We start from the raw sequence: 280,210 nt of genomic DNA on the forward strand, positions 1-280,210 counted from the left end.
ACCTTGCTCCTCTGAGTGGGCATGGACCCCCGTTTAAAGTTATTGATAAAAGGAAGAACCGAGCATCATTTTGCTTGCGCTGTCCTACTTGAGTGCAGCATTGTGCTGAGTAACTTGGGAAGAACAAAACCATCACCCCAAAATGTGGGAGGCCAGGGCAGCATCGTGCTGCATCACAGCGTGCACTGCTCCCAGGCTGAGCAGCCTCTGGAATAAAAGAGCAATGGGTGAATCTGTTCCCAGTGAAGCCTATTTAGATTTTGCCCTGCATGCATCACGGCTTTAAGTGCAACCAGATGGGCTGAGGTCTGTGAATGGCACACATGGGTAAGGAGGGAAAAGCCCAACTCTCAGGGTTGGGAAGTGATGCTGGTACCACTGAGATCCTGTGCACTTGGGTGAGGGAAGACCTCCCCACCCGCTTCCCAGCACAGGGAAGCCAGGCACGCAGGCAGGGTTAGCTTTGAAATGTTTCTAGCTGTGAAAGCAATGTGCATTGTTAAATCTCATCGGGAGAGGGCAGCCCGCATTCACCATCAGCGCTGCTCATCCTGCTGTGCTTCTGGTCGCTCCTGGTAGTTTTTGCATTATTTTTTTCCCCTTCCCTGTGGTTGGGCTGTGACTTCGGTCCAGCAGCAAGGAAGCAAGGGACTGGGAATGGCAGCAGCGAGGACACAGCCTGTGCCAGGTTCTGGAACCCTAGGGTTCCTGCTCTGGCTGTGGGTTCCTGTCACTGCTGCCAGGTTTTTTTAATGCTCCCTTTATCTCAGGATCAGAGGTGATGGCAAGGTGATGGTGATCACCTTGCACCAAGGGAGGTTCAGATGGGATATTAAGAACAATTTGTTCTCCCCAAGAGCAGTGATGCAGCAGCACAGCTGCCCAGGGATGGGGGGAATCTCCACTCCTGGGATTGTCCCAGAGCTGTGGGGATGTGGCACTGAGGGATGTGGGCAGTGGGCACGGTGGGGGTGGACTGGGTTGGACCTGGGGATGTGAGCGGTCTTTCCCAAACATAATGATTCTGTGGTTCTATGATACGGACACAGTGAGGAGATTAAATCATGACGGTTTCTCGAGGAACGCCCCGATGTGTGCCTGTGGTGGGGCCTGGGGGCATCGCAGCCCCTGGGAGAGCCCTGTTATTACCACACGAGGTGACGCCAGCCACGTGCGCCCCTAGGGCTGAGCACAGCGGGGCTGGGGAGTGCTGAGCAGGGACGTGAGTCCCTCCCTGCTGCCTGCAGCCTCCAGAGCATCCCCTCTCTCCTGAAAGCCCTCGCTCGGCACGGCGGGCAGCTTTGTGGGCACGGATCGCGGAGAAAAAAGCCCTGGGCGCTCGGATCTGATGCGCGGCAGCCCGGCCCGCAGCGGGGCATTGGAACTGAATGAGCTTCGAGGTCTCCGACGCAGCGATCCCGCGGCGCCGTGCCCGGAGCATGCGGGACCCCGCAGCGTCTGCTCGCTCCGCAGCGCTGACCTCGTTTGCTGCTCTCTTCCTGGATGACTCACCCAGCTCGCCCGGCTCAGCTGCCTGGTGCCACTTACCAATTTCCACCCGAGCCTTTGTTCCACACCCCTGTGCTTCAACCAGAAAAACGAGATCGGGGTTCGGTGGTTTTTCCTCGTTGTTGGCTGGCTTTCCCAGCGCTGCTCCGAGGCAACGGCGCGGAGCGGCGTCGGGGGAGGGTCGGGGATGCGAGGGGACGGCTCCGCCCCGGGGGGCGGCGGGCACGGCATTGGGACACGGCTCTCAGACGTAGGGTCCGAGTTGCGTTGTGAGGAGACGGGGGCTGAACTCGGCGATCCGTGCGGGCCGCCTCCAACTCGAGATGCTCAGCGATCCCACGCCTCTCATTCACCGCAACCCCGTCCCGTCCCGCGGCGGGCCTCGAACCCGCGGCGGGCCTCGAACCCGCGGCCTCCCGCACCGCGGCCGCTCCCCGCCCCGACCCGAGAGGCGGAGGGGCGCGGCCACGCTCTGACCCCGCCCCCTCTCCCGCCCCGCCCCCGGCGCGGCCTCGCCTGACGACGGCCGCAAAGCGCTTTTTCAGCAGCCGCAAGTGAGGTGAGTGGCGGCCCCGCGGCGCGGGGGGGGAGGGGGCTGTGTCCCCCCCCTCGCGCCCGGGGCTCTGTCGGTGCGGCGGGACTGCGGCGGCTCCCGCCCGCGCGGAGGGGGGCGGCGAGGGAGGGGGCGGGGGGCCGGTCGGCCGGTCGCTATGGTGACGGCGCGGGGCGCGCGGGGCGGGGGACACGGGCCCTCAGCCCTCGGCCGGCCCCCCCCGCTCCTCATCGCTTCCCCGCAGGGGTCCGGCGCCGCCGCTGCCCGTCCGCCGGGGCCTCCGCGCCAATGCTGGACCTGGAGGTGGTTCCCGAGCGCTCCCTGGGGAACGAGCAATGGGAGTTCACCTTGGGTAAGTCCGCGCCCGCGGGGCCCCGCGCGGCTCTCCTTCCCCCTCCATCGCGTTGCGCGGCCCCGCATCGCCGTCCCGGCCCCGCATCGCTTTGTTTGTTTCCCTGCTCCCTGCCCCCCCCGGCCCGCTGTCTCCCTTTGTCTCGGGCCCTGGCGCTTTTTGCCCCCCTCCCCCCCCCCCCCATCTCTTGCCCCCTCCCCCCCCCGTGCGCTGTGCCCCGCCGTGCCCCCCGCCCGCTTGGCCGCCTCCTCTTCCCGTTTTCCAGCTTGACACCCCCCTACTCCCCCCACCCTCCCTGCGCGTTGTGTGTGTGCCCCGTGCTCCTGGCCGGAGCTGGGGCTGCTCGTGGGAGGCAGCGGGCGCCGAGGCTGCGGCGAGGTCGGGGTTGGGTGCAGCCTGGTGGCTCGAGGGAGCCTTAGAGGGCTTTGGAGGCCGATCGGCGCGGTATCCCGCTCGGAAATCCCGGCGGTCTCCTTGCCGCCCCCGTGCCCTCGCACTGTGCCTGGAGGTCTGTGATCCCTTGGGGGTGTGGATTCGTGGGACCGCAGCGTGGTTGGGTTGGAAAGGACCTCAAAGCCCACCCGGTTCCAACCCTCTGCCCTAGGCAGTGCTGCCCTCTGCGTCAGGCGTTGCCTAAAAACAGGTGCGATCTGAAATGGTGTTAATGAGCACTGCTGGGGTGTGCGCTGCACTGGCAACCCCCCTATTTCCTTACTTAAAGAAAAGTGAAAAAAGAGAGAGGGGAGGATGGAAGCGTGACTCTTGTTTTCCCAAGAGCCCACCAAAGAAGCCCATTAAGACAATCTCATAGCTAAAACTACATACTGTGTTTATGTCTGTGTGTACACGCATAGATGTGAGAGGGAGGAAGCTCAGCTGTAATTCTTGGAGTAAATATAGCCACCACGTGATGAGTCTAATGTATAATTAGCATGACCTGGTGGTACGGAGCAGGAGGCTGACTCGGCACCCAAACGTTTTGCCCTGTGTTCACGGTGCTGTGTGCTGCGTCCCTGCTGGTGGAGACTCTGGCCATGCAAGTGGAAGTGCTGCTGGAAGTGGGATCTGTGCTGCCCTGCCGTTCCATTCAGCACCCATGTAAATCTGTTCTCAGCCACGCTTGTGGCAGCACTCCTGACCTGCTGCCTGGCTCCCAGCATTGTGCCTGCACTGGAGATGGCTGGGGGGAAATGCCGGGAGCAATTCTCACATGAGTTCTTGGATTTTGTTTCTGGCTTCACTGTTGACTCACTGCATGACCAGAGCTTGAAAAACTTCACCAAGGCTGAGTCTGGTGCTCGGCTGGGTGCCTGGGTCGCCGCACCTCTCAGGCTACATTCCTGCTGTTTGAAAGAGAACAATTAAATCCTTATTTTGCAGTGCCTATAGCTGTGTTATTAGTGTTAGATGTGTAATTTCTAAGGTACACTTATGTTTCTGCTGCCTTTTATACTTTCTTTTTTGGTGATGTTTCATTTCCCTTTGGCGCATTGCGATTTGTCTTCTCCTTACATCTTCAGAAAGACACAGGGCTGGAGCTCCCATCAGTGCTTCCACTGAGGATCAGGGTGTCAGTGCCACAAGAGTGAAGAGAGCTACCCTAGTAGTTCTCTTCCCTTGGCTCTGTTAGTGGAGGAGAAGGAGGATGCAGTCCTTTCTATGTTTGGGTTCTGAGTGCTGCTCCTGGAGAATTTAGCTTCCTGTTCGTAGCTTTAATGCACAGTTGCATGGCGAAGTCTGCTTGATTCTCAGCAAAACAGAGTGAAGTCAGCCCACGTCTGTTTGCTTGCAGTGTGAGAGAGCTCTGAGTAATGCTGTCATGTGAGCTGTTTGCATGACCCACGGTTGCAGCAGTTATGTTGGGCTACAAACCCAGCTTGGGTTTGTGTTCCACCACGTGGATTTCTGAGGGAGCCCTGCTGGCACTTGCTGTGAGCGTGTGCTTTGCAAGTACCTGGGAAGCACCGACTTTGGAAATAAGTCTCATGCTTTGAAATCACCTTTGCTGAATTGGAAGCGCAGCTTCTGCTGGATTAAGGGATGCATAGCTTTCACAGCAGCATCTTTGGTCTTACATTCATTAACAGCAGCAGGAGGCTGTTCCATTTTGGTAACACTATTTGCCACTTAACTGTCTTTTCCAAGCAGGCTGCAGAGTTCAGCTGCTCAGGCTGCAAGGTGGCTGTTGTTTCCTGGCAAATAGGAAGCGGTTCTGCTTAACTGTGTGCCTCTGCTTGTGTTGTTTTGTTACTGTTGCTGATAGATACTCAAAAAGAGTACTATCTCTTGGAATTTGTAGTGTTTTCTGGTGTAGGACTTCTAGGCACAACCACCTGCTTTGTTTTTCTTGTTAGCTCACGCTTTTGGAAACAGTTTTGCCAGAAACATTTGTATACAGTATTTACAGATGGCATCACTGTAGGTCTAATGTATCAAACTTTGCCACAGCTTCGTGGAGGGCTGCCCTGCACAGCAGTGACAGGCACATAGATCAGCACTGTGCTGCTAAGATTCCTGCAGTGTTAGGAGATCTAAAGCAGAACGGGTGCTGATGGAGGGAGCAATGTGTGGTTTATAGTTGAGTGTTTCCTTTTTTCCGTAGGTAATACCTGGAAAGTGCTCTGGAGCTCTGTGTGCGCGCTATGAAGGGCGTAGCTGCTGTCTGAGAGCTCCAGTGCCCAAGCTGTTAGCTGAAGGGAGCTGTAGATCCTCTGCTGAAGTTTTCTAATGGAGGCAATTTGCTTAAAGCTTAAGAACAAGAAGTAGAGGAGGAAAGAGTGAGGAATGTAAACAGAATGTCAGATAACTAAACCATAATTGACTTGCGCCAATTACTGAGGAATAAAACCTTGAAATTATGAGCTTGTGCTCTATCTTATAAATGCCAAACCCAGGAGCACGATTGCACGCCACTTGGAAAGGCCCCGGAGCCGCAGCTGGAGTATCTTTATCTTCACTTGATTTCCCTCATCAAATCTGCCATCCCTTGCTGTTGGAAGCTGCTGTGTGCTGAAGAAACTGTAAGCTGAGAAGATAAAGTGCCTTCCAACAGCTGTAGCGGCAGAGCTGCTGCGAATATGTTGTATTTTTATCTGTCTTGTACAACTGCTTGGTCGCTTATCGGGCCTGACTGAAAGGTACACCATAAAATGCACCCAGGAACTTGTGGAGTGTGTATGAGAATGCTGACTGGCACTGGCGGGTATTTGCTCCGGGCTGTCGTATCGCTGACTGGTGGCCAGCCCAACTTTTCTTATATGCTGCAAGCTGGTGGGTAAACAATGGCCGTTCTGTTCTAGAGCACGGGTTTGTGCTGATAGCGTGAGTCAGGTAGGGGCTCCTCGGTCCATTGCGTGCCTGTGTGTCGTAATGCACTGTTTGCCAATGATGTGACACTCTGCCTCATCTGTAACCTTTCTGCCAAACGTGGGGTGAGCCAGCCTGCGAACTGGAGAAATGCCGCTGTTGTTTTTGCAGGAATGCCTTTGGCTCAGGCTGTAGCGATTCTCCAGAAGCACTGCCGCATCGTCAAGAACGTCCAGGTTCTCTACAGCGAGCAGGTGAGTACGGCTGGTCTGCTCACATCTCTCACCTTGTGTTTGGGTGCCATGGCCTGCACTGGTACTGTGTCATGCTAGCATGTGTATGACTCAGAATTGAACAGTTCTGCATCGGGTGTGATGGTCCTCAGCACACAGCAGTGGTTTAACAGACACCGGTTTTGTGGATGTGGTGGTGAGGTGCTTTTGTTGTTTTCCCTATGAGGAAGGAAATGTTCTGTAATTTGCGGGATAATTCTAGCCTGTTTTTAGATTGTTGTTGTCAAGTGTTACAGTATTATTCAAATCTTAGAACCATTATGGTTGGGGAAGACCCCTCACACCCCCAGGTCCAACCCCAGCCCAGCCCACCATGCCCGCTGCCCATGTTCCTCAGTGCTGCATCCACACGGCTCTGGGACACCCCAGGGTTGGGGACTCCCCACCCCCCAGGCAGCCTGGAGCTGAGTACTCCTTGTATTGGTGGTTGGTTGGGTGGTGATGAGGAAACGCTTTGATGCTTCTCTGGATCTGTAAATCAATCTGCTGGAGGGGCAGTAATTTAAATCTGTTAACGTGTTAATCGTTATTTGTAATTGAAGATTTGTTAGTTCCTAATATACTTTGTACAAAAGAGGACTAAAGCAGAAACCATTGTGCTGAATGAAGCAAACGTATTATACACCAACTTTACTTTGAAGGAAGGGGGAAGGATGTGGGGCAGAGGAGGCCCCAAGCACGTTATGTGAAATGCACTGCAGTCAGAAGATGATATGCATGTGCTGTAGATCTTTGCATCAGGAAAAAAGCAAAGTCTGCCAATGTTTAATTTTATTTTAGAAGTACAGACTGAGGTCTCATGCATTTACAGTGAGAACTGAATGGCTGAGGAACAAGCTCAGCTCTGGTGGTTTCCTGCTGGATACGCATTTCATGTAATTAGATGAGTTACTCCTTTTGTTTCAGATCATGTGGATTCCTGGCTTTCACGATGACTGAATGTTCAGTTATTGAAATTGTAGCTCTGTATACTTGATGCATTTGGAGGTGTTTTAGTTGTCTTATTGCAGTATGTTTCAGAATTATTTCTAGGCTTGTTTAGATAAGCAGTGAGGCTGCTGTTCCTCTTGGTTTTGTAGAGTCACAGGGTGAGCAGTCCTGTGCTAGAAGGCATGAAGGACCTGTGCCTCTTATGGGGCATGTACTTATTTCAAGTTGTTCCACCTCATTTCTGATTCTAGAACTCTGGCAGCAAGCATTTCCTTCCAAAAATTAATATGACAATTAAGTGCAATTAAATCTGCCCACGTCCCTCCTTTTAATCTGACATAAGTGGGATGCCTTATAATGCTCTCGTTACTTTTGGAATAGCCTGCTTAGATACCAGGGAGATGCAGATCATGTCCCATTTCAGAGCTGCCATGCTGTTGTGTTTTAGATATAGTGCATCCTGTTGTGGTTTTTTTTTTTTTTTTTCCTGCATCTGTAGGCTTTCTAAATTTGTTTTGTAAGGGACTTAAGGGGGGAAAAAAAAAAAAAAAACCCTCCTAGGATCGGAATTAGACCTTTATTCTCAGATCTGTGACTCTAAGGCAGTGCTGCTTCAATTCTAGGCTGTATCACGAGAGCTTTGCCAGCAATTGTGGGTGAAGTATTACTGCTGTGCAGGGTGCTGTTAGGCTTTCAGATAGCATGAGGGGAGCAGGCAGGGGGAATGGGAAATCAGCAGCACAGGGCCTTGGAAGCCCTCAGGCTCGTTTGGACCTAGCAATGTGACCTTGAGAATGCGGATTGGGAAGGGGTGGGAGTTGCAGAGAAGTATTCAGGCTATGATGCTGGCATGGCAGCAAGGAGGTGAGAAAACTTGGGATGAAAACTAGAGTTCTGACAGTCAAAACACAGACTTCCTCCAGTAGAACAAAGAGTAGCAGTTTTAAGACTGTTTAAGAAAAGGCTGTGTGATGTGGCTGCTCATACAGAAGCTAGAATGTGCCCCAGGTGTCCCAATCCATGTCAGCCCTCTGCTAGATAACCAACAGGAGCAGCTGTAGGGCACGAGTATTGCCACCAGCCTGTCATGTAGCCTCTTTCCTCCTCTGAGCAGACAGAAATGGAGGGTAGAGGTTTTCAAAGCGAGTGTGCTTCAAGTGGTAGGCTACCAAATAGCTGAACTAGGACCAGCAGGCTGTATGTGCATGGGTTGTACCAGTGCAGGAGAGCTGCTTCCAGAGCTTTGCGGCGGGCTGAGGTGGCGTGGAGCCTGTCCAGACACAGGGAAGCCAGTGGAATGTCTCCTATTGACTCCAGCAGACTGCAAATTAGACTTTGAGTTGTTATGATTCACAGTAACTAAGGAAACCAAAATTCACAGCAGAAGAGTCTGAAGCCTTCCTTTTCAGGCCTGAGGAAGACTGTGACACTCCTGGCTTTCTGAAGTGGAGAACCCTCTCGCTGTCCTTCTGTCGAGTGATGTCGTTGCTGTGGTGCAAGATGTGTTATTTCCGTGTGCCAGGGTTGTGGCAGACGGCCCCTGTGTGATGCCTGTGTGTGATACTAAGCTTGATGTGTTTGTTTCTGAGGATGCTTGTTTTCCCTCTCAAATTATTAATGGACAGATGCCCTTCTGGGAGTTCTTGCAAGATTCAGAGACCCTAATTTTAGCTGTAAGACAGCTGATGGCATTGGAAGCTTTGGCTAAATGTGTTTGCTTTATACGTATTCACTGAACAAAGAGTTGTTTTCTGAGGCAGTTTTGTTTTTTCCAAGGTAACCCGTTTGTACAAGGATTATATATCTGAACGGAGAAGCCTTGAAATTATAGGCCTAACAGCTTTTCTTGTTTTGCAGTCACCTCTTAGCCACGACCTCATCCTTAACCTGACTCAGGATGGAATCAAACTGCTGTTTGATGCTTTCAATCAGAGACTTAAGGTAATAAAACACCCCTCCTGCAAAGAAAAGGTGCAAAACTAAACCCTAGGATAATACTGCCAGTTAAAGTAGTGTAAATAAGTGTGTGATCCTTCTATGCATTTAATGTACCATATTTAGTGCTGCCTTGTGATAACGAACTGCATTTCTTTTTTGCATCTGCTCTTTCAGGTGACTGAGTGCTGTTCTGCCTCTCTAGGATGCTGTATGTGGTTAAGACACAAAATAAAGAGCAGGTGGTTGCTAACCTCCCATGGCATTTATGATCTCCAAAAGTCTGTTGTAAAAGTGATGTGAAATGGATCACTGTGGGACTGCAGAGACACAGCTGAATCACTATAGCATTTTAAAAAGCTCTCATAACTGCGGCATTTAAAATCTTTCTATCTAACTTTCTTGGCATTTGGGATGATCACAGATTCAGGCTTTGGCACACAGCCATCTGAGCACGGTTCTCTGCTCAGCACCCAGGGGTTGATGGGGCTAATGGTGTGTGAGTGCCCTGCTCCAGCTGCCCAGCTGTTGGATGTGTAGCAGTTGAAAGCAGATGTGTGGGTTAAATGCTGTGCCAGAAAATCTGTGCTTACCCTTGAGGTACTTTGGAACATGGTGCTCACATCCATACTCCCAGCGGCAGAAGCTGCAACTGCCTTGTCTTTACTTGATACAAGCAGCAGCAAAACATCTCTCTCCAAATCATTTGAAGAACGTGCTGAAGCAGCAGCTGAAGCTGTTCAGATGCTTCTGCTGTAAAATTGTTATGTCTAGCTCAACTCTGTGGTTATTGGAGGCAGTGGTAGCCTGAAACACAGGCATTTTTGGGAGGAGATTTCAGTTTGTAACTGCCTTGCAAAAGTTTCTGTTTTGTAAACTCATTCCTACAACAACGCGACCTTTTGTTTTTTGTTAAGATTTGGAACTTCGAGTTATTCAAGTTGTTTACTTGCATTTACAGTTTTTAAGATAACATCTCACGTATTCTCTGTCAGATAGAACTTTATCAATATAAGCTACACCTGTAGTAGATCTTGGCAAAAAATTGTTTTCTGAGGAGGTAGAATTCAAAACTGAATCATGCCAAGCAGACGTCTTACTCCTCTCCAGTCATTTGAATGCCACTGTCCTCTTGTTGAATTACTGCAGGTAGCATTTGCTCTGTCTTTGCATCTCCAAGCAATTTTTGAAGGTCTTGCTTTGGTGTCACTTCAGCACTCAGTGCTGTAAGAAACACGCAGGGATTTTTGCCTGGCTTTTCTCCCTATGACGTTTAGAGTTTTGTTTAAAGACAAAACACACCGACCAACCTCTTCTGGTATGTAGCCATTCAGTGATCAAAGTGGTGTATCTTCTGTTTGTTAGCTCCAGAGAGAAAAGCTGTGTAAAAGCATACAGTGCTATGAAAACTACTTGTAAAACTGCTCCAGAAGCTTTGCAGAAGAAATTCTGTGGGGTTGCTTAGAAGTGAGCAGCAGCACTTGTTGTAAGAAAGTGTGGGTTTAGAATAAGTAATACCTGTTTTTTGAGGTGTGACACTGTTTTCAGTGTTGCTCAGCAGCAGCAAAAGTGGAAGAATTGGCATTTTTTTCTTCCTTCTTCATTTTCTGTGATTTGTTTCTGTTTGTTGGGCTTTTTTTTTTTTTTTTTTTTTTTTTTAAATGCAGTCTTGCTGTTGGATTTGATTGTGAGAAGGAAGTTGAAAGAAAAGTTTGACAGAGCCAAAGTAGCTCATGGTAACAGTACTCCTAAAACATTCCCTCCCTCTGTTCAGGGAGCGCCAGGATGTCTGTGCAATCCCTCTGTTCACTTTCAGGAGCAAAAGCAATGCAGATGTTATGTGAGTTTGTAGCTGATATGAAGGAGGTTGGGTCAGATTCTGAAAGCATTGCTCTACTGTGAATTTTACTGCACTGACTCCTGTCCAGCTCGGGTAGGGAGAAGTTAGTTTTACAGTGCTGTTCTGTTAGTGCTGTTAGAAGACACCTGGACACATTTGTGATCTGTAGTCAGTGTGATCCATCAAAGCAGCCCATGTGGCTAAAGAGCAGATTTTACTTTGCTAGGCCACTAACTACCTTCTGGTGGGGTAGGCAGCCAATTGTTGTTGGTCTTCTCAGTTGTTTGCTCCCCTATATGTAGGATGAGTCAAGCTAATGTTCTGTGGCTTCAAAAATGAATTGTTTTCTGGTGCTGGGGCCTGCTGCGCTGTTTCTTCAGTCTGTGTCTTTCATGATTTTGACAAGATCTTTGGACTAGATTTAAGTTTTGCCGAGTTGTGCTTGTTTCTTTCTTTGTGGTAAGCAAAAAGCAATGTTGACATGGATCGATCTTCCACCCAAATTGTGGGAAGAGGGCTGGTGGCAAACTGGTGCCTGCTGGCAGCGCGTTTCTCCATGGCGTGGGCACCTCGTGCTGCAACGTGCTGCTGTTCTCCTCTGTTGCTCTCTGTTCTGTCTCGTGTTCAGCAGAACTGCAGGAGTGTGTCTGTCTGTTGAGAAATCTGTGCTGCTTTAGGGGAGCTTTGCCATAATTTTAAAGTTACGTGCTTTGTGCTACGCTTGTTGCGTATGTCTTGAAACATGTGGGCTTTCCAGGCAAACTAGAAATGCTTCAGAGAACTCTTCCAGCTTTTTATGAGTCAACAGCATACCACTGAATGTTGATTTTTCTTTCATTTTTTAATATATAGTGGTTTGGGCATTGCAAGTAGCTCTATTTAGGGTTATTTGCCAGGCATTTTCCCAAACCTCCTTCCTTCCAAAAACTTCCTTCTTCACTGGCGATATTTTTGGGCTTTACAGCCACACACAGAGGCAAGGAGTTCTGCTTTGTGCTCTGGCTGAACAGTGCATCCTTCCAAAGCATGAAGAGCACATTTTCTTGACAGCAAATAGGGTGGGCTCTGCCTATTTTCCTTTGTCTGCAGACAGAGGAACACGAATATAGGGTGGAAGAAGACTTTGTTTGACAATGATTACTTGCTTATCTAGAATCATCCTAAAGCCCAGTGTAGCCCCAGAAATCTAGTAACAGTCACTTAAAAATCACACAGAATCAGTCTTGAATGCCAGTTTGCAATAATGTGTTTGGAAGAAAAGAGCCATAGGTAGTATTAACATGCCTAATAATGACTCTGGGGATTCCCCTGGAGCATTCAATGAAGTGTGAAATACATTAAAACTAAGAACTGTGGCTTTGGTTCCTTGTGGACTACTGTTCACATTTTCTGCAGTGCTTGGAGAGATGGAAATGCAACGTTACTGTTTAGTTTTTGTGTTCATCCTTTCCTTAAAAAAAAAAAAAAAAAAAAAGTTGGGAAGTGGAAGTGGTGCAGTCAGCACTAGGAATTGCTGTCCTGTAGAGGCATTCTTCAAGGTAGTAAGAGTGACCCAAAGGATGGCCTGCTGCTTGGTTTTCATTTGAGGATCCCCTGACTGGATTACTTTTGGTCTTGCCTAAGGGTAGTCTGTGCAGAAATCAAGATGCTGGCATGCTAGCGGAAAGGCTGCTGTCTGCACATCAGTACTGATCTGTACAGGATCCAGGGGTACCATGCTGAGTCCATGGCTGTTCTTCAGTACTGTTTTGGATGTTAATTGCTGAATGAGTTCTTGGAGTTTGTCAGTCTGAGATTTATCCTAGCAGAACTGACAGGGAGAGGCCAAGCACTACAAGATGCCTTTGCCTTTCCTGCCTTCTGATAAGAATTTGCCTCTGTTATGATGTGCAAATGTGGTAATGTTTGTTTCCTGTGTTTCAGGTGATTGAAGTTTATGACTTGACTAAGGTGAAGTTAAAATATTGGTAAGTGACTTAAGACCTTCAACAATCTTTTCTTGATTCCAATGACTGCTTCCTCTCCTTTTTTTGTTCTGAATTCACTTTTCAACCGTTCTCGTTAAGAAAACAGTAGCTGTTAATAAATAAATGTAGAAAACCAAATATTGTGTTTGAGCAAGGTTGTTAATTTCCTTCAGTCTTGAGACTTCTCCAATTTAAGTGTGTTGTTGCCTTTAGTAAACGTTTATACTCATCCGTTCAGTGCTCTTAGGGCAGACTCGTTTTGTTTTGTTTTTCAGTGGTGTCCATTTTAACTCTCAGGCAATTGCTCCAACCATAGAACAAATTGATCAGTCGTTTGGAGCAACGCATCCAGGAGGTAAGCCAAAATATTTCTGGGAATGAGAAGTACACCTAGATTGAGTGACCTTTTTCTATAAAGCCTTTCCTGTATGTCTGCCTGGAGAAATGTGTGGAGACTTCTGTTCTCAAATGATTTGAAGTTGTGCTCCAGAGTGGCCATGTTTTTATAGCTGGAGTCATTGGCACAGAATGCTGCTCTCAGATATCATTAACGATCTCTCTTGAACTGCCAGAACCAGAGAATTCAGAGCTTTGTTGTTGATACTGTTGTTTTTACACGTTCTTCCTCATGGTATGCTCTTAAGTGTCCTTAGGGATTAAGTATACCATGAACATACAGACATTTGAGCTGATCTCCATGCAGAGGCAGCCAGGACAGTTTGCTCCAGCTCTGTGCTCTGAGAGACTTAGTTTGCATCTCCCTGCGCCTCCTTTATGTGAAGGAGTGTGCCCCTTGGGGGCAGCACAACCAGAACTGGGGCGGGTTTCTGTAACCTGATTTGAACCCCCAATAGCTTTTACAGAGCTACTTGGCCTTTTAACACCTCTATAGCAGAAGTGTTATTTTTTAAGTCCCCTGCTTACGTGTGAAAATTGAGTTCGCCTTGGGGGTTTGTTAGATGATGAGAATAAGCAAGTGGTGAAACAGAAGAAGGGGATATTTGTAGCTAAACTGCTCAGGAACCTTCAATAAATGGAGCCCCAAACTGGCATAATGGGAAAGAAGTCGAACTGCACGTGGTTGAGATATCTTCCTCTATTTTTAGCTTACTGGGTTCACTTGCAGTAGTCAGGGTGATCCCAGAAAGGCTGGAGCTTCTTGTGGTTGCTGGTGGTTGCACATCCAGTCTTTGTGCCTATTCTCTGCAGTTGGTTTCTTGCACATCACAGAGCAGAGTTTATTAACTGTGGAGGGTCATGTGGCTAAAGTAATATCATTGCATAAAAGCCTGCTGTGGTGGTTGAATATCAGATGGAGATAAATGAAGTTCAGAAGATTTCAGGCCGTAATACTCCAAGGAGCAGAGTAAGCCTTTTTAAATTCCACTTCAGTCGTGATCTTAGCATTTTCTCTTAGGCACACTGAGATCTACAGTTAGCTGTTATGGAAATAGTGTGTACAAGAACTTCATAGAGTTTAGGAAAGGTAAAAATGGCTGCATGCCCTTGACAATTTGTAACTTTTGATTTGTTTTGTGACAAAGACTATTTGCAAATATTTAAAAAATTATTGTAAAATTGTGGTGTTATGAAACTTAGAAATAATTATCTCAGCTGTAAGCATTGTTTATGATAGGACCAGCATGTTTTATTACTGTATCAAAATTGCACGTGAGCACTTAAATATGTAGTTTGGAATCATGTGCTTTCATGCTTGCCAGATCCTCGTGCACCTGGCACATTCAATTAAAGTTTGCTTGCTTCATCTGATGGTAGTTTTCACCTGGAGACATGTAGATATGCAAATCTATTTAAGCTGTTGGCCTCAGTCACTGCTTCACTAGTGTGCAAATGCTTGTTCAGTTTTAATTTTGGAAATCCAGTATCTTCCACTAACAGCCTATTTAGAGTTAAGTGCTCTCTAGTAAGCAGTCTGGTCATAAAGAATGCTTGAAGTGTAACATGCAATGCAAAGTTTTGGTCTTTTATTTTTTTTTTTTTCCCTGTTTCCTTAAACAGGAAAGGCAAAAACAAGCAAGCACACAACACAGTAGCTTTTCAGCATGTGGGAGGGATGATGATAGTGTTTTAATGGCCCCCAAAAATTGAAGTTGCTGTGGGGAGAGAAAGGAGGGAAAAGAAACTTTCCCCCACTGCAGTGTGACAGAAGGACCAGCAGCCAGTCTCTATGAACAACAGCATGACACAGCCATCTCCTGCTCTGTGCTGTTACTTTCCTTAAAACCCAGTGCAAACTCCTGAAGATGAAGAGCATTCTGTTTGTCTCTGTGTTAACATCCACTAGAATTTCATTACAGAATGTTGAATTTCCCTTAAACCAACGTGGTTGCAGCAGGGCTTTTCTGCGCAGGCCACAGTGATAGTTTCAAAGCGTATTTCAAAAGGTTAGCAATGTTTTTTTGTTTTTTTGTTTTCTTGAAACCTTCAATGAGCAGTTCTGGTTTTGCCCCGTCAGTGGTTTTGAAAAAGGAAAAGTCATCAGAAAAATTGTAACCAGCTTCGTTCCCTTTCGGCCCACGTTAGTTTGAAATGTTGTAGTATCTTTGCCATGGAGCTGATTGAAATGTGAGTGCTTTGAAGGTCAACAGCTTCATGAAAGCCAAGGCTTTGTACCACTTTTCCATCTTCCTTCCATGGTCTTCTGACCTGAGCTCCTGCTGGGGAGTGCTTGCTCCTGCCAGTGGTTCTACTGCAGTCACATCCTGTGCTGCATCCTCGAGGATGTGGCTGCTTGCCCGAGCGCTGTTCAGCGTGGGTAAGGGCTGTGGGATTGAATGGCACTTGGAGAGAAAAGAGCTGCAGTGGTGTTACTGGAAGGGGGAGACCCCTGTTTTCCAGCTCTGTAGCTCTCAGGTTGTCCTCTGACTCTTGTGGGGTGCTGGAAAAGTCTCGTTTTGAGACTAGTGGGACTTCTGATCTACCTCTGTTTTGCTCAGAACTGGCTCTGCTCTGCTGGTAGCTGTGGCTTTGTCCCATCCTTCTCTACGGGAACTTTTCCCAGCTGCCCACACTTTGCTGCTTTCCTGGAAGGCAGACTCCCTCCCATTCCCTGTCCCAGAATGCAGCAGCAAAGAAGCAGTCCTTTTGCAAGTTCAGCTTTTTCTAGCAAAGTTAATCTGCAGGATACCTGGGTAGTGAGTTTGAAAAGAAAAGTAAACAAAAACCCCTAACAATTAAAAACCATATACCACATAGATATTTGTGGCATAGGATCTTGAGGGACATGCGGGAGAGATCTTGGGGATAAATAAGTTCCTTGCCCTTTAAACCTCAACATCAATAAACATTGCAGAGGATGGGAATCGATGCGATGTGTATAATCAGATATCACACTTGGCATGACTAGGGGAAAAACACTTCTCCAGCTGGCTGTGGGCTTTGGAAAAGATGCATCATAATTTATCACATGAGAGAGACTTGTGTAATTTTCCTGCAGATCAAAACATTTCCCTCTCCCCACACGTTTTGCTGTGAGTGACAGTCAGGGAAAATGCTCTTAACCAGCACATTCTGCAGCAAAGACAAACGATGACTTCTGAAAGCTTAGTGCTTGTTGCCTAACCATTATTTTTCTATCCTGGGCAGTCTGGCATCGTACAGCTATCTTGTGACATGTCTCTGAAGCTGAACATCTAAAAGGCACTTTGTTTTAAAAACAAACAAACAAAAACAAAGCCACAATTAAATGCCTTTCCTCTCTAAATGATAAGCTGCTATGTTTTCTTAAATATGAAACCGTAAGGAGGAAAAAAACCCCAGAACACTGAACCAATTTCAACTGCATAGGTTGAAGAAAGCTTCTCTTGCTGCGGAGTTTCTTCATTGTGGTGTTTTTGTTGTTTTGCCTCTGCTGTTTTCAAACCCTTCTGCAAATGAGCCAGCTTCCGTGTGTCAGAAGAACACTGTGTTCTACCCAGCGGCTACCAGGGACAGGTTGAACCCAGCAGCATCAGTTCCAGAGCTGTTCTTGAGCTCCTGGTCTCCTGGCACTGTTTTTGAGCTTTCCACAGTTTCACAAAACAATGTCTCATCAGAGTAAACAGTGGGGTGACTTTTATTGCTGTTTGTAGATGATGTTGAGCAATTTATTGCAATAAATCGGGACATTTATGACATGATGACAACTGGAAGTCTGTGCATGCCCTGATTTATTATCCTTCTTAAAAGCTGTCCTATCAGTGAATGTTTCTGATGGTGCTATTTTTAATTATTGTTACTAACAGATCAGGACTTGTGTGTCTGAAGCCTTTCCTTGTATTACTGCAGCATGCGAGCTGGACCTCCCCTTGGTGAAAACAGGGAGGGACCTGTGAGCTTTCAACCCCCCCCTCTCCTAGGACCTTGCTTCCCAGTGGTGTGAAATACCAAACTGACTAACCTTCTGGGCTCTTGTGCTTGAAACACCTCGTGGTCAGGGCTGTACAAGTGTCGCACAACAGCAAACAGAGTTGTTTAGTGGTAATAGTAGCTGCTGAAACTATTTTAATGATGCTAAGTGATTGCTGCATTGTATAATTGCATCATTAGGGGTATATTAGTGCCTACAGGCTTACATAGGCAACTCTTACTTTAATAAATTTAAGGTTTCTCTTAGTGCTGTCTTTCAATGGCAACAAATGAGCAGCAAACCAGTTAGCGCCCAGTGACTGTGTTCCTCCCAACCTCCTCAGACCTAATGAATTAATTGACCTGCTATGAAAGTGCTTTTGATCTGAGCTGCTAGGGAATTTTGTCAGTTTTTGTAACTGTTTTTTCCTTTCTTTTTCTCTTCTAGTGTATAATTCAGCTGAACAACTCTTTCACCTCAATTTCAGAGGACTGTCGTTTTCTTTTCAGCTAGACTCCTGGACTGAAACTCCAAAGTACGAGGTCAGCAAATCATTCTTGGTTAATGGATAGTCTTTTAGCCTCTATGCTACTTGCAAAATATCACCTACAGCGTCAAGCCTGCAAGTAAAAGAAACTAGTAATTTGGAAGAAATTTAACTCCTCAGTTGTGCTCTGATTTGTGCTGTATATTCATTTTGGAGTTAAACGTTCTCCCCCTGCTGAAAAGCAGAAGGCACACGCTTAGAGCTTTAGCTTGTATCGTGCACCAGGACTAATAATTCTGTTGTTGAAAAGAATCTGCTAAAAATATGAGCTCCCTCTGTGCAAATACATAAATGTTAAGCAATCTAATGTGGAGCACTTTTTTTTATCAGATATTTTTGAATCTCATCATAGTGATTATGCAACGAAACTAGGACAGGGTTCATAAAATATGTTTTTTGTCTTAAGTGTCCTTCAGTGCGAGTGCTTTTAGAAAGCCAAGTGAATGAGCTTTATTTGTGATGCCTGTTGGCACAGTTGGCTAAATGTTTGGATGAATTATTGAATGATTTAATGTATTAATGTGTTCTCTGAAATCTTTGGAAATAAGATCACGTCTTCTGTGACTACCACCTATGCTAATGAAAAAAAACATAACTATTTTGTATGATGTTGGGGCAGCTTTCAGTTTATTGCCTGTGATCCTCAGTAAAAAGAATGTGTGCAGTATGGAACCAGTAATAAAACAGAAACGCATCAAATCAAAGTGTGAGCAATCCACCAAAGTGGGGGCATTTTTTCCGTATCACAGCTTAGCTCTTAAGGAGTTGTATTTCAACATATGAGGAAGCATGGAGCTGGTTGGTGAGGTTACCAGTTAGCAGTAACAAAGGTCAGCTGAGTTAAGAAATACTTGAATCATTAAGGTTAGAAAGGCCTATAAGATGATCTGGTCAACTGTAAGCCCACCTCACCGTGCCTGCTAACTATGTCCCTCACTGCCCTATCTGTATGGTGACACCTCCTGTCTGTTGGCAGCCCTGCCAGCACCTCACCTCTCTTTCAGCATTGTTGTTCCTAATATCAAACCTGATCTTCCCATAGTACAACTTGAGGCTGCAACCTTTTGTCTTATCAGTAGTTATCTGGGAGAAGAGGCTGACCCCTGCCTCCCTACAGCCTCCTTTCAGGGAGTTGCACAGTAATGAAGTCTACCTTGAGCCTTGTCTGTTCCAGCCTGAACAACCTCAGTTCCATCAGCTGTTCTCCATAAGATTTGTTCTCCAGACCCTTCACAGTTCCTTTGCACTTCTCTGGACACATTCCAGGGCCTTGCTGTCTTTCCTGCTGTGGGTGACACGAAACTGAACGCAGTATCTGGAATGTGGCTTCACCAAGGCTGAGTACATGGGCATGATTACTTTCCTATCCTGCTGGCTGCACTATTTCTCAATATAGAAGCAAGGATGCCACTGGTCTTCTTGGTCCCTGCTGGCTTACGCTCAGCTGGCTGTCAGCTAACACCCCCAGATCCTCTTCTGCCATGCAGCTTTCCAGACACTCTGTCTCAAGCGCATAGCACTGCATGGGATTGTTGTGACCAAAGTGCAGGACCCGGGACTCAATCTTGTTGAACCTCATCCATTTGGCCTCAGCCCATTGATCCAGCCTATCCAGATCCCTCTGAAAAGCCTTCCTATCTTCTAGCAGATCTGTGCTTCCTCCCAGCTGCAAACTTTTTGAGGGTGCAGTCAGTCCCCTTCACATCATCAAAGGACTGTCCTAATCCTGACCATGGAGGAACACTACTTGAGACTGGCTACCAGCTGGATTGAACTCCATTCACCTCCGCTCTCTGGGCCTGGCCATCCAGGCAGTTTTTTAACAACTGGGGAGTACACCTGTCCATGTCATAGGCTGCCATCTTCTGCAGGAGAACTCTGTGGGAGATGGACTCCAAGGTTTTACTAAGGTCCAGATAGTCTACATCCACAGTCTTTCCTCATCCACCAGGCAGGTCACCTGGTTGTAGAAGGAGATGAGGTTGCTCCGGCAGGACCTGCCTTTGGTGACCCCGCGTGATCCCCTGCTGTCCCACACGTTGTAGGTGATTGCACTCAAGATGATCTGCTCCATGACCTTCCCTGATACTGAGGTCAGGCTGGCAGGCATGTAGTTGCCTGAATTCTCCTTCCAACCCTTCTTGTAGATGGCTGTTGCATTAGGAAGTCTCCAGTTGCCTGGAACCTCCTTGGCTGATCTGTCAGGACTGCTGATAAATGTTGGAAAGCTGTCTGGCAATCAGTTGCGCCAGCTCCCTCAGCACTCTCGAGTGGATCCCATCTGGCCCCTCATGGAGCAGCAGGTCTCTATTTTCTCTTGAATTGTGGAGGTTTATTCTTCTTCCCCTTCCCTGTCTTCAGCGTTTTTGCTGACCCCTCTCCTGACTTACCCAAGAGTAGAGATTCGTTTCATGGTTGCTATGCCCAAAGTGGCTTCCAACCACCTCATCTCCCACCAGTCCTTCTCTGTTTGTGAATAGTGGGTGCAGGGGGGCACCTCCCCTGGTAGGTTCTTACCAGCTGTGTCAGGAGGTTACCTTCCACACACTCTAGGAACTTCCTAGACTGTTTTCTCTCTGCTGTACTATATTTCCAGCAGTCATCTGGTGAGTTAAAATCCTCCCCAGGAACAAGGGTGAGTGACTGTGTGACTTCTGACAGCTGCTTGTAGAATCTGCCTCTTCATCCTGGTCGGGTGATCTGTAACCAGGATGTTAGCCTTGCTGGTCTTCCCCCTGATCCTTATCCAAAAGAGAAAAGCTGAAAGCTAACGTAAGCCAAATAGAATATCCTAGGAAAGTAGCTTTTTGTGTATGGGTTGAAAGTGCATCTATAAATTAAATGGCTGAGCTCTTAAGAAGGTCAGTTCTAATATCAAAGGTCTGAAAGTGTGAGAATGTAGTGATAAGTAGAGCAGAAAATTTATGCAATGAATGAGTGTTCATCAGATAAGGGCATTTTGCAAACCAGCATCGATGTTAAAGGGATGAAATTAACACAGTAGAAGAGAAAAAATAATTTCTACCTTTAAATAAGTTGTATTTAAGTTCTGAGAAATAGGCTATCCGTTCAAATTTTATATTTCTAGTTGGTGGGAAAACCAAGAAAACTTGAATTCTCATTGCGTGCATGGCTCGCTGACCAACTAGTGCCATCTTTTGGTGGATCAGTGCAGTGAACATTTCATCCCAGCTTGGGAATCCCAGAGCAGTGTAACGTAAGCTCACACCATGCATAAGGTTGGATGTGTTATTTATTTATTTTACCCCCCCTTGTGTTTGGCTAGAAACTCACCTGTGTTGGTAAGATGTCCTGTATTTCTAATGTAACATTTGTCCTGAAGAATTTCTAGTGTGTCAGGCTAACAAGGATGGCTCTCTGTCTCCCCAGCCTAACTTTGCGCATGGTCTGGCTTCTCTGCAAATTCCACACGGTGCGACTGTGAAACGCATGTACATCTACAATGGAAACAGCCTGCAGGATACCAAGTACGTGTGGCTGGTTGTGGGGTTTTGATTATTTACTGTGCACTACTTCCTCCTCGTTTACCTACGGTTTTGCAAATGCTAAATGTGGTTATCTATACTTAGTTTTTTATTTCAGTCTTTTAGGGACTAAGCAGTGTGCAGAATGCCTTTAGATATAAATCTCTTTCCGGTTACCATAGGCATTGTCCTCCAACATTGTTATCAAGTGCTGGTTTGATTCTAATTACTGTGAAATCAGCTTGGCCTGCCTGTTGTAGGCTAGTTCAGTTAAAGTGAAGATTAATTCATGAGATGGAGGAGGAAAGGCGGTGAATCTAGGAAGAGATGTAGCCAGATTATTCTTATGCACTTCTTATACTCTGTATTTTTTGCATTCTCATGACTTTTTCATAGTCAAATCCAACTCCTTGTGGTTGGTAGTCAGTCAGTTTGGTGCTATGTACATCATGGCAGGACCCTCCTAAGAGTCTTATACTCTCTTGCAATATAAAAATAAATTATTTTGGAACTTAAGCCATGTGTGTAATCTATCGCTCAATCTATATATTTTCAATTCCCTGGCTGAGTTTACTGCTCCAAGGAGGTAACTGATGGAATAGCTGTGTTTGAGCAGTGTGAGTGTTTTCTGTGGCATTGTGTTCTGCCTTCTTCTAAGCAGTAATTTACTGTACAGCATCTGATATTTTGCTCTTGCTAAAAACACTGTTCCTTGTTACTCAAGTTAAAATTGGAAGAGCATTTGTAAATTCTTCCTTGTAGTGTATAAACAACCAAACAAACCTAGTGATAGTTTTGTAGAAATAATTGCAATTTAATGGCAGGAGAAGGTTAACGCATCAATAGATGACTGCTAAGGAGAAAGGCAACCTTGTTTACACAGACACTGTCTCCTAATTAGAAATAAGTGCACTTTAGAGAAATGTTGTCTATGCTCATCCGAGCCGTGCTGGGCTGCAGGGAGAGCACATGCTGCACACGTCTGCCAGCTCAGCACCTGCATTGACTTAGAGGAGAAAGCCCCATCGAACTGAAGCACAAATAAAGCAGCTGTTTGATTGAAGGTATCTTGTTGGTGTTTGGGATAGTTTTCTCAAATGTTGAAACTGAATTAAAATGAGGCCTGTCCCAGGAAAGCAATGTGATCACACACGTTTTGTCTGCACGAGCTGCTTTCACATTCTGGACTATGCAGTACATTCCCAGGTGCAGTGAGAGCATGTGGTGAAGGAGCTTCTGGTTGGGTGATATGCCTGGTTTGCGTAGTGAATACCTTTAAAGACCATACGATTTTTACTTTCCTGTGCAAAGTCTGAAATGACACATTTTCCTAGGAATTATTCAGAGGCTATTCAGATGTAGTAATTTCTGGAGTTTTTGGAACTTGCTGTTGGTTTCATTAACAGTAAGGGTCCTTCATTTGAATCCTGACTTGTTACTCCTTTATTTTTCTCCGGGATTTCTAATCCTTATGTTAAATTTAACTTCTGGTCTTCAGTCTGAGCTCAATACTGCTTTGTCAAACTTCATGTGCTCTGTTCCAGTGAACTGCCTTCAGGTTGGTAATGGTACATGGGAAGACTGTGTCCTACGTACATGTTTGTGTGGTTGGTTTCAGGGCTCCCTTGATGCCCCTCAGCTGTTTCCTTGGCAATGTATATGCTGAAAACGTCGATGTGCTGAGAGATGGGACTGGACCCTCAGGTTTACGGCTTCGCCTCCTCACTGCAGGTATTTGTGACACCCAGAGCACTACAACTGCAGTGCAATTGTAGGTGTTTTCAAAACGGTCTTAAATAACCTTATTTTAAACGATTGGAAGCACAACAAAACTTAGTCATGTTCTCCTGGCCTGCGAGGCGTCACCGAGGGCTGTCCTCTGACAGGTGGGGAAGCGTATCGATGCTGTAGCCTGAGACTTCACTTCTAATTCTGTTCAGCTTTATTTTGCTGTGGAGCCAGCAGCCAGAGTGATGACAAGCCTCACTAGAGGCTGATGAGTAACTTGTCCTTGTGTGTGCTTTCAGAAACTGACAGGCCTTAGAAATTAAGGAAAGAGACAATGACTGCAAATGAGACTTTTTCAGTGACCTTAATGTGGCAATATCTTTTTAAGAAGAAATGCTGAGATGTTTGTAACAACTTTTACTAGCAGACCCTGCTTTTTTCTTGTGCTGATTACTAGCTGTAGCTAGTAATCACTACACACTACACACTACACACTAGCTGTGTGTATTAAGGAAGCACTTAGAATATTTTTCTGGTACACAAAAAATGGAAGGAGTTAGAACTTGAGATGAAGAATAAAATGGTTAAAGTAGAGCAGATATTCTCAAGTTACTTTGCTTCTGTCTTTGCAGAAGGAAAAAATGGAGAGCTGTCTAGGGTAGGGAACACGTATCTTCACGTGCTAGGAAGGCAGTGAGCTAAGGTAGACTGTTGAGTTAGATGTGCGTGTGCAACTCAAGAGAGGTGTTGCCAGTGAATAAAATAATTATTAAAATGTCACAGCAGCATTCAGGCCACACTTGCAAAGAGGCAGTCCTGGCATGTGGCGTTCCTCTACCAAAGCCTTGCAGAAACCCTTTGCAGAAGGTGCCATACAGCAGCTGCAGTGTGAGGTTCTCTGCGGAGATGTTCATTTGAGATAACTCTTGCTTAAAAAATTATGGGTGACTAGGTCAAAATTTTCTGACTTACTGTATTTGGGAGCTTGCTCTGTGAATAACATACAGTGAGAATAATGTATCTGGGAAAAGCTAAATGCGTCCTGTGTTTTGTATTAATTGATGCCTACATGTACGTGCATTCTGGGTGCTGCATTCCTGAAAGCAAATGGGGTCACAAACTAATATCCTGCTGCTTGTTGACACGTAGCAGCAGATGTCAGCCATTCATCTTTGTAAGGGGCTTTCAGTGAGATGTATCTGTAACAAACGTGGCTCTCTGATGGCTCCTTCTGATACTGTGCCTCCTGCTCTCAGGCTGTGGCCCTGGTGTGCTGGCAGATGCCAAGATGCGGGTATTTGAGCGCTGCGTGTACTTTGGTGATTCGTGCCAGGATGTGCTGAGCACCCTGGGGTCCCCGCACAAAGTTTTCTACAAGTCTGAAGATAAGGTAAGGGTGCTGGGTAGCACACAGGACTTTGTTACTGTCTAACTACAGGACCTGGGCTTTGTGGGGCCAGCAGTTAAACTTCCACATAGCACAGATGATGAGCAATTAATTTGTCGCACAGACCAGAATGAATTGCTACATTGTTTTGTTTCTAAGTTTCTACAGTTTTAAGCTGTATTGATGCAAATCAGTTTAAGTTAAAAAATATGCATATATCTGTCATATAATTTTTAATCAATAGGAAAGTTGATAAAAATGAGCATTTCTATCCACATAAGCCATAGCAAGTGTGTACCATTTATTTTTTTAAAACATTTTATTTCATTTGAAGTAACCTGATGTACTTTGATCCTTTCTTGATGTTTTTACTGTAACAGCATGTGAGTAATCCTGCTTCATATAACTGAAAAAGAGAAAGGTGTTATGCCTCTGCTAGCAGCTGATGGGCTTGTCGTGAAGCACAGTATCTGACATTTTTGAGCAAGGGCTTCAGTGAAAAATGAGATTATGGCAATTGGTTGGAATGTAGAGAACCAATTGTTAATAATATTCATCTTTGGCAGTGTTTTTAACGTCTGAAAAATGATTCTTGCAGATGAAAATCCACTCACCCTCGCCCCATAAGCAGGTCCCATCGAAGTGCAATGACTACTTCTTCAATTATTTCACACTCGGAGTGGTGAGTGGGAAGCTTCCATAAACAAATGCATGTGAAGTTTTGATTTCCCTACACAGCAGTCCTTTCAGAAGGCTCTGGGGGATGAGAGACTGAAACTCTTGCTGCCTTAGGAATCTCTGCAAATGAAAATAAACACTGGCTTTTTCTAGCACTGGTGAATTCAATCAGTAACCTTTTATCTTATCTAGCACTGGGTGGTGAGCTCCTCATTCTTGTGCTTTGGTGTTCTCTTTGATTTTCTCCTTCTTCCATGCCTGATGCATAGGCAGATGAGCTTTTTGTTCTGAAATCCATACTCCTGTCCAGTAGAACTGAGACAAGTGTGCCAAAATACCAATGATGAAAGCTTGCAGAGCTGTGGGAAGTACCTCAACTTTTATATCCCCCTTAGTGTAGTAATGCAGCTACACTGGTGTAAATAATTAGTAGAAAGACAAGAGTTCCTTGGAAAAATTGCCAACATGAGCAAATGAAACTGCAGTTGTGGTCAAGTGCTGCAGGAAGGGTGCTTTTTTTTTAATTTACAAGTAGTCTCATTCTCAAAAATTACTTTTCTTTTTCATTTTTCAATTTGGTTCCAGTTGGATTCACGCTTGTTACTGTATGCACATACACTTGCTACTCATCTCAAGTTGCTTCATGCCTGTCTATTTTGTTTCTTCTTTTTCTTCAACAGGATATTCTCTTTGATGCAAACACTCACAAGGTGAAGAAATTTGTCTTGCATACAAATTATCCTGGTCATTACAACTTTAACATGTGAGTGTAAAGAACTGATCTGTTTTTGTGTGATCCTCTGTAGAGACAGGAGTTGGACTTGGTGATCCTTGTGAGTCCCTTCCAACTCAGGATATTCTATGGTTCTATGTAGTTAAGGAATAAGTGATCGGATGTCTGAATAAAGAGAACATGTTTCCAGGCAGTAAAGCATTACTATTAGGAAAATCTATAGTACATTTTCTAAGCTGAGTACTTATCTATCCAGTCTGTGTCCCAAGAGTAATTTGTGCTGAAGGAGCTTTTGTGCCCTTTAGAAAATTGTGCTAGAACATTCCAGCTTTATATCCTTTCTGGTGTAGAAAATGAAAGTGGTAATTTTTCCTCTTAGTCTGATACTCTCGAGACTCTTCTTTTCATGTTATTATGCAATAAACTTTTCACTAAACTGCTTGTTAAGAGCTCTTAGTTTGGCTGTGTGGTTTATATTGGCTCTGCTGTTATCTGATAGCTTTACAATTTGCTCTTTCTAGCTACCATCGCTGTGAATTCAAGATTCCACTAGTCATTAAGCGAGGTGAGTATGTCTTGTCCAGTTTCAGGGTGCTTATGCCACAAAACACAAAGTGGCAGTGTAATGAGTTTGCATTTGTAATGCATTCTTGTTTATCAGAGGATAGAGATATGAATGTGTTTTCCCAAGTAGTTTGGAATGGAGGGGAGGATGAGCCAGGTAGATTCGAGCCATCTCTTAGAAAGGATAACTGATCCTGAATTTATGGCAGAAAAGCCTTGGGATCGGGAGCACGTGGGAGGTGGCAGGCATTTATGGATTACAGCAAAAGAGCAGGTCACAGCTGTTCATTTTGCACTGTATGTGTTAGGCCAGTGCTGTGACCACATTGGATGGGCGCTATGCAAACACCAACCAAGGTGCTGCTGCTTTGCCCTGAATCAATATGGTTATTCTTTGGGGCCAAATAACATTCCCTCCATGGTCAGTGGTCAGTGGACCACAACCTCTCCATGGTCAGTGGCTCGTGGCCCCACTGTGGTCAGTGGTCGATGGACCTCGGTCAGTAGCTCAGGGTGCCTCTGTGGTCACTGGCAGCACTGCCCTTGTCACCAGCTCCCAGTGAAAGCAGGGGTTGGGTTGGTTTTTTTTAGGGTGAGATAGTGGTGATAGGTTGACGGTTGGACTTGATGATCTTACTGGTCTTTTCCAACCTTAGTGATTCTGTGGAATTCCGTGCTAATCTTGAAGATGAAATTTTTTTGCTGTTTTTTTTTTTTCTTTTGAAGTGAAAAATACTTAAAGATGAGTTCTGCAGTTTTTTAATATTATTTATACTACCTTGTCTACTTGCTTGGATCATACAGATATTTAGCTGCAACATCACTGATTTTCTGTAATGGTGCCACTGTTTTGCTGAAATAAGTTCCCTTGTACATAAAGACTCAGAGTCTGCAAGGCAGAGTTACTCAGAGTTGATCTATGCATTTTTCTGTTGAACTTCTTAATGATGTGCTGCTCACTCTTGAAAGGTTTATTCATGATATTCAGTATGAACTGATCCTTGGTAAAACGTGGTGTAGTTGGGAATGAGAACAAACAACCAATAGATATCATCTACATGATGTAGGCAAAATTAACTAAGTCTGTAATATCCACTTGAAAATGCCCAAGCTCAGGAAATAGCATTGTGTGCTGCTCCCAGGTTCTCATATGGGATAACAGTGCTCATTCAGTGAGACACTGAGATGTGCGGAGCTCTGTGCATGCAAGGCATCTGAACAAAGCATGGGGACCCTTCGTTAGTGGAAAATCAGTGTGGTCCAAAGAACCTTCTTTAGTGCAGGTATTGGCTGATCTGCCTGTCCAGGGAATACTGGGTGCTTGTGAGGGTTTGGCCAGAGATGCGTTCTTCTTTGATTGGTTTTCACTGAAAGCACTTAACTGTGTAAAATGCAATTCTCCTGTGGATGTCACAGCAATTTGAGTGTGTAGAAAAACGATGCCTTTATGCACAAGCTTATATGAAGATTGATTTGTAGCTCAGTCAAGAGGATAAGCACGGAAGTTCTGCTCAGTTGTTTGGTTTTATTTTTTTCATTCTGTTCCTTTAGGTTATAATGCAATACTTAAAGGCATTCATTTCTGATTCTTTTTATTCAGCTTGAGTATCACCACGGAGCTCTCCTGTATGCATCCATTTCTTTGTTGTTATTGCTATTTTAGTGTTGTTTTTTTTCCACTTGTTTCATTTCTAATTGACCCTTGAGGATATGTTGGGGACATATAAGTGAAAACAAACGTTACAAAACACACAAAGAGCCCATCTTTTCCCATCTGGTGGCAGTGCATGATGCTTACTGTCTCCTGTACTTCAGCTTCAGACAGTGAATTGACAGAGTTAAGTTGCACAGTCACTAAGCTCTTTCACCAGAAAGAGGACACATTTATTTAGCAGGTGGAAAATACAGAAGAGCTTTCAATCAAATTAAAGACTGTTTGCTACCTTTGGCTTTGTTAACGTCTAGCTCCACTCCTACTGCTTCAGGAAAATGCTTTCAGTATTTAGGAGTCGCCAAATGTATGTATAAAACAGTGCTTGAAACCACCAGCAGACAAAGCAATTCTGAGACTTTAAACGTAAATAGGATGCTGTACTCGCCTGCACTTTTTCCTGTTATTTCACGGGTCCTGGGTTTTTTGCTTGTTTACCTTTCTGCAGCAGTGATGCTGGGGCAGTCGTTCCCACGCTCTGCTTGCTTTGTTTTTGAGGCCGTGGTGCTTCAGCCCCAGGCTGTGGGCTTTGCCGGCCTCCTTTCCCAGTGCAGTGGTGTGGGACCTGGGTGGCAGGTTGTGTTATTTTGGGGAGTGTCTGTGGTAGGCATGTTGAGCTGTACGGAGATGTTGTTTCTCTCACATTCTTACACGCATCGGGAGAACTGATCAATGCTCTCTATGATTCTGGTTGCTAGCAAATGCTAGTTAATGTGTATATCAAGTGATGTAATGCTTGCAAGTCTCCCTCTATCTAAGGTAACCTCCCTACATGAAGGATTACACAGGGGTCTGTTTGAGCATGAATTACAAGGGCTTTTCTGTTTTTCTTTCACAGATAGCGCCGATTCACAGACTGAAACGTGTACAACGTACAGTAAGGTGAGTCTGTACAGACCAGAATGGTTTCTTCCTTTCCCTAAGCCCCTTAAATGCTCTATGCTGAATTTGCAATGCATTTTGTAGCAAGAACAATGGTTGTTTTATATGGTTTTAAAATATAAAAGTTGCAAGCCAAAACTTACTGTGGTAATGCTTAGTGGTTCAAATGTTTAAGAACTGAAGGTATTTGAATAGTGCACTTTGAGCACATGTAATTACTGCGTGCATCTCACTTTAGCATAGCTGCAGGTAGAAGCAAGACAGTAAGTGGAAAGTGAGAGAATGGTGGCTGGATGCAAACAGGAAGAGATGTTCTTAAACCAAATTGTAACAGAGCCTTGCGATCTGATGTAGCTCTTGAAGACATGCAGTAGGTAACTAATGAGGTCCCACATTATTCCTCTTTCTTCTGGAGGTGGCCAGTTGTTAGATGTTTTTCAGGGCAGCAAGCCTTGCAAAACTCAGTGCCAGTGTGACACTTGGTGAGGGCAGCAGGCTGCTGGAGGATCATATGGCATGCTGAGCGCTGTGAAGTTCCCAACTGGGCAGTTGCTGCTCTGTTTGAGAGCTTCTTTACGTTGAAAAACATTGTGAAAATTCTGCTCCAGAGTGGTTCTACTGTTAACGTGCAGCCAGGATCAGTGCTGTTTTCATGGCTCTGAGGGTTCACTTTCCTGTCAGCAACTTGGAAGCTACTGTTCTTTGCTTTCTGCTTTAAATTACGTTGCATTCTCCAGGGCTTAGACCTATTTCAACTTTGTATGTGAAACTTCAGCTTTTGGTAAGTCTGTTTACAGAGATGAAAATTGCTGGAAATTCCTTGTCATTAAGCAGTGCAGCTTTCCTCCTCACTTCCAACCTGCTTGTTAAATGAAGGAGGGGCTTTAGGGAAGGCTAGCAGGGATGCTGTTTCTCCCTCTGCAAAAGTATGCAAAGGGATATTTTGATGAGGTTTCCCACAGCTGTTTAAAGGACATTCACTCTACCTGCAGTGCTACAAGACTCAGAGGGCAGATCTTTTATATAAAATTTAAAGCTATTTTGAGACAAAAATGAGAATAAACCCTGGGAGCAATGCCTAACTCTGAAAGTTTCTATTACTGAGTATGGCTCTAGTCACAAAGTACCTTTGTAAATGCAGCTTCTGTGTTAATCAGCAAACAAGCGTGTTGCAAAGACGTTTGGATTGGATACCTAGGTTGAAAAATAAAATTAAAAAAGTTTTCCTGTTACTTGCTTTAAGAGAAGGTCTTTGGTGTATTTGCAGTGGGACAGTATTCAGGACCTCCTGGGGCACCCTGTAGAGAAGCCAGTGGTACTTCACAGGTAAGGGAAGATCTCTTTCTTTTGCTTGGCAGGGATTGAGCTGATAACAGAGGGTGGGTTTAAGTAGAGAAAGATTATTTATTGCAGTTGCTGCTTCTGGGATTCTTTATTGTCAAAGTTTCATGCCTTTTGGCCAGGAACGAGTTTAGATAACTGCTCTCAGATGAATTAAGGGCTGACATGCAGAAAGAGAATATTTCCAAAATTCCTTGAGTTGTAAAACCCAGTGAAGACCTAAGCAGCATATAAAAGGAATATTTCTGCTTATGTATAATAAATAGTGCAGGTTGTTTATAGTACAGTCACAGGCATTTCAACAACATGACATCTGTGTCTGGAACATATGGCAGCAATCTGTCTGAAGAAGTTTTGCTTTTGGGTACGTGCATGATTGTTCTACAGTTCTTTTAGGCTGACTGAAGATAGAATACTGTGCTTAAATGTACTCTGTTCCTGCAGGGTCTGAGCTGGCTGTTGGGCAAAAAGGCATTACCTGTTTGCAGAACTATTGTGGAATCATATGAATCTATGTTTTATGTCAGGACTAGTGTAACTTAGGGGTACTGTGCCCTTTCTTCCCCCTTATTACTGTTGGGTGCCAGTGAGGTAGAACAGAAACCATGTCAAATAAAGCTGGAGTAAGATAATGATTACATATAGCGCTTACCCATTTTTTTTTATGTGTTAAGAGAGTAGATCACCCAGAATTTCCTTTACTGAACACATCTATAAATGTCTCAGACATGCAATTTGAAAGCCTACCAGTTACAAGAAAGGCCAGAAGCTATTTTCTCATTGTTTTTTTTGGCTGCAATCTAAGATCCATTGCAGTGAGCAAGAGTCTGCTATCATTGCATACACGATCAAAAAATATCCGCTGATGCATTACTCTTGAAATATACTATGTCATAATTGAGATTATTCCATTTCTGCATCTGACAGGCTAATTTTTAACATGAGATAGCACATAGTGAATACACTTGAAGGAGGCCAAGAGATTGAAGAATGGCAAGGGATCTTGCACAAAAATAATTTGTAATAGATTATATGGTAGATCTGTCTTCCTATACTTCTGTGTATTTTCAGAGTTCATCCTTCCAAGTTCTGTGAAACAGTTTTCCTGCAGAGATCCTTAGAGGCTTTGATTCCTTTCTTCCTGGTTGTTAGGAACCCTTCTGGGACGTTAAACAGAAGCATCCTCTGGCTCACACAGAAACTAGCAGTGCTGTTGCACAACATAGGTTGGCTTTCTTTCTGTGAAAGCCATTCAGTGCCATAAAGACGCTGTAATTCACGTTGTATTAAAGAATGGTTATTCTTACAAGGGAGATCCCAGTCCTCATGCATCCACGTTTCCCTTCTCTTCCATTCAGGTCATCATCTCCGAACAACACTAACCCATTTGGGTCAACTTTTTGCTTTGGACTGCAACGAATGATCTTTGAGGTAAGCAGAGAAAAGCTTGATCTACCTGAGCAAAAGAAGATTAGGAGTTTGCTGATACTGCTACTTAGTAGCTTCTTATTTCATATTTCAACAAAAGCCAGCATTTAAGCTGTGTTTTTGGAGATGGTGGGCAGAACAGGCAACTTCCCAGTTCCTCTCTGAGGCTGTACATTTGCACACTGAAGCTGGCACCTCAGTACTGTTACCTTTGGCTTGTACGAGCAGGAGATATGTGAGTTCAGCTCTGAGAACTGGTGGAGCATGCTGGTGTATCAATGTCAAGGAAGCCTGGAAATCCTTTTTGGGAACTAGCCATGAGTTTTCTGTCCGTGAGCTTGCTTTCCTTTGTTCTTGGGATTTCTTTGTTCAGGCAGATCAGTTCTGGTTTTTTGCTGTTTTCACTCAGTCTGCAGTTCTTCTGATTTTCCTTTTTCCCTGCCATCATTTTTCAGGTGATGCAGAATAATCACATAGCTTCTGTTACTCTGTATGGCCCAACAAGGCCCAGCAGCCAGTTGAGAACATCGGACCTCCCCCAGTGAGCATCCCCTGCAAAGCCAGCTAATCTAAATGCTACAGAATTAGTACAGCGTGCCTTGATTTGCTGCCACTTATTATACGGAAAGCACGTTATGATTTTTGTTTCTGTTCAGTAAGTCTTTCCACCCACAAGTGGTGTGGAAGGGAAATTCTCTCAACCCTTCATCGTGGGGCGTGGAACTGTTGATGGAGGAAAGCAGCTTAGGTGCCTGTGCCGTCGAATGTTCCTCTCGGTTGCCCTCATCCTATGCAGCACAGAGCTGGAGAGTGGCCCCCGCCTGTGCCGACGGGAGGGGGACACAGGAGGGGACACGTAATGACTGCAAGAGTTAGAAGCACAAACTTTCTGAGCCTTGGAGCATCTGGAAGCAGGTATTGATTTTAGTCTGTTTGTGTTACTGTATTGATGTGGTGGTCACATTTTAAGAAAACGTGTGCGTGTACATATATAGATATAAACACATGGATATTTCTGTGGCTTAGGACATTGTACCAAGTGTGACAAGGATGTATATATGTCCATGATTTCAGGCACCACATCTTCGTGTAACTTTAAACCAAGCAAGTAGCATGTGCATAATACTTGGTTGTAACATTTGCACTACATACACTTTAATTACTTGATAAATGTTTATCTTCACTGAGGAGCATCTGTGTACTGGGCGTGAGTGGGGTGTGATGGTTATTTAATGTACGCTGCGCATAAAGCTTATTTATACAGTGGATGGAGCTGATCCACCTTCCTGCACTAACATGTACTTGATGTGCTGAAACAATTTTTTTTCTGCCATGGCTGGTTTACTGATTTTTGTTTTTTTCATATGCAATTTCAAAAAACGCAGTTCTGGAAGAGGTTATTTCTGTGATCGAATTACGTTTTAGTGACGAGGTTTGACACAGTGCTTCTGGAAAGAAATGGGTGAAGAAATAGCATTGCCTCATATCCATCCCTTCCCACCCCCTTTTCCTACTGTTTCCCTGTTGGGGGGGGGAGAGAGAGAGAGAGAGAGAGAGAGAGAGAGAGAGAGAGAGAGAAGTTGTGTCTGAGTATCTCAGAAAGAATTTCCCAAGCTCTGCCATCACCACAAACACCTTTTCTGTCGCTGTTGATGTACGACTTTAAGTTATGCCAAAGGTTTAGCCAAAGACATCCTTCTTGTTTCACCTTCCTGTACGTAGGCGCTAACCGCACACCCACCCAGCAGACAGGACATAGGCTTCTTTCTAGTTGGGAGATGCTGCTCGCGATGTGTTATCCCAGGAGGATACTTTAGTTTCTAGTTCTTTTATCAGTCTTATCTGGGGGAATAGGTGGTCTGTCTTTGAAATATTGAACCCTTTTTAAAAATGGACAAGAGAAATGTATAATTTTATCCCATTTTTAATATTTTGGTGTAGCAACTTGTGATACATAGATGACAATTTTGTGAGTTTTACTATGTGTGTACAGATTTTGTAAATACGACATTTTTGTAATTTTAACTCCATGTACAGTGTAATCCTGTATAGTTTATCAATGAATGCGAGATAGGAAATCGAATGTTAACAAGTTTTGGATCTCGGACCAGTAGCAGGGATAAATGTGGTATGTGTGTGAGACGTTCTTTGCCATTTAGTCTTCCTGTATACTGTGACACTCTAAAATGTTTTGCTAAAGCAAACAAAGAAAAAAAGGCACGTGGGGAATCTAATGGATAAGGAAAAAGTTACTGTTTACCTTTATCCCTAGGTGTCACTCCTGTTGAATCCCTGTTCAATCTGTGCTGTCTCCCGTGATCATTGCTTGCTAAGAAAATTCTATGCCTCAACTTTCCTTTAGTTTCCTAATTTTAATTTCATTTTACATAGTCCTTCTGTAAATTAAATGGAATAATAATGAGCATGTACACTGAAAGAAAAATAAAACAAGACTCTCAGTTACTATTTTTGTGTTAAATACAGTTACTGGGTGTTTTTGTAATAAAACCATGGATGGTCCTGCTTTTTTTTTTGCTTTTTTTTTTTTTCTCTTCTTTTTTTCCCCTTATCAGATAGTCATTTTATTTTAATGTCTTTCAGGTGTGATATTTGAAATACCTTACTGGCATCCCTCCCTTTACAGCAGTACAGACAGGAGCATACATAGCAGCCTGTGTCTCAGCAGCACCTGAAACACGGTGTTGTTACCTCCCCTGAAATGGGGGATGAGAGTCTTTATGGTGCTGTAAATAACTTGCACTGTGTTTCATGAATGCCATCGTTCCACCTACATCAGCTTCCAGGTATTTCCCTCAAATGGATCAAGTTTCAAGGCTAAACGCCTTGAAAGATGTCTGCAGTGAGAAGAGCAGACCTGGTTTCTCCTGCTGCTTGTTTGCACCTTGATGTCCTCCAGCAGACAAGCTGAGAGCTCCCTGCAGGGCAGGTGTTTCTCATGCAGGTGGAGAAGTGCTCAGCTGCCTGTGCAGCCTGCCCTCCTGCAACGTGAGGTGGCGTTGGTCGCCCCATGCTCACTGTGCTCTCAGAGAACTTTGGGATCTCTGACTGGAGGTGCTGCGCGCACTTATGTTCAATACTAAAATGTGATCGTACTGCTAATAACTTCAATTAACTTCAGTAAATCCTTTTCCAACAGTGACTTGGTTTTAGCTGCAGGAGAAATTCTTGACAGAACAAGTTGAGCAAAGGCTACACAAATGCTCCCAGTGTCCAGCAGCTGTAATTCTCCAGGAGTGGGAGGTCAGGACTGTATAGCCCGAGATATTTAACAGCTTCAGTGCTCCCATTTCACTTGAGGTACTTGGGCGAGTCAAAAAAGAAAATATATATATATATATGTACATATATAGAGTAGATAATTAAATGTTCCTTCTTAATAATTCAGAGACTTCTCAAAGTTGGTCTTGAGGCGTGGAACTTGCTTTGAAAAATCTTGCTCAGGCACTAAGAAGAACACAGCTCATTACCTTACCGTGACTTGTTCTTATTTCCTTTGCTCCCTTTTGATTTGCTGGCAATTTCTTTTGTAAAATGAGAGAGCTTTTCATCCATTAGAAGATTACCTTGGCCCCTAACCCTGTTTTTAAGATCTATTAAGAGCACTTTGCTGTTGTGCAGAGCTGTGCAGGAGGAGGAGAGAAGGAGTCTCCAAAGATAATTTATCAGTGAGGAACGAAAGCACTTTCCCCTCATTGCTTGGGTTTGGCTTGTTCTTTGTGCTTTCAGTCTGCAGTTTCCTTTCGGATGGGCATGGAGAGAGAATGTGGGACAGCTCCTCTGCGTCCTGCCCACTTGCCCTTTGTAGCTGCAGCTTCATAGCTTGTTTCCCTGAGATGGTTTGTTTTGTTTTCCACTGTCTGGAGTAAGCTAAGCCAAGCAGTGCCTGTATGGATGCATTAGGGCAGCTAGTATGGAGCCCTGAGGCCTCGTTAGAATGAAGAGCTGAGGAGCAGTGGGGCACTAATGGCAAGTTTGAAGTGCTGGGATGGAATGAGAATAGAGACTGGAGGTGAGAGCTCATGCATGCGTTTGTCTGCTGGGCTTTGAACATTGCAGTGTTTTCCACAGTGTTTCACTTGTTTGTTGTTAACAAAGCTGATCTTGGAGCCCTTCTGTCTGAAGGTGAAACTGACCTTCCTTCCCATGCCCATAGGCCTGCAGGCAGATGCTGATGTCCTGGGAGTGTTGCAAGCAGTGCCACTGGATATCACCAGCACCCTCTGCTCCCAGAAACAGTTTCTGTCAAGAAAAGTGAATTTTCTGTTGTGAGGAACTGTTGCACTTCTAATTCTTAACAGATTCTTAAAATGAGCCAGCAGTGTGCCCAGGTGGCCAGGAGGGCCAATGGCATCCTGGCCTGCATTGGAAATGGTGCGGCCAGCAGGAGCAGGGAGGTGAGCATCCCCTGTACTCAGCTCTGGTGAGGCCGCACCTCGAGTGCTGTGTTCAGTTTTGGGCCCTTCACTACAGGAAAGATGTTGAGGTCCTGGAGCGTGTGCAGAGAAGAGCAACAAAACTGGTGAGGGGTCTGGAGCATAAGGCTTACAAGGAGCAGCTGAGGGAGCTAGGATTGTTTAGTGTGGAGAAGAGGAGCTCAGGGGAGACCTCATTGCACTCTACAACTTCCTGAAGGGAGGCTGTGATGAGGAGGGGTTTTGGCCTCTTCTCCCAGGCAACGAGCAGGACCCGAGGAAATGGCCACAAGTTGTACCAGAAGAGGTTTAGATTGGACATCAGGAAGAACTTTTTCTCTCAAAGGGTGGTCAGGCACTGGAATGGCTGCCAGGGAGGTGGTGGAGTCGCCGTCCCTGGCAGTGCTCAAGAGGCACCTGGATGGGGAGCTGCGAGATCTGGTTTAGTGCTAGTGGTGGCAATGGTGATGGGAGGGCAGTTGGACTGGATGATCTTGCAGGTCCTTTCCAACCTTGCAATTCTACGATTCTGTGATTTGCTGGAATAGCTGTTGGGTGTGTAAGAACTGATTTGTGCATTAAGGTCATTCACGTTCCATCAGAACTATAAAACAGAACCTCTTGTGGGGCTCAGTAACTCAGTCAGAGGTGATCCATCCTTTTAGGGCTGGCTGTGCACTCTGCTGGCAGAGGAAACCAGGGGTGCTGGAGCCTGGTTTTTGGGGTTGTGAAGGGACAAACTGGCTCTGGTTTGTGCTTTTCATGCAAGGTATTACCCAGGATGTTCCAGAGGTAAAGGTGAAGCAAAATAAGAGGCAAATGAAAATGAAGCTTTCTGAAAATGGAACTCTTGAACATAAAATAGCATCAAGAGTTACAGAAGTATGGGGCCAGATTTGAATGCTTTTAACACAACCTTTTCCATCCCCTAATTCATTCCCCTCTGCTATTAGCTCAGTCGTTTTAAAGTATACGTATTGCAGTCTTGGAAGCAGGTTTTAAGTGTCTTAATATTTCAGACCTATATAACAGATTCCTGCTAATGCTTAACCTTCAATTCTACTATTAATGCTCATCAGAGAATGTTTATTTTTAATACCAGTCTCACACACACACACCAAAAAAACAACCCTGTCATGACTACAAATACACATTCCCATCAAGTAAATAATCAAAGCAGCCCAAATCTCTTAGTTCCCTCTTCACCACAGCTGGTTTGGGCGAGCTGCAGGAGAGCCTTGGGATGGCCAGCACTGGTGGGGAGCTGCTTCGGCCTTTGGAGGGACTCAGATGCACTCATGCTTTGGGTTTTAGTTTTCCCTCTCATTCTTCAATTCAGATTTCTGTAAGGCTGAAAAAATCATGGGAGACTGAATTTGGAAGTTCACTGGTTTTGATCAATGTCAGTGGGGTTAGCAGCATCCTTAGGGAAATGCATGGGGCTGATTTTCAGGGCTGCCGAGACCTGCAGCTCCAGCTGGAGGATACAACCCACGGGTGCAGCAGTTCTTCAGATGGACATTCTTCACCTCCCGAGCCTGCAGGTCTCTCAGTGCTCTCTGGGCAGTGTTCTTGGTTCTCACATTTAGCATTTAGCTCTGAGATGTTTGATTTTTTTTTTTGCTGCTTGATGTTGCAGTTGGTCTTTGCTTCTGAGAACCCGCTGCAAGATGAATAATTAAGGCAGGCAGGAAGCATGGTATTTTAACACTCCATTCCTTCAGAGATGTCCCTGGCTTTCTTTTTTATGGTGTCTAAGCCAGCAGTGGCCTGACCTAATGACAGATCTTGGCATTCCCTACCAGTTTATGCCTTCAGAGATGCGTTCAGAGGTGCTGAATGTGAGGCTCAAGCCAGCTTTGCTCCTTATAATGACCAAATCTGGCTGCTCATGTACAGTAGGAAAAAAATGACTGTGTGCGGGTCTCTAGGTTTCAATAAAACCTACTGTGCTGTGTTAGCTTCGGATATTTGTCTGCCCCGAGGGAGTCTGCCTGCTTTGGTTGCTACTGGTGGTGCATGCAGAGGACTTTTTTGTGTTTTCTTTTCTGGTCGTGGGTTATGGTAATGAACGGAACTGCCAAGCAAGGCTTTATGTGGAGCCCCACCTGGTGCAATGAATTAGCCACTTCATAAACCTGGCCCAAATTTCCTTCTGAAATGGACCGTTCTGGGTTTCCGGGAGGTGTCAGGAGGCTTTGCAGAACTCGAGTTGATGAGATCTATGTTTATTCTGCAAATTTTGCTGTGCTTAGAGGGGTAAAGCAGGATGATCGCTGCCTGCTTTTCGTGCACTTAGTGCAGGAGTTAATGGGTCTTTGTGCTCTCCTTGCAGGCAAAAAGGTTTGTGTGGAAAGTCAGGCTCTTCATAGGAAAGGCATAGCTGGTTCCATTGCCGCAGCTGAAATTAGGTACTGAAGTTTGTGTCTGAGCACCTGGACATAACAGCTTCATTTCAGAGCAGCATTTCAGTATTCCCCCCATGATCAATGCTGCCAAAAAATTGGGTCAAGTGTAAGATTTTAAAGGTGTTTCCTCCTTGAGCCTGTCTAGTCTATCTTTAGCACTGTCGTTGCTGTAAGTACCCCAGTTTTCCCTTCCTTATGCAAAGCACACAGCAATGTTCTTTTTATGCAACTTGCAATCTCTGCCTACAAGGAAGATAACTGATCTGTCCCTGTAAGATAATCTTCTGCATGCTCTGCATTTCCCTAACAAGCTCCACGGGAGCATTCGGAGCTGAGGGTCCACACCTCAGAGCTCTGTTCAAAAGGAGGTCAGCAGAGGATCTTTCCTCCTCATTCTCATACACACCTAAGATTTTAGGGCTACCTGAAAGAGAAGCTCTCTAGTCAAAGGCTTTTTGCCTGCAGTGGCAGTAAGCAGAGTTTAATAAACTGCAGTGGGTACAGCTCTGCCCTCTGGTATTTCCTCAACACATTAGTTATGCTGGCATTTGGGGTCTGTAAACTTCCAGCTCCACTGCAGAAGCAAATGGAAACTTTTAAACCAGGTTAAACAGGCCTTGCAGCAAAGACTGGCAAACAGAAGCAGATGTACCTTTCGTCAGTAACATCAGATTTACGTTCATTGGACAAAGATATAAGCTGTTCTACAGACAGAGGCAATGCAGTGAGCAGCCTGCCCTAGGTCTGTTTCTGCCAGCCACCAGGTGTGTGCCAGCGCAGGTGGCTCACAGAACTGCAGAATGGGAGGGGTTGGAAGGGACCTTGGATGTCCTGGAGTTCCAGCCCCCTTGCCCTGGGCAGGGCTGCCAGCCACTGAAGTGCTGTGTTAAACTGCTGCTTCGATCTGGAACAAAATGTGCTCATTGGTGCTGTGTTGTGTGCATGCTGTGGATCTGAAGACATTACAGAGGAAGGAGCCAAACGTTACTGCATCTCCAAGCTCAAAAGGAAGACCTTAATAAGGACTGCTGAACCTGACTGGCTGCTTTGCAGTCACGAGGTAAGCTGTGTTTATTTTTCTACATTAAGTGAAGTCCAGCATAAGGAAAGACTTACCAAGTTGTCCAAAACAATGAATGCTGTGCTTTCACGTTGCTGCCTTGGTGAAAAAGACGTGGTGTTGGTTGATTGCGTGTGGAGATGTACTCAATAGACTCACTCTGACAACTGGAGGCATGCCTGCGTGCTGTGCTTTAATCATGCTATAAGGAATTTCCCAGGCTGTAAACTAAACACAGGTAACACGTTTCTCTACAACTCCTAATTCCGTACGTATCGCACACGGTACAGAGGGGTACACCTGGCATTCACTCACCAGTGAAGCTCTGGCTCCTTCCCACATATTACTCCTCGTGCAGCCCATGCTGCATTTCAGGATCTTTCCTGAAAATACCCTTATTCTGCTCATAGCCCTTTGATTCCTGCAGACGACCTTTCCCTGGAAATACATTATTGTAAGGCTTGAACTCTGAAGATGAAGGTAACATGTAAGACGTTACAAATATCGGTAGGTATGACCAGTGTGTTTTCCTTCACAGCTGCCCAGTGATACAAGAACGAAGCCAGCCTACAGCCAGATGGGAGGAAGGATGTGCCCAGGTCTGATTGCATCTGTACTGCAGGCTCTGATGAAATTAAAGCCGCTTCCTGGAGATTTACGACTGATTCCATTTCCTGGCTGTGTGGATGTGCCCTCCTGGTGGGGGATGGCATCTGGAGTTCTCTGAGGGATGGGGGGGGGTTGTTGAGGGAGAAGAAATTACAGAAGGAGTAGCAAATACAGCTTCAGAGGGGAATCCAGATTTTTAACCTCGGTTCTGAGAGATGTACTGTTTGATATCCAAGGAAGGGATGTTCTGTCACGGTAATCTGCTGCTAGAAAAACAAACTGCTTTGAACTATCAACTGTTCTTTGAAAGGCTAAGCAGCCTAGTGTTCTTGTCTGATATTTAAAATACTTAGGAAGTTACAGATTAACTGAAACATGGAAAATCCTTTACCAAGAGGAAGAATACTGGTGGGCTTTTTCTCCCCAAAAGTTTAGAAAGGCTTTTATTCTGAAGCCCTTTTGTCTGAAGACTGCTTTCTCCCTTCACATGACACTCACAGCAATGCTGAAAGTCCTGGCTGCTCTTTGCAGTTGACAGTATGCCAGGAAGAGCACTGAAGTCCAGAGAAGCCAGCCCAGTCAATTGACAAGATTTCCTTTGGTTTGAAGAAGCTCTCAAAAGTGATGCAAGCAGCAGCTCTGTGTTTTCACCCTCACAAGCAAAAGGATCTCTCCAGATGCAAGCCTTCGAGTGCTGCTAGAAAGCTATGAGTTTTCACAGAGTGCCAGTCAGCACAGTGTAGAAAGTCTGATCTCCCTCAAGTGCCAAAAGATGGTCCTCTGAGTCCTGACAGTGTCATTGGAGCACGAATTTGAGCTTATGCTGTTGCGAAGAATGCTTTGTAAATCCATCCCTTCCCAGTTATTTACCCACCTGTCTTCTGCTCAACTGGCCTTGTCACCCCAAGCTTATTTTCTTCTAGTCCATGCTGTCTGCATTAACTCAATAGCTGTTCTTTCCTGGGGCTTACAGAAAGCCAATCAGGCAGTGATAATTTCATCTGAGCACCCCCTGAGGACAGCTGATTTCCTTAACTCTAGTTAACCATGTAGTGTGTTTCTTATTGAGTCTGAATAACTCCAGCCCTAATCAAGGTAACAAGCTGACAGTGATCTCTGTGCTGCTCGGCTTCATCTCTTTCCCTCATCCTCCTTCCATTTTGCACATCTCTTAACAATGCTGAAAAATCTCCGAGGATGGCATTTTGCAATGTCTGTGCACACTGATATGCTAAGCACTACTGTAATTCTAATAAATAATAATAAATTAAACATATGGTTATGAGTGTTTGGGCACGTTAATGGAGAAGGATCTATGTGGTATGTGTGAGCAAATCTGGAATTCTGGCAAATTCCTGCCAGAGTTTGTTGTCCTGTAAATAGGCTGCACTAAGATACTCATAAAATCTGTTCATTTGGTTGCAAGCCCTCCAGGTTCCCTTTCTCAGCTGGTTTGACACTTTTCTGCTGCTGGTCTGCCTGCATTAACTGAGAGGTGATGCCTGTGTTGCAATTTGTGCTTTCCTTTTCCATTGGAAAGGCTTCTTCACTTGCCTCTTCTGAGTACAGGAAAGCCTTGGGCTGTGGAGCAGGTTCCACATGAGCCAGATCTCAGCAACTTTCAGACTGTGAACTACCATCAAATCCTTGTAAAAACAGGGGTCAAATGTCTGTAGGTGTGGGGCTGCAGAAGGCTTGACAATACCAAAGGTCTTGAATCCTTCATGCAAAATGGGTTTGAGGCTGATTCTCTGTAAGCACATGCCCAGAAAAACGTCATCGATGGGGAAGAGTTCTACCTCTCCACAAGCCCTGGACAGCTTCCTCATAGTGCAGCTGGACAGCAGGAAGCCTCCTCCTCCTGCATAGGCTGGGTAGATGCTGAGGCCATACATGGTCTCTGGAATGTAGTATTTACTCTTCCGGGTGCGGATAGGACGGGCATTGTAGATGATGTCCCCAACGAAGAGGTCCTCGGTGGGGTTGTGTCTCTCAAGGAAGTCAACGATGTTCTCGATGTTGACAAAAACATCAGCATCACCTTTAAAAATGAATTTCACGTTGTGGCAGAATTCAGCGGCCCAGTTCAGGAAGTGGATCTCCTTCAGGGTCAGGTTGAAGAAAGTGTCCATGAAATCCCACAGCAAAATGTCCCGGTACGCCTGACTCTCCTGCTGCATCAGGGTCTCCCACGTTGCCAGCGATGTCCTATTCTTTGGTGTCCCCAGGAGGAACACTCTCTGAATCTGCTCCCCATTCACCAAACCCTCCCTGCCCCAGGTTTTCCGGACAATCTCCCGTCTGTCGAAGTCTTCGACTACTGATTTGATAGCAATGAGCAGAAAGGGGCCTCCAGGTATTCTCCTGCATTTCTTGGGCTGGTTAATGAGGAGGTTGAAGTTCCTGTTGTCCTTGTTTAAGAGGTAACGCTTGAAATTGAAGGCAGAATCAGTGGATGGGGCTGGAGTTGCAGTTTGGACCCTGCCATTAGCCACTTCTGTTCGTCTAGTGATAGGAACTAATGGGGGTCTGGGTGCTGTTGCCTCAGTCAGTGTGGGTCTCCCAGGTGCTCTGGGGTCAGGGAATATTCTCTGTGTTCCTGAAGGCTTCTTCTGTGTCAGCTCCTTGTCCCCTTTGGGGGCTAAATACTCCAGCTGGGTGTAGAGCACCGAGCAAAGCGCTACCACCAAGAAAAGGGTACAGATCGCATCCCCCTTGAGATGAACTCTCATTGTCCCTGCGGTTTTCCTGGGGCTGCTAAAAGCTGTGGCTGAGCTGCCTGGCCCAAGCGTCCATCTGTAAATAAATGCGTGGCACGTCAGCAACGAGGATTTACAAAACCAGCCTGCAATCTCATTCTACTTATGCAAACACCAGGACATGTTGAGGAACTCACTGACAGACACACAGGTCACGAACCTAACGCAGAGCTCAGCGCTGCGGCTGTGACTTGGGTAGGTGCTCAGACACCGACAAGTCATCCCCAACACCCTGAAATACAGTGTGAAACCAGCCCTTCCTGCCCCCTCCCTCTCTGCCGAGTGCTTTCTGCCATTGCAGAGACTTCTCCACACAGATGGAGAACAATGGACAACACCACACTTTCAGATATCTTCAGACTTTAATTTCTTCTGCCATGGTCTCTTGGCGGATGGCAGATGTTCTGCGGCAGTGTTTGGTTGGGCCATCGCTGGAGCTCTTCCCTGAACGCAAAGGGAGCTCTCCCAAACCAGCAATGATCTGTGCCTTCAGAAGGGATGCATTAGGCACGCTCTTGAATGCACACGGGGCCTTTTCACCGCAAGTAATCTTTATAAAATATTAAACTATTCTGAATAACTTCTCTTCCATTATGAAGGTCGGAAGGGCCATGCTGCCTCTGCCAACTTGCTCCTAACCGGTAAGTGAGAAGCATGCAGATAAATCCCAGCGCACAGAAGCGCAGCAGAGACTGGCATTAGGAATGCCTCATTTACACATGAGAGACGAGGCTGCCCCGTGCGATACAAGATTTGATTCCCCACTTACGCTCTTCCCGGAGATTTTCTGTCTCATTCGATCAGTCCTTCAGCTGCAAGGAAAAAAAGAGAATTAGAAGAAGGCGGAAAGCAGGAGGCGAATCTGGCTCAGGGGAAGAGCTGCTGGCAGCCTCACACATACGTGAGTATGTATCTTGCCTGTGCTGCGTTACTAAAAGTTACCTTTGAAGATATTACAGTTTTCTTTGTTCATCTTTGAACTAGCTGAAGTTCAGCTGGCTGAGTGTTTGCGAGAGCACTGCTTCTTGGATGGATTCTAGCCTCAGCCAGGATCCCCGTTAGCTCAGTGGCATCCTTTTTCAGCAAGTCCTTTCTCACTATCAAGGTCTGTATCACATGCTGATGCTAGCTGTGAATTTTGGGTTGGCCATCACCTTTTTAAAGCTCAAAATGAGATGGACAGGCTTGTAATTATGAAGCAGGAAACCAGTGACACAGTGTTACTCCCATGGATCCAGTCAATGTGAAAAAGGCAAATTAATTTCTTGGCTACTCCATTACAGTTGTTAGATGCAGGTTTCTTGGACCTCTTCATTTGAACATTTTTTCATTGCTACTTGACCCCGTCTCCAAGTTACTCTTGAAGTGAAGAGCAGTTTGTCATCCTATGGCACCAGTTATCTTTTCCCCATGCACAGCTCCAGCATACACACTAACCTCTGCATTGCCCCACTCTTCTCCTAGTGTTACTTTCACAAGAGGTTTGCTTATGCCCCACTAAGGCTCTTTGTGCCCCAGGTAGATTTAAAATCATTTTCTCCCGGCTCTCCAAAGCTAGCATGACTTGTGCTCAGCAGGGTACGCCATCACGGCCCTCCAGAGTGAGCAGGAGATGCACAGCTCTGGGCAGGATGGATCCTGACCGTTTGGGTGTCTCCACTCATCTCTTTCCTCATCTTGATAGCAATTTTTTCCCTCTTTCTATACAAAAGTTTGATCTTATTTCAGCTGTCAGGCTCCAGATGGTAATTAGGGAACTGGATAAAAGTCCTGGCTCTTTCCCATGTTTAATTTTGTCAGCTACGGGTTTGGAATGAAATAATGGAACTCATGATTTCCATGACTTACAGATTTACCCTGCCAGCATCTCTGAATCTGGCAAAAATGGCCCACAAAAGAAGCCAATAAAAACCCTGAATTGTTTTAAGCCTGGGCTGATAGCCCAGATTTTCTTCTGTGTTTTCATTTATTGTAAGAAAAGAATCCGAAACAGCGATTTTCATGCTGAACTGAAGCAGTTTGGTGCTGAACAGACATTCAGTCTTCAAGAAGAGCCGCCAGCCTTCGAAGCGATCCCTTGATTGAGTGATGTGGGTTTCCTGGTCAGTGATAATTGTTTCCTTCTTTTGAGAGAAATGCCCTCAGTCGTCACACAGGTGTCAGCTCTGTCCTGTCCCTGAGTTTAGAGCGGCTGATGTCTGTGGCAGAGTCTGTCATGTCCCAAAGCCAAGAGGGTTATTCATCCGCCTTGGCACCGGGGGCAAAAACAACAACAACAATTACAGCGCTTTAAAGTGAGCAGATGTGTGATGCCAAACAATACAGCACATCCTTATGCCGCAGGACATAAGTGGAGATGCAGGACATGAGTGGAGAGCCCAGCTGCAGTGATTCGGAGCAGATCAGGAGGGTCCTGGCAGAGGTGGGGCCGCAGGGGCAGAGATGCAGGGCAGGAGGGCTGGGGGCATGCAGCTGGTGGGGCAGCGGGGAGAGCTGGGGGACCAGCTCCTGCTTTTTGAATGTTTGACAGGTTCTGACAAGTAGCCAAGGGAGGCTGCAATAAAAAACTCTCAAAAGAAAGATGATTTAAAAAATAAAATCTGCTCGCCCTTCATTCTCACTTGAATGACGTGAAGCTTTGGACTGATCCTGGAAATGTTCTTCTCTTGCAGCGGCTGCCACATCTCCGTTACTTGGCGTTTCTGCTCACACGTGGGGAAAAGCCTTTGGATACTGCTCCTGGATCCCAGTCACAATGGCGTGGTGATTCTGGCGCGCTGCTTTGCACTGGAAGAGTGGTGACTCAGCCTGCTCGACCTCGGGAAAAGCAGCTGTGATAGCAAAGCAAGCTGCAGATGTGCTACGTGGAGGAAGGGGATCCAGAACAGCCAAGCATAAAGGTGGTCAACCCCAGAGCGCGCTGCCCAGAAGGCGTTTCCACCCAGGTCTTCTCCCTCTCTGCTGGAAGGTTTGGGTTGTGCAAGAGAGGGGCTGGGCTGCTGATGGAGATGCCCTACCTGCTCCAAAGAGCTAAAGGAAGTGCTGGGGGCTCTCTGAGTTTCTGCGGTCCTCAGAGGAACCTGCAGAATCTGGGGTGTTGAGGGCGTTTTGAGGCAGCACTTGAGGTTTGGGCTGCTTGGCTTTGCTTTGTGTTGCTTGAACCAGTTTTATGAGAACGGCGCCCAGCGCTGGGCTCTGCCAGCAGCAGGGGTTGTTGTGTGTAACTGAAGACCAGCGAACATCCTCACACAGGAGCGGTTCAGTTTGAGGAACCCAACAGCAACTGCACAATGTCCACTGTGAGCAAACCTGCAGCTGGGACTGACGTGGGCCTCCAGCAGAAGGAGAGCTGTGATACCCCCTGTGCTCCTCTGCTCCATCTCCTTGTCAGCTCTGCCTGCTGCGACAATGGAACCGTTCCTGTGCCACATCTGCCCATGCGAAAGCCACGCAGCACCACTCACCCCCCGCCTGTGGTGCCACTGCTCTCAGCCCAGTGCTGCTGCTCTGACGTGGAATCCCAGCCCCCAGAGAACCTCAGAACAAATCCTGTGAGAAGATGCAGTGCTTCTTGGTTTCTCAACCCTGCCTCATCTGCCAAAGTGATGCTGGCCAGCTCTTATGCTGGTGAACCACGTGTCCTGGTGACCACGTCCTGTACATCAGGTCCTGCAAGTGCTGAAGACCTCTGGGACCCCCTGAAGAAATCTGCTTCCCGGTGCTTGACATTTCTCCAATTTCTGGGCTGTTTGGCAGCTGTGGGGATTTCACCAGCAGCTCACTTGACACAGCAGGTTATTAGATCTTCTACTCTTCTTTCAGCCTCTCCCCCCGCGCTGCCTTTCCCCTTGGCCCAGCTCTAGGAGCAGGCTCTCACTCCACGCCAGGCAGAGGAACAGAGCTTCCATTCACAGCGCTGCTTCCAGGTGATTCTGCCTTTCCTGCAGTCCTTCCCCTCCTGCTCACAGCCACGCTGGCCTCTGGCAGCCCATAGGGATGCCAGGAGCATCCTGGGCTCCTTGCACCTCCTGTTGCTTTGAAACACAGCAGATTGGTCTCAGCGCAAGTCTCATGCAAGACTTCATTTTGTGTCCCATGGGTGTTTGGCTCTGTTGGGTGCTGCAGGAAAACTTCAGCACCCAGTGCATGAAAGCATGCACAAAACTGCTGACATTTAGTGGTTTGGGCTGGTTTTGCAGCCTTTAAAAGGGAAAAGAACAGTTCTGTGTGTCTGACCAGGAAAAGAAGCCCTCTTTATTTATTGTCTGGCTGTCATGTAACAAGCTCTAGTTCTGGCATTACTTCTTTTTTGTTCCTGTTTCTTTTATTTGGTTTGGTGCAGGAAAAAAAAAAAAAAAAAGAAATCATGAAAGTGAATGCTGTTAGCAGCCTCGGTGCTGAACAAGTTCTGCGTGTGTGTGTGTGTGTGTGCTGTAGGACAGCTGTGGAGTGTCCCGTTTGCAGCTCTAGAATTAACAGTGGTGCTGGGCGATCCGAGTGTCTTGCCCAGAAGACGGGCAGGCTGAAACAAAGAGACGCCCTTTGGCACATTGCTTAGCGCAAAGCTCTACAAAAAAACAAGAAAAACAGTCGCTGTGCTGCCTAACCAGAAAAAAAGCCAGTCTCATTCCATTCTGAACTCCCTAAACAAAGTGAAAGCAGGTTTAATTAGCTGGATGTCTCCGCAGAGCTCTCCCAGGGGTTGGGAGCTGGAGCCAAGTGAAGGCAGTGTGAGGCCACCCGGTGCCAGAGGCTCTGCCCATGAGCAGACAGCATCCCCACTGCCATGGGGCAGGAGCCCCTATTTCTCTCCCAGCTCGCCCCAGTGCTGCAATGTGGGGCTACATCGGCTCCTATCTGGCCTCTCCCGTTGTATGACAGCCTCCTGCAGCCTGGCCTGGCCCGGGGGGCACGAGGAAATGGCAGTCACACGGTGTTGGTGCGGCTGTCGTGTCACGCCTGGTTACCGCTGTGAGAGGCAGCTCCACAAACAGGCTGACAGCACGGCACGAGCGTCTCGGAGCTGCCGAAAGTTCCTGCAAGTCGTGCTCAGCAACTTCCTGCCTCATTCTGCTCTTTCTCTTCCAATTTCCCACGTTTCTCTCAGCGCACAGCCATGAGAGCGCAGGGAGAGATTCCCATCCTCTCGCAGGAAAGAAGCAATTTTCTGTGCGTTGCGCTGTGTGGCCGCGGAGAAACCCCGGCAGCCGTTCTCTAAGAGAAGCCCCGAACTTTGTGCTGTGACAGCGACCAGAGACACGCAAGGAGCGCCCGATGGAGAGCAAAGCACAGCCCACGCGGGACCAGGGCCGCGCGTCCGGAGGCTGCGAGGCAAGTTCGGGGTCCCGCAGGCAGACACGTCTCAGGAGCCACGGCGGAGAGGGAAGAGCTGGCAGAGGGGAGCGCGGCAAAGAGGAAACGGGAGAACTCCCACCGCTCGCACGGGGCACGGCTCTGCCCCGACGGAACGCACGCAATGTCTACTTACATCCCATTCGATAGCGCGGATCCCGCGTCCCCTCGGTACCGTCCCGGCAGCGAGCTGCCAGGCAGGCACATCTGGATGTAGTTAGCGGAAGACATTCTTCAGCCTTTCAGCAAAGCCGAGGAAATTCTGGCCGAGCCAGGCGGGGTTCTCCCCTGCACCGCTCTCACACTGCGCCCCCCCCGCCCTCCCCGCGTGTCCGCGTGGTGCCGGGGGGCTCGGCCCGCGGGGGTCCGTCGCGATGGGGCCCCGTCTGCCCGAGGTCGGTGGGGTGGAAGGAGCGGCCGCACCGGGGAAGCAGCTGGCTGCGGACCCAATGCCGGCACGTGACCAGCGGCCGTGCGCGCAGCTGGCCTGCGGCACAGAGCGGGGGACAGGATGGGGTCCCCTGGGTTCTGCTCTTTTTCTGGCTGAAGCAGCCAGGAAAAAAAAGAGAAAAAAAGAAAAAGAAAAGATTTTTTAATTGTAACTTTTTTTTTTTTTTTTTTAAACAGCATTTGTTCTTTCCCAATTTAGCTTTTTATTTTATTTTGTTTTGTTTTGTCTTGTTTTTAATTCCATTATGATTATTTACCTCTGCAAAGGTTGCAGAAACTGAGGTTGGGTTCAGTCCTTCAAGAAGGAAACTCAACCTGGCGTTTGTTCCTTTATCCTAGCAGGGAAGTGATGGGAGGTGATGGAGAGCTGAGCAGAGTCTGAAGACGGATCATGGAATCACGGAATCATTAAGGTTGGGAAAGACTGCTAGGGTCATCGAGTCCAGCCATCCTCCTACCAACATCACCCACTGCCCACGTCCCTCAGTGCCACATCCCCACCCTGGGACACCTCCTGGGACGGTGACTCCCCCCCTCCGTGGGCAGTTGTGCCACTATTTCAGAGCAGAACTTTTTCCTAATAATCCAGCTATGCCAAAATTCCCTAAACACCAAACTAACACCCCCGCCTTCTTCCTCTTATTTTAAAACTCTTATTTTGAATTACTTCAGCACAAAAAGGTTTTAACAGGAGCTGAATGGTTGTCACCACCTACTTATGGCAGTTTCTGTTTCTGTCTCTTGGTTTCTCTGTTTCTGCACTGGACGCACTGACCACTCGTCTTCCCAAGACTGGAGAGTGCCCAGTGGGACCTCCATAGTATGCCAGCTTTTTGTTTATGCCAAGCTTGTCATAAAGCTGTGGTTTTGACCTATTTGGTTGTTTTCAAAAAACCCCTGTCTGGCTGAAGACACCTCCCTCTTTCTCCTCTACAGCAGCAGCCCCAGGCTATCTACCTTTCATCCCTCCCCTGGGTGACAGTCCCGGAGGTGAGGAACAGGCGGCGTCCTCTGCTGGGAGCTGTGTCACTCTGCGCGGCAATGCTGTGTCGGTAATTTGCTCAGTGGCGCTGTGTATGCAGTGTCTGCCTGCCTGCTGTAGGACAGAACCCTGCTGCCCATCACACCCCTGGGGAGCCATGCTGTGCTGCTGGGAATACAGTGTGGTGATAAATGAAGAAGGGCCGATCTTGGGATTTAAAGTACTGCCTGAGGTTTCAGTGTGTCAGAGTGAAATATTGCTCTGCTCCAGCTCATGGCTGAAGGAATTTCCCCGAGCGCAGCTGTCAGGTCAGCCCATGGCTTCCTGTGCAAACCCAGAGCAGAAGACGGGAAGTCCAAGCCCAGCAGCTCCCCCGCAGTGGGCTGCTGCCCCTGAGAACGCTGACCACGAGCGGGGCCCAGGGGGCAGGAGTGGTGCCGTGGGCTTGGAGCAGCCTCACAGATGTAGCAGCACTGGAGGGAACACGGGGAGCTGCCAGATGGCACTTTGGGGTGACCCCACCTGAACAGGCTCAACCGTGAGTCGCTGGAAACCGAAGAAGTCATGCTGGCTGTGCTGGGTTTTGACTTGAAATGGCAGCCCTGCACTTTCAGGTGGGCACCGGCCTTGGGGCAGGACTCTATTCTGCATCCAGAAACCTCAGCTGGATGCTGCTGTGACAGCTGGTGAGGCCAGAACTTCAGAACCCTTTTCTTCTCACCACCGTATGAAGTGCTTAAAAAGAAAGTCTCTCAGGCTCTTTTAGTCAAAAGTATATGTTTATTTATAAAAGAGAATGGAAAAATAGACCAAAGTGCTTTTCTTTTTTTCCTCCTATAGAAGACAATACATATAGGCTGAATGTCCCAGACCTGAGTATGCGTGGTTTTGCAGCCCACAGCTGCAGATGCTGATCCCAATCTGATGCTGCATAGTGTGGAAATTTGGAAGTAGAAGGTCAGCAAGGGATTTTTCCACTGATGACTAAGGGACTTGACCACAGATCTCCAACTGATTTAAATTAGTCAAACTCCTTCACTGGCTTTAAAAGTTCAAACTCAGTCAAATCCAGAGAAGAAAAAAAAAATTACTTCATTTTACTGCAATTTTTTTACTTCAGGCCTTACAAATTGGATCCATTGCTGTGCCAAAGCCAAGTGGCCAGACTCAGCTGTGGGAAGCAGAGCACCTCATCACGCCCACTCACCCACCCTGCTGTGTTGGTCAGACTGAAGAAACCTTCTCCATCCCCATTCCAGTACTGCCTTGGATTCAGACGTGCAATGCCAGAGGTTCGTAGCTACATGTGAAGTTTCAGCTAAACTCAACAAGTGAGTCTGGGGCCCCTCAGTGCCTTGTGTGCCACATTGGTTTCCTGCTCTGAGGTATGTCTGAAAGGCAGAGCTGACCCTCTGAGGATGTCTCCTCAGTCCTGAAGCAGATTTTTCAACGGATAGCAAAAAGGGAAAAAAACCCACAATTTTGTCACACGAGGAGAAGACCTTTTGCCAGAGCAGCTTCCTCTCCAGGCACCTACAACTTCCCCAAGCAAGTGGTTTCCCTCACCCTACACACCTCTTGATCTTAATGTTGTCCAGATCTTGACATTTTCTGCTGCGGTTTCCCCCAGGTTGTGAAACAGATACAGTACTGAGACTTGCTGCGAAACTTCAGGAAACCATTTTAGCTGGGGGCTCTGCAACCTGAAGCTCTGCAACCCGCAGTGCTCAGACAGGAGCTTCCCATTCTGCATTAAAAATAATCCACGTATCTGCCTCTGCAAGTGTGTGGAGCCCTGGAAAGTGCTGCTGCAAGCGGTCAATTGGCATTTGCTCTTAATTTGACTTGCTGTGAAAAACTGGAAGTGAATTTTATTATTTCTTTTCAATCTGGCTCACGGTTTTGCAGCGGTTCCAATCACTAACACCAAAGCCCTGTCCTTTTTGCGTCTGCTCGCCCATAGGCAGCTGCAGCTTGTGAGAACTAAAGCCGGCAGAAAGCACCTTCCCTGCCCCGCTTCGACTGATCAGCTGGGATGATCACAGTCTTTTTCAGCATGTTAAAATCTATGGTGTATTCCTCACCATCATCCAAGAGGCCCAAGGCCGGCCTTTGGATGGCTCCGTCCTGCAGGGCAAGTTTGATGCTTTCCTTTGTTCCCATTTTACACCTGAGTGTCTCCCTCTGTTTACCTTCTGAGCAACCTCATGTGAAAGTCTGCGCACTTTGACTTCAACTCTCTCTCGCTGCCCAGCTGTAGCTCCACTGTGCCAAAACAACTCGCTCAAATCCTCCTTTGGATGCGTTTTTATTCCTTCTGGCAGACTGAAAGGAGCCTCCTTCAAATCTGAAACACTGCTAAAAACCACAGAAACGGTCTGCACCACAACAAAAGCCCTCTTGGATCCTGCCCTGGACGCATGTTTTGGCCTCGTTTCATGCTGTTTATTTTTTGTCTCTCATTTCATTTTTTACACAGAACTGACAACTATCTTCATTTGCTTTTAATAGCGCTTGCTGGTTTGATGCATGTTTGATGGCCTCCCCCAGCAGCATTTTTTTCAGGCGTATCTACACATAGGGAAGAGCTGCCAAGGGATGCAGCCCAGTCCAGCTGCAGCTTTGCTCTCAGCCCATCTCACACACTAGATTCAGCTGATCAGTGTAAGGAGCACTAAGGGGCTCACCTGCATGTCTTGGCACCTGAGTAGGGGCAGTGTGCAACAGCTTTGCCCAGGAAAAGAAGAAAGCCAGCATCCAGCACTGAGTGTCTGCTTTCCAGCAAGTATCCCCAACCTGTAATTCTTCCTCTGGTTTCACTCACTGCATTGCTATCAGAGGTAAAGACTCTGATTTCTTCCATAAACCTCTGCTAATGTTTTTTGTTGCGAGTGCTTCTTCCTGTCCTGTGTGCTGCAAGTCCCCTTGTCCTGGCATGCTGGTGCACAACAGCTGTAAAATCTTCTGGATAAAACAGGCCCAAGTAAGTCTGGAGTCATGCCCTAACCACGTGTCAATTCAATGCAAAGGACACTGGGTTCTCACATCCTATAATTCGTCTATTTCCTCACAAGGCATCTGTGAAAATTGCCTCTATCTGTGTTTGTGCCAAATGACACAGAAAAAAAACAACTCTTTTAGCAGGCAGGAGTCTGCTTGAGACCAGAATCAAATGTGCATTGCACATAATATACAACTACTGGTACCTGATTTCTGAAAAGAAGGAGCCAGGAGCTCCAGCACTTAATGGCACGTTAGGGAGGGAATCTGTGAGTAAGAGGAGACACACAGGCCAATTGCTAGCAGAGGAATAAAACGCACAAGGTTTGCATTATAAAAAAAAAAAAAAAAGAAAAAAGCATTCATGCTCAGTGCTCCATAATAACAGCAAAGAGAGTTTTTGTACTTAAAGTCGATGCCAAAGAATGAGCTTTTCTCATTTTGAGTGCTAAGAGATGATATAAAAGCTTTTATACACCAATAAGCCACTGCCTTATAATGGTATGAACACTGAGCAATGAATACCGGTAGGCTGAGAACTTAGAAATATTCACTACCAATGAGGCAGCACACCGTGCATAGGTCGTGTTTTCTGAAAAGCCATTTGCTGCAAAATAAAGAGCAAACACTGTTGCTCTTACAGCAACTTTCAAGTTTCTGACTTTTTTTTTTAGAACCATTGGCCAGGTGGGCTGCTGCCAGAGTTCCCCAGCCAGGGAAAGCTAAATGCTCCCAAGTACAGTCCCACTGCAGCCCAAACTAACAAAGACCAGCATCACTGTGCTGGTCCCAAAAGGAAACGTGGCAGAGATACTCATTTTCTTTTGGGGAGAGCGCTGGTACTGCTGGAAGGGAGAGGACAGGACACAGAAAACATTCTTCTCTGTCTGACTTAACTTCCAAGACCACCAGCTGTTCCTGCCCATGGATGGGAAGGTCAAAAAGGAAGTGAATTAACACCTAAGTAAAAAAGTATCAGTAAAAAATAAGGAATATGTCAAAACTGGTTGTTGTGCTTCATGGGACCTGTGCTGTGCTAGAAACTTGTTGCTCTGTGCTTTGGTATAGGTAAAGGTATAAGCTCTGCTCTGTCGCAGCCTGCATCAACACACCAAGAGACAGCAGGCCCATCCCACTGGAACTGAAAGCAGGAATCAGCCCTGAGTTTTGGGTACTTTCTCTTGTAAGCAATATTTTGCCCTCAAAAGCAAGGCAGGTAGGTCCAGGCATGGGATCTGATGCCCAAGTGTCACACAGCAACAACACTGCTGTCATTGGAAAGGCTCTGTGCAGATCCTGACACATCCCTGGTGAACTCAGCAGGCCAAGGACAGGTTGAGCGAAGGCACTGGCAGCCAGCTGGTTGGAGAGGCTTGCTCGGCGGGGTCTGGCTGGTATTTGATGCTGCAATGCACCATACAGCAGCAGGTTCAATCAGTGACCTATAGGCAATTTGCTGACTCTAAGGCTGTATATTATTCTTGCAGCACTGTGTTTTTCCTTTCACAAACTCCTCCAGGCTGGGAGAAGTGCTAGACATGAGGCAGTCAATACATACAGTCAGTACACCATAGTCCTGAAAGAGCTCTGAATTTGTGCTTATCCACACTGTTTGTTCAGTGCCTGAAGTCTTCTACAGCAGCAATCTTGTGCCCTGTGGAAGATGATGACTGCCTTTGGTAAAGGCAGTGGCACATGGTAAGATGTGGGAAGGAACTACACCGGGGTAGAGCAGGACAGGTGTACTTGCTGCAGATGGTCCTCATTTGAAGAACAAAGAAAACATTATAAACTTGACTTTTCCGTTGTCTTTACATAGTTTCAAGCCTGAAGGCATACATGTCAATATGAGACAATATACTGCAGTTCTCCAGGTAATGGCCCCTGGGTCACATCTGAGAAACACTGGCTTTGCTTCCCAGGGGAATTCTCTGAGATGCCTTCCTTGCTTTTCACGTCTTCCCACCTTCCCCAGGGCTCATTAACTTGCCTGGCTGCTTCTCTGTGACATTTCAGTCCTGAAGGAAGTCAGCCTGTCTTAGTGGTTCACAGGAAAGTAACATCAACTTCTGGAAACAGAAAGAAATAAGGAACATCAGAGCCCCATGTTGGCTTCTGGGAGCACAGAAACTGCCCAGGGCACTCCCTTCAGCACATAAACCTGCAGTGATTTTCAAGGCATTACATTCCCAGACGCTGGCAGCAGTCTCATACACTAACTAAAGCAAGAAAGCCCTCAGCAATGCCACCACCCTTTGGGCTCTAGGAGTCATCCTCATTGGAATGGAGGCCCAAGAGCTCCTCAGACAAGCTGGTGAGACCATTTTCTTCCAGGGCTGCAATCAGTCGTGCTATCGTTGCCTTCTTCCCCTCCGACTGGATAAATCGAAGAAGCATCTGATAGGCTTGTTCATAAAGTCCGTCTCTGTCATATTCGTGGGCCAGGTTATCAATGACAGGATCTCGCAGGGCCCGGCAGTTCTTCTGCAAGGAGCGACCCACTTGCTTCCACTTCTTGGACACAAGCTTGGCAAATTTCTGGTGGTCATCTGGTGTGAGCGTTCTGTTGTCTGAAAGGAACAGAGGGCAGATTAAACATAGGGTTTCATGGCTGATGTGATGTAGGCACGGTTTGGTCAGTGTTCTGTGGAGCTGGGAGGCTGTTCAGAACTCACAGTGCATTGTTAGGAGCTGTGCTGCTGCTCTGCTTGTCTGCTGGTATCTTAACACCTGGCCAGCACTGCGCTGGGAGCAGAAGCGCAAGAGCAGTGAGGCTAAAGGGACTGGTTTGCTGCGGGCAGGGCTTGTGCACTCTGACACAATCCTCTAATGCTGGAAAGAGAAAATCAACTGAGCAGCACCGATGGCTTGGGTGGCACTTACCCATTCCCAGCTGTCTGCTCTGGCATTTCTGGGATTCTGTCAGGCTCATTCCCCTTCCAAAATCCTTCCTTGACATCAAGGTACCTGGGCTTGCCCCTACCTAACATGTTTTTATTTTCCTATTTTTCCTGGGGTTTGCCAGAGCTCAATTTTCTTTGACAGACATCCTCTTTGTTTCCGCCTTTCAAAAGCAACTCAGACCAAGCCCCCTGCTCCCTGGCTACACATCCTTAAAGTACTGAAATGCAGACAGGAGCTCTCTCCTCAGCTGTTCAGCACTGGGGACTGTTCACACACCTTAGGCACACTTGGAAAGGACCAGGCTGATCTCAAACTAAAACTGCTACACAGGACCACCTGAAAGCTTTCTGCAGCAGACATCTGTAACAGACACTGTACCGCAGGGTGCCTGGACTAAGCAGGTCAGCACAGGACAAAAATAAGCCGAGGCCTGATCTGAAGGAGTGTGACAGTATCTTAATACTATTGCAACTCCTTCTCCATGGGATGCTGGGAGATCCTTAGTTTACCCCAGGTACACTCCACCACATGGTGGCATTAATGCTCCCTTCTGGCCTTTGAGATTCTCTGGCTCAGTTCTCATTACTCACCAAACTGCTGTCCCTGAAAAAGAAATGTGACTTGTGGGGAAGGGGAGCTGCCTTGAGAAGGTAGAGAAGGGGAGTTCAGTGACATGCAGTCCTTGGAAGGCATGTTGTTGTTGATGTTCTGGTGAAGAATCAGGCTTTTGAGCCGTTCCTCCAGCTCTGTGATCTCCTCGTCCCGCAGGCGGTCAGGCTGTAATGCAAACAGCATTGATGATTTATGCCAGTTTCACCATCTCACAAAGCTGTAGGTATTTAGCTGGAGGGCAGGTTTTCAGTGTGGCTTAAGATCACGGTGTTGAGAGCGAAGCAATGAGATTGCTATAGCTGGTATTGTGAATTGGACAGATGGTCTAATGGAGTTCTGGCATAAGTCTGCGCATTTCTACCTGCAGTGTGATCTGAAATGGGCAGTGCCCCCCCCCGGTCTGTCACATGCATCAGTGACTACTTACAAGCTGCACAGAATTGCTCCTAGTCCACATTTATTTTCAGAAGCCTACTGCAAGAATTAAGGCAGCAGAGCTTCTCTGATTTACTCCACATGAGAGGCAGACCCACAAAATAGGGTGAGCTGATCTAACAGCTCATGGCCAGCAAAGCAGGCAGCTCCTGCTACTCTCCTTCTCCCTGCCTTCCCCTCCTATACTTAAGTGATGTTCCTAGTGCTTCTGCAACCTCTCAAGCCTTACTGAGATAAAACCAATCTGATATCAAAAGAGAAAGTAAGGAGAAAGAGGATAAGGAAATAATGCAGAGCATGTGTGAGCAGTCAAACTCCATGGTGCTCTGACTCAGTTTAGCGCTTACGCTTGCATACAGCAGGTTGGCACCCAGCACTGCCCTCAGCCGGCCACTGATCTTTCTGGCTGCTGCGCTGGTAGGCAGAGGTCAGGCTGAGTCAATTCTGGGGAACAGACAATAAACCATTTCTCTTGTCCAGTCAGCTAATTCAGCAGAGGGAGGGAGCAGCAAGCAGAAGTTAAAAGGATGCCTGTTATCACATGTTTGGTCCCGGGTGAATGGTTTGCATTTCATCTCTGCACTTGCAGAAAAGCAACCTGTCAGAACACGCTCTCGTGCCTAATCTTCCAGTGGAGGCAGAGACTGCCTGATCCTAAGGACTGCTGCGAGGGAAGCAAAGCTGTCAGATACTGGTAGTTCCAGGTGGGAAAAAAACAAGGAGAGGAAAAAGGCAATAAGCTTAATCACAGCAAGTGCTTTGGTTTTGTGGTAAGATGACAAGATCCCACTGTTAGAATCACAGAATCATAGAATCACAAGGTTGGAAAGAACTTACAAGATCATCCAGTCCGACTGCCCTCCCATCACCATTGCCACCACTAGCACTAAACCAGATCTCGCAGCTCCCCATCCAGGTGCCTCTTGAGCACTGCCAGGGACGGCGACGCCACCACCTCCCTGGCAGCCATTCCAGTGCCTGACCACCCTTTGAGAGAAAAAGTTTCTCCTCATGTCCAAACTAAACCTCTTCTGGTACAACTTGTGGCCATTTCCTCGGGTCCTGCTCGTTGCCTGGGAGAACAGGCCAAAACCCCTCCTCATCACAGCCTCCCTTCAGGAGGTTGCAGAGTGCAATGAGGTCTCCCCTGAGCTCCTCTTCTCCACTCTGAACATTCCCAGCTCCCTCAGCCGCTCCTCATAAGCCCTGTGCTCCAGACTCCTCACCAGTTTCGTTGCCCTTCTCTGCACACACTCCAGGGCCTCAATGTCTTTCTTGCAGTGAGGGGCCCAAAACTGAACACAGCACTCGAGGTGCGACCTCACCAGAGCTGAGTACAGGGGATGCTCACCTCCCTGTTCCTGCTGGCCGCACCATTTCCAATGCAGGCCAGGATGCCATTGGCCCTCTTGGCCACCTGGGCACACTGCTGGCTCGTGTTCAGCCAAGCACCAACCAACACCCCCAGGTCCCTTCCTCTTCACACTCATCCAGCCACTCATCCCCAGGCCTGCAGCGCTGCATGGGGTTGTTGTGGCCAAAGTGCAGGACCCCGCACTTGGCCTTGTTAAACCTCATCCCATTCACCTCAGCCCAGCGATCCAGCTTATCTAGATTGCTCCCTACCCTCAGGCAGATCCACACCACCTCCCAGCTTGGTGTCATCTGCAAACTTACTGAGGGTGAACTCAATCCCTTAACCTAGGTCATCAATACAGATATTAAACAAGATGGGCCCCAGTACTGGCCCTTGTTCTTGCTAGCAGGATTAGCCAGAGCCAAAGTGTGAGATGAGATGGATACAGATGGACACCAGATATCATCCTTGAGAGAGGCATTGATGTCAGAACAGCAGCCTGCTGGCAGCAGATGCTGCGTGTCCCCACTCTGTCACAAGCTGTTGGTGCAGTGTGTGATGTTTTTGCTCATGCTCATGTTACCATTGCTAGGGTTGAGATGTGCAAGGCAGGGGAGAAAGGTAGCTCTATAGTCCTTGAGAAAAGTACCCAGATCTTTTCTGGGGAGAGGGAGAGGGAGGGCAGAGCTGTTCTCCATATTACAGTTGAGAGCTGAAGGAAGGAGAAGTTGGCAGCCCAGCGCACAGCAGCAGAGCAGAATTTGCACCCGCTTTGCATCCTGTGTTACTGCTTGGCTTCCCTCCCTCTCCCATTCACCTTTTCTCTGTATATGCACTCCAGGCAGCGATCCTCATCCTTCAGCATGTTGTCCAGGTGCTCATTGCCAGCCTTCAGCTCCATTTCTAGAGGCACCGTGGTCATGGCCAAGGAGAGCTGGAGGTGGTTCTGGAGGGACTTCTGGAGCAATCCTTCCCGGTAACTCTGCAGGAAGCGGCGGCAGTTCTCCTGCTTGCAGAATTTGAGCTGGACTATCAGGTGTGGGTGGCTGCAGTGCACTTTGAGCATGTCCACACCATTCACGCTGCCGGTGGAGTCTGGCAGGGAGAAGTGAGCAGAGTCACTATCCAGGCACGAGACAGACAACCCAGACCCACTCCCATCCACCACCAAGCCTGCAATGGAGTAGCTTTTGAATCGTCTTCTCTCTGTGATAAAGTCCTCTGGGATGAAAAGCCTGTATATAAAACCAAGAGGAAAGGATTAGGTTTCGCTGCCCTGTGACCATGAATCCCTGCAGTGTGGCATCCAGAGGAAGCTGTTCTGTACTACAGCCCAGGTAACTTCCCAAAGCAGCTCAGTGGGGGAGGTTTTAAGTTCAAGGTTCCACTTCTAGGGCAGAAATGGTTAGATTAAAACAGTACACAACAGAGATACACATTTTATACACAAAAATGCACAGTTCAGTTCAGTTCTGAGCCAGATTTCTGTCCCCATCACTGGACTTTCAGGCAGTGGTAAAGGTCCTGGAAGGAGACCTAGCATTTCTTCCCCAGCCCTGTGCCCACAGGTAGCTTCTGGCTTGATGCCTTCAGTGCATCTCGCAAATGGCAAATGACAGACCCAGCTACATGACAGACCCACCCACAAGAATTTTGGCTGTCAGAGTGGACACCTTTAAATTTCTTTGCACAAAGAGTGAATTCACTGTAAAATGTCAGCAAGGACAAGGCAAGGATGTGCCTTCTGAAGTCAGTGTGGATGGAGCCTGAGAGACATGGACAACAGATGGAGATCAGGCATTAATCCTTCCTTCTCCCAGCAGAGCTTAAATTCGATTAGCTGTGCACACTGACCGTGTCTTCTATGCTCTCTCTTGCAGCACTGGCCTGTGGAAGGCTGGCTGCACTGCCTGCACAGAGCAGTGTGGATGAATCTGCTCAGACTGCCGTTGTGTCAATGATTTCTAAACCATGGCATTATTTAAACGTGCCCAGAGGAATACTTAAGGCAAAGCAGACCTGCGTGTTCTGCAATAGTGAGGACAAATGACCTAGCATTTGAAAATCTGTGCTAACAGTGGTACTACAGGGTTTACAGACTGCTGGTTGCATTAGAAGCTTTAGTTTGGTCTAGATGCATAACTTGGACTATGTACTTAGGAGAAGCATTTTAATTCTGTTCAGGATTGCTGATCAGAAACGCCCTTTTATTTTTATTACTTCCTTCATGCTTTGTGTTTTGTATGTGCTAATTAAACAAAAGCTTGCATAACTGGGCAAGAGGGCTGGGGTAGGGAAAAGCTGTACAGACATGAAACCTTTCTGAATGGCATACAAGGCAGCCACTTCAAAAGCAGCTTCTTTCTGAAACTTCTGACAGCTTCAGATTCCATGTCCTTTTTAGGTACGAATGAGCATGGTAGCATTTAGCCTTACTGAGAGCTTTCCTCTAAACGTGTGAGCAGATGCACATTCCAGTGAAAAAAAGCAGGCAGAAATTGAGCCTAACTGGACAACTCTGTTGGGCTTCCTGCTGTTTCACGTCTTTAGATATGGAACTGGCCTGCACTGGAGCAGCACTCAGCCAGCTTTGCTAAACTGATGACTGCCAGAAGAAATACATGATAATTGCATAAACTCAGTTAAACACTATGACCTCAGTTGTATGATAGGTAAAGAGCACTGTGTGATAGCTGTTCTAGGTAAATATGATAAATTCTTCAAATTACTATGAGTCTAAAGTCAGCTTGGTGCAAAGGTAGGAAGAGAAACATACTTTTATGGCTATCTGTATCTCAACACCTTTTTTTGATGTAAATAGGCTTAAGTACAACTGAGGCTAATGTAATTCTGCCTGTTAAAGTCAGAAAATAGCTTCTGTTGGCCATCACTCTTTTAAAAAATAGCCTTCAAAAAAAGGAAATCATGTTTCTGCAGCAGAAATCAAGCATTTTTCATACCAACTGCAATCCTCCTACATGACTGTGTTTAAGTAAACATTCATAAAATAGGATCATTCATGAGACAGCTCAAATTGAAAGGAAGCCCAGGAAGTCGCTAGCCCATCCTCCTTTGCAAAACAGTCAGTTCTGAGGTCAGACCAAGTTTCTGAGGGCTTTATCCATGCCAGGACAGAGAACATACAACTGTGTTCCCAGAGGAAAATGTCTGACCTGTCATCCAATGTCTACTTAGTTTCCATTTATGCCTGCTGTCTCTCATTTCCCATACCACCATCTGAGTGCATCCTTCTCTCCCTGCTAGCCTCCCTGTAGGTACCGGCAGGCTGGTGGTGGGCTCCCCAAATCCTTCTCTTCTCCAGGGTGAACAGGCCTGGCTCCTCAGCATCTCCTTTCCAAGCATCTTGTTGGCCCCCTGCTGAACTCATTCCACGTTATCAACATCTTTCTTGTACTGCAGGACCCTAAACTGGGTGCAGTATTCTAGATGTGGTCTAATGCGTGCTAAGCAGAGGGAGATAATCATTTCCCTTGATACACTGTATTTCTGGGTTGCCAGACTTCACCTTTAGCTTGCTATGTACCAAGACCCTCAGGTCCTTTTCAACACAGCTGCTCTCCAGCCAGTCCATCCCCAGCCTGTTCTGCCACTGGGTTCCTCCTTCTCAAAGACAGATTGCTTTGCTACTACTGAACTTCATAGGATCCCTGTTTGCCCATGCCTTCTCCAGGTCTCTCTGGATGGCAGCCCTGTCCTTGAGCATACACTGGAGTGCAGGATCATCTGCAAGCCTGATGAGTCATAGTCTGAAGAGAGATGCCAGCCTTTCTGAGTAACAGGGCCTTCCTTTCTGACTTGGCAGCCTCAGCAGACAACAGATGCTTCTGAGCATGAACACAGACACTAAACCCCACAGTACTGATCATAGAATGGCTTAGTGTGGAAGGGATCTGCTGGCTCATGTCCTGCTTTTCATCTACCAGGACCTCCACATCCTTCTCTTCAGGGCTGCTCTCAATGAGTTCTTCTCTCAGTCTGCACATATATGCCTGCAATTGCCCCAGCCAAGTGCAACATCTTGCGCTTGGCCTTGCTGAACCCTTTTAGGTTCTCTAATGCCCTCTTGAGCCTGCCCAGGTCCCTTTGGATGGCATCCCTTCCTTCCATTATCATAGAAACATAGAATCACAGAATTGCAAGGTTGGAAACGACCTGCAAGATCATCCAGTCCAACCACCCTCCCTTTGCTATTAGTACCACAAGCTACGAAACCACATCTCGTAGCTCCTCATCCAGGCGCCTCTTGAGCACTGCCAGAGACGGCGACGCCACCACCTCCCTGTGCAGCCATTCCAGTGCCTGACCACTCTCTGAGAGAAGAAGTTTCTCCTAAGGTTCAACCTAAACCTCCTCTGGTACAACTTCTGGCCGTTTCCTCAGCTCCTACTATTTGCATGGGAGAAGAGGCCAGACCCTTTTTCATCACAACCTCCCTTCAGGAAGTTGTAAAGTGCAATGAGTGCAGTTATGTCAGATGCCCCACTCAGCTTGGTGTTATCTCCAAACTTGCTGAGGGTACACTCAGTCCCACTATCTATGTCATTGATAAAGATGATGAAGAGCACCAGACCCAAGACAGACCACTAGGGAACACCACTTGCGACCAGCCTCCAGCACATAGAGCCGTTGACCAGAACCTCTGGCTGTGGCCAGCCAAGCAATTCCTTATCCACAGAACAGCCAAGCCTTCAAATCCATCTCTCTCCAATTTAGAGATAAGGATGCAGTGTGGGACTATGTCAAAAGCCTTGCACAAGTCCAGGTAGGTGACATCAGTTGCCCTTCCTTTGTCCACTGATGTTGTCACTCCACTATAGAAGGCCACCAAACTCTTCAGGCACGACCTGCACTTAGGGAAGCCACACTGGCTGTCTTGGATCACCTCATCCAGCACGTGCCTTAACAAGTCTTCCAAGAGGATTTGTTCTATCATCTTCCCAGGCACAGAGATGAGGCTCACTGCCTTGTAGTTCTCCAGGTCTTCCTTTCTCCCTTTCTTAAAAATGGGAGTAATGTTTCCCTTTTTCCAGTTACCGTGGACTTTGGACAGCTGTGACTTTTCATATATGATGGAGAGCAGCTTGGCAACCACAGCAGCCAGGTCCTTCAGAACCCTGGAATGCATATTGTCTGGCCACAAACTTGTACACATTCAGCCTTGTGAGGTAGTCTCCGACTTGCTCTGCTCCTACAGTTGGAGCGATTTTGCTCCGCTGACGCCCACCTAGAAGTTCAGTGACACAAGAGGTGAAAGAAGCCTGACTGGCAGTGACGGCTGAGGCGAAGAACTTGTTAAGTACCTCAGCCTTTTCCATGTCTGAGGAGGCCAGTTCTCCATTCTCCTTTATCAGAGGGGGTAAACAGTCCTTCATCCATCCCTTCCACTCAATGTATCTGGAGAATCCCTTGTTTTTCACGTCCCTTGCCAAGTTTAATTCCACCTGTGTCTGATCCCATCCCTTCACATCCAGACAGCATCGCTACACTCCTCCCAGTCCACCCATCCCTGCTTCCAGAGCTTGTACTTTTCCTTCTTTTCCCTCAGTCACAAGGAGGTTGGACACGGTGGCTATAGAGCAGGTCAGCAGCATGCTGAGCCAGGCAGCCAGCTGCTGCAGTCTGATGGCTGTGGTCAGTTTAAGTCCTGCAACGGCCCCAGCCTGCAAATCCAACTCAAGTTGGATTATTAGTCCAAGAGATGGACTAGATTGCATGAAATTACAGTCATCCTATCCATTAGCTGTGTCTTGGGTTTGCAGAGTAAGCACCAGAATTCCTTACCCTTGAGGGAGGGATTAAAGAAAGGCTTGGCATTGCTATGTGAAGAGATACCAATATATTTCAGTTTGCCAATATATCAGAGAGGATGGGTACCTGCTAATGCCAGCTTCAGTGCCTTGAACACGCAGGGCTTCTTCTGGGCGCTTTCATAGAGATTTGGCAGAATGATAGTCTTGCATGTTGACTGGAGGAAGAGGTAAGCACTGCCGATCCAAGGAGCCGAGCTACCTGCCATCTTCAGCACCTACAAAGTCACACAGGTCAGCTGAGAAACCACAGAATAAATGGCCTGACATGGGGAGAACACAAGCATGACAAGATTACGCGGATTTGCCTTGTTTTTTGAAGGAGGTGGTGGTGCTGCTGAAGCAAGCACACCCTCTAAGGAGTTCAGTGTTATTTCGTAAAGAACAGCACAATGCAACCTGGTGACCCAAAAACTTGGCAGCTCACAAAGTTCTGCATTCATTCTCCACTGGATTCCATTTATTTATAGTCCAAAAATACTCCATGGCCTCATTTCTCCCCAGCACAGTAAGATTACAACCAAGATGTACTCTGGGATTGTAGATTGCAAACTGAAATTTGATTTATCTAAAACTTTACAGCAAGAAGGTGTATCAGATCATTCTGACCTCATCTGCAGCACCAGTAACCCCCATGGCCATTGCAAAGGCCTTGTTCTCTGTTTACAAAGCTGTTGGGAAGCGTGCATGCGCTCCAGAGAATCCAAAGCTGACAACTCAGCAAAAAAAACTGTGGTGCAAGGCCTCCAAAATCCTGAAAGCCACAGCACAGCACGAGAAGAGATGCACAGAGGCTGATGCAAACCGTAACCACAGCAGGATCCCGTGTAGGAACCACATGATACACACTGTAGAGCTGTTGGCACACACAGTGCAAATGCACAGCAGCCTTACAAGCCTCTCACACAGGCTGGGAACCTCATGAGGGTCAGCCAGGGACTCATAACCTGCTCCTAAGAAAGCAGAGCAGAGTAAAGCCCAGCAGTGCTGCCTTTACCCTGCTGCTGTCACTATGGACTTCGACCAGTCCTGGGGCCATAGGTATTGGAAGGGGGACGGAATCAGTCTGGTCAGACAAACCCTTCGTGTGATTCAATGGGCGTGTAGGACTCTTGGCTCTGCACTGGTTTGCTCTTGGGGATAACTCTTCACTTTAGGTCCTAGCTCTTTTATGATTCCTTTATAGGACAGCGCGTCCATCTCTCCATTCTCACTGTGCCTCGCTGGCCAGCTAATACAATCATAGGATGGTTTGAGTGGGAAGGGACCCTGAAGGCCATCTGCTCACACCGAGCAGGGACACCCACAGCTCCATCGACCTTGGCTGTCTGTAGGGATGGGGGGCAGCACCAGCTCTGTGTGCAGTCTGTGCCTCACCGCCCTGAGTGCGAACAACTTCTTCCTTAGCTCTGATCCGAATCTCCCCTCTTATCCGAATCCCCCCTCTTTTAGTCTGCGGCCATTTCCCCTGTCCTATCACAACAGAGTCTGCTGAACCGCTGCCCCCCCCACAAACCCACCGGCTCGCCACCGGCGTCCGCCCCTCCCGCCCTCCCCCCCCGCTACCCCGGCGCCTCGGGGCGGCCCTTACCTCCCGCCGCCACCGCCGCCGCCGCCGCCGCCCGGCCTCGGCGCCGCCGCTTCCGCCTCTGCGCGGCTGCGACGGACGCAGGGAGGCGCCGCCCGCAGGGAGTGAGCGGGGAGCCCTGGTTGCGTTGCGGGCGGTGCGCCGCGCTCGGCCGCCTCGAGCCCCGGTGCGAGCCGCTCGGGGCGGGCGGATGGAGCGCGGATAGGGGTGAGGGCTTCGTCGGCAGAGGAAACAGCGACAACAACCAGCGGGCTCCCAGGAAGGAAGCGGGGCTGAGTTCCTCGTTGGGGGAGGGGATGGGGAAGAGCTGCTGTCACTGCGAGGGTGGCAGACATGCTGCGCTGCCGCGTCGCACGCTGAAAGGCAATGAGTCACGCTTCAAAGCGGCGGATTCTTGGAAAAAAAACGCGTCCTTCTGCTCCGCTTTGAGCTGTGCTGTTTTGCGTCGCAGCGCTCCGGCATCGGGCAGAAGCCGCGGGAGTGAAGCATTGCTTTGGCTCCGTGGCCCGGAGGCTGTCCCCTGTCTGGGACGCGGCCGTCCCCAGTGCTGTCCCAGGAACGGGGATGCTTGCAAGGCTGCGCGGCTCTGCCGTTTAAAAATCTCGCGATAGGGATTGAGAAGCTGTCTCGTGTCGGTGATTTTATGCGGTGGTTTTAATCTATGCAAAATAAATCTAGAAAAGTGGATGAAAAATACCTTTCCATTCAGAGCTTATCAATCTCAGCCTTTGTCCCAGTGCTCATAACTCACACAGAAGGTCAAGCAAAATGTGCTTTCCCGCTTCTAAGTCAGACTTGTGTAAATGGGGCTTATAATGAGTGGATTAAGAGTAATAAAACATTTCTGTCAGGCCGCCACGTCTTCTTACAGGCAAGGGTCACTGCAATAAAGCTGCCCCATTCTGCTGTGGGCCTTTTGTTTCACAGTCGGTACAAAAATGGATGTGTGGGGCTGTTTTCTGTGTAGAGCTTCTGCTTGCAAAGAGGTTTTTTTCCACTCAGTTTGAGAAATCTATCTCAGCTTTTTGCATACCGGTGCAGCAGCACTAGAAAATTCTCTTGCATTTTTATTACTTACAGTAGCAAAGCCCTTGCTGCAGGAAAATGCACTTTTTTCCCCCAAAGCCTCGATCTGACATCTTTAATACTTGAAGAGTATTTCCCAGCTTCTAGGCTTGGTTGGAAATAGTGTGCAAACATTCGGCCAGTGGATTTCCTCTATTTTTGTGCTGAATTTCAAAATGTGGTGAAGTTTCAAGTTGAAAATAGTGCTGACCCCCTTTGTGACCCAGTTGCGTTGGTTTGACTTTGTATGTAAATGCTAAATATCTCCTTTTTTCTTTCTTTCCTTTTTTTTTTTTTTAAAAACAGGGTTGATTGAAAATTCCCTGCAGTTTTGGAAGTTTCCCCAATTTTTGAACCCAACTGAATCAGCAGCATGTTTGCTCCAGCCTCTGACCCGTGGAGCTGCATCCCAGAGGAAATCCTCATCCAAATTTTCTATTACCTTTCTCTTCGAGATAGATACACAGCCTTCCAGGTGTGCAAGCATTGGGCTGGGGCTGTTTCTTCCAGCTCCGTTTGGCATTTCACAGAGATCAGGTATGAGGAATGGGTTTCTGAAGCGTGAGCATCTCTGCAGGTGTAACAAGAGCATCACGTATCAGAGCGTGTTGAAGATGTGCAGCGCTGTGCTGTGACAGCTAATTGCTCTTAGCTGTGATTTGTGTGTGTGGCTACATTTCGTGACTAGCATTTCTTTATGTAACAGAGAAAATGGTGTTATGCAGTGTGGGCTTTTATGTTAACTGCTGATGATTTGGGTGCCACGGGAAGTATTACATTCTCAGGTAAGTCCCTTCAAGTTGCTCCTTGTATCACCAAGAGACAAAGTTATTGGGTTGTCCTCCTCATGGTGGCACTTACCTCCCCAGTGGTCTTTCTGGAGGCCGACTCCTCTCTCCCCCTCACTTGGTCAGAGTTTGGCCTTACAGGCATCTAGTGAGGAGAAATGTGTGTCATCTGTTGGTGTTTGCCAGAACACAGTAAAGGAGAGAATCTGCTCTGTGTTTGCTCGGTTTACCTTCCGCAGTGACTGACCTTTTGTTTTACCCTTCCAGCTGTGATTCAGAGGATGAGGAGGGCATGCTGCAGAGCCTGTGCCAGTTCCTCAGCCAAATCAAACACCTGAAGATTAGATTTGACCAATCCAAAGAGGTCAACCGCAGGAACGTGACGCGCATCTTGGATGTGCTGGCAAAGCAGAACCACAAGCTGCAGCAGCTGTGCATTGCATGCCATGGGGAGAACCCCTATTTCTACTCTGGCCAGGACATCCTGCGGAGCATACGGAATATGTGCAACACTAACACCCAGATAGATCTTCAGCATGTTGATTTTCGAAATATGCCCTTTACTCTCGATGGGGAGCTTGTTGAACTCCTAGCTGCCACCAACCCAAACTTGCAAAGTTTGTTCATCAACAACCGTACCCTGGTGTGCAATGTGGCACCGAACACTGTTAGGAAAGTTCTCAGTGTGTGTCCCAAACTCTCAGCCTTGGGGGTCTACTATGCCAGCCTGTCCGATGATGTATTTCTGGAGCTGCTCAAGCCAGAAAGAGCAGCTTTCACCCACTTAGACATTTTCTGTGAGCGCCTGGACAAATATATACCAGTCATCTCAGAAGAGCTGTGGGCTGCTGTCAGGCAAAAACATCCTCGACTCTGTGTAGACCTTGAATTCGATCATACGGTCCCTGGCTGCACGATACCACGGATCCTAAAGCAGAACATACCTGTGAGCACGCTGCAACTGAACACCTACAATTACATGGTAGATCAGATCAGGTTTGTCACCCAGAGCTACAGCAGTACTCTGAAGAAGCTGACGCTCCAAACCACATCCTCGGAGGACTTGAATTCCTCACTAGTAGAGCTGGCGAGGCACTGCCAGAAGCTGATGGAGATCCACTGCTACTGTGTGGTCAGCAAGGAGGTGGTGGAAGCGTTCCTCACGCACTGCCCCTGTCTGAAGCAATACACTCTCAAGGTCACCAAGGAACGGCACCCCTGGAAACCAATGGCAGTTCGGTGACCGGATCACCTGTTCAGCAGATGAAGCATTTGTTCTCAAATGTGATTGGTCAATGGCCATACAAAGAAATTGAATTACCTATTTCTAATTTTTTTTTAATGGAGTGGGGAGGACAAGTCTTTTCTCTTCGTTGTTTTCTCTATTTAGCAATAGTGGGAATGCCGTGTTCACCCTTTGTGAAGTTTTACAGGAAATCACACTGAAATTTAATTTTTATGTTATGTTTTAAGCATATCTCAAAGTCAAGCACACCGTGTCAGGCACCCAGCAACTATTTAGGCAGACACTTAAAGAAACAACAGCTTCAGTGCAGGTGTTCTGTGTCTATTGAGGTCCTTAGCCACATGGGTTCACCTATAGTGACAGGCAGTGGTCATCTGATGGAAAATGCCCTCCAAACTTGATATTTCTCATCTGGCAATTTCTGTGATGATGAGCTCTCCTGGTATCTAGCTATCAGGTAACCTCCACTTTGTAATGGTTTAAACAGGAGCTGAGTTATGTTAGAAAATGTAAGCAGGACGAAAAGCACTTAAGAAAGAGCACTGGTAAGGTCAGAAGAAAGACACAAAGCCTGCAAGTATCCTTCTCTGTCCTTTCTTTCTCAGAAATGCACATTTTCAGGTATTTGAATGCCTTTGGCAAAGACCTATGCTTTCACTGCATTGTTAATGTTTCTTAGGAGAATCAACAGTGTTTACAATTTTTCCTGTCTCAGTCAGCAGCAAATGGCAAAGGTATCTGCCTCTGAGTTAGGATGAGTGTGTTGTGTGGTTGTGCCAAGGATTCTGATGAGCTGTGATTTGAAGAGTAGATTCGGATTTTAAATGGTCCTGACATAAAGCTCCCTTTGCAAGCAAATATTTAGAGCAATCTAAAGGATTTTGAGTGATAACAATAAAGCATGTTTTCTCACAGTTACACATGTAGCTGTTTTCATCCGCCACTTTGTCAGCCAAGAGCCAGACCAGCTGTCCTGGCGGATGAGACCCGTAGCCAAGCCAACTTACAGTTCTGCCTTTTCAAACCCTTGATGAAGACGTGCAGCTCTGGGCTCTTGGCCAGGCTGTGCTCACCTCCAACGGCCAGCTTTGGGGCAAGAGAATTCCAAAATAAAACTACGTGAGCGCTCAGACAGAGGCGCTGGCAGCGCCGGGGCGTCCCGCAGGCTCCCAGCGGGTGGATTCAGCCCGCAGCCTTGCTGACCTCCCGGTGCAAGGTGCACAGCACGTGTTCCCTCTGCATGACGCTGCGTATTTATTCACAGCTCTGCGAGATCGGCTGCGGTGCATTTTCATTCTGTGTATTGTTCTCTGGGGCTGGTGATGCCATTGCATTGTGCTGAGTTTTTACGAGGCAGAGCGGCACTGCTGATGTGACTCCCAGGAGCCTGCTTTCTACTGGCCCGGGATAAAATTCAGTGGTTCATTCTCTGTCGGACACACGCACGTGCAGGGAGGCTGGCGCGCTGACAGCGATGGGGTCGGTGTAGCCGGGACACTGGAAAGCTATGCAGGATTCACCCAGCTCCCTGGTGATGGATGGCTACTCCAGCAATGTGCCAGCCTTCCTAACCAAGCTCTGGACGCTGGTGGAAGATCCTGAAACAAACCACCTCATCTGCTGGAGTACGGTACGTGCAGCCAATGCTGGGTTTCACTTCGAGTGCTATAAGGGGTGTCTTAGAACAGAAGCCTTTAAAAAATCCAGACTCTTTAGGAGAGAAAAGTTTTTCACCTTGCTTCAGTTCCCCAAAGTTTTCTGGAAAAGGTGCAAAGATATTAAAGGACTTCAGTGATGACTGGTTGATTTCACGAGCATCTCTTAGCAGCCTGTGCCATGGTAGCGGGCAGCAGGCTGCCATAAGGAGCCCTTGGACCACAAGCTGAAACACAAATGTGTCTCAGATTGGCACTTTAAATTGCCCAGTGTTTTGGAAGAACTTCACTCACCTTTTCAGCTAGTTCATGTGATGGCTGTGGTGATGTGTGTATTTGTCTGTACCGCTTCTCTAGTGATAGATTGCTTTGGTTTGGCTTCTTATTTGTCTTAGCTCTTATTTATCTTATCTTTAGCTTTAATTTACTTAAGTGCAATCAGTGGATAAAAATGATTAATCTGTCCCTCTCATAAAGTGTTTTGAAACTGCATTGTGCTTTTGACCTGAGTAAGGCTTGCTGCAAATGGTGCTGTGATTTGTCTCCAGCGGGGAGCTATCAGATCAGTTGTGTGCATCAGCATGGCCTCTGCAAAAAGGCATCTGTTACAAAAGCAAATTTAAAGGGGGGGGAGAAAAGCCTGAAGCAGTATTTTTGCCATGTGTTTGTGTCCAGTGCAGCTTTCATTCAAAACCTGAGATGGAATTTAAGTTGTGTTGTTATTCAGGGCTTTCTGAAGTTGGCAGTACATGGCCACTTGGAACCACTGTGTTTTAAATAAGGACTTTTGAACTAAATATTAGTATGTATAAGCAGTCCCCTCTGTGTTACATGTGCAGTATTCCTGATGTCGGTTTCAGGTCAGCTGTTATTTTGGACCTTCCATCACGTGCTCTGCTTTCCTGCAGCCAGACAGCAGTCTTCTTGGGTAAGGCTTCTAGATCAGAGAAGCATAGAATCAATTTAAAGTTGGAAAAGATCTCTAAGATCATCTGCAGTTGTCTGAGATTCCCACGTTGCATCCTTTTCCTTGTCAGTGCTGTTAGAGCTGAGAGGCTGCGAGCTTTGCTAAGATTTCTGCATGTAATCAGGGCTGTTGATAAATAGGACCCGTATGGACAGAATAAACTGTCACATAGCAGAGGGTCTCTGCCCTGTGGGTCTGTCAGAACCAGTTGGGACAACCATCTGCCAAGACTGATGGGCAGATTGTTAGTGAATCTCCTGAGCACTCGAGTTTTGTTTCTGCTCTGTGCGGCAACGATCAGTGAGAAGGACCCTGGTCAGAGGGCACTGTTGAGGCAAGAAGCAAGGTTGTGTATTGTGAGCATGCAGGGTTAATTGCTAGAGCAGGCAGAAGGGCTTGAACACAGCGGGAATTGGCACCATGTGCCAGTGGGGTGTGTGGTGGGTGGTGGGTGCATGGTGAGACCAAGTGAGAATGCATTGCCAGTTCTTCTGTCCCTTAAGAAGGTGATGTGGATTTGTGTTTGCAGAACACTTCAGGGCAGCTGCAGCGCAGTGTGTCCGCCAGGCAGGAGGCCAGCAAGGGAAGGCACATGGGCTGCAGTCTCAAATCCTAGTGATGCATCCTCAGAAGCAGCACTTTTATCAAGTTAAAATGCATGTTGCTAGCCTGAGCTGTTAAAGCATAACTGCTAAAACCTTATGCCATATTCAGCCACATTTGTGGCTGCCCTTGTGACTGTGTGCTTTCAAAAATAACCCAGAGAAGGCGTGTAGAGCATCTGCATCAGAGCGGTACCCCCAAGGATTTCACGCTTTGCTGTGTTCTTGTGCCATGTCTCCAGGCACTGCTCCCTCCAGGGCTGCTGTGCTCTGGAGCAGATGGTTCACAGACAGACCTGTGTCAGCACCTCCGTTGACTGTAATGGTAATTTCCACTTTCCAAGACCTTCTCTGGACACCAGAGTGTTTCTGTGAGGTGCACACAAGAAAGGGCAGCAATTCTGAGCTATGAGCACTTGGGATGTAAAAGATTTTTTCTCACACCTGAGGATCTGAAAAAGCAGTCAAAAAGGATCAAAAATGCGTCTGTGCCAGAACTGAAAGGGGAACATCATTCACTGAAAGTTGTTGTCACTCTTTGCAGCTTCAAGGTGACAGAGAAGAACTCGTCCTGCTGTAGGACCCAAGGGAACCACCTCCTCCTGGCCTCCTCCTGCAGTCTTCTGACTGCCTCTGTCCTTATTGCCTTTGCAGAATGGCACCAGCTTCCATGTGTTTGACCAAGGACGTTTTGCCAAAGAGGTGCTGCCCAAGTATTTCAAACACAACAACATGGCCAGTTTCGTCCGGCAGCTGAACATGTGTAAGTTCAACCCACGTGGGTCTCATGGGATATGGGGAGAGCGAGAGAAAGCAAGGCTGGGATGGGAAGCGTGGAAGGGAATTGTAGATAGAGATGTTGGGAGCCCACGTATACACGTCACTGTGACATCATTGATTTTGCCAAAGAGGACATTCCTCTTAGACCCCAGGAAAGTGAAATTCTTGTGTAGAAGATCTATAGATTCTTCCATAGATGCTAGCATGATATTTCTGTTAGATAAGCTGTGGCTAAGAAATTTCAGCTACCAGGTCCTCCGCTTTCCTTGATTGGTTTAATTGCCATATGGGGATTTTTCTGGCAGCTCAGTACCTTGAAAGCTCCCTCAGAAACAGCTTCCTTTGAGCGTAGTGTGCCCCCAGCTTGTCTGTTTTCACAGTCATATTGCTCAGCTAAGGTCGGACAGCATTTCACCCAGCAAGCCATGCTAACTGGACACATTCACCGCTCAGCAGAGGTTTGCACGTAGCTGTTAGCGACACCTAGACCATGTTTGTATGAAATATGCATCTTCTCCGATAGTTTTCTGAAGTGCTACTTTCTTTCAGTCACTACTCCGTAAGTTCCTCAGTAAAGTTTTCCCTTTGCAATTTAAGCATACTGTGAATACGATGCCAGTCTTGAGGGGGGGTAGTGTGATGTAGAAACCCTTGCAGAACTTCAAAGAGGTATCCAACGTAGATTTCCCTCACTTCTGGTGGAGGCTGGGAGGAGAGCATGGGCCCACTGACTCTTCACCCCCACCCTTTCCATGCAGATGGCTTCAGAAAGGTGGTGAATATTGAGCAGGGGGGGCTGGTCAAGCCCGAGCGGGACGACACTGAGTTTCAGCACCTCTGCTTCCTGCAGGGCCACGAGCACCTCCTGGAGCACATCAAGAGGAAGGTGAGGGGCACTGGGCTGGGGGCTCTGTGATTGAGACGTGTTCGTTGTGTGCATTCTGCCACAGCTGCTTTCCTCTCTTGACAGTTCTCCAAAGGCAGATTTGTTTTTTTCTGAAACGCAGCCTGGCATGCTGTGGGCTGCTTGGCGTAACTCAAACTTCACCTTGCAGTGTGGTTTCCAGCCTGGGTTGTACATTCAGCTGTGACAAGGGTCCTGTGAGCACAGGGCTTGGCTGTCACCAGCTGTTGGTTTGTTTTGCTCTGTTGCCCAGTGCCACAGATCTCTGTGCTGTGCAGCCAGGCTTGCTTCTGACCATTCTGGCATTTTGAACATCATCTTTTTCTAGATCAGTATGACACATCTCTTCCTGGATCCCCAGCACTCCCCTCCTGTTGCTTTAGAGGCAATAACCTATTCCTGCCACTTGTCTATTGTTTTCTAGCTTGTTCTTAGCCTCCAAGAAGGGCTAATTGACTTCAAGAAAGTAACCTATTGACTTCAGAAAGCAACTACAACAAAAACATCCTAGAAATCAAAGTGTAATATGTCAGTTGAAAACAGTTACAGTTACACAAAATTGAAACAATTAATCAAATGACCTAGTTCAGCGTGTTCCTGTTCCTCAAAGTGCCTTTTTTTCCAAGTTGATTTGAAATGCATGCCTAGTGGACAATATCCTACAATATCCTACTGCCAACTGCCCTCTGTATGGAAGCACTTTTCCTGCTCTTTGCTGCATTTTATCTCACTGGCCCTTGCAGTAATACCCAGACTCTTGTGAACACATTGCCTCCCTGTGTATGCCAGCATACCAGTCTGGCTCTGGGAGTCCTGCCCCTGAGCCACAGCCATTGCTCTGTCTGTCCACAGCCCTTCTGGTGCTGGTGAAGCCCACTTCTACCTTTTTCTTCCTTAGGTGTCAGTAGTAAAAAGCGAGGAGACCAAGATGCGTCAGGAGGACCTCAGCAGGTTGCTGTATGAGGTACAGATCCTGAGAAGTCAGCAGGAGAACATGGAGTGCCAAATGCAGGACATGAAGCAGTGAGTTGAACCCTACTTGGGCTGCTTCTTTGCAGGCATTTGCTTCTTGAGAAATGGTCTTGGGGAATGCTTGAAAGGAGGAGCCTAGCACAGCTGCCTCCAGGGGAGCACATACTGAGCTAAAAATCTTCTCTTTGCTTAAATACCCTAACTTTGAAGAAATGAGTTGGTGTTATTTATGTATCTTGTTAGCAGTAAGTACGAACAGAGCAAATGCTGATGCAGGAGTGTTACCTTCAGAGTGCTGCACGAGGACCTGCTGCATCTGAACAGCTGACCTCTGGTTTGGTTGGAGGGATTGGATCTGCTGAGATGATAATTTGTGGATTTCTGTGCAGAGCTCCCAGTGAGCTACAGCACACAACCTAATCGTTAGCCTCTCTGTCTTCTGTGACAGGTAGACATTATCTCTTCATCCATATTTTCCCTTCACAGATGAGATAAGCACAGAGGAAGCCACACAGGAAGGAAGAGTCTTGGAGACTGACACAACTGTGTTTCCTCCAGATAGAAGTGAAGGCAGAGAGAGATATGTGACACAGTGTCAAACCTAGGAGGGTCTTTGGCAGAAATACAGTGGTACCACATCCAACTATTTAAAGTCAGAAATCTATCATTGTTATCCTCCACATCCAGTACATATTACCAGCCAAAAGAATGTAAGGACACAAAAGCAGCTGAAGCATTTACATCTCTGGGCCCCTCTCTTTGCTGTGTGGGAGCAAGAAAGGTGTATGCTGCACCTCTTCCATGTGATCGCCTGACCTCCCAGCCACCTGAATGCGATAGCTCAGCCTTTAATCCTTTCTCAATTTATAATGCTTCCCACACTTAGCATGTGTGTGAAATCACGCTATGAAATCCAGGTACAGTAGAAAATAAAAGAAGTTTTTCTCTAGGCTTGTTTCTTACTTAATTTTAAGGAATTCTGCTATATAAGCTACTATATAGGGGTAGCTGCTTTGCTATTTCAAGCCACAGACCTTATCTTCCCAGCTATAGCATCAGTCCACATTAGGAAGACTATTACCACCCAAAGGATGTATAACGAAAGTATTTATAAATTGTATCTATATGATAGGTTTTGCTGGCCTGACAGTTTTTCTTGTATTTATACACTTGAGATAAATTTGCTGGTGAAGCCATTTGTAGCACAGAACTGGCAGGGATTCAGAGTTCGGCCCAAAAATTTCACAAAGGAACCCAAAAAACATGCCCTCCTACTATCCTCCCATACATGTGGTGGCTTCTCTTTACTTACTTCTCCTCCAAATTTTGGTCTGTAGTTCTAAAATTGAGGAAAAACAAGGAAAAGAATCGTGGCTGTGGCTGAGACATCTGCAAGTACCCGAATCTGCAGTGACCCAAAGTGAGACTTTGCTGAGCTGAGTGCTGTGCAGCGTGGCAGCACCGTGGACTGTTGGGATGTTTCTGTTTTACTTTCAGGCAGAACGAAGTCCTTTGGAGGGAGGTTGTTTCTCTGCGGCAGAACCACTCTCAGCAACAGAAGGTGATCAACAAGGTAGTGATCATACAAACCACAACTCACGTGGACTGCACAGTGCGTGTCCTCCTCTGATTTTTCTTGTCCCATCATCTTCTCCACACTGATATCACAGTGTCTGTGTTTTGCTATCTTTCTAATAGCATGATGTTCCTACGTGTCCCGTGGGCAATGGTCACCAACAATGCATGGAGCAACTTTTGCTCTATGATTTTCATTTCACTGCCAGACCATGCTGTGATGTTAGAAGTCACTATTCCATTCAAGTCTTGAGCAGGAGAGCACAGCCCTCACTGCCTGCCCTGTGTGATACCGTCTTTGTTCTGGTGGTCTTGGCACTGACTGCTCTATGCAATACCATCCTTGTTCTGCTAGTCTCGATGCCTTCAGACTTCCCAAGCCTTTCCCCATGCTGCTAGCACTGCAGCAGCAGAACTGGCTAGCCCTTTCCTCAGTGGCCACCTTCAATATTTTGACAATTTAGAGGAGCTATCTCCCTTAAACGCTAGTGTGATCTGCTCTCCAGTGGTTCCAATACGGTGCTGACGTGACTGTGCATGTCACGTTTCTCAGTGCCCCCAGAGCCACATTCTGACCCTCACGTGGCATCAGTCATAAGACTAAATGGAAATGCACGAGGCCGTCCAGCCTTCCTCCAGCTCTGAGGCCAGACCAGCCACTCTGCTTGTTGTAGAGGCATTTATGCAACTCTGTTTTGTTACATTTAGGAGTGAGTAAGAGGCAGCTGTGGTATATCATAATAATGCTCTCTTTGTTAGGAGGTCAAAGCAGAGCTTTAGCTTGAGCTGACCTGGGAAAACGTTGCTAAGTGATTCCTCTCCAAAGCCATCCTGCATCGTACTTGTTGTCAGTTCTATCAGCACTGAACTTCACAGGGCTGAAACACTCAACCAAAAGGGCAGAGACCTCCCTCCAGGGTCCAGGATGTCCTATGGGAGGTTTCTTCTTTCCCTTGCAAAGACCTTATTAGATTTCATGGGGGGCTTTGAAGGAGCCAAGTCTCACTCCAGGCTTAGGAATCGCACAGTCATGAAGGTTGGAAAAGACCTCTAAGATCATCTAGTCCAACCGTCCACCTAGCAGCAGTATTGTCCCCTGCCCATGTTCCTCACTGCCGTATCTCCATGGTTCTTGACCACCTCTGCGGATGATGACTCCCCCCAAACCTGGGCAGCCTGATCCATTGTTTGCTTGCGTACCTCCACATGCACGGTGCCCTACTGGATCGGGCTCCATGAGTTCTGCATGCATTGGCATGAGAGCTCTGAGCACATGCAACCTGCTGCCTTCGTGCACAGTGGATTAACGTCCCAGAGTCCTGTTTCAGGCTTCCTCCTGCAATTTGGCTCCCATATTTCATGACTGCTCCTGGATTTGGAGTGGTGTCAGGAGGGAGGGATGTGTGAGGTGGGAGTGAGGAGTGCTGAATCACTGCTGATTAACACCGGACTGTGATCTCTCCTGACAGCTGATTCAGTTTCTGTTTGGCCAACTCCAATCAAGCCCTGGCAGCGCTGGGATAAAGAGGAAGCTGTAAGTACCCTGGTGTGGGGCGTGCACATAATGCTGCCCCCTCGCTAAAAGCACAAGCTCAGCTCGTGCAGGCGGGTGGTCACTGGACCGGGCACCATGGTGATGGGGAATGAATGGGCTGAACTGCCGAGTCAGACCTGCTGACATGCCCCATTCAGCGGCCTGTAGAGAAGCACTGTGTCAGCTTATGACCTCTGTTTGCGAAAGATGGGAACAGTCACCAGTGGAAGAAGAAAGGGCAGGGCCTCCATGCTGGTTGTATGGGCAACCAATTTCCCACTGGAAATGGAAGCAGGGCTGGGCAGTTGTCATAGACCTCTGCTGTGAAAAAGAAGCAAACCATTAGTGAGACTGTTCTGAAAGGGGCAGAAGAGCACAGGATGATTGGCACAGCAAATGTGTTGGCCTAGCACTGATACAAGCCGGCTGCAGTTTGCACAGCACTGTGCTTCTGCTTCCTTGGAAACACTAAGGTCTGTCTCCAAGGCGCCCCAGTGCAATGTATGTGCTGGTAGCACTGTGAATACCTGTGCATAAGGCTGCAGAGCAGAAGTCCAGAATGGAAAAATGTATAATGTTGCTGAGGCATAAGGCTTTCCTCACTGCAAGTTACAGAAATCTCTTAAGCTTGTAAATCATTTCAAAATTATTTGTGCAGACAGGAGTCTGGGGACTCTGCGGGGGGGGTATCCTAAACTTCAGGTTTGCATTCTCTGCAGCCAGCTCTGACTGTAGGGACAGGTATTGCTATCATTTCTTCCTTATGTGGGAAAGAAGTTGTGCTCTGTACATTTCACTCTCCTCTTTCAAGTAAGATCTGTAAGTCCCAGACCTTTTTTTCTCTGCATGGCTGCTAAAGGCCCTTTTTAATGGTGATATCCTCTGCTCCCCTTCCTGCTCTGTAGCACTGAACAGAGGCATACATTACAGCTGAGGAAATAAAGAGCAGCCAGGAAACCAACCCTTGGCTGAAGGCTGTTGCTTGTATGAGCAGCCAGGGACTGGCTTGGTTGGTACATACTGGGACAACAAACCTCTTGTTTCTCTTCCAGGCCTCTGATGCTTGACAGTGGGTTATCAGCTCCACAGGTGTCCAAGTTCAGCCGGCATTTGTCTGCAGACGCCCTCCATGATGCCTATTTCATACAGTCGGTGGGTGTACTTCGGGGGGTTTCTTTGGCCATGCAGGGAGGAATGTCTGAAGCAATAGTATGGTTTGCTAGAGTAAGAGCTTGGCAAGAGTGTGGCAGTGAAGAAGAGAAGAGGTTTACAAAACAGAGTGGCATTCTTTAGGTCCTTGCTTGGGCAGGAGTTCTGGAAGATGGAGCTGGACAAAACCAGCAAGCTGCCTTTCCCCTTCTTGAGCCCATGGAGAACCAGCTGACTTACTTCTGCTCTTTACTGCCTCAGCAAGAGAAATCTGTTTTCCTTTTGCTTTCCCCTTAGCCATCGACAGAACCCACCTCCTGTCTGCACAGCCCTGCGATGGCTGCAGGACCCATCATATCTGACGTTACTGAAGCATCACCATCCAGCGTAATAAATATGCAATCCCCTCCTGATAATGACAGGTAAACGTATTTGTGTGTAAAACCAAAGAGAATGGGGCATACCGGGGCTTGTTGAGAAAGTTTCCTCTTAGCTTTGACAAGGAAGCAACCGAATCAAGCTGTACATCTTTCTGCTAATGAGAACAGAAGGGTTGCATCATGACTTCCGATGTTTGACATCTTTTCTGAGAAGAAGTCACAGCGACTTAGGAATTGAATGCAGGGGCATTTTAGTGCTTATCTCTTCCTGCCACAGACGTGCAGTGTATTTGGGGCTGGTATCAGAACAGCTACACAACGATGTCAGTGGAAACTATGCAGATTGGTGACTCGTGGAAACAGTTTCTCAGGCTTATAGGCAAGAAACTGATCCTAGGAACTGCCTGTAAATCCACCCAATAACTGAGAACATCACCATTAAAGTAGCTAGAAGCATTTAACCAGCTCCAGGTAAAAAACTGTGTGCTGAAAGGCCTTTCTGAAGCAGAAGGATCTCAGCTAATTTCTGAGTGCCATCTGGCGGCCTCTGATCCGCGCTGTGTCTGTGCAGCTCCTCAGGAGTGTGATGCTGCTGCAGCAGCAATGTGAGCTTCCATCACAAGAAGAAAAGGTGATCTAAAAACAAATGCAGGGGAAGGCTGTGTAGTGTCATATACCATCCCATAGGTGGGACCTTGTTCTTGCACTGTCTCGCAGTGGAGCTGGTGGGATGTAAAATAATACAGTCTGGTGCTGCTTCACATCCCCTGTGCCTGTTGGTCCGTGTGCCATGGGCTGCAGCTGCGCAGCTTCCCAGGGAGCTGGATAGTTTTCTGCCAGTGGCACAGAATAAGTTTTGATGTGGGAGGTTGTAATGTTTGAGCCTCCAGTGTCATATGTGTGGTACGAATAGCATGGAGCGTCCCCACTGCAAAAAAAACAAACCTCTGCTTCCAAACAGGTAATCGTCTGACTGGGGCTGTCTGACCCCAATAGCTTCTGCTCCAAATCCTGACTGGCCACCTGTGTCACTGAGATTTCTGGGTAGCTCACTGGTCCAATGCTGGTTCCAGATGGGGAGGTCTCACAGATCCCATTGCTGTTTTCAGGGTGGAGACTTCCCCTTATCTGTAATCCCTCTCTAGCTAGTGCCTGCTTGCCTGTATCGAGTCCAATACTCATCTGAAGAGTGATGAATCTACTGGGATAAATTCATTATAACCACGACTGATGCAGTGACTGAAGACATTCCAACTGAGCATGTTTCTGATCATAGAATCACAAAATCATAGAATCAGCAAGGCTGGAAAAAACCTTCAAGATCATCCAGTCCAACCTTCCACCTCCCAGCAATATTTCTCACTAAACCATATCCCTCAGTACAACATCTCAACATTTCTTGAACACCTCCAGGAACGGTGACTCCATCACCACCCTGGGCAGCTCATTCCAGCCTCTTTACAGCCCTTCTGTGTAGAAGGACCCTTTACTGTATAGCACTTCACAGATATTAGCAGCTCCTGCTGCCCTTCCCAGTGACCTGGAGCAGTGTGTGTGGAGCTAAGTGTTGTCTCTGCCGCAGGGAGAAGTGCCTCATGCTGATCAAGGAGGAGCCAGCCAGCCCCGGGGTGAAGGCCACCACTGAGCCCGACGTCCCGCTGTCTGGCTGCCGGGCCTGCCCCGAGCCCCCTGTGCTTCCAGTTGCCATGGTGCAGTCTGTCCTTGAGGGCAAAGGGAGCTGTGGGGTGGCCCCCCCAGGAACCTCACAGCCCCCTGAGAGGAGAGGAAGGAGGGCACTGCTGGACAGGTGAGGAGAGCTGTAGCCCCGTGTGTTTCACAGATCTTCCCATTATTGGGGGAAAGGGAGGCTGACTTTAATCATCCTGTGCAGCTGGTGAGCTCTGTCCTGCATCCAGGAGAGTTCTCTCACTTGCTGGCTGTCAAGTGCCTGTCCCCTTCATGCTCTGTTGGGGTATATTTCTGAGATTAATGCTGAAATCATATGAATTTAGGGTGACAGTGGGCTCTTGGACCTCTGAGATCCCCAAGTCCAACACCAGCCAACTCCTACCAAGCCCATTAGCCATGTCCCATGGCTCCATTCAGCTGGCTGCCAGCTCACACCCCCAGATCCTTTCCCTCTGTGCAGCTTTCCAGCTGCTCTGCCCCCAGCCTGTAGCAACGCATGGGGATGTTGTATCCAAAATGCAGAACCCACCACTTGGTCTTGTTGAACCTCATCCAGTTGGCTCAACCAATTCAGATGATTTGATGTCATCTGCAAACCTACCAAGGGTGCACTCCATCCCTTTGTCCAGTTCATCAATAAAGATATTGAACAGGGCCAGCCCCAGCACCGACCCCTGGGGAACACTACTCATGACTGATTGCTGGCTGTATTGAACTCCATTCAAAGATATGAAGGTTGCTTAGCTCTGCTTTGTATCCATGCAAGCCTTATCTATGGCAATGTTTTCCCTCATCTTTCCTCAGAACAGATATTTCAGACCCACTGGAGGGCCCCGACTGGAGCCTGGAGGGGCTGCAGCTGCTGCTGAGGAGCCAGCAGTACGGCCTGGAGTCTGCAGGCCTCCTGGATGTGAGTGCAGCCCTGGGCAGTAGGGAGGGCCCTGGTGGGGCTGTGGGATGGGTGGGCTGTGGTGCTTGTTCTCAAGTCGCCCTCTGCCACTGGCTCTGCTCGTTTCTGTTTCCTCATCTTGTTAGGAGGTGTTTTCCTGTTACTGACACACTTTCCTCTGTCGGTGCAACTGAGTGAGAATGAATCATAGAACTGTACCCCAGATCACAGCTCCTTTTCCCACTTGTTCAGTTTCTGCAAAATTGATGTGAGTTCCATCGTGGTGTGTTTTTCCAAACAGGTCTTCAATCCCAACTTACCAATGAGTGAGTGCAATTTGTCTGAAATGGAAGCCGGTCTGTCCCCGGTAAGAGATGGGTTTCTGAGATAACACCAATGTAAACATGCAGCAGAATTTCCTGTAAGCAGAGCTCGGACCTAGCTAAGGAAATGCTATGTTGTAGCCAGAACAGAGAGTGTGGTAATGCACACACATGGAAGAAATGAGGAGAAATCCAGTTTGGTGTTATTTGTTGGGAAATGATGTTGACGCACAAGTTCCTTAAGTGAATATGGTGATTAAGTAAAAAGTGAAGGAGATGTGAGGTTCCCAACTATTTTTCTGCCCTCCATGACCAGAGGTGGATTCTCCCTGCCAGTCAGGTGGAATAAAGATTGTTTCTGCCATGTCTACTGACATGCAAAGTGCGATCTCTTTCTAATGAAGTGCCAGAAGTCTCTAAACCTCCTTCATGATATCACTTGCCTTTGTAGGTTTAGGTTTATTAATTGAGAATTTAGTAGGTAATCCCATTTCCTGAGGGCATCTGCAGGGTCAGGTAGTATTTGCAAGTCCTGCAGCAAGGGGAGGTCTCTTAAAATGGATTGCTGGGAGGAAGCCGCAGTACTCAGTGCTTCACTCCTCACGTCCACTGAATTTTGCAGCACCTAAGGATGCAGCTCACTCTCATCCTTCTGAGTCCTGCAGAAAACTATGAGCATACCAAAACTGTGAGTAATGTCTGCAGCACGTTGCACCTAGAAGCATAGTACTGGACAGCTGAAAGTTGGTTTTATGTAAAGATAACCACGAATGAACAAATGGAAAGAAAAACACTTTCTGTGTTTGTTGCTTGCTGTAGAGGATGGTGGGTTTGCTTGGTGCAGCCACAGCAGCTCTAGCCTGGCCTGCTCATGTGATGAGAGCTTCAGTGCGAGTGGGGGATTGCATCTCTATCAGCAGTTGAGTTTGGAAGCAGGGTGGGGAACAGAGCACACATTGCTGGCGGATGGTACACAGCATCAGTAAGCACTGATTCTCAGAAGCGGCCTGATTCTAATGAGCTGCCCTGTCTCTGTATAACTGTACATCGTAGTTTGTATTTTTGCATCAAGATGCAGCGGCTCACAGTGGATATGGAAAAGAATGCAACTGAGCTGAACTCAAAAGTGTTCAACCCATCGTTCAGCAATGCCTGCCCAGGTAGGAGCACTGGCAGCTCTTGCAGACTTGGGGATGGGGTTGTAATGATGCAGAGCCCAGCACTAGTCATTTGCCACCCAGAGGGTCGTTTCACTTTCATGATTGCTATCAACAATAACTACTGAGTTATTACAGAGAAGAGGCAAAAATATGGGAAATAAACTGAGATTAAATGTAACCAAATGACCTCTGTTCCTGGTTGGGTCCACATCAAATCTGCATTAATTCTGTTTTCTCTGCCTGTTCCTTACCAGCTAGGAGCAATGCGGCAATCTAAGTGAGCTGTCGGGGTGAAAAGAGCTACATGGGCCCCGTGTTTCCTCTGGCTTCTGTTCCAGGGCTCCCATAGCTGACAGCAGCATCTCTCTTTTCCACCAGACTTTTTTTTTACCACTCCTCAAGAGGAATGTTCAGCTGAACATCCAGCCCCCCTTAGCGATTCTGAAAAAGTGTCATTGACTTTTGGTATGAATCCAGAAATGTTTTCTTGGCCATGGAATAGTGATATACTATGATTTTCATGTGTATTTGTTCTGGGCTAGATCTGAAAAAAGGTTCTGTTAGCTTTGTTCAGGTGCCATTGCCACCTGATCCCAATCTGCAGGGTTTTGATGTGTAGTTCATGGACTTCCAGCCTCCACCTTCAGTTCAGCTTGTAAGTTCAGCTTGTAAGCCTCCACCTTCATCTTACATGAACAACGAAGGTATTAATGCCCAGAAACACTGGAGAGAATTATTCAGCAGGCTGGGGCTGAACAACACAAGGGGTGCATCTCCTGTCTGCGAAGCCTTTCTTGTCCACACGGGGTGCGATGCTGGAATAACAAGGCAATTGCTGGAGGTCTCCTATTGCAAAAGCAAGGAAAGCAGACAGTTCCAGATTGAAAGAGTCTCTTACTCACCTCTCAATGTCTCCCGTAAGGCATCTCAGTATTCAGGCAGGACCCACCTAGGCCACCTGGAAAGAATTCCACAGATTTTAATGGTCTTTTGACTGAACCCCTCGACTCACATGTTTCCGAGCACTTTCTGCCTTGATCAAGGTCCTTCCCCTCCTTGTGCAGCAGGAATTTGCCCCTTTTCAATGCTACTTTCATAAATGCTGTAATGTGCCTTCCAGGGACTGAGTTTTCTGTTGTCTGTTTGCATTTCTAGGGAAAGACGTCCTCCTTGAAAGCTCCCAGCAATTCCTCACTGACCGGCAGTCAGTCTTTGGAAACGACATCATCAGCTTACATGAAAGTTCATCACTGTATATTCCATCTGAAAACATGGCTTCCTATCTGTCCTCCGGGGGTGTCCGAGGGGATATCCCCTTAAACCTGAGCTCTTCGACTGATAACAACCAGTGATGTCACTTCCAAGGCATCATCTCCCTCCCACACACCCAAGCATCCACAGGTTTGAATGTAAAAAAACAAAAGCAACTCAGAAACCTACAAGGGAGTTGTCGTGCCCCTTCTTTTTGAGTAGATTGGAAAGGTCAGTAGCTGTTGCACTGCACGCCCTGTCCCTGGCTCTCAGTGTTTCATAGGCTCAGTGGCTCTCAGGATCATAGTCTTAGAACAAAATGCTGCTTCTGGTGCTTGTTCCTACGTGGAGCAGGAATGTGGTGGGAGCTGTTTTTCTTCAAAATGCTTTTACAGGTGTCAAACTTTTTAAGAAAATTGAAGTGAAAAGTAGCTTGGAAGTTCATCAGGGACCTCACAGAACAAAGCAATCCCAAGTGGTGTCTGCTGCAACAAACTGTGGGATGTTAATAGGGCAGCGCAGGTCAGCAAAGAGATGCATGACCCTTCTGAATGCCATTGTTTCAATACAAGATTAGTTTTAAGTGCCAGACAAATGCTCTAGAAATACTCTTTTATTATCTATTCTCTGTTTTTGATGGGATGTGTTTGTGCCTCTCCCCTGTCTTCCCAGAGTAAGCAGGAACATGAAACTCCCTCAGGGTGTGCTGAAGATAGTTTCCTGAGTGATCCCTCCAAGGAGGTGCTTTTGGCTCCAAGGGGAGCTGCAGGCATCATACACCCCACAACATCCCATCCTGAGTTGAAAGGGTTGTTGGTTATTTTTTCCCCAGTTTATCTTCTGCAATGTAGAGGCAGGGCACCCCATGCTTTAATTCTTGTAATAAAGGATGGAGTCTTCTGCACCCACAGTTTTTTATTTCCAAAGAGGACTGGTTTATTCTTGGTTTTTGTGCTGGAGAAATATTTCGTGTCCAGTCCAGTGGTGTTTCTCCTCGGCCTTGACCTTCTCTGTAACCCCTGGAGATGTGCCTGTAGGTTTGTTGATGTATGAAATCTCATGAACTGGTTTAATTGATTTGAGCCCCTTTTTAGAAGGGCTCTCAGCTTCAGGTACTTCCTCAGTGTCCAACAGACGCAGAAGAGTTACTCCACCGTGTCCCAGACTTTTCTTCTGCATTTTGTGCATCTGAAACCAGCTTCTACAGGCCCATTTAATCTTCCTCTTTCATGTGGTTTCTGACAACTGAGTTTCTCAACAAAGCAGAGCTTTGTTTTTTATTCTGTAGTTCTAATGAGAATGTATTATTTATCACAGTATCCTCTAATTGAGTTGTTTTTCCTTAAGAAAGCTACCCAAAAGCAGTGGGACAGACACAGGAAATTCACCTAACTCAGGCCTTCCAAGGGCTCAGGCAGGGATGTGTAAGCCACGCCAACTCCATTGGAAGAACTGCTCTGCAAACTTTCACTACCGTGTTGATTCTTGGTACTAAATCGTATTCCTGAGCGTCTAGAATGGCCAAGCAGCATCCACCTAAACATATGGTTGATCAGATGAACGTAGGCTCAAAATGTCCTAAATAAGATGTGCGTATTTTAAATGGACTTTCCTGTCACAGCTCTTTGCTCCATCCATTTATCACCGTGTGAGCAGATGGGAACAATTCAGACGCTCATTTTTGCCAGCTGGCTGCTATGAGGGGCGATCATCACCCTGGAGGCACTCTTGGCAGCGTGATGTTGTGAGAACTTTTGAATTAATTCCATCCACTGTTTGTCTGTTCAGGACTAAGGGAAAAACCTGGCAGCCCCCACTGGCCTGGTATTTAGATGGTGTTCTTGAGAATAGCGTGAACAGTGTTTCTTTTTTGGCAGATTTGTGCTCAGAGAGTTCATCTAGATCAGGCCCACTTGGCTCTGTACTTTGTCACTTGAACCAGAGGAGATCTGTTGTGCTGCAGTCCGGTTGCTTCCTTTCTCATGGGAAGCTGTGTGCTGTCTCTCCTCACCTGACAGGGTATGTTATCCTCATTCAGGATTTATGTCTTTCTTTGAACCTTCAGATGCTCAATTCCTTCATGTTAGCACTGAATGTATACGGGTTCAGTAAGGTGTCTAAGCACGTGCATAACTTCAAACTTCTGAGCAGCTTTCATTTATTTTTATGAAGTCTGTCACATGCCTAAAGTTGGACACGTGCTTGGATGCCTTACTGCAGTGTCCATTTGTGGTTGAAACACAAACCACCTCAGGAGAACTACTTGCAAGGAGGGGCAGCCCGAGCTGCGAGGGGCCTGGCCTCACCTTACACTGCAGCACTTCTCTGCAGTACACAGACTGCAAGCACTGTGAGCAGCTGCTCCTGAGTGGTTCCTGGGATTTTCTTTAGGCTTTTTGCTCTACTGTCAACATGAGCTTGGATCCTGATGGAGAGAGGGTAACGTCCAGGAAAGCGTTGAGAGCCACTCCTGAAGAAGCAGGCTGCCGTTCCTTGGCTTTTTACATTGTTAATTTACTTGAAGATGACGTGCTGAGACTGCGCGTGTTTGGTGGGTTTTTTTGCACTATGCTGCACATTTGTAAAGTTTTACAGAAAACAATAATTAAATATGCTTCTTTTTTTCTCATTTAGTCTCATGCTGGCATTTACTCACATTTTCCCCCTTTCTCCTTACTCATCTTCCCCTTCCCATCAGAGGGGACTGGTAAGTGACGATAACATTCTGAAATTTAACATTCACTTGTGAGATGATGCACTGGCTGACCCACTGATGGACTGTGATCATCTGTGTTAAAACTGATATTCAGCTTTGTGAAGAGAAGACTCCTGTAAGGCTGCTCTAAGTCAGGCCTGCTCTCCGCAGGCACTTGCTCACCCCTCGCTCCTCCTGAAGACCAAGGATTTTCACAGTGTGTCTTTACTGGTGACAAGTGGAAAACGGCCGAAGTTAAAGTAACTGTGCCATCATCTTCCTTCAGGCTTTGGCCATGGTTGTGCTTTGTGGTTAGCAGCAGTATTCTCACCACCAGATGGCACCTAAACCTTAACTGCTAATTGCAAGTACAGCTTTTCAACAAAAGCGTAGTAACTTTTCCTTGAAGAGAGTATGCCTACAAGGTCTGTTCCATTCTATTTACTACAAATTATCACATCTGAGAAGTCTGAGAAAAAGACATTCAGCTAAACTTGGCTTAACAAAGTCACCTCCTCTCCTCACATTGCCACCAATTGTTGATTCTATCACAATGTCAGCTCGTGAAGGTGAAGCCACCTCCATCTTCCTGCCACTTAGCACTGTTCAATAACCACTTTCAAGCTAGGAAAATGTGAGCAAGAATGCCATAGCAGCAGAATTGACCCAGAGTTGGCCATTTCTTCAAATTATTAATTATTGTTATTATTATTACTGTTGATATTGTGGTGTACAGAGGATACACCACCCTCTGGTGATTCTCAGTTCCTTGAATTTTGTTCTCTACTTCAGAAGGAAAGTAAAAAATAAAAGGAGGGGGTTGTGAGGAAATAAAACCCTCCAGGAGTTGCTGCTCTTCCACTGCACTTTGGCACAAAAACTGTAGAATAAAAGAGAAGCTACTGAACAGAGAATTCCTTTAGTCTGCTTTTAATACCCAATTTATCCACCACTGACTGGCTGGCTATTTTTGTTTCATTTTTTGAGAGAAAAAAACATTAAAATGGCAGTCGTCAGTAATGTTCCACCACAGATTGCCTTAAAAGGTAAAATCATATTTTCCATTCTCAGACATTATTTCTGCATTTGGTTTTGTGTGAACTATCACAGTGTCTATGAATATTTGACCCTTAAAATCTTGTCATTAAAGTCTACCCAGTATGACATGTATTGATGATAGGTTACAAGTAGAATATTTATTTAGCTCAAATGACAGAAACGTGTTGCAGTATGGATTGAAACTAAGCAACAAACCATAAGTTACAGAAGAAACATTTCTAGAAGGATGCAATGGAAAGGAAAGGACATGACAGAGTGGAATTTAACCTTAAAACACAAGTGCCCTCACTTCTACTGGTAGTGCAGCTGGAAAGCTGCCCCAGAGAGGAGCACCTTTGGAAGGGGGAACACGAGGCACTCCTTACCTGCCCTGAAGGTCATGTGTTGGAGCAACATCAGTGCTGAATGACTGAAATACTCTTGTTTGAGGCACTGGGTTTTTATAATAAGTGTAAGGTCTGTTTTGACAAGCAGTTCCATTGCTGAGCTTTGCATCTTGAGAACAGCCATACGCAGTCAGCCAGGCATGATGCTCCAGATATGATCTCTTGTATTGAAAGCCATCAGTCTAATCCCCTCTCACTGCCCGTGTCATCATGGGGTTCATGAGAACACTCCTCACCTTCAGTCAGCTGCTGTACTCCTCCACCACTACTGCTCCCTGTTAAAAGGCAAATTAAAGGCAGGTGAAACTCACTGGTGATTTCTAATTCTGGAAATAGAAGTGTGGAGCCCAGTTTTTAAAAACCATTTAGATTAAACTCAGCAATGACTCGTGTAAAAAAAGAGAACGCTTTAATTTTTAATTCATTAGGATTCCTATGTAAACAAAAAGCAGAGGTGATTGTTAAGTTACATTGTGGACTTACAGTTTTTTGTTTTTTTTGGTTTTTTTTTTCCACAAAAGCTCAACACATCCTTAACGTCAGCACATATGTGCCACCCATTCACCTCTGTGATTAATTGCACGGCTGTAATCTTACCAGAGCAAGCAATGGTGATCTTCCTGCCCCCTTCCTGTCGGCTGGGGTCATCTGGCTGACTGCAGACTGATGACAACAGTAGGTTATTAGGAAGTTGGGGGGTAATCTCCTGTACCAAGACTTTACTGGGCTTAGCTGGTTTGTCTTCTTCTGAATAAGAAGGCTCTGTAAAGAATTCTTTAACAAGGGGTCTCAAGCACTCCTTTTTTTGCTCTTCATGGATCTTACGCACATTTGAAAAAATGGATGTTGCAGCTTCTCCTACTGAGTCCTCAAATGTGTTTTTATTGCTTTCTTCTAATGCAGAATCACCATCATTTGTCGTTTCAGAAATTATTTCAATCTTTGGGTGATACTCTTGCTGGAAAGGTAGAAAATGTAATTGAAAATATTACTATGTTGGATGTAACAGCAAGAATAGGTAAATATCACTTGGTTCCATACATTATTGCTAGTCTTGATGTGTTTTTCTGTCAAAATGTACAGAAGACCTGCTTCATAGCCATTGTTCTGCTTTTTTGCAAACTGATCTTGGGTTAAGTATGTCACACATTAGCCATGAGCTGATCATAAGCTACTAATCATTCCTACAACAAAAGGTAATTGCAGCAATTCAGCAATAGCAATTGCTGAAATCTAGAACTCTTTTCTTTTCCAGTTCACTGTATCAAAGTGAATATGAACATTACATTAAAAAAAACAGAGGATCCTAATTGCATAGATCAGAGTAGCACGGCCCTTTGATTTACCCAAGCTGGTTGATATTGAGTCAACCTTAACACGAATTTCTTTTTATATCAGACTAAATAGAAACAAAAACCCAAAAGTACATACTTCAAGAGCAAGTCACTGACAAGGGCAAGAGGATTAATGGGCTCAGATCTATTATATTACCTTAATCATAACAAGAATTTAACTTTGGCACTTCCAGTGCTCAGGAAATGACCTTAATTAAGAGGCAATGGGAACTCAAGGCTGGATTTCTGCTGAAGAATTTATTCTGAAGTGGAGGGTTTGGGGAGTAAAGCAGCAAGACCAAGACCAAGAGGTCTACATTTCACCACTGTGAGCAATACTTGCATGACTTACTTACACAATGCACTGAACTTTGCTAGGACTTACAGACACTGCCCAAAAGAGGGATCTGACATCTTTAACTAACTGCATTTAAGAACCAAATGCCCTGGGGAGTACGAGAGCTGCCAACACACGCTTTATTAATCCTCTTTGTGCCCTGCTCTATTCCTTCTCTTATCTTCTATTTAACTGGAGGCTTTGTTGGCCAAGACATTTTGCGACACCGGTGCAGCACGTAACCAGAAGAGCAAGAGAAACCCATGCCTTACACAAAATTTTACAAGTCTCTCCAAGCTATTGCAGAACTGCATACTCTATTAGCCTACTTCCAGCACGGCAGATATGAGCCACCAGCAGCACAAGAATCAAAGCTGTGCTTTCAATCTTTGTTGTTTTATTTTGCTTCTTCCTCTTCTGTTTCTGCCTATAGTCTTGCCTACCAGATTAATCTGAGCATGGACCAAGTGGGCTGGCACTGCATTGTGTCTCTCTAGTTTAAAGTGAAGCCAAAGAGTTTTGATCTCTGTATTTTAAGTTGAAAGGTTTGCTTTTATTCAGCAGTAGGCCATCTGGACAACCTACTCAGTCCTCTGCAGCTAATTCGTACTGGTGAAGTATACTTTATGAATAATCTTCATTTAAATACTATATTATAAGAAAGTAATCTTATTTAACTGTCACATTTCTGGACTTTAGTTTTTCATTCTCCAATTTCTACAAGGCAAAACTTAAAAAAAATCAAATTAAAAGAAAATTTACAAGGGGATAAACAAGATCTGCCTAAACATCCATTTTAGTTTATAAATACACAACTGATTGTATCTCCCAAAACAGCATTTCACAACTGAGATTACCTTCCTTTTGCAAAACATTAGCCAGGCAAACTTCATCAGTGGTACAATTAAGGATCTTACCTTTTGAATAACTATTTCCTCTTCTGGAGGAAATTCCTTTACATCTATGTCTTCTAAATCAGGTAGTTCCTGAAGAAAATCACAAAGTCAGTGGGAAAAGTTAGCTCAAATGAATAAATACGACATCTTCATCTCCCTGGGAATATTTTTAATACAGTGCTGTTCCAGGCAAGGAGCTGCAACTAGAAAAACTGGACTGTCATGCTCTCCAAGATGACAGTTTTCTATGTTAAACATGTGGGAAACACAATTCATCTGCTTCCAGAAATAGTAAATGGGAAAGGGATAAACAATACCAAGTGGAATGCTCTTTTCTACTATTCTGACTATGAAAACAAAAAGGAAAAAAAAAGAAAAAAGAAAAAGAGGAAGAAAGATGGATAGACAAGAAGACACTAACACGATTTTAAAAGGAAACGTGGTTTACATCTCTTGGCTGTCTCTTATCTATCAATAGACTTAATCTTAACTGTAATTCATCTTTTTGGTAAAAGCCAAAATAAGATCTTCTGACTTTTTGAAACAATTTCTCAGTAAATTCTGCTAACCTACATACAACTAATAAAACAATGTTTTACTGTGAATGCCATGTAATTAAGGAAATGGAACTGGAAACTTGCTGAGAATTTTTTCCCTCAGACAGGATCAGTTCTTCCAGGTTTCCATTAGAAAACATTTTCTAAATCACATGCTAGTTGCTGACAACGAAAGCAAAAATGGAGGGTAAAATATAAAATGTCAGGTAGAACGTAATGCCTTTCTAGCAATTTCTCACTGCAGTCTAATGCTGGTAAAAGCACCTCCTTTAGTACTATGTTTTAGAGCAGACTGATTTTGTACAGCTATTCACTTGGCACAGCAGCATCAGGATCATCTGATCTGCAGGGTCTTGTATGTGAAGACGTGTACAGAAATAAAACAAAACTTGTTTCCTGATGTGGTTGTGCTGGTGTAGCACGTCCTGAATTCACACCGTTTTAGAATGAAAAATGCATGCATTAGGATTGACTGCTACCTAGGTTGGAGTCAGAAGGGAAATAGCTGTTAGTTAAATGCTGCTGAAGATTATGCATGAAAACCAGTTTGTGCACTTCTGACTTGTTTCTGCTCGACACAGGGACGTCAGATCCAGCGCACTATAAATCTTCCCCTCTTCTCACTTGTTTTACTACTGAGACTGTCCGCGGGCTCCAGTATTTGAATAAAGACTACAGACTTCTTCAGAAATCCTAATTTACGGCATCTTCTCAGCCACCCCCTGCTATGTCAGTGCTAAATGCCTCTGGAAAATCTGCAATAGCGTAAGTATTGGAGGCTGCTGCCAGAAGCTCCTGACGTTAAGTATCAGCTGTAGAACAGCATAGCATAGAACACTGAAATGTGCATTAGTATGAGATTTGTTGATTTTTTTTTTCCCCTTCTGTAGAATTGTAATATTCCTACTTCTTCTGTGGTGAAAGAAACTTCATGTAGGCATGCTGAAGCTTTTCTTTTATACTGTGTTACACAATAGTGCCATACAGCAGCAAGAAAAGAGCTTGTACTTCAGCCCTGCGGGTTCTGCTTATGAAAATCACATTGTATATACTTGAAATTGCTGTCAGTTCTCTCCACTACCCTTGTTAAGTCTATTATCAAAAACACCTGAATAGGAAGATGCAGCAATAAGCCGTTACTGAAACAATGAGTTGAGCTTTACAGTAATAGGATGTTTTTTTTTCCTAGTCATTAAGAGCACAGAAGAGATGTAAGTGACTTTTCTAAAGCATTTCAGTAAGAATTTAGTTAGCAGTGTTGCACAAGAGATATTAACTATTCTGGAAAATCCTAAACTCAACAGTTTGCAGTTGTGTCATAATCTGGCACTGACAGTTTTGCAGTAGGGGTGTAGATAGAGTATACTGAATAATACTCCTTTGCACTCAAATTGTATTTCTCAGTGGTCACACTCATGTCTTCGTGGCCAAATATGACGAAATGCTTAAATGTTTGCATCATCAGATAGAAATCTTAGAAAACAAGAATACATTAGAAATGCTAATCCTTTACTGCCTACATGAAACATGGAAATATGCTTGCAAGTTTTATTTTGAGAACCAATTATAACATCCAATATTACCAGCTAATATTGACAACAACTCGGTGGCTATGTGCTCCTTATGTTTTTCCTATGATTGTTTCCCTTCTCAAATGAATACTTCATTGGAGTTTTCCTTAGAAGGACATATTTGCTCCCTGGATTCTTTCTATTGTGATTTCTATTTTTCACATGGAAATCCTTGCTAACTCTCTCCACAGAAATCTCAGACCTAGAAGTTCAACTTCAGGCTATCTAATAGCCAAAGGACAGAACAGACTTTGGTAACAGTAGTAAATTCTTTCCACTTAATTTTTTTTTTCTCCTACTTTTCCTAGTAGTGGATCTTTCTTGGAAATCTGGCCATATACTTTATCTAGCCAGGATGTCAAAGGAATTAATTTGGAGTAGACAACAAGCAAACCAAAATCTGAAAATAAAACCAGAATCTAATACATACACCAAGTCGAAGTTTCTCTGGTGTCTCACATTTGATCTGCTCAATTTCAGCACACTCAGCCAGTTCAAGAACCACAGCCCTTTCAGTAGCTGTCTTCTCTATTGGAAGATCTAAGAAATAGAGATAGCAAGTTGAAGAGAACTAGCTGAATAAAAGACTTTGTGTGCTGCAACAGTGAGCACTGTAGAAGCAAATAGCCGAATCCAGTGCTTTGTCATAACCTTGGTCCCCTTTACATTTCATAAATATTTGTACTTTTCAATAATGCATTCACATAGTCATGTAAAAAAAGTATTCTGTGTGTGAAGGCACAGAGCTGTCTCTGAGTGAAGCCCAGCTTTTGCTGGAAGAAACACTATACAGACTTGGGGGCAAGGGAAGCCTGTAAGCTCTCCTGTACTGTCATTAAATCTAGCACATATGAGAAGTAGAATTCCAGTTTCATTTATCAGAAGCTGCAGACTGGGCACTCCGAATAGTTTTCTTTGTAATATTAAAATAATATTTTATCCAGAATGACTTGCTTTCCAGCTCATTGCTATGGAAATCTAGTAGAATGTTTTCAGCTACGAATCAGCTGTTTGGAATCACAGGAAAGGAGAGCTACACTGAGTCTGCTGGGCTTATCATCTGTACTTCTCCAGTTTGGTTTGATTCTTCACTCTGTACTTTACCATCTATCTTCCTGTTGAAGTCTGAGCATTTGTAAGAATTTGATTCACATGCAGCCTCAGGAATCTTTCCAGATGGGAAGTCAGTGTTATCTCCTCTGTCTGTTAGGAGCGTTCTCACATCATCATGAGCATCAAAATTTTCATTTCCAAATTTCTCTGTCTTCTCTTGAGGTTCTTGCTGTTCTGACAAATTTGATATCTCTGATGCACTGTAATTTTCTTCGTTACCTGAATTTGCAGATGCTCCTACAGAAGAAATGAGTTCACTAGAACTGCTGAGTTAATCTGTTGTTACTTATTATAAATATTGAAACTGCATATGGTCGTAATAGCATAGCCAAAGATGCACATCAAAAGCTCCTGGTTTGCTTGAGCAGCTATTCACAAATCAGCAGTCCTCCCAGCACTGTGGCACTGCTGTGGGTTTTCCCATCTCAGTTCCCCTGCAACTACAGTTCTCCAGCAAGATCTCAGCTAGAGAGTGCAATACAGTAAATAATTATGCTATATTTGTATTTAAATTTGAGAGGACTCACTACATTCAAAATATATGCTTGCACATTTTGATGATCAGTATCATCTACTTTATGCAATCTATCAGCTTATTGCAAAACTTTTACTTGTTAGTCAGCCATGTCTGACTTCAGCGCCTGTACAATGTCAAAATGTACCTCACAAATACTTCTCTACAGGGTAGTACTCCCTTATCACTTGGCTTCAGTCTTGTTTATCCTGAAACATGCATGATGTCCTTGAAAATGTTAGGCTGTGGATTATCAGTGGTCATAAATTTATTCTATCTTGAATAATGAGAATTAGTGGCATAGAAAAGGGCAGTAAGTGAAACCTTAACTAATTAAAGACCTTCCTCCAATTCCCTGCGTTATCACTGTGGATAGGCTCTAAGTTTAACCAGTTACAGTTAATTAAAGCAGCAGCACAGGGGTACCTGGAAGCAGACTTGTGGTTAATGTGGGGTTGTGCTGGAGCCCCCAGGTGCCAGAATCCAGCTCCATTCTGCCTCCTGGGGAAATACAGCTTTTGGGTTGCTACCTGCCTCCACTCACCAATACTTACTGCAGCTACTGTGGCACTGACTTGCACCTGCTTTCTCTGGTGCAGAGCACAACAGCTGGAAAAGCTGTGACAAACATCTAAAATATGAACCACAAACCTTCTATGATGTCTGTTGCACCTTCATTTCCATGTTTTGCACCTGCATCTCTTTCTTCTATATATTTCTGTGTCTTCTTTTCCAATGCTTTTTGCCTGATTGCAGCTAAAGCATCAATGCTATCTTGGATTTTTTTTCTCTCTCTAGTTTCCCATTTTTCCCTTTCTGCCTTCTCAGCTTCAAGCCCTCCAACAGCCCAGGCTTCTGCACAGGCTCTATGGAAAAGAAAAGAGCTCACTGTAATACAGCCAAAAAGCTCATTGCTCTGACAGAAGAGAAATTTAAAATAGTTTGTAACAGCACCAAGTATTTTCAACAGGGAAAAGGAAGATAGCAATGGCAATCCCTTATGGAGCAGGGCTTCACCTGCATCCTTTCTTGCAAGCTGAATGGCAACAAAAGAAATAATATTATCTAAGCACGAGTGGTTACAACACCAGAGATCCATCAGGAGTTGTGATCATGGCTCTGCTTTCCCAGACACCTGCTCAGTTTCTGTTGAAATTATGACTTGATTCTGCAGTCTGCAGACATTCCTGTAGAACAATTCTGTTCAATACTTATCTTCTTCTTTTTTTTTTTTTTTTAAAGGTATGTAGCTCTCTCTAGTATAATTCTATTGTAATGAAAGGCACTTGCCTGCAGTAAATTAAACCAGTCTTTTCTTTCCATGAAAATATTTATTAAAAAATGGACAAGATCATTTGAGCCTTACTGCTGTGCAAAGAAGATGACTCTGCTTCTTACCTATCCTTTGGGAATACTGGTCTGTCATCCAGATACGTTAGCTGTTTCAGTCGAACAGTAAGTGTTTTTCTATAATTAGTGATTTTCTTAATCACTTGATTTCCCATTAAATTCAGCACATGCTAGAGAAACATGGAAATAATTTTTAAAAGTTGAGCTGCAAACAAACTAACAATCCAACAAACAAAAAGCATACAGCTTGGGTATGCACTACCTCTAACCTGTCAAAAACAAATGGTGAATAACAGTTGCTGTAAGTCATCTACAAAAGGGCTAATAATGTTTAATAACAATTATTTTAGATCAAAACCCATCACATGCTGGACTACTGGACAAAACAGCTTCGTAAGATTCACTCATACGCTTAATCCATACCCTCAGCTGTATTTGGCTTACCAAATTAGGCATTGTCTCCAGAACAGTTACAATATTTGGATCACTTAAGTTGTTGTGGGAAAGATCGAGAACAGAAATACTTGGACATTCTTGCAAGTGTTGTATGTCTTCCACTGTTTCTAACTTATTGTGAGCAATCTGCAGAGTGTTCAGGACTTTTAGACAAGCTGTCAGACAGAAAGAACACAATGAAAGGAGAGAGCCACTGCTTCACAGAAAACTGTCTGGAGCAAGTAGAATTTTCAGCATCACTGTACTGAAACATGGGTAGCTTTTTTCTCAAGTTTGTTGCTCTGCTTATACATATTTTTTGGCTATGCCTCCAAAGCTGCTTCCTTCACCTCAGGAAAAATAGTTACTTGTTTTAATACTGGTTGGTTGTTGTTAATTCATGTTTCAAACTAGTTAGTTACACAAAAACTTCTGTTTTAGATTACTCTTAATGTACATAAAAGAAAATAGTCCTTTAACAGATGTAAAAGATTTGGTATCACATCTGCAACTGCCAAAGCAAATTGTAACTGTAAAGTAAATGGTAAAACACAGATTGACAGCCTGTCTGCAAAACAGAGGAGTACCGAGATGGTATTAAGAAGTGAGGAAATACTAAACATTTCTGGGTCTTTGTATTTAAGTAGTAATTATGTGTTTTCTGTTTCCTCATATACTTAAACTGCAGAACTGTTAAACTAAAATACATAGATTTGATTTGATAGTCACCTCGTGAACTTCAGTATTGGATACTGTGCAACATTTTAATATAAATAATAATAATTTAAAAATGAAACTACTGCCAAATCTTATGACTATGGGCTTCTTGTAACTCAAAACATCCTTCACCAGCAGTTCTTACAGAGATTCTCAATGGTCTTGACATAGTTGTTACTCAGATTGAGGGAATCCAGCTTTTGTAAGGATTCCAGGTTTTCGATTCTGTTAATTAAATTGAGCTGCAAGTAGAGGCAGCGCAACTCTGTCAGAGCCTCCAAATTCTCAATTTTTGTTAAGCCGTTGCATTCCAGCCACAAACACCTCAGCCCAGTGTACTCTTCAAGATTCTCCAAGCGGTCAAATCCTGCAGAAAAAAAACAAAAAAGATGTTTCAAAATGAAACTGCATTGGCTAAAATTAAGTCATTCAAAGCATAAATTCATTAAGCCAGTGCTGCTGAAACCGCCTGTGAGAATACCTGCACTAAAACTGATGGTAAGACTTCTAGCAATTCAATTGGCCCATTAAGGGAGAAAATGTACCTACAAGGTACCTATTCTGGTCTTCATCTTGTGGAGTGCTTAGATTCTTAAATACTGAGAAAACAGTAAACAAAGTCAAATGTTGAAGGTAGGTTTAGCATGTTGTGTTTATTTAAAACCATTCATCATGCTGGATAATCGGAAAAACTGCTCAGAGATCAGAAAAGGGTGACCTGTTCTAGCAACTTATTCTTTCAGTAGTATTTGAGAACATACAGCATGTGTTCACTGTTGTTTTGTCACTGCAGAAGTCCCAAAATTTGGTGCACAACTGTGTTACACAAAGACATTTAAAAATAAAACATATGAATTAGATCAGTATTTTAAGACGTCTTTTCTAAAAAACAGTGCCTCTTGGTTCCTATCAATCTTTTGAATGACTCTACAAAATGAATCAGGCCAATCGCCTAAGGTTCACTTTTCTACCTTCATATTTGCTCGTTTTGTTTCACAATTACATTATTATATCAAATTAAATTATGTTTCTCATTTAAAACGATGTTTAAATACCTACCTCACGTCAGTGAGCCATAAACTAGATTCCCTGCCAGGATACTATTTAGAGTGATACATCCATACAACCTTGTACACAGCTTACCTTTATAATGCAAGTAAAGCGTATCATTTAAGGATGGGGTCAAGTACAACTTGTGCTGCTTACAAATGTCTTGCAGAATCTTTTTTGTCATTCTAAAACAATAATAGGAAGCAGAAGCAAAAAAACTTCAGCACACATTCTATTATTTTTTATAAAACAGATTTCAATGCAAAATAATTAATATTTCTTCTATGCAAGAGAAATAGCTACAGCTTACAAGACGATACTCAGAGTGAAAAAGCTCTACATTTTTTTAGATTTGCTTTCCATTCATACCGGCCTGAAGTGTGTTACCAGGCCCTTCCTACTTCTGCTATAAAAAGAGAATGTAGGTAGGAAGTTAGAGAGCTCATCTTCTTTAAAAAGAGCAGCATGAATTTTTGTTAGACTGGTTATTTCTTCTTCTGCCCTTTCCTCCATTTTTTGCTGCTTTGGTGCAACATCTCTGCTGGCATAGCCAATAAGCAACACCTAGGACCCCGAGTCACCATTTCAGACTAGAAAGTCAATAGTTATCAACCTAACATTTTGATGAAAGGCTGGCAGCCAGTAACATTTTAGCACACCTCTTTAACTGCCAGAGCAGAAAATGGGCAGCATCAGTTAAATGGTAATTACTTAACATTCAGTTCTACTTACGAGAGCATTCATTCAAGTGAGAACCCAGAAAAGGATCCCAAGGGAAGCCTAGGGCTACAGATGTGCAGGGACAGGGATAAACTTGCGGTTGTTGCAGATCCTGCTCTAGAGAGCACTGCACTGATAGTTCCATGGAGGTGGCAGTCCTCCAGCACAAACTTTACAAAGAATAACTGGATGCTGTTTTGGAGGCCAGTCTGCACAGCTAAACACAATTTTAGCACAGGGAATAAAATTGGGAACCCATCAAGAAGACATCTAGTAAAAACACTCTGAAGCTGAAAACACAGATTTCTTCCTGCATAGGAAGATCAGATTCTTTTAAAACAAAATTCCACCTGAAATATAACTTGTAGTAGATATCCTCCACCTAAAGAAATATTGCAATAGCATGATACTATATGATCCAAAATTATTTTCCACTTCCAAGTCCCTTATTAATAGACTGAACTTGGCATTTGTGGTCTTATTTGTAGGACTAGAACTTTTAACAGTAAGACTTCCTTGGCAAGCAAGTATTTTCAAAACAAACAACACCATGAGTAAAGGCAGTGAAGGTGTATCTTTCACCATGAACTCTGAGATTTCTCTGTTAGATGCAGTCACTTACCATGCTGTAAACTTCAATATTGCTGAAGAACAAAGGTCTAATGCAGTAAACTGACTAGTTCTTGGGGCAATACCAAATATGATTGTCAGCCTGTTACTGCTCTACAGGCTGAAATAAACCTCTGGAGGAATGAAGGATTTATAAATGTTGAGCAAAATCTCTAAAACATACTGTTTTCTTGCACTGTGAGCCCAACTATGCTACTATACACAGTGTGCATGCAGTGTATTACTCTGGTTTCCATTGAGCTATTCAGAGCAGCATTTAATCAAATCATCCGCATCCTTAGGCAATTTACAGAACCATAAAATGTGTTCCTTAAGAATGCTAAGTATCATGTGCAGTTGTTGCACTTCTGACATCATTACTCACATTTATTTAATTTATTTTAATTTTAATTTAATTTTGATGGCCTGATTAGCCTGGGATAATGAAGTTACTTATCCAACCTAGTTCCTGGTAACTCGGAGGGCCTCTGTCCCTTCACATACCTCTGCCAGTACTCTGTCAGTCCTGACAGCTGTAATATTTGCATTAAGATGAATTAATACAGTGCGTCCTTTGAATTCATACTGAGAATTGGTCAAATCTGCTCTCACAAGAGTTTGCAGAAATTTTTCCAAATCCACTAAAAACTACATCATACATTTAAAAGGTAGTTTGCTAAATAAAAAGAAGTACATATCAACAATTACTGAGTTATTGATTAATCTCAAGTTCATCTTCAAAATCATTTTCCAGAGTTAAGGTTAACATGTAGAGAGTAAATATGTGACGCTCCTACTGATTTCAGTGATGCCAGGATTTAAATAAAAACCATCAATAAACAATATTTTACCTCACACAGCCCCCTTTTTCTTCTGTCTTTTGACTGAATGAGCTGGTTACTGACTCGTGAACACCAACCAATTTTTGCTCATCCCGTTGATCTGCTCTGGATGTACAGTTGATGGCTTTCTGTTCAGTTTTAACATCTTTGTTGTAAGAAAACAAGTTGCAGTTCAGTATGGGTGGAGGAATACTGTGTCATGTTTCCAGTTAGTTCAGAAAAATACTGAAAAGCACTTGAATATGAATTTCAAGAAAATTTGTGTTCTAACCAAGATTTTTGCAGATCTTTTTAATTAAAATAAGCTTAACTTTCTATAGGAGACAAAATACAACAATAACTAGTAACAAAATAAACTGCTGAAATATTGCATTTGTTTACATATGAAAGTCAGGCAGAACACTTAAGTCTTAGGTATTATTATAATATACAGTGAGAATACGATACTGGCACCAATGTTTTAGGATCTTGGACATCCACTGTATACTACACGTAATTAACAATAATTAGAGCTAAACAAGACTGCTAAAGCCTAATTTACGTGCTAAGACTACTTTAACACCTAAAGATAATGGTGTATCAGTCAACACAAAAACTGTCTGCTCTTCCACAAATTTACCTTTTTGTACTTTTTGGAGGGTGTCTCCAGTGCTATAGTTATTCAAGCTGTCTTTACTCTGCCTCTGCCCAATTGCATTTTCAATAGTTTTCTCTTCAGATTCCTGCTCAGAACCTTCTAGTTTTGCTTCTGATCCTGACTCTTAAGAAAGAAACAAACAGGATGATTGTACACAAGTCACAAATATGACTGTAATTAAAACAATTAGAGGTAAGGCTGGATGTATGACTTCAATACATAAAGTAAGCTTCCAGAAAAAGGAAATTCAAGAAACAAGGAATGGCGGGAGGGGAAGAGCCAGTAAGCCTCAGTTACAGCAAGACCTTCAGCGAATTCAACGTGGGAAAGAACAAACTTAACAACAGACTCTTATATGCTCAACAACAGTTTTTTTTCCCAGCTGCGTGGACTCAGCTCAATCACTGCTGCCCTGCGCCTCCCAGCAGTGCAGCTGCCAGAGCTCACCCCTGCTGACAGGACAGCCTTCACTCAGTGCGTGGGCAGCTTCATTTCCAGTGTTGCTCAGCGTCTCTCTCAACACCTCTGGCGCAATGACCGCTCCTGCGTGGCCTCTCTCCAAGTCTCTGCTGCGTGACAGCATTCTGAGATACGAGATTTAGACAAGCCGTGTCACGTCGCCGCGCGGCTCACAGCGCTACTGCCAGACGCTACGTCCAAAAGCTTTGGCAGGACCCGTCAGAGGCAGAGGAGACCGGAACGAGCAGATTACGGAGCGTGCGGCTGCTCAGCGGGCAGCACCGTACCGGCGCGGCTCAGACCCCCTCAGCACAAAGCAGCACAAAGGCTGACCGAGGCGCTGTTCTCCTCAGCGCCGGCCTGCAGCCCCGGAACGGCCCTCCATTACCTGCCCCCGCAGCTCAGCTCGTGCTGGCAGCAGGGACGCGGGCCGGATGCCCAAGGCCAGCAGCCCGTCCGGGCCCGGCGGTCAGCAGAAGCCGTAGGCCGAGCGGGAAGGAAGGAACGGGGAGCCAAGCGCACTCCCGCTTCCCGCGCCAACGGCCGCCGCTTCCTTGGCAACGCCGTGCGCGCCCATAAGGCCCCGCGGCGGCCGGCGGCGCTCTGGTGACGGCGGCGCAGCGTCGGGGCGCGGGATCGCTGTGCTGCGACGCGGTAGGGCCGGGGCCGGGCGGGCCGTGAGGTCAGGGCTGGAGCAGCGCGCCAGGGCCGCTGTGCTGCGCGGGGAGAAGGGGCGAGCGGTGGGCCGGGACTAAAAAACATGACATTTCCACGATTTCTTACAGTCATCGAGGAGATCATCCAGTTCCAGCCCCCTGCCCTGGGCTGGGTGTCAACCCCCTGCTCAGGCTGCCCGGGGCCCCATACGTGGCCTTGGGCACCTCCAGGAATGAGGCACCCGCAGCTTCACTGGGCAGCAGTGCCGGGGTCTCCCTGCTCTCTTAGTGAAGAATTTCTTCCTCGCATCTAAGCTAAATCTCCTGTCTTTTAGTTTAAAGCCATTCCCCTTTGTCCTACTGCTGTCTGCCCATACAGAAAGTTATGTGCTTATAAGGTCCCTTCAAGTTCTAGAGTACTGCAGCGAAGTCTCACCAAAGCTTTCTCCTCTCCAGGCTGATCAAGCCTGTTACCCTCAATTTATCTTCACAGGAGAGATGCTCCAGCCTTCTGATTATCTCCATGATCTTCTCTGGACCTGCTCCAACTGCTCCATATCTCTCCTGTACTGGAGTTCCCAGGCATGGGTGTAGTAGTCCAGATGAGACTTCATGAGAGCAGAGTAAAGGGGACAATCCCCTCCCTCACCCTGCTGTCACCCCTCTGTCGCTGCAGTCCAGGATACCATTGGCTTTTCAGACTACAAGCACACACTGCTGGCTCATGTCCTACTTTTTGTGTACCAGGATCCCTGCATCCTTTTCAGCAGGGCTGTTCTCAATTATTTCTTCTTAGGTAGACGTACCTGGCATTGCCCTGGCCATAATGCAACACCTTGCAATTGTCCTTGTTGAACGTCATTAGGTTCTTGTGTGCCCCCTTCCTGTGCCTGCCCAAGCTCTCTGGACAACATTGCTTCCTTCTATGGTGTCAGCTGTACCACTCAATGTCATCAGCAACTTGATAGAATCAAATTGATCTTACTCTGTATTTTGATATGTGTTGCTCATGTTCTTCATGGAAGCTTTGCCATATTTTCACATCTAGAGGATTTAATGTGCTTTTCTAATGATAAAGGGATCATGTGTTTTTGTTGTTGTTTTTTTCTTCTAGAAAGTACTGCTGACTGATTCCTGAAATTTCCCCGCTGCTGTTATTTTTAGTGTTGCATCATCGTTGATAGGAATGCTGTGAAAACTATTTTCTAGTTCCTACACCCTGGTGTAGGACAGTTGGAATTGCTAAATCTCAGAGGTTTGAAAAGGTTGAAGAGAAGATGATAATTGCCTGTGTCTTTTTCCTTTTAAGACTTCTGATCACCATGGCTGCAGTGGATCGCTTCAACCTGCTGTACAGAGAGATCAGTCGTTCCTGCAGTTTTTACGTTGAGGCCCTGGCTGTAGTTGGAGCTTGGTACACAGTCAGAAAATGTCTGACTCTTGTGTTTGACACTTACAGTATGCTCAGGCTTCATGTTATTCCAAAGCTGGTTGGTGAGATTGATATTGTCAAGCGGTATGGAAGATGGGCAGTGGTCACTGGTAAGAGACTGAAGCAGTATATTTGTGTATGTTCATATGATTTGCTAGATGAACTCAGAATTTAGGGACTGTATTAAGTCAGGTCACAGCTGCAAGGTGAAAACAAGTTAATTTTCCTGAGTAGTGATGATTGTTGAGCACCTTAGTAAATTCAGTTCCACCGGTGAACTCTGTGTGTTGACTGGGGAAGAATCCCAGACCAACTTTTCCCAGAAATTGCAGGGTGTCTCTCAAGCATATATGAGGACACATGAGGATCTGTAAGTAACCATGGAGCTGGTAGGCAGGCCTGGTTGACAGAGGTGCAACCGACGTACTGTTTTTGCTTTGAGAGTTTCACATGCTCCCTTGCTCAATTTATCAGTTTAAGTCCCACACCTGACATCCTCTCCTTTTATTTAGCTTTTTGCTGTTGTCATAGACAGTATGAAACCTGTCTTGATGTGGGATTATAGAAGGTTGCTGCTGACAAGATTATCTTTGCTGGTCTCAAACCACAACACCATTATTGGTACCATGTAATCTTCAGAGAAGGGAATAAAGCTATAAAAGCACTGTTGTAATTGAAGACTGGACTGGTTCTGACTTTCACCCTGATACTTTTTTGTCTATTAATTACAGGTAGCACAGATGGTATCGGGAAGGCATATGCTGAAGAACTGGCCAAACGTGGTGTCAATATCATCTTAATCAGCCGAAGCAAAGAGAAGCTGGAGGCTGTATCTAGAAACATATCTGAAACCTATAAAGTGGAAACAGATTTCATAGTAGCTGACTTCAGTAAGGGGCGTGAGGCTTACCATGCCATTAAGGAGGGCCTGAAAGATAGAGAAATTGGGATTTTGGTGAATAATGTGGGACTGTTTTATACCTACCCAGATTATTTTACTAACCTGTCTGAGGATATGCTGTGGGACATGATCAACATAAATATTGCTTCTGCTAACATGATGGTGCATATCGTGTTGCCGGGCATGGTAGAGAAGAAGAAAGGTGCAATTGTGAATGTCTCATCTGCTTCCTGTTGTCAGCCAACACCAATGCTAACGATCTATGGAGCCTCTAAAGTAAGTTGGGCTGTGATGTTTTAATAATGTGCACTCAAGAGTAAAAGCGTTATAGGTTGTGGGGTTTTTTTTTTTTTTTTTTTTTTTTTTTGCATATCATGTGTTACGCTGCAAACTTTTCCTTACCAGTAATGGACTTCAAGCCTAAGTCAGCTATGTGAATTATGTGTGGACGGCTGTAGCTCAACTATACAGAGATATCTCAGTGTACTTATGTACTTGCAGACTGATTATTTGGTAGCAAGAGGGATTATATTCATGCACAAGTTACCGCTACAATGAGAGCTGTGGCAAAACAAACAAAAAACCCCACACCACAGTGCTTCAGCTAATACTAAGTAGCTAGGTGGAGCAGGCAGCTTCTTACAGTGCTGTCTGTACAATATCTGGGGAGAAATGAAAAAGAACCCACAGACAATTATTCTTCCTCAGGAAAGCCAGTCAGTAGTGAATAGGATGGGACAGGGAGGTGATGCTCAATATATGAATGTGCATGAGGATGCAGACTTTGGCAGCATAATTTGCCACTTAATCCACAGAAGCAGGGGAAATAGTGGAAGGATCTCTTGCAGCTCCAGCTGTATCAACGCAGCGGTTATTGCTTTGGGCAGATGGTTGCTGCCCTCTGCTGGAACCCAACCCTCAAACGGCCTCATTCCAAGATACCTGTTGGGTGAATGTAGATGGTTTTACTCCAGGCAGAAAAAGTACTTGCTACGTATGACTTCTTGCAGATTTTCTTCAGCATGGAATCTATCTTAAGATTCCTATCTCTCTGTTGCAGAGCATCTGTGCCTTGGTTATGCTAACTGTATGTAGACCTGAGCCATATCAATGAATGGAAAAGAGCAAAAACCAGAAGACTACTAAAAATTCTTACTTTATCTAGATCTAAGATCAGGTTTCAAGCATGGTCTATGAACTGTTACTTAAGCACTGAAAAGGGTACAAGCTGCTCTAGCTTCCTAAAGTTCCTTGTGCATGAACAGCCTAGAGTGTTTGTAGTGGTTGATTTCCTTGCTTTTGGTTTTGGTTGTTTTCACAAAGTAGGTGTAAGAGCATTTGTGGATGACGTTTTTCCAACAGTGGGTTGGAAACTGTGTTTTTGGAAGGCCATTTGGGAGCAGAAACCCTTTCACTCACCAATTGTTCTCTCTGAGAAATGGCCATGCAGGACAGTCCTATCTTCAGCATGGCATCAGTGTTGTTCTCCTGATGAGACTGAGCCAAGCTAATTTCTCATTCTGATTCAAAGATATTAGGCTAGTGCTTTCTTCATGTTTCAAGTATGCTACAGCTTTTCTGTAGTTTTAATAAAAATCTGCTTTGGGACTTCATTGTAAAAACAAAACTGAATATCTTTTTCTGCTTCTGTTTTTCTAGGCCTACTTGGACTATTTCAGTAGAGCATTGTATTATGAATATGCTTCAAAAGGAATTTTTGTTCAGAGTTTAACGCCATTTGTAATTGCTACAAAAATGGTGTCGTGCAGCAGCGTTACATCGAAGAGATCTTTCTTTTTTCCTTCTGCTGAAGAGTATGCAAGTCATGCTATTTCTACCCTTGGGTTATCCAAAAGGACTCCTGGTTACTGGAAGCATTCAATAGAGGTAAAGGAATTCATCAAATTACTTAATGTTTGTCAGGAAAAAGAAAAAAACAACAAAAAAACAACTTTCATTCCTTAGGAGCCTGAATGAAACTATGTCAGCGTTCTGGAAAACTACAGCATATACCATAGGATCTAAAGGCATTGTGCAGTGTTATCTCACTCTTTCCATTTAAAAGAACACACATGTTTTTAGAATTGTAATACAATTGGGAATTGGATCCAGTACAAACAAGAGTAGCTTCTTGCTCAGTCTTAATTTATGGGCTGTACTTCTACTTTGGGTAGGCAAGGAAGATGGAATAATGCAGGAAAAAGTGCACATTCTTAACCAAAGCTACATGGATGCAGGTTCTCTGTATGACTTTGACTTTTGGGGAAGATGGTGGGCTCTTACATCACCTTATGACATTACCTTGTTGATTGAGCCAGAAGGCATTGAAGTGTGGATTATTCCAAAGTAAAGACAAGAAACAGGAAGGATTCTGGCAAGATTTCTGAACTAAGGAAAGTAGGCAGTATTGCTGTTGAACAAAGTGCTTCATTATTTATTTGCAGAACCTCACTACCGTGCAAGCTGCACACACCTAAGTGTGTGAACACACTCTTTCCAAAATAGCTAAATAACTTTACATTCAACTACTTAAAAGTGTTAGTTGCTTGTGTTCAAATAAGTTTTGTACTTTAGTGGTAGATTGAGAAACTGTTTATTTAATGGAATATATCTTAATCTTCTTGTTCCTTTCTTCTTTCTCTCTTCCCTTGTCACCCTTGCTTCTCCACAGTTCACACTGGGTGAACGTCTACCTGAATGGATCTGGGCATGGTTTGCACAGTACTTCTGCAGAATTATACGCAAGGAAGCTTTAACACACAAAGCAAAATAGGAATATCCAGATGTCCATTATAAATAATGATCAGAATGCTACAAAATGGTCAAGTGAATCCTAGATTTACTGCAATTTATCCATAACTTGCTTAACAGTGTAACTAGTGTTACTCGTAGCAATAACCTAGACATTAGAAGTCTGGATCCCGCATCGTTGTGCTAAGCAGCTCCTTCTCTGCATTCCTCCAGGACGAAGAGTTGATCTCAGTTCACTTTGTCTGTAAGGTAATAGGACAGGAGCAGATATAACTTTAATTCTGATAGTAAATGACTCTCTTTTGTGTAGTGCTATGTAATCTTGATTTGTAATGTTAACAGAATTTGAGAATTCTCCAGCTCTGGTGATATTGGGCCCAAAATAAATCATGCTGTTTTGAAAAGACAGTCCTATTCAATCAATATGCAGTTTATGAGTCTTCTGGTCTTTTTATGGCAGGTCCTTGTATGTTTTAAGTGCAAATATTGTTTTTGAACAGGGTACTTACCATACATCTTAATTTTGATAAAGTCATACTAATTTGGAGGTTGTTTAAATGACAGAAAAGGTCTTACAGAACTGCAGAAGAATTTGAAGATAACGTTTTTTTTTCTTTCTTATTCTAAGTGTGAATGCTTTTGACCACGCTTTAAATATTCCTTCAGCAATCTGAAGCGTGACTGAAGAATTGAAACAGATTGTAAAAAATACATTAGCTAAGAAAAAGTAAAGAAGAAAGAGTGTTCTAAGAACAAAAGTTAGTTGCATATGACAATTTAAAAAAAGTTACTGATGTCTTGATTCTGTATGGCTGTTTTTATTTATATTAAAAAATGTGTATATATATTTACTAGATGTCGTCTGGTATCGCACTGCTTGTATTTCTTGTAGAGACTAAATTTCACAGCTGTCCTTTCTTTAAACATATTTGTTGCCTGGAACAAGATGTATCTTAAGATTCAGAACATTCGTTCTGTATTTGATATCATCATTAGTAGTGCTTCTATAATGTTACACTGAAATATCAAAATGATGAAAATAACTGTGCAGCATTTTATACACAGCACTATGTCTTTAGGATAGAGCTCCTCTCAGGCTGTTGCCCATTTAAACAGATTCATTTCCTCTTAATAAATTTTTCAGAAAACAGTTTTTGGCTGCCTTTGCAGCCCAGCTGTGAAGAAAGCTTGCTCTAGGGGTGGTGACCACTGATGAAATGTACCACCCACCCCTCACTGTGCTACTTCCACTGTGCGGTTGCCATAAACACTCAACAAACATCAGTGAATGTTAGTGCCATTTTTTTTTTCACATGGAGGAATTCAGTCGCATCCCTACGCCTCATCTGCACTTCCATGTCATGCACCATTCTGTCAGACTGCCCTTCTGCTGCCATATGTCATGTGGCAACAACATGTAATGGGATATTGGTGGGAAGATTTGACTTCCATTGCCATACCATCAGCATCTGCCTCTGATGTTATGGGACAGATAGCATTACTTTTGGAGCAGCTCTGATTGTGTTCAGGCAAATAGCGTGGAGTAGGCAGCCCACGTCTGCGCCTGAACTCCAGCAGCACTGCCTGGATGCTGGGCTCAGCGCACTGCAGGCGAACCTGCAAGCCAACCTGGGAAGACAAATAAGCTGCTCTACTGAGGCTCAGATCTTCTGATCCTTGAGTGGGATGAACTCATTTCTGATCATTTCAGTCTGTATGGCACTACTGGGGGCACACCTCAGTGCTGTGCTGAGCGCTGGGCCCCTGGGTGCAGGAAAGATGTGGAGGTCCTGGAGTGTGCCCAGGGAAGGGAGCGGAGCTGTGAGGGGTCTGAGCACAGCGCTGTGGGAGCGGCTGAGGGAACGGGGTGGGTCAGCGTGGAGAAGAGGAGCTCAGGGCAGAGCTCTGCAGCCCTGACAGGAGGCTGTGGGAGGGGATATCAGCCTCTGCTCCCAGGTAACGGCGACAGGGCGAGAGGTGGTGGCCTCACCAGGGGAGGGTCAGGTTGGATATTAGGAACAATTCCTTCTCCACAAGAGTGATGCAGTGGCACAGCTGCCCAGGGAGTGGAGGAGTCCCAGAGCCGTGGGGATGTGGCACTGAGAGACAGCTGGGGTTGGACCTGGGGATGTGAGAGGTTTTTGCCAATCTTAATGGTTCTGTGATTCTTTACCACTTGTTCGTAGTGCATTCTTGCAGCCAAGCACTCCACTTTTTGGGGGAAGCAGGGAGTCGGGCTGACAGGGAAGTGGGCTCAGGCCACGTCTGCTTGTGCTGCCCGCAACTGACCACAGTCTCAGCTGTTTGTTTCAACTTACGGTGTTAGCAGCGCGTAGTACATCTGCAATTACGTACATGTACTTGAAAATGGGACATAAGGAGGGCCGAGTGAAAAATTCCTTATTTTTTTTTAATCTAAGACTTAAATGGCGTTATGAAGCTATTGCTGTATTCCTAGTGGGGCTTGTTTGTCACTCCCACCCACCAACAACATACCCTAACATTCCCTCACAGGCATTAAACCCTATTCAGTCATGTCCTCAAACATGATAACAAACAATTCTTTGATTTTATAATTATTTTCAGTACGCAGAAGAACACAACCTTCCGTTAGTCGGTAAAACGCACCGCCAGCACACAACCCTACACCCCACACCCACCGGCGCACTGCGCAAGCGCCCGCCCCTCACGCAGCGCCGGGACTCTCGCGAGAGCGCTGAGGTAAACATTGCACAAAATGGCGGCGGCGGGCCCGGGGGCGGCTGCGGCACGGTGAGCGCGGCGGGCTGGAGAGCGGGTGGGACGGCGGCCCCGGCGCTGCTTCGTGCCCGGTGAGGCGATTACAGCCCCGGTCGCGGTAGGGACTTGTGGTATGGCATTGCGACCTGCGGGAGTGCTGGGCAGTGCATCGGGCTGTGGGGCAGCCCGGGCAGAATGGTTCTTCTTCCTTTATCTTCTCACGGTCTTTCCACTGTATGTTGCTGGTTCAGGATTGCATCGCAGTGTTTCTTGAATTCCACCTTGGAACAGGACAGGAAGAGGCTGCTCCTCCACGTGAAAAACATTTTCCACATTGTTTTTTAATTTCTTACTGTTACGCAAACCCAGCCCGTTTTCTCAGGTGCCCTATTGTGTTAGCCATGGTCCTGCTCAGGAAAGCCTGAAAGCCTCCTTTAGTAACAATAATCTCTTTCAAGCCTAGGAACTAAAAATTTGCTTGCAGTGATGGTATTTCTTGTCCTTGCTAGCTGCAGGAATAGACGTTCAGCCTGCTGCTCTTTGTGTCAAATTACATGCCAGAGCATTATCTACAGAGTCTGTGTTCCTGAGTAGAGACAACCCACCACCACACTTCCTGAAGCACCCATGGACAGTTTCTATCATGCTTCATTTTGGTTTTATTTTTTCCTTGTGTGTGCCTTGCATGTCAGTCGTTTTTATTCCGCTTTTGTGAAGGGGAATAGAGTTCAGTTGTCCCTGTTATCTGCTCTACTGCCAAGTTAATACTTGAGTATCTCAGAGATACCTGGTATGAACCAGGAAGAGACTCAAGTGTTCTTGAAAAGTTACTAAATGAAACTGTTTCTTTATTATTTCTAAGGCTAACTGCTGAAGGAATCTGCCTTTTGGGCTTTTTCAGGCTCTGCATTTTACATAAATGTGGATCTAACTATTTGCTATGTTGCCTTGCAGGTCAGCTTGTAAACCACTTAGCTAATTCTTCTAGGGAGTTAACTTTGCTCTCTGAAATGGAGTACAGGACTCAGCTACCATATTGTGAGTGACCGAATCATTTAATACAAAATGGAGAAGAAACGTAGAAAGAAATGAGCCTGTTTATTAGGCTTTACCTCAAAAGACAATGAAATCTGTACTTGCTTCGGACACAGATTTAAGAATATCCAGTTGAACGGCACAGTGAAATCAACGTTTTCTGAAACAAAAATGAACTAGTTTATAAAGAAGAAGAGAGTGAATTGAATATATGGAATTCTTGGAATGAAACCATTTTCTTCTATGACCATGAAGTTTGCAAACATCTGGTTTGTTCTGGTTGTTATTTTACTCTGTGGCAAAAAACACTTCAGTACCAGACTAGGGAATTCCTCTCATGAGGCTCAAATATGTCCTGGATGTTCTCGCCTGACTTTGAAAGTGGAGTTCTCTTCGACAGTCGTGGAGCATGGTAATAGAGTTGAGCAGTTAAAAATAAATAAATCCATGTTATGCTGAAGTTAGTGTTAATGAATCGTGGCATTTGTGCAATGGTAATATTGAGAGGCATGGGTGGAACATCTAAATTATCTGCATTCAGACTGAGAAAGAATTTTATGAAGGTTCGTGGTTTAACTGGGCACAGAATATGAAGAACAAGGAAAAGGAAGAGAGGGGGTTAGTAAGGAGTATGTTAAAAGTGGAAGTAGAACGTGGAGGTTCAGGTGAGCCAGCATGGTCACTTAGCTGTGGTTTCGTAGCTTTTTGTTTTACAGACTCAGTGGAATGAGAAAGACAAGGGGAAGTATGTGTGGTTTTGGGCTTTTTTCTGTGAAAAATGTTTGAAAGCAGTAATACGTTTGTGGAAAAGTAGCAAAGTGCAGAGAGAGCAAATGAAAGGCAAGCTGAGGCTGGTATCAATCCTGAGAGGACAAAGGATAACTGTAGAGAGGAGCAAATAAAATAGGTGCTGAATTTCAATTCAGCATATTCATATGGTCTGCAATGCTGAACAGAATGTCAAAGGAGGACAGATGCCATTGTATAGAGTGCAATCTGTGTTGGTGTGGCAGCTGTGTACGTGTAGAACTGTGGGATAAATGTAATGTAGGTGTCCTGTATGAATGGCTAAGCATTGTGGAAGAAGGATGAACAATCAGCACTTAACATCTGTGGTTCTTATAGAATGCACAGATGCCATTTTTGACAACGTCTCTGCTGTGTTTGAACCTGTAGTTTCACGTAACAAACAAATTTTACTCTATCAGAAGTCAGTGTCTAAACTGTCTTCAGTTTGTCATGGTCATAGATAATAGATCTGTTCCCGTAGTGGAGCTGTGTGTGTGCCTGAGCATTCACACGCAATGTTGGTAATGGCATGTTGTCCATTAGCTAACAGAGGGCTTGTTGAGGTGATTGTGGCACTGCATGATGGGTCTGTGTTCCACCCACAAGTTACCCGGATCGAGGGACTCTTGGGACCAGCGTTGTCCTCTGTGCATGTCAAAGCTGGTGTCAGTAATTTCCCTAAAACTCAATATGTCGTTCCCTCTCCTGTGTTCACCCCGCTCACTTTTCCATGCTATCAAAATTCTGCCTTCATTTTGGGGACCTTTATCATATTTTAAGTGCTTCATCATGCACAAATTTTACGTAGTACAGAAATAGATATCAGACCTGTAAAGCAAAAAACAAAAAAGTGCCTCAAATTGTGCCTATTTGTTTTGAATAAAGAGAAAGAAATATTCAGTAACTAGAGTGCATGACTAGGCTGCTTTGAACATTGGTTCTGATAAACTGTACTCTTGTTCCAGAGTATATTGTGGCTTTTAATGGATACTTCACAGCTAAAGCTAGAAGTAAGTTTATTTCAAGTGCACTAAAAAGCAGTGATATTGAGAACTGGAGGATTGTACCTCGCAACAACCCAGCCAGCGACTATCCGAGTGATTTTGAGGTGATTCAGATCAATGAGAAACAGAAGGATGGCGTGCTGACACTGGAAGATCATCCAAACATCAAGCGAGTGACTCCTCAGCGGAAGGTGTTCCGATCGCTCAAATATTCAGACTGTAAGTAATTTTTATGAGTTTGCATGAGATCTGCTTTGGAGAGTTAAATTCTAGCTTAGCATTACACAAATGAAAAGTGCCCTGCAGTTTTTCTTTAACTTGCAGTATTCTGTTCCTTTGCCTTTAAAATTATCTAGGTATCTTGCTGTACCTTTCTAAAAGCGTGATGATGAGTCCATCCACAGTGTAGAGACATTTCTTCTGCAATAGTCAGTTAACAGAGCTTATTGGCCTATATCGTAGGAAAAAATGAAGCTTTCTCTGTTATTGAAGGCATTAATACATCTGGAAAAAATGGTTACTTGTCTAAAATCTTTGCTGTAACAGTTGTGATGTGGATACTTGCATAAACAAAAATTTTGTGTGTTTTTCCTCATAGTTTTTTTTTTTTTCTCCTTAATTTTAATTCTGTGTAGCTGATCCTGTGTTGCACTGCAATGAAACCAGATGGACTCAAAAATGGCAGTCGTCTCGTCCCTTGAGAAGGGCAAGTCTTTCCCTAGGTTCTGGCTTCTGGCATGCAACAGGTCGACATTCAAGCAGGCGTTTGTTGAGAGCTATCCCTCGCCAAGTTGCTCAGACTTTGCAGGCAGATGTCCTCTGGCAGATGGGTTACACAGGTATGCTGTTGTTTGTTGGCTTACATGTATTGATCTCATTGGATGCCAGTGCTGTAAAGGTTGAGCAATGCTTTGTTTTGAGTGCGCTGTTACAGAGTGCTCTTTGTGTGTGTGTGTGTGTGCATACTGTTCTGAAGAGGAAGTAGTTCTGTTTAGAATCTTTGGTTGAATTTCTGCAATGGAACAGGAAGTTTGCTTTAGAGCCACAAGTTAGTAAGTCTGCGAAGCATGTAGTACATTGAGCATAAAAGTTCTCATTCACTTGACTGAACAGGTTAGTTGTGAAGCTGAATCAGAAAAATCAATCCTTTATTGTCACAGGTGCTGGTGTAAGAGTAGCAGTGTTTGATACTGGACTGAGTGAGAAACATCCACATTTCAAAAATGTAAAGGAGAGAACGAACTGGACTAACGAGAGAACCTTGGATGACGGTGAGTTACTGTGTGCTGTTGGTGAGAGAGTTCCTGACAGTGTGCTGTTTCGTGTTGTAAAACTACTGTTGCTGATGGGGTGCTAACATTTATTGAAGCTGTGTATCTTGGGATTTTAAGCTTAATTTTGCAGTATCAGGAAAGTTTTGTACTCTTTATCAAATTCAACAAATAATACAAAGACTCTAGGAGGATGTTGCTTGTGTCTCCCTTGAATCACATATGGCATTTCGCAGTAGCTTTTGAAGAATGTCAGGGGAAGAAAAAATGCATTTTGCTGTTTCTCAATGCGTATGTGTTTCCATACTTAGAAGAGAGAATATTTTCCTTCTTCACTGCGCAGTCCTAAGCTAATTTGAGTGTTGGGAGCTTGCTGTACTGTTTTTTTATTTATATAGTTCTCATCAACAGATGCTGTGCTGGTTTATGCCAGTCATGATTCAGAAAACCCTTTGATTTTCTGCAGCATGTTTGTGTTTGTTTTTCATGTGTCAGCTGTAATGACCATGTGCTTTCACAGATATTAATTTCATATGGTCTTGGTCAGTGAGTAAGCTGGCAATTTAATGCATTTAGAGTTCAGTGTATATGCATATCTTGCTTGGCCTTTAATGCATCTCCATAGTTACATCACTCATGGTGTTTCTGTGCATTGTGGCTGTGATTGCATTCTTTTGTTTGCACTTTCTAGTAGGACCTGTGCCCAGACTGTTACTGGGCAGGCAGATTTTGAGCGTGTAAGTATAGTGCAGGCAGTACCAGAAAGCAAAAAGAGTGTTATTTTTTGAGGAGAGTGAAAAATATGCTTTCTTGTCTAATTTTTCACCCTTAACAAAGTGTGATTGTTGCAGAATCCAGATTAAAAAAAAAAAATTCTAAGAAGTTTACATAAACCTGTATTGGCCTTGTATCTTACATTTGCCAAAATAATCTTGTTCTCTAATTATTGTCTTGTGTGAGTCTTGATGTCATTGGCAGCAATTAGGAGTGTGTCACTCTGGGTTTCATCAGCTGGTTGTCTAGGTAGATAGTGCTGGTAGTTCTGGCCTCTCTAAACTCAGTACCAAAGTTTGTTTCAAAAAGACGAGGATTGAACCAAGTGTTTGCAGTTTGTTCTGAAGTCTGTTGGATTGATGTGATTTTATTATAGGCGTTGATTAACACTGAAAATGAGTGAAAATGAAATGATTTGGCTTCTAACATCTCATTTTGTTACCTTCTGTCTGTCATAGGTTTAGGCCACGGAACTTTTGTAGCAGGTGTGATAGCCAGCATGAGAGAATGCCAGGGGTTTGCTCCAAATGCGGAACTGCACATTTTTAGAGTGTTCACCAATAACCAGGTAGCTGTTTTAAAGGTGTTTTAATGTATGTCTTTCTAGATAAATACTGCTCAAACCCATTTCTCGGGGAATGCTGCGAGTGCTTGTAAATGTTGATATATTTTGTTTTATACGTGTGATACAGATACTGTTTATTCTATCTAAAAGGTTACTACCAGATTTCTTACCAAATCTAGTATATTCTTCAGAAATTATGTGTGTGGAAGTCTCATCTGCGTAGTGTTAAAACAGTCTCATAAGTATACTGAGCACTATAAATCCTAGTAGACCAGTGTTAGTTTTGTGCTTTATTTTTGTGTTGTTTCATGTCTCTCTCTGAAGCCTGTACTGTCATGGAATTGATGGACTTTCCAATGGTAGTTTTTACTTTCTTATGTAGGTCTCGTACACATCTTGGTTTCTGGATGCCTTCAATTATGCAATTCTAAAGAAGATAGATGTGTTGAATCTAAGTATTGGTGGACCAGACTTCATGGATCATCCATTTGTTGACAAGGTTGGTATGAGGAAGGAAAAGCTCCCATGGCCATGTTTGTATCCCTGGACTTGCAGAGCTGCTTGTTTACCACTGCTCCTGTTAAGTTCTGGTTCCGCAGTCAGTTCTGAGGAGTTTCTTGTGCATGAGAGAAATTCTGTGCAGGTATACAGGCTCTTAGGTGTATCTTTAGGGAATGGGTGAAAAAGAAACTAGCACGAACTCACAAGTATTCACAGAGCTGGAGAAATATGACCTGTTACAAAACACTGCACGTCCTGCCAGGAGGCATGACTGACAAGCAGGCAACTAACTAGAGCCCTACTGGAAGAAACTTAACTGAAATCCAGCCCTGCTTTTTCAAATCTCTGCATAATTAATTTATCTCACGCTAAAAATGAAAAAGTCATTAAAAACAAATAAGTAAAAAGTACAGGTAGTCGATTCAGCTTTGTAAATATAGACTTGTTTCAGGCTAAGATGGAATTAGGGATTTGTCATTGTTATGGTTCCCTGACTTGTTGATATGTACTTGAAAATCAGTAAGTGAATTATGTTAAAAGGACAAAATCTTTCTCTGAAAAAGGTAATAAGGGTGCTTAAGAAGTTCTTTTTTTTTTTTTTTTTTTAATGACAGTCTGCATTGAAATTTAGTTTGACAGTGACTTTAGTACTCACTCCTGAGCAATTTTTGGAGGGAATTGATTTGTGCTTCTGGAGTGTTTTCTTACAGGCAGTTTTTCCTTTGATGCAACCTGAGTAAGTGCAGTTAGCAGTGAAGCTGTGATGGCCATTATTGATCGTGTAATCTCAAGAATTGCTTGTACTTAGCGCTGAATGTACCAGTGAGATGTGTGTGTTTTGTAAGTCTCAGTAAGAAAGAGAGGTAGGCTAATCAGTTGCTTACATCATGCCCCACGGAGTCTGTGTTTGTTCTCAAAGTCCCTTCTTCAGCAGCAGAACATTATTAAAAATGTTAATTTTTTTGTAGGTATGGGAACTGACAGCCAACAACGTGATCATGGTCTCTGCTATTGGCAATGATGGCCCACTGTATGGGTAAGTTTCAGAGATCACCTTAAAGAAAAGTAGGTGTGATGTTTTATGTTTTTGAAAGCAGTTGTGTTTGGACTGGAGAGTATTTTCTTCTCCTTGCTATATTGTATTTATAGAAAGTGACCTAAGTTAGACATCCTCCTCTGTCTCATCATTTGCCTTAGAGTACATTGTTGAATTAGGTGACTATTTATGTCATATTTACGTCATGTGATATGAGGAGAGGCTGAAGGAGCTGGGAATGTTCAGCCTGGAGAAGAGGAGGCTCAGGGGAGACCTCATTGCTCTCTATAACTTCCTGAAGGGAGGCTGTAGTGAGCTGGGGGTCGGCCTCTTCTCTCGTGTCATTAGTGATAGGAGCAGAGGGAATGGTTTCAAGCTACGGCAGGGGAGATTCAGGCTGGACATGAGGAAGTGTTACTGTTCAGAAAGGGTGGTCAGGCAGTGGAATGGATGCACAGGGAGGTGGTGGAGTCACCGATCCTGGGGGTGTTCAAGGAAAGACTGAATGTTGTGTTGAGGGACATGGTTTAGTGGGAGCTATTGGGAATAGGTGAACGGTTGGACTGGGTGATCTTTTAGGTCTTTTCCAACCTTGGTGATTCTATGATTCTATGATTTTTTATTCAGACAGTGAAAAGTTAGGGAAGGAATGACAGAACTCCGACTAGTACTGCTGCACTAGTATGAGCAGACATCTTTGAGTACACATAAGGCTTAAAGAACACAGAATGCTCAAGCCAGAATGCTTAGCAGTGTATTTCTAAAATAAATGCCTAAAATCAGATTTTGTTGGGTTTGGAAGAAAAGTGGTTTGGTAGTGTAAGTTTAGGAGTTACCAAGTGCTTGAAAAGTTGCTTTTAGTCGTAGAACATAACGATATCAGGGAGGACCAAAATTTGTTTCTGTGTGGATTAGTACGAATGGCTGACAAAAATTTGATGGCAGTGTTTCTGTTTTCAGTATAAATTTATGGCTTTAATGGTGGTCTTAGTTTTTTTTTTTAATAATTATTGTCTTGCTAACTCTCAACTTGTTGTAGGACTCTCAATAACCCTGCTGACCAGATGGATGTGATTGGAGTAGGTGGCATTGACTTTGAAGATAACATAGCTCGCTTTTCATCTAGGGGAATGACCACTTGGGTAAGATACTTGCACAGCGGCCAGCTGCTTCTGTAGCTAGAATAAAGATTTTAAAAAGGGAGCCTTTTTCAGAGAGGTTATGTCATGCAGCTGATGTTTGTGGCATAAACAGTGGTAAAAATTTACATGGAATATCAGAATCGTAAGAGATTGATGAAAGACCTGAAGCAAGAAGCTTAATACTCATCATTTATCATGCATGTTGACCACTTTTGACATTCTAGTTATACTTGTAAAATGCCAAGTATCGTTTGAATTACAGTGCCCTGTATGGGCAGATCTCTGCTCTTGTCCTTTGTTTAATAGAAAACTCTTAGCCTTTCCAGATGCCATATGTAACACTGTGCGTATTTGATATCCTTTCTGTTTGCAGCTGACTGTTGAACTGAGGTTCATGTACTGCACATGCAATTTCATATGAGTTTGCGTTGTGATCTTGATTGAAGACTGATGTACTTCTTTCCCTTGTGCTGCTTCTCATTAGCTGGCAGCAGAGGGGTGATTGTTTTGTCAGTAGTTTCATGCTTAACGTAGATAGTGGAGGGTTTGTTGACATACCTTTCCCAGGTCGACACACTGAGGAGTTGCAGTAAATGGCTTGAGTCCGCCTTTAGGTGTTCCTTGATATCTGTGATGCTGAACCCCAGCTGATTCAGTCATAATTTTACTTCTGAATTATTTGCATTAGTTCGTTTAAGTAATTAAATGAAACAGCCAGTTCATTATGTATCAGAACACTGATCCATCCATTTTCTTTCACAGGAGCTGCCTGGAGGTTATGGTAGAGTGAAGCCTGATATTGTTACCTATGGCTCTGGAGTGAGAGGTTCTGGTATGAAAGGTGGATGCCGCTCTCTTTCTGGGACAAGTGTAGCATCTCCTGTAGTGGCAGGTGCTGTCACATTGTTAGTAAGGTAAGCCTTTAGTCACAGCCCCTTAGAAGATGCAGATGGCCAATAAGAAACTCTTAAGAGGATCCACCAAATGAAAATAGATTGCATTTACATGTAGGAAAACAAACTCGAGGGATGGAATTGGTGTTGTTCTACCTGAGACATGATCGTGTCTGACTGGCTCTAACTTTCCTGGGAAAAACCTGAGGATCGTTTTGAATAGTTAGGTATTTGAAAATATAGCTAGGGAGAACAGTTTTACAAAGTAATTTTGTTAAATGTTTGGTGGTATTTAGTTGCTTTTGTTTTTCCTGTTGTAAAAGAACAGGTGTTCAAAGTAGGCACCTGTAGCTGATAACTGAACACTTGTTCTATAGTATGTAGGACTTTTATGGTTATTGCCCAGTTGTGTAACTCACCTACTGCACACGGAAGAGTTTGAAAGGAAGGTAGGAGTTACAAGTTTCTGCTTTGTGTTTGTCACTGTTGCTACTCAGGGATAAGAAACTTTATTTGAAAAAATCTGTCCAAAACCTCAAATGAGCTATGCAACAGAAGATGGCCTTACAAGGGCTTGGATTTTCAGAATCTTTTACTTAGCAAATATAGTGACTACTGGTCATGGGGCAGTGCTGTAAGGAGAAAAATTGATACAACGTTGGTTTTCAAGAGATGTGTCATAAAATTGTCACTCTTGTTTCCATCTTCGACTGTTGCAAGGAGAAATCAAGTAGATGTTATATGCAGCCACCTAATTTTATTGGCATTTTCTTTAAATGAAACAACAGAACCTTGAGGCAAAACGTCAACTAGGCTAGCTAGAAACTGTAATGAAGGCCACCTGAAGTGACCCATTGTTTCCCATTTCAGCACAGTTCAGAAGCGTGAAATGGTGAATCCAGCAAGTATGAAGCAGGCACTTATTGCATCAGCACGTAGACTTCCTGGAGTCAACATGTTTGAACAAGGACATGGCAAGTTGGATCTTCTGAGAGCTTATCAGATCCTCAACAGCTATAAACCACAGGCCAGGTTAATTTTAATCCTCAATTAATCAACAGTACACTATAATCTGCTATATTTCTTCAAGAGAGCAGATGATGTGCATGTAATACAGTTGGGCAATCTATGCTTGTGCAACAAAGTGAACTTGAATAGATCAGGAAGTGTGAATTTTGACAGGAGAGGCAATGAAAAATCACTGTGTTTTCTACCCATGTTAGAGCTTGAAGTCTCAGAGCTAAATTTACTTTCTTTCTCGGCTCAGTTTAACTCTCTGGCATTATTCACAATGCAACCTAGAACAAAATGGAGCAGAAGTTACATCTTAGTTTTCCAGAAGAACATTTTCGCTGTGCTGAAGTTTCTTTTCCTTTGTAGGAAAAAAAAAAAAATCACAAAACAAAACACTTTCAAATCTTAAAGAAAAAAAAGGGGAAGGGAAGATTTTAGGACGCATTTGAGAAGGGAGATGAGCTGTGACTAGCATGCTTTGTCAGTAATTTTTTCATATGTCAGTTTTGTCTAGTGTCTTGTACTTCTACTTGTTGTTGTTTGCTCTTTTTTTTGTTAAATTTTGCCTCCTCTGTCCTTCCTGCAGTTTGAGTCCAAGCTATATTGACTTGACGGAATGTCCCTACATGTGGCCTTACTGTTCACAGCCCATATATTATGGAGGCATGCCAACCATTGTGAATGTTACTATTCTTAATGGTATGGGAGTCACTGGGAGAATTATAGACAAGGTAAGACTGGATGTTCTTCCAAGACCTGACTATATTCATAAAGCTTCCTAGGAAGGACTACTTCAGTTCATGAATTTGATGGAACGTACAAGCATTCTCACCAAGTGTGGTGAGAGCAGGAGACGCAGAACATTTGTTTTAAGGGATGACCCGAGCTGGATTTGTCCCCATGAGCTATCTGCAGGTTCCAGCAATGCACTGGTTTCAGGGGCATGTAGTGTTTTGTCTCTGTAAAACCAGTTTTGAATGACAGGTACTCAGAGATTTCTTTACATTCTCTGCTAGCATTTAAGATCTTCTGGCTCTTTTGTGTGAGCATAAGAAATCTCTAAAAAGGATCCTGATGTTACAAATTATGACTCTTGACTGGGGTCAGAATGACCTGAATGTGTTGCCATCTCAAGGCTCGCTGCAGAGTCTGTTGCTTTATGCCAGTAATGTTGAATTTGTTGATTGACTAGGGAGAATTTTATTTTTTTTTTTGAAGAGTAAACATAAGAGATCCGTGAACTGGGAAAATCTCCTATGCAAGACTCTAGCCAGTGTAAATGAGCTTCATTTCAACATCTTACTGTGAATCCTGAGGTCTGTTGGTCTGTTTTAGATTTAAACTTATGCTTAAGAGCATAGAAGCTCTTATAACTAGCTGATGGTCATGCTTAGAGACAGCCATTGTAATCAGCCTGAGTCTCTTACAGCCATAACCATTTTTGTTGTAGAAAGGAAATTTCATGTCTTTGCCAATGTTTTTTTTTTTTTTTTGTACAGGACGGCAAAATGTTAAACTGGGTGCACTTAGTGTGCTTTTCATAGATCTTCCTGGAGTCCTTCCTCTGGGAAGTCTACACTCTGGGTGTGGTTGGGTTGATGCACTGTCATAGCACGGATCTTTTGGGTTTATGTACATTTTGAAATTGGGCATAATCTTCAGAAGAATGAGATTTGATGATTCTGACTGCAAAGACTGTTTTACCAATGTTCAGTTTTCTTCTTTAACAGCCAGACTGGCAACCCTATCTCCCACAGAATGGGGATAACATTGAAGTGGCTTTCTCCTATTCCCCTGTGTTATGGCCTTGGTCTGGATACTTGGCAATTTCTATCTCTGTAGCAAAGAAAGCAGCATCTTGGGAAGGCGTTGCTCAAGGGCATGTTATGATCACAGTGTCATCCCCTGCAGAAAATAAGGTTAGTTCTCGTTTGTTTTTTGGGGGGGGATGAGGGGTTTGAGGTGAAAAGGAGGAGGGATGATGGTGGTAGTTTTAATTAAAATTCCTTCACTACAAACCCTTGTTTGTACGGGGCGTCTCTGGTCCTGTAATGTGAAGCATAAGTTAGATAGTGATCAGAGTACTGAAAAGTACAATTAATAATCCTTAAAACTGAGAGCAGGATTAACCTTTGAATTGAATATGCTTTAGTGTTTTTAGAAAGCGTGTCTGTGAGATTTGCATTTATTTATTATGAATTCTGAATAATGGGTTTGAAAAAGAGATGACTTAAATGTTGTTTTGCCAGACCCCTGGTTAACTATTCCTGAGAAGACTTTAAGGTTTTGAACAGTGGAACCAAATTACAGTTGTAGCATATTTAGAGTGTTCTATGTTCCGAGTGGAAATAAAAGCAGTTGAGTGTAGGAAACGGAGTAAGGTGGTTTAAGGCAGAAGTCGTCTCTTGTTCTCCTTAGTTGGCAGTACTGGTGAGTAACAATACAGCAGGTACCTCTGTTTTTCCAGTCCCTTACAGTCCGCAGTTGGTGAACATTTCTGTAGGGGGAAATCATTTCACGTGGTTCGTTCTGTCCTTCAGTCTAAGAGCGGTGCGGAGCAGACCTCGACGGTGAAGCTGCCAATAAAAGTGAAGATTATTCCTACTCCGCCTCGCAGTAAGCGAGTCCTTTGGGATCAGTATCATAATCTCCGTTATCCACCAGGCTACTTCCCCAGGGATAATTTGAGGATGAAGAATGATCCGCTAGATTGGTATTTATCTCAGGTTCTATTAAATCAGTACTTCTTGACTGCGTGTTAATGATGTCTAATAACGTCACTGAGTGCCAGAGAGCCCTGACCTTTTTCAGTGTGGCATGGAAGTTTCTTTTACAATAAATCCATGAACAGCTCTTAGCTTCTGCATGCTTTTTCTCTTTGCATTTTTTTTTTATTATTATTATTGCTCTCTGTGGTTTTGATTCATTTAAAATGAAAAGCTTTTTAAACATTTAGGATGCAGTTGTTTTGCTTTCGTGGTGTAAATTTTTTCCTTTTTGCCCTGATTTCTCCCAGGGAATTGAGGGGAACACTTAATTAGCCACTTTGGCATTCACTTACCAAAATAAAGAGTGGCTGACCTGTAGTTCTTCGTGGATGGAAAGGGAAGGCATCCAAACATATAGAAAATGTATAAATGTAGATTAATTGGATCAGTGAATGAGACTTGCTTTTGTGAATCTGCTCGGAACATGGAGATAGGACAAGTAGAGGGGAACTTCCCTTCTGAGTTCCAGCAATTACAGGTCATCCTGTGTGCTCCCTCCAGCTGATAGTTAAAGCTGTTCTTACAGACTCCTCAGCAAGGAGGAAGTCCTGTGAAAGATAGCTCATTGTAATACAGCAGTGTTCCTATGTGATGTGGTGCAGGCTTACAGAGCTGTGCTTTTTAAGGGACATTCTCACTCTCTAACTTTGACTGTATTGCTTCTGTAGCACTTGGAACTACTGTTAGGAAAAAAATTGCAAGAGGAGATGGTGCTTGGAAACCACAGACTATGCCTTGAACAAAAAAAAAGTCGTTTTAGAAAAAGGTCTAGGAAATAATCTGTAATTAGAGGATTTAAATCAGGTTTCTGCATGCCAAATTTGAATGTCTTCAACATTTTTCTTCTGTCTTTTCCTAAGGAATGGTGACCATATCCACACAAACTTCAGGGACATGTATCAGCACCTAAGAAGCATGGGTTACTTTGTTGAGGTTCTTGGTTCTCCATTTACGTGTTTTGATGCAAGTCAGTATGGTAAGCGTGTGTTATTTATGTGCTAATGTTAAGTAGTGTAAAGTGCTGCTGTAGAGGCTTACTTGGGACTCTGGTGAATGAGTACAGATCTCTGTGGTTATCTTGAAAAATGAGGAGAGAAGCCCCCTGTTTTCAGTTCCGTGGAGGCAGACCTGTATTTTCCAAAAGGTTTTTGCAAGTTAAAATGAAGCACAGGTGAATTGTAGACTTGAACTGAGAATGTCCATTCTGTTTTTTGGTTTTTTGTTTGTTTGTTTGTTTTTTTCCTCAGCAGTGCTATTTTGAAACATTGGTATTTGTGGATAGATAAAATAGTGGGGAATTACTGCATTCCTACTATATGCTAGCAGACCAGTGTGGTTTGTTTCTTCTGTGTTTGGTTTGGAGATGTGGTAGAATTGCCAGGCAGGGAGCAAACTGAGCTGTCTGAGATCTTTTCTGCTCCCAGGTGATCCTCTAGTTGGCCCTGACTCCAAAAGGACCATCTTCTCTTCTGGGCTAAGATGTTCTTCAATAGATTGTGAAGTGAGGGTGCAGTTTCCTGACAGGTTTTTAGTTCTGTAAATGTCAGTAGTAAGCTTTCTTTTTTTCTTTGATAAATGTTGTACGGTTGCTTTCTGAGTTAGCAGATGCACAACTGAAGACAGCAAAGGTGGCCTGTAAAAGCATAATGGAGTAGTTTCTGTCCTGAGACTCCTAGATTGTTGAAAGGGCACCACAAGGACAAGCCTGCTCTGCATGGGTAGTTTTGTCAACCACAACTCACATTTCTGCTTAGGAGAATGGAGAAACTAGGAGACTAGAAGACTTGGCTTTTGGATTGCTAAAACAGACTGAGCTGGGATATGAGTGCTTTCTGTCTCTGAAGAGTGTGAGTAGGTAGAGGTGAAGGAGGGAAGAGAACAGGAATGAAGGTGGAAGTTGGAACAAATTTGTTAAATGAAATGAAGAAACAACTTGAATAGAAGGCTTCTAATCACAACTCTGGTAAAACCACAGTAAAGAAGCAGCTGGGGGCAAATAATGTAATTCTTAATATGTTTATAAATAGAATTACTTCAGGGTTGTACTTTCATGGGAATAGATTTAACGAAGCAGGGAAATTTCTTCCAATCTTACGAACGGTGCAGAATGAGGCTTTGCAAGTAGAACAGGTAGCAGGACATTCCTGTGATCCTGGTGTTTGCTGGCACCTCTGAAACATGAATGATTTTGTCTTCAGACTGTAGTTGGTATACAATGACACTACAGTTAAGGTAGCAGAGATTATTGTCTCTTAAGTCCAGCTCCTCTGGCTTCTCACAGAATGGCTCAGGTTGGAAGGGGCCTTAACAATCATCTTGTTCCAGCCCCATCATCCAGATCCTTAACTAGCCAAGACTTACATTATCCTTGAGAATGGAAATTCCACCACCTCTCTAGGCAATCAGGTAGGGAAGAAGTGAAATGGCTTCATATTTAGGAGTAAGCTACTTGTTTGTTTGCTCTTTCCAGTTGTTCAGAAAAAGTGCAAAACGTTCATTTGTGTTAACTTCTGCATGGGTTGCAGTAATAGCAATCACGTTAGCACGAGCACTGTTTTTGCTTTTGTATGCAGGGACTTTACTGATGGTGGACAGTGAGGAAGAGTATTTTCCTGAAGAGATCACCAAGCTGAGGAGGGATGTTGATAATGGACTTTCACTTATCGTGTTCAGTGACTGGTACAACACATCTGTAATGAGAAAAGTCAAGTTTTATGATGAGAACACAAGGTATCTGTTTCTTTCATTTCTCTGCTAAATAAATGTCATAAAATTGCTATTTTGTGGATGTTCTGTCCTAAAGATTCTGCATGTGATAATTGTATTTAATCGCCTGCGCTGCTTCTTACGCTGCCTCTAAGAAATGCCTCGAGTAGCGCTGACCTTAAGCTGCAAAGTTGAAGGAGAATACTATCATTGTTCTGAGCCCCTCTCTTGGTAATGTAATCTTTTAAAGTCAGAAAAACATTTACAATAGAAAGAAGTAAGAGATCGGAGACTAGCAAAGAAAAATGGGTGTGTTTTTACTTTGGAGAACAGAATAGAAAGCACATGCAGCTTGCAAACTGTATTACTGGACTGTGCACCCAATACTGGAAGAACTCCAGCATGATATGTAAGGGGAAATAAACTAATATCAACAGTGGTGAAAAAGACCCTCCTAATTAATGTAGTTGCCATGTGTTTCATGGTAAGCTTGAAAGATCTGCAGCTTGGGAGCAAGTAACACTTTGCTTCAGAAGAAATGCTAGAAGCAAGTGACACGACTGTGAGTTTTGCTTCATCATTGTTGAATAGATAAGCTAGGACTGATTTTTTTTTTTTTGCAAATTTATGTAGGAAACTGGAATGTACTGAGAACTTTGCACCATTATTTTTACTTCTGTTCAGAAGCATAGGTGTCAAAGAGGGAGAGCTGCTTGTGTGCTCCTGTAGTTAAGTGAGGCTTTGAGATACAGTTCATTATTTAAGGGACTCGGAAAAAATCTGGATGTAAAGGATTTTTTGTATTACAAGCTCTAGGACTACATTCTGTGTACTAATAAACTCTGTTACCCTCTCTGTTTATAGGCAGTGGTGGATGCCTGATACTGGAGGTGCTAATATACCAGCTCTAAATGATCTGCTTTCTGTCTGGAACATGGCCTTCAGCGATGGGCTGTATGAAGGCGATTTTACCATGGCGAGTCATGAAAGTGAGTACTGGAGTCATTGTCTGTGCAGCCTTTGAGCAGGACCTTGTTTGGAGAATTCTGTTGTTTCTGTGAGGATCAGCTTGAATGAGAGTCAAGCGAGCTGCTTTGAGAGTGAGTGAAAAGAGTTTAATAAGCATGCTTGAATGATTACTTCCTATACTGATTCATTTTCAGATGAGAAAACAAATGTTCTGATTATATAAAATCATAGAATGGCCAGGGTTGAAAAGAAGCACAGTGCTCATCCAGTTCCAACCCCCTGCTATGGTGCAGGTTGACAACCAGCAGCCCAGGCTGCCCAGAGCCACATCCAGCCTGGCCTCGAATGCCTGCAAGGATGGGGCATCCACAGCCTCCTTGGGCAACCTGTGCCAGTGCCTCACCACCCTCTGGGGGAAAAACTTCCTCCTGATATCCAACCTAAACCTCCCCTGTCTCAGTTTAAAACCATTCCCCTTGTCCTATCACTACCCACCCTCACAAACAGCCGTTCCCCCTCCTGTTTACAAACTCCCTTCAAGCACTGGAAGGCCACAGTAAGGTCTCCCCAGAGCCTCCTCTTCTCCAAGCTAAATAAGCCCAGTTCCATCAACCTTTCTTTACGGTCGAATTCCAAGTGCAGTTCATTGAATTATATTCTTGAGGTATTGTCTGTATGTACTACAAACTAGTTGCCAGGATGAGGCCTTCAGCTTCGTTGTGGTTTTACTTTTGTGGTTAGTAAAAATTTGAAATGGAGGAGGAAGAAAATCAGTGGGGAGACTTTCCTTGGAATGTTCCAATTTAGACGTGTCTCAGCAGCCGGAGATGCTTCAGGAATTCCTATTCTTGTCATCTTTTGCACTGCAGTATCCTGAAGTTAGTATGCTTTACTGTTTTCAAGTTCACAGGGCACAGGCCCCATGACCTAATTGTTTTCAGGCTTTCTAGGTCTAGGTCCTTTTTTTTTTTTTCTGACCAAGTCACTTGATGTTTTCATGCTTTGTTTCTAAATCTCTGTCTTCTGACCAGTTCATTGGAATGTGTATGTGAACAGAGAAGGCACCAGAACTGAGGGCTCTGTGCACTCTCCAGTATTGATTGAAGGAGACAGGTTCTCTCTATGAATGATGAACATTAGTGATGAACATTTCTTTTTGTGGTTGGTGAAGCTTTTCAGTTCAAAAAATGTACTAAACAGAAAGGTTTGAAAGCGAGGTGAACCTGTGCTTAGGAATGCCTTGTGTGTGAATACATGTAGAAAATACACAGATCCAGAGAAAATGTCCTGGAGTTTTTTCTGTGCCAGTTTTGGCAGCTGACTGAGTTATGGCGGGAAGGTGTCATTTTTTTGTCTGCAAAGGCAATGTTGTGTTGTCTTTCAGTGAATTATGCATCTGGATGCAGTATTGCCAAGTTTCCAGAAGATGGCATCGTAATTGCACAGACTTTTAAGGATCAAGGTATGCATTTCCTTCTCTTTTCTCTGTGTTTTAAGTTGTATTTTGTAGTTGAAAAGCAAAGTTACAAAATCTAAAGGTGTAAGAACTGTGGAGTGAAAAATGCATTGAAAGGATAGGGCTGGAGTGAGAATGTGCTGAAGGAGGCCTGGAGTACATCTTCCACATAGAGAGGCTGGGGGAGCTAGGCTTGTTCAGCCTGGACAATACACAACTCCAGGGGGGCCTCATTGCAGCCTTCCAGTGCTTGAAGGGAGCTTGTAAACAGGAGAGAGACTGGCCTTTTACGGGGTATGACTTGGAGGAATGGCTTTAAACTAAATGAAGGGAAATTTAGGTTAGGCGTTAGGAGGAATTTTTTTACTAAGGGGATGGTGAGGCCCTGGCACTGCTGCCCATAGAACATGTGGGTGTCCCACCTCTCAAGGTGCACGAGGCCAGGCTGGATGGAGCTCTGGGCAGCCTGAGCTGGGGGAGGCCCTGTGCCATGGCAGGGAGTTGGAACTGGATGGGCTTGAAGGTCCCTTCTGTGTCATTCTGTGATTCTGTTATAGGTATTTTTTTGTTTCATCTAGCTGGCTAACAGGAAGCTGCAATGTGGCAGCATAAATTTTTTACATACATTACAGCAATATCAAAATGTACATATGCAGTCTTTTGTTATATTTGCTGTATGTAAACACATCTGCCTGTGTGTGTGTTGTGTGTGCTCCAGAGGGAAAGGATTGTTCTTGTCCATGTCTCTCACAAATTGTAAATGATATTGAGCTATGTCCATACGCAGAATTAATCCAATCACTGCCAAATTTGGTATGAGTGTTTGGGTAGCCATGATGATCTAAAGATAGAGGTAAGGAGGATTTTGTTAGACCAAGTGTTATCTGTTATCTGCCAAGGGAAACGTTTTAGGCTCATAGGAAGGCTGTGCTTTCAGACCGGAGGAATTCTCTGTGCTTGTCCTTTCTCTTTAGCTTTATTGTAGCATCTTATTTATGGGGTAGTGATTCAGAGGTGTAATGGCAGCAGGCGATGTACAGAAAAATAATGTTTTAAGGGCTAATGGAGACATCTTCTGGAACAGTAAGGAGCTCACTCATGTGAATCTTTGGGAGAGCAGACGGTAACCCTGAAATGCTGTATGGCGATGACGCGGTTGTCTTAGAATGGGAGAAGAAGAGAGGCAGTGTGTTTGACAGGTAGCCTGCTGCACTTGCTTTCTCTGTTGAATCCTTTTCGTTCCAGTTCATGAAACAAAAGAGCTCTGTGTTTTGGTTCTGCTCTTTGAAGACAGTGTAAAAAGTAAAGGCAACCTAAATACTTAGCATTTGAAGCTGGTCATCTTAATTTGGATTTTGAAGCGGGTGACAGAGATGGGAAACCTTTGATCTGAAAATGGCTTTCATTTCATGAGGAAACTAAATGGTTCTTGCTGTTCAAGAAACCTTCAGTTCACTGCCTTCAGTTCACTGGAAATACAATACCTGTGAGATACAAAGGGAGCTTACAGCTGTGCCCTCTGGGTTTTGCTGCAATCACAAATCCATACCGAGAGGCCTTCCTTTGGTTGCTTTTTTTTTTTTTTTCATCTTTCCCATTCGCTGATCGTCTGAGTTACCGCAGTAAATGTTTCACAAACACATTTTAAGCTGCCAGTTTATTATTTGGTTATTTGCCATACTTTCAGAGGCAGACTTGTAAATGATACTTCAAAAATTGCTGTCTGTGACAGTGGTGCAAGTGTTTCAGAAGAGGCCGATCTGGGGAGCAGGGCAGGGCTCTACCTGCTGGCTGCAAGAGTGCCTGGGGTTGGGAGGCAGCTACAATTGGCCCAAGTGGGGACGAGCAGTGGAAAATCCATGTTTCTTTTGTTCATTGGGAATATGTATCCTTACTAGACCATACCTTTTTTTGTTCATAAATTGAAAGGAGAACAGACAAAGTGCAAGGCAAGGCGGTGCTGCAGAGTTGCTGAAATGCAATCCCAGCAGGCTTTAAGGCAGGCTTCCTCTGAATTGCTTCTGTAAACAAGTTCAGTCAGAGCCCTCATCTCATAGCTGCTGTTAGCAGACAGGTGTCATAGTTCATGGAATGTCTCTATTCTCTTTTCTTGTTGTGTAGTAGATTTTCTTGTAGCAGTAGATAGACGTGACAGCAAATAAGTCAGCAAAGAGCAGTGTGCACTGTGATGGCTGATTTTTAAGATACTGCGTGTAGCTTTCTATAGAAGGGCTGAAGCAACGTAAAAGGGTTTTTAAGGCAGATTGCTTCGGTTTAAAACTCATTTGTGAAAATATTAGGATTTTTTTATTCAAGAACATTGAAGATGATCCATGAGAGTTCTGTTTTCAGTTCTCCACAGAAGTAAGAAAACATCAGTATCAGCGGAAAGCTTCATGATCAGGGTCTTGGAGCAGCTTCTTTTTTATTGTAACATAGCTTTTTTAAAGCACAGTTCTCATAAGTGCGTGGCGTGAAGAGTGGCACGATGGCATTTGTAAGTTTGCGGTGTAGACTAACCGGTGTTTCTTTTCAGGCAGTGAGATTTGTGTGTGCTTTGCTTCAGGTCTTGAAGTTTTAAAACAGGAGACTGCTGTCATTGAAAATGTTCCTATTTTGGGACTTTACCAAGTTCCTTCCGAAGGTGGTGGCAGGATCGTTCTGTACGGTGACTCGAACTGCTTGGATGACAGCCATCGACAGAAAGGTGTGTATGCTTTGACACACAGGAGGGAATACTTTTCTTAAGCAGGCAAGTGTCCTGAGGGCTAGTAACAGCTCCCACCAGAAATAGCTCTTTTCTAGGGAATCTCTAAACAATTCCTGCTTGGTTATTAATCTTGTTTCTGCAGAACTCTGCTGAAAATGGTGTAACCGCAGCTGGAACTAAAGAATGCTGCATATTAAATGGCTTCTGAGGAGTGGGAGCGTTTTCCCCCTATACACCTCAGGCCTGTTTTTCCATTACAGATGACTTATGTGTTGATTTTAATGTTTTCTGTTTGATTGGTTGGTTTTGTGTTTGTTTTTTTTTCCTTCTTTGCAGGAAGTGTGAATGCATGCTTGAAGTTGTGAAGGGATATTAGCAGACCTCTTTGCTTTTTTTCCCCGTTGCATTTCAGAATGTTACATACCACTATGAGTTTTCTTTTGCAATTTCTCATCCCTTTGCAGTGTCCCCTTCTGTAACACCATAGCAGTGCCTCTTCTGCGTGCTGTGGTTTATTGAGAGCATTTAGCATTAGTGAAGATGTGGAGCTTTAGTAGAGAATGGTGCTTTGTGACTTTCCTAATGCTGTTAAATTCAGTGTGAGCTGTGGTACAGGAAAAAGGGGAAGGCTCTCAAATCCTTCAAAGTTGGCTTTAAGTTGTGAACCAGCTATGTCTCCTGTAGAGACATCGGTTGCTTTAACTGAAGTAAATTCCTCACATTTGTGAATCTAAATCCTTAAAATCTGATTGACCTCTTTAAGAATCAAAGGGGAGGGACACCAGGATTATGAAGATTAATTCTTGTTCCCAGCCAAGTATTCCCTGGCAGGAGAGGATCTGAGGAAAGTTGTTTGCGGCAGTGGAAATAGGTGGTAAGATGTCATTCCACTTCTGAAATGGAAATTGCAGGCAATTGTGAGGTTAACCAGGTGGAGTGCTTGCTTAGCAGGGGTGGCTCTGGATGGAAGGCAGTAGTTTTTCTGGAGCAAATGCCATTGAAATGCAAAGGAAAACCATGATGAAGTATACTTTGATGTTGGTTCCCAGACTGGTCTATCCCATAGCTGCTTTTCCTTTAGCTGAGATGCAGTCAGAATCTTTTCCTTTTCTTTTTTAGTTTATTTTTTCATACTAAGCTTGAGAAAGCAAAGGAGTTATAACTTTCCACTGAAAACACTGCCTAGTTCTTAATTTTCTTTGCAAGGTATTTTTTTATCCCCTTAAAGGGTTGCTTCTCTTTTTCCATCATAAAAATGATAACAAAAGGTAACAGAAGCTCTCAGCTTCCCTGTGTTTCCACAGTGGAAAACCCCTTAATTGTTTCAGGGGGTTGGATGGCCTTGCCCAAACTAGAATTCCTGCATTTGAAACCTGCCATTTGATGACCTTTTCCCCAAAAAGCCTCATTTGGTACAGAAGACAAGAAGGTATTTTAAGAGTGAATAGATTATTTTTGTGTCTTTGTATTGATGGAGGAGGAGTGGTTGGCAGTTGCATCTTGCTGGAATTAGGCTTAGAACTTCAGAAGGAGAATAACAAGAATGAGAAACTACTTGTGCTTCTGAATGTGACAATACACTTCTTACCAGTAAGATGAGTCGTCTGAAATGTAACAATGCACATTCTGTTCTGGGGCTCGGGTCTATGAAACCCACAGATTGCTTTTGGCTCCTGGATTCCCTCCTGCAGTACACTTCCTACGGCGTGACGCCTCCGAGTCTCAGCCATTCTGAAAACCGACAGCGGCCGCCGTCAGGAGAGGGCAGTTCTCTCCCGGAGCGGATGGAAGGTGAGAGCCTTACTCGTGAGCAGAGCCTGCAGCCGATGGGGGTCTGAGTGGAAGTTAGAAAGACCCATGCAGGCTTTGACAGTAAGGTTAGCTTGGGATGAGCTCTGGTGTTTTACTAGAAGAGAGCACCTTCAAGCTCTAAGGATCTGTGATGATACTATCATTTGACTAAAGAAAATGTTCTGCTCGCAGAACTATTCTCGGTGCCTCTGTGCTGCTGGGAGGTATTCTAGGTACTGGCTACAGGCTGTGCATAAAATCTGTTCTCAGGTGTTGGCCAGCAAAACTTGGCTTATTGTAGGGGCAGAGTCTTTACTGTTTTGTACGGTTAATAATTTGTACGGTAATACCCTTAATAAGAACTAACGGTTCTAACTCAGATTCAGCTGTGAGTCATTACTGTGAATGGCTCCTGATGTTACAGCAGCTCCATTTAGCTGGAGGCAAATGTTGGGAACTGTGTTTCTGACGCAGTGTGTCTGCTGTGGATCGCAGGTAACCATCTCCATCGATACTCAAAGGTGCTTGAGGCTCACTTGGGAGACCCGAAACCCCGTTCCCTTCCTGCTTGTCCTCATCTCTCCTGGGCCAAACCGCAGCCCCTGAATGAAACTGCTCCCAGGTTAGTGTGCATCTGTCTTAAAATTCTACAAGAAGTCTGGCTTCCAAGTTCAGCTTGAAAATTATTTGTTTCATCTGCTTTTGAAAAGAACAGCTGGAATTCCTTTCCTAGAGAAAGACGAGATTGTAAAGAGGAAATAGTGATTAAAGCCACTTCAGTGAATAATTCTGACTCACCTGATAGTTACGCTGTATTTTGTGGAACAGATTTTAAAAATAGCTTCACAAGTCAATGCCTTTTTATGATTGAGTGATTCCAACTTAAAGTTCAAGGGCTGGCTTAAATCCATCATGCCTTTGAAATAGTTTATTGAAGCACTTCCTGGGACAGCTCTCCTAACTCTGCCTTCCAGTGTATAATTTGTCAGTCACTAGCAGGTAAATGCACCAGCACATAGCCCATGCTTGTCTGCAGAGCTCCTAGTGGTAATGTCTGCTAGACTGCATGCACGGAAGGCAGTTGCTAATAAATAAATGTGATCTAGTTGCATCCCTGTGACATCTGAATGGAACTTGGGAGGCCTGTAAGCTGCAAAACCCAAAGAGCATATGGGATTATCATTCAGGTCCAAGTTATGAGTAGCTGGTAGGTTTCAGCTGTCACTTTCTATGCATGTTTCTGCAAAATTCCTTGCGTTACTGAAGTAAGTGGGCGGACATATCTATCTTTACATTTCTTCTAGCAACCTTTGGAAACATCAAAAGTTACTGTCAATTGACCTTGATAAAGTGGCTCTGCCCAGTTTTCGACAGAACCGACCCCAGGTGCGACCACTGTCCCCTGGAGAAAGTGGAGCATGGGACATTCCTGGAGGTAGGTACTGAAAGGTTTGAAAGGTAGTATTTTAGGTCAAGGGAAGATGTATTTCCTTTCAGTTGTGGAAAAAATGCAAATGTCAGCATGGTTGTGTTGTATAAGACTGACTGATGAAGTCTGAGAGAAATATTTTTGAAAGGAGCCATGTGTGCATACAGAGGGGAAGATTCTGATAAGTGGTCTTTGGCCAGCCCAGGTTTGTTTTGGCACCAGTAGTAGGCAGCAGCAATTCCTGTCCTTGGGAGCTGTGATGATAACTCCTGCTGATAAGAATTCCTCGTGTGAGCACACCGATGTAAAAGCAGAGTCCAAAAGAACTAGAGCAGTGCTTTGGGGAAGGTGTTGCACTGACAGCGTAGAGCACTTGGAGCATCTCCTTACAAGCTTGGTGCCGTGTCCCGCTGGAAGCCTCTTAAAGCTTCACACAACATTCTTTTCTCAATCTGAGCTGCAAGTCCAAATGATGCCTTTAAAAAGGAAGGCTTGTGTAGTTTGTCCTCACCATGTGCTAGCGCGATCTCCAGAGCAGCAGCAGAATCACTTCTCTTGCGGCATGAGGAACAGAAGGTTCTTGTTATAAGGGAAATCTGGGTTATGTTTGCATGTTCCCAAGTAGGTCAAGGTGGAAATGCCCGTACTTTTCTGTGAAGTTAGTTAGCATCCTGTCTTACTTCTGCTAATCAGTCTGCAGTTGTGAATCTCCCTGTCTGAAATGTAATCTGATGGTGGCTCGTGTGGCCGCAAACCTCCTTGCCTCTCCAGGTATAATGCCCGGGCGGTACAACCAGGACGTGGGACAGACTATTCCAGTCTTTGCTTTTCTTGGGGCCATGGTGGTTCTGGCGTTCTTTGTGGTGCAGATCAACAAAGCAAAAAGCAGGCCAAAGAGACGGAAGCCGCGAGTGAAGCGGCCGCAGCTCATGCAGCAGGTCCATCCACCAAAGACGCCTTCGGTGTGAAAGCTCTCGCCTGCCAAAGATGACCTCCTGTCACTGGTTGCTTTCCTGGATGGTTGGTGGCTCCCGGCACAGGTGCAGCAAACGTGGTGATCGTACTGGCGATGTACATCTGACATCATCTCACACTCTTTGGCTTCTGGAGAGAAGAAAAGGACCTCAGCTGATCATCTGTACATAAACTGCAGTTTAAGCAGCCATGCCCACCAAAGACTTGAGCGCTGTTGAACAGGCTGCTTCGTCACTGCATATCCCACGAGGGGGAAAATGGACCTTTTTTTGTAAGCTGACCAAACTAAAATTTATTTGTTTAGAGGCTATTTTCTATATTTATTGTTGGGGAGGGCGGGGGGAAAAGTCACTTTAAGGACCTCTGCTAAGGAAACACAAGTGCATTTTTTGGATAGGATGCAATTTTCTAGAATGGTTTAACGCTGAAGAGTGTAACTTCATCAAAAGAGGGAGGGGGCAGGAGAGACTAGTACAAATCAGTTTGACATAGTTCTGCAGTTTATTTTTATAAAGCCAACTACTATGATGTTTTGTAATTTTTGGTCATGATTTCACCATTGTTGGTGAAGCAGATTTTCAATAAATACGTTATCTCTATGAAGCTCAAACAGAGTGCTGCACAGCTGTCTTCCTGCTGCCTGTCAGAGAGCAGATCGTTGAATAGTGAAAATTTTCACTCCTTCCCTTCTGTCCCCTCTGTCTTTGTCCTTAAAATGAATATGCACCAGGGTGCTGGGGACTTTGACAGTCTGAAACAAGGTTTATTCACACCTTTGTACCTCTGATGGCAGTTAGACAAAGGTAACTGTGCAAAAGACAGCTTTGCTATCATAGATGGAGAGGAGGGCACCTGCAAAGAGGCCCAGCAGTGGGTGAAGCTGCCAGCCCAGCATGTGGCTCAGCCTGGGGGCTGAGGTGCCGCAGGAAGTGGGAGAAGGGGGAAAGAATACCAGCTAGGGAGCACCAAGGCCTGCAGGAACCCCACACGGGGCTGCTGTGCTAGTGTGGGAGGTGGGCTGTGAATCTCTTTGATTTGCCAGGAGGAGGGAGCCTGGAAAGCTTTGGTGCCTCTGCTTTGGCACTAATGAGGAGGCTTGCTCCTCTCATCGCAGCGCTAATGAGAGATTACAGCCCCTACACAGCCTTGAGACCAGAGTCAAGTTGCATCAAAGCCCCAGTCCAAATTAAGAGCCTTTCCCAGTGGCTGGTATTTTACAGCCCAGTGGCCAATTTCTAGATCATAGAGGCCAATTATTCCCGAAGCCTTTGGTGTGCAACTAATGAAGGTCTGGAAGACCCTTTCAAATGGTTCTAAGCCCTGTAGGCAGCTGAGATGTAATGGAGGTGGCAGGCACAATTAGCCATCCATAATTCCTCCTAGCAGCTGATTAAAGTCTCTTTATCCATCTTACTGAGATCAGAAGGCCACATACTTGGGAAATCAAAAATGCATTAGGGGCTGTCAGCTGGTGCTGGGGACCCTGCGCTTGGAGCCTGTAGCTGTGCCACGTTTCGATCGTGCGGGAGCGTTTGCACCAAGCCATGGCGTGTCCACCCCCTTCGGGGGGGATAGGCCCCTTGTCCCAGGGTCCCCAGCCTGGGGGCGATGCCCGTGCCCTTGGGTGGTCTTGGGGGAGTCCCTTCATGGTACCTCCCTGCCAGCCCCGTGGAGGCGGGGGTCAGAGCCCCACTCCCGCCCCCACAGGGACCGCTGGAGGGGGACGGAGTGGAACGTGCTTCTCTGGCCCAGCCCCAGCCCAGTCCCCTCCTGGGCCGTTGGGAGATGGAGGGGGATGAGGACCGACCACTGCTGGGGCTGCGGAACACGGGCAGCACTGGGCTCTCCTCTGCTGGCGCCGTCTTCATCATGCTCAAGTCTGCGCTGGGTGCCGGGCTGCTCAGCTTCCCCTGGGCGTTCAGCAAGGCTGGGGGTGCCGTGCCTGCCATCCTGGTGGAGCTGGTAAGAGAATGGGGGCTGCCCTCGGGGATGGGGATGGACAAGGATGGGGGAGAAGGGTGGGGATGAGGACAGGGACACTGCAGTGCTGGCAGAGCCTGTTTGTGTCTGCTGGGATCTTGGTGCCCGAAAGGAAGCTGAGGTTGTGGCAGAAGTGGGATCAGGCTGAAGGCAGAGGTTCAGCTTTTCACACCACGTTTGTCACTGGAGCTCTGGGACCCTTACTGCTGCAAGGTGTGCAGAACCCACGCCAGGACAAAGGAAACAGCTGCCACCCTTTGCACCTCTTACACCAAAGTCAGTTTGTGCCTCAACCTAAAGCACAATTTCGTCGTTGGTCCCCTGTGTATCCTGAAAACCTCAATCCAACCCCCAAGGACCACCCAGAACCGTTTCTTCCCCGCCTTCCCCCTTCTCTCTGAGGCCGCTGCCAAGAGGATGGGTCGGCACTGGGGCTGACCCGAACCCCCCTGCGTGTCCCCACGAGGGGCCGGTTGCTCCCGCTGTGTCCCGCAGGGCTCGCTGGTGTTCCTGGTGAGCGGGCTGGCGGTGCTGGGCTACGCGGCGGCGCTCAGCGCCCAGCCCACCTACCAAGGCGTGGTGCGGGCGGTGTGCGGCCCGGCGGCGGGGAGACTCTGCGAGCTCTGCTTCCTTCTCAACCTCTTCATGATCGCCGTGGCTCTGCTGAGGGTGGTGGGCGACCAGCTGGAGAAACGTGAGCTGCTGGGGGCTGAGGGCAGGCAGGCGCCGCCCGCGGCGCTGGGTGCAGCTGTGTCCCCGCAGTGTGCGACTCGCTGTACCCGCCCGGCGCGCTGAGCGAGGGCTCCCCGTGGTTCGTGGATCAGCGCTTCACCCTCCCGGCACTCTGTGCCCTGATCATCTTCCCGCTGTCCGTGCCCAGGGAGATCGGCTTCCAGAAGTACTCCAGGTACGACCGGGTCGCCCCGTGCTCTAAGCCGCCCTGTGCTGGGGTGGCAGCCCGCGGGTCCCCCGGGGTCCTGTTCCGTGCCCGCCCCCCATTTCTCCGTCCCCGCAGCATCCTGGGCACGCTGGCCGCCTGCTACCTCACGCTGGTCATCGTCCTTAAGTACCACCTGCAGGGTGGGAGTCTGGGACTCCCGCAGGCTGCCCGGCCCCCCAGGTAAGGCAGCGCCGTCGTCCCCCTGACCTGCCCCAGCGGTGGCAGCAGCCCCCAGCCCTCCCAAGCTGGCAGGTGGGAGGTTCTGCAGAGGGATGGCTGATACTACCGAGGTCCCCTCTGGCGCCGGCACCTGGTGTTCTTTGCTCTTCCTTCCCATCGTGTTGCAGGGCCTCCTCCTGGGCCTCCATGTTCAGCGTCATCCCCACCATCTGCTTTGGGTTCCAGGTATGTCCCCACCCATAGGGTTCAGTTGGGATGGGTTCCCTCTGGGGAGCTGCAGGCAGGAGGTGTCCCTGGGAACACTGCTGTGGGCTGCAGCAGGAGGGGAGGTGGCCATGCTGTCCCCTGCAGTGCCACGAGGCCTGCGTGGCCATCTACAGCAGCATGCGCAACCAGAGCTTCTCCCACTGGGTGGCCATCTCCACGCTCTCCATGCTCATCTGCCTCCTCATCTACTCCCTCACTGGTAACCCCAGCACCGCCGCTTCCTTTCCTGGGGGTCTGCGGATCCGCTCTCCTTCCTGCTGCTGTGCCCCACTCCTCCTGGTGGCACAGGGCACTGTTATCCCCACCCTGATGACAGTCCATGGCCACCTCCCTGCCCGCAGGGCTCTATGGCTACCTGACCTTTGGCGAGGACGTGGCCCCCGACGTCTTGATGTCCTACCCCGGGAACGACCCTGTTGTCATCGTTGCCCGCCTGCTCTTTGGTGTCTCCATCATCACCATCTACCCCATTGTGGTGCTGCTGGGACGGTGAGTGGGCATTGCTGGGCCATCCCTATCCCCTCGGTCCCTCCCATGTCTCCCCGCTCCCTAAGCTGTCCCCACCACTCAGGTCGGTGGTGCAGGACCTGTGGGCACATCCCAAGCTCAGGGCTACGCTTGTGTCTGAGAGGCACGAGCGGCAGAGCCGGGTGGCACTGACCATCTCATGGATGGCTGCCACACTCGCCATCGCCTTGTTTGTCCCTGACATCGGCAAGGTCATCGAGCTCATCGGCGGCATCAGTGCTTTCTTCATCTTCATCTTCCCAGGCAGGCACAGGGAGGGGGAGGGATGGGAGGCTGTGGGGCCTTTTTGGTCTTGCTGCCGGCTCTGTACCCACAAGGTTGGAGCTGAGCACCTGTGCTGGTGGCAGGGCTGTGCCTGGTGTGCATGACGGGGACACAAGCCATTGGGGCACCCAAAAAGTGAGTGCAGGCTTGGGGGTGGGACAGGGCACAGGGTCTCCCTGGTTGATGGTTGGGGTACAGGGTCCCCATGGGAATATAGGTGATGGGGTGGGAACCCTATGGGGAAGGAGGGAGGGGAATTTGGGGCAGCACTTAATGTGGGACGTGGGGGCTGTGATGGGTTGGAGGAGTTGGTGTGAGGGCATTGCCCAGGTATAAGGAGGGTATTGAGGGTGTGCTCAGGTATGCACAGGCATTGAGGGTGTGCTCAGGTGTAAGGGTTACGCACGGGCATTGTGGGTGTGCCTGGGTGTCAGGGTTGCCAGTGTACCAGGGATACGCCCAGGACTTGGAGAGGTGCAAGCACAGTAGAGATGGGCTCAGGTATCAGGTATCCAGGTGTCAGAGCTGTGCTCATACACTGGGAAGGTGTCCACTAATCACGGATGTATCCATACATCAGGGATGTGTTGTGGTTTCAGGGATGTGCTCATCTTATCAGGGGATGTCCCATGTGCCAGGGATGTGCCTGCAGGGGTGACTGGGAGGGAAGGAGAGCCCATGGAGCTGGGACCCCACAGCCCCAGGGTTTGGGTTGGAGATGCTGGGGGCCAGAGGGACTTGGTGCTTAATGAAGGGTGGCCCTTGGGTACTCGCTGGGCACTGCGCCCCCATCGCTGTGCCTGGGGCAGTCTGGGGAGATGACCCCCCACCCACCCCGTTCTGTGCTCCTTGCCCACCTGGTGCTGGTGACCTCATGATGGAGCAGCAGCGCAACCTGGGGGTAAGTGTCACTCCTGGGGTGCTCAGGGTGGCACCAGTAGCCACTGAGTCTGCCCTGGTGGCAGTGTAGTGACGGCACATCCCACAGGGTGGCAGCCAGGCTTCTGACCAGGCATTATGTGTCACTGCACAGGAGCTGGAGCAGCATGGGACCCTGCGAAGACTGATCCCTGCTGAAGCGGGGGCTGTGTCCCACATCTCAACTTGTGTCTCCGCAGGGCTGTGCTCATCACCTGGGGTGTCGTCTCTGTGCTGGGGGGCACCTTCGTGTGCGGGCAGAGTGCTGCCCTGGCTGTGATGGGGCTGCTGTATTGAGGAGATGTGTGGCCTCATGTCCTCCCACATCCCCCCACCACCCTATCCCAGACACAGACACACTGCAGCTGGCTCCCATCATGGTTTATTCAGTATTATCAATTCTGTTTTCTATTGTTAATAAACACTTGGGTAGAGGGGAGGACACCTTGTGAGGCCCGGTCATTCCCCCATGGGGCTGGGCAGGATGGGGCAGAGTGTGCACAGACAGACAGACAGGCACACACAGACTAACAGACCCTGGGACTGGGGGATCAGCCACCCTCGGGCCTGTGAGGCACCTACCTCCACCCCACTGGGGCCCCAAGCACCCTGCAGATCTCCATCCCTCTTCCCTCCCTTATGCTAGATCTACCCATCAGAGACTCCAGTACACACCTCCTGCATACTGAGGGGTCTGCTCCCACCATATCCACCTCATCACCACCCCCTCCCAGGCCACAAAGAGCCAACCCCATGTAGGGAGAGGTGCCCCAGGAGTGGGGCAGCTCAGGGTGAGGTGCTGCTGATGGGGGACAAGGGGAGTTCCTCTGCTGCAGACAGGTGACAATCACACTGCCCTCTGGCCAACACAATGCGGGGGACAGTGCCTGGCAGGGGGTGGGGGGCGCAGCCAGGTCCCTGCACGGTCAGTCTTGGCTCAGGGTGCACCAGGCAGCTGCAGGGGAAATCACTTGGAGTCACCCAGTGTCACCCCAGCACACATCCCTTCAGCTCCACCACTCACTGTGCTCCCACTGCCGAGGGGTTGCTTGTGCCCCCACCCCTGGTCCTACCTGGCACAGCCACAGTGGAGATGGTCTCAGGCTGGCTCAGCGCATCCACCTTGACATGCTGGAAGCCCTTGCAGGTGGCACTCTGCAGGTGCCTGCGGTGTGTTACAGCCCAGAATCACCATCCTGTCTGCCCCAAATCATCCCACACTCTGAGGGAAAGAAACCAGATCTCTGCTCCCTGTGCCCTCCCCCATCCCCCCATCCCTTCACCACCCAACCCCACTTGTCCATCCAGCCTGCCTGAAGCCTGCAGACACACAGGGACCCCCACTCCTGCCACCAGAAAGGGGACAGCAGACCCTCCCCACATGTCCGAGGCAACAGCTCAGCCAAGCCCTGCTCTCACCCCACCGAGCTTCTCCAATCCCCCCAGCTGGCAGCTTCCTACCCATCCCACTCTACCTCTTCCAGTCCTCCTCGGTCTCCCAAAACTCATAGACGATGAAGGTGACTCCGTCGGGCAGCTTGACTGCAGTGACACTGGCAGTGGTGGGGTGAGAATGAGCTGTTGTGGGCATCCCTGGGCCCCACGGCCTTCCCCATGGGGGCACCCCCAGTTGTTGTCCTTGCAGCCACTGAGGGTGCCCCCAGTTCCCAGCACCCCAACCTCCCGCTGACTCCATCCCCTGTGCCCCCCCAGTACGCACTGGAAGCAGTCCCGCTCCCCAGCCACGCTCTTCAGGTACTGCTTCAGGGAGCTGCAGAACTCGCCCAAGTGCTTGTGTGACACCGTCATCTCATCCCGCACCAGGAGCAGGTACTGGGGGGAGAGCAGCATGTGAGACCTGATGTGTGCAACATCCCACCCAGGGACATCGTGCGGGGCACCACGGGGTGATGATGGTGGCAGAGCCACATGCTCACCGTGCAAGCTGTGCTCTCGCTGTCCGAAAGCCGCTGGTGCAGGTCAAACCAGAGAGTCTGCAAAGGGGAAAGGGAGCATGGGGCAGCGTGTCCCTCTGGGTGTCCACTGCTTGGGGACAGCCACTGAGAGAGCCCTGGTGAAGGAGGAGTGTTGCAGTGGTCTGGGGGCAGCGATGCCCCATAAGGGGGAGGGGAATGGAGTCACCTCCTGCCCTGGATACACTGGAAGCTTGAAGAAGCCCAGCCTGTGCCCATGGGAAACACCAGATGTGAGCTGATATCTGGGGACTCATGGCACAATGAAAGACCTTGGTGAGGCATAGGCCAGGGACTTGGCACATGGCCCCACATCACTCCATCTGCCCTAGAATGGCCCCAAACTGCCAACACTGCATTTCTCCCAAGAGAAATCGTTGTTCCACACTCTTCTGCCTTGAAAGCGTTTGGCAAACGTCAAGGGTTTTGGAAACTCCTCCGGCACCTCAGTATTCCCTCTGCCTGTCCCTAGATGGAGTAACGCTGCCTCTGTGAGAGATTTCAACTCCTTCATCTATAGGAACATGAAGTTTAAGCAAAGCACTCTTGCCAATGGTGGAGGTGGCCAGGGTGATGCTGGGCAAGCGCAGTCCCTACCTTGTCCTCCAGCCTGCCAATGAGTGCGGCCAGCCTGCCGATCTGCCCCTCCAGCCCGTCCTGCCTGGGCTCGGGAGCACCTGCGGGAACACAGAGCAAAAGGCGCCCGTGGGCATGCACCCAGCACCTGGAATGTGCTGCCGCGGGCTGCTGGGGCAGCAGCAGCTCTGTCCACTCACCGCTCTGGCTGCTCTTCCCGTGGCCCTGGGGCACGATGTGGCCGGGGGCTGCGTAGCTGGGCACAGGACTGCCATGCCAGGCCTCCGTCAGCGCCAGGCCGGCTGGGCCAGGACACTGCCTGCAAGGAAGTGGGTGCTGGAGATGGGCCAGGCACTGATGGGTAGATGTTTCACAGCCCTCTGATTCTCTGCTTTTTAGGCCACCCCTGATGCAAGAGATCAGTTTTTTTTGTGGTTCCCCCCTCCCTCCCTCCCTCAGTGATTTTCACCATGAGAAAAAAGCTCCAATGCCCTTCACGATGAGTGAGGTCCACATGCCAGCAAAAAACAACGGACAGTGAGGACTTTCAGCAGCTCTGTTTGTCACTTCCTTCTCCCCACCAGCCCGTGCTATTCCCATCTGCTCTGCACCACGCCTTGCTGAGCCTTCCACAATGGGAGAAGAAACCAACAGACGCTCAGAGCGCTCCTCCCAGTACAGTCCGGGGACACCACAGCACCACAGCACTCTCCAGTGGCCCTCCCAGTTTGTGTCAGCATCCCATAGCGCCCCCAGCTGGGGCTGTTTGGGCAATCCTGCAGGAACCTGTTGGTATTTCAGCCCTGGCTGAGATTAATCTTGAAGCAACCTCCTCCACCTTCCTCAGGCTTTCCCCTGAGGATGGGGAACAGTGATGGGGATGAATAGTGATGTGATGGGCGAGTGGGAATGGGGTGGGATGGAGATGGAGATGGAGATGGAGATGGAGATGGAGATGGAGATGGAGACATCGTGGGCTGTCCCAGCACATCCCAGACACATCCACCAGGTCCCAAGGGTGGCTTTGCTCAGAGGAAAGTCCCGAGAGCTCCTGGGGAAGCTGGGAAAGACAGCTGCTCCACCAGTTCCTCTTACAGGGCCATGAGCCCCTGTAAAAGTCCCTCATAATGAGACCAGCTGAGAAGCATGGGCGGAGGGGAGAGGCAGTGGCTGACCTGGAGGGGTTGGTCTGCTCATCAATGGCGTCCACAGCGCTCTCCACCGAGCTCAGCAGTGACTGGGTCTGGTTGGCTGTCTCCTTCAGCAGGAAGCGGGTGACAAACTGGTCCACATTGCTGCCGCTTTCATACACCTGTGTGCAGGGACAGCGCGGTGATGTTCAGCTGGGTCTGGTGGGAATCACTGATAAATTAACAAGTGAGGTAATGAAACTAACCTTGCTTCAGCCCTGCTCCAAACAGAGTTCCATCTCACCTTGTTCAGCCTTAAAGTGGTTTTCAAATGGATTTGTCCCAATTGCTTTGAATTGAGCAAATTTCTTTTTCTTTTTTTTTTTTACTCTTGTGTGATAGAGGCTCCCACGGTAATCCAAGCCCTCTAGAGAGTGGAAATAATCAATGGCACACCGATTTTCTTAAAGCACTTGGAGTCTCTTCACCAGTGCAGCCCTTCTGCTGCTCTGCCACGTGCTCCTCCCACCTCCCATGGGCCACTGGCACAACTGGACTGACAGCAGAACAACCAGATCAACACCAGCACAGCTCTACCAATGCCAACTCAACCAGACTGACACAAACCCAACCAGACTGACACCAGCCCAACTGGTCCAATGCTGTCCCAGCACCACCCGAACCAGTCCAACAAACACCAGTCCAACTGGTCTCACCTCAGCCTATCTGGGCCAACATCAGCCCAAGCAGGCACACTGCATGGTGTTACAGTGTCTGATAAATAATTGTCAGTAGAAAAGAAAGGCAGGGTGGGCTGCTGGGGCCATAGCGATGATGCCCACCTGGTGCAAGCGGGTAGGGCAGGAAGAGCAATGGCAAAACCCTGAGTCAGCTCAGGCTGCCTATTTCATGACAGCAGCAAAAACATCCAGAAGAATCCCCGTTGTTCGTTTGCACTGCTGTGAAAAGGAGCAGGTGTTCCCAAAGAGGGCTTCAATGGGGTGAATTAAATGGTTTTCAGTGGGAGGCCCCAGTCTGCAAGGACATGGTGCGGGAACATTTGCTAAGCATTCGGGTGGGGGAAAGGATAGATGCATTCTCAAATACTCCTGAATTCCAGAACAATCTCCCAGTATTCACACTCATGCTAAGGAGGGGTATTAAACTGACAAATCTCATTGGCAAAAACACATAATTGCATTTGAGATCTGAACCCGTTTCTTCAGCATTTTCCCCTCACCACTGATTCCTCCCTGGGGCCTCGCACACGGGAGCCTGTGCAAAACCGAGGCATAAATACATTAATCAGGCTCTTGAGCAGGCTCGGCTATAATTACAGATGAGTTTTGATTAAGCCCCAGCAACCAGCCCTGCTCTGATTGCAGGTGCTGGGGCAAAGGCTGAGCTGCGCACAGTCTCTGCTATGAAGCTGGAAATGAATTGATCGAATAAACCAGGAGCTGTGCTTCAATTTGCCCTCAGTTTCCTGCTGCCCTCCAGGACTCCATTGCTTGCATCCTACCAGCACCACTGCACAATTTCTCATCAAGTCAGGCACACGAGCCTATTCCTTTGGAAAATAAAAGGTTTTAAGAAGGTGTGGACTATGCATGTGCTTTGTGTTCGTGTTCCCTGCCCTGGGAAACCAGATGACCTATTGCCTAACAAAGTATAAAAGTAATGCTCAGTTCTTAATGAGCCACAAATCTCCCTGCGGTGTTTCCACAGGTTTCTCCTGTAGAAGTGTTCGTCCTGAGAAGCCTGTTCCTGCCCTCTCCTGTTTGATATGGTGGTCAATGAAAACCCACAGCCCCGTGATCCTGCTGTCTCCATGGGAAGAACTGGAAGCACTGTGTCTTTGTGGGTACAGGTCAGCCATCGGGTGAGAAACGCGGGAGCTTAAAAAGCAGTTGCTTGTTGCTGAGGTAAACAGCTGATTGCAGAGCTATTAAAATCCCAGTGCGTTAAAAGTGATTTCAGGAGGATTTTCTTGAACTGTGCTTTTCAAAACCTGATCAGCTATAGAGCTCTGGGTGCAGGGAATGGGCCGAGGGGCTCAGAACATCCGGGGAGCGCTCCCTCACAGCCACAAGGATGAATCCAGGTTGTTCCCCAAAGCCAGCCCTGTTTCCTCCCAAAAAGCAGTTCTTTACCTCCACTAATACCTCGGTGCTTGTGAGGCCAGATATGACAGGAATTCCATGTGGGTCTGAGACCAACAGCTCTGAAATGAAAATCAATGATTTTTTCTCTTTTCCCCTCATTTAACGAATAACTGTGGCCATCTGCCAACCCAGCTGTGACATCTGCACTCAGGAGTGTGCTCTGAGCTCCTTGGCAATCCCTCCAGCTCTGCTGGAGTAAATGTCCCCTTTAGCATTTGTAAAAACAAGTCATTAAGACGACCAACTCCAGAGGAATCCTTCCCATGGTCTTATTAAAACATTCGTTAGCCTGTCGTAGGGAGATGTAATGAGGTTTGGTATTATTAATTCCACCCTGAAGAGATATCTCTTACTTCTTTTGCCCAGGAAGTTAAAATATTTATGGGGATAATAAAATAATTGCTTTGTGACAGGAGATCCTGGAGGGGTGTATCTCAGAAAGCTTCTCTTTTTCATCTAACTGGTTCATTAATTCAACACTAGAAAGACTTTGGTACCAGAGATGCTGCCCTGCCACACAGCATTGTATTAGCAAGCTTGGTCTGATGGTGCTAATTAGCAGCAGATCCTCGTTTGTATTAAAGAAGTGAATTGCAGAGGCAGAAGTCTGACAGGAGATGCTGAACCTCGCTTTACACTGTGCTGGGCTTCCATCTCTCCTGAGACTCACCATAAGAGAACATCTTCTCTGCAGCTTGAAATTCTGGCACAGATGAAATAAAGCACCTTGCCATCATCTGCCTGTGGAAACCCAGGCTGTAATTTTGGTGCCATGAGCTCTTGGACCTGCTGACACTGCAGACAAACCTCCCTCGGTGGTGTCACGAACTGGTCCCCAAAATAGGGCTCCAGTAACCATGTTCCTGCGGGTATCAAATGGCTGAAAAAGGACATTGTCGATGTTGTTGAGCATCTCAAAGCCTCTCGCTGGCATTTCTAAAGGTCATCATTCATCTCATTAAGACTCCAGGACGTGAAATATAAATGATGCTCATGTGCTGAAAGGCCCGTTGCAGCTCTTTGCCTTGCAGAGCCTCAGCACTGAGCACCAGCATTCCCAGCACTGCCTTTGGGTGACAGAGGCCAAACTGGGTGACATTTGCTGAGCTCGGAGACCTGGCAGTCTTTCCAGTTGCTAAGAACACCGACCCCAGCTGAAGCACACCAACAGAGCCAAGGCTCTGAGCCGATGAGGCTGCTCAAGCAAAACCAAAGTCAATTATATTCCTTTAATTGTTTCTTTAAAAAAAAAAACAAAACCAAACCAACCTATGGGAAAACCTATTGGCATGGCCATGAAGCAACTCTACGCACCTCTCCCTGAGTGTTTGCAGGGTTATCTCCCACCACCCAACACTTCACAAATCAGGCATGTAGAGCAATGCTGCCTCAGAACAGCGATTCTAATTCCTCACTCATAATTGCCTGCTTTCTTCCAAGAGATTTTGTCTTGTAATTAGAATAACACCCAGGCCTTCCTCTTGCTCCTTCCCCGCTCTGTGCTCTTAACTCCCTCCAGAAGTGGAGGCTGAGAGCTGATTGCCTGGCACATAATCAGTAGCAGAAACCTGAGGAGAACAGACACTGAAATATTTGATAAATGAGAACATTACCATATGAAAGACCCTCAGCCTTCCTGAAACAGGGGAAAAACAAATGAGACAACTGTTCAGATAAAAGGAACTATGGCACTGCATGAATTTAAAAAATAACGATTATAAATTCCTCCCTTATAAATCCCATCACACTGTGCCATTGAAGACCTCCTTCAGACTGCATAGGTTTCCCTCTCCAGCAGTATTTTGAGGCCAGGGCTGGGGGCAGGGGGTTGTCCCCAGGGGAAGGCAGGACCCAATGAGTACAGCTCAGTGTCACTCCTCTTGACATCTGTCACCTCCTGCAGTGCCCTTCTGAGCAATTTGCTGCAGAATGTCTTTCTCCTTGTTATCAGAGGAACTTCCTATATACAGAATGCACACCTTGATCCACAGGATGCCACAGAAAGGCGTTTTTACACCTCGTCCATGTAGTTGCCCTCTGACCACATAACTTAACTGACTTCACAAGCAATAGCCTTCAGGTGGGAGGGGAGAAAGGGAAATCATAGAACCATAGAACAGCTTTGGTTTGGAGGTGACCCTAAAGATCTTCTAGTTCGAGCCCTGTGGCTGGGTGCCCCCCAGCTCAGTCTGCCCAGAGCCGCATCCAGCCTGGCCCTGAGCTCCCCTAGAGATGGGGCACCCACGGCTCTCTGGGCAGCTGTGCGAGGGCCTCACCGCCCTCCGAACAAATAATTTTTTACCAAAACCTAGATTTCCCCTATTTTAAATGCAAGTAATTTCCTCTTGTCCTATCACTGTACACCCAAGTAAAATGATGGTTTTCTCCCTGCTTATAAGCTCCCTTCAAGTACTGAAAGATCACAATGTGACCAAAGTCCTCCCTGAGCCTTTTCTACTCCAGACTGAACAAGACCATCTCTCTCAACCTTTATTCATAGGAGGGATGGAGAGATGCTCCAGCCCTCTGACCATCATCACGTCCTCCTCCACTCCAACAGCTCTGTCCCTCCTGTACTGGATGTCCCAGGCCTGGACACAGTTCTCCAGGTGGAGCCATTCAAGGGCAGAGTAAAGGAGGACAACCCCCTCCCTTGTCCTGCTGCCACCCCTCTGTTGATGCAGCCCCAGATGTTGGCCTTCTGGGTTACAAGCACACACTGCTGGCTCATGTCCAGCTTTTCATCTTCCAGGATGCCCACATCCTTCTCATCAGGGTTCTTCTTCCTGTCTGTACTCCTATCTGGGATTGCCCTGACAAGTGCAACTCCTTGTTGAACCTCTTTAGGCTGTCATGCACCCACTTCTGAGCTGGTACAGTTCCCTCTGGCATCTCTTCTTTCTACAAGTCAAGTGCACCACTCAGCTTGGTGTCATCTGCAAACTTGCTGAGGGAAGACCCTACCCTACAGGAAGTCTACAGGGGCACGGTCAGCAGGATCTCCAGAGCACGTGTTCTTCTCTCTTGCAGTGAGAAGGGAACATGAATTTTGCAGTGACAGAGAGGCAGAGGAGCAGTGAATAAACATATTAGTTTAAAAACAAGCTCCAGGAGAGCCCTTCTCAAGCTGCATTCTCCCTGCTGAGCTTGGCAGCCTGGCTGGAAGCAGCACGTGGTCCCACGGTCTGGCAAGGAGTGTGCTCTGGATGGCACTACATGGAGAATTGCTTTCTGCTCTGGAGCCCAAGCAGGAAAGCTGGGGAAGATTCAGTTCCTGCAGAAGTGAAATACCCCCTTCTGCTAGGATTTCTGATGAAATCTGTTTGGAAATTCCCTTTGGAAATGCTTTCTGGGAGGCTGAATTAATGCCTTGTTTCCTCTTAGATTATTCCTGGAAAATACAGCTGCACAACTTTTACAGAAATCCACATCATTTAGTTATCTTGCTATACAAGACTGAAATCATTCAGCATTTCTGAACAAAAGCATTTCATTCAGATTACAGGTCATTGGCTCTCACCAACCCATTTCCCAGGTGTCACTGTCAGCCCACGTCTCACATAGAAATGGAAAGCAGGTCTTAGTTAACGTACAGCAGTGCCTGAGAAACTGTATTAGGTGAAACCCTCTTCTGAAAGCAGAATAGGAGTGACTGAAAGAAAGGACATAATATCTGGTAAACTTAATTCTGGCAGGTAAGAATGCAAACAGGAGCACTATATATTGCTGCTCTGGACTGTGCAACGAAACGAAACAAATGCCACATCCCTCTTTTTTAGCACTGAGACAGCAGCAGATGGTGCACGGTGCTGCCTGCTCCTCTGCAGGCATTGCCACCGGAGAAGGTGATGGGTAAGCCACAAACGTGCCTAGTGCTGCTTTATTTCTAGATGTTAATTGCAAGGCATGAAGAGGCATAATTGGGCTCCGAACCTGCTGGCTTTGGAGGTGGATGTTGGAGGAGTGAAATCAGCTGCTGTGCTGGGTGAGAGCTGCAAGAGAGCATCCTGCTCACAGACCCCAGGGAAATCGGGCACACAGTCATTTCCTCAACAATGGAAAGGATACATGACAGCAATTGGGCACTGGAATGCATGGCATCTGCATAAATTAACATGACATATCTAATTTCTGTTGGCCAGTCTATCTGTGTGTCCATAAGTTGTTGATGGATCAGCTGTTGTCCACTTAGAGAAAGCAGACTTTTATGATCTGCAAGTTCAATCCTGAACAAGGATTCTTATAGGAGGTTTGGGTGCAGGAGAGGTGTGTAACATACCAAGCCTTGGGCTTCTCAGTGACCAGCACAGAACCATAGAATGTCCAGGGTTCGAAGGGAGCACAAGGATCATGAATCTCATGGATCATGGGTCCCTGCTGCATGCAAGGCCACTTTGGCTCTGCTATTTGCTCACCGTGCCATGAAGCATCCTCTGAGGGTTGTACAAGAACATATTCTGCTGTTGGCTTTTTTTAGATCTCAGAAGTTCATTTCCATTCTTTCCAATTTAACTTTGCATTTTGCACAGTTATTGGCAGTCACTGAGCGCAGCATGGTCATCTCCATATCGGAAAATAATTACAATAACAGATCTTGTTTTGCTGTATGAGACATTCCACCGCCGAATCTAATTACTGCTGATACTTTATGAGCTCCTCCAGCTCAAGATAATTGCTGCTTTCTCTTCTTACGAACAAGAAATAATCAGTTGTCTTTTAAGGTGAGAAATACAAACAGCAATTAAATGCCACGGTTATTGGCCCCTCTGAGAGCGCAAGGCACTTCTCAACAGGAGTGTGGCAATAAGGAAGTCAGGCTTTGTGTATTGTTTGCAGAGTACTGTTAAGAACTGGGGAGAGAGGGAGAGAATTAGGAACATTTCCAACTGCTCCCATTGGGCACCAGCACCTCCCTGGGTGCAGCTGCAGTGCACTGCTGTGTGCTGTCAGTCTGCGTGGCTCTAACAAACCTGCAGCCAAAGGGTTGTACAGGGTGAATGTCACAAAGTCTCTGCAATCCTGAACGTTTCTATGAAAACATGTCCAGAATTAAGGCATTGCTGCATGTAATTAAAGTTGCCAGGATGCCTCTGCTATCTAAGTACTGAAGATGAGTTTCTCTCCCATCTAAACCAGCTTATTTTCTGTCTTTTCTCGCTGTCTTTATTTTTTTTCCCCAGTTCCTTCCTTGAACAAAGTGCCTGTTTTTTGAATAATTCATTGATCAGGTTTGTATCACTTTGTTCACAAAATCACTGCAGGGGCTGGTGTTTTTCATGAAATCCTAATTTGCCAGCTCCTTGCTTGCCTTCCCAAAGCAGTGAGCAGCAGCACTGCTTGGTTGACAAAAGGTAACAGTGAAGTGCTGGGGCTGCCCTCCTCCCGCCTGACTGTAGACATCTGTCCATCTGTCCATCTGCACCCACCCATCGTGACCTCTGGTGGGTCAGAGCCCCTGTGCATGGTGCTCTGCCTCTTCCCCCAGCCTCTTCCCACCGATCTCTTGGAGTGTGACATCTCAGGATTAGGCAGATAACCTTCAGACTTTGCAATTAGGGCAGGTGAATCCTGCCCCAGGTTACTGAATCAAGGGGGAGAACAGTGCTCTGGTGAAGGCAGCGAGCTGGGACTATGAATAAGGTTCTTCAACAGAACTCTTGTGCAAGTTGGTACTGTTACGCTCACATTTCTAATTTAAAGGCAGGGCATGAGACATCCTCCTCTCTCAACGTGCAGGAAAGTATTAGTCATATGTATGTGAAGCAGTGGTGGAAGGCAATACCAACAGAAAGTTGGAGTGCTTTACTGAGATTTCTATTAGCATGGTAACACATATTCAAAACATTGTTGGCAGATCTGACTGCCAGAAAATTTACTCATAATGAATATAAATGAAGCGTGAGTAGAGCTAGCAACTCAATTAGGAAAAAAAATGAACTACTGCAGTTTTTTTGTTTGTTTTGTTTCTCTTCCTCTCATGATGTCTGGTAAAAATTCACAGACATTTCAGACAGATCAGTGTCTGGTCAAAAGTGTTTGCCTTCCTTTTATTATAGAAGGATAGTAATGAGTGAAATGTGGATCTGCACTTCCCATGTGACTTTCCTCACAATCATCCAAAGGGATGGATTACAATAGAGCAAGGAATTCAGGCTCTTCACTCTAAATGGGAAAGTGCAATTTTTATGAAGACATGGTCTTTGGAGTGTACAAAGCACATCCAAAACGCATTACGTCTCTGATTTTGTGCAGACCTCATTTTTTTAACCTCCGACCCTTCCAACGCACAGAGCTGCTAACCCAGGTTGTTGGGGCATGGCCGTATGTGAACGCTGCCCTGCCGAGGAGCAGGGCAGAGCTGGGCACTCACGCGCTTGGTGTAGTCCATTGCCTTCAGGATGGAGAGGTTCAGAGTCTCCAGTGAGGCCAGGACGTCTTCGTAGTCTCCCATGTGATCGGCAAAATAGTCTGGGGAAAAAGGACATGATGGGAAGAGTGGATGTATCTTAAATCCACGACCACACGACACAGCAATGTCTATCTATTGAAGGAAAGGAAAATCAGAGGGTGATTCTGGGTGTTCTCACTCCCTAGACCCTGATCCTAAGACACAACTTGCCCTGAGGGGATGAGAAGGGTTGGGTTATGGTAAAACAGAGCTGTAACACAGAGCAGCTGCCATCAAAAATGGCACTTTACTTCTTTTCCCACTTCTGCATTTGGACACTTCCTCTTGTTTCCAACAGAGAGAGAGACATCTCAAGAGAAATTCCCCTGACAGCCAAAGCATCCAAATGACAGATTTGTCCCGGTGAGGACCTGGCCAGCATCCTCCCCCTGCATTCCCATCCCATTCACAGCCCACATCACAATTACACGGAGGTTAGATTGGAGGTTAAAAAAAAGTTACACAGCGTGTCCCCACACAGCCGAGGACTCTGCCACCACGAACTGCAGTGTGGCTTCATTTGTGAGCTACAGAGTCCCTAAGGCCAATGTTTGCAGTGACAACAGCGTGGGGCGGCACCAGACCCAATGAAGCCTTTGGGTACAACTGACACACGTGGCAGCTGAAAGCTGTTCCTTGGCACCGCCAGCACTGCTCCCCAGCGCTCAGACTGAGGATTCACACCGCGGTGACACCTCCACTGAATGCAACACGAAATACATTCCAGGAAGCAATACCACTAATTAGGTTTTCTTGGCTTAATTAGTAGTGCCTATAGCTGTTTACAGCCCTCAACACATCCAAGGGGAAGAAGATTTTGGCAGAGACAGGAATGTCACAACATAATTGACAGCAGCTGTTTGCTGCTCTGCTCTGAGCCAAGCAGCATGTTCTCACTGCAGCGTGCTTTTTTTTGTTGTTCCTCTTATTATTAGTTTACTTGGGGAAAAATAAAAAAGAAAGAGCGTACATTTTTAAAGGCAGAGGAAAACTCTTCTTATAAATCCTGAAATAAAAAGTGCTTTTCAGGGCAGATGAGCTCCTGTGGGCACAGCACGGCTCTTGAGAGCACAAACGATGTGGGAGGAGAGCAGTGTTGCCTTTTGCAGCTTCCAGCTATGCACTTCTACAGCCTTGGCTTCATTCACTCACGGAACACCCAGGGGCAGCTCCTTCTGCCCTGCACAGCACTGCTCCCGGTCCCACATCTGTGGGAGACAATGGGATGCTGTTGCAGTGTACATTGCCCACCATGGGATGATGTACATCTCCATGCACAGAGCACGACTTGTGTTGCTGGTCTGTTGCAATATCAGTGTTATTTTATTTAAATTGTAGGTGCATATGCAATTGGGTGATTTTACCTTTGAGTTCAAGGTGTGCTCAGCTATGCAAGCTGCCCTGTCACTGGAAGCTCTCTCGGGTCAGGGAGCTCCACAAGTTGCCCAACCTGCCACCAACCCTGACGGACATTACAGCTTCCACTGTAGCCAGACTGAGGCCTTATATTTAAAATAATTCTTGGAAGAGCATCAAGTACACCAGAAGTGGTGGGCAGTGGTAGGTATGCAGCAGATAATGCATATAGGCTGGACCTTGAACCTTCCCCCTGCTTCCCAAAGGAGCTAATGGTTCATCTCCCTCCTTTCCTGGCAGCTTCCTTTCCTGCAGAGGTGTGGGACGAACGTGACGATGGGGTTCTTTTTGGTCTTTAATTTGTGATTCAAAGGATGTGCACCAAGAAGCTCTTGGTCAGCCTGCTATGAGACACAGAGTCTTGCCCAAGGATAAACACATTATTGCTATTATACACCACACTCTTGTTTTGCTCCTAAGAGGGAACTGGCACAGGCTGTCCAGGGATATGGTGGAGTCAGCATTCCTGGAGATGGTCAGGAAAAGGGTAGATGGCACACTGAGTGATGTCTAGTGGTATGGCAGTGATGGGTCTGGTTGGACTAGATGATCTTTCCAATCTCAATGACTCTACAGCAGGAGCTGATGTTGGCTTTTAGGAGTTTTCATGCACCCTTCCAAAGCGTTGTGTGTAGGGCTATACTCACCACACAGTTCCTTCGTGTCCACATTGCTGGAAGAGGGGAGGACAGCCAGGGAAGGGAGAAGGAAAAAAAGAGAGAGAAAAAATAATTGAATGTACAGGAGGCGAGAGATACGCTCAGGATTCTCTTGGGGTGAGCACAGAAATGGATCAGCGTATCCTGGCCCCAGGAACTGCCTGCTGAAACCAAAGCCATTAGTAGCAGAACTCCTCCTGTGGTCCCATTTGCTTCAAATTAAAGTTTTCTAATTTTACTTTTCTAAATGATCACCTCTCCTGGCTCTGCCCAGCACCCATCAAGTTCCTCCTCCAAATGAAATTATGCAGTTTCTTAACATCTGAACATTTGATTTACCTAATGACATCCCAGCAGACAGCCCTGGGAAATAAGGATTAGCAGCAAGCTCTTCTCACCTCTGATCCCCACACAATTATGTACACAGTTCAAGCTGGAGAGGTGCCTGGAATGATCTCATAATAGAATTATATTTTATCAATCCATTAATGTTCTGGAAATCAGCTCCTTAACTCAGCCCAGCTCTGATCTGTTAACGTAAGAGGGTTATGGAAGGAGATGCTCTAAATCCCACTCCTGATGGCAGCAGCCTCCCCAGATCCTCCTGGAGCAATGTGTCCGGGCTCTTCCCACCTTCCATGGGCTTAAGTTCTCCTCCAACAAACAAACAGTGCATCCCAAAACTGGAGTTCATTACTGAGAAAAACCCATCATTCTATCCCTGGGGTTTTGCATTGCAATAATTATCTCTTGCTTCCAAAAATGATCATTTACTTCCTTGCCTCCTGCTATCATATTATTTAACTTAATTGTGCTTGAATTTTAAGTTGGTCGAGAAGCTGCTTATAATTTTAAGCAATCTTGCATTAAGAAGAAGCCTAATTAAAGAAATTACTGAAGTCATATTCAGACTTAAAAAAAAATAAGCTCAGATGAAGGAGAAATCAAATCATACACAAGGATGGCTCATGGAGTTTCCCAGGATGTTCCCATCCCGCAGGAGCACACATACCAGGGCTGCTGCATCCTCGCCAGGTCACCAGCATCAGCCCTGCAAAGATGCACAGCTCCAGAATGGTTTACAAGGTGCTCCTGCAGGTCACTGCCTCAGTAATGAACGGGGCTATCTGGACTTCTGCAAGACATGCGGAATGGTTCCACACCACATCCTTATCTCTAAATTGGAGAGATATGGGTTTGAAGGCTGGACTATTCAGTGGATAAGGAATTGGTTGGAGGGCTGCAGCCAAGGGCTGTTGCCAACAGCTCTGTGTCCAGGTGGAAGTCAGACATGGGCTTTGTCCCTGTACTGGAGGCCAACTCTATCTGGATACTTTGCAAAACAAAACTTTTTCTTTAACTGAAACAGAAAATCAGGAAAATCTAAGTCTTTTTTGTTTCAGGCATTTCTCTCTGTTTTCCAATTGGTGAGGCTGCCCCGGGGGCAGAATGGCCTTGCACCACCAAGCTTACCTGGATGGGATGCCTGCCCGTAAAAGCAAAGCTGTACCTGGGAGAACCTTTGTGTGCCTGGGACCTAATTAGGAGCCAAATGTGAGAGCTCAGCTCACAGCCTCCAGCTTCTCTGCTGAGCAATCCAAGCCATGGTGAACTGGTTTGGTCATCAAAGGGGGTGTTTATTGCTCACCCTTTATGGCTCACTGTCAGTCAAAAACATGCTGTGATAATTCGAACAGATACATGTATTGGCAACAAGGAAATAGTTTTCCCTGTTGATTTATATCCATTCAAAAAAAAAATAAAATAGGAAAGTCACCAAGTTGTGATACCCTGCCTTCCTTGGTTTCACCTCAGCCAACAGAGATCTCAGGCAGCACAAGCAGAAACATAATGGGTGTTCAGAAGTTGTAAATACATCAAAGTTTTGTCTCCACAACGCATTTCTCATGCAAATAGCTGCCGGATGGGCTGCTCAAACATCACTCAACACCTGAGTCGCTTCTGCTGCAGACAAAAATCCCTTTTCTGGGGCAGATGAAAGGGTTTGCGTCAGCAGCTGCATGGCTTGGTTGTTCAGCAGCACTGAAAACTGAGATTTTCTGAAATAATGGGCTGCTTTCATTTCCTCCTCCAATTCACAGCTTTGGGTTTCTACAGGGCTTCAAACGAGCACAGAAAAAAATTATCCTGTAGTGTTAACCACCTGCAAACAACATGTGCAGTTAAAAAGCACTGCTACGTTTGACAGTGCACCTCCAGTCCCAGCAGGAACAGCACTTGGCAGTCTCCACACCTCAGAAAAGAAAAATATACACCCAAGATGCCTTGTAATGGGTCAGAGGTTGACCATGGGCAAACTGCTGTGGGTGTTACTGTTGGCTTTCTGGAGATGCTCACCTCCACACTACAGGAAAGACGTGGAGGCCCTGGAGTGTGTCCAAAGAAAAGCAACAGAAATGTGAAGGGACTGGAGCACAGCCCTGTGGCTGAGGGAACGGGGTGGGTCAGCGTGGAGAAGAGGAGCTCAGGGGAGAAGTGGCTCTGCAGCCCTGACAGGAGGCTGTGGGAGGGGATGTCAGCCTCTGCTCCCAGGTAATGGCAACAGGGTGATTGGTGGTGGTCTCATGTTCAGAGGAGGTTCATGTTGGACATTTTGAACAATTTCTGCTCCAGAAGAGCAGCGATGCAGTGGCACAGCTGCCCAGGGAGGTGGGGGAATTGCTGTCCCTGGAGGTGTCCCAGAGCCGTGGGGATGTGGCACTGAGGGACATGGGCAGCGGGCACGGTGGGATGGATTGGGGTTGGACTAAGGGATCTGAGAAGTCTCTTCCAGCCTTAATGATTCTATGATTCCATGATTCAAAGTGCCACCATCGAGCTACCGTGCAGCCCAGGTTGAGTTCTGTGAGCAAAGCTGCTTGCTGCATCCTTTCTGCTGGGAGATGCTGAGTTCAGCTTGGATCACCAGACATTCCTCAACAGTAAGTAGGACATGTGTGTTACCAGAGCTATTTCAACTTTGCAAAGCTGGGAGGCATAATTTGCAGAGCAACAGATGCCAAAGCCTGGACCTAGCCCAGACACCAGCCGTGTCACAGGGCAGCTCCCACATCAGTGATTATGGATGTCAGGGGAAATCTCTTCCCTAGGCAATGACCTGCAATGCAACTGCATTTGGCTTGCAGAAGTAATAAACCTCATAAAAATGAACTGGAGAGTCTATAAAACTTGCTGAAGAGAATCTCTAATGTTCAAAATCATCACAGATGAATGCAGAGTGGAACTCCGTGGGTCTGGAAAAACAAAAATTCTTTTACAAGGATTGCTCATGTCTCCTTGGAGGCTCCATGCTCCATCCACGCAGCTCCTGCCCCCATGTCCCTTCCATGGCCAGAAGTGAGGGCTGAGCACAAGGCCAGGGCGCAATGCAGACACTGTGTTCTGGCAGCAATACTGCCTCTCCTGCTGATGATAAAACAAACCTGGGCAATGTTTCAGGGTGGGGAGGATTAATCACCGTACTGTTTCAATCATGCTCATCCAACAGCACGAAATGTTGAGTTTCCTTTTCCTTTTAGGGAATAACTGACAAAACATAAAGAACACTGTTTGCTTAAAGAGTTCTTCCTGCTGCTGCATTTCAGGGCCAGGTCAGCTCCTGCCTCCCTCAGCACACTGACTGCTACATAGCCACACACATCCACCAAGGGATATACTAATGCCCTAGTGCCAGCCTGCTCTGTGCATGCCTCACACACCTCCCAGCCACAGAACACGATTCCTTACCCAAAACAGCCAATCTGTGCCAGAAATAGGGGGGTCAGGACCCCAACTACCTTCCTCCCATCCTTGGAAGCAGAAAACAAAGCCACCACTTATTCCCAATGCATTCTGTCTGCCCCTTTAAATCTTGGGAGAACCACGTTTGCCACGCAGTGAACAACAACTTCTGCCTCCACTTGGCCACTGACAGCCAGGACCTCCAACCTCCAACCTCCTTCTTGCAAAATTAAAACTCTCAGGACAGTCATAAAAACTCTGAGCATGAGGAAGGCACACAATAAAATGCCTGCTTACAGTGCAAGTGACGGCCTGGAAAAACAGATTGATGCTACACGCTGATTTACTGAGCCTGATCCTAAGAAAAGCCGTCACCTTAAAGAAAACAGACACCGAACTTTCTGAAGTCTTGGTGTGTGCCAAACCTCTAATAAGTTGCATGTAAATCCTCCTTTTTCTTTTTTTTTTTTTTTGACAGATGATTTGATCTTGAAAACATCACTGCGCACAACTGAACCAAGAGAAGGCAGGTTTAATTGCAACCTACAGGTAACTCTCAAGAGGAGGGATGACACTTTGACATTGATTAAACCTCAGATTATTTTCCTGTGTACTGCAGGGAACACCTTTCAGGAGGGGTGCCCACACTGAATACAGGCTGCCTGTCCCCTGCCTGATATGACTGCTCAGCTTCCAGCTGTGGAGGACAGAGAAGGGCTGTGTGTACCCATCTGATCAAGTGAGAGGTTGCTTATCCATGTTTTTATCTACAACTTATATTTTTTTTAGCTCAGTGTTTAAACCAAAGCATTAAATGAAAACCAATGAAACACTCTCCCTATTTTTGGGCAGAGGGGTTCTCTGATTTTGCACAAACTGGTAGTGGTACCAATCACCGATCTCTTTTGGGATGAAGAAACAGAATCACAGAATCACTGAGGTTGGAGAAGACCTCTCACGTCCCCAAGTGCAACCCCAGCCCACCCCCACCGTGCCCACTGCCCACATCCCTCAGTGCCACATCCCTACAGCTCTGGGACATCCCCAGGGACAGTGACTCCCCCCATCCTTGGGCAGCTGTGCCACTGCGTCACTGCTCTTGGGGAGAAGTTGTTCCCAATACCCAACCTGACCCTCAACGTGAGGCCATCACTCTCACCCTGTCGCCGTTACCTGGGAGCAGAGGCTGACATCCCCTCCCACAGCCTCCTGTCAGGGCTGCAGAGCTCTGCCCTGAGCTCCTCTTCTCCACGCTGACCCACCCCATTCACTCCCACAGCTCAGACCCCTCACAGCTCTGCTCCCTTCCCTGGACACAATCCACGACCTCCATGTGTTTCCTGTAGTAAGGGGCCCAAAATTGAACATAGCACTTGAGATGTGGCCTCACCAGTACCAAATACAAAGGGAAATGTGTAACACTCTGCCTGTTTCTGCTTGATACATCAGTCTGTACTCACCGGATGTGATTTCATGAGATGAACAGCTCTCATTAACTAATGCAGTGCCACCCACCACATGCCAGCAGTGCAATCCTCTGCACTTGGCCTTCTCATCTCATCTGTCTGTAGTCTTATGCTGGCAATACAATGCATTTTTTCTTGCTTTTTCAAATATTTTCTTACATTCTCAAAACCATGGCTGCAAGGAATAGAGGAAGGACTCTGAGTAGCAGAGATGAAGGTTGGGATCCACTGCATACAGCCTGCAGGGAGCCAGCTGGAGAGCAAAGAACACCCTCCTGGCTTTTTAACCCATACCTTCGTTTCTCATGTGCTTCTCCTGCCACTAAAAAAGATGATGTTTTCTCCTGGTTCAGCTTCTGGGCAGCTGGTGCTCGCCCCAGCAGCAGCCAGATGCCCTCACTTCTTCAGAGAAAGCACATGGATAAATACATAGCACTGGAGTTTGAACCAAAAAGCTGCAATCTCTCTGAATGCCTGCATGACTCAAACACAAGCAGCTGGTTAGAACCAGATATCTTAGTCACTTCTGTTTTTAAGGCAAGACCATGGTGTTTTTCTGTTATCTGGAAAAAGAAACATCTGATGCAGAGCAGCCCCAAAAAATATGAAAAATATGAAGTCAAGCTCCAGTTCCAGCTGGGAAACTGGTTGGTGACACTGCTTGTGATGTCAGCACAGCAAAGACTGCCCACAGTCCTCGTGCTGCTGCTGTGTTAGCTGGGCTCTGCCATAAAAAGGCCGCTTGGGAATGCCTGGAGGCAGCATTAGAGATAGCAACATACACTCAAATGTCTTTTCAGATGACCTCCTGTGCTGTTTTTGCAGCTTCATGTCCCTCCTGAGGACATTCCCAGTGAGCTGAGCACAAATGTTGGCACCAAGCATTCCTTCACTCCAAGGAGAAGTTCAGCACAGTGCGGACTATGCAAGAAAGTTGCAGTCACAGAGAATGGCCTAGAGCTCAGAAACATCTTCTACAAAGCCCACCAAGTGCCCAGGCTGCTGAGAGCCAGAAATCAGATCCAGACATATAATTTTCATGCAATCATTTTGTCCCTTTCCGAAGGGACTGGAACTGTCTCTTGAATAGGTTAATCAAAATCTTAGCTGATTATGTGAGTTGTAGTTTCTTTCCCAGCGAGCTAATTGAGAACATTCAATATACAGAAATTAAGTTGGTTTCAGTGAGTACATCCATCTCTGCAAATGTGGGCTTTAGCTTCCAGACAAAACCAGCACTACACTGAATCAGGCTTGCAATGCAAACAGACAAGACTAGGGAAGGAAAAACAGGAAAAAACACTCAATTATAATGAACATTCCTTGCCCCCAAAGCAGAAGGGCTTTCTGTTCAGATCTGGGAGGACAGCTCAGCCCCTCTCTGCCTCAGTGCCCCCTCATCAGATGGATGCAGATCTCAAGCAAATCTGGGGAAGGCAAAATGTGGGTGGTAACAGAACCAAGAAACACAATGCCAGGAGCCTGAGAAACCCTGGCTGCTGCGGAATGAGAGGTACCAGGGCTGTCCAGGTGCTGGCCAGACTGTGTGCTTGTCAGGCACAGAATCACAGAATCACAGAATGGGTTGGGTTGGAAGGGACCTCAAGGATCATGAAACTCCAACCCCCTGCCACATGCAGGGCCACCAATCTCCACACTTAATACCTAGGGCCCCATGCAACCTGGCCTTGAACACCTCCAACGATGGACGGGGCATCACAGCCTCTCTGGGCAGCTGTTCCAGCACCTCACCGCTCTCATAGCAAAGAACTTCCCCCTGACATCCAACCTAAATCTTCCCTCCCTCAACTTCAAACCATCTCCCCTTGTCCTGCTGTCATCTCCCCTTTCACAGAGTTGCCTCCCCTCCTGTTTGTAGGCTCCCTTTAGGTACTGAAGGATGCAATGAGGTCACCCCGTAGCCTTCTTCTCTCCAGGCTGAACAAGCCCAGCTCCCTCAGCCTGTCTTCATAGTGGAGGTGCTGCAGCCTTCTGATCATCTTTGTGTCTGTCCTCTGGACCCTCTCCAAGAGCTCCCTGTCTTTCTTGTACTGGGGCCTCCAGACCTGCACACAGTGCTGCAGATGGGGCCTCACAACAGCAGAGCAGAGGGGCCAATCTCCTCCCTGTCCCTGCTGGCCACCCCTCTGCTGATGGAGCCCAGGATCCTATTTGCTTTCTGAGCTGCAAGAACACACTGCTGGCTCAGGTTGAATTTTTCATCCACCAGGACCCCCCCGGTCTTTCTCTGCAGGGCTGCTCTCAAGGACTGCTCCTTCCAGTCTGTAAGGAGCCTCATGTTCTTGAGAGGATGGCCCTTGAGATGATGCCAAGCTCCAGTTCTGCCTGGGTTATCCCCCAGTAGAACCAAAAAGCACAGCTTCAGTTTGAACACAACAAACTTCTTTGCAATCTGTTCTGTGACAAATATTCAGAACATGTTTTGAACATCCTTTGCCTTCATCTCCATTCTCACCAGATGCCTTATTTCTCATATACATCCCCAAATGGGAGTTTTTGGACAGCCTTCTCCTGGAGACCAGCAGAAGCTCAGATTCCCAGCAGCATCTTATCCCTCCCTGTCTTCTTGGATTATTGTAGAACACTAAGCTTCACAGTCCTATGTGCTTGTACTGACTCCAACTTAAAACTGTTTGGTTCTTTTGTTATCAGTGCAATCAAACTATCAAGGAAGCAGAATTCATCCACACAAGCAATTATTTTGGTCTGGGAGCTTCTGGCTGCACACAGCCACAGCAATTAACTCCATGTCACAGCCACACATGGCATCTCACTTCTGCTCATTAGCAATAGCACCATCCTTACAGCTTTTGCACAATTTAGAGCGTGCAAAATACAGATGTGTCCCATCATGTTTGCTATGCCTCAAGTAGCCTGCAAGCAGCTGTGGAGCTGCTGTGTCCAATAGATCTGGGCACATCTAAGCGGGCTTTGGCACAGCCCTGCATCAAGGCTACATGCTGCAGGATTCAGTGTAGGCAAAGCCCAAGCACTGTTGTTCTTGCATTTGTCACAGTCTTCCAGAAAAAGTGGAAGACTGGGGAAGCTGCTGAAGGCTTCTGAGAAGTGATACTGCTTCTGTTAATTATACTGCGTGCATGCTCCCAGCTTTTCTAGTGTTTGCCACTGGAGAGAAGAGCTCATTTAGAGAGGGTGAAGAGATAAAGCAATTAAAAGAATAGCTGTAAGCCTAGCTAGGAGGTAATGAATGGTAGTGCAGCAGAATGCTAATGCTGTGTTCTGGCTCCCTGTGAATGGACGTGTGCAGCTCATCGGAGGAGTCCTGCTCCAGTGCACACATCTCTTCCCAAAGATTCTCCTCTGCAGCTATGAAAAATGTATATGGTACAAAAAGAGTTGTTAAAATCCCCTGCTAGGGCTAAATTAGTTTGGTTAACAGGCACACCTGACCTCTCCTCTTCTGCCATGAGGGATGAGCATCACTGTGGGAATGCAGCCCTGCTGATGGAAGCCCATGGAACATTGCTAACCCACCTCTGGGCCAGGCCCCCACATCTCCCTCCTTCCTACTTCCAGGAATGGTTTTATGGCAAGGAAAAGCCCCAGGGTACATACAAATACAATGAGACACTCAGTATTAGGACAGGATTAGGTGTCCCTCAGGGGAGTGATGCCCTTTAATATCTTCAGCAGTCACACTGACAGTGAGGTCAAGTGCACCCTTAGCATGTTCAAGGACAACACCAAGCTGTGTGGTGCAGTTGATAACCTGAGAGACAGGACGCCATCCTGCCATCCAGACAGGACATCATCCAGACATAGACAGGCTTGAGAGTGGGCCCAGGAAAACCTCATGAGGTTCAACAAAGCCAAGTGCAAGGTCTACACCTGGGTTGCGGCAACCCCCACTATCTGTACAAGCTGAAGGATGATGTAAGGATGGAGCACAGCCCCCCTGAAAAGGACCTGGGGGTACTGGTGGGTGGCAGCTGGACATGAGGCAGCAGTGTGCCCTCACACCCACACAGCCAACTGTACCCTGGGCTGCATCCAAAGCAGTGCAGCCAGCAGGGCAGGGAGGGGATGCGCCCCTCTGCTCTATGCTGTGAGACCTCGCCTGGAGCAGTGAGGTACTGATAGAGTCTGATCCTTGGGTTCCACCACAGGACTGCAGTGGGGCAGTGGGGGCCAGGAGAGTTACAAGCTGGCTGCAGGGTATGGTGGTATGTTCAGAAGATCTGATATCAGAGGAGCTCTGTGCTGCATGAACTCAGTCCCAGTGCCTGGGCACCTGCCTGGCTTGCACAACTGTCCCCAGCCCCATGTTGGTAAGAGGCTGCTGCTTTCCTGGGGTGTGCAATGCACATGGGCACACTGTAGTTCTGGAGGCTGTGCCTTACAGCTGCCCCACAGCGCAGGGAGTAAACAACTGCCAATAGAGCAGCATTTCCCAAGTGAGAATGATTTCTAAAGCCTTGTTCTGCGGCTAAATCATAGACCTATATGAATATATATATATTTAAATGTGTGTGCATATGTGCTTGTGCATTATACACATAATTTGTGCATTTCTGGTGGCACTGACATCAGCAGTAATGTATCATTACCACTCTGTTAGTTTTCAGGCAGTTCCCCATAAAGCACTGCCAAAGCCTGGGTGAGCAGCCAAGACCACAAGTGACAAATCAATCCCTGGCAGCTCTTGCTTTGCCTCCTGCTTTGAATGGGAAGAAGGAAGGTGGAAGGGAGTGTTCACCATGGAGAGGAAAACACCACTTGATCATCTCTTTTTAGCAACAGCAGGATTCTGAATATAAGTTGCCAAAAGCAATTGAAATACGTGACAGATTTTGCTGTTCCTACTGCCAGATGCAATAACCAGCATGGATGAGGACAGCAGGAGGGCTCTGCTGCAGATAGAGAATTTTTCTACCTCTGCCAACACTACGCACCAAGAGTGCAATAGCAATACTGCTGTGTTGTGAGCCAAGAACTGACCCTGGAATAGGATCATGGAACACGGTGCCATCCCCTAGCTGCATCTGCACAAAGCCATGCTCCTCACTCAGGCCCATCCAGCCACATCACTGATCTCCTGGAGACTTTTCCAAGGCCATCAGGAAGAATTAAGTCCCACTAATCCCTCGGCTGCTTTTGGGTGTCTCATTTTGGTTCTGCCTTCTCCTAACTGCACCCTGTTGACAACAGGCGTGCTGGGTGCTGTGTTCCCAAAAGAGCTATGTTCCTCTGAGCCATGACTGCTCCTGCATTATAGGCCAACCTCATCTCCCATCCACCTGCCCAACTATTCTCCTGTCCATGCCCTTCCCAACTAAACCAACTAAAGACACCAGCACAGATATGCATTTTGTCCACACAGGTCCCCTGCTCCTAAAACTGCTCCAGGAAATCAAATCCACATTTTGCAATTCAGGTGGCGATAGCAATTAGTAACAATCAGTAGGAACACAATTTTCTTCATTTTCCACTCTCGCTGTAATGTAGCTTTGATGGCAAACTTTGCTTTGTACACCAAGCAAATTCAATGAGAAGTATGAGATGGGGGAAGTTAAAAAAACAGTGTTAAAGATGAATTGAATTCCTCTTTCAAATAACAAATAATTCAAATTCAAATGGTCTTTTGGAAAGATAAACTTCATATTGTCCTCACATGCCTCAGCTTAGGATCCCACATTCTTTCTAAGCCAAATGCAAACTGGCATGCCCAGGTGATGCTATGGATATCGCCTGGATAAACAGGCACACAAAGAAGGAGGCAGCATGCCTCATTCCCCTTTATGATAGTTAAAGTTGTTAATGGCCCACACTTCCAAATCTCATGGCTCAAGTGTTATTTTTTTACACTAAAATCCAAGGCACTTGGCTGCTCTCACAGCATCAGCTGCAGAGGAAGCAGACTGAAGCCCCTGAAATTTCTCAAATTAATTAGCTGATGAGTAGTATGTATCACACTGGTGTCGGGCACTGCTGAGCTTGGTGGCCACTACACACGTAGGTAAGGCAGGGTCTAGAGGCTTCATTCACCTGCTAGCTGAAGGCTCTGCAATTAACCAGGCTATTATTTTTCTAAGTGCTTGCTGCACTCATTTGAAATAAGATTACTCTTTTCATCTTCTTTTCTTTGGATGGATTTTTTCTCTCTGGAGGAATACCAGTCTCTCTGGAATATGACTCAGTATTGGCTTTCATTTGAGTTTCTGAGCAGACTCATCCATGCAGGCTTTTGAAGTATGATTCCTCTTGGAAGGAGAAATAACCCAGCAGGCTACATCTCTGTGCACAGTGGGAGCAGCCAGGTGCCTCACTGAGCCTCATCTTTGGCGCACTGTAAAACCAAAGCACACTTTGCTGCCCCCCACCCAATCACATCCTTGTGGGACAATAAGTACTGTATTGCTGTGGCATTCATCCCACGCCTGGGCTCTGTGCAGACAGAAGTATGGCCACATAGGGACAGAACAGGGCAAGGTGCCCACAGTGAGGGCTGCAGGGCTGGGAGGCAAAGAAAGCAGTTGGTCCTAAATCCTCTCTGTTTGCTGTGGGCAAGACAGCTGGGCAGGGTGGAGCTCACACATTCACACTGTTACCTTTTACAGTGCAGCAAAGTTTTTAAATGGAGTGGAAAAGCAAAAGGGCCACTTAAATGTCCTCACAGCTAATACCAAGCATCACTTCAGATATCACAGAGATCAAACTGCATGAAAGAAAACGGCCTGGAAAACAAAAACAAACACACACACACACACACAAAAAAAAAAAAAAAAAAACAAAACACAAAGAGAAAAGGAGCCACCACAAAGAGACACAGACCCAGCAGAAATGGAGACTTTGCAATGTTTGGCAAAAGGGACTGCATGCCTGCATCCCCTCTGCGGCATCCAAACACCGTGTGCCCTGCTCTGTGGGATGGGGGGAACTTACTTCGTGTTGTCTGAGTCAATGGTGTGGAACAGCTTCTCGAGTTCCTCCTCATTGAGCGTCCCGTCAGAAAAAAAGGCCTGGAACTCCTCCAGGGACAGCTTCCCATCATCTGCAAACAGCAACACACAGGGTGAGAAGGGGCAAAGTGATGTGAAACCAAGAGCTGTTCCCACATGGGATCTCAGAGGGTCTCCCGGTGGTTCTGCAGGACTGCCCTGCAGGCAGAGGCAATCCACTGCATGGGGACTTCTGGGGTCTCCAGCAGCAGCAGGGACAGCTGATTGCCCCTGGTGCAGAGACACTGGCTGTTAGCAACTAATTGGGTTAATTAACCCAAAGCAAGCCCAAAGAGAAAGAGTCTGCAACCTGCATTCTAAAACTTAATTACATAAAATAAATGGAGGAGCATTTTGCTTGCCATATGTTCAGGATGCTCACTAAGGGATGTTTAACACACACAGAATGCGCCGGGGCTGGGCTTAGTGACAGACCCTGCAGTACCACCTCCATTCCATCTTCTCCAACACCAGACTGGACAGAAATACAAAATAGTAGCTAACAAACATAGCATGGCACATTTTGCTTTAGCTGCCAACTGTTTAAACACAGAAGGGCTGTGTAACCTTAACGTTGTGCCTTTGCTTTGGCAGGGAGGTGGTGACGTACAGGATCCATCTGCCTGGCCATACGGGACAGCTCACAGTGCCTGCTTGGCAGAGCTGCAGCACACAAAGGAATCGTGGAATTACAGAATCATTAAGGTTGGAAAGACCACTAAGATCACCAAGTCCAAACACCAACACATCCCCACCATAACACTGAGTCACGTCACTCAATGTGACATCTCCATGTTTCTTGAACAATCCGGGGATGGTGACTCCACCTTCTCTCTGGGCAGCTGTGCCAGTGTCTCACCAGGTATTGGAAGAATGAGATTTTTTCCCCTAATATCCAACCTGAAAGTCCTCTGGTGCAACTTAAAGCCATCAGCTCCGGTCCTACTGAAGGAGTCACAAGGCGGAGGTTTAGCTGTGCTCTCCTGGCACCAAGAGCTGGAGCAGCAAGCAGCAAGCTCGCTGGCAAATTCCTTCTCACAGGTTTGTGTTGATGCCCCCTCCAGCCATGTGTACTGGGGTACTTTACCATCCTCACCTCCAGACTTGTGGGGTGGCCCTAAAGATGAAGATAGCTGCTGTCTGTGGGAAAGGCACTCTGCTCCCAGCTCAGATCAAAAAATAACCTCCAGCTGTAAAGGTCTGGCCACGTGTCAGCTACTGCCAGGAGTTCGGCCATTCTCAGCCTCAGAAGGTTGTAGACTGGAAATGTCGACAACTTTGCAGCAGGAGAAGATATCATTTATTATTTAATCGAATCAGCTATAAACCCTGTTGTTGCTTTTTCAGGAAACGATGCTCAAAGACAAAATTAGCCAACTTACCACATACACCTCAATAATTCTTCTCTGAACTAAATAAGTCTGCTGCTCCTAAAACAAATTTGCATTGCCAAATGCTAACCCGGTTTTGTCTGCCTGACACAGATGAAGTTAGAGTGATGATGAATTGATTCTCAGATATCTGTTTAATTGGCAATTACAAAAGGAACACAGCAGGAGAACAAAATCTCAAACAACCACAGGTGAAAAGGGTGTAATTTTCTGAGCAGAACAGTGTCTGCAGAGTGCCCTCAGCTGCGTTCCTTCCCCAAAACATGAACGCATTTCTGCAGAGAGGTTGCAGAATGATGGTGCACCATCCCCTCATACAGTCCACGGGATCAGGGCTCACTGCCCAATGAAGTTCTGTCCCAGAGCACTGGGTACTCAGGCACTGTGGGCTTCATTCCAGCTTTGGGACAGATGCCCATCGGCAGGGAAAAGACTCAAACTTGAGAGCGTCTGGAAAAAAGTACTTTGATTAATGATAGCAGATATATGAAGGCAGAAATCAAATCATGTGGTGGGGGGGAGATATTTAAGCAAGTGCTTATTGCTCAGAATATCCCAGCTGGAGCAGGCAGTGGTACTTGAATGCCAACTCAGTGGTGATGCTCTTTTGCATTTAGAGGCTGCACCCAGGGCAATGGCCCATTCCCATGAGACACATCCACCTCCGCACACAGGAGGAGCAGTGCCACCATGGTGCTCCGATTTGGTGTCCTCACCAGGAATAAGGGCTGATTGACCCTGACTGGCAACGACTAACACCAAGCTCAAAAGGATAGTATTTTTCTGTTCCAGGAGATCTGAACTGCTCTGTGCTTTTGCTGCAAACCTGAAATCAGCACTTGCTCACCTCAAAGCTATGCTTCTTCATGAAGGGCAGACAGAGTTAATCTCCCAGGAAATTATTTATGTCGACTTGCTGAGAAAGAGAAACTGTAAAGTCAGGCAACTTTTTTCAGTAAAATGCTTTAATCTGAGTTTACAGCTCATTCGCCTCCAAAAAGTGAAAGGTGCTGGAAAGATTCAGGAAAAAGCATTTTCCTTTACCTAGTTTCTTTCTTATAACTCGTCTATTTCATTTTACTCCTCCTTAGCTTTTCCCAGGTTTATTTATCTGGTTGCAAGAGTCAGTTAGTGAGCAGCAGCCCCACAGCAGCCTGCAGCTCTGGCAGCACGGGATGGCAACATCACAGTGACGCACTGCAACAGAAACACAGCACAGATCAGTGTGCTGAAGGCTTGTTGCAGCACCAGTGTGGAAATGGCCCCATGGCATTTAAGCACACAGAGCCCTGATGGGCGAGTGAGGGATCTAGGAGAAAAAGGAGATGACAGTAAATTTCCTTTGTTTTTTGAGACCCCACAGAATGTGAATAGGGAAATGTGTAATTTTGACTGGCAAACAGCACTGGAGACATGCATTCTCCACTAGATAACACCACCAGCAGCAGCCAGCTTAAAGCTGATTGTTCTTTAGTGCAGCTTAAATACCTGCCTGCAAACGTAGAAGATAAAAGCAAGGCAGAGTAACGAGGTCATCCCAGGGCTGCCTATCTATAATTGCAACACCGACTGGGAGCAGCATGATGCTGGAGACAGCAGACAGGGACAGTTTCGGGGAGCACGAGTGATAAGAGGAAGCAGAGGGGATGGGTTGTAGGAGGTCAGATTCAAGTGGTGGAAAATCCTGTACAGGGAGGATGGTGGCCACAACACCATGGACTCACATCTGCGATAAGAGCCAAAGGAGATGCCGTGCTCCAGGAGCGGTCTTATCAACAGCCACAGCAAAGCAAGATTGTCCTGACAGCAGCAGTGTCTGCTCTCACTGAGGGTGGATACATCTCTGGAACCTGCTTTTCCTGAAAGCTGTTGTGCGTGAGATAGGAACTCTCCAGTTGGATGAACGTCTTTCCAAGCGTTTCCGCGCAGCCTACCTGCAGGAGTTCCCATGGAAGCATTTCAGCCTTTAGAATGCATTTCTGCTTTGGGTAAGAAGGGTAATAGAAAAATTGAGACTCTGCACCAATCTCATTAAACAAAGTAAGTATCTGTGGCCTAGAGAAACCAGAGCCACTTTTTCATGCAGATGAGCCTACTAAAGGCAGGCAACCCGCTCCACCTGTTCACTGCACCTTCAAGGGGCGAATCCCAGTCCTGTGGGTCAGTACCTGAGCTGTCAGCAAGGGCGAATGTCATCAGCCAGAAATTGTGTGCGCAGGCACTGAGCGACTGAGGAAAGAGATAACTGGGCAGCAGCTGCTCTGCAATCATTCCTTCTGCAGTACAACATCTTCTTCACACTCCAGCCTCTCAACATAATTCAATCACAGGCGAAGGCCAAAGCGAATTTCCAGCCACACAGAGCCATCGAAGTTAAAACTAACTAGGGAGAGGAAGGTGTGATGGAGATCATCGGGCTGCCTTGCGGGGGTTTTACCATTGCTCCATTTGTCATTGTAACAACCTGATGAGGCTGGGAGCAGCTTTGCTGCTTTCTAACCATGCAGTCAGGCTGTTCCCACCCACTGATGAAATGGGCGGAAATGAAGCCAGCGTCATAAATCATCCAAAATACAGCAAATGTGTTGGCTGAGTATTTGGAAATTCACTCGGAGATACAAAGAGCTTAAAGCAACTACAAAGCAAGATTCTGTTTGCTAAGTCCAGTTAGAACTGCTCATATATAGCTGGGTGGTAGCTAGGTGAGCTCCTTTCTGCAGAAGTATGCCAATGTGCTCCAGGAGAAGACCTTCTCTTTAATTAGGGTGTAAATACATTATCTCCTGTGGCAAAATCAGTGTCCTCCATCAGAGGACTTCTATGAAGGGTGGTACCAAGCCCTAAGCCCCCAGCACTCTGCCTGGCTGGGATGTTTGCTGGGATTTCCCCAGAAGGGAACAGCATCACAAAGCATCCTGAGACGTGCTCAGTGGGGTCTTGCTGGGACGAAGCAAGCAGGGGAGTGCCCAAAGTCCCCTTGGCCACTGATATCTCTACGTGCTTCAGGTCTTGCAGGAGATCTGTACAGTACTGAGACCCTCTGCAGCAACATTGTTTTTGTAGAGATTGCACTGTATTTGCCATACCCCATATCATCCTTGGGTCCTTTTCTTTGTAGATGAAAAAGACAGGTGTGTACAGCCAGGTGGCAGAGCAGCTCACCAGTTCTGCTAAGGTCACCCACCCCTCTGTGCACTGAGCCAGTCTGGAGGCGCAGTGTTTGATGAGAGTGTGGAAACAGAGGAAGGTTCAGAGTGTATCCACAGAGCACAACATGGGCACATTGGTGTGCCCCGGCACTGCAAACTTTAGGGAAGGAGAAGAAGGCTCAAAGGAGTTCATGTAGTTCATGTAGTAAGCTCTGGAGCATCACAGTGCTGAGCAGTGGGTTCAGGAGAACCTCATGAGGTTCAGCAATGACACGTGCAAGTATGCCTGGGGCATAGTAGCCCTCACTACCATTTCATGTTGGAGGATTTAAGGATGGAGCACAGCCCCCCTGAAAAGGACCTGGGGTTTCTGGTGGGTGGCAGCTGGACATGAGGCAGCAGTGTGCCCTCACACCCTCACAGCCAACCGTAACCTGGGCTGCATCCAAAGCAGTGCAGCCAGCAGGGCAGGGAGGGGATGTGCCCCTCTGCTCTGTGCTGTGAGACCTTGCCTGGAGTGCTATGTCCAGGTGGGAGTGCTCAGTACAGAAAGACACGGACCTGTTGGAGAGCATCCAGAGGAGGGCCACAGAAATGACCCGAGGGATGGAGCACCTCCCTACAGGGACAGGCTGAGAGCTGGGGCTGTGCAGCATGCAGAAGGGAGAGCTGAGAGCAGCCTTCAGCATCTAAAAGGGGCTGTAAGAAAGAAGGGGATGACTCTTCAGCAGAACAAGGGGAAATGGTAAAGGAGGAAGAAGGGAAGGGAGCAGCATTCCCTGTGTCCAGCCTGATGACAGAGCTGTGCTGGGATGGGAGGGCAAGGCACATGGAAGTGCTGCTCTGTGGAAAAAGCATGGATTCAGCAAAAGCTGAGTAGCACAGGACATTAAAAATTCACAAAGACTGCACTGAAACCCGCTCTCCAATAGGATAATTTTAACAAGCAGTGGCAGAGATGAATATTCCAAAGAGCAGAGCAGAAGGGAGCCTGCAATAGAGCAGTTGCATTGGATACTTGGGGGTTTATGTATCCGTGGTTCTCGATTTGCTGTGAGAAATCACAGGAGGTGGATTTCTGTGGGATTGTTTTTGCATTTTCCTTGCAGTTGGCAGCGCCGAGCTGTGGGGGTCTGGGCTCTCCTGGTGCAGTTTGGTGCTGCAGAAGCTCCTGCTCCTCACCATGGGATGCTGTTTTATGTGTAATTGGGGAAAATGCATTGAAACATCCTTCCACTTGCTTAAAGCTGGAAAGCCTGATAATGGCCCTGTTTATTTTTTTTCCCTAATTTGAAATGATCCACTGGTAAAAAAATAAACAGAGAAGATATGATTGCTGTACTTTTGTTAAAAGGAAGTTGAGAAAGAATGTGATTAAAGATGTGCTTGTTAAATCTGCTGGAGCAGGAATTAATATTTGTTTTGTTTTGTTTCTCTTTGCAATCTTTCCAGAGCAGATGTGCCTTCCCTGCAGGGATGCTCTACTTCTGTGGTGCTCAGCTGCTTTGCAAAGCAAACAGATGAAAGTGCCTGGAAAGGTCTGCACACTGCTGGCTTAGAGACATTAAATACCTCTGGCAGAGCTGGGGCTCCTATTCCAGCCAGGCTGAGTCACAGGGGATGCTAAGCACAGGGCTGGAGCTGAGCATAGGGCTGGAGCTTGGCACAGAGCTGATGATGAGCATAGGTCTGGCACTGAGAATAGCACTGGTGCCTACCACAGATAGGGCTGGTGCTGGAATTCAGCATAGGGCTGGAGCTAGGCATAAGGCTGGGGCTGGGCATTGGGCAGATGTTTGGCTGTGAGAATATCTGAGAGGGTAAGAAGGTTTATTAAGGGAGAGCATAAATTTAGGAGCAAGTGCCCTACAAATCCATGGGATCCAGAGGCTCTGCTGAGTCATGGAGTAAAGGAAACCTCCAAACTGATGTGTCTGGAGGAGGTTTGGCCATGGACAAAGGAACCAATGGGAGAGGGACCGTTGGACAGGAGCAGCACTTTGTTTTAGAGCCTGTAATAGAGATTTGGGGACCATTAGCTTTCAAGAGCTCGAGGAGCTGGATGTCCTGTCTGCTGCAGATGGCGCTGCAGATGGCACTGCACGAGGCTAACTCCTGCTTTCTGAGAATGCAAATGGAGATCTGCTTTCCAGATAAGTTTAACTGACTGCCTTCATCCCTGCACAGCTTGTTAGCTGGGTGGAAAATCAGCGGTCCTGCCAGTGCAGTCTGGTTATTCCTCCATGGGGCTGCAGAAAGCAAGGAGTTTGTAGCTCCATAATCCTCTGTAATTTCCTGCTAATTTGTCTACAGTCAAAAGCTCTAGTGCTTCATCTGCACATTTGGGAAGGAAAAGAGCAGCAGTTAATGAGAAGGGTAATGGTTTGTTAATGCATAAAAATGAACTATTTGTTGAACAGGTAGAGAACAACTATGGTACTTCATATTCTGATATACCTGTTCAAATATTAGATTTTCTCCTGCTATTGACTTTTAGCATATTTCCCATGGCTAGTGAATTCTCCCTGCAGAACAGTTAGCTTTAAGGCGCTGCAGGAGATGAGTTCTGTTTTTTTAAGCAAGGTTTTCTTGGGAGAACGTTACCTTAAATGGAAGCAGGGAGATTTGAGGTCAGAATATACAGCTGCTGGGATTTCTGCAGCAGAGTCAGTTACCAACAGGCCTGAGCTACTTCATCTCCTGTTTTTCTGCAGCACAATGATGGGTTAAGGCAGCTCTGTAGGCTACTACTGTACTAAGCAGCAATTGCACTGTGACCAGGCTGTTTGTACACTGGCAAAGGCTGATCCTAGCATTTAAATAATGAAAGAATGGGGATTTGTGTAGATTGTGTTTGGAAGAACCATGGATGGCGTGATATCCAAAGCCAGGATATGGAGTGAGAGCAGGAAAAAAAAGCACATTTAAATCAGCTTGTTACAGCAGGGTAAGGGTTATCTGGAAAATCAGAAGCAGTAAAACCTTAACAAAAGGCAGCAGGAGACCGTGTGCTCCATCCCTCTTGCATGTCTCCTGCCTACCAGCCTACATTTGATTTCTATCTATAGCTCCCATTAAAACTAATTTCAAAATTACTTCTAATTCCAGGACGACAAAAGGCTTGATTTGAAGATAAAGGCTGAACAGCTTGGTGACTGTGCTGGCATGCTAATGGGCACTGCTGGGTGCCTGGCATTGCTGGTGAATGAGGTCCAGCTGTCTGACTATAAGGAAGTCTGCATTTTACCCAGGCCGTGTCCCAAAGGGAAGATTGCCAGCCACGCTGCTGCGTGTGCAAGGGAAGGAAGTAAGCCAGCTTCAGACTTTGAGGATACAGACCACAGAAACATTAAGACAAGGGAAACTGGACCCTTGTTCTTCTCAGAGCAGAAAGGAGTAGTCTGTCCTTGGCCCAAAGTGCCCCTGAGCAACAAGTATAGGACTCTGGATATGGAAAGAGGACAGGATGAGGATAATGTATCAGACCTAGGAACAAGCAGCCACTTTAAATTGGTCCAAGCAGGGACTCAGGAGAAGGATGTTAGTGACTGGGGGCTCCTCTGCAAGGCACTGAGGCTCCTGTTTGCTGCTTAGATAATCTCTCCAGAGAGTTTTGCTGCCTGTCAGGGGCCGCATTTTTGACTTCAAGAAGAGGTGACTGGGTACAACAAAGTGAGGGGACTGCTGTCCGCTGCTTCTGCTCATTCAGATTGGGTCACAGGAGGCTGCAACGAGGAAATTACAAAATATTAAAAGAGACCTTATGTCCCATGATAGAGTGTTGAAGGGTTTGGGAATACAGGAATTTCTCTTCCATCCTACTGGTTGGTCACTGGGCAGGAGGAGGAAAACAGGCCAGATGAGTGAGTGGCTGTAAGGATGGTGTCATGCTTGGGGTTTTGGGTACTATAACCTCAGACAAGTTTCAATCCTTTGATAGCCATGTAATGTTGACATCAGATCAGACACAACTGACCAGGAGGGGCAAGAATGTTCTGAGCAGCAAGCCGGCTGGGCTCATCACCAGAGCTGTAAACTAGATTTGATGCAGGAAGGGAATGGACTTTTAAGTAACAGAGAAGGATTGAGGAACACTGTCACTTCTGGAAGTAGCAGGGGAGCACCTCAGATTTGTCCCAAAGGAATCTGGGAGAACTCCTCCAAGAAGGTAACACAGCTGATAGCCCAGCTGAAACGCCTCTGCACCAGTCATACAGCGTGGGAAATAAGGAGGGGAATGGGAAGCCACAGTGCAATTAGGAAGCTATGGTCTAATTGCTATCACAGAAATGTGGTGTGGCAAATCATACAGCTGGAACACTGCAATCAAGAGCAACAGAGGAGAGAGGGATGGGAGGAAAGATGGAGGGGAGGAGAGTAGGGGAGTTGTCCTCTGTGTTAAGAAGTGGATAGACTGTGAAGAGCCAAAAAAACTGTCACCAACAGGTTGAGAGTTTGTGAGTTAAAACTAGGGACCAGACCAAGAAAATTCAACTGTTTGTTGGGGCCACCTGGTCAAGGGGAGCCAGTTGATGCGGCCTTCATGCTTCAGCTACAACAGGCATTGCACTCACAGGCTCTCATCCTGATGGGAATTTCAACCATTTGTATGTCTGCTGGGAAAATAACACAGTGAGCTGCAAGCCATCTAGGAGACACCTGGAGTCCTGACGATAACTTTCTGACCCAGGTATTGGACAGACCAACCAGAGAAGCATTACTACATCTGTGCTAACCAACAAAGAGGTCATTAAAGAGGTTAAGACTTTTTACATGGTCTGATAGTGATAGGACATGAAGGATTTAGATTTAAATTAGGTATTAGAAGAATGTTTTTTTTACTCAGTGGGCAGTGGGACCCAAGGCCATGGATGGAGCTCTGGGCAGCCTGGTGGGGGCACCCAGCCCACAGCAGGGGGGTTGGAACTATAGTTTTCAAGGTCCCATCCAACTCAAGCCATCCCATAATTCTGTGATTCTATGTTTCTATGATCTGCTGCAGAGCAGAAAGCAAAAGAACAAAACTGACTAAATAGGTTTTGTAATGAAATTTGTTTTGATGTGAAGTACCTTAAGTTTCTGAAGGGGAGCTGATCTTCGTTGCTGGGGTAAATAACTCGAGACGGAATGGGCTGTCTGTCTGGGGGATGTCCTCTGCTATTTTGTGAGTTCTGTCTCTCTATGGAATGCTCTGAGTGCAGAGGAGAAGAAACGGGAGGTAAAAATCTCCAGATGTGAGAGCATTGTATGGGAACAACTCCCATCAGCAGCCACAGTCAGCAGTAGGAAACATACAGAAGTGCTTCAAACAGAACTCGGTGGTGGTGGGAACACCAGTCTGGCCCCAGGACATCTATGCATCACTCAGCCTGGTGTCATCCCTTGGCAAAGCATCTGGGCTGGGTGTTAGCCAACTGCCATGAGCAAAAAAGGTGATTTTGGAGTCATTTAGAGCATTCTTTTCACTAGGAAATTACCATAATCCTAGCAATTTACTTCTTCCTCCCGCTGACCTCAGGTGGATGAAGGGTCCCATTCTGAAGGCAGGCCATGTGCTTGCTGGCCTCTTTACCTACACATAACTCAGAGGAAGAAAAGAAAAAAGAGCAGTTGTTTTTGTTCACAGGTCACAATGATCTGATTTTCTTACCCATAGTTCTGTTGGAGTTTGAGTATTAAGCAGGACTGAAGCATTTTAGTGATCATACAGTAATAAAAATAAGGTACAAAATGTATTTCTAATATTTCTAGGTAATCCAGCACTGTGCCGGACTGCGAGGAGCATTTAATCCCCATTCCTCTATAAAAGGATCAAAATGCTCAGCGGGTTGGTAATTCAAAGGTTCAGCCATCCAACCTTCATGTATCAGAGCAAAAAATACACACTGTGGGCTTGAAACTGGAATATTAAAACTGTAGAAGGTGGGAGGCAAAAGGGAAAAAACCCTGCTTATACGATGCCATGAGGGACCAGTGCTGTTCTGTAGTGATTTATGATGTAAGAAAGCTGCTTGCTTTCATGTTGCCGCGGTTATTCAGCCGCTCGCTGCATGAATACATTTGCTTGGTTCAGTGAGAGGCTCAGAGAAAGCACACAGGAAGGAAGAGATCAGCTCTAGGATCCAGAATTCTGGTTCGTGATTTCTAAAACAAGGCAGATCTCTTTGCTCAGACGATTCCTGCAGCAAAGAGCCCCAGCCTGTGGACAAGGGAGAACTTCAAGGGGAAATGGTTTTAAACTGAGACAGGAGATTTGGGTTAGATATTAGGAGGAAGTTTTTCCCCCAGAGGGTAGTGAGGCACTGGCACAGGTTGCCCAAGGAGGCTGTGGATGCCCCATCCCTGCAGGCATTCAAGGCCAGGCTGGATGTGGCTCTGGGCTGGTCTGCTGGTTGGTGACCTGCACACAGCACGGGGTTGGAACTGGATGAGCATTATGGTCCTTTGCAACCCAGGCCATTCTGTGATTCTATGATGACTCAGCTGGAGTGGGCTGGATCCCCTCACTGGCCTTCAGTCCTCACTGTAAATGATTTTTTTAATCCCTGCTATGCACAGTCCTGCACTTATAACTTCTTCACTTCACCCTTCCTTAAGTTAATTGCTACCATAGTGCTTCCCCCTCTGGTTTTCTTAGAAATTCCTTTTTCCTGTTTCGCAGGTACTGGGTTAGAGGATGCAGCTAACAAACCTACAAACCTGGCTCCTCCCTCTGCACGCCATCGATATTTCATCTTGGTTTCAGTCTTGTGCAAGTGAGCTCTTCCTACTACAGCACGCACCTTCCCCCCACTGCTTAACATGTACCAAGCACATTAATTAAAGCTGCTATCACTCCAGCTACAAAAGTATAAGACAGACCCTTTTGCAAGGTGCTAGGTTTGCTCTGAACAAAAAACCCAGCACAGCCACATCTCCAGGTCCTGATCCCTATCTCTGTGAACAAAGCACAGAATGCTATCAGCTATTAATTCCCAACAGCTGTCCCGGTGTGCAGCAAAACAGGGCCTGTGAGGGTGAATACTCTGATTTTGGCTAATCCAGGGCTGTTTGCTGATACAAATTCAGCCTAAAAAGGAAGGAAAATCAGCCTTGCTTAATGGAGTGTGACATGCTTGAGAGCCAGCAAAGCAGTCAGCTGAAAAGGAAACATCTTGTGATGAATAGAAAACCCTTTAGAAAGGAAAATACTTATTTTCAGAGTACCTCTGCCGGCCGACAGGGTGCCAAGCTGTGGCTGTGTGACAAAGGGCATCGTCTCCCTCCCCACCGTGTGCCCATAAGATCAGTTATTCCTCTCTCTGCGGTCTGTATTATCTGGGAAAAAAGAGTGAGGGAGATAATAGGAAGAAAGATATCCCGTGATTTATAGCTGCTCCTGGCCAGCTGCCCAAACGTAGGCGGCCAGAACATACTTTCCACAATTGTCTGGCAAAAAATTGCTAGGGAATTAGAAGGATTATTTGCAGCAGTTCTGGTTTCAATTTTTGCCTTATTTAACAGCTCTAATGAACCACCTTCAATAAAGGCAGCGGGTTGCAGCAGAACATAATTAGCAGCAAAGGCAGAGCCCCCACTCTGCATGGCAGTGGGGCGGGCAGTGGGAGTGCAGCACAGTGATTTTTCTTCACCCAGGGCTCGAGCTGAAAGGCAGAGGAGAGCCCCACTGCCAGGAGAAGGAAGAAGCACTCCATCTGCTCAGCAGTCCCAAGGGAAATCCATCGCTCACTGCGGTCGTTCAGACCAACGTCAAGCAGTGAAACTGGATGCCACGAAGATTTAATAAAGAACCTAAAAAATGACTAACTTGAACCGTGAAGCAGGAGAAGGCAGCAAGCTCTATGGCTCTCCTGCATGACAGATAAGCACACTGCTTGGCCCCGGAGCGTGTCCAGAGAAGGGCAGCAAAGATATGAGGAGTCTGAGAACAGTCCGATAGGAGCAGCTGAAGGAATGGGGTGGGTTAGTCTGCAGAAGAGAGATCAGGGGAGAACTCACGGCTCTGCAATTCCAGACAGGAGTTTGTGGTGGGGGGGAGGGGGAGGAGGGTCAGCCTCTGCTCCCAGGTAACAGTGATGGGACAAGAAGTGATGGCTTCAAGTTTCTCCAGGAGAGGTTCAGGTTGGACATGAGGAACAATTTCTTCTCCCACAGAGCAGTGATGCAGTGGCACACCTGCCCAGGGGAGGGGTGGGGGAGGGGGAAGTCCCCATCCCTGGAGGTGTTCCAGGGCCGTGGGGATGTGGCACTGAGGGACGTGAGCAGAGGGCATGAGATGCGGCACTAAGGATCATGGTTCAGTAGGCAACAATGGTGATAGGTGTACGCTTGGAAAAAACGATCTTAGATGCCTTTTCAAACCTTAACAATTCTATGATTCTGTGATTCTAAATTACCCAAAGTGGCCCCAGGCTTGGCAGCATTTGGCTGAATCACAACAAATACAAATGTACCCTTGTAGCTCAGCCCTGAGAGCCATCCAGCCCCTCCTTGGCAGCGTGTGCTGGGCATGCCAATGTATCAGTTGAGTCACCCAGACCCCCCATTTGCCCAAACACTATAGCCATCCATGTTAGAAAAGTCCTTTCCACGCATTTTAAAATTTCATCCCTGCTAAAACCAACCAACCAAAAAAAAAACCTAAAAAACAAAACAAACAAAAAAAACTTATGAGAAATTTAGCAGGAGGGACATTGATTTGTTAGATCTACCTTGAAAGTTTTCTGATACAGCAACGTGAGACAGTAATGAGATGGATGGAACAGTGCCCAAGATGTCTGAGCTGCCAACGTCCATCACAGCCCTCACCCTGCCTCTGCTGCCATTTCCAAGTAGAGGAGATTCCCATGTGGATGCCCTCCTCCTGCAGCAGGGAGGGGTTCATATCACCACAGATCACACAGAATCACAGAATCACAGAATCACCTGGGTTGGAAGGGACCTCAAGGATCATGTAGTTCCAACCCCCCTGCCTAGCAGGGCCATCAAACGTACACATTCAGATCAGGTTGCCCAGGACCCCGTCCAACCTGGCCTTGAACACGTCCAAGGACGGGGCATCCACAACCTCCCTGGGCAGCCTGTTCCAGGGCCTAACTACTCTCCTTGTGAAGAACTTCCCCCTAACATCCAACCTAAATCTTTCCTCCTTCAACTTGGATCCATTTCCCCTAGTCCTGCTGTTGTCAGCCCTTCTGAAGAGTTGACTCCCCTCCTGGCTGCAGGTTCCCTTCAGGTATTGATAGGCTGCAATGAGGTCACCCCGCAGCCTTCTCTTCTCCAGGCTGAACAAGCCCAACTCCCTCAGCCTGTCCTCATAGGGGAGGTGCTCCAGCCCCCTGATCGTCTTAGTCGCCCTCCTCTGGACCCTTTCCAAGATCTCAATGTCTTTCTTGTACTGAGGGCTCCACACCTGGACACAGTACTCCAGGTGGGGGCTCACAAGAGCCGAGTAGAGAGGGACGATCACCTCCCTGTCCCTGCTGACCACCCCTCTCCTGATGGAGCCCAGGATCCCATTTGCCTTCCGAGCTGCCAGAGCGCACTGCTGGCTCATGTTAAGTCTCTCGTCCATCAGGACCCCCAGCTCCTTCTCTGCCGAGCTGCTCTCAAGGACCACTCCTCCCAGCCTGTACGGGTGCCTGGGGTTCTTCCGGCCCAAATGCAAAACCTTGCACTTTGCCGTGTTGAACCTCATTAGGTTCACCCGAGCCCAGCCCTCCAGCCTGTCGAGGTCCCTCTGAATGGCATCCCTTCCTTCCACAGTATCAACCGCACCACTCAGCTTGGTGTCGTCAGCAAACTTGCTGAGGGTGCACTCAATTCCCTCATCGATGTCATTAATAAAGATGTTAAAGAGCACCGGTCCCAAGACAGACCCTTGGGGGACACCACTTGTTACCGGCCTCCACCTGGACACAGAGCCATTGACCACCACCCTCTGTCTGCGCCCTTTCAACCAATCGCTCATCCATCGGGTCGTCCACCCATCAAATCCACTTCCCTCCAATTTGGAGATGAGGATGTGGTGGGGGACCATGTCAAAGGCCTTGCTCAGGTCCAGGTAAATGACATCGGTCGCCTTCCCTTACATCGGTCGCCTTCCCTTCCCACCAACCCAATGGGAAGAGATGTCAGGACAGTTGTGCATAGATGCAGACCTATTTGCAAGGGAAATACATGAATATAGCAAACATTAGGACAGCTGCAGCTGCAGGTCTCCAGGCCAGCTGGGAGCATCCAGGGATGTCCGTGATCCACCAAAACCAGTGCAAAACCCACCACTTTTGATGACAGAGCCCATGCTTTTTTTGGCCAGAGATCTCAAGGAGCTCTGTAAATGTCTCACAGTGCCCTTTGCTGGCTGTCATCATGCTGAGTAGACACATTTGCTATGCGGTGTCCAATTAAATTTCTCAATTTTGGCTCCAGAAAAAAATTTTCTTTTGAAAGTCCCCCTGACTAATTGAACAGCTTTTCAAAGCCTCCTTGTGAAACCACGATCCCTCATCCCCACCCTTCACAATCTGTAACACAGCCAGTAAAATCGTAGAACCATTTTCTTTTCAGCCTGAGGTATATAATGAGGGTAACAGAAGAAAGCCCACATCTCCCAGCACAAGGAGAGAAGAGAATAAAGATTGTTGTCCCTGGGTTTCAAACCTTAATTGGAGTGCCTGAAAGCAGACTGGATCAAATAATCCAAAATAGGCCAGGCAGAAGCAGCAACCCCTGCTCCGTGTCCTCGATGCCTTTGACCCAAGTGCTGCTGTTGGTCTCTATGTGTGTGTTTTTGTGCGTTAGAAGCATCAAAGGAGGCTGGGTTGGTGCTTGGGCACTGACGGAATGCTCCCAAACAGAAGCCAGGCCAGACCCCTCCGTCCCCGTCCTCCGTCCTCCGTCCAGTGCCTGGAAGGCCAGGCGCCCTACTCAAATAGAGCAATGTTTGCTTCACAAGCTTTCATGGTACTTTCTGTTTTCATCTTGGCAGGGATAAGCTTTAGGTGCAGGTCAGGAGTAATAATTTTAGGGAGAGATGGGCAGTAAAACTTTGCTATGCAGAAATAGGCAGGAAATGAACAGTTGTAGAAATTAATCCCATATGCTGACCATACCAGTGGCTTGAACTCATAGGAGAGTTTCTGGGCTGCATCCAACCTTGCACCAGATAAACGACACACGGGCCCTGGTAAAAGCTAAACTGGTGTGTAAGTGTCAGCACACAGTGCAGGGAGATGCAGTGCTTAATGCAGCCTGTAGTCCTGACCCTACGTACCCAGGGTAAGGGCCGTCCACCTGGCAGAATGAAGGTGGCCCAGCTCAAAAAGTAAAAAAACCTTGATTCTAATATACATCTGCTAATGATGAGAAAAGACAAATGAATCCAAAAATTACTTCAGCTCTTTACTGCTGCAACACAGTGGGCACTAAATATCCTCATAGCTGTGCTGAAAGAAAAAAGCATCCCTGGAAGGGCTTGGTGGCACAAATGTTGGGAAGTTACCGTCACGAGGATGGTCAATGGCAGAAATTAAATCCTGATTCAGTACACCAATTTCAAGGGTTTAAAGGGTGGGCAGAAGTACAGGACACATCTAGTGACAGCTTGTAGGGAAGGCCAGAAAACAGCTTTCATAATTTTTGCATTAGCTCAAAATTCATCTGGTTGATAGGTTTGTTTATCACTTTGGGAACAGCATGTCCTGATTTAAACAGATGTCATCTCTTCAAAGCCACATGTGATGAACTCAGCAAGGACTTGGAAGGATAACTAAATGTACAACGGAGAGAGCTAGGAAACTTATACTTTACACAGAAGTCTGAATAACTGAAAGCAGATCAAAACTTCCTCTTGCAAAAAAACATCGTTATGTAGTTTTACAAGGTGCTTCTTGTTTGCAACATGAAATTTTGACAATCAAAATGCAAGATGTTGATTGTTATGATTTGTTTTTAAGCAAGAAAAATAAATTCAGGCTGGTTGCCAGGTCATGGAAGTACCCAACAGTTTTAGCCATACTTTAAAAACTTAATTCAACACTGCATTTTTCCACTTGAATGTGGGTGGCTTCTAATACTGTTTTTTATTATGCAAGAATTATAAATATTCTTACTTAGAACTAATGAATTAATTTGGATGCACCAGTGAGATATGAATAGCTCAAGGTTTTCCCTGGGCATGAGGAGCAGTAGTCAAGCAGCAGGTAATTACCCTGACCTGGAAGCTAAGTGGTTTTTGATGAGTAACTCATTAGGAGCAGGGACCACAGTGCTCTGAGAGCTCATAGTAAGAGCACAGATTGCAAAACAGGCACACAGTTGTGGCTGTGCAAGAAGAGCTGTGTGCATTTGGAGGGTTATTGGCTGTAGATGGTTTTCTATCCTGATATGTAATATGGAGTGTTGCAGCTCTGGCCTGGAATCTTCTTAAGATGTGATAAAAGCAACCAAAGTCAAAGCCACGAGGTATTCAGTGTTGTATTATTGAGATCCCAGCTGGTCACCACCATTCCAATTCTGCATAAATGCATTCCCTAAAAGAGTCTCAAGTTGATGGGGAGGATGGGGAGATAAGTACTTGTGGGAGATGGAGAGGTCAGCTCAACCTCATCGAATGTCAACTCACTGATAATGAGGCTCTGGAAAGGAGACAGAAGGTCTGAATAAACAGGGGTGTTCTGTACCTGGGCATAAGATAAACTCTCTGCTGATTTTAAGACTTGTTATGGAATTTGCTTGCTTTCTAGACAATGGATCAGTGGAAATTTACTGAATACGTGTGTTAGAATATTAAAAGGCTTGCTTAGAAGAATAAGCGCAGAGACGGATACACACCATGATCATGATCATCACAGCAATAAAGCAATATTCCTGGCACAAGAACCCTATGTCGTGTTGCTACCTCACGACAAGTACTCCAAGTCCTTTAATAACTATGAGGAAAATTACCATGCCAAATTCCAACTAAGTTGCCTTCTAAAAATGTTTCAATAAATTAAGAAGGTAATTAATAATTGATGCTTGCTATTTTAAAAATCCAAACAACTCCAGAAAAAACATTTTTTCCCAGAAGTGAGATGCCATGAAAAGAGATAGGTCCATGCAGGGTGAGCAAGCCTCTTAGGTTTCCAGAATAAAGAAAGGACTAAAGAACAACTGCACCCGCTGCAGGGCATCAAGCAAACGGTATGGGGTACTTGGCACACGCAGTGATAGGGCAGGGGAAGTGCAGTGCTAAGTTCGTCCTATTCTCCTAACCCAGAATCCCTCCTCTAAGGTGACATTATGACATATCTCAGTTCTACGGATCCAGGGGACAGCATGGGCATGGGGCATTACTGGCTCATTAGGAAGCCATTATCAGAGCAGCGCTGCTGGTTACAGGTGGGAGGAGGAGCTCTAAGAGGAGCTGGCACCATCCTGCTGCAAGCTGACAGGGCTCCATGGTCACTCTGGTGTCCAAAGCTGTTTATGTTCCCTGTTTGTGAGCAGCAGACATGCCCCCATCATTTGTAGCACAAACTCACTACACTGGGATATGCTTTATAAATAAAGGTATTAAAGGCATAAATCTCCTTTAAGGAGCTCCTAAGTGCCTCTAGCAGATAGCTGTGGGCAACTATTTAAAGAATGAGTCTCCTGGGATGGGAATGGGCATCACTCTGCCACCCTCAGAGGTTCTTAATCAAGGAACCTTTTCCATCCACCTGCTGCTGCTGTGCTCCAGCTCTTTCTTTACTGCTCTGCTACATCCTCAGCAGGCTCTGAGCTGAAGGTCAGGTCAACAGAAGTCTGACACCTTCCTCTAAGTACAACCGATGAATTTTTTAAAAATTTTACATTCAAATTTCTTTGTATTTCATCTCCAAGAATAGCTGAAGATGTTCAAGAGAGCACACACTGAATGGCTTTGTTCCCATCCATGTCTTCAAACACACATCTGAGTACACTCCAGTGGATCATTTCTTATCATGTCTACAACCAAGAGCAGACAGAAACCTTTCCTGTCACTGCAGTGAATTAATGGGGTGATACAGTTGTGTCCCTAGAATGCCACTGTCATTTTCAGCCAACACTCGTGCTGCCCTATCCCTTAGCAGGGTCAGTATCTGAGCCATTTTCCAAGACAGTGGTTACAGATAATTATAAAGAAAACAGATACAAAACAGGGAAGGATGTCCTTTAGAAAATGACTTGATTCATTGCGACAGCTTTACCAAATTACACGCAGAATATGCTCTGAGCAGAGCTGATTGCATACTCTGAGGAAAAGGCGCTTCCCTGAGATCCTGGGAGCAGGATTTATTTGCTGAAGGTGACACAGCCTGGTGTTATTTGCAGCAAAGTGCCCGGTCAGCTCTCTGGCCAGCTGCTCACATTGCAGCAGCTAATGGCAGCATCTTGCATTGATAGCACGGTGCTATCAAGATGCCCAGCCATGGGAGACCCCAGCTGCAAGGACTGGAGATTTTGAAATACTTGTTCTGTTTCCATCAAGCAACATTTTTATAACCAATCGTTGAAATTAGGCTATTCTATTAAAATCAAAGCATCTTAATCTGAATGCTGCCATTAATTTGAATGCTGGGCTATTTATCTTGTCATTGATTAACAGCTTTTGGAAGAGTAGCAAAGTACATGTTAGATAATCCAGATGATGAACAGCTCTGCTCTGTGAGCCCACAGCAAGATGCCTCCATTTTCCTTCCACACGCCAATTAAATGATTAAGTATTGTTTTCCAGGGCCAGAGGAATTACATGGCAGTAGGTGGGTTTATTAGCAAAGAAGGAAAAACACTCCTACATGGAAGGAAAAGATCATTCTGAGTGACTGACAGCCATGCCCCTCAAAGCATGTCTGGAGGTAGCTGAATTATTCACTGTCAGGTCATGGCCCAGCCCTTTGCCCTTTTCTCAGACTATTTACCAGTTTCTCCAGACATCTCCAACGCATTCGTCACATCAAGATGTGCTACCCAGTCTGTTACTCATATAGATGGTCATAAATGTAGCTGTTGTCAATAGGGAAGAGGCTGGGGGCAACTCAAACTGGTCACAGAGACCAAGGCATCCTTCGATGAGTAAGAGCTGCTCCGTTACTTTACCTTAAGCACCTCAGCACACAGCTTAGGCACTGAGCGGAATCACCTGCAGGCAGGAACCTCAGCATGGTAGGAAATGTAGAAACCCCTTTCTACAGGGGAGTTGGTCTGGATAGCCTGCAGGAGTCCCTAGACACTCAAATGTTTCTAGGATAACATGCTATGGCATCTAATTCTATTGTACATGAATTAATAATTTAATATGAGGAGGTTTGGAAGAAAGGAGAGGGAGAAGCTCTGCAATCTCCATGGCCGTGCTCTGCAGTTACTACACCTGAACTGGGCGTGCTGTGTTCACACCACACACACTGCTTCATGGGGCTGGAAGCAATCAAGAAGCTGGAAAGAATTCCACATGTAACAACTCTTGGCTGTAGGGATTTGCACTTTAAATAGGACACCTCCTTAAGTGTATAGTGGAAGGAGTAGCATGGGAACTTGCATATGACAATTTCAGCTGGAGACTCAGTCATTTAGCAAGTTGGAAACAGGTGGAAATCAACTCAGCAGCACAACTGAGCACCCAAGTCTGCTGGGAACACAGATGTGCACCAGCAGGACAGGGCTCTGCAAACATGACAACACCACAGCAACCTGCACCCAGATTTCTAGTTTTTTTTTCAGATTTTTGCAGGGACTCTATGTCAAATATGTCACAGGAGATTCACAATAATTTAATACTTTGTGACCTAGACTCTCTACTTCTAAGCCAAGCAAAAACCCCTATCTGATGGTCAGAGAGCATCCAGGGGAGCACTGTGGTGCTGGACATGTTCACATTGGATGTTAGGAGAAAATTCTTCTCTCAAAGAGCAGTGAGGCTGTGGCACAGCTGCCCAGGCAGATAAGGAAGTCACTGTCCCTGGAGGTGTCCAGAGCTGTGGGGATGTGGCACTGAGGGATGTGGGCACGGTGGGGCTGGGCTGGGGTTGGGCTTGACGGTCTTAGTGGTCTTTTCTCTGATGTGTGTGCCCGGTCCATCCAGAACCAGGCTACAGATATTCACAGTGCAGATTTATTTTGCAAAGATGTTCCAAGATGACAAAGAACTGGTCCTTCATTTATCACTTGACTGAGGTTAACAAAAATATTGCTTGTTATTTTGAGACTTTTAAAATTGCCCCAGATTTGGCAGGTATTGCGGTGCAGACTTGCACAGGGGTATCACATCTGCCCTAAGAATACCTCAGCCAAAGAAACGACAAAACCTATTCCAACACTTAAACACCACCAGTATCAGTCCCAGCAAGACGGATGGCATTTAAACAGTTACCACCTGGGAAAAAGAAGAGCAATGCTGACAAAAGTTCAGTGACTAAATGGTGAGACATGAATGTCCAGACTTACCATTTTTGTCAGCTCTTCTAAAAATCTGGAATTGAAAGAGAGAGAGAAAGAAGGATTACTCAGGAGTTTGGTTGCACCCTTCAAACATCCATATGCTTCCCCCACCCAATCCCAGCTCCTGCTCCAGTGCAAAGAGCAAGTATTCCCTGGGAAGCATCAGTGCTTTGGCTTTGGAAGTAACCAAAGGGTCTGGTGGTAGGAAGAGTCTTTTAGCACACTGCAATTAATAGCAGAACCATTGTGCAAGGGCTGAAATCTTACAGGCTGCTGCCAGGAATGGCTGTTAGCACAGGTTTGGCCATAAATTACTGAAAAATTAAGATGCTCATAAACTGGACAGAAAAAGAGACAACATTATCATTACCTCTTCATATCTGACTCTATTAATTTGAGCCAGAACAGAGATTTTGGCTGTTCAAAGGCATTTCCCTGCAGAGGGAATAAAAGCACCAGGACAGATCAGAGAGCCAGAAAAATGCAATCTTTTCTGGGTCATAAAATCATTACAGGGAAAAAAAAAAAAGTCAGAGAAGAAACTGCTGCACACAAGAAACCCAAGAGACAAATTGCATTGCAGAATATGCTATTTAAATGCATACAGTTTAATTAAGCAACATTAATCATTCTGCTGGAACTGCTTCCTAGGCTGCTCAGGGCTAAGTCGAAGCTGCTCTTTCTTGGGCTCTTTCTTGGGCAGAAGCAAGCACTTTCTGCTTCATACCAATGGCGCAAACAGCCACATCCCAAACTTCAGGAGCCATAGAAGCCCTGCAAGATTTAGAGCTTGCCACCACACTTCTTGGGCTGACCATTTCTGAGAACAACCAGAAGTGTGGAAGGAAATCCTACGTCTGCAGGCTCATGGACCATGAGGATATGGGTTTTGAAGGAGCAGGCACTGTTTTCCATGGGACGGAAGAATTAGTGGGCCAGTGGGACATCAGGCAGCCCCAGAATTTCTGCACACATCACTCATCCATGAGCACCACGCTCATGGAAATGACTGTATTCCTGACTTGGACGACCCATGTCCTTGATTTATTTTATAGGGCCAAGCTGCCTAGCATTGCTGTCGGTGAGCAAGTTCTTAATTGGATTGCTACAATTTTGCCTAGGAAAATGATAAAACAGGACACCAGAAAAGAAAGCTATTCAAGATACAGCCACCTGTTAGCATGGGCAGACGGGACCATGGCATGAATGAACATCAGGAGGCTGATGGAGATGTGATTTGCTCTGTGATGGCTTGCCAGTGCTGCCTAAAATGTTGCTCCTGCAAGGAATAAGGATTTACACTAAACTGTAAAACTAAAGCAAACTGCACCAGCCACCTGGGTGGGTGCTATTTTCACAGCTGGTAAAAAGAAATTATCTAGCCCACAGTGTACTGCACTGAACTTCTCCTCATCAGTCGTTGTTACAAAGCTATCAGGGAAACTTCTGAAGAACAAGCTAAACTGTACAGTGAGGATTCCCACAGCATGGGCCAGATTAACCTGTGTTATGGGATGTACTCTTGAAGTACATGCAGTTCCCTGGCTGCAGCATACTTAGAATCTTTAAGGTTGGAAAGGATTTCTAATATCATCATGTCCAACATTCCACCTATTTCCAATACTGCCCTCAAACCACAGTTTGTGCCACATCCCCATGGCTCCTGAACACCTCCAGGGATGGGGACTCTTCCACCTCCCTGGGCAGCTGTGCTACTGCCTGTCCACTCTTTTAGAGAAGTTCTTCCTAATACCCAAATTGAACCTCCTCTGAAGCAACTTGAGGCCGTTACCTCTCATCCTGTCTTGCTCCATTTGCCAGGTGGTTAGATGCACATAATCACTATTGTACCTTGAACCAGCAACATCTTTCAAGAGTTCCAATGGCTTTCTCTAAAATGTACATTTTCTGTGGTGCTCTCAAATAGCTACTGCAATTATTTGACAGAAGAAAGCAATTCAAAACGTTGGTGGTAACAATAAACTTTAAGTAAAATTGATGGTTTCAAATTTAAACAGTCAGCTCTGATTTCTCAGAGCTCTTTGATGAGAAAGAGCTACACTGGAGGCTACTTGAGGGAGGTTTTCTTGGCAATTTCATTAAATTGACACAATCACTTCCCTAACAAGCCCAGGAATTATTGCAGGGTTTGTAGAGTTCATTATTCTTTCAGCAGGTTAGCACGATGTTGATTTAAAATAGAGTGCAGCTGGGCCAGAATTCTGTGTTCCTGCTGATCTCAGTGCAGAATCGAGGACAAACAAGATCTGTCCTCCTGGGTGAGGAGAGCCTGCGGGTGACAGAACACCATCCAGGGAGACACAAAGTGCAGGCGGATCTGCTCACGGTGTTCCCTCATCCCTGTGCTGTTGCTCTCCTCATCTGGAGTTTGTCCTCATCTGGAGCTGAGAAAAGGCTTTAGGAACTCCCATAAGGAAATTCCTCTCCAACGACCTCTGTTATTCTTTCTGGTGCTAATGACAGAAAATAATGACTCGAAATATTACTGCTTTGGACTACATCATTACAGGCCGTCCTGCAATGGTCTTTCCCCATGCAGGGCAACGGCCTGGCTGGGTGTTTCAGTAGGAAATACAATGTTGGCATTGTATTGACGCGGTCCCAGTCATTGTGCCCCTACAAAGCTGCAGAGCTGCAGGGTTCACAGCACGTCCTCCCAGGGAGGAACAGCCGTCACCATGCCCTCGCCTTTCACCTCTCCTCTTACTGCTCTGCTTTTTACTGCCTTGCTCTCAGAAATCAAGGCTGAAAGAGAGTGGCAGGGGTTGCAGTTGATGCTGTTCTGTGTAAAGTGCTGGTAGTTCCGTGAGCGCCAGCCTTGGGTGCAGCTCCATCAAGGATGGCAGAGATAAGTTAGTCCTCAGCAAAACACAGAGCAGGTCAAACTAAAAGCTTAATCTGACATGAAGGCGTGGGCATTGCTTTCCTCAGGGGTTTTCAAACTAGGGCCAAAAAGAGTAGCCATGAGGCACGCGGCCACTTTTGGCCAAGCCAGGGGCTGTGCCCCTCCCAGCAGCTTCACCCCAAAAGGAGCCAACGGGGCAGCATGGCTGCTGGTCCTCGGCACTTCCATCCAATGTGTTTCCCACTTGCATGATCAGAGGTGGTATGGACAGTGAGGCCATGAGTAAGAGCAGTCTGTAACTAAGAACTGAAGTACTCCCAGACAGAGTAATACCTGTCTAGACATTTCCCACATCTGAGGAGCCTATAATCCCAGCTCTGTATTGCACGTATACTCAGTCACACACAGCAAATACCACCTGATACAGTTTTTTCCAAAACCCCACTCCTATTTTCCCTTTTATTAGTCTTATGATACTTGTGGATCATCTCTGAACCAGAAATGTCACTGTGACCACAGGTGGTTGTAGGACCACCGTGCCAGTTTCAACTCCTTTGCAAAAGGGATTTTGACCTCCTGGCTGCAGGCAGAAACTGCCCACAAAGGGCATCTCAAGCAGCCCAGGACGAAGACAGAGATCACAATCTGATCTCCTTCTATGACCAGATGACCTGCCTGGTGGATTAGGGAAAAGCTGCGGATGTAGTCTGCCTAGACTTGAGTAAAGCCTTTGACACTGGCTTCCATAATGTTCTCCTGCAGAAGCTGCAGCCCATGGCTTGGACAGGTAGAGTCTTCACTGGGTAAAAAATTGCCTGGATGGCCAGGCCCAGAGAGTAGTGGTGAATGGAGTTACATCCAGCTGGCAGTTACAAGCAGTGATCCCCGGGGGTCAGTGCTGGAGTCAGCCCTACTTAGTATCCATAGTGATGATTTGGACAAGGGGATTGAGAACATCTTCAGTAATTTTGCAGTTCACACCAAGTTGGGGGGAAGTGTTGGTCTGAGTGTAGGAAGGCCCAGGAATCTGGATAGGCTGGATCAATGGGCTGAGGCCAACTGCATGAGCTTTAACAAGGCCAAGTGCCAGGTTCTGCACTTCAGACACAACAACCTCATGCATCACTTCAGGGTTGGGGTAGCTGGAATTCTGCCCAGTGAGGTGATGGAGTCACCATCTGTGGAGGTGTTAAAGACCCATGGAGATGTGGCACTGAGGGATGTGTTTACTAGGCATGGTGGGGGTGGGTAGGGGTTGAACCTGGGGATCTGAGAGGTCTTTTCCAACCTTAATGAGTCTATGATTCTATATAAACATTGCCATAATCTTATCTCAGAAGCTATGGGTAGACTTCTTTTATCTCCAGCAGCCCAGATGCTGTCAGTCTGAGTCAGAGGCTCCTGATGACAGGGCAGCACTACGCAGACTCACCGTGGGATGCAAGCACCCAGGTGAACCCCTGGGTGACACCAGCTGACACTGTGTGAGCTCACCACTGAGCACATCTCCCGTTCCTTCTGCCACCACCACCACTCAGGATCATCTCTCACTCCTGGTTTCATTGCTGCAGCTTCAAGAAATGCTAAGGACTTAAATCTCTTCCTCATTAGTCCATTACCAGGTTTTCACCATTCCACAGTTTTAGCAGTTTGAGCTGAACTATTATTCAATATTATTCAACTTTTACCTAGAAAGACACAAGAAAAATAAAGGGAAATTATGGAGACATCCCTAAGTTATGATTTATCCCTGAAGCAACAGCAGCCAGGCTGGTGGCAGAAGACATCTGCTCCCCTTGGACCTCCTTCCTCAGCCCTTGCTTTCACCCCACAACATCCTGGTTTTGTTTCTTGGATGCAAAGGGAGCAGGAAAGTTCTCACTGACCCATTACCACCCTCTTGGCCCAGAAGAGTCAGAACAAACACTTTGATGATGTTGAGTCTGAAGAAATCCAGAACAGATAAGGAGAAGTGACTGCCATGTCATTAGCATCAGAGCCACTTTAAGCAATTCGTAACCAAAGCAAGCTTAGTCCTCACCTCAACTCGTGAGGATGTTATTTAAACACAGAATCTGCCAGGGCTCTTCCCGTATGCCCTGAGGAGTCACAGTGCTTGGAGCTGGAACTGCTCTTCCCATATGCACACAAAGCACGGAAGCTGCATGAGCTAATTGGAAATACCTAAGGATTACTGTGGAATCATTGTTACCTTTTGCTGCCTTGTGAACACTAACCCAAATGCACATTTTCCCAGTTAAGGCTGGCTTTCTCAATGCCCTCGAAGAGCCAGTTATAGTAAACCCACAACTTACACAGAAGTTTCTATTGTAGCTGGAGAAAAGTGAGAAGCGTGTTCTAAAGAAGGAGAAAAGAAAAAAAAAAAGAAAAAAAAAAAACACCACAAACCCTCAAACTTTTCATTTTCAGAACCCATTTCTCTTTTCAGCAGATAAGAAAGGGCTCCAGTCCCATTGTGAAGGAGAAATGGGCTGAGGACCCGCATGTTCAGCACTGTCCTAGTTCCCAATGGCTGAACCATTCTAAAAACTGAGGGCTCATTTTCTCAGCTCAAAGTAGAATAAAAAAATCCACTTAAAGAAAGTGAAGTTGAACAGATAAGGCACTGTTTTTTCTGGGAACACAGCCCTAGCTCAAAAATCTCAGAATCTCTAGGTATCCAATTAATTGCCCCCCCTCCCACTCCCCGTTACACGTATGCTCCCAATCTTACACACTGGTGTAAGATTTCAGCAGGGCAGGAAAAAAAAAAAGAGAAAAATTTAACATAAAAAATCATAAGGGTATTTCATTTCTCATTTTGATTTCTCCAGGCATGACCAGCCATCAGCGTTCTGCTCTCTCCTCTGCTTTTGGCTGCCCAATAGACACAGTTGAGTTGCTTCATCCAGGGAACTGGAATGCCTAGCTGCCCGTGGTGCTTACATACTGGATGAGTTACACTCACCAGCCCATACCAGCACTTACAAATGGCTTAGAAAACACAAGGGCTTGCCTGGAAGAGCTCTGGCTGCCTGACGCTGAAGGGGCCAAGAGAGCATGAGTTATCCTTCATGACTGCCAGCACCTCTGGAGCTTATTTTTGCACTCACAACATTTTATTTTTAAAGCTAGCATATAGCAGAGCTGAGGATGCACACATTTAATAATTAGATGCTGCAGCCAGAAAATCTGTGTAATTACACCATTTGCACACCAGTTATTTCATCCCATTCTCCCAATTCATTTAAGCACAAATAACCTCACCATCCCCCTAATCAGGAAGCCTATAAATACCCAAGTGGAGGCACCAGGCACACCACTGTGTGTTCCCCAGACCCTGGTAAGTGAGCCCTGGATTTGATGCACCCACAGGCAGGCAGTACCACGCTGCCATCCTGTCAGGTATTGGGGTGCAGGAGTCAGGGTGCACTCCAAAACTTAGGGAGTGATGGGGACCCTCCTGCAAGTGATTTGTGTGACTTGGAGTCTTGTATCCCCATCAGGTTGAGCTGATGCCAGGATTAAGGACTCACAGTGCATTCCCATACTCAGGTAATGGGTGGTCTGGGAGCTGCAGGACATGGGAAAGGGGATGCAGCACCCAGGGTGTACTCCCATGCTCAGACCAGGAGCCCAGCCAGCCTGGGGGATGAGCAGAAAGGGCATTTGAGCTGCATCCGCACCCCCAGCGAGCCCATGGGGTAAGACCCAGGACCCAGGATATAATCCCAATCTTAAATTGCTCCCAGTGTGCAGGACCCCACATCCAGCCAGAATAGGGGTGCAGAGCCCAGGTAAGGGGATGCAGGGTCTGGGCTCATATACCCTACGCTCATAGGGTCCGGGAGATGCAGGATCAAGCTGCACCTTATTCCTATCTGCCTCGGGGCGGACAGGGCAGGAACCGGGCTGCACCCATCCGCAGTCAGTCGCGGATGCAGGACCCATGCAAGGGAATGCAGGACCAGGAAATAACCCCGATGCCACGCCGGTCGGGGGGTGCGGGATGCAGCAGGAGGGCTGCAGGAATCCCTGTGCACTCCCGTGGGCTTGCAGGACCCGCGCTAAGGGGATGCCCGACCCCGAGCCGAGGGACCTCGGGGTCACTCACATCGAGGATGACGGAGGTGCCCTTCCTCTGCGCGGAGGCTCCCGAGGTGAGCAGCTCCCTGTCGGCGACGCCCTTGTCGCTCATCCTGGCCCCGACCCAGCGCAGCAGCCCGTCCAGCCCGCGCAGCGCCGGCGCTGGCTTCCGCAGCAGCCTGTGCACGCCGGCCCGGCAGTACCGCGCCGCCTGCTCGCACATCGCTCCGCCCGGCCTCGCGCCGGAGCCGGGGCTCCCTCCTCCTCCTCCTCCTCCTTCTTCCCCCTCCTCCTCCTTCTCGCCCTCCTCCTCCGCATCGCGGCCAGGGGCGGGCTCCTACTTCCTCGCTCTGTCCTGCTGTCAGATTTTGGGGTGGGGGTCCCAGCGCAGTTCTCATCTCCCTCCCAGAGCAGCTCTTCAGACGTGATTCTTGCTAGTAAATAAAACTTGGTTCTGATCCCACAGCCCAAAAAGCCCCTACGACGAACAGCCAGGAATGTCAGTTGGGGAAATGCTGCATCCGTAGCTGCAGAGCTAAGAGTGGTGCTCAGCCGAAGATTCCCAATCCCATCCTTCTGTTTCACAAAGATGTTCACTGCTGGTACACTTGTTTCACCTGCGCAAGCCTTGATCTTCCTACGGATAAGCCCTGCACACCTAAGATCACAGAATCATAGAATAGGAGTCATTAATGTTGGAGAAGACCTCCCACATCCCCGAGTCCTACCTCAGCCCAACCCCACTGTACCCACTGCCCACGTCCCTCAGTGCCACATCCCCACGGCGCTGGGATATGACCAGGGACTCCCCCCGTCCTTGGGCAGCTGAGCCACCTGCATCACTGCTCTGTGGGAGAAGGAATTGTTTCTGATATCCAACTCAAACCTGCTCTGGCAGAACTTGAGGCCATCATCTCTCATCCTATTGCTGTTATCCAGAAGCAAAAGCTGAACTCCACCCCACCACAACCTCCTTTCAAGGGCTGGAGAGAGCAAGGTGCCTCTATGTGAGCTCAGACACAGGGGGTGCACTGGGGTGGGGAGCTTGGAACCTTCACTGGGGTCCCCAGGGACTCATGGGGACTTGGTGCCAGCCCAGCCCTTGTGAGCGCTGAACTTTGACACTAAGCCTGCTCCCCACAAAAAGGACCAACAAAATGCTGGCACCATTCAGACCTGCTTCACATCTCTGAGGAAATATACTCCAAGGCACAGCACGCCTCGGCATGTCCAAGCACCAGCTACTGCTGCTGCTCTGTCCATAATCTTCATGCCCCAAGTGACAGCAGCCTTTTCATGTTTTCGCAATCCCCATTTTTTATCCAATGCCTTTTGTGGGGAAATATCCCTTTTGTGAGGAACAGGCTTAGTGTCAAAGTGCAGCTTCTTTCTCCTTTAGGCATCTCTCTGCTAAATGGGTCAGTTAGGCTGTGCTAATCACAGCCAGCTTGGCACTGCTGTATGCTCTTTGCTGCATAATTTCATAAGCAAAGTTCTTTAGATTTTCCTTTCTTTCCATTTGCTCTTAAGATTCATTGCTCTGTTTGGAAGTCTGAGGCTATTTATCTTCTTTTGTCGAAATCTTTTCCTGTTAATGTCAAAACCAGCTTTACCACATTTAAATACTCATTTTTCTTCCTTAGTGAATCGAGACTGGAAAAAATTTCAGCCACTCGAAATGGAAGCAGCAAATGTTAATGATGAGCTGGGACAGGAAGATGCAGGCTCAGCTCCAGGTGTAGTGCCGGAGGTCTCCAGGCTCCTGCCACAGCCAAGGCAGAACAGAAGGCAGCACCTGTGCATGCTCTGCCCTCTCTGCACCATGGGGGTCTGAGCTAATGAAAACCTTCCAGCAAAACGTCAGCTGAGGCTTGCTGATGCTTGCTAATTGCTGCTGGGATTGATCTGGCTGCTCAGGGCTGGGAGGAGGAATCAGTGACCCCACAAAGAGGGGAGTCCGGTAGAGCAGAACTGACACCCTACACAGGTGCAGGAGCACAGCTGGACCCTGCAGAGCCCTGTTAGCCCCTGCAACATCAGGACTGTCCTGCTGTGGAAAGGCGAGCCTTTCCCAAATTACACTGTGACACAGGCTAGTTTGTTTAGCAATAGGTTCAGTGTATTAATTTAAAGACCAACGTATTAGTTTAGCAAAAGGCATCAATGAGTGCTATTTCTAAAAAGTTCAATTTCAATTTTGCTCAGTATGTGAACAGCCTTGTTTTCCCAATAATTCTGCTTCATGAGCAGCGCTGGAGTAATAATGGACTACATTTATCTTTGCATCCACCAGGTGCATGGACTTTTTCCTCCAATGTCACGTATATTATTTTGGAAATTGTCATTACAAGCAATGAAAGTTTGTCAAACTGGGGAAAAACAGCTAGAGGTCAGCCAGAAGTCTCTGTGATTAGGCTGATGGTGGAAAAATGGGGAGAAAGTGAGTGGTCGTAGGACCGCCTTATCTGCAACCATGTATGCACAGAGGGACATTAGCATACATTAATGAGTTCTTGGACAAGAATGAGTATGCATGCCAATGTACTGCATATGCATGTCTTAACTGTTTAAATGCAGAACTTAACTCAGAGTGCATTAGTTTGTCAAGTTTCCTGGTATGTATGGTGAGGAATAAAGGAATGCCACTTTCTAAGACCACACTGGAGTTAGAGAGATTGCTTTCTGGATTCTGGATGACAGCTACAACCAAACTACCAAACAAACCCACACAAAGCACTCAGTCCTCCCTGCAACAGGGTCAGTGCAATTGCGGGGACAGAAAACAACCAGGTCACCCAGGAGCCAAGGAGGGTTTGTTTGAGAATGTCTCAGCCCACCAAAGGCTGGGCTGCTGCAGGTTGTGCCTGAGGCCATTCCTAGGGGCAAACCACACGCATATGGGGAGCTTCAGAATTTGTATAAAACTTATATAACAGAAATCACATGGACTGAACTGCTGAATAAAATCCCTGCAGTATCCTCATAGCCCAATACATGAAAAAGTCACTATTTTGTTTGTGTTTCAGATACATTTTTATATTATATTTTGAAATTGTAATTTTTGCCATTCTTAGGTGCAGAGATGAGGAGAAATAAGAATTTCTAGCAGGAAGGCAAAAAGCCTGGGGCTGCGTGCTGGGAACAGCCCTTCTGCAGGGGGCTGTGAAAGAAACGGAATTTCGTTTTATTTTGTATTATTTTATTTTTGACCGCTTTGTTTGAATATTAAGGGAGCATTACACAGCCTTGTTTTTCTGGCAGTTGAGATAATTAGCAAATCTAATTGCCCTTGCATAGAGTTGCAGGCCATTTACTTGCTAGAACTTGTAATTTTGTAGTTACAGGAAACAAATATTCAACATTATTCTTGCATGTTTAGTACCTACAAAAGCATTCACATAAAGCAGATCAATGCATTTTCTCCCTAATATATGATTTAGTTCAGAACAATTGAGAATCCCTGGAAAAAGTGAATCAGTTTATCTTTCAGTATCACCCTCTGCTTCTCATGCCTGCATTCCCATACCTTATATGGGACAGTAAACAGAAGTCTGAAAAGCAGACTAATGAGGAAACCTGGACTTTCACATCAATACATTTACATAAGCCCGTTACGGGCATGAACACCACTTTAACAACCAGTTAAGCTACTGTGCCTAAAAAAATGATTACATCTTTATAACTGACCTCATGAGTTCTCCATCCCTTCCTAACTGCTAGATAACGCTGCATACACTGCTTTAATGTGCAGAATGGGCCTGCAAGTATGCTGAAATCAGATGTAACAGGCTGCTTTGTGGCAGAAGGCAAGATGCAGGAATGGGCATTTCACACGCTGCTTGTGCCCTACAGCATTCATTCCCCAAGCCTCTCCTCTGTGCGTTTATGGGATTCCATTTATCCAGACCTGGGTTTCCAGGGTGTTTAAAACATTGCTGCATTTGCTGCTTTGGGATCAAATTAATGTATTTTTTGTATTTTTAAATTTTGCCAAGATATCAGCAGGCCTGTGAGGCAGCTATGGACATCCCACCCCAAAGGGCCAATCTTGAGATACTCACTGGTATCCCCATTCTGTAAGCCTCGTTTCCTGTTAGGAAATCTCTCTGCTCTGTCGGTGTGCAGCACCGTAAGGACATCTAGTGCCTAATGCTGGTGTGGCACAGACATACCGAGTTACAGCAAAGCATCTTTTTCTTATGGTTTAACTGCCTGCAGAAACAAAAGGACCCGTCAGGGCAGTTCTTGCTGTTCTCCCATCCAGGCATTGGCTCAGCTCACAGGGCAATGTCACAGGTGGGTGCCAATGGGGGATTTGTGTCTTCATCCACCCACAGCTCTTATGTTCCTTTCCCACCCTGAAGCTGTCTGGGGATCAGCCTAATGCCCAACACAGACGGAGCAGTAGCTGACGGTGCCTTCTGAGGATGGAGAACCTGACCTCAGCCGGCTGCCATCCTGGCTCTCTGTTTCGAAAAGGCAAGCAGGGCTTCTCTACTCCTGAGAAATAAATTGTTCCAGAGGACAATCTGGAACATTTGCCGCTGGGGAAAGCGTGCAATAAAGAATTCAAAACTGTCTCGTGGATAAAAAGAGCACCAGCAATTGGCATGTGTGTACATCAGTGAGCCCAGCTCACTGGATTTTAATAAAATGCTCACCTGGGTGCTGAAGCGTGCTGCAGTCATGAGAGGGAGCTGCGCTCCCACAGAGCTGTGTGTCTGTGCCCTGCAGTGCCAGACAGACGCATGGATGGAACGCACTGTGCTGGGCTCCTCCGATGCACAGCAACAAAGCTCTGCGGCTCCAGGTAGCCAAGAACCTACTTGTTCCAGGGCCAAGAACCTACTTTGTGGCTTGGGGAGGGGTTGAAACCAGCATCGACAACAAAAGGTTTGGCTGGGAGGAGAAACAAGATGAAAATGTGCAGGTGGGGGTTGGGGTCGCTCAGTGCTTTCAGTTCTTACAGCCAAAAGCTTTGTTTCTCTTTGCAAATTAGGTCTGCTTTTAACATTCCTTGGGTTTCTAGCTGAGGGCAGGTGTGGTTTTTCAAAAGAAAAAGGCAAAATGCTTGTTAAAAAAGTATTTTAAACACTCATCTTTCCAAAATAAAATGTCAATTCAAGGAGGCTTTAATTTAAATGCATTGATATTTTAAAAGTTGTCTTTCCCTTTCTTTTTGGATGCTCATTAGTATGTACTGACAAAATAGTTACAAGTTTATGAATAACTTTGGGCTTCCCCAAAATCACTTTCTGCACTGTCACCTGCCCCAGCCTATTGCTGCCACTGCCAACGGCCAAAAAGCATGATCCCATTCTGACCTTCCCATTGCCAGCTGTATCCCACCCCATACACACAGGTTTTTGCTTTTAATTAGGGCCTGAATCATGTCCTCAAAAGACCCAAACTCTTTCCCAGCAAAAACCTGTCCCAACAGCTTCACCACCCTGTTCAAGTCTAGATTGGTGCTTTGGTTTTTGCAAGACAGCAAATAATCTCCCTGAAGGCATGTCTGAGCAGTCTGGGCCCAGGTAACTGCATCACTCGGTGTCCAAAAAGCCTGATGGAGATCTTCCCATGACCTCCACACAAACAGTGCATGCATCTTCAGCTGCGGGGACTCTAACAGGAACCATCAATGTAGCAAAGCTTCTGGCAGATCATGGAAAAAGACTCAAAACCAACCATGTAAACCTTATTGTGATACCTTTCTGATAATGCTTTTTTTTTTTTTTTTTTTTTTGGTTGCATCTGATGCTGGATAGATTTCAGTAGGAGGCAAAACAGTGTGATGCATATGGGCAAAAATGCAAAGCTAATTGTTTACATGGCTTTTCCCATCAAAATGGCAGGAATTGATCTATGACATGAAACATCGCTACTCTTAAAATCCTGAAGGGATCCTGTGCAACCCCGATTGTCTGAACTCATTGCAGCAATCTGAAAAGAAGCTCCTTTCTGATTCCTTTCCCATGTCTCATGATGGGCTGTGCAGGGCTCCAGCTGACAACCCACCAGCACTTTTTTTCAAGTGTCACTTCAGGTTTGCAGAGGGTGGTTCCGGCAAATAGCAGCATAACGCCCACACCCACATCTATCTTGAATCACAGGTAGATAAACATCCTCGTTGTGAACATTCCATTTTCCACAGTGGTGGGAAAACACTGCTTACAGACTTCATCCATTGGTCATTTTGGGGAGTTATTTGGATTCCCTTCATTCCTGGGGAATTTTAATTGGAGGCTCCCAACACCTCCCCTGCTGCTTCCAGAAAAAATACCCAGTGTTTGAAGTTGTATTTCTTCCAGGTATGCTCTCTGAGCAACAAAAGAGATGAAATTCCATCTTTGTATCTAGGATTATGGTGAGCCTAATCTATCTTTCTTCCTTTTTTTTTTTTTTTTTGTTTCCTGCTTCAGGGGTGGTGCTTGTCTTACTGAAGCACCCTCACTACCAGCCCTTATTTATGGCTCTTATTCCTGCTCTGTGGTGCTGGCAAGCTCCACGCAGGCAATCACAACATCTCTGAGAGCAAAACTTCCTCCTACTGCCACGCCAAAGCTGCCAACACTCCAATAGGCTGCAGGAAGTGCTGGGTGTTCGAACAAAATACAAAAGCTTTGGCTAACAGAATAGCCCAATGTGTTTCTGGGTCCACCTGACAAGCGAAGGCTTTCCTGGTGAGCTTTGGGGTTATAGATGTAACATCCCTATGCAGCTATCCTCCCTTTGAAAGTCTGTCTACCTGTGCTTGATCTTTGTGAAGGTTCACATGCCATCGCTATACACACCTCTCCCAATTCAATGCACTTAGGTAATGCTCTGGCGCAGCACCAGCAGCAACGTTTCTAGAAGTGTGGGCAGTGCCCTCTGCTATTACAGCCAGATAGGCGCTGCTAGAAGGGTGTATTTGGGCAGTTCCTTCAACACATAAACAGTGGTTTCCCTTAATTTGTATTGAAATAAAAGCATGAGCTTGCATCAGGAAGTTTTGTTTGTTTGTTTGTTTATGTTTATGCCACAGAAATAAGCCTGCAGGAGCCCTGTGGAGAAGGACCTGGGGGTCTTGATGGATGAAAAACTTAACATGAGCCAGCAGTGTGCCCTTGCAGCTCGGAAGGCAAATGGGATCCTGGGCTCCATCAGCAGAGGGGTGGCCAGCAGGGACAGGGAGGTGATTGTCCCCTCTGCTTTGCTCTTGTGAGGCCCCATCTGCAGCACTGTGTGCAGGTCTGGGGGCCCCAGTACAAGAAAGACAGGGAGCTGTTGGAGAGGGTCCAGAGGAGAGACACAAAGATAATCAGAAGGCTGCAGCACCTCCACTATGAAGACAGGCTGAGGGAGTTGGGCTTGTTCAGCCTGGAGAAAAGAAGGCTGCAGGGTGACCTCATTGCATCCTTCAGTACCTAAAGGGAGCCTACAAACAGGAGGGGAGGCAACTCTGTGAAAGGGGAGATGACAGCAGGACAAGGGGAGATGGTCTGAAGTTGAGGGAGGGAAGATTTAGGTTGGATGTCAGGGGGAAGTTCTTTGCTATGAGAGTGGTGAGGTGCTGGAACAGCTGCCCAGAGAGGCTGTGATGCCCCGTCCATCGTTGGAGGACGGGGGAGGTGCCTGAAGACTGGAAGATAGCCAACATCACCCCGGTCTTCAAAAAAGGCAAGAAGGAAGACCCAGGCAATTATAGGCCAGTCAGCCTCACCTCTGTCCCTGGAAAGGTGATGGAACAGCTTGTATTGGATGTCATCTCCAGACAACTGGAAGAAGAGGAGGTTATCAGGAGTAGTCAGTACGGGTTCACAAGGGGGAGGTCGTGCTTGACCAACCTGGTAGCCTTCTATGATGTTGTCTCTGGCTGGGTGGATAGGGGGAGAACAGTTGATGTAGTCTACCTTGATTTCAGCAAGGCATTTGATACTGTCCCCCACGACATCCTTATAACAAAGCTGAGGAAGTGTGGGATAGATGAGTGGACAGTGAGGTGGGTTAAGAACTGGCTGACTGGCAGAGCGCAGAGGGTCGTCGTTGGTGGTGCAGAGTCCGGTTGGAGGCCTGTAAGCAGCGCTGTTCCTCAGGGGTCTGTGCTGGGTCCGGTCTTGTTCAACATCTTCATCAATGACCTTGATGAGGGGATAATGGCCACCCTCAGCAAGTTTGCTGATGATATGAAGTTGGGAGGATTGGCTGACACGCCTGAAGGCTGTGCTGCCATTCAGCAAGACCTGGACAGGCTGGAGAGCTGGGCAGAAAAAAACCGGATGAGGTTTAACAAAAGCAAGTGTAGAGTCTTGCATCTGGGGAGGAATAATTGCATGCACCAGTACAGGTTGGGGGATGAGCTGCTGGAGGGGAGCTCTGCGGAAAGGGACCTGGGTGTCCTGGTGGATGACAGGTTGGCCATGAGCCAGCAGTGTGCCCTTGTGGCCAAAAAGGCCAATGGCATCCTGGGGTGCATTAAAAAGAGCGTGTCCAGCAGGTCGAAGGAGGTGATCCTCCCCCTCTACTCTGCCCTGGTAAGACCTCATCTGGAGCACTGTGTCCAGTTCTGGGCACCCCAGTACAAAAAAGACAAGGATCTCTTGGAAAGAGTCCAGCGGAGGGCCACAAAGATGGTGAGGGGCCTGGAGCATCTCTGCTATGAGGAAAGGCTGAGTGATCTGGGTCTGTTCAGCCTTGAGAAAAGGAGACTGAGAGGGGACCTGATCCAGGTCTATAAATATCTGAGGTGTGGGGGGCAGAATGGCGAGGCCAGACTGTTTTCAGTGGTGAGTGGAGACAGGACAAGGGGAAACGGCCGGAAACTGCAGCATAGGAAGTTCCGCACAAAATGTGCGCAAGAACTTCTTTACAGTGAGGTGACGGAGCACTGGAACAGGCTGCCCAGGGAGGTGGTGGAGTCTCCTTCTCTGGAGATGTTCAAGACCTGCCTGGATGCCGACCTGTGCGACCTGCTGTAGGGAACCTGCTTTGGCAGGGGGGTTGGACTCGATGATCTCTGGAGGTCCCTTCCAACCCCTACAATTCTGTGATTCTGTGATTCTGTGATTCTGTGATCCCTGGAGGTGTTCAAGACCAGGTTGGATGGGGCCCTGGGCAGCCTGGTCCAGCATTAAATGTGGAGGTTGGTGGCCCTGCATGTGGCAAGGGGTTGGAGATTCATGATCCTTGAGGTCCCTTCCAACCTGAGCCATTCTGTGATTCTGTGATTTTCAACAAAAAGCAAAGCCATTTCACAGCTCATTTGGTCCAGGCTTGTCTTCTTTGGGTCTTTCCCACTTGTGCTGCTGCGCCAAAGACCATCCTTTAGCTGCCCTTTCAGGAGCCTTCTGTTTGTGGAGATGTTGCTTAGCTCCTTGTCACCAGGTGGGGTGGCTGCTGCTTCCTGCCACTGCATGTCAGAGCCAATCCCAGCCGGAAGTCAGATTCTCAAGGGTGGACTGTTTATTGAAAATGTAATTCCCATTTGTTATTTTAAGAGAAATCAGAGTACAAAAAAAGCAAAGAGGAGAGGAGAGGAGAGGAGAGGAGAAAAAAGAAATCACCTTCAGATGATGGTTTCAGGATGTGATCAAATGCTTCAGGAGAACTCAGCTACCTGGGAGATAGTAAGGGGATTTACTTGATTCAGACTGAAAAATGTTACAGGTCACAGCGGAGGACAGTTGCCCAGTTCCCTGTGGGAGTGAGTGAGAAAGAAAAGGATTCAAGCTGAAAAATGGCATTGAGAAAGTGATCCTGTTAAAGGAGCTAGGCTTGTTCAGCCCGGGGGAGAGAAAGCTGCAGGGAGACCTCATTATAAGCTTCCAGTATTTAAAGGGAGATTATAAACAGGAGGGAAATCCACTTTTTACATGGGTAGATACTGATAAGACAAGGGGAAATGGTTTTAAACTAAAGGAGGGAAGATTGGATGTCTGGGGGAAAGGAGTGGTGAGGTGCTGGAACAAGCTGCCCAAAGATGTATGGATGCTCCGTCCCTGGAGATGTTCAAGGCCAGGTAGGATGGGGCCGTGGGCAGCCCAGTCTGGTACATGATCTAGCAGTTGGCAACCCTGCCTGCTGGAGTGGAGTTGGAATCTGATGATCCTTGAGCTCCCTTCCAACCCAAGCTGCTCTATGATTCTATGACTGAGTCACCACTGTTATCTGCTTGGGCAGCCTGGTTTGGATTTATTAAATTAGAGGCTGTAAGCATGAGGTAACCAAAGCCAGTAAACCACAGCTCTGTGCACGAATAGCTATGTTCTGATCTCAAACCAAAATGATACTGAATTTCCATCTGCAAGAGATTGAAGCTATCTCATCACGTGATTTGCAAGACCCATCCGATCAGAGAGTCAAAGAATCAGAGAAAGCTTTGGGTTGGAAGGGAGCTTACAGCCTCTTCCAGCCCCACCCCCTGTGGCTGGTTGACCCCCACCAGATGAGGCTGCCCAGAGCTCCATCCATCCTGGCCTTCAGCATCTCCAGGGATGGGACATTCACAGCTTCTCTGGGCAATCTGTGCCAGGGCCTCAACTGCCCTCTTGAGTGCAGATTTTTCTTCAAACATTTAACCTAAAACTCCCCTTTTTTAGTTTAAAACCATTCCCCCTCACCCAATCTCTAGATGCCCTGATACAGAGTCCACATCATATGCTGCCTGTAACCAGTTCTGGCTTGTGGGGACTTCAGGCTGTGCCTTTGGAATCAGAAGCATGTTTGTAGAGCAAGGAGCCCTAAATGTACAAGTGATACATTAGAGGTTTAAAAAAAAAATACATTTTCTACCTCAAGTAATAGAAAACTTCCATTTCGGCAGAGGTATTCCCATTCACCTCTTCCATGCGTTTACTTGGGTACACACCTCTAGTCACCATCACTCTTGCTTATTTTTTCTGCCTGATATAAACCCCAAAGAAGTCAGTAATTCATGAACTATCAAACTGAGTGTTAGGGGATCAGAGGAAGATGGGAATCGTATTTCTGCATTGTAAACACTTAATATTTGTTCTTTCAGGCAAGAGCCTCCTTCTAATCCTGGAAAGATAATTTCAGGCTCTGACAACACTGGGACTATTCACAAAATGATAGGGGAAAGACAGTTCATCCCTTATCATATTCAACCAGAGTAAAAATGTACTGATCCAGCTGTGGACCTCCTCCCAGAGCCCCTTGGCTCTGCCCCAAGATTGCAGCAGGAGCTGCCCTGCAGATCTGAGGCCTTTCTTTGCCACATCTGCAACGCTTGATGGAGGGGAATCCACTGCATTGTTTAAAGGCAAGAGGAAAAAAGCTTCTTGTTGGAAATGGATGTAGCAGAGTGAGGAAGGTGACAAGGGCACAGCAGCCTGGGAATGAGCTGTTTCCACGGGCTTTGGGTCTGCTCCCTTTGTTTTGAGGTGAGAACTATTCAAGCGGCCGGCTCACATCCAGCTCTGCAGTGATGTCACATCCACATTGCTCAGCAGAGGAGATGCTTGGAGAATTACATCAGACAGCATTTGTTTATAGGGCTTTATCTTAGACACTTGCTTCTCCATCTTCCTGAAAAACATTCATGTAAATATTTATATTTTCAGGAACAGGATCATACTTCTGGACACTGATCAGCCCAGCCACTCCACTGCATGTCTGCCAGAGCTCCTCTGCGTGCCTGCTGGGGACTCTGGCTGAGATGAGCACACGTGAGGAGTGCTGCAGGCCCACGCAGCTATCTGCATTTCTGGACCACTCTGGTCTCCACTAGTACAGATTGTTACAAGTGCAGCATGCAGGCTCTTCTTTATTGACAGAATAAATGCACAGATAATGGTGGCTACTACACTGAAAGACAGGTTTTCATTTTGTAGCTGAGAATTTGCTCTATCAAACAGTGCTATTGTGTGTTTTGTATCTGTTGTAGCTTCCACTGAAAAAAATAGAAGGCATTGATTTTGGAGTGACCCAAACAACTTTGGGACTTCAGCTTTGCCATGGGAACGATGCCAGCCAGACCTTGGGAAGTTTGCCCAGCTGTTTCATTTCTTATTCTGATGCGGGGCTGTGAAGGTAACCAAAAACTGTTTTCTGAAAAGTGTATTGAGAAAGGGGAAATGGATCTGCTTAAAGGGGCAGGAGCCCCATGACAGCTCTGCCACTCTCACGGTTGCTCAGTGCCCTGCGTGTCCCTGGGTCAGCACTCAGTGCTGCTGCCAGGGGACTTCCTCTGCTTCACAAGAGCATGGGATCATCCAAGCCAGAACTGTGCAGGGCAAGAAGCCGATTCAGGTGGAATGCAAATCTGGAAGGGGAAATGCTGGCTGGGAATGGGAACCAAAAATCCACTAAAAAATCCCAGAAGTCTTGGCATTTCCCACAACATCAGAGCGCTGTGTCTGAGTCCCCAGCATAAATCTCTAGGCCTTGCTTTCTGCCTCTGCTTCTAACAGAAAATTTCTGAGAGTTCTTACTTCCACCTCAGTGTGTGACAGCAGGAAAATTCTGAAGCTGGCATTTTCTGGGAAGGAAAGCCCTGAGCTGCACTTCTCTCTGTAGTGCACTTGCACTGCTGCACTGCTTAAATGTGCTGCTTTCATTCAGCAACCTGAACCAGCTCAGTTGTGTTCCAGCTGGTAAAGTGCTGCCAAGTTGTTCTCTCTCCTCAGAATTCCCTTTTGCTCAAACTTTGCTTGTTTTGCACCCAGGTCACTCGGGATGGTGTGAATCACGTGTAATCCATTCATACCAACCAGCTCCCCCAGCTCCTGTGCCCCACGGCTCGTTCATTGCCTTCATTCCCTGGGCAGCTGCCAGCTGTGCTGTGCTGAGGGCAATGCTTACAGGAAACCCATGGAAAGGAGTTTTGCAAACAGGTGCTGGAAAGGGCTCAAGGAAAATTTTGATTGCAACATTTGGGCTTGCAGTGGGCAGAAGCATGAAGAGATAGGGTATTTCTAAGCAACCTCATGCTGAAGGCTGTGCAGAAACACTGAGCTCTGCAGTGGCTGTGCAAGGTCAGCCGCAAAGGGGTGGCACTGGGATGGGCAGTGCCCACAGAGCGGCACAGAGCCACCTCTTGGGCATGAGCAGTGACCACCATAGAAATGCTGCCCCTGCTGCATTCCTGGAGCACAGCCCAGAGTTTTGCGGCCCAAAGGAGCGTGACAGCTGCCTGGCACCCGTGAGGCGTTTTGGCAATCTTTGCCCTGAAGGCTGCCAGCTCCAAAGCAGGAGGGCAGCTGCTGCATTTGCCTTTTCCCCCCATTTCCAAAGGTTGTAATGCAGCAGGAGCTGAGCATTACTGCACGGCACAGCCAAATGTCACAGCAGCTTGGGAGGACAAACCTTTCTCCCTTTCCATTACTTCTCTTTGCACGCTTGTGATGACCATCCTGCATCTTTTTTTGCCTCCTTCTCCTTGCTTAATGACAAAACCTAGCCCATGCATCCCTTTTGCTCTCCAGACAGGATGGTCCTGCAAGAATGCTAATGTACCACCTGCTAATGTGTTTTTCTGGGGTAAGAAATAGATTTTACAATTCAGGGCGTACCAAACCAAGCAATCCAAGAGACAGAGGCTGAGTGGAGATGGCTGCAGTGCTGGGAGGGACAGGCTCCTCATATGTTTAAGTTGTAAAGTCCATTTCTTACCCCATAAAAACACCCTTTAAAAAAAAAATATTATATTTTATTATATATGTATATTTACATACAAGTTCCTAGTTCTCATTTGAAAGATAAACCGGTCACTTTCCGAGCTCTGAAAGTGATCCCTCCTCTGAGACCTCTGTTGACTCCAAGTTACAGTAATACTGGATAGCTTGGATGTTAGTGCCAAGCTGCAAATGAGGTTTGCTTTGTTGGGCCAGCTCTCAAACAAAAATGACTGTTTCAGGCTCAAGATTGTGTCTGTGGTCTTGTAAAAAAGCAGAGCTCTCCTTGTTCACCAGTTTTCTATTTCGTTGCCATTAAGGGAATGATCTCATCCTGCCCTTTCTTTGTCCTCTGGTTGTTTTCCTCCCTGATAAAATGTTCAGCAGGCTGTCAGAGCGTGGCTCAGATTTGGAGATACTATTCTAACACTTCCAAATCCCCAGTTGATCACCAGCAGTTTCTTTACTCACTCATAACCACTTTCCAGCCCTGCTGCATCTCCTTGCAAAACCCAGCTCACATTTAACCACTGTCCCAGCCACTGATTCCCCAGCCTGGCTTTGCTCTGATAGCAGCCAAACGCAAACCAGCTCTGTTTACCCATGCCCAGGCTGCAATCAAACACCCCACCTGTGTCCCAATTCCTGCAGTCATTTCCCCAGCCCTTTTGCTTCCAGCAAGTCTGTGTTGTGGAAATTCACCTTACCCTGTGGGGTAAACCTTCAATGAACAGTGCTGCTGCCTGCCAGGCAGGGATTTCCAGCTGGTGGCGATGCTGGTGTGAAATTCTCTCCTTGACATCCTGCTACACCGTGGTCCTAACACCAGACCCATCAGCTGCACTTCCAAGAAATGAATGCAACCAGCAGAAATTCGGCTGGAAAATGAAGTTCAGGCTGCTTCATTTGCAGAAGGTTCAGGAAAGCTGCCTGTGTTGTGCCTCTGTAAATGGGAATATTAGCAGGTCTCAGAGCCAGCCATGGAGAATAGGTGGCTGCGTGGAACTTGCAGTGTATCAGGATGCTCTGTGGGCCTTATGGGCAGAGCTGTCTGGCCAGGGCTGGGTTGGATTTAGCCCCGAGCTCTAAAAGAAACAGATGTATGGCCAAAATGCACGCGCTGAGCAATCAAAGGTGTCCCCAGACCTACTGAAATGAGATGATATCTTATTTTTAACGAGAAGGACGCTCCCCTAAGAATTGAAGGGCACCGTGAACAAGCTCCAACATCCCCTGAGACCTTCAGCAAAGCCAAAAGCAGAGGCAGCACGTTTGTGAGCACAAAGTAAATTGCACAAGGTGAGGTACCTGAGTTGAGACTTGTACAGTCATTAAGCCACACCCGAGTTTGTTTAAAACACATCAGCCCTGACTACCACGACTCATCAGCACAAGAAAAAACAAAAATAACAACACATGGTTCTCTTTCTTACCATGTTGAACTTTAACTCCTTGTCGTCCTATAGGCGGTGGCTGTTTCCAGTGCTCCTGGGTAATGCCAAGAATCTCAGCATGGCGGTGTGGTGTGCAGGAGGCCCAGGAGGGACTGTCCTTGTCCCTCCGACTGTCACGTGTACGGTGGGGTGAGTCCCACAGGTAACAAAGCAGCCATCCACTGATCTCATGGCTGCTGTTTTGGAACAAGACTTCGTATTTGTCTCCCTGGATACAAAGGGCTGAGCTGGGTCAGCGCCATGCGGCCCTGCCGGAGGGCTTCTCTCTGCTGATAAGCAAAACACTGCTTTGCTCCTCAGGCCATCTGACATCCCTTGGGGCAGAATGCAGGTATTTCCGAAGCACCGGCCATGAAAACCCCTTTGCAGCCCTGAACAGGGCAGGCAATTGGCTCACCCCTCCTGGGCAGAGGAGTCAGCTATTTGCAGCACAAGCCCCTGACGCAGACAGCTGCCCTAGATAGGAGTTTCTTGCTGCAGAGCAAAGTAGACCACTGTGACATGATATGGGATAGAGGAATTGATCAGAGCAAATGCTGTGACTTTGACTCCAGTGATGGGAAGGGCAGCTTTTCCTTCCACACCACTCCTACCTTCCATATTCCCAACAGGTTGCTTCAAACTTCACACTTTTTGTGGGGTAGGAACAGAGCCCTAAGTGTCCTTTCCAACATAAACAATCTTACAACTTACAGGAACAGGACATGATTTGGAATTTCTCTGGATAAGAGGAAACAGCAGGTAGCTGGGGAGAAATCAAACACCTCCTAGGCAAGAACAAAGTGCTTGGCATAATGGTTGGTTTTGTACTGTGGCTCAGCCGCACAGAAGGAAGAGGGTATTTTAGTGAAATGCACGCAAACACACAGAAAAATCTGGTGCTGTGCTGCTACAGAGGCAGGGTTCAACATGCACATCAAATCACATCCCAGTTTTTCCCAGGAAGCTGATCATCTTCACTTGGTCAGAGATTTAAAGTCAGAGTTAAAAGCAGACAAACAGAGAATAAGTCTGAAATAACTTTACTGAAAAAATATTCCATAGAAGTCAGTGGCAAAGGCACCCAGGTGTGATACAGTAACACTGCAGGCAAGCTCCTTACACATCTCCCTGCACAACTGGAGGCTCATTCCCTTCAGAGCAGCCACTGTCTCCACGCATGCAGATTTCCAGTGCTTTGTGAAGCATCCTGCTGTATCAGTGAGCGTCATTACAGCACAGGGGGCAGAGTGCCTTTGTTTTAATTACTTTAGCTATAACTCTCATTTTTTTCCTAAGAGAGCTACAGAAGGCCTTGCAGGGCTGTTGGGAATGCTGCTGGTAACACAAGGCATCATTCCCATCCATCCCAGCTCATTCAAAACTCTGATTGAAAGCATGTAGCAAAATGCTTTGTCAATTAAAAAAGAACTTTCTTTAGAAATGCAGTATATAAAAAAAAAAAAATCAAAATATTTACCATAAACAATCAAAATGTGATGGCGCCATTTCCCCTTAATACACATTATTATTATTAAATGACTTTACATTTGAAATTCACACTACAGTACATGACATATTGCTTTTCTCTGAAGCACCTGCAGCAGAAGCCCCACTCAGTGCCTGGGCAGAGCTTCAAGGCAGACCAGCAGCTCCCATTTTGTTCTGCTGTCTCTGCAGTGGCTGTCAAGAACTTGGCCATGGCAGAGTTAGCAGAAAGCTGCCAGTGGCAAACCGGATGTTTGCAAAATCAGTGTCACCACTTCCCAGAAGAAGAAAAAACATTACAGAACTTTTGAATAAAAAGATACTATATATTACATGTTGCTGGCGTCATCAATGAGATGATACGTTTTTGGCTGTACTTCTATGCCAGTTTATTTGCACTTCTTCCAGTGAGTTTTCATCTAATATGAACATATAGCTGACCCACAGGAGCAATCAAAACCACCATGGCTTATTTTGCTTCATCACAAACACTGGAAGACTGACAGACACAGAGTTGTCAGCCTGCTGTCTGGAAGTAACTGACATCAATTCTTCCTCAATTCAGTTTTCAGAAACCTGGGAGGTGTTAACACAGAAGAGCGATCGCTACCTCACCCTCCACTTGTGCAAGAGGAAGGTTCAATGCCCCTGCTGCCCTCATACACAGCTATGTAGAAAAGGAGCAGAATATCCTGGGAATAAAGTTGCTGCCATGAATGAAACTCACGCTGTTTGGTGATGTAACCTTTCCAAATAACTCAGCAAGAACTTAGCAACTCTGCATAATCCTAGAGAACCGCAAGAGTGGGCTTCTCATTTAAGGACATATCAAATTCATCTGAAAATGGCAGCAACCCGTTCAGATGTTGTTAGCATAGGTGGCCTTTTTTGTTATGGAGGATTTTTGTTTGCTTTCCTTAAGAGAGAGCTGGCAGCAGCCAGGGCCCCACCCTGCACAAAGCGTACAAAGTTATCTCCAGCTAGAGGCCCCAGAGCATAAAGCCCTTTCTCCTGAGAACATTCATAAGTGAACAGGTCAACATCTATGGGATTCCTCTTGGGATTGACTGGTTGGTCACTGTCCATGGCCAAGTCAATTCCATTATTTGGCAGAAAGGAGAGGTTGGGATTTGAACCGGTTAGAACAAGAGCCATGGAAATTTTATAAGCTTTCTGGCAGCCATTCTTGTCTTGAAGGATACACTTCTTGTCCTTGCCAAAAGATAGTACATTGTGCTCAGGTAGGCTAACATAGCACTCATAGGGCCCAGCGCAAGCAGCTGACTGTTCTTTCATCATCTGATGGACTTTGTGGTATTCGGGGTACATCATTTTGGGTAGCTGGTTAAAAATAAGACCTGGATCACTGACTCGTCTCCGAAAAACATGAATTACTGGAATACTGCAGTGGTGAGCAAAAAGGATCGCATCAGCGGCTGTCAAACCGGCACCCACAATCAAAACTGGATCTGATGTGATACCAATATTGCTGTTTTTCACTGCTTCCTCTAGGGCAGAGAGCTGGTGATGAACATAGTAAAGGTTCTCTCCTTTGACCCTGAGCCAAGTGGGACTATCATACGTTCCTGTAGCTAAGACTACATTCTCTGCATAGACAGTGAAGGGCTCCTTGTCACCTCTGACAGTTTTGACAAATCCATCCACCTGAAAGACCTCCATACTCCCCTCACTGAAGTTCCAGAGCAAGTCACTCTTCTGTAGATCCTCTTGTGCATGGTTGGAGATGCTCTTTGCACTCACTTTCCTCACAGAGGTTACAACAGTCCCACATCTAAAGTTCTTCTGCAGCCCTTTCTTCATCACATAATGTTGGTAGTATTGAGCAATGTCTTCTGCTGTGGCTCTATGGTTTCTGAGGCCCCTGCAATATATTACAAAGGTCAAGCAGCAATTAAGTAAGAGCCTGGAATTTCTCACTTCTTCCACTGAATGTATCCTAGAGCCATCTAATCTGTCACTACCACAGGAGGCTTATCTATTTTCCCTGACTTCAGCTAAGTTATTCCTAGTATATAGGGCTAGTAATCAGATTTGGAGGCTGTTGGGCAATGGAAAATTTTTAATATAAATCCCAGACCTAAGATCATGTTACCCATTCATGCATTTCTTTGATATATCTCACTGCTATCCCACTTTCAATTACTAGACTCTAAGGCTTCAACTGTTACAGAGTAGAAGCATCTGAGATGAGAGATACTGTGGAGTAGCTCAGATGATTATATTCATCATTAGGCTCAGTAGCAGTAGCCATAGAAGTCAGATGGTTCAGAAGAATTCATACTCTGAATATTGCCCCAGTGAGTATTTAGAAGGCCATACTGCAACCAGCACTCCAGCTTCAACTGGAATCACTTAATGCAGGATGGACTTTTAATGGGGACAGTGACCTTTCTCTCAGAAGAATCATCCATTACAGTTAGGCAGCTGCATTCAAGAAGTCCAGCCCACTTCTGGTTCCCAAATAGCCTTTGGATGCTTGCAAAAAAAAAAAAAAAAAATCAGACCACAAGTATCTTACCTTTTCTTTTGCTTTAGCCAGTCTTTGAACAGGAGATCTGGAAGTCCCATCCATTCCCCTCTGCTCAGGGTAATCATAGAGCCCTCAATAGACTAGAACAAGAAACAGTTAAAGGGCTTTCAGTTATTTAATGTAAGAAGTGAAGTGTAACTCAAGTTTCAGTATATCTCACAAGATGAGAAGCCAATGATTTCATTTGATGCATTGGCATGGATGAAACCATCCATTTTCTCCAAAAATAGCAATTAACTGAAAAGATAAATGCCAGTCCTGTTCACCCCTTTTAAGCTCTTTCACTTCTTTGTACATGCAAAATCAAGCATGGGTGAGCAGCATATTGGAGCACCTTCAACTGTCCAGTCAGTGCAATTGGCTATTCCATAACATACAGATCTAAGCAGTTAGGCTTTGCTTCACATACATGCCAGGCACCTCCTGGAAGATTCTTGCCAAGGACCAGGTGGGGGATGGCTCTGTCAGCCTCGTGCCTCCAAGCGAGCACAGATTCTGCACTCACACCGAAGTCTGTATCAGGTCGCAGAAGGGTATCAAATAGAAGAGCCACAGGGCTATTGGATCTTCCCTCTAAACCTTCAGACAGATACTCCAAATCCTAAAGAGAGATAGATCAGATGCTCAGAATGCGTGTCCTGCCAGACAGCAGGCTGTTGATAGTTGCTGTACTCCCAAGCAGCATTTTTGGAATTTTGTGAAGTTCATTTAACTGTACACAGCCCCTGTTTCTGTCCGAGAACTTTCTTGAGGATTTTAGCAGCACTGGCACTTCATGCAGGGGAAATTTGGACAACTAGAATGCTTTGCTTAAAACTCATTCCGAGTGCTTTCTACACACTCTGAAAATTCAGATGAATTCATCACTTATAACAAACCCCCAGAGCACTTCATTATGTTGATAAACTAACGGCTTCTGCTAAGAAAGTAATTTGTCATTACACAAACCTGGTCCAAAATGGACACATCCGCTGCCTCCTGTAGTTTGCTCTGAAGAATGGGATGAGGATGAAGAGAGTGTCTTTTGAAATAAGGGGTGTAGCCTGACAGCAAATACGAGAGACAGATTCCAGAAGGTCCATTCCCTGAAGGGACACAAAGGAGATTTTTTTTACTCCTGCAGACAGTACAGCCCTTTAAGAAATGCTTGAAGTATCCTAACCAAACCAAAGGTTAAGATACACGCTTTAGACACAGAAGACTTTGTATTTTCAAGCTACCAATAACCTATCGGACACAGCTGGGAAGTCTTTCTGCCCCCATGTACCCCCTTCTGCTCCCCAGCACCATCTGAATCTTGAAGTCTCTGGCCTGCTGACAAACTCAGTCACTGTTCATCAGCTTTAAAGATCTGGAAACTGGTCACTTACTGGAATCAGGCCCAGTCTGTGCTGCAGGCAGTGTGTTAAGGAAAAAAGTCTGCTGTGCCAAGAATGCCTCAGAATATAGTGCTTCTGACTGCTGGATAGCTGACCCCCCTCCTGCAGACAGTGGAAAGTCTGCAACTGCAGAGCCCAGCAAGAGCAGCCTGTGGAAACTTTTCACATGGCCATTCTCCAGCATGTTTAATATTTCACAGTGCCTGCATGACGAGCTGTCAGCCTCTCTGGCTCACAGCTGCTCACTACGAAGTGACTAACCAGCATTACATAATGCACTGATGATGGAGGCGAGGGGAGCTGAAGTGACAAAGCAGCCTGCAGCAGGTCATGTTGACACAGCGCCCGCGCTGTGCATGTGAACCACTTGAGCAAAGGCCACTTCTCCAGGCACCAAAGATGGGGAGGCTCAGGCTAACAGCAAGCTGAGCTGTGCAAAGAGCTATGCCTGCCATAGCTGGGGCCAAAGTCTGCTGCAGGTTTGGAATATTCCACTCCCAGGAAAGTTATCTAGAAATTCGAAGCAAACTAAACTGCAGCTATGATAAAGCATTACACATTTCAGCTTGGTCCTTTGCTTTAGGAGGCCCCTGAGACAAATTTAAGCATTCAAGTGCACAACACTTGAGTATGCACGTGTAGAATTTAATCTCTGAAACATAGCTAAGTGGGATACAGACGGTCATAAGCACAGCTTGGGGTCCAGTGCCTGTGCTGGAGCACAGCTCATGGTGTCACACACAGGAAAAGGTGTCCGTGTCACCACTTATGCTTGCTCACCTTGCACTACACACCTTCCCTCTCACAAGGGGTGCAATCAGTTACCACATAGCTTGTTTTTAAAAACTGATGACAAACAGCAGCTTTTTACCATTCTGTTGAATTTTGTATAAAATCAGTACGCATCCCAAGAGATTCATCATGCATTAAAAAAAAATAATAATAAATAAAAAATAAATATAAAAATAAATAATAATAATAATAAAAATAATAATAATAAAAAACAGCGTTTGTAGCACTTCCTAAACAAATAATGGGAAACAAAATAAAAAGAAAATATGCACATATACAAACCACCCACTGAACCCCTAAACCAAGCACTACTAATCAACTTTTTGGGAACTAATTACCTAACGGTGGGTCAGGTAGAACAGGGTTCCACACCCTCCTAAACACCTAACAAACAGAACAGCACGCCAAAATAAACACAAGTCCAAAAGTTTATCAGATTTGTTATAGGAAAATAATAATAAAGAAGTGCTATTGAATACCTGGTTCCCTACTTCTTACCACTAAGATATGGTTTTGCAGGAAGCTTGGCTGTCGGAGAAGAGAGCCAGAAATGATGGCCTGGGATTTCTGGTTTGAGTACCAGTACACGGAACAAAAGCTGAAAACAAGTCCAAAGCAGTAATGGCACTGGAGAACGTAAGAGAAAGCTTACCTATGATCACCACAGGAATCGGCTTGGACCCACTCTTGTTTTGGTGCCTGCCCAATGCTGAATACATCTCCCTGTCTGGAAGCATTTAGGCCCAGGAACCAACCTGTTAAAAAAGAGGAGTTCTGAAACATTTCTGCTTGACAAAAAACTGTGACTGTCTCTAGACCATGGCAGAGAGCTGATGCAAAGTGTTATCCTTACACTGCACACCCTCGCACTACGCTTCCACTCTCAGGACAGGCCTACTTATCTTTTCCCCTTCTTAGAAAGGAAAGGATGATTCCTAGATTATATCTAGAGAGAGGAGAGGACTCTTATCTCTCTCTCCCACATGGCTTTCAGTTCCTTCTGGACAGCTGGCAACGTCAGTAATGCTCTGAGTGCAGTACCTGACATGTTGCAGCCTGTCAATGAAAACTTCAGTTCTGCTTCTACTACGTGGAAAAGGACTATTATCACGATCCTCATTCATCACCGGTGCTTTTCACTTCTTACAGCTGCACAAGCATTTACTAGGAAGTCCCTTGGCTGCAGTTTCAAACATGAGCTGCTCCATTGAGAGAGAACTCTCTGAGAAGTGCTAACTTGGTTCCTGAACCTGTGGATGCCCTCTTAATTCATTTTCCAGGAAAGTTTCAGGTTTGAGAAAGTTGAGAAGTTTAAACAAAATATGCAGCGATATTGGAGGCTAAGTTGTCATGAGAGTGGAATGTGCAAAACATCTGATTTTGTTATGAAAGTACTCACTGGGTAGGGAATCAAAGGTTTGTTTTCATACCTTTTTTTTTTTTTTTTTTTGCCATTTCTGCAGGGATCCCATGATGTTAAATAACCACTTTTAGACTACACTGTCTCTAGTCCAGGAAAGACAGAAGTTACTTTTATTACAGTAAAATGGAGACTTTCGAAGTTCAGCAAAAGCTTTTGTGTTATCCTCCAGAGGGTAGCCTTTAAAAACGTTACTCTCATTTGGAAAGTTAAGACAAAATCCACTGAATGGTAGGACTGTGTTCAGCAGGTATGCTCTCCACGCCCTTTCCAAGCACAGCAAGATTTCTGGCAAGTGTACTGCATGCTCCCATAAGGTCTGGCACATCACTGCCTTTGACATAAGCACTGCAGCAGATGCCATCCTACAAGTGCCATGCTCCCCTTTAAGCCCAAGATTTACGTCACCAGCAACTACTTGAATGCAGTAAGGCCCCAGTGACTGAATGAGCAGCCAGGAAGCCACTGCTAAGTTTAGGATTTGAAGAATCCCAGGCTTTAGGAGAAGACGAGTGCATGCACCTGCAAGGATGTGACAGTTCTGGCAAGCAGCAGGACCATCCCTGGGCGAGAGCGAGAACTATTGCAAGAGGATTGGCTTCATCCAAGCATAGAGAAGAATGTAGAACTAGCAGCTTTGTCCAAAGTTTAGCATCACAGTTTAATAACACCTACTTACTGCCTACTACCACCTCACTATTAATTTAAGACATTCTTAGGCATTTTGTCTGAACCACTTAAAAGACATAATAGCCATGCCTTCAAGTAATTCCTAGCTTTAAAGAAAGTAGGAAACTCCAGTTCTCAGCTTAGCTGTGACCCATACGTAGATGTATGTACTACAGAAGATGAATTTTCCCATATGTTGCGTCCATATGGGGTGCATCCACCCCCTGAGGCACACCTAATCCCACCCCAGCAGCACACCTCACTGGCCCAGCATTTCCCCAAACTTTTGGGTAGTGCTTGTCACATGAACCAAAACCTGTGAATACACCACCAGATAATTCTCTACCACAAAGCTCCAAAGTCAAAACTAGGAGAAGCCAGCCCCCATGATGACCTGAGGAATCAAAGGACAAGGACAGTGGTGCAGCCAGTAAGATGCTCACTTAAATCAGTCTAAATCACAGCATTTATTTGGCAGAGGTTTGTTTCTTCTTCATGGTAAGAACTAACTACCTCTCTGTGGCTGCACTAAATAAGACAAGTTCTTATTTTTTCCTAACTTCTCTCTGTGAAATTGCTGGGAATCTGAAAGTGGGAAGCAAGAGCTCTGGAAGGCTTCTGCTGCTCAGCAGTCTACAGCAGCACACATGGGAAGACTGCGTGCACTCTGCACCCACTGGTAATCCAGCAACATCTGTGAGATATTTGCTGGAAGCAAGGCTGCTGAACCAACCCAGCTCAGTGCATAGCAGAGGTGCCAACAGGAGCTGGAAGGAGCCCGATAGCTCGTCATGCTGCTCTGTGCCAGAGCTTTTCGGAGAGAGCCTGAACAGGACAAAAAAGGCACAGGACGTCGGTCTGGCAGCCTTGTTTGCTGTATGGGAAAGTTGTTTGGCTCCCAGCCACTGCTCCGTGCCACTCTACCGCACCCCAAATGGAGCACAAAGCCAGCAGCCTCGGGCTTGGTGATGGCTCCTCACGTCACCCTCCTCTTCTGTTCCCTATCTTTTGGGCACATGAAAAAGAAGCATTTGCTGGAATCAAACTAAACCTTAATGGCTAAATGAGCACAATTACTATTCTGATGAAATTCCTAGATTGACCCACATGCATGACCATTTTCAACTGTAGTTTTATTCAAGATGTAAATCTTTGTTAGGGTTCACAAAACCCTATTGTGACCATTGTAGTGTCACATCTTCTGTTCCCTGAAGTTTTTAGGCTGGACAATTCTAGCAGCATTAACTGCTAGATTAACTATCAGATTTGCTTCTGTTTATCCTACCATCTAGAAATGTCTCATCCACATCCTAAAGCTACTATTTCTATAATTTATAGTCAATAAATCTCCTGTTTAATGCAAAACGCTGAACCTTTTGGCAGCTACTCTCATCCTATAGGCTACATGGTTAACTTTGGGGGGCAAAACTGCCCAGAGTATCACAGACGTTTTTTGTTCAAATGTTACTTGTAATAGCATGGAAAGTTAAATGTCTTTGTTGTTTTTTTTTTTAAATTATTTTATGCACAATTTCATAGCTAGGGGACTGCATATCCACCTCAGCAGTGCAACAGATGAAAAGCTGTTCTTGCAGAGATTATTGGAAAGCGCACAGGACACTGAAGTTCATGTGAACTCTATAAAGCTAGTTAACTGAATGCACACTTGAGCTGCACGGGAGACTCAGTCAGTTTAGTGACACCCATCACTACTCAGGCCCCTGCTGCAGGCTTCTTACTTTAAAGGAGTGTTTTTCCTCCTCTCCATTTGGGAGAATGCTGCAAGCTCCACAGTTCATCTCCTTGCTGCTTCCAACGCATTCCAGCGTTGATGTGATGTTACATAATTGTTCAGTCTTGGGAAAGCGTCCAGCTCATCCTGGACCAAACTCTGCATACCTTCCTGACACAGACTTGAGCCTACAGGGACTGGAACTCTGAGTGGAGCCCCTGGTAGCTCCAGGGCAGCTCTCAGGCTGTACAACTGAAACAGATTTTAAGTGAGCAAAAGAAAAAGCAAAGGCAATGGAACTAAGCCCTCTGTAGCAGAAATAAAAGGTCAAGTTAAAATCAGTCAGCTGCAAGCAGTTCTCCTTAGAGCATCCGTGGGACTTTTGCACAAGTAAGGACCATGAAGCATGGCCTATACAACACAGGGAAAGCTTGAAAGAACAGTGCAATCAGTATATAAACAATGGAAGAGACTGGAAATGCTACTGTGATACTCAGGTTGAAACAAGAATGCTATCAAAGAAATACAACAGCTTCCTTTACCTTGATTTCTTCATCAACTCATGCATTTCATCAACAGCTGTTTAAGCTTCTTCAGTGCTTTTAAGAAACAGAAAAATCCAATGCTTTTTGCATTTTGTACTTTCCTGGTAACTTTTAAGTTATACACTTCCCCACAACTTTTAGGAGCTCTTTCCCTCACTTGCACTCTCACTCTTGCACAGAAGGCTAGTTAGCTCACAAACATAACGGAAGCCCTTGGAAAGAATCAAATTCATAGCACACAAAAATAGCATGTTTTCCCAGAAACACCCCTGTGACAGTCAGAAAGCAGCAGTACAACAGGCAGGGCACTTACAGCCTTCTTACCTTTACCTGCAGGTCTAGTGAGAAGCAAGCTCTAGATGGAAATGCCCGTAGAGCTAGAAAGCCAACCAAAGTACAAGCCTTAACACTGCCTCTGCTCTAAGACAGCCGTTTAAATATAGTAGGCTACCGGCACTAAATGAGAGGTGGAGCTGCAATGAATGGAGGAGGAGCAAGGAAAATACTTATAAGCATGAGTCAGCAGGAATATTGCCCTTCCCAGATTGTGAATGAATGGTTCTAGTAACTTTCCTTTCTTTAGTGATGTTCAGCTGACTATGACCTCAGCAAAGGCAGGTTTATAGGAGCCATGTATGGCAGAAGAAGAAATCTGCTCATTTTTAACCCTCAGGGCAAATTAAAATCTGACATTCTAATACAATGTAATGCTTCTTGTGGCAGAACTAGATTTTTCCTCTGTATCAAAAACAACATTAAAAAAAAAAAAAAGGCTAACTGTAGGAATTAGAGTTATAGGATAGCATTGTATGCTTTAGAACTGCTGATCTTTTTGGCCACAAATGGCAAGGGAACTTTTGATGACTTTCTCCCTACTTTGGACAGTATTTGTGGTTTCAGTTTCACCTTCTGTTCAGAAGCAGTTCATACACATGGAGACGTGTATGAGAACTGCAGAGTGCACTGTCAGACAGGATCCTGCTGTGTGTGGGAAGTGTGAAGTCACCCAGAGCCACCAATACCAACTCATATGAGTCAAGTTCAAGAGGAGTAAATCACACAGTATTCAAATGCCTTGCTCTATTTCTTCTACTTTCCCATTTTCCTCTAGTATTTAACGCTGTAATAATGTTTTAATACACTTCCTCTGTCAGACAGTTCCTAAGTAGCAGCCATCCTCCCTGTAAGATTTTGGCGGAAGTATCCTGTATTCAACCAAGGTATCTTCATTAGCATCTCTGGGAAACCAGACACTATCAGTTTCCAGCCAACCATCAGTTTCCCACAGGGCTGTTGGTCTTATATTTTTGTACTGAATTCCACAAGAGGAAGAAAGACAGCTGCTCATCAGTGGCTCTTAAATCAGGAGTCACTGCTTAGCTCTACACAGTATTAAGTCTGTATCCCTTTGCTGAATTCAAAATTCAGTCTGCATTCAACACATATTGAGCTTGGTACTAATCAAGTACAGAATACGAGAGCTTATTCAACAGAAGAGCATCTCCTAGACCTCTTCTATGCAGAGATCCCTGATCTGAGTTTTTATTTCTGATGTAATCATTTGAATTAAACTCCTTACTTCAAAGATTTTTTCTTTCAACGTTGTATAAAAAATGAAAACAAGTCTTGAGCAAATTCTACGCTCTTAAGACCCAGATCAAAGTGTGATGCTGTGTAACATATTTTTATTATACCAGAATCACGTTTTTGACAAATACAAAGCCATTGTTCCACATCAATTTTAGCTAACACTGACTCCACTCATAATCCAACTCCGTAAATAAGTATGCTGAACTGAGGGGATTTTGTTTGTTTCTTTTTCCTTAAGGTCTCTTTCAAGTTGTCTGGGCCTTTGCCCAAGGTAGCACTTGCACAGAACCATTAAGTAATATACTTAATACATTGTACTGATATTTTTTTACATGAGCAAAGGCTTTTATGCACGCAATCCAGGCATATGTTTACTGGCAGATAACAAATGTGATCAGTATCTGTCCAGACAAATTAAATTGCCAGAGAAACGAAGGCATTTGTTAGGATAGGTGACTTAACAACTGTCCTGTTATTAATGTTTTCAAAAGGTATCTTCAATATATTGCCATATTGCATGTCAAAAGTTTCAGAACAAACGTGTTCTAGTCAGTACTTGCTCAAAGCACAGATGCAACAGGAAACCATTCAATGGCTTGACAGGCTTTATAAGCAGTAAAATCAGGAATACTTATGTGTGCACATCTGCAGAAATAAAAATTGACCTCTGCATACAAGATGAGATGCTCTCTTCGTTTCCCACTAGGTTTAGGAAAACTACAATCTCTTTAATATTACATCTGCTAGAAAGACCAAGATGTCTTTCCAAAGTCAGTCTGTGTAATCTGCACTTCTGCTGGCAGCCAGCCTTTGATCTACAAAGGTATGCTGCATTTTCTTCCTTACTCATTGCAAGCAGTATCATTCAGATTAATACATGCCCAGGAAGTAAGCTCGTACGTAAGGTCTCCAGCATGACTTTGCATTACCTCTGTTCATAGCTGTGTATGAGCATGCATTCAACAAGCAGTCCAGCTCCCTCCTGTGCACAAACTGACAAACACACTATGCAGCCTCTTTAGAGGGCTTCAGATTTTTCTAGGAAAAAAGCCTTCCAGCAGTCCATAGATGCCTGCACTGAGGCACCTGGCACTGCGCTCGGCTCAGCGCCGAGGACTCCACATCTTCGTGTCATGTGGGACAAGTAGACATCCAGCAAATAGAAGATCAAAGCTAATTTTGTATGGGCTTCTCATTCTCCCTCTTCCAAAAATAATACAGTAACTTGTAGCCTCTAACAAGCAATCCAGAAAAAATACTAATCCAGATTAAAACATGAAATGATCTGACCAAAGCAATATAATGTTTATGTTACAGTTTGTGAAAAGTTTCTTAAGTGAAAGTTGTTTTTTTTTTGAAATGAAGACCCATAGCATTACAAACTGCCTTCAGATAACAAAGAATCAATTCTACCTTCATTTGTACAGTGAGAAACATGGAGGTAGAGGGCTACACTGGCTTCCACATCAGCAAGCCTTCCACATATTGCAACAGTAGTGAGGCAAACGATTCCTCATCACTGTGCAGAGGGGAATTCAAAACACACTGCATCACACTTTGGTCCTGGCCAAAGAAGGTTTGGGGCTGCTGGCACAGGGACAGCCTTCACTGGGAGCTGCTCACTTCACCTTCAAGTCATACATACAGTTCACAGCACTGCCAATCCTGGGTGCATTTGTTGCCAAGGTCTGTTTGTTTTCCTTTTGAGCAGCCTTGATACAGTTCCCAGAAGAAGTCAGTATCACCTTAGACCAAGGTAAAATGCAAAGAGCATGCCAAAAAGCGTGAGCAGACCTGTAACGCTGTTCTTTTTGCGCCTGTTGCAAAGGATTTCCTTGTTATCAAGTGACTTAACATCTCATGTCACCAAGAAGCTGTGTCCACCCATAGCCTACAGGTGAAACCTGTCAGATGGCCCTGTTTCTGCTGCCTTCTGCTTTGGGGGAGCAGAAGGAACAATGCTTCCCCAGTGTCAGAATGTGTTGCTCATCCCTCCGATCCTGACAGCTGGTGGCAGGACGTGTCTCAGAACCTCTCGCACCACCCTCCCCTCTGGCCAGATGTAAGGTGCCAGATTATCACAGCACACTACATTGTTTTGCACATTAGAACTTCATGTTCTGCTGGTTTTCAATAATCACAGGAACACTCCCAGTGTGATCCTCTGGGTCACAGCAGTGCTTTGATGCTTTAGTGTTTCTCTAAATTACAGCAAAAAAAAAACCATTAAATTCTGCATGTCTTCTGTTTAGGGGGAATTTCTAAGCACTTCAGTACTTCCCACCAGCCTCCCCACTGCAGATGAGGCAAAGCCTTGCACAAATATTAAAACATTTGACCAATTGTTTCAGTTCTTTGAGATCTCCAGGCAGTATCTGAAATCCAGCTTAACTCCTGCTGCCAAAATGATCTCCACTTTTACAGTGGAAAGTTTTCACCTACAAAACTCTATGTTAACTTACCAAAACTAAAACCTACATATTTAATGATGATAAATGGTGTCACATTGATACTCAAACGTTTTACCTTTTTTTTTTTAGATTCAGCCAAACTAAACCCACATTTGATACCAGCAACACAATCTGGACCTCATTTTGCAAGGAAAAAAAAATAATCCAGCAGAATGTTCCCTGAAGATGTCCTGGCAGTCTATCAGAAGGGGCAGGCTGTGGCCATACCATCTCTGACAACAGCTGGATCCCTGAAGTGCACTGTTTTGCTGGATGACTTGGGTAAGGAAGCCATGGAGAAGACAGAGGATTGCTGGGATTGACCAAAAAAAAAAAACAACCAGCAGCTTAGGAAACTTTGCAAGGGGAGACCCAGTTCTTCTTGTGACTTCCTACACGTGTTTGTGCATTCACATGGCATTCTCTAAAGAAAAATTTGACCCGGAGCTTGTGCCCTAGTTTCCTGTGCCCCTGCCAAGGCCGTATCTGTCCTGTATATATGCTTTTTCTGCAGTATTTATGCAGCTGAGTCCAAGAGGAGAGAAATAAAAGTTCACCCTATTCACCTGTTATTCAAAAGGACACTGACCTCCCAGTCAGATAAAGGATTGCCATGGTTCTGTCTAGTGCCCTTGAAAATTGTTTGAGGAAAATAAAGATCAAAACCTTGTATTTTGCTGGAACTGTTCTAAAAATAATGACTTTTATGTTTTTTTCCCCTGCCCTCAGCTTGAAGTCATTATCTCCCTGTCTGTTCTCAGAGGGTGGTCTTCCTCAAACCATGGGGGCAAGCCAGTCTTCACTGTCCAGAGGCATCTCCCACTTCCACCAATGCCTCTTGGAAACATCTGTTAAGAAATAAACCTGGGGAAGTGAGAATCGATCAAACCACCCGGAAGGGCGACGGAGCTTCACTGCCTGCATTCACGCAGCTGTACCTTCAGCAACTGTAGTCAAACCTTGTTTGGGCACTCTAGTGCTTGCTGAAGGCAACCTTCTTTACCCAAGCTAACTAACGAAGCAGTAATAGAGAATGTTAGCAGAGATCTAGCTACACTGTGCAAACTCCCTGAAAAAGATGTTCCTAGCCCATGCAAAATGGCCCACTGTGCTGTGAAATAGCAGTGAGTAGTTCACAGAAATACAACGAGTCCGTGTACAGAAGCAACGTGCTGGATGGCTACTCATGTGTTTCCCCTAGCCAAGCTTTAGAGAGAGGCCAGGGCCACTGTCCTCTCCCCAGATCACAGTGTATGGTGACAACAACCAAATCCAGTATGCTGGGACGTCCCAGCACATAGGCTTCCTTTCAAAAAATGTAGGCTGTGAAGAGGTACAGTCCTTTGGCTTAAGGGATGCGGCCTTCCGTGCTTGTTGGGACCAGGCTTCTCCTGTTCCTCAGTACAACAAGCAGAGGAGAGCTCAGCTCCCATGCGCTGCACTCAGAATTCTGATGATCTCAAGATGGATGAGGTTTAGGGAAAAGGTAAACACATGCACTTTCACTCCAAACAAACAGCAGCTATGACCTGGTCAAAGATTAAACTGCAAATGAAGCTGGTAGGAAATTTTCCTCTTATCTTAATGTCAATATATTCATAAACATTTACAAGAGTGCAGGATGAGAGAATGGGCTTTTAATTTCTGCTGTGCCATAGTCAGTGTTCAGCCATGTGCTCTCTACCTATACTGGTACTTGGCAACAAATAGTGAAGTATAATTGCTGCTGCATTACATTATGATGTGCCAGACTGAGCAGCCTAGAAAGCATACACCCAAAGCACAAAACACCCCACAGAGGGTGACATTCCTGCTTTCCCAACAAGAAGAACTGACAAAGAACCCTTGAAACAAGAGCCTCTGAGCACTGGATGTATTTTCTGTACGTTTTCTATCAAGGCAAAAACAATGAATATCAAACACAGACAGTTCTAAACTGGAAAATGAGTAAGCAGTACAAGGAGCTGAAATAGACAACATGGTAGACTTCCTCAAGGAAAAACAAGCATTTCCGCAGCAGAACACACCGGTTTTGTCTGTGGGGGATGAGCAAAGGACTGTGCTAGTTAACCCACGAATTTCTTAGCTGCAGGGCTGACATTCATCATCCTCAAAGCAGCTGATACTGGCTGTGACAGGTGGATGCTGCTCAAATCCAGTTCACTAATTCTGATGTACCTGATTGCAGCGTTTTATTTCCCCTGTAACTTTAGAAATATGTAGGAAGTTCTATGAGATTTTAGCAGCAAGTCCCTTCCTTCAAACAGGGCTCAAAGCAAACTGAAAGATCAGCTCAAGTAATACTTCCAAAATAAGTTTCTTAGGGCCCAATTTCCCTCTCACGACAGCACTACCTGCAGCAGTGTTGACTGCTAGGTGTGAAAGTTAAAGTCCATTGGAACTGCTCTGCATAAACCTGGGCAAACCGGTATCTTTTCCAGAGAAAATCTTATCACTTAGTCACAGTATAACAGTAATGCATTAAAGTATAACAAAAATATTTCATAGGTCAAGGCTTCCCGTCTGTAACTGTCACCTAAACTAGTTTAAGGAGGCTGGAACATGAAAGGAGCTGCCCTCTGCTGTAAGATAGCACATGTAATCTGGAGTCACGTTGGATGTGAAATATTTTCTATGAACTCTGAATTGGCACAGTGAATTTGCAGTAAAAAGGCAGGATGACTGCACAAGAATAAAGCTATTCAGTAATGAATGTATTTGTGTCAGAAATGCCTGGTGCTCTGTGCAATTCCACATTTACATGTTGTCCATTTTCACTCACAGCAGAGCTCAAAACTGAGCATAGGTCAATGAAAAGGAATAATGCAGTGCTGCTGTGGTGAGAATTATCCGTTCAGCATCGAGCAGAATAAGAGCCATGATGCCCTGAAAATCTCATTTAAATCATTTTGTTAGGAATGTCAACAAAGGTGTTCTCCCAGCTCTTCCTCCAAAGCTATTTCACTAAAATTTGCTGTTCCTGCTTCACATGCAGTTTTTTGCTCTTGGTCTGCTTTTTATGGGTCTTGCCTTTATAAACCAAACAGCTATTTCTAGGCTAGTGACGAGAGGCTCCAGATTAGTCCTACACCCTTACCAACAATCATCACACAGAAGGAACATATTTATGAATCACTCGCATTTTCGGCAGCTGTCAGACTGACTGCAGCATGCCCCAATTTTTCTGCTTGTCTATAGAGAAACTGCAGGCACGAGAAGGAGGACATACTACTGATTCTCAGAAGTCAGTACTTGTCTGGATTGAAAATGATAAATTGCAATCGTCGAGTAAAACCTCCACCAAAAGAGCTTGATGACTGCACGGGTATCCAACCTTTGGAATACCTGGGCCACACTGAATGCAGAGTTGTTGTCTTGGGCTGCATATAAAATATATAATAAACACAAATAAATAATAACACTTTTTTCCCTTTAAATTAAAACATAAAAAAAGAAGGCTACATGAACACAAAGCTAGTGGGATATTTGACGTTTTTGTTAAAATAATGCATCAGTCTGGTTTGATGGAAGTGGTTGCAATTCCTGGTGAGTTCTCAAGGTGCTCATTATTGATCAAATTTTTCTCTTTCTGTGCTTCATCCTTGAAAAGAGTTGTTCACAAATGTACATACTGCCCAAAAGTGATGGTGCAAATAAGGCTGGATTGTGAAACAAAGCATGTTTCTCTCTGGTAAGATTGGTCTTATGGAAGTCTAGTAGGGAGACATGGTCACATTTTTCTTTGAGTTGAATGTCTGATTGCAACTCTATACATTCCATTTGAAAATCTGCAAGCAATGTACTTATTTATAATATATTTACAATACACAAATTGTAAATATACTTACGTTTGTAATATATTGCCCTATTCTGACTTATTCCCAAGACATAAACTGTTCTGTACCTTCCATCAACCTCTAGACCTCTCCCTTTTTTCATATCCTGGCATGAGAGAAGGAGTGTAGCATAGAGTTCTCTATGCACAGATGAGCTATGGGGTTGTGCAGCAGCCTTCTGGTTTGGCTCCCATCCTTTTTTCTTTGCTGTTACCAAGCACTGAGCTGATGTTTTAACAGGGCTATCGCAGATGACCTCAGATTCAAGCTCAAGCTAGCTCTGGCTAAGCTTCCTCATCTGGACTTGTGCCATAGTGTGAGACAACATGCAGGAATTGGGCAAAAGCGTGAACTTATGTGATAATGCAGAAGCACTGCACAGTTTGTTTTTCAGACCAATGCAGTCACCCACGTGCCTGAAAAAAAGCTGACTGGAAAGCCTCGGAGACTTTCTGAATGCTTCTTGTTCACAAAGAAACTTCAGTAAAATTGAAGGGCTAGTGTGTGGGAGGAAATGTGTTCTCACTTTGTACATCAAGGAGGAAGGTGACCTTCAGTAAACACAGCAGAGAAGCACAGAGAGCTCATGTTGCACTCCATACCCTGGTCAGATCTCGATCTGCTCTTATTCTCTCACCTGGAAAGAAGTGTATACAAGAAGAGCTTACGCAAGGTCACTCCTGGGTTTGCATAAGAAATGGCTGCTTTTAAGCATATTTGAAAGAGATGGAGTACATACACAGCCAGTGGATGGACTGAACCTGAGCTTGCCTGAAAAAGACAGGATTTTAAGCAGCACCAAGGTAACATACATGATCTCCAAAGTACTTCCCACCATTATTACACATGGTAAACACTGCCAAGGATGTTGAGCATGGGAGAGCCAACTGTTAAATGTGTCTGCTTCAACAATGCAATTTAACACTGCACTTCGCATGCAGGCTCCCTGGGAAAGCAGCCTTTCCTAATGACCTTTCTTCTGAGTTTTACTTCTCCATTTCAGGCTAACAATGCCAACTAAGTCACTGTGGTACTATTTCACCTTCCATCTGTTGTCTCTTAGCAAACCTTCCCTCATGGTCTACATTATATCTGCATTCTTCTTCCCAGCTTCCCTACCTTTTTCTCATTCCTACAAAGCCCACTGAGCTACATCAAAAACCTTTACAGAATCACAGAATCACAGGGGTTGGAAGGGACCCCCAGAGATCATCGAGTCCAACCCCCTGCCAAAGCAGTTCCCTACACCAGGTCGCACAAGTTGGTGTCTGGAACATCTCCAGAGAAGGAGACGCCACCACCTCCCTGGGCAGCCTGTTCCAGTGCTCCGTCACCTCACTGAAGAAGTTCTTGCACACATTCGTGCAGAACTTCCCATGCTGCAGTTTCTGGCTGTTCCCCCTCGTCCTGTCTGCACACACTGCTGAAGGCAGTCCGACCTGGCCGCTCTGCCTCCCACACCTCAGATATTTACCAGATCAGGTCCCCTCTCAGTCTTTTTTTCTCAAGGCTGAACAGACCCAGCTCACTCAGCCTTTCCTCATAGCAGAGATGCTCCAGGCCCTTCACCATCTTTGTGGCCCTCTGCTGGACTCTTTCCAAGAGGTCCTTGTCTTTTTGTACTGGGGAGCCCAGAACTGGACGCAGTGCTCCAGATGAGGCCTCACCAGGGCAGAGTAGTTTCTGCTTGTGACCATGGAAAAAAAGTCAGAAAACATATTTATATAAACCTCTCAGTAACAAAAATGAGCCGTGTGTCACTTCTCAACTTGTGTTTGATGTCTTCGATAGCTGTAACACAAGCTTTAATTCCTAGATTTTTTTTGCCCAGTCCTTTGCAAAATCATGCAAAGGAACATGCTTTCTTTCTAAAAGGAATTTTCAAATTAAAATATTTTATACAATATTTTACATATTATATTCTATATAATTCAGCAAAACCTCTACTATTAGTGCATGAAAATGCCTGATGCTTTAACTGTCTGCAAATATCAAGTACAGCTATTTTAGAAAATTAAAAATTGCACTTAAGCAGCTCTGCAAAGTAACAAGAACTTTCACTATCAGTTTTGAAAGGTTACCCTGAATTTCTTTCCTTTTCTGTCTTAAGGATTTCAATTTGAATTCAGGTATAAGTGTGATTACAAAAGAACCCATGTCTGAGGGTAGGCATGTGATCATGTGCTTCTGCTGAGGAGTGGTTTTGCTGCAATGCTCAGTACAAAGAATATCCTCAAGTTCATTGCTGAATCAAAACTTTACATGTCAGGTCAAGTGTTGGAGTCTGTCAGAGTGTCACATAGGTTTGACTATCAGATGAATGCTTGTAAAAAAAACCTTTGGCACTGTGTGATAGGACAGTATAAGAACAACCTACGAGAACATGTTCCTCCATCTTTGTAGACCCCTTACTTTTCAGTTTCATGTCTCTCCAGGACATTGCGATTCTCTCCAGTAGCTTCTACTGAAAATTTGCATATTTTTTCCCTATGTGAGTATTTATTTCCTAACACACCTGTGGATAAGTAAATCGAGCAGTCTATTGGAGCAAATTGGTTCAACTTAGTGTTAAAACTATTTGCATGCTGCATTTATTCCAGAGGCATGTTTGTCCCACTGGTTCTGATCTTATCTTTACTCTGTACCAAGAAATGACTCCCATGAACTTTAGTAGGTCATCCTGTTAAACATCTATCCACTCTCTCCCACTCTTCCTAACCATCTAGAAATAATAATTAACTGATTGTGCTGGGAAGTGGGTGGTGACTTCACGATCCAACTCTTGCTATGTATTTCAGATGACTTATACATTGCTAGGGGTTTTTTCCACTACGGAAGTCCCTACTCAGACTTACCAAAAGATTTTTCACTGTTCTTCATTTCTTTGGCGAAGAAGCAATATACATTTTTAAATTTGCAAAAGCAGGCTTTGTGCCCCTGTGCGTGGGTGTGACTCCATCAAAAGCAGCACGCCATGAAGCAGAGAGCTCACATCTATGACTGTTGGGAAATGGAACAACTGAGTCAGGCAGAACTCTGTGCCAAACCTCTTCTGCTTTATAGCAACTCCAATCCTTTAAAGATTCTGCCAAAGTCTTTGGAAGTCTGCTGCTCAATAACATACTTTGGGAATAGTATTGATATATTCAGCGGAGTAGAGAAGGTATTTGAAGCAGCTTGCAACTGTGAGAAAGTGCCTAGCACAGGGCAACAGGTTCACTGGTTGCAGCTGGCAGAAACAGAAAAAGAGCCTTAAGGGAGGTAAAGCCAACTCCTGTTGGTCAGATGCAGCAGCTCTTTGGAGGAAACTTGCTGGCTTCAGCTGCAACCAGCTTCAGCTGGCGGCGGGATGTGTCACCTCACACATCCTAGCCTGCTGGGCATTGCTTGTAAGGAACCTCTTTAAAAGGCTGGGAATACAGATCACAGTGTGTTGCACTGACTCTTGGGAAGCCAGCAGGTTCCCCACATCCATTTGACTTAAAAACAAAACCTAGCGGCTTTGTTTATTTAAACGCCTCAAAAATGTGGTTTTGAAAGAGGCTCAAAAGCCACATGAAGACTAACATGTTAAAACAGGCCTGAAATTCAGGTTTAAGAGTTTCATTATAACCAAGGCTCCTATTAGGTATCCAGAAGGAGGCAGTTCTTTCTGGCTGAGTAGCTGAGTATCAGTGAGGGATGGAAGGAAGTTCTGCAGCCATGGTACCAAGAGATTGCTGCCAGGATTGCACACAGCCATACCCAGCTAGTCCCTTGCCTTCACAAGTACATTTGTCATGAAAACTAGGTTGTTTTTCCTCTTCATTTAACTTCATTTAGAGTTGAGCAAGGCAGTTGTCAGGGGATAAATCAAACATTTTTTCAGCTTGTAAATACAGATCATACATGTTAATTACCCAGCTCAATCTCCTCATCTGAAACACCAAGGAGAATGAGGTTGTTGGTGGGAGAAGCTGCCTGCCAGCATTCCTGAAAACTTACTTTTGGAGCATCTGTTTTGTTTTTAAGGGAGGTCTGGACCAAACTATGTTGCATTAAATGGAAAGGCTATGAAGCAAAGGTAAGTCCCAATTAATTTCAAGATCATTTAGAACGGTCTTCCTGTATAATTATTTTATTTTGATGCTTGTAATATAGGAAAAGACACCAAGAAAGTAATCTAAAGGGCTTTGGAAGAAACCTGGCAAAGAGTATGTCAATCAAACTAGGATCACATCACTCCCTTTCTAGTAGGCCTTTATATTTCCTAGAATACATTTGCTGTAAGGGTGAAAAAATACAATTAATGCTAAATTATAAGTGAGTATGTAATTTTTTTCTAGGGCTCTGAGCTGGTCCAATCTCCTTGCATTCTACTTCTAACAAGGGAGAGCCCAGAAGCTTGTCCTCCAATTCATGTCTGTAAATAAAACAATTAACATCAATTTCCAAGAGAAGAAGGATAGCCTGTGGCTTCTGCGGGCTGCACATCTTGCTCCATTTCTTTGGGATGTGTTTGTTTTGGGGCCAATCGCTACACCAAAGGCATTACTTAGAGATGCCTTTGAAAGGCATCTACTTAGAGAACTGAAAGGAGATGTGAGGCTACTCAAACAGCGATTACCCAATCCTATGTGACGCAATTGATTTATGAGTATTAGATGTTTGTGCAAAACACTGAGTTAACAGTTGTAAACAGATTCTAGAAACCATAACCTGCCTGTAGTTGTATTTGTTGCAGCTTCCTTTCTCCCTGATACCTGCAGGGCTGGCAACCCCTGAAGTTCCAGGAGACAGATAAGTCCATGTTAACCTTTCAGCTCTGGGGCTTTAGATCGCTCTCATTCATGCTGACAAAGCCAGCATGCTGCCCTTACCCACAGTGACAAGGCTGTGTTGCTTGTTGCACTTCCTCCTCCCTGTCTCTTCTTATCAGTCCACCAGCAAGTTCATTTACCTTTACCCATATTCTAACTATGCCATTCAGAGCGTTTTATTAGACCTCAAAATACCAAGCAGTGTCTGAAGAATCCTTTTCCTGCTATAAGCCAGCTTTTAACTTCATGTCACACACAGTGATCAAACAGGGAGTGTGCAGATGGAACTCTCATTGTCATGGGTAAATGACAACCAGCTATTTCCGACAATTCACTTTTCAAAACTTGTTCAAGATGACTCTCATATGAAGCTCAGCTGCAAGAAGTACAGAACTCAGACAATAGCACCCACAGGCTCACAGCAAGTTCAGTAGTAAACAATGAGTTCCAAAAAGGATTAAAAGAAGCTTTCACTCTTGTCATGGATGAACTCAGTGGCATACTTTGTTTATAGCTCCCTGGATGTTCTCTATTCACTGTCCAACAGTCCCAAAAGCACTGTGTTTGGCAAACGGTGACAATACCACAATCGCCTTGTAGTGGCAGACAGAGCTTTGATTCGGTCATGCTGTGCCTCTCAGAGCACTTTTCAGCCATGCCTAGATATCAGAAGTGTTAATATAAACGTAGGATTTGATTTTTAAAAGCAGTGGGTAGAAAGATTTAGAAGTTTTGCACCTTAACACAATCATTCATCGAATAAAATTTTCGTTTCCCAATCTTTCTGTTGAAAGCGGAAAGATAACGGTGGAATAACAGAACACAGCTATCTGAAACCAAGCTCGTTTGTTAACAGCAGCATGACCTGAGGGATGAAAAGCAGCTCAGATATTTGGATTATCTCCAGACTTCAGTGACTTTTGGTTACTCACTTGAGCTCTCTGAACCTCTCTGATTGTAGTTACATTGCATGGGCATGGAATATTTTTCAAAGCATGTTTGTACAGTGTTGAGAAGAATCAGATTGCAATCCCTTTTAGAGCTTCAAAAGCTAATATAAACAGTTCAAACAAATCATTTCTAAAGACCTGTAATGATTAACATCTGACTTTTCATCACGTAATTAGAGGCCTTCTTTTCCAAATACATAAGTATACTTCTCATGATTTTGGATGGCTAATCCAAAAATCCCAGCACTTGATATATTAACGTCAGAATATAAACTGAACATATTCCAGTGTTACAGTATTACATTTCCACAGTTTCCTGAGGGCTTTCAAAGCTACATACAGTTACATTTGTATTGAATCAACACGATTTGTTACTTTACATTAAAAATACCACCTAATCTTTCTGCGGGCGTTTCATGGTCATCTCTAAACCAAGCACAGCTCTTGTGAACTCAAGCTGACACACTCAGAAAACTCCTGGCCACACATCTGTATGAAGTGGCCCACAGTCATACCTCCTGCAGCTTCACAGCAGGACTGACCCACCAAATTTAGATGGAGATGTCCAAGGAAAACAGCTTAACAAGCATTAAGGTGAAGAAGGACTGTCTGACTGAGAGCATGCAATGTGACTGCCATCAGAGGGACTGCTCCTGAGATACAGGGCTCCGCTCTGATTCGGGTCTGAATACACTGAAAAGCATCTCAGGCATACATTATGTGTGATGTAGTATGCTTTCTGCAATACAGAGCAGATTGCATCAGGATGCTGAAGTGCCATCTTGAGGAAGGTCAGTTACTGAGCAACACCAGCAGCTGAACAAGTTCATATTGAGGTGGCTCTGTACATGTAAGAAGTACTTTCCACGTGCAAGGCACTAAATAGACTTTGCTTCTGAAATAATATACTATTATATATATATACTAGATATATATATTATCATATATATATATAGTATACAGCTATTATATAGCTGTAAGTAACAATGATGGAATTAATCCTCTGCCAGCACTCCCCCCATCACCACATTCACAAGAGAACAGGTTTTGGTTCTCTCACTACTAGACATTATATCAACTCCATATTACATAGCATAAGCCCAGAGGAGCTAGGATAAAACCTGCCTAATGAAATTCCAAGTTGCTCTTTTTGCAATATACTTTTTACAGTATCCAAACACATGTCATTGTGGTGAACTGCTTTGTCATTTGGGTCAGAAGCTTTCATTTAGTTACTCTGTAGAACTGAGATCCTCAAGTGCACATACTTCTTCCCATATTTGAAGTGCTAATCCACGTTGTGAGTTAAAGAACTTTCCTTGTGGGAGGTAACAAAACACAACAGAACTCCAACAGACTCGTGGTGCGCAGCACACCGTGCTGCCAACACTGGCTGCAGCAGTTCCTGCAGAAGGTAGATAGGAAGGCACACTATTATTGCACAGCTAACAAATACCTGCATGCACTGTGTAACAGGGACATCATCTGAGCTTAGACTTTCATATATTTAATGAGACGTGCTTTAAGATAAGGGGAAAACCCCTAACTACTCCTCTCTCAAGAACACACAATTAAAAGCTACACACTGCAAAGAAGATTAGAAAGTTCCAGAAAAAAAAAAAAAAAGTTTTTTTCCCATTTTACTTACCTCATTTCCTTTTCCCTACTACAGGACAGAGCTTACAGAAACCTTACAACATTCCAGTTCAACCTATAAACTGTCCATTTAGCACAGTGCCTATCAGCACTGTTTACGCATAATGATAAAGCATAATGTTCTGATTTCCAGATATATAAACCACAAGTTTATAACTGATTCATTTACTATTGATCCTATGGCAATATATCAAAAAGATCCATGTGTGTTTTACATTATAGCACTTCTGGATTAGGTCTGTCTTTCTCTTCTAAACCACTAGAAATACTATGCCTTTTAAAAGCATAAGAACAAAGACCCAACCAGGAGACTTAATCACAAAGCTCTAATTTCAGAGGTTATGCCCTTGCTGACATTATGTACCCATACATTTGCACCCTATTTAGTATAACTGACTGTTATTTTACACAAATGCTGTTCCCTGATGCTTTACTTCAGCTCTTACAAGTTCCCACTTTGGCAGCTCCACAGAAAAGGATTATGCATGCAAGATGCCTGCTATTAGCCAGAGAGCTGAAGCGAGTATGCAAAGAGAAACACACAGGAGAAGTATACAAAAAACTAATTCAAGAAATATCCAGACTATTTGTTTTAATTAATGCTTATATTTAAAAATCAAGTCAACATTGCATTTAAAGTAAAAAAAAGTCATGAAAGGGAACATAAATTTCTTGCTTGTTCAGCGAATTAAATCTCATCACGCAGGTTTAGACTTTGAACAACCTTAAAACCTCAACACAAAGACCATTAACATATGCTGCTTTCCACTGTTTAACCCACAAAGCCATGATGCAATTGAGGACAGAGCTCTCACATAGTGGCTGGATGACACAAACTGTAAGCAGCATGAACAGGTCAGTTGTTCTGTTCCTTTTCCTACCACTCATTGCTCATCCTACCCACTCTGCCCTCAGTTGCATCAACATACTGTGAGGACAATCAATTAGAATTAGGATCATAACCCTTGTGATAAAGAAAAAATGATTTTAAACACCAGAAAAACAGACATCCTCCCCAAGTCAGTTTTCCTTGCCTGCAATTCACTTTGCCTTTTGGCTCCAATGACAGTATTGGAGTCATCATAATATGAACTAGGTTCTTACATTACTTTTTATCTCATGACTTACGTTTTATCACTTCCTAGCTGATTAAGAATGATAGAAGATGAAGGCAGTTCATGAAACTCAATAGCCCTGTCGATACAATGACCTTGAATATTGGTCTGAAAACTCCTATGACTAGACCCATTTTACAGGCACCACAGCTTAGAGCCGGTAACACGGCAGGTCCATGGCCAGGAATTCAACACACAGGTCAGCTCCAGTGAGGATAACCAAGGCCAGGTGCAGACCAGGCACTACTAAACAGGCCCACAGCAGCAAGGTCATGATGGGCAGCAAGACCCAACACCTGGCACACAAATCAGCATCATTCACAGCTCTGCTGGGGGAGCAGAGCTCCAGCAGTGGGATTATATGAGCTCCTGAGCCCATGGGCAGCAGTGTGTGGGATAGAGAGTTCATGTGAGGCTGCTTAGGCCATCTGAGCCTGCCCTCAGGTTGCAAAAATGATCTCTATTAAATTTGGGATACAAAGAACTACATCTTGTCAGTAAGCCTACATGAATGCTGAAACTCATTTTTCCGTATCAATAATAAGCATCTTCAGGAAAACGAGCCTAACTTTCCTCATATTTTGGCTTCCTATTGGATAAATAAGCAATTTTCATCTCCATGGATATTAATCTGAATTGCTTATAAGCACTGCTGTTCACCCTAGGCTTGTAATAATTATTACGTATTTTGTACACATGCACTCATACGTTCTACACACGAAATGACTAACATCTTAACTTAGGCTCTCCGGCTCTTATTGAAGAGCCAATGAAATCAGCAGAAGTCTTTTCACTCAGTTTAATAGTCTGTTCTCATACCTCTGTATACTAAATGAAGCTAAAAGGAGAAAATGGAAGAAGCCTAAGAATAGCAGGATATTAAAGGGATTACTGCAATAGGGAATAAAGCAGATTTCCACAACAACTTCTGATTTTTAGCATTTTATTTAGCCAAACCAGATGGAACTGCCTTCAAAACAGCTCTGAATCTCATGGAAAAAACTGACTATGACAGTAAGCACAAATATCAGTTTACCCCATGTTCATCTCATGTCACTTAGAGCCAGTTTTCTTTTGCGTGGAATAGAATCATAGAATCATTAAGGTTGGAGAAACAACTAGGATCCCCACATCCAACCGCAGCCCACTCCCACCCTGCCCACTGCCCATGTCCCTCAGTGCCACGTCTCCATGGGTCTCAAACACCTCCTGGGTCACATTTGCTGTGAACAGGTTAGCATTCACTACTTCACCACATCACACTCCCAGTAGGAAAGCAGAGTACTAGCCTCTTACTGCAGAGCATTTTACCTTTCTCTGGGCAAGAGGGGCCTGAATTTAGTTGTGTAGCTTCCTGTAATAAAACACATAAAATAAGGTTCCCATGAGTTTCTCACTGATGTGTCCTCCAAGCAAAGCAGTTCCAGAGAGCACATGACCAGACTACCAAACACTCACATCTCTATTATTCTCAAAGGAGAGAAAATGCCTCAAGTCTCATGTGAGGGTGAGCTTCTCCCTACCCCTTGGGCCCTTTGCACCCTTTCTGTCACCATGAATTCCTCTGGCTCCATCATCCCACTCGCACCTTCAATAGTCCCTCTTCTTCCAGTGACAATAAATAGGGAATGAAAAATAGTAGTAGTAGCAGTAGTTACGTTCAGGGAGATGCTACCTGGATGCCATTGGAAGCAAACTGTGAGCAGCAGCTTGCACAGCTTGGAGTCTCAGAGCAAAGTTTCCTTACAGACATTGACACTGAGGCCCATTCCAAAATGTCCCTAATTAATGTATGTTTCTTCTGGTGCTTCTCTGTCGAATTAAACTGTCCTTTGCTCTTTTGAGCCTTTGTAAAGATCTGTAAATCTGTCTCCAAATGACAACTTTGACTATTGGTAGAGACAGATGGTGTAACACAGCTTCGTAGCTCTCTGCTCTCAGCTGTGCAATGTATTCTCAAGGTGAACGCCCCTCCAACTCCACCAGAACATCCTCAGGAGATCTGCCTATCTCTGAAAAGGAGATGGAAGACCATAAGAAAGTGCACACTCCCAGAGAGCCCAAAGACTATATTAATTTGTCTTTCTCAGCTGGTAGAAAATGTTCATTAATCAAGATGTATATATTTGCTTCATCTCATTGGAGAGAAAAGAGATGTTTCAAGCTGTGGTGGTGAGACCTCACCTGGAGCACATCCAGATGTGGAGGCAGCCTGAGAATGGCTGTGTCTGTTCCAGCTTCCAATGAGCTTAAGTGACTTTTCTTCAAAGGGCAGCTTTAAAATGATCTCTGCCTTTTGTTCTGAGGAAAATCAGCAGCTGGCTTCTTAACCTCCTAGTCTACTGACTCGAGCACAGCATTTAGAAGATGCATTTGTATCTGTCAGTGATAGGCAAGATCATGGATTTTTGTTACAGAAGAATTCTTCCATTCATTCCAAAGAAGACAGTTCATTTAGTGATCACGCAAGGATTCTTGGAAACATAGTCATGTGAAAAAGCTGTTTTCCCACAGATTGCAAGCAAATAACTTCAACTGAAATTCCTGTCTCTGCTCAGATTGGTTCCTCTTTTTTTCTCTTAGCCAAACATTCGTTTATTTAGGAATTTTACTTATTGTCTAATAAATATTTACTGTACTGGAATCTAAAATATACCCAGATTAGTGTGCTGGTCTAAACAGTCAACATCCTCATTGTTTTCAAGGGCCAATGTCCAAATACAAGTACTGCAGAATTGCACTGAAGACATAGTGACAACGTAATTATGTGGAAGTAGTGAAAGAGGAGAAAAAATTTTCTGCAGAAATTTAGAGAATGAAAAAGGTAATTTAAGTCTGTCTTCCCAAGCCAGTGTTAGATAACTGGAGGCAGGAGGGTGGGAGGAAGGAAGGAAAAAAAAAATGTAGTTTTCTTGTTCCAAGTTATTCCAAAACTACATACCCTTGGAGCAGTCTGAGTAACAAATCCCCTTTGTGCAAAATTTTTCTGGCACCCTGGTCCAGATCTGCTTCTACTCCCCCAGCTATGACTGACAGCCCTCTCATGACTTACATTCTTCTAAGTCCCTCACATTGCTAAACATCTGACTCCCATTTACAAAAGCAAAATCTCATCTGTGCAAGTGACTTGTGACTCTACCACTGCCCTGTGCAGCCCATTCCAGTGCCTTCTGGAGAAGAAATTGTTCTCAATACCCAACCTGAACCCTGATGCAACCTGAGGCCATTCCCTCTAATCTTACTGCTAGTTCTAGCTCAGGGCACGGATTTAGCATGTTAAATACACTTTTGAGCTTAACTGCAATGACAGTATAGACTTTTTCCACCTGATATGATATGCACAGGATACCAAAAAGATTTAAGTATATGTTGTTTTCAAAGCAAAACACCACCAATCCTCAGCGGGAATAAAAAGGTCAATTCTGTGGTAAATTCTGTGCTAAATAACATCACTGAGTTGCATAGTCACAGTATAATTACTGCGTGTTGAAAATATCATGACGTATCCAGCTTCACTCCAAGATCTCCGCACCACAATTTCTTATGGTTTCTGTAAGTTGCCCTCAGATCCTGTTCAAAATCTATCCAGAAACCAGAAAAGGAATCAAACAGTGATTCATTCCCAACTCCAAAACCAACCCACACACTGTTTCTAGGTGATTAATATACAGAAAATAACGCTAACCGTGGAAGAGAAACTGAACTCTGTGATCCACAAAGATTGGAAGAATTGAGATTGTTCATTCCAGAAAGGAAGACACTTAGGCAGGACAGTGAATTTAAAAACATAAAAGGCTGCTGCAGAGCTCTGCACAGGATGCCGTGCTGTAACATCACCGCAGAGCTGTAAGCAGGGCGCTTGGGAAAACTTTCACAGCAGAGTGAACCCATGTAATGGATGGCCTGGAACAAACTGCCTTAGAAGGCTTTGGAGACCCTGCCATGGGATTTCTGAAAACAGGATGTACTCAGAAACACTCAGATTTACTGATCAGTTTTCCTGTATCTACTGTCTGTCTGTACCTACTGATGTGTCCTGGACCATGGGGATGGATCAACTTTCAAACTATTGCTCTAAAACCTACTTCAGGGGCCTGGGAGGAGAATGTGGTGCCAAGATCAAGTAACGAGGATCAGATATGTTCTACCGATTCTGCTCTGACTGTATTGCTACTTTTAAAAGCAAACTTGCTTCTCTGAATTTCTCAGACTAGCAGTTGAGGTGCCGTCCTTTACCTTGGTGACACTGGCATCAATAGCGCAGTCCCTTTAGACCACAACTATTCTGCCCAGTCTCTCAACTGAACACAATTGAACACAATACTAAATTGCCCACAAGTATGCTTTAGCCTGGCTCTCATCTGGATAGAAGACCAAAGTAAAGACAGAGACTTGTTATTCCTCATCAAATGATGGTAGATAATTCTGTATATGAATCAAAGCAAAAAAACGCGGCAGTAAATAGAGACATTTGGGCTTCCAACATACAGAAATCCAGAGAAAGGCTTTGGAAGAGCTTCTAAAGAGGCACCAAGGGGAATTAGCAGGAGAATGGACAACTGGAGCAGGAGGTTTCAAAACAGTGTGTCAGCATAGTTGGAAATCTTAAGGACGAAGTACCACTCTTGGCTTAGTGTTCATTGCAGACTTTGGCAAGGACAACTATTGACTGAGGAAATAGCTCACATTCTTTGCCTCACTTAAGCAGTAACTAAAACATTAAAACAATGCTTTATTAAAAATAAAAAAAAAGCACTGATCTTCTTTTACAGCTCAAGTTATTCCTACATGCAACGTTTCTGTGTAAAGCATCCAAAAAGCACATAAACCACTTGGATGCTTCCCAAAATCTCATCTCCCCATAGGTCTGCTTTGTCAGTGCAGCAGACAGCTGAACACTTAATCTGCTCCAGACTCTCCTGGCTGACAGAAACCATGATCGCAGCACATATCTGATGTAACGTACTTGAAAACACTGTCAGGTTTTTGCAGTTTTTTCCATTCTTGACTAAACCTCACTCCATTAGCACTGCTCTCCAGCCTGTGCCGTTAGAGGTTTGCTTTGTAACTGAGAGACAGTTACATAAAGCATTCCACAACTCTCTTCTTATAGCATCAGATGGGAGTTTATCTAAGGTGCTTAGTTTCTTAAATAATTAGGAATAGAATAGACTACAATGGAACAGCATAAAGGACTTTTAACGCCAGCGACCAATGCCAAAACCCCTCTAGAATATAAGGAGTGCTTGTGTTTTCACGGGACAGCTTGGTTTTATTTATTAACTCTAGGATTTTTTTCCTCAAGCCAACACTGATGTGTGATGATAATATGCAAAAAATCTACAAGCTAAAATCTTTCCAGGAAAGAGTTGTACAAGCTTCATGTATAAAGTTATTATTGATAGAATTAATCGTCAGTCCTGTTTAAAAATGTTCAGCTGGCACTGAATTCAGCAGGATCTGGAATGATGAGAGATTTACTCCCAGTATCCATTGCAAAACTGTTTTGAAATCCTTTTCACGTTTTCTAAGAATAAAAGAGGGTACCAAACCTCTTCTATTTGCACCCATGTTCTGCTTTTGTTTTTTTTCAGGTCGCTGGAGTCTTGCATTGCTCCCTACCCTGCTCTCTTTCCTAGGTCTACGTATCTTGACTGACCTCAATGCAAAATCAGAATCACCCTGTTCTTTTTCACTGCTTACCCCTTTATCATTGTTCTTACATGATTATGCCTGGGAACACAGAGATCTGGTTCTGTGCTTTTATTATTGTTCCTTCTAATGGATAAAGGTCATTTATTGCACTTTTCTATAGAGGAAGATCACCACATTTCTAAAACCAGGACTAAACTGATTAATAACTCTGATAATACTCCAAAATTACCAAAGCACAAAGGAGTCACTCTTTTTTTAAAAGGATGGAATAAAAATACTCATTTACAGACTTGAATCTGAAGTTACTAATAAATCTATTTAAATAAGGAAAAGAAAAAAAAAAAAAAAAAAAAAAAAGGAGTCCAGACAGAATGCCTCATTTCTTCATTGTTCACCAGTCTGCAATGGGTGAAATTATTCCTCATCTTAAAAAAAACGTCCTGGAAAACTTTCAGATGCCTCATGTTATTGCATCTGTATCACCACGTGACCCCACATCTTGGACTTCTTCTGTGTCACCTCACTTCAGAATGGTGCTGAAGTGCTGCAGAGCTCTGTAAGGTGCCTGATGCTGTCGAATGGGTAAGCACCCTGAAAAGGTGTAACATAGAGGGAGCAACTGGGTGGCAAATTCACAGCATCTCTGTTTACAGGTTTGAGGATTTGCAGCTTGGAACTGGGAGCTGAAGTGCCCTGTTTCCAATGAAACACACAAACATGGGCTGACTTCTCTGTAAAATCAGTTCTGGTCAACTCTGGGTGTTAAGAGTGAAAGACAATGTGAAAAAGCTCCATGAAACTCATATCTCTGTACGTTTCAGTGACACTGTCGAGACCAATTTTTTTGCAGGGTTCTGCAGCTGCTTGGAGTACAATGTGTGTGTGTATATATACAGTTCATCAGCTGCTTTTTCTCCACTTACAAGAAACAAAAAAAAAAATCAGGAAAATGTTTACTTGCTTGAAATCCCACTAATTCTTGTGAATGAGAAATTGTTTTGTTGAGACCTACCAAGCACTGGGCAACATTTATCCCAATAATGACAGCGAGCTCTGCTGCACAGCTAATGGTGTTTTGTGTTCTGCTAAGTTAAACTTGCTGTTAATATTCTTGCAGTATACTCAAAGCAAATCTCTCAAACGTAAGTACGTTTGCTTTAGGATGAGAGCACTCCCCCTTATACTAACAGAGGGGTTTCCAGGCACAGAAGTGTTTTCTGGTGCGAATATCTACAACTCGAACCACCTTCATAACAACACCGTGGGGGAAGCCGAGGCCACGCCGCCGCGTGATGTACCTGCAGTCACAGCGGGAGCAACGGCATAAGAGCGAAGGCTAGAGGAACGCGTGATTTTGCCCTCGAGGCCATGACTCCCGGCCCGGGGCCGACGAGCCGAACGCCCACCGGCAGCAAACGCCCGCACGGCTTCCTCCGCGCCATCCACGTGACAAGGGAAAAAACCGAGTCGCTTATTTTCGGCTCCTGGATGCACCTGACCATCTGCGAGCGCACGAGCCGTGCGCTTTTACTGCGCCTGGCAGCCGCTCGTTCTCCGCGCCAACTTGTAAAAACGTCCTCCTTCCCCCTTCTTCCCACCTTTGACTCGCCTCTCTCCGCGGGGACCGGCGCCGCACACCCCAGCTCTCGGGTCGCCGCCGCACGGCGCAGGAGCGCAGCTCCGCGGTCCCGCGCTGCCGCCGCGCGGTGGAGCAGCGCCGCCGAGCTGCGGATCTGCGCTCCGTCCGCCGTGAGGGCGGCGGCGGGAAGGGCGCGGAGCGGACGGCCGCGACTGCGATCCACAGCCAGGGGACCGGGACCGGCCAGCGTGGGCTCGTGAAAGGCTGTCCTGCCTGAGCAACCTCGTCTCCTTTGCGAGCAGGGGACGGGACAGGCTGTGGAGTAGTCTATATGGACTTAAGCGAAGCCCTGGATTGCCTCCCACAGCGTTCTCCTGCAGAAGCTTGGACGAGTGCGCTCTTCGCTGGGTAGAAAACTGGCTGGGGGGCCGGGTCCCGAGAGTGGTGGTGAATGGGGTTACACCTGGGTGGGAGCCAGTCGCAAGTGGTGCTCCTCAGGCATCAGTACTGGATCTGGAACTGTTCAGTATCTTTACTGATGATTTGGGTGGGGGAATTGAGCGCACTCCCGCTATGTTTGCCGGTAACAGCAAGCTGGAAGGAAGTGTGCATCTGCCTGGGGGTAGGAAGCCCTACAGAGGGATCAGGACTGGCTGGATTGCTGGGCTGAGGCCAACTGGATGAGCTTCGGCAAGATCAAGTGCTGAGTCCTGCATTTTGGTCACAAAAATCCTAAACATCACTGCGGTTTTGGAGCAATGTGGCTGCAGAGGAAAAAATTTTGGTGTGTCAATTGATAGGCAGCTGAACACATCTATGATTCTAAGTTATTACTTGTTTGCCACTGCCAGGGACTTCAATTCAGCTGGTAATAGCAGAAGTGAAAACATTTCTTAGTAAATAAGTAATTTTAAAAAGCGCTCTGAAGTTGAACTTCAGTCTCAACTTTGCAGGAACAGCAAACAAATGTAGCACGCTTGTTAGCTGGTCGTGTCAGTGGGACACAGAAACCAGCTGTGCATTAACATTGCAGCTATGGGTCCCCCACAGAAGCATTGTAGAGAAGGATTTATTAATCTGGTGGGCTCAGACCTCTAAAATGTAACTATTGCTATTGTGGGAATCAAATGGTGTTTCTGCATTACAATAAGATAAGAATTTTTTATTTCATGGCCTCCGCTGCCATAGTTCTTTCTGGGAGTCTACTTTACTTGGAGGGGGTCTCTGATAGTTTGCATCACTTATCCTCTAGATGAACCTTCCCCAGGAATGCACGCTCAGTATATATGTAATATTTTGTCATACACAATGCAAGAATATCCTGCACGAGGTTGATCACATCTGAGAACAAGTGGTGAGATGCCCAGGGAAGCGCCTGAAGAGACACTGAGAAGGCACCCTCCTCTCCCCCGGTGCTCTTTGTTTAAGGAAGACTTTGAAGAAAATCACCATATCAATGCGACAGGAAGAGCACTGAGACATCTTGGAAACAACAGGATGGCTGCTGGCTGACACCAGGTGACACAGCAATTAACAGATGTAGACCGTGTTAAGATTGTGAACCTGGAGTGCCCAGCCAATGGGGAGACGGGGGAGGGGGGGCAGGCAAAAGGGGAAACAAGGTTCAAAAGCTGACACTGCGTCCTTAGCGATGCTCCTGCTCGCGGGACGCCCGCCGCAATCGCGAATAAAACCTGCTTTTATCATAGATACCGTCCTGACAAATTCTTCGGATATTTCCAACACTGTGATCCCCACATATTCATGTTGATCAGGAAATTTTGAAAAGGGTTTTTTCAAGAATGTAAAATGACGTTCTCTTGAGAAGAGTGTGAGAAACTCCACTTTATTTTATTTTCCCATAAAAAGCCTCATCAACTTCATCTCTGCTTAATGTTAGTAAAATGCATTTACCTTTGTAAACATATTTTGTTACTTTTGAAATGTCATGGCACTCTAAAACTTAACTGTTACATCTGTGCAGCTGTCCCCTAACTTGCAATCTCAAAGAATTAAGTTAATTTTCTCAGAAATAAATATTTCCCATCAAAATGTTTACTGACAGTATATTCTGTTTCTTTCTCAGCTGAATCTTCTCCATACCTTCCTGTGGCTTCACTCAAAGTTTATGTCTGATTCATTTGCAGTTACATCCTGTTTTGTTCTCCATATCCTGACGCAAATACCACGGCCGTTCTGGTTCCACAGATTTCTGCAAGTTTTACAGAACACCTGATGCTGACTTACGGAACAGACTCCATAACCACGAGGTAGTTGTAGAGCAGGTGTGTTTATTTGGCTGACCAAGGGAGGATAACTCCTTCCTAGCCTGCATACCGAAGGCAGGTAAACATCTCTGTTGTAGAGGGAATACGTGCATATTTATGGTACAAGGAGTGGTTATTACAATTAATTCTAGAAATTCATTACAATATTCCATGTCTATTCTACACTCCAAACTACACCCTCATATTGTATAATGGCCCCATACTGTTTCCATTGTTCGTGCTCAACTGCTCTTACAGTTTTAACAATATAACAGCCCTTTATTCAATGCCTGCAAAATATTTCACCTTTGAGCCAAGCAATATAATCCAAATCCTTTTAGAATGCTTTGTACTTGTGCCAACTTAGCACCAATATTTGCAATAGTCTTCAAAGCTAAGTGTAAAAATATCCCAGAATGTGGGATAAATAGATTAACTTATCAATACCAAGCAAACATGTACTCTGTACCATAAATACATACATTCACTGAGCATTCCTGAAAGTTTTCTTCTAAATTAGTTTAACATGGGCCAGTGAAGCTCCTGCTCCTGTTCTCCTGCAAATATCACCATTATTACACTTGTTTTGCTAGCACTTTTTAACTCTAACTCTCATATTTCTTTGTATCATTTCACCTTACACCAGTTTGTTCAGCACTGCTACAGAAACTTCCTAACCCATGGGTGCCCAACTTTCTGGCTTGCCTGGCCTGCAGAGAGTGAAGAGGAATTGTCTTAGCCATAGAAAAGGAACAACACTTTTTTTTTTTTCTTTTTTTTTTTTTACTATTTGTTTTTTACTAAAACTTAAAAACTTAAAAAAAAAAAAAAAAAAAAAACACCCAAAACCACAAACACCAAACTAGTGGAATATTTAAGATTTGACTTTTTTTTTTTAACTTTTTTTTTGGTGAAACTAACACACATCTGGTTAGATATAATTGTTTGCAATTCCTAGTGAGTTCTCGAGCTGCTCATCAGAAAGTTTTGGTGAAATTTCACTCTTGGAATGGATTGGGTTGGAAGGGATCCTACAGATCACCCAGCCAACAGGTGCCCCCCAGCACAGGCTGCCCAGGGCCCCATCCAGTCTGGCCTGGAGCACTCCCATGGATGAGGCACCCGCAGCTCTCTGGGTGGCTGTCAGGGCCTCACCACCGTCTGAGGAAATAATTTCTTCTTAACATCAAACTTGATTTTCCTCTCCTTTGGTTTAAAGCCCTTATCCTATCACTATCAGAACAGCTAAGCACTCAGTTCCTTTCCTGCTTATAAGCTCCCCACAGGTACTGGAAGGCTGCTGTGAGGTCTTCCCAGAGCCTTCTCTTCCCCAAGCTAAGCAAACCCAAATCCTTCACTCTTTCTGCATAGGAGAGGCACTCCAGCCCTCAGATCATCTCTGATCCTGTTCCAAGAGCTCTTCTTTCCAGTGCATGATGCCCCAGGCCAGGACACAGTGCTCCAGATGGGAGTTTACAACTTTTTGAAGAAATGAGGTAGCACAAGGAAAGAGGGACCAAACTTGCAGAAAGAGAAAATAATAACCACACAGCATAGCTCAGCAAAGGAGAAGATGTTCTCAACGTGCAAATTGTCTGTTAGGGCCAGAAACAAACCGTCAGCCCTCTGCTCTATTTCTTTAATCAGTGATATTCCTTGTTTTCTGTTGTATGTATGCATTACTGGCAAGCCTCTTGAGTTTAATCTTTTAAAGAAAGTGTATAAAAAGGAAAAATGATTATGCTACAGTGCATGTTTTTAATTAATGCTGAAAGGGACAGTTTTCGCTTTTAGTTGAATCTAAAAAATAGGTTCCAGATTCTCAAAATGAAAGTGGATATTTTGCAAGCCTGCCTACAACAATTTACCAGAAAATCCCAATGATGAAACAGCAGGAAAATGATTTAGCCACACTTTCCACAACATTGAAAGGATAAGAGGAGGAAGTAGTGGTAATGTGGTGTGCTGGACATAATGAAATTACACTGGGGTGCAAGAAAGCAAAATAAATTGTCTGTCCATGGAGGTTTTCAAGAAAAGAGTAGACATGCTGAGGAACATGGTCAAGAGCTGTCCCAGCCATGGGTTGATGGGTGGACTCAATGATCTTAGTGGTCTTTCTAACCTTAAGGATTCTCTGACTCCATGATTCTTGTGAATATAGCACTATGAATTTATTTTATTTAAAGATAAGTCAAGCTTTTGGAGCCACGAAATATGGTTTAGTAGCTTGTGGTACTGGGAATGGGAGGGTGGTTGGACTAGATGATCTTGCAGGTTGTTTCCAACCTTGTGATTCTATGATTCTATGATTCTTTTCATTCCCAGAAGATACAAAGGGAGCTTCCTGGATGCTCCTCTGTCTACCAAGAGCCCTGAGGACAGCTTTCATAGTCAGCCACCTGCAGTGTTGTCTGAGCACCATGCTCGTGTCAATTCAGACTAGTTATCCCCTGTTAGTAGTTATCCCCTGATGACTGAAGTTACTGCTGCACAAGAGCAAAGCCTGTATCTCTGAGTCTTAGCAGATTGCAGTGCATTAACTCCTAGTTTAGGAAGACTCATATGAAGCCTGCTAGAAACCATTTAGAGAAGCCAGTCTTCTTCAGATTCTTCCCCCACGGCTTTTCACTTGGTGAAAAAGTTCCTCTAAATAAATTAAGACTGTTTCCACTAGAAGGACATCACAGACATGAAACTTGCAGTGTCTGTGAAGCATTCTCTGTGCAAGGAGAAAAAAAATAACAGAAAAATTTTCCACCAGTGTGTCATAATTTGTTTTTCTGGGAGGTTCACCAAAAAAATAAAAAAAAGGAGAAGAAACTTTGAGCATTAGCATTAGAGACAACAGCCTGACAGGCCCATTTTATCTCTTCAGTATGTTTCATGACAATAGGTATTATATGTAATTTAAAAGGTATATATTTTCAATCTGACCAAGTTAAAGTTTAGCTGAAAATTTCTTTGCTGGCTCTCTGCATCTGATTCTGCAGCCTGGAGAGAACAGGCACTCAAAGGAATGTATTTCTGTTCTAGATAACCCTATATCCTTACAAAGTCGTACTACGTAGACGTGAAGATGCTATATAAATAAACTATATAAATATGTATGTTCACAACAATGTATACTATTTATTACATCACATGGTATTTGAGCGTGGTCTTTTTGGTAGGAAGAAAGCCAGCTACTACTGATGCAAGTGCATGTATACCAGCCTGAGCAAACTGTGGAAATCCCCAGTTAGAAGGCAAAGATATTCTTATATATGTTCTTATATAAGAACTTGATTGCTCAACCATGAATATACCCTTTTTTTTCCCCCCTCATTATTTTTATTACATTGCTGTGTGTGTCACTTCTTAATCAGGAAGTGACAACAGGCAGATCTCTGGAAACAAGCAGACTAAGCAAAAAAGCAAACAATTCAGGCAGTAATATTTTTCTCAGTACTCGATTTGAATATTATAGGTATGATAAACTTTTTTGGAGAAGATAAACTCAAATGGGCTCTCCTTTATGCTTCTTGAGATAGATTTCATCTTCAATGACTTTCTTATCTGAATGTGTAGGTAGCTAACCAGACTCACCCCGAGTCCCTCATTTATATAATAAGATCCACCAGACTGTAGCAAATGCTCAACACTTAACATACACAGCAGCTTAATAATGGCAGTCCCAGCATAAAAAGTGAGAAAAAAAACAAGCAAACAAACAACAGCAGACAACCCACCAACAGGATCCTGCAGTTCATTCTTTTTAGTGAAGATTTCTCATATTTTTTTCAAGAGGTCAGTGCTTGTAATGATGTGGTTGAAACTCTTTAGTAGTTCATTTCTGTTCTTACAACTATGTTTTCTGTTATTTTGCAGAAAGGTCTTCCCTAACAAGAGTAAGTTGTGCTTACACAATCTGCCAGTTTTGACTTGGTTTAAGCAACGTGTAAAACAGCACCTTTTTCACATATCTTAACTTCAAAGAATGTCACTGCATAGTGCTACCAGATTTGCCAGTCAAGCAGTTCTTCAGGAGATCTGTTTAGGGGAGATGTTTTTAAATGTGTATTTTAATCATTCATTTTCAGATGCCACTTCCACCTGGATGGCCAGATATTTTTGTTGAGAGTCTCCTACAGGTAATGCTTGGCTTTCTTACAAACTCCTGGGTTTCTAATGAACGTATTTACAAAGGGTTTTGATTTGGCAGCAACAGAATGAAAGCTAAATCTCATACTTCACCTCCTGATTACTGCAGGATCTGTTAAAACTGCAAGGGCTAATGTTTTCATTAATAACTTTGAAAGGATCAAAGTTTCGTAAGTAGACCTTTGCTCACAAAAGTGCTGTTTTCTCTTTAGGTGCTCTCTCTTCACACTGTTTACATGACTTATGGATTCTAGCCCAATTAAAAATGTTGTATGTTGATTGAGGCTTCTTTGAACTACACAGGGCAGTGACACTTGAGTTAAGACTGTTGAGAAATAAAGGTAAATTCTTTTTTTTTTTATACTTTGTGTTATTTGGCTGATTTCCATGAAAGAAAAGGAAGCACTCATCTCCTGGAGTGTTGGACTTGATTCCAGTTTGGTGTGCTAATGACCAAATTCAAAGAATATGAACTCAATAAGGTTGGTTTCAGCAGAGCAGTTTCACCATAAGGAGAGAACTGGAAGTCCATTGACGTTTACTGGAGCAGTTTGCAGTTCTTTTTTCATGTCACTAAGTGCAAGAGAACTACAGGTAGACTTGATCATATAAACATTTAAAAGGAAGTCAACAGCAATTTGCATCTTTCAGATGCTTTTAAAGTATCTGTTGCTGAAGATTTGCAGGGGAAGAAGTAAAGTTCCACAGTGAAAAACTGTAAATGAAAGCCGGTGCATCTCCAGAAAAAGTACCATAGTCATAATGCCTTCTCTGAGTAAAAGGAGAATGATGTAGGAAAGAAAAGCCTGACCTACTGACAAATATTTGTTACTGCTGAGCTTCACACAAAGACCCATTTAATGCTTGAAGAAAGAGATGAGGGGATGAGGAGGTGATGGGATACATTAATTTGAAGACAGGATGATATAAAAAGAAACAGGTGGAAGAAGTGTAGGATTATGACTGAAATAGGGGAATGGAGAGGAGTAAGTGAAGGATTACTGCAAAAGAAAAAGGTGAAAGAACAGGGATAAAATATGGTCTTCCAGCTAGATCTGGTGTTCATACTCAAAGATTGTGTGCTGATCTCCATAGAAGGAGAACTGGGGAGAATAAATCAGGAAGAAGGGCCACAAAGTGACTAAGATGATACAGCGGTCAGTAAAAATGCAGAGGCCTCATCCTGTTGCCTCATCCCTCATGTGCTATAGGTTTCTGTAGGAATAGTTTATGGGCTCCACCCATTTTTTTAGGGCTGCTGACTGAAAATCCTCACTTGAACACCAACCCCCTCTCCCCCCCTCCCCGTTTACTAAAGGCAGATGGCATCTAGAGCAGTATTCTAATCTTCCAGTGAACAAGAAAATGCAGAATTCTTTCTTAATTTGGGACCATACTAAGTCTCACTGATTTGAAACTTAATTTGGCCTTACATTGGTATAAAAATGTTGATACTGAAGATCTTGGATTTTTTAAAATTCCTTGCTTGATTTCTTTGCTTACATTTTCATGGTTCAGCATTGTGAAGTAGAAAAACACAATGCTCAGGGCCAAGCAAATTGAAGATCCTGCATTTTGCTTTGTATTCACAAAGGCTGTGAAAGTCTGCTCACATTGTCCTATATCCCTGTGTTACATGTTGACAGGAAGGTCACCCATCCAGGCCTCTGTCATTTCGCCATGAGCCTTAGTGGAACTCTTTAGGTATGTAGATAATCTGGAGCTTTAGTGTTTCTCCACCCTGTTTTAATAGTGCATAATATGTCATGATCCAAAACCAATCATAAACTCTTGGGACGTGGACTAGTGTGCCCTTCCACAAAGCTCTTAATACTCTGTTGTTCACAATTACAGGTACTATACATTTTATGGTACTTGTTTAAGATTCCACTATTAAAAAAAAAAGGTGCTGAAAAGCATTAATAAATTTATGTGGTGCCCTTAATCAGCAGAGCTGCTGTCACTGTTAATTTCATAGAACCTAACTGCAGCCAGTAGTTGTGATACTTTTGTTTAGTCATTTCCATAATGACAGATTGAGCTCATGGCTGTTTTCCAAAACAGCATGGCATGAATGTTTGAAGAAATAATTGTCTTTAAACAAAAGAATAAAAGAAATGGGAAGCTGTAGTTTATCTGTAAATTCATGGCATGGATAGCACAATGTTGTGTCTTGATTTATCACCTTAGAATGGGCAAGTTATGTGCCTGATTGGAGTTATTTTCTGAAGCAACCAGTTATATCATCATTGGCTATACACGGGCACTCCAGCGTAGTTTTGTGAAGGTGAAATAATGAACACTTGAATCCTACCAACCTGAACCATAACAAACATGTAAGTACTCATGTCTCACAAGAGCTCTTAAACACACAAGGAGCAAAAAAAAATGGCACCTCAGAACCTACATTTCCAAAAATTATTCTGTACAGAACTGGCATAACCAGATTGAGAAATGATGGGAACTCTGCCATCCACTGAGTGCAGAATTCACTGAATATGCGTCAGAGCCCTTGGTATTTGGGTCATCTGAATGCTTCAGCCTCCTGATGCTGTCTCATTCTTCTGTTGTGCATCCTTACTCTATTAATACTTTGTCTTATGCTGTGGCCCTCCTTCAATGCTGCTACTATTAAAGCTCCCATTTTATTTTACATTTAAATGCAACTAGATTCATTCTGATTATTAGGTGTGCCCTAAACCACAGTACTCTTTTGATATCATCATTATTCCTACTTTCCGGATGTTAATCATGGAATCATGGAATGGCTCAGGTTCTGAGGGACCTCGAGGATCACGAATCTCCAACCCCCTGCCACATGCAGGGCCACCAACCTCCGCGCTTAATGCTACACCAGGCTGCCCAGGGCCCCATCCTTGAACACTTCCAGGGATGGATGGGGCATCACAGCCTCTCTGGGCAGCTGTTCCAGCACCTCACCACTCTCATAGCAAAGAACTTCCCCCTGACATCCAACCTCAATCTCCCCTCCTTCAACTTCCCCTTGTCCTGCTGTCATCTCCCCTTTCACAGAGTTGCCTCCCCTCCTGTTTGTAGGCTCCCTTTAGGTACTGAAAGCTGCAATGAGGTCACCCCGCGCCTTCTTCTCTCCAGGCTGAACAAGCCCAGCTCCTTCAGCCTGTCTTCATAGTGGAGGTGCTGCAGCACTCTGATCATCTTTGTGGCCTTCTCTGGACTGTCTCTAACAGCTCCTTGTCTTTCCTGTATTGGGGGTTCCAGACCTTTTTTGGTTAAGACCAAATGTGTTTGCATTTTTTTACATTGTTTTAGCTTGCAAGTGAACCACAAAGCCAAGTTCAGACGGAAGAAGCAGGTGCTCTGTTCTTTTGTGCACTGCTATGAATAGGTTTTAAAATATATTCTTTGGGCACTTTGAATAGCTTATAAGTTTTTTTCACCATCTGCTCCTTGAAATCTCAAAACTTCTGTTTCTGCCTTTCAATATGAACAAACTGAAAAATATGACCAATAGTTGAAATACTGAACTTAATTCTTGCAGTTAGTCAGATTCTATGTGCATTTCCACTCATGTAATGATTGCATTCACTCAGTGAATATGGAATCCTGCAATCATGTTATTGCTCTCCAGATTACCTCCTTGTTCATTCTTGTTCCCTCCTGCATATGGTTCAGGATCTCGCTATCTTTCCCTGTCCTTGATATCAGTGCATAGTCATTAGGTCTATCATATCAATTAATCCTTGCTGGAGGGCTTTATTTTGGGCATTTTACCCAATTCAAAACAAAATACAACAACAACAACAACAAAACAACCTACTTCTCACAGTCAAACTGATTTTTTTTCAATTTTTTTCTCTAAATACTGAATAGGATGTGTTTCTTGCCCAGTATTTATAAATTTCCAGAATATGTGAGAGACTTTAAATTTCCCTGGCTAAATTAAGTGTAGGTAAAACAGTAGTAAATTTCCTTATCAATTAACATGTTCAATAGTAGCAAGAAATGTTTAATTAATGCACATCTGCGCTAGAGATTGTCCTATCTGTTTCTGGTTTCTCCAAATATGGATAAAAGTTTTGTTTTAGAGTTGGTATTTTTTTAAACTGAAAACAATACTGGTGAGAAGTAATCCAACGTGGAACTGTTCCAGCACTCTACTTCCCCAGCATGTGACATTCTAAGAATACAGAAGTAACTCAGACTGCTTGTGTTAAATAACTTGTTTTAAATTAAGTCCTTTGAATTCTATGTAAAACTTTCCCTGAGAAGTTCCTTTAATTAATTGTAAGGACTTTTACCAGCAGTGATTCTGCAATAGTAGAGTGTGGGCCTGACAAGCTAGTACCCTTAATAAGGGAAAACATTATTAATGAGTGCCTGATAAAAGTGTAAAAGATACAATGAAGATATTGTTGATAATATTGAAGTCAAGGAGAAAGTGGGTCCTGTGTCTGAAGCAACTCGCTGCATTTTCCACATTCTACAGGACCTTTTTTGCCTGTTCACCTGTGTCTCTCTCCCTTGTATTAATTTCACTTTCAGAAGGGTGTGCTGAACAGAGAAAGTTGGTGCGGTTTGGACAGCTTCAGCTTTCAGGAAATAACTCGCTGTGCTTGAAAGCACGCTCACACTTCCCACTCACAGTGTGCTTCCTCTCAAGCCCCAGAGTGCTAGCCACATGATTTTAGATAAAAGGGACTTTCCCAGCATCATAGGAGGATTAGGTAATTGTTAATGATTTTTCCCTTCTCTGCTTGGGGGTGAAAGTTTGGCCCAAATCCACAGGTGGTCTCCAATGAAGCTGTTTGTAAGGTGGGCTATACGTAAAGGCACTCTGCATGAAGTGTCAAGTTTGTGGTCAACCAAATGTGGTCAACCAAAATGTCTGCTTTGTCCTAAAGTCTCTACTCCTTGCCTAGCAATCCCAGCTCTCAGTATCAAAGCCTAGCAGGAGCACAATTAGGCCTTACAAAGTTGTCACTAAACTTGAGGTTTTCTGGATCTTTGACATTTTCTAGTCAAGCCTCCTGCTCAAGGCAGGAGTACTGGCAGTGCTCAGTCAGATCAGCAGTTGCTTTGCCCAGATGAATCCAGAAAATCTTACAGGACAGAGATGCTAAGGCCTGAGTGCTCCATTCCAGTGCTGCATTACCCACTTGGTGGAAAAGCTTGTTCTGGTTTAAACCTCAGAAGTAGAAACACCTTCCTCTGCCACTGGTGGCAAACTGCCCCTATGGAGAAGAATTTAACTCTTCAAAACTGATCTTCAAGTAGTTGTAGACTTGCAATAGACCACCACTTAACCTCCTCCTTTGCCTAAGACTAGCTCTTTCAACCTGCTCTTCTATGCTCGTGTACTCTTGGGCCACAGACAATCTAGGTACTGCCCACTACATTCTCTCTGATTTCTCAACATATTTATTTGAACCATTTTTTGTGTATTGAAGCACAATGGATTCTCTTCCTATGACTGTACTTTTAATAGTAATCCTGTATACAATTTGCTCCATCATGATGAGAAGCATGCTGTTGGCTCATCATCAGTGTAGTTTCCAGTGTAGCTCCCATACCTCCTTCAGCAGGGCTGTTTTCCAGCCAGTTCACCTTTATTCCTTTGCAAATGAACATCACCTCTATGCTTACCAATCCCCTAACAAGATAATGGCAGTTTCCATCCTGCTTTAAGATCGATGACTTACAGTGCTTAAGGGGATCCTATACCTGGGATATCGCTTTGATCGACTGCAGAGATGATTGTTGGCTCCAAACACATCTATGATTGGACCTGGTACAATACAGTATTTTTCAGTGCTATATAATCTTTCTTTTCCCTCTGGGGTTCCTCAGTGTGGGGGGAAAAAAGCAAAAATTTGACCTCTTTTTTTTCTGTCTCATTAATTACAGACAGCTAACAAATCAGTCCCAGCAAACACATCGGCAGTCACCAAGGAGTTACAGTGCTATGTCCTACCAGGAAATTTTAGATGTTTGCTGGCAGCCAATGAAAGGCGAGATAACAATGCTGCTGACTCATGAACAGGAAAGCTCCAACTGCATTTGTAGCAGGCTCACATCTGCAGCAGTATCACTACAACACTGGTCGTCTTTATGCTGGTATTTCTAAAGGTAAGTTGCTGTTTGCTTCCAATTTCTTCCTTTTGGGCATTTGAATATTAGTTTAACTTAGAAGAGTTTCTCACATGCTAAGAAAAATGTCTTCACTGTAAATTACTTTTTAGAGTTATCTTTAAAGTTAGAAACTTGATATAAATATAGGAAATAAGAAAATATTAGGAAAAACTTCTCTGAAAGAGCAGTGATGCAGTGGCACAGCTGCCCAGGGATGGGGGGAGTCACTGTCCCCAGGAGTGTCCCAGAGCCATGGGGATGTGGCACTGAGCGACGGGGGCCGTGGGCACGGTGGGGGTGGGCTGAGATTGGACCTGGGGATGTGAGAAGTCTTCTCCAGCCTTAATGATTCGATGATTGTATGAAATGGCTTTATAGTCATCTCCCTCCTGCCCCTAACCTCTCAGGAGACGACGACAAAGTTTTTAAATAATGCAAAAAGCTTGGAAAAAAATCATAAAAAAAGAAAAAACAAACAAAAAAAAACCCCAAAACATTTTGTTATTTGATAATGAGATTTGAATTGGGTCTAAGAAGAAAAACGGAAGAGCAGAACTGTTGGAAAAAATACCGAACTTATCACCTGGGAGTTAGAGTGAGACTTTGTTGTCTGTAACTTCCTTTAACAGTACCGTAATACATCATTAGTCCCCCCAACTATTGTAGCAGCCTTACTAGAGCCTGGATAAATAACGGAACTCTCATTTTAGATGCTAAAACCAAATCAGTCTGAGTTCAGGTGTGGAAGCAGATGTGCAAATCCAAAGAGAGGAACAATATTCTTCAATGCGATGTGGTTTGTAACAGACTGAACTGTTTTTCATTTTGTTTGCACAAATCACTAGATAAATTGCATTTTGCAAATAAAAAACAGGAGCTGCTGATAGCTTTTCTTTTTATCTAAATTGTGAATTAGTAGTAGCTTAAAAACTGTTACAGCTTTACTTGATTCCATTTCAAGTAGAAACATTCTGGAATGATTTAGGTCCCATATTCATTGTACAGGCTTCTTTGTACTATGTTTGGAGTTCTTAGTAAATTATTTTGATTATTTACAAGTTTATTTGTTTTATTATAGAGCAATATGAGATGGATTTTTTTTTCCTGTCAGCCTTCTGACTGCCTCATTTTTACTCAGGGTTTGTAGATTTGCATGGTTTTTCTCTGCAATTTAAGGGATAAGTGGCTTATCTGGAAACTTACATTAATTCAGAGAAACCTTTTCTAAGTTTATGAGACTACTAACGTGTCTTCCAGTGTCATGTCTAAGTGGAATGTCTAAGGTAGTGATTGCTTTCAAATTACAATAATCTTAAAAAGTAAGTGGTTCAACCGTGCTGTCATTAAAATCAAACAGTGTTGAAGCTGAGCTGGCCAACCAGCTGCTGTACTTTTATTTACATTTTGATTGTAGTTAGATGAGATATTGAATAATTGCCCATTTTTTCATGAGAATCAGCGAAACTCTTTCTTTCTGGCATTTAACTGTTAGATATTTAACTGTTAGATACTAATTCTTTGTCTACATAATTCAGTATCATTTTAAAACATATTATTAATAATTACTATATATTTCAAATGATCAGGTAGAAACAATAAGCAATTATTTAGCACCTCACAGCCCTGGATGGCAAGTTATGTCCTGAGCACTCTTCTGCAGTTAAGTGTAATTTTCCTGTATTTGTAAGGAAGATCTGACACTGAGTGGTGAAGGGAAGGCTTTAGGGTTGGGATAGGGTTGTTCAGTGTGTAAGAGGTGGCACAATGCCACTATGCTTTGGCAGCAGTGAAAACAGGCCTAAGAACTTTTTTGTCATTCTTTTCCCCAAGTCAGCCTGTAATAGCCCAGGAGGGTTTGATTGCTTTACCTCAGACAGGACAGGCTCAGGTTTTGCACTGAAAGCCTTTCGTATTTCATGGAACACTCACATCTCTGTGAAGCTGCTGACCAGCAAGAACACTACAGAGCAGTATGTACCTCATTGACCATGCAGTGATGGTACCAGCACCAATCATGGTGTGCTCAGGTTCATCCAGTCCCTAAACACCTCTCCTTCCTAGAAATCCCCACTCAAGAGGCAGCTTGGAGGCAGTTATATTGAGAAACAAACTCTACATATTTTTTTTTCTCTTCAAAATTTATAGAAGCTGAGCTTATTCCTGAAGTCATTATGTCTACTGTAATGATGTCTGCAGACTCTGACCAGTGATATTCGGCATGCCATGTATGGTGTAACTTTTTCTGGAGGACCCTGAAGAGATTTCAGTTGAAGCTTGTCTAAACCAGCAAGTCCATGGGAAGGAGCAGAGCGATAGGATGAGAGAGGGATATAAGTCAGGGTTACAGGGCAGGAGATGTGCGTACATGCACAAGTTACAAAACCAAACCACAGTAGCTGTTGGGCTCCACCTAGCCACTGCAGAATTCCATGTGGTGACAGAGGCACAGAAAGATTCCAATAACCCTAAGATACTGTTGATGAGGCAAGATGAAGGTATTTTAGGGAGTGCACTGACTCTGTTTGTCAGAGATAATGATGTGCAACAACGATCTAGTTAAAACTACTTAGCTGAGAATATTGCAATTATAAGTTTCTGAGGGCAGTATGGGGAAAAGCTTGATTTTTAAAATCCAGCATTTCACATCTTTCTCCTCCCTTTGAATTCCAAATCCTGCTTCAGATGGTGTTCTTACGTTCATATAATCATGGAATCACAGAATGTTTGTGTTGTAAGGATATTAAAGCCCACCTAGTTCCCCACCCCCACCTGGCCCTGACCACCTCCAGGGATGGGGCACCCTGGGTTCTCTAGGCAGTAATGCCAATGCCTCACCGCCCTCTAAGTAAAGAATTTCCTTCTAACATCTAATCTAAATCTCCCTCTGTTAGTTTAAAGCGATTCCCCCTTGTCCTACCATTGCCAGACCGTGTAACAAGTCAGACTCTTTCTTGCTTATAAGCTCCCTTCCAGAACCAGAAGGCCAACATGAGGTCTTCCTGGAGCCTTCTCTTCCCCAGGTAAACAAACCCAACTCCCTCACCCTTTCCTCACATCAGAGCTGCTCCAGCCCTCTGCCCATCTCAGTGCCCTCCTCTGGACTCCAAGAGTTCCACATCCTTCCTATGCTGGACGCAGCGCTGCAGATGGGGCCTCACAAGGGCAGAGGAGAGGGACACAGCCTCCTCTCTCTCCCTGCTGTCGTCCCCATTAATGCATCCAGAGTTCTTTCACGTTATGTTAAAATGTGAAAGAACACATGGTATTGCTTAATTTTCTTACGGTTGTTTGGAAGATGATAGAGTACTGGTTTTAGTGGTAGAATTGTGTTAGCCTGTATTCAGCCACATAGTTCTCTCTCATTTCCACAGTCTCCATGATCCCATCTCTAGCTGAAACTTCCTGCAGTCTAAACTGCCACTCACTTCTGTTATATTTTACAGGGAATGGAAATTGCTGCTTCAGGATACAGCAAATATCAGATGCTGTAAGTCTGAACATCTCCTGCCTTCTCTTGGGATTTACCTCTACCAGGGACTTTGGGGATGGTGATTGAGGATCAGTGGATTTCTTCACTCACTCATCCATGAGGTATGTAAGGTCTTTTGTGACAAAACTAACTACAAGCTAACCCAAAAGAGAACAACCAGCATGTAAATTACGGACAATAGTCACAGTTGCAGTCAGTCTGCTATTTGAATCAGTCTTGTATTTTTGTTTACTGTCAAATGAAAGTGTGAATAGTAACAGTTTCACCGTACACAAACCTGTACTTTGTGTTTCTCAGCATCAACTGTACCCAGATCTTCCGTTTCTGTCACTCATAAGGATCCTGTCAGTTGTAGCTGAAGGGCTGCATTACCTACACAGCCTCCAGCCTGCTGTCTGCCACTGCAGCCTGAAACCTTCCAACATCTTTTTGGATGCACAGTGCTGAGCCAAGGTGGGAACACACTTGAGAACTATAAACAGTGCGACTCGTCTGCCATTTTCATAGAGACTAGATTTGCAAGAGTGGAGGCTTATTGTCATTCACTTCCAACTTGTAAATCTTTTTTAATTTTAGATGCTTAGATATAACTCAGTGCATGAGATAGGTGTGTATCTAGACAGCAGCGCAGTAAAGAAAGCAAAGGATTGTATGTGAAATAATGCTTTGGTGCATGTAAACTACGTGTACATCCATCATACATTAATATTTTCCTAGGTAGCATTTAAGTAAAAGCACATTTTATGTGGAAACCTGGCAGAAGAGGGAGTAAAACACTGTGTGGTTCAGATATGAGTTTATCATAGAATTGCTTCTTCCCCTACAGGTTGCTTTGCTTCTAACTCATCTGTAGTCTGCTTTCTCCCTTCTGGTAGATTCTTTGCTTCTGCCTCTAGTCTAGAGACCGAGAGGTTTTTAATCAAATAAATGTTTTAGATCATCTGAGTTGTAGATTATGCACATACATCACGGTATCACCAGAATACCTCCTAGGACATTAGGAAAGAAAAAAATACTAGGAGCTCCAGCAAAATTTGCTGGAAGTAAAGAAACACAGTGGGTCAGAATCAAGGTTTTGATAGGTTAACTGTCTGATATGCTGGTGAGTACCTAATGTAATGTCTTGCTTTTTCAGTTGCTATTTAGATTAGTTGGAAACAAAACAGAAGTGATGGAGAAAGGAGAACAGAATGCTCTGAAGTTCACAAAAGCAACTGTAGTTAACAAAAAACTTGTAATCCTTATGAATCCTATTGAAATAACATCTAACTTGATTTATCTACCTTGATTTATTTTATAAGAGCTGTTCAGTTCAAAACAAAGCTTAATAATGCAAGAGAAAGAAGCTCTTCAGATTAAGAATTATTTGAATAGACTTAGGAAAACTCCTTTATTAAATCAAGAAATGTGCTCTTTGAAATGATGGGAACATAAATATTGATTCTGAACTAATCAATATGATTTTTTTTTAATTTCAGTTTTGGTATATTGTGCTGGGAGAGCATAGGCAGACAGAAACCCTTTGAAGGTATTTTTCTATTGCTCACATCTGATTTTTATTGCAGTGGTGTTTCCTACAAATTCTTTTACTGTAGAGAAATGACAACACCAACAGCATTGCCTGTTCAAACAGGCCTCTGCCTTTTGTTACAGTTAGAGCACAGTTTGTATAAGGCATGATGTAACAATTGCCACAGTCTAAGAATGATCCCCCATCCCTAGTGGTGGGCACCAAAGGAAGACTTTGTTGCTATTGGCTCAGTTCTGTATGACAAAGCTGATTGAAGGCCTTCTGCATTTTGCAGGCTGAGAAGTGCAATAAAAACACTGTGTAGAACAGTAGGGTGCTATTCACACAGCTTTCACCACTGTCATCTCGTGGCTGCACCTCTTCTTAGCACTGATACACACTGCGAGGCTTTATCTAGAACTGCATCTATTATTGAGAAATAATAAATACACGTATATCTGCAGTATTAATTTGACTTATTGTTTGTACAGAGCTCTTTGTCCAGAAGTGGCCTGTGGCAAAAGGTGGCTATGGTCATTTCAAACACCAGCGCATCTACTAACAAGAGCATAAATTTATTTTTACTTTTACCTTAAAAACAGTCTTTGCTTTAACACATGTGAAATAACTTATGCAAATATTGTTTTAAGAGCACAGGATCTTTGGTATTTATTGCCTACTGGCATATATTTGGTATTTATTTATTTCCTACATGCTGCAGGACAAACAGCCCCACTGGGAGCTTTGACAGGGATCTGTAACAGCTTACAGCCTGCCAATTCAGAGAAGTTTATATCAAGCAATTTGCCCAGGAGGAACAGACTGCTCCACTTTGTTGCTGTGTGCTGTCATCAAGAACGAGATTACAGGCCACGTGCTGCAGGTAGCATTCAGGATTTACTTTCTTTGTAGGGTTTGTGATGGAGATAGTCTTGCTGGGCAGATTTCTCTGGCACTCTAAATCGATCGCATACCAACTGAAGTGGAAGGCAAACAGCCTTCAGATTATCGTCAGAGTGCTGTAGAGTTTTTTCAGCTTTTTACAAAAGTAGGAAACCAAGACTGTTTAGTATAATGTAGTAAATAAAAACATAAAAATAGCCAGCTAAAGGAGGGTATACTATTATTAGCTCATGTATTATTTTAACAAAGATTGACCTGTCTTAAGCATTTATGTCCATTGCATAAGCAGTTCTATTCGAGGTGTGCTAACAGTTCCACTAACATCAATGGTGTGGTTATCCTAAAAAAAACACACACAAAACCAAACAATGAACCAGACAAAAAACAGCCAAGAAATTGTGATATTTGAAGCCTAGTATATAAATTGATTCTTCCAAAAGTCGTATGTAGTCCTTCTGCAAGTGCATGTCTGTATCGACATCTGTAAGAAACACTGATTTTGAGTGAATGATCTTCAACAACACATTCATAAAGAAAACCAAAGGTTGTATGAGGTAGAAGCTGTATTTAAACTGATCTAATTGAGTTCATTTGGCTGCTCAGCAAAACAGTGAAGTTAATATTCAGTTGCATAATTAATGAAGTTTGTTGCAAATATCGGTGCCTAAATACATACAACGATGCCTAAATACATGCAACATGGTACATCTATAATGCTTTATCCCTCCTACAGAAAGTGCAGACCTTCTAAATGGGGTTTTGATGATTATAAGTAAGAAGGAAATTTCCACCGCAGTGTACAATCTGATGCATGCAAAGGTGTGTGCAAAATTAAGTTTTGTTACTTGATTTTTTGATTGCAATCTTTGCAGTCCAAAACAGAAGATCTTTTGAACTTATTGCTTTAGTGGACATGCTGGAGAGTACCCTTTGGCACCTCAAGTTCATTCAGGAATTGTAGAAAATACATACTGTGAGCTATTCTGGCTGGTCCCCTCTAGAAACCTCATCAGTTGCTACCTGAGGTCACAAGAACAGTAGTGTCTTTTGGTCACAAGCTATAATCAAATACAGCTTGCTATCTCTGTTTCCATGCATGTCTGCATTTATTATATATTATTACATAATGTATAATGTATATAATATTACATGTTACATTATACATGTAAAATATACATAATATTATATATTATATACATTATTGCCACAGGAAACCTGGCACAAATCTGACTGCCATAAATGCAGCTATATCTATCAAACTTTGATAGACATAGTGAGGAAACTACATGGGCATGTTTCAGCCCTTGAACAAGTGTTCTGACTCCATTTGACCTTGCAAAACCCATTCTGTGTGGTTGGTTCTGTTGCTGTGTTTATGTGAGCTCCCAAGTTAAGGCATACCAGGTTATTTTTATATGTTGCAATCGTATTCTGCAATTATAAAATAGACTTGCATGACACTTTAATGGTTGGCACAGTTATGGTCCAAGTCATTTTATTACTCCTGAAGCTTATAGAATATTTGGCAATACATCTCTAAAAAATTTAGCACTTCAGTCCCCTTTGAGTAAGGTTTTATTTTTCTATTTGCTAAATCAAAAACAATCATTATTATTGTTTAAATAACTGGAGAGACAACAGTTCAAAATGACTGAAATAGCTACCAGAGGTATTTAAAATGGATTAATTCATAAGTGCTGAAGGGCAATGAGTTGAACCGATCTGCTGCAGATGTACAAAATGGAAAAAAGTTTTAAGTATCGACGTGTCCTTATAGCAGACATCATTTGGTATGCTAAACACAGGATGCTCCTGCTGTGTGTATACTTGAAGGACATGTTATAGCTACCCCAATATATGTGTGTACAGGGCTGCTCTCCCCTTCTAGTGCATAACGCAAAAACTAGACTTAAAATTGAAATGAGAGGAGCAGTAATGGAGTAAAGTCAGGTTCTACACCCACTTACATGCTAAAATGCAAAGTTGCTACCAAGTTGTTCAATGCAGTTCACTATTATCCTGCATCAGCATGCCCAACAGTATGACATACTTGACATCCTTGTAAATTGTCAGTGTCAGTTTAAGTTCTTGCTCCTTACAACTGTAATTGAGCAAGCATTCTGCATTCTTACTAGTGCTCCTGTACTGTTTTTTTTTTTCCCAGGAGACAGCAATTAATGCATGCAGAGGTTCAGAAGTACACACTTTGCAGACAGGCCTACAGAACTCAGAGGTAAGTACATGGCATTTATTTGAGAATCTTAAAAGAGTCTTCTTGCTTCTCCTGCCAGAGCTGACACTGCATAATATATACACAGTAGGGCAGGATGTCCCCTTTATTTTGTCCCTAACAAGGACATCTACAACTGGTTAAGCAACAAAACCCTGTTTTACCCTCCTACAAGCAGCAGACTCTGTTGCTTTTGCAGAAAGACTCTCCATTTGAAAGCCACTTCGAACCTCTCCTTCATGAGGATGTCCCAGTGAAATGGCAAAAACCTGGTTTTCCTTGTGCTGTTTTCAAAATGGCAGCTGGAAACAAAGACCAAAAAAAGCTTGAATTCTAGCATATACAGCTCCTTTTCTTGAAGAATAAGGATAACTGCTCTGTGATCACTCTGCAGCATACCACTAACAACCATTTTCAAAGTGATAATGGCACTTGCTGCAGGCCTGCCAATACCGAAAGGGCCAAAGCTCATGTACCTGGATAAGAGCGAACTTTAGCTAGACAATTTGTGTTCTGTGAATGGTCATGGCTGCTGGCAGCACAAGCTGCAGAATCAATTTAGGACAGCCATAACATCTTGGACAGTTAGCCTACAGGTCTGTGCTGCCACAGCAGCCTGGGCGACTAGCTAAAGTTGAATTAGTTTGTCTAGAGGCTGAACAACTGCCTGCCCACCCTTCCCAGAACTGTGATACAGCCTTGAATTCCAAGAAATAACTGCTTGCAAACAGTTTTGAAAGAAAGTTTCCAAGATAATTCTCCATTTTAATTTTTTTCAGGTCATCTGTCAACAAAAACTCACCCAAGTAATGAGCAAGAAAGTCCCTCCTGTAGTACCAAGTTCGTCACGTGTTCTACTTGGTAGCAGTACAAATATTGCAGGAAGCGAAAATATTCTTGAGGCTGATCTGACAGGTCCTATCACACAGCACTCAACAAAGAAAGGTCTCTGCCTGCAAACATATTCAGCTCCAACTATACCAAGGAAAATTACTACTATTTGTTCCACATACACATGTGTTTTTCAAGTGCAGTTGTCCCTTTTTAGAGCTTTGCTCTCTACTGGTATCATTCAAAGCATGAGCTCACTGCAGAAGTGCTTTTTCAGTATTCCTCATTCCTTTGGAAACAGAAGTTGAGCCACAGGAAATCAATTCACTTATAATAACAGCTGCACTCCCAAGCATTTTACTTCTTATCAATAGCTGCCAGACTTAGAATAGAATTTTCTGGACCTTAAGAAACAAATCCACATAGAATTCCTGAAAAACACAGAAGCATGTTATAGTATATGCCAAAATCTTCCCAGGAATAGTGTCCTATTATCAACTGCCCAAAGAACAGCTAGTAATAAAAAGGTGCTCTCAAGTTAGTCAGATGATACACTTTATGTTATGTTGCTGTTCAATGTAAGGGTCTCATCTTGTTCATTTTAAACTTTTTTTTTTTTAGATTACCCACACTCTGACAAAAGAAAGCCTTTTTGTACTCTGCCCTTATCTGGTCCAACTGCAGGCAGAGAAAACTGTCAGCATAAGAATCCACCACGGGCAGTCCACAGTCCACAAACCATGCAACCTGAACAACCAGTGACTGGTAAGAGTCCACTTCCAGTTTGAGAGGGCAGTATTCTCCCAGACCAGATCTTATTCAGTGGTTACATTGTTCAGAGATGTACAGAAATAGATAATCTTTTTCTGAATTATCTGGCATGATGTCTACTGTAGTTTAGTGCAAAAACTCTTCAGACAGTGCTGTGTCACTGTAGTATTGCTGTATGGCCCTCATGTTTTCAGAAAACCAGGCACTGCCCATTGAGAACACTGGCTTGTTCTTTCCTTGGATCATATTCAGGTTGAGAATGAGCCTGAAAAGATTGTAGTAAAAACACAGAAATTGTGTCACATTATTAATTGCTTATTAAAGTATGGGCATCTTTTTTCTTTTGTGGTTTTAAGCTGAGTATTTCATACAGCTAACAAGTGCTACTGACCGTAGAAAAGGGTGATGAAGAGAACAGGATAACTACTTATTTCCTTCCTTACGTGGTCTCAGATTTTGCTACTGAGCTGGAAACTGATCATAGGAAAGCTTCTGACTTGTGAAGCCTGTCTCTACCTGCAGGTGAAAAGCTCGGTTTCTTGCTTTGCTTGATTGATTGTTTCAAATTGGCCAATTCCTGCATCTGGTTGCTCATTTATTTCAATTTACTACTCAGTGATGGCATAATTTCAGGATAAAGCAGTAGAGTAGTATGTGCAGGAAAAGTTCATGTCAGAACTCTACTGTCAGCACTCTGAAATCAGAATGAGAGAGGCACATTCTCCACAGTAACGATGGTCTTTGGTTATTAGTTTTCTCTTGATTTACAGTACTTAACTGTACAATTAAAACCTGAATGTCAGCACTGAATACTCTGAGAGGTACGAGCCTCATCAGTTAGTGAAGAGGTAGAACCCAGTGCTCTTGATCACTTTTGCCAAAAATATTAGTTTTGCTATTAGTTTGGCTTTGATATATATTCATGTTCCTGATTTCACAACACATTTCAAACAGACTTACTATTCTGGACTACCTGTTAGCTGTTCTTCCATGTTCTACAAGACAGCATTTTCTCAATGATGTAGAGACAAACTGCTCTGCACAAGGTTTGTTCATGCTAGGAGGAATGAATGCTAGGATGAAATTCTCCCCTTACACAATCCAAGCAGTCTTTAGAAACACTGATTTTCTGGAATAGAATCCTCATGATTTTTGATGGGAATTCATTGTACTACTTGTGAACAAAGGACACAGACTAACTCTTCCTTTCTTCTTTCTCAACTGAGATTAAATTTCTACATGCATCAGTGTTGATGCTGTCACTTGCTAACACCCTCTGGAAGAAAAGAGTACTTAGTACATCTTGTTTGCTTTTCTTTTTCACCAAGGCCCTTGCTGCAAAGGAAATTGCAGTCAAATACTGGCCAGCCACAGAGGAATTATCCTGAGCTGCATGACAGAAGGACGCCTCAACCACATCCTTGACACCCTTCGCTCACAGCAAATGCTGTCCCGAACAGATTATGAAACAATAATCTCTTACCCCACAGTGACCAGCCGTGCTCGGGCACTGCTAGATATTTGCCTCTGCCTTGGAGAGAAGGCAGCAAAGGTTGTAGTGACAGTTCTAACAGTGAACAAACGCAGTCCTCTGGCACGAGGCAGCCGTTGCATAGGCTGTCCTGAGACAAACAGGCTGCTGCTGTGACATAATTTTGAGGTTTGCTACATGGATCAGAGCATTGGTAATTTGGAGTGGCAGTGATTCACGTTCACTCCTCATAAACCATTGAAATCAGTTGTTCTTCTGGCCAATGATTGCAATCCACTTACGGAAAAATAAAAAACCTACCTGGATGAAAAGATCACATCAACCCATTGCCTGCAGAAATTGCCAAGACTGGTATAACAAATTCTGATTAAGTCAAATGTCACCAAATTTCCTTGATTTTGGAAGTCAGAAAAATGGACTGTGAGATTTTGGAGATCACACTACGGAAGAACAACAGTTATTAAGGACAGTGTACTGTATGAGGAGAAAAAAGATATTGCCTTTCACCAAACTCAGTACTGAACAAGCTGTCACAGTGAGAGACTTCAGAGAATTAAGAAACATTTATTAATTCTTAATATGAGTCTTGGAAATTTTACATTATGCACATGAATTATTTTTATCCGCAAATGGTCGTGTTATGAAAATATGGTGCTGATAACAGCATTTTGGAGAGGTGGGCTTACAGTATTGGTAAAAAGAAAAGCTCTGCTACCTTACATTCATGTTGTTCTCTGAGTGTGTCTGCAGTTCAAATGTAAAATTAAAGCATGAAGAGGACGTGCCAAGCTGATCATTTTTGAAATGGTGGTTCTGCAGAAGTGTAAAGGCAAGAGTATCAACATTGTAATGAAAATGAGATTATAAAAGTGCTGTTTTTTGAGTGGATTCCTTCAAGCTGCAAGGCACTTGATTAACATGTGCAAACTTGTTCTATTTCAGGTACTGAACTATGCCATTCCATTTCTCTGCATTGCATTTGTTCTCTGCAGTTTCAAACTGCCCATCCAGTTCAGTAGTTTGACAGGCTGTAAAACTGAATAACAATGTGTTTTCTAGGCACAGGTGATAAAATAGATTTATTTTGTGTACTACAGCACTACTGGAACTGTAAACTTTAGCTATAAAATATTTTTATATACATTCATTAAACTTTAAGATTTTCTTGAAAAAATCTTCTAATTAGAGGAAAGCAGAAAACCATTCATTTGTAGGAATTATTTATAGACTTTTAAGAGGGAAGCTAGCAATATTACTGAAGCCTAATTATCAACTTTCGGTAATTATTCCATTTGGTTCTTCTGCAAGACATGTGTATCACTCTGACAGATGTGCCAGCTGGTGGACTATGTTAATTTGTGCCTTTTTTTTTGTTTGTTTGTTTAATTTATGTAGGAACAGTTTTGTATCTCGCTCTTGAAATAGCTTTTTATTTGAGAATTTCAGTTGAAGCCAAACAATACCAGTTTTTTTTTTACAAGTGTCATGAAATAGGTGGGAGCAGAAGTTACCTGGTTTTGGATGGATTTTATTCTCATATTTGGCTTTCCAATTTAAGTATAGAGGATGTCAGAGTTACTGATCCATTGCCATTGTGTTTACCCAGATTTTTGTCAAGATAATCCTAGTAAATAATTTGTAACCAATTACAGAACTAAGGAAAATCTATTAATTCATGTTCAAATGAGCCCAAATGGAATTCTTTAAGCATGTTGATTTTTTTTGTCATGTATTCAACTAAAATCACTGCATGAGTTTTAGATTTTGCATGGGTACCTTGTCTGAAAGCACAGGCATGAACCAGCCATGCCACTGCCCAAATCTTTAAGCTAATGCAGACTTATGCTATAACAGAGGTGCATGCATACAGTTCCTCACACCTCTCTCTTGTGTGATATAACTGCTTTGGGTAGGTTTGACATTTGCAGCAGTTGAGAATCCTTGTTTTTTAGTTAAGTGTAGTATTTTGGGGGGATGCTTTTAACTCACTGAAATAAAACTGCAGTGATATTGATATAGTAAGCTTTGTTAGAGAACCGGGACACTGTGGCCTGAAATTTGCATCCCTTCCCTTTTTCTTCCCCCCAAAATATACATACTCTTAAAAGGCCTGCAATAAATTGGCAAGATAATAAAGACATCAGTGCATATACATTAATTACTGATGTGAAATATCAGATTTCATAAAAATCGTGGTATCTTTTTATGCTTGTACTCAACCATGTTAATTACAAAAGATTTCTACTGTCCATATCATCGTGACCAAGAATCAGGGCCTGCTGTTCAAGACACATCTCTTGTTGCTTTTCAGAGGTCATGAGCATTTGGGACAGTACATCTGAGTACATGCTTCAGCAGTTTGCCCTCAAAAAGGTGGGATGTCCCTCCCCTTCCTCCTGCGTGCTGGTATCTCTGTGCTGTCAGCAGTCCCCCCATCCACGGGGCCATCGAGCGACCCCATCCGTTCCCTCTGATGAAACCCCCGGAGGGTCACTGAGGTGTGACAGAGCTGCTTCTGCAGCAGCTGGTGCCGGTGGGGAATTTGTCCAGAAGAGGCTTCAGACCTTCCTGGCCACTGCCATTCCTCCCTGCTGGAAGGCGGGAGCCAGCAGAAAGCCTGGGGCACTTCTCAGGGCTTCTGCAATTGCTCAGCGCCCTACCCTGAAGTCTGCGCATAGCTCCGAGGTGTCTGGCTTTTCCTTTCCTTCTGTGTTATGAGGGAAAGAGAAAGAATCACGGCCTTCTCGTCGGTGGCCCTGACCCAAAGCTTTTGGAAGAGCGCCCTCCTTCTCCTCTGCACCTCCGGAGCAGGCAGAGCACGTTTGTCCATCCAAACCTACATCTGTGTTCCTCTGCTCTCTGCTGGTTCCAGGCTGTGGCCGTAGATGTCCTTGGCACTTTCTACATCCTGAGAAAGCGCATCTGCGAGGGGACCAGGCCCATGATTGTCCCCAGGTTCTACCTGTCACAACGAGTGGCACAGGCTCAGGGGCTCATCTACACCAACAGCGACATTCCTGGTAAGGCCTTGGCACAGGCTTTGCTGACCCTTGCAACGGTGCCAGCCTGTGAATTTGCTGTGGAGGAGCGACCGAGAAAGCTGGCGGTTGCTCTCCAGGAGAACATCTCACCTGGTGCACACCCTTTGCATATGAGATGTGCAAAGAGTGTCTGTCTGGGGGTGCTGGCTTCACGGCAGCACTGCGTGCAGTGTATCCCTCCCTCTGACCTGCCTTGTTGTGGGCTCCCCATGGTCCTGTTGAGGACAAGTGCCTGCAGAGGAAATGCTTCGGAGCTGCTTTTTTTTTTTCTTACCCAAACTGCCAGGGAACTGGTGCTCTGTGTTCAGTCGGCACCAGAGCTTGTTCAGAAACACAGCAGCATTCCTGCCAGCTCCAAAGCTCCCTGCAGCTCCAGGCAGGTGCTTTGCACCTGACCCGCAGGCTTCAGAGTGCTGTGGGTTTGGCCCGGAGTGCAGCACTGGCTCCTCAGGGCCTATTTCAGCCTGCCGTGTTGCTGCCTGCCTGACTCTGTTCCTCTTTCCTAGATGATCTCAAAGTCGTCCCCCTGGACTATTCCCAGCTGTCCCTGAAGACATCCTTGCCAGAGAAGCTGGTGAAGGAGTGCGTGAATGACATCGTGGTCCTCTTCAGCTGGGGCGCAGGGCTGGGAGAGGACTACGACCTTGTTTTCAAGGGCATTGGGGTTCTCATGAGCCGGAATCGGATCCTCACAATGAGGTACCGTGAGGAGTTTCTCCTTGCCGTTGATCAGACAGGAGCTGCGCTGAAGTGTCTGCTCGCTGTAAGTCTAACGTCTTGCGGCTCTCTTTCCAAGGTCCTCTCTTTTCTCAGGCCAGCCGTGCCGTGAACTGGGCAGGCTTGCTGCCCTGTGGGACAGGGGATCCTTTCCCAGCCTCACCCTCACATCTCTGTCCTCTTTGCAGAACCCGCAGACAGAGGTCTGTGTGCTATCAGGCAGGGAACCGGCTGCTTTCCATGTGTGTCCCGGGGGCATCCGTGTGCTTCCAGGGTGAGTACATGGGCTTGCGTAGTCCTTGGCTTCTCAGCTGCTGTTTGGCAGGGCCACGCTGGCACACTGCCTGCTCCCAAGGCCAGGTCCCCTAGAGGAAGGGCTCCGTGTCACCTCCATGAGAGCGCTCTTCTCCTATGCTCTGGACACCCTCACCTGGAGCCATGTGCAGGAGGGGCTGCGCTCTGTTGTCGCCATGGGTTGGACCTGGAAAGGAATTCTGGCACCTTGTCCTACAGAGCCTCGCTTCCTCGTTCCTTTTGTTGGCTGAGGGACAGCAAATAGCATTTCAAAAGGCAGCTTCCCGAGCATCCACTGCGTTAGAGGAACCGTCCTCTAAGTCTTTCCTTGTGGAGAACTGGGGAGATGAGGGACTTGGTGGCTCTAAGGGCAGCCTGCGGGGCTCTGTCTCTGGATGCTAGGGGAAGTTTTTTCCAGCATGCGTCTTCTTCCTTCTTCTAGGTTTAAAATTAAGCTGCCCTCTGAAATAAAAGCCGGAGAGCTCTCCCCTGACAAGGAAGCCGATGAGAAGGAAGGTAAAAACTGCCCAAGTCCTAAGTTGGGGCTAGGCAAGTCTGCACCTCCCACGTCTGTATGCACACAGAGATGCTCTATGTGTCTTCTTCCACAGGTGCACGGAGCTACCAGGATAAGTACCTGCACCAGCAAAAGACACAGCCACCACACCATCAGAAAGGGGACAGGGCTATAGAAGGGAATCAAAAGCACAGAAGGACTCCTATGGACAAGTGAGGCTCGTGGGCAGGTGGATGCGGGCAAGGCATGACCTTGTCCTCGTGGCAGTTAGAATCTGTGCTGGTGCGCTGTCTGCATGGGCTCTGAGGGGCCTTCAGATGGCATTTCCCAGCTAGAGTGCAGGTGTACATCAGGTCTGGGTGAGACACTGCCGTCAGCCTCACTTCCTTTCACTTTCTGTCCAGTGGTATCTTCAGCCAGCTGTTAGCTTCTATTTGCACCTGAGGAGCTCCTTGGCACTGGTGGTCCGGAGCCTGTTTTGCTCCATCTTCCTCCACTCCTCGTGGCACGTTGTGTATGTCTCCAGGTTGGCCAGGACCTGTTTCACCCGCAGTGACCGGACACTGCAACAGCGCGGACAAACTCTCACGTGCACCCTCTCCAAGATGCTGCCTGCCTCAGAGCCTGCCCTCCCCCAGCCCCTGCACCCGTGCTGCCTTTGGGCCCCAGCAACTCGTCATGGTGGAACGAGCTTCAGGCCCACACCAAAGGCATTGGCGTCAGGGGCTCTCCCAGGGCGCGCTTGTGTCGGGGAGATCAGAGGAGGAAGCGTCTGCTCCCCCAGCCCCACAGGTAGTCAGTCTCTACCGCTCGCCTCTGCCAAGCCTTCCTGAGAGGTGCTGCACACTTCCTTGGGCTCTGTAGTCTCCAGTGGAGGAAGAAGTGCCCACTCCTCCTCTGCTCAAGGACGGTGGCAAGAAGCCTCCTTCTCATCCACCTTCTTTTCTCTCCTCCCGTCTCAGCTTGGGCCCTCTCCTGCCCAGTGTTTCTCACTGGTGGGAAGCGTAGCGATGTCTCGGGCCCCAGGTTTGCTCGGGGCACTTGCAGCCCACTGCTTTTCCTGCATGGGAAGCAGAGCCAGATGAGAGCCAGCAGCGTCGCCTTGACCAGCAGCGCCCTCCCGTCGATGGGGCTCAGGTTGGAAGGGCCCAGGTCAAGCTCCATGGTGAGCAGCGCAGGCCAAGACTGTGTGCAGCATGCAGGGAGGCCCATCAGAGCCCCCCACAAAGCACAGCGCACCCCCTGCCCTTTGGCATCTGTGGACAGCTTCCTCTCCCCAGGCCGTGGGCAGGAGCATGAAAGCCAAGTGCCGTGGGAGCAGGGAGAGTCCCTCACCAGAAGGAAAGGAGAGGGTGAAGTTGTTTGGGAGGCTCGCCTAGGACTCCCTCTCTGTAGCACTGTATTTCTCAACCTGTCACGCCATCGTTTATGTCCACGTGGAGCACGTACCAGTGCTGCTCCCAGCTGGCCCTGCCAAGCAGGGAGCCTGACTTTGTCTTGCTCCCTCGCTTTCGCTTCCATGCTTCGCTCTGAACGTCTCCTCCCGGCAGGCAGCTGCACACTGCCAACAGCACAGGGAGCCGGTTGGAGAACAGCAGGAGCCTGTTCTCCAGCTGGTGCTCCCCAGGAACGGCCCCGTGCAGGCAGCACAAGGCAGTTCTGTGTCACAGTTCTCTCTCAGCTAGTTGTGAGCCTCAAGTCACAAGGAAGAAGAGAGAACCAAGAGCCGGGCTCCTGTGCTGGGCCACAGCACACCCGGATGGAGCTCAGTGTGCCCAGGCCCAGGCAAGGGCTCCTCACAGACAAATGGGAGCGCAGGGCATCACGCTGTCAGTTCCCAAAGATGCTCGCCTTTCAGCCCTCGCTGAAGTCCTCTTTTCTGCCGCCAGACTACGGCCTCTGGTCTGGATGGGAGGCAAACAAATGTAGGAGAGCAGGCGCTCACGAGCCTCTGGAAGCACAAAACAAGCAAGCTGTTTTCACACAGCTGTGCATCCCTGAGAAACTTCCCACAAGACAGCCGTGCCAGCTGCGCATGGACTTGCTGCTGCTGCTGTCTGGCATGCCTCCCCATCCTTGTGGCCAGGCTTCCTAGGAGCACCGCAGCCCTCTCCACTGCCACCAGTTCCCAGTCCTCCCTTTCACGTGGCCTGCCGATCCCTCAGCAGTTCCTCAACCCATTGCTTCCTCAAGTGCCTCTTTGAGAAGCGGTGACCTGGGACACGTCAGTCCCTTTGCAGGATCTCTGGCACCAGGAATGTGGATTCAGAGCTGCAGTAACACGCTCCCACTTCTCTACACCACGTCTACATGGTAGTACGGCACCGTGCTGCAAAGCTGTTTCAGCCAAGCGATATTCTGGCTTCTCGTGGTTGGGCAGGAAACTACAAATAAGAAAGCCGCAGCACTTACAAGAAGGGGCAGAGAGCACAGGGCTGCCCAGGGCCTTGTGGAGCTCGCCTCTGAGCTCTGGCTTTCTGGGATCAGCTGGGCAGGCCCAGCCACGAGCACCATGGAAAAGCTGCCCCGGGCTCCCACTTCTTCCCAGAGCATCTGAAGGCGGGCTGCTGGGCTGGGCCTTCGGTATGACCAAAGGGGCTGCACAGGGGGTCTCCTGCACCTCTGAACATGAAGGCCAGCCCAGGGTCCGGCCAGACAGACTGCTTTGACCTGGCAGCCAGAGAGTGAGCAGGAGCCCTGAAACTGTGCCAAACTCACATGGAGGAAAGCATCCAAATCGGCTTACTGCTGTTGGAAATAATCCAAGTAATTTTTGTCAGGACGGTATCTCTGATAAAAGCAGAATTTATTCGCGATTGCAATGGCGGGCGTCCCGCAAGTAGGAGCGCACCTATGGACACAACATGACAGCCTTTATACCCTGTTTTCTCCCCCTTGCCTCCCCCCTCCCCTGTTTCCCCAATGGCTGGGTACTCCAGGTTCACAATCTTATCAGAAGGTTTGCATTTGCTATTTACTTGTTAATTTATTTGTTATCTGGTGCCAGTCAGTAGTCATCCTGTTGTTTCCAAGATGTCTTCTCGGTGCTCTCCTTGTCCTATTGATATGGTGATTTTCTTTAAAGTCCTCATCGTTAAACAAAGAGCACTGGGGGATGATGTCAGGCCTTCTCAATGTCAGGCGCTTCCTCGGGCAGGCCATGCCTTGTTCTCTGGTTTGCTCTCGTGCAGGATATTCTTGCAGTGTGTATGACAAAATATATATATATACATATATACAGAGTGTGCGTTCCTGGGAAGGTTCGTCTATACGATAAGTGATGTAAACTTATCAGAGATCTTCCCCAAGTTAAGTAGAAGGACTCCCAAAAAGAACTATGATAGCGGAAATCATAAAATAAAAATAATATTATACAATTCTAATGCAGAAACAACACTTGATTCCCACACTGCTGAGCTCCTGCACTCCTCCTCTGCTCCTCAGCAAACAGCCCCAGCACTATCGCCCCGTCTGCCTTTGCCTTCACCTCCTCACTGCAGAGCAGCTGCAGAGAGAAGAGCGCTGGCGAGAGCAGCAGCCCGTGCCTGTGCTCAGTACCACCTCTCGGGGAAGCGTGTGCTGGGAGCTGTGGGACGGGGCAGGGATCAGGGTCCCCATTGTGACCCAAGCCCGTGCCTCAGAGGGGCTGCAGGCCCCCCCCCCCCCCCCATCATGCCCTTTCCCCCTGCACCATGCTTCTTGCAGCCCGGGCAAGGGGCTCTGCTGGGCATGGTGTGAGCTCCACCCATCCGCCATCTTCCCTCTCCACAGGCAGAACTCTGCAGGCACCGGAAGAATGATTACCAGGCTTGCAGGGTGGAATGAAAGGGGCTGAAAATCCAAAAGGTCCCTCAGGCAATGTGTTTTCTGCAGTCCTCACACCCATGTGGCACAGCACAGAACATCCAGATGTTCTAGAGCAAAGTTCTAGAGCAAGCTCCCATGTTGAAGGAATTACTTGATGGAATGCCCTAGGAAGCTGTCATAATAGGAGCGTAGGGATGGAACAGAGCAGGCAGCTCGTTAAGGATGCCTGAGAGCAAAAGAGTCCCCGCATGTAAGAAAGCAAGCAGAGGAAACAGGAAACTGGGACGGCTGGGCAGGACCTGCTGATCAAACTGAGGGATAAGAAGGAGAGGTACAGGCTATGGAAGGAGGGATGAATGGCCTGGGAAGAATATAGGGGTGCAGCCCAGACATTCGGAGATGGCATCAGGAAAGCCAAGGCAGAGATTAAACTGAACTTGGCCAGGGACGCGGAAAATCACAAGAAGGGTTCTTGAGATACACTGGGCAGAAGAGACAGGCAAAGGAGACAGGCAGATAGAGATGGGACCAGGGGGAGTAGCTGTAAACTGAAAGAGGGGAGAGTCTGCTTAGACTTCAGGCAGAAATTGTTGCTCACAAGGCAGGGTGGGTGCTCCATCTTGGTGCTGCTCGTGGCCGCACACGGAGCCCTGGGCAGACTGAGCTGGTGGCGGGCAACCAGCCCACAGCAAGGGCTTGGAACGGGAGGAGGTCTCTTCTAACCCGAGGCAATCGGCGATTCCATGTTGCTCTGCTGTCTGGACATGGAAACACTGTGGCCATGGCACAGGGGGCCAAGGCCCTTGGATGCGGAGCACCTGTCACGTCACGTCTGAGGTGTGCAGGGGAAGGGGCACAGGAGGAATGACGAAGGGGAGTCCGCACTTGTGGTGCTCCTCTCATTAAAGCTGTTCTTACCTCTCCAAAGCAAGGAAACGTATAGGCAGTGGAAGGAAGAATGCTGAGCTAGGGTGTCCTCAAGTAATGGTTTTTGTAAGGACTGTGTTTGTAATGTGGGGTGTTTGTAATGACTGTGTTGCTGTTTTTTAGTGTTAAATATCCTTTTTAAATGTAGGTTATAACAAAATGACCTTTGGCAGTTTATGGTGAGGGCTGGTTATCTTTAAATCCGCAGCACTGGCAATTGAACTGGCGGAACATCTGCCAGCCTACTTGAACACCTGGGTATGGCAGCTGATGAAGTACGTGATAACATTTTCTCAAAGTGCCTACACTGATCTCCTTTTACAAAACTATACTGCATTAAGACATTTTGGCATCAATGCCACAGCCCTAAACTTATGTGACGGGGGAACTGTATCTGAATATTTAGCCTCAGAGACTGAGGCTTTTCGAGTGGCAGATGTCTCATAGGCGTGCTTTAGTTTTGTTATTTGTGCTGAATCAAAGGTGAATATGGAGAATACAAAACTGTCATGTAACGATACGATTTATACAACCCATGCTAAGGCACATTTAATTCTACCATTGAGGTTCTTTTTGTTTTGCGGAACCACTGCCTCCACTTAGGTGCCTGCAAATTCCACAGGTGTGGAATTCCCCTGTGCAATTAGTAGAATTACCATTCGGTTCTGATTTGAATGCCCTCCCTTACGTAGCTGAAAGGTCTCCAAGACTCCTTACGATAGTTTGTTCTCTCATGGGGAGGGAGGCATGAGGATTAGCGTCTCACAAGTGGCAGGATCACAGCAGAGTGCGGTGCCACAGAGGGGAAAAGCACAGTGGCAGTGATGCCACTGTGGTGTCACAGGTACGGGAGGACAGTAGCGGCAGTCCTTTGTTGTCACCATGGGTGGCCTTGCCATGTGGACGTGGCAGTGGGCAGTGCAGCGGTGGCCGTGTCACTGTGGTTTCACGTTGGGCAGCAGCACAGAAGTGGCGGTGGCGTCACTGCTGGTGTCACAGCTGTCAGGAGCACAACGGTCGTATCACTGTGGTGTCACCGAGGCCACGACTGCAACAGCGCCTGCACCACTGGCAAAACTGCAGTGCAAGCCGCGTCACTGCGCTGTCACCAATGACAGGATCACAACAGCATCCGTATCACCGTGGTGACTCTGAGGGCAGGAACACTGCCACGCCACTGCTGTGTCAGTTGGCACAAGTGCAGCAGAGGCTGTTTCGCTGCCTTACCAGGCAGGAGCAGCGAGCAGTGCAGGGCAGCAGGGCAGGAGCGCAGTGAAAGAGCGTGGAATAATAACTGGAGATGACTTATTGAAATGCCTACCTCTCGAGAGAGTGACGGAACTGTATGGATTGGAAGGGACCTCTAGAGATCCTCAGGTCCCTGATAAAGCAGGCTCCCTACAGCAGGCCACACCAGCAGGCATCTGGGCAGGTCCCGAATATCTCCAGAGAAGGAAATTCCACCATCCCTCTGGGCAGCCCCTTCCAGTTCCTCGTCACCCTCAGAGCAAAGGAGTTTTTTCCTCGTGTTCATGTGGAACTGCCTGTGTTCCAGAAGGTGAAGCCCCCAGGGGAAAGGCACTGGATAATCTGTTCCAGGATAGTTCCCTATGCAACGTGACCTGAGACCTTAGCAGTCAGCAAACACCAGGGAGCCTGGTATGCTGACTCTTAAGAAAACACAGAGTGTGGAGCAGGGTGGAGTCTCGTGGCCAAATTCCGCGTTGATCCTTCCTCCAGGGATGGGGACTTGATGAAACAAACGGATAAAACCGTTACATTGCTCTGAGCCAGCACTGAGCCACCGGTTTCAACCTTTCTGCCTTAACCACGCTTCCCGAATAAACTTTACAAAATGGATCCACGTGAAAAAAAAACTTCAGACAGCGAGGAGAGATGGTTGGGTGGGGCAGCCGCTGTCTGGGGACTGGGTGGGCATCGGTTGGAAGGTGGTGAGCGACTGCTTGTGCAGTCCGGGGGGCTCCCAAACGACCCCGGGAGGACGCCCCGGTCCAGCCCCGAGACAGCCTCCGCGCCTCTACGGCGGCCCCGAGCTCCCGCCCGGCCCCGCAAGGACCCGCGTTGCCCGGGACCGCGCCCGGGTCGCCCCCAGCCCCGCCCCGCGCCCCCCTGACGTCACGGCCGCGCCACTCCCGGCGCGCGGCGCATGCGGTGACGTCACGCGACCGTAGCGCCGCCTCCGGAAGCGGCGATCCGGGCACCGCCTGCCGGCCCGAGCACGCGCAGAGCTGGAGCGGGGCGAGCGTTCCTCGTTCCGGGGTTTGAGCGGCAGTCGTCACGGCCTATTGGAGGGGAGGGGCCGGCGGCGACGGGTCTCGCTCGAAGGCGCCCGGAGGAAGAGGCGGGGGGAAGCGCGGCAACCGGTCGGCCGTGGGAACCAATCGGCGTGCCGGGCGGGGCGGGGCCCGCCAAGCGGCGGAGCGGCCCAGTTTCGCTGCGGGACACGGAGGGGCCTTGGCGCTGCTGGCCCAGGCTCCGCAGCGTCTCTGGAGCCTCGCGGCCCCCGGGGGCACCCGAAGTCCCGGTCCTGGTAACGACGCGCAGGCCCTCCTCCAAACCCCATCTCCAGGTCGTGCCCTTTCTCCATCCTCTCCTGCAGCCCTGCCGTTTTCCGTTCCCGGTCCCTTTCGTCAGCGTCTCCCTTCGAATCCCAGCCCCCCCACCCGCTGAAGACCTCTCGTTTCCCGTGCACCCCCAGTGCCGTACCCTCCCTTTTCCGACGTTGCCTTTCCTCAAAGCTCAGCCCCTCACCCTGCCACCAGCCCGCCCCAGTTTTCCAGCCCCCCCGGTCCTCTCGGGCTCTCTCTTTTCCCAGCGATGTCCTCAAAATCCTGCCCCCCTTAATACTCTGCAGTCCTCCCCCCAAATGTCCTGTAAGCCCTCTCCTGTGTCCCCCAGGATCTCCCATGTCCCAGGCCCCCCACTCCCATACCCTAGGACCCACTTTCCCCTCTCCTATGTCCCCCCTTTCGCAGACATCTTTCCATCCCATAGCGTTCTCATCTCGCGCCTTAATTTCCTTTGCTTTCTCAGATGCTTCCACCACAAATCCTTGACCCCCTCACCCAAACCCTTTAGGCCCCCCTCCTTCCCCTGGTCACTCCCTCCATTTTTTCACCCTGTCTCCAGTGTCTCCCGATCTCCTGGTATCCCCCCTTTCCCATCCCTTAGGACCCACCAGTCCCAAGCCGCCCTTTGCCACAGGCGGCTCTCAGGCAACCATGGAGGACCCAAGGTGCCTGCAGGCCAACTGCTTCTTCCGTGGCAAGGAGCACAGCATCCAGCTGAGTGTGAGCCAAGCAGTGCTGGAGGTGGAGGTGCAGGAGCGCCGCAGCACCAAGCGCTGGCGGGGCCGCTTTGATGCTGCCTGTGAGCTGCCCAGGGGTCTCCAGAGTGGGTCCCTGAGACTCTCAGCCCTTGACGATCTCCCCTGTCCACAGCTGTTGAGGACCTGACGCGCAAAACGGGCAACTTCAAGCAGTTTGGGATCTTCTGCAGCATGCTTG

General features: G+C 45.7%; 13 protein-coding genes and 2 long non-coding RNA genes across 40 annotated transcripts in view; 8 read left to right on the top strand and 7 right to left on the bottom strand.

Moving 5' to 3' along the window:
• Nucleotides 1–2,006: 2,006 nt before the first annotated feature.
• PHAF1 (phagosome assembly factor 1) lies at nt 2,007–33,983 on the top strand. Of its 2 annotated transcripts, XM_052685303.1 has the most exons (17): nt 2,007–2,068; nt 2,307–2,414; nt 5,892–5,974; nt 8,801–8,884; nt 12,642–12,685; nt 12,961–13,040; nt 17,481–17,575; nt 20,971–21,068; nt 22,684–22,796; nt 24,050–24,183; nt 24,779–24,862; nt 25,539–25,621; nt 26,113–26,156; nt 28,705–28,748; nt 30,016–30,074; nt 31,448–31,520; nt 31,973–33,983. In XM_052685303.1, the coding sequence occupies exons 2-17, from the start codon at nt 2,351–2,353 to the stop codon at nt 32,060–32,062; spliced, it is 1,272 nt and encodes a 423-aa protein (XP_052541263.1). In that variant the 5' UTR covers nt 2,007–2,068; nt 2,307–2,350; the 3' UTR covers nt 32,063–33,983. The 2 variants fall into 2 exon arrangements, with proteins under 2 accessions (XP_052541263.1, XP_052541262.1); XM_052685302.1 differs by lacking the exon at nt 2,007–2,068 and having other exon boundaries at nt 2,260–2,414.
• LOC128081760 (uncharacterized) lies at nt 3,223–4,239 on the bottom strand. Its single transcript, XR_008207388.1, has 2 exons — nt 3,927–4,239; nt 3,223–3,757 (listed from the first exon to the last, which is right to left on the bottom strand). It is a non-coding gene; the product is annotated as an uncharacterized LOC128081760 (long non-coding RNA).
• Nucleotides 33,984–39,404: 5,421 nt separating the features above from the next.
• On the bottom strand, nt 39,405–48,573 carry B3GNT9 (UDP-GlcNAc:betaGal beta-1,3-N-acetylglucosaminyltransferase 9). The gene is made up of 3 exons (XM_052685305.1): nt 48,275–48,573; nt 43,556–43,598; nt 39,405–42,823 (listed from the first exon to the last, which is right to left on the bottom strand). Exon 3 carries the CDS (start codon nt 42,757–42,759, stop codon nt 41,512–41,514), a length of 1,248 nt encoding a protein of 415 aa, XP_052541265.1. The 5' UTR covers nt 42,760–42,823; nt 43,556–43,598; nt 48,275–48,573; the 3' UTR covers nt 39,405–41,511.
• A 1,815-nt stretch (nt 48,574–50,388) lies between these two features.
• On the bottom strand, nt 50,389–65,631 carry TRADD (TNFRSF1A associated via death domain). The gene is given in 6 exon segments (XM_052685333.1): nt 50,389–55,140; nt 56,065–56,251; nt 58,696–58,973; nt 63,774–63,924; nt 65,298–65,455; nt 65,458–65,631. Coding segments are annotated over 6 exon segments (1,254 nt in total). The 5' UTR covers nt 65,630–65,631; the 3' UTR covers nt 50,389–54,832.
• Nucleotides 65,356–69,307, top strand: FBXL8 (F-box and leucine rich repeat protein 8). 3 transcript variants are annotated; one of them, XM_052685310.1, is made up of 3 exons: nt 65,356–65,398; nt 66,666–66,896; nt 67,415–69,307. In XM_052685310.1, the coding sequence occupies exons 2-3, from the start codon at nt 66,733–66,735 to the stop codon at nt 68,388–68,390; spliced, it is 1,140 nt and encodes a 379-aa protein (XP_052541270.1). In that variant the 5' UTR covers nt 65,356–65,398; nt 66,666–66,732; the 3' UTR covers nt 68,391–69,307. The 3 variants fall into 3 exon arrangements, with proteins under 3 accessions (XP_052541270.1, XP_052541269.1, XP_052541271.1); XM_052685309.1 differs by lacking the exon at nt 65,356–65,398 and having other exon boundaries at nt 65,778–66,896; XM_052685311.1 differs by lacking the exons at nt 65,356–65,398; nt 66,666–66,896 and adding an exon at nt 66,938–67,144.
• Nucleotides 69,308–69,418: 111 nt separating this feature from the next.
• HSF4 (heat shock transcription factor 4) lies at nt 69,419–86,822 on the top strand. 4 transcript variants are annotated; one of them, XR_008207384.1, is made up of 14 exons: nt 69,419–70,023; nt 72,272–72,380; nt 73,156–73,283; nt 74,200–74,324; nt 75,771–75,846; nt 77,318–77,382; nt 78,435–78,534; nt 78,829–78,953; nt 80,494–80,718; nt 81,405–81,510; nt 81,791–81,856; nt 82,885–82,972; nt 84,128–86,242; nt 86,615–86,822. XR_008207384.1 is itself a non-coding variant. In XM_052685297.1 (13 exons), the coding sequence occupies exons 1-13, from the start codon at nt 69,901–69,903 to the stop codon at nt 84,322–84,324; spliced, it is 1,533 nt and encodes a 510-aa protein (XP_052541257.1). In that variant the 5' UTR covers nt 69,419–69,900; the 3' UTR covers nt 84,325–86,821. The 4 variants fall into 4 exon arrangements, 3 of the variants coding, with proteins under 3 accessions (XP_052541257.1, XP_052541259.1, XP_052541258.1); XM_052685297.1 differs by having other exon boundaries at nt 84,128–86,821; XM_052685299.1 differs by lacking the exons at nt 84,128–86,242; nt 86,615–86,822 and having other exon boundaries at nt 82,866–82,964.
• Nucleotides 86,823–88,088: 1,266 nt separating this feature from the next.
• Nucleotides 88,089–102,008, bottom strand: DNAAF1 (dynein axonemal assembly factor 1). Of its 2 annotated transcripts, XM_052685288.1 has the most exons (14): nt 101,893–102,008; nt 101,493–101,629; nt 101,028–101,168; nt 100,418–100,553; nt 98,331–98,422; nt 97,333–97,554; nt 96,480–96,646; nt 96,084–96,205; nt 95,337–95,551; nt 94,163–94,408; nt 93,489–93,598; nt 90,952–91,020; nt 88,961–89,321; nt 88,089–88,638 (listed from the first exon to the last, which is right to left on the bottom strand). In XM_052685288.1, the coding sequence occupies exons 2-14, from the start codon at nt 101,626–101,628 to the stop codon at nt 88,541–88,543; spliced, it is 2,115 nt and encodes a 704-aa protein (XP_052541248.1). In that variant the 5' UTR covers nt 101,629; nt 101,893–102,008; the 3' UTR covers nt 88,089–88,540. The 2 variants fall into 2 exon arrangements, with proteins under 2 accessions (XP_052541248.1, XP_052541249.1); XM_052685289.1 differs by lacking the exons at nt 94,163–94,408; nt 101,893–102,008 and having other exon boundaries at nt 101,493–101,883.
• A 34-nt stretch (nt 102,009–102,042) lies between these two features.
• Nucleotides 102,043–108,100, top strand: HSDL1 (hydroxysteroid dehydrogenase like 1). 3 transcript variants are annotated; one of them, XM_052685306.1, is made up of 6 exons: nt 102,118–102,158; nt 102,654–102,956; nt 103,470–103,702; nt 104,324–104,769; nt 106,153–106,380; nt 107,165–108,100. In XM_052685306.1, exons 2-6 carry the CDS (start codon nt 102,745–102,747, stop codon nt 107,264–107,266), a joined length of 1,221 nt encoding a protein of 406 aa, XP_052541266.1. In that variant the 5' UTR covers nt 102,118–102,158; nt 102,654–102,744; the 3' UTR covers nt 107,267–108,100. The 3 variants fall into 3 exon arrangements, with proteins under 3 accessions (XP_052541268.1, XP_052541266.1, XP_052541267.1); XM_052685308.1 differs by lacking the exon at nt 102,654–102,956 and having other exon boundaries at nt 102,043–102,158; XM_052685307.1 differs by lacking the exons at nt 102,118–102,158; nt 102,654–102,956 and having other exon boundaries at nt 102,963–103,702.
• A 1,836-nt stretch (nt 108,101–109,936) lies between these two features.
• MBTPS1 (membrane bound transcription factor peptidase, site 1) lies at nt 109,937–135,421 on the top strand. Of its 3 annotated transcripts, none has more exons than XM_052685249.1 (23): nt 109,937–110,016; nt 110,938–111,430; nt 112,773–113,030; nt 113,447–113,650; nt 113,972–114,082; nt 115,315–115,424; nt 115,804–115,920; nt 116,891–116,958; nt 117,998–118,100; nt 118,863–119,014; nt 119,864–120,025; nt 120,594–120,738; nt 121,738–121,926; nt 122,548–122,720; nt 123,636–123,751; nt 125,349–125,505; nt 126,346–126,470; nt 127,835–127,912; nt 130,473–130,613; nt 132,276–132,407; nt 132,903–133,029; nt 133,712–133,842; nt 134,608–135,421. In XM_052685249.1, exons 2-23 carry the CDS (start codon nt 111,244–111,246, stop codon nt 134,802–134,804), a joined length of 3,183 nt encoding a protein of 1,060 aa, XP_052541209.1. In that variant the 5' UTR covers nt 109,937–110,016; nt 110,938–111,243; the 3' UTR covers nt 134,805–135,421. The 3 variants fall into 3 exon arrangements, with proteins under 3 accessions (XP_052541209.1, XP_052541208.1, XP_052541210.1); XM_052685248.1 differs by lacking the exon at nt 109,937–110,016 and adding an exon at nt 110,055–110,075; XM_052685250.1 differs by lacking the exons at nt 109,937–110,016; nt 127,835–127,912 and adding an exon at nt 110,055–110,075.
• Nucleotides 135,422–136,541: 1,120 nt separating this feature from the next.
• On the top strand, nt 136,542–139,289 carry SLC38A8 (solute carrier family 38 member 8). Its single transcript, XM_052686056.1, has 9 exons — nt 136,542–136,773; nt 137,287–137,485; nt 137,554–137,698; nt 137,807–137,911; nt 138,079–138,136; nt 138,263–138,377; nt 138,520–138,667; nt 138,750–138,949; nt 139,054–139,289. Exons 1-9 carry the CDS (start codon nt 136,597–136,599, stop codon nt 139,107–139,109), a joined length of 1,203 nt encoding a protein of 400 aa, XP_052542016.1. The 5' UTR covers nt 136,542–136,596; the 3' UTR covers nt 139,110–139,289.
• A 965-nt stretch (nt 139,290–140,254) lies between these two features.
• On the bottom strand, nt 140,255–194,636 carry NECAB2 (N-terminal EF-hand calcium binding protein 2). 2 transcript variants are annotated; one of them, XM_052686055.1, is made up of 13 exons: nt 194,406–194,636; nt 187,432–187,456; nt 166,387–166,495; nt 154,244–154,269; nt 152,103–152,200; nt 143,613–143,749; nt 142,638–142,756; nt 142,459–142,538; nt 141,826–141,882; nt 141,609–141,721; nt 141,364–141,441; nt 140,962–141,053; nt 140,255–140,843 (listed from the first exon to the last, which is right to left on the bottom strand). In XM_052686055.1, the coding sequence occupies exons 1-13, from the start codon at nt 194,598–194,600 to the stop codon at nt 140,815–140,817; spliced, it is 1,158 nt and encodes a 385-aa protein (XP_052542015.1). In that variant the 5' UTR covers nt 194,601–194,636; the 3' UTR covers nt 140,255–140,814. The 2 variants fall into 2 exon arrangements, with proteins under 2 accessions (XP_052542015.1, XP_052542014.1); XM_052686054.1 differs by lacking the exon at nt 140,255–140,843 and having other exon boundaries at nt 140,889–141,053.
• A 15,817-nt stretch (nt 194,637–210,453) lies between these two features.
• OSGIN1 (oxidative stress induced growth inhibitor 1) lies at nt 210,454–220,465 on the bottom strand. The gene is made up of 6 exons (XM_052686679.1): nt 220,327–220,465; nt 216,289–216,391; nt 214,414–214,550; nt 213,875–214,066; nt 213,454–213,545; nt 210,454–212,796 (listed from the first exon to the last, which is right to left on the bottom strand). The coding sequence occupies exons 2-6, from the start codon at nt 216,371–216,373 to the stop codon at nt 211,806–211,808; spliced, it is 1,497 nt and encodes a 498-aa protein (XP_052542639.1). The 5' UTR covers nt 216,374–216,391; nt 220,327–220,465; the 3' UTR covers nt 210,454–211,805.
• Nucleotides 220,466–229,357: 8,892 nt separating this feature from the next.
• LOC128082512 (uncharacterized) lies at nt 229,358–238,812 on the bottom strand. Its single transcript, XR_008207701.1, has 3 exons — nt 238,583–238,812; nt 237,710–237,752; nt 229,358–229,561 (listed from the first exon to the last, which is right to left on the bottom strand). It is a non-coding gene; the product is annotated as an uncharacterized LOC128082512 (long non-coding RNA).
• Nucleotides 238,813–243,780: 4,968 nt separating this feature from the next.
• LOC128082508 (coiled-coil domain-containing protein 81-like) lies at nt 243,781–272,370 on the top strand. Of its 11 annotated transcripts, none has more exons than XM_052686690.1 (19): nt 243,781–245,150; nt 245,780–245,978; nt 248,228–250,032; nt 250,255–250,383; nt 255,929–256,150; nt 259,597–259,744; nt 259,941–260,096; nt 261,122–261,171; nt 261,875–262,036; nt 262,790–262,875; nt 264,221–264,289; nt 265,066–265,126; nt 265,739–265,882; nt 269,692–269,753; nt 270,253–270,400; nt 270,928–271,184; nt 271,327–271,412; nt 271,875–271,948; nt 272,044–272,370. In XM_052686690.1, exons 7-19 carry the CDS (start codon nt 260,077–260,079, stop codon nt 272,163–272,165), a joined length of 1,341 nt encoding a protein of 446 aa, XP_052542650.1. In that variant the 5' UTR covers nt 243,781–245,150; nt 245,780–245,978; nt 248,228–250,032; nt 250,255–250,383; nt 255,929–256,150; nt 259,597–259,744; nt 259,941–260,076; the 3' UTR covers nt 272,166–272,370. The 11 variants fall into 11 exon arrangements, with proteins under 11 accessions (XP_052542650.1, XP_052542643.1, XP_052542640.1 ...); XM_052686683.1 differs by having other exon boundaries at nt 245,780–245,917; nt 265,066–265,231; XM_052686680.1 differs by having other exon boundaries at nt 243,785–245,150; nt 249,982–250,032; nt 265,066–265,231.
• Nucleotides 272,371–279,081: 6,711 nt separating this feature from the next.
• The window catches only part of CCDC61 (coiled-coil domain containing 61), a 3,512-nt gene continuing 2,383 nt past the window's right edge, over nt 279,082–280,210 (top strand). Inside the window, exons 1-3 of one of the 4 annotated variants that reach the window (XM_052686693.1) lie at nt 279,082–279,273; nt 279,909–280,073; nt 280,145–280,210. The exon at nt 280,145–280,210 is cut by the window's right edge and continues 17 nt beyond it. In XM_052686693.1, coding sequence (XP_052542653.1) covers nt 279,926–280,073; nt 280,145–280,210 — 214 coding nt within the window. In that variant the 5' untranslated portion in view covers nt 279,082–279,273; nt 279,909–279,925. Of the gene's footprint in view, nt 279,274–279,875; nt 280,074–280,144 lie in introns of all 4 variants that reach the window. The other 3 variants (XM_052686696.1, XM_052686692.1, XM_052686694.1) reach the window with 3 other exon arrangements.

The sequence above is a fragment of the Tympanuchus pallidicinctus genome, unplaced genomic scaffold (genome assembly GCF_026119805.1).
Source record: "Tympanuchus pallidicinctus isolate F22 unplaced genomic scaffold, pur_lepc_1.0 scaffold22, whole genome shotgun sequence".
NCBI classification, from domain to species: Eukaryota; Metazoa; Chordata; class Aves; order Galliformes; family Phasianidae; genus Tympanuchus; species Tympanuchus pallidicinctus.

Coding starts and splice junctions, on each gene's coding strand:
- HSF4 (XM_052685297.1), top strand. CDS start 69,901: ATGCAGGATTCACCCAGCTCCCTGGTGATGGATGGCTACTCCAGCAAT. Junction 75,847..77,317: donor AACAGAAGGTGATCAACAAG/GTAGTGATCATA, acceptor CTCTCCTGACAG/CTGATTCAGTTTCTGTTTGG. Junction 77,383..78,434: donor GCTGGGATAAAGAGGAAGCT/GTAAGTACCCTG, acceptor TTTCTCTTCCAG/GCCTCTGATGCTTGACAGTG.
- B3GNT9 (XM_052685305.1), bottom strand. CDS start 42,759: ATGAGAGTTCATCTCAAGGGGGATGCGATCTGTACCCTTTTCTTGGTG.
- SLC38A8 (XM_052686056.1), top strand. CDS start 136,597: ATGGAGGGGGATGAGGACCGACCACTGCTGGGGCTGCGGAACACGGGC. Junction 137,486..137,553: donor GGGCGACCAGCTGGAGAAAC/GTGAGCTGCTGG, acceptor GTGTCCCCGCAG/TGTGCGACTCGCTGTACCCG. Junction 138,137..138,262: donor CCATCTGCTTTGGGTTCCAG/GTATGTCCCCAC, acceptor TGTCCCCTGCAG/TGCCACGAGGCCTGCGTGGC.
- FBXL8 (XM_052685310.1), top strand. CDS start 66,733: ATGTTTGCTCCAGCCTCTGACCCGTGGAGCTGCATCCCAGAGGAAATC. Junction 66,897..67,414: donor TGGCATTTCACAGAGATCAG/GTATGAGGAATG, acceptor TTACCCTTCCAG/CTGTGATTCAGAGGATGAGG.
- LOC128082508 (XM_052686683.1), top strand. CDS start 260,077: ATGCACAGTGCTGAGCCAAG. Junction 262,876..264,220: donor ACAATCTGATGCATGCAAAG/GTGTGTGCAAAA, acceptor TTTTTTTCCCAG/GAGACAGCAATTAATGCATG. Junction 265,883..269,691: donor ACCTGAACAACCAGTGACTG/GTAAGAGTCCAC, acceptor GTTGCTTTTCAG/AGGTCATGAGCATTTGGGAC.
- PHAF1 (XM_052685303.1), top strand. CDS start 2,351: ATGCTGGACCTGGAGGTGGTTCCCGAGCGCTCCCTGGGGAACGAGCAA. Junction 8,885..12,641: donor CTTTCAATCAGAGACTTAAG/GTAATAAAACAC, acceptor CCTGTGTTTCAG/GTGATTGAAGTTTATGACTT. Junction 22,797..24,049: donor GCTTCGCCTCCTCACTGCAG/GTATTTGTGACA, acceptor TCCTGCTCTCAG/GCTGTGGCCCTGGTGTGCTG.
- HSDL1 (XM_052685306.1), top strand. CDS start 102,745: ATGGGTGTAGTAGTCCAGATGAGACTTCATGAGAGCAGAGTAAAGGGG. Junction 102,957..103,469: donor TCTCAATTATTTCTTCTTAG/GTAGACGTACCT, acceptor TTTCCTTTTAAG/ACTTCTGATCACCATGGCTG. Junction 106,381..107,164: donor ACTGGAAGCATTCAATAGAG/GTAAAGGAATTC, acceptor GCTTCTCCACAG/TTCACACTGGGTGAACGTCT.
- DNAAF1 (XM_052685288.1), bottom strand. CDS start 101,628: ATGCTGTCACGCAGCAGAGACTTGGAGAGAGGCCACGCAGGAGCGGTC. Junction 96,206..96,479: donor TGGAGACAATGCCTAATTTG/GTAAGCCAAATA, acceptor ATGTTTCTCTAG/CATGTGCTGAATTTAATGGG. Junction 88,639..88,960: donor GATCACCATTGCTTGCTCTG/GTAAGATTACAG, acceptor GCCTTTTAACAG/GGAGCAGTAGTGGTGGAGGA.
- NECAB2 (XM_052686054.1), bottom strand. CDS start 194,600: ATGTGCGAGCAGGCGGCGCGGTACTGCCGGGCCGGCGTGCACAGGCTG. Junction 187,457..194,405: donor GCACCTCCGTCATCCTCGAT/GTGAGTGACCCC, acceptor TTTCAATTCCAG/ATTTTTAGAAGAGCTGACAA. Junction 142,757..143,612: donor GAGCAGACCAACCCCTCCAG/GTCAGCCACTGC, acceptor ACTTCCTTGCAG/GCAGTGTCCTGGCCCAGCCG.
- OSGIN1 (XM_052686679.1), bottom strand. CDS start 216,373: ATGCTTCCAGACAGGGAGATGTATTCAGCATTGGGCAGGCACCAAAAC. Junction 213,546..213,874: donor TTCCAGGAGGTGCCTGGCAT/GTATGTGAAGCA, acceptor TTCTTGTTCTAG/TCTATTGAGGGCTCTATGAT. Junction 212,797..213,453: donor TGGCTAAAGCAAAAGAAAAG/GTAAGATACTTG, acceptor AATATATTGCAG/GGGCCTCAGAAACCATAGAG.
- MBTPS1 (XM_052685249.1), top strand. CDS start 111,244: ATGAAACCATTTTCTTCTATGACCATGAAGTTTGCAAACATCTGGTTT. Junction 122,721..123,635: donor AAGAATGATCCGCTAGATTG/GTATTTATCTCA, acceptor TCTTTTCCTAAG/GAATGGTGACCATATCCACA. Junction 125,506..126,345: donor TTTTATGATGAGAACACAAG/GTATCTGTTTCT, acceptor CTCTGTTTATAG/GCAGTGGTGGATGCCTGATA.